The 288,358-nt window shown below is 45.2% G+C and overlaps 3 protein-coding genes across 7 annotated transcripts; all 3 read left to right on the forward strand.

Moving 5' to 3' along the window:
- The first annotated feature begins 65,557 nt into the window (after window positions 1-65,557).
- Window positions 65,558-70,000, forward strand: LOC311227120 (uncharacterized protein). The gene is made up of 2 exons (XM_084312661.1): window positions 65,558-66,094; window positions 68,717-70,000. Exons 1-2 carry the CDS (start codon window positions 65,860-65,862, stop codon window positions 69,238-69,240), a joined length of 759 nt encoding a protein of 252 aa, XP_084168787.1. The 5' UTR covers window positions 65,558-65,859; the 3' UTR covers window positions 69,241-70,000.
- Window positions 70,001-86,490: 16,490 nt separating this feature from the next.
- dhrs1 (dehydrogenase/reductase (SDR family) member 1) lies at window positions 86,491-220,199 on the forward strand. Of its 3 annotated transcripts, none has more exons than XM_084312961.1 (9): window positions 86,491-86,607; window positions 100,806-100,966; window positions 109,876-110,019; window positions 159,994-160,073; window positions 182,546-182,678; window positions 183,448-183,597; window positions 195,176-195,245; window positions 211,519-211,599; window positions 218,899-220,199. In XM_084312961.1, the coding sequence occupies exons 2-9, from the start codon at window positions 100,823-100,825 to the stop codon at window positions 219,033-219,035; spliced, it is 939 nt and encodes a 312-aa protein (XP_084169087.1). In that variant the 5' UTR covers window positions 86,491-86,607; window positions 100,806-100,822; the 3' UTR covers window positions 219,036-220,199. The 3 variants fall into 3 exon arrangements, with proteins under 3 accessions (XP_084169087.1, XP_084169088.1, XP_084169089.1); XM_084312962.1 differs by having other exon boundaries at window positions 183,448-183,591; XM_084312963.1 differs by lacking the exon at window positions 109,876-110,019.
- A 44,785-nt stretch (window positions 220,200-264,984) lies between these two features.
- On the forward strand, window positions 264,985-269,959 carry homeza (homeobox and leucine zipper encoding a). 3 transcript variants are annotated; one of them, XM_084312510.1, is made up of 2 exons: window positions 264,985-265,375; window positions 266,621-269,959. In XM_084312510.1, exon 2 carries the CDS (start codon window positions 266,645-266,647, stop codon window positions 268,673-268,675), a length of 2,031 nt encoding a protein of 676 aa, XP_084168636.1. In that variant the 5' UTR covers window positions 264,985-265,375; window positions 266,621-266,644; the 3' UTR covers window positions 268,676-269,959. The 3 variants fall into 3 exon arrangements, with proteins under 3 accessions (XP_084168636.1, XP_084168635.1, XP_084168637.1); XM_084312509.1 differs by having other exon boundaries at window positions 264,985-265,355; XM_084312511.1 differs by having other exon boundaries at window positions 264,985-265,355; window positions 266,625-269,959.
- The last annotated feature ends 18,399 nt before the right edge of the window (window positions 269,960-288,358 follow it).

The following is a 288,358-nucleotide window of genomic DNA, read 5'->3' on the forward strand; positions in this document are numbered from 1 at the left end:
TCCCCGTGCCGTCCGCGCCGAAAGTAGTTCCCCAGAGCCCATGGACCTAGACCGCTCGCGCCTTCCCCCCAACGAACGCCGTCACAGGCTCGCTATGGGGGCATGTTTATACTGCGGCCAACTCGGTCACTCCGTTGCCTCATGTTCGATTGGCCCAAACGACGGAGCTCGGCAGTGACGCTGGGCATCTGTTCGAGCCTTGATATCGCTCCCAGCTCCGGACCGAACATGCAATTCAGCGCCATGCTGTATCTCAATGGTCAATCACTCCCGCTGTCCGCCCTGGTCGACTCAGGTGCCGACGAGAACCTCATCGACGCTGGGGTTGTCTCCCACTACCACACTGCTACGGACGTCCTGCCAATACCCTGTGACGCTTGCGGGTTAAACGGGAAGCTGCTCACACGAATAACTCGCCACACCGTACCCCTCCGCCTCCTGTTATCCGGAAACCATAGCAAGAGTATTCGTTTTCATGTCACCAACTCTCCCCACAATCCCATTGTCCTTGGCATGCTGTGGCTCAAATTACACAACCCCGTCATAAACTGGCCTACTGGCTTGGTGACCAGCTGGAGCGCTCACTGTCATGTAGCCTGCCTACAATCAGCTCGGTCGCCACTAGGGGTAGCTGGTTCCCACCTTCCCAACGAAACCATTGACCTGTCTGCTATTCCTATTTGAGCCCCTGCAAGGTGCCACCATCTTCACAAAGCTGGACCTCAGGAATGCCTATCACCTTGTCCGCATCCGGGAAGGAGACGAATGGAAGACGGCCTTTAAGACCCCGCTCGGCCACTTCGAGTACAAGGTAATGCCCTTTGGGCTGACCAACGCCCCTGCTGTCTTTCAGGCCCTCGTCAATGACGTTCTCCGCGATGTACTCAACCGCTCCGTTTTTGTTTATTTGGATGACATTCTGATTTTTTCCCACTCCATGGAGGAGCACGTCCAGCATGTCCGCCGGGTCCTCCAGCGCCGTTCTGGAGAACAAGCTGTTCATCAAGGCGGAGAAGTGTGAGTTCAGGGACCATGATGGAAATAAGTGCTTGCACTTTCTCATGTTTTTATCCCTTGGATGCTGTCTTTTACTCCACAATAAAAATCAATCAATCAATCAATTCCACGTCTCCTCCATCGGCTTCCTCGGCTACATCATTGAGGGCGGCAAGATCCGGGCGGACCCCGAGAAGATTAAGGCGGTGTCCGACTGGCCCCGTCCCACCAATGTCAAGCAGCTCCAACGCTTCCTGGGGTTTGCCAACTTCTACCGGCGCTTCATCAGGGACTACAGCCCTCACCCAACTCACCTCGCCTTCCGTGCCCTTCGTCTGGTCTGACAGAGTGGACTCCGCCTTCGCCGAGCTGCGCCGGCGCTTCACCACCGCACCCATCCTCGTCCAGCCGGACGCGTCCCACCAGTTCATGGTGGAGGTGGACGCCTCCTATACCGGAGTGGGTGCGGTCCTTTCCCAACGCTCCATCCTCGACCAGAAACTGCACCCCTGTGCCTTCTTCTCACGCCGCCTGACCCCAGCCGAGGTCAACTATGACATCGGAAACCTGGAACTCCTGGCAGTCAAACTAGCCCTGGAGGAATGGAGGCACTGGCTGGAAGGTTCAGAGGTCCCCTTCCTGGTTTGGACGGACCACAAGAACCTCGCCTACGTCCAGACGGCCAAGCGCCTGAACTCCCGCCAGGCCCGCTGGGTGCTGTTCTTCGCCAGGTTTAACTTCACCCTTACCTGCAGGCCTGGTTCCAAGAACACCAAGCCGGACGCTCTCTCCCGGCAGTTTGTCCCCGAAGAGGGTCCCGCACACCCCGACACCATCCTCTCCACCTCCTGCTTGGTGGCCGCCGCCACCTGGGAGATCCAGTCCATCGTCAGGGAGGCTCAGCGTGCCCAGCCGGACCCAGGTAACGGTCCACCTAACTGGCTTTTTGTCCCCGACCTTGTCCACTCCCAGGTGCTCCAGTGGGTTCACGCTTCCCGGTTCGCCTGCCACCCTGGGATCGACCGTACCCTGTCCCTGCTGAAACGGCACTTCTGGTGGGTCTCCATGAGGGAGGACACCCGCGCCTTCATCCTGGCATGCACCGTCTGTGCTCGTGGAAAGGCTTCCCACCGACCACCTGCCGGGCTCCTCCGTCCGCTCCCTGTTCCCGGTCGGCCCTGGTTGCACATCGCCCTGGACTTCGTCACCGGCCTTCCTCCCTCACACGGTAACACAGCCATCCTCACTATTGTTGACCATTTCTCGAAGGCTGTGCACTTTGTTGCTCTCCCCAAACTCCCCTCTGCTGCAGAGACCGCAGATCTGATGGTGCTCCACATCTTTCGCCTCCACGGGATCCCGGTGGACATCGTCTCCGACAGGGGCCCTCAATTAGTCTCCCAGGTCTGGAGGGCCTTCTGTCAGGCCCTGGGGGCCACGGTCAGTCTCTCCTCTGGGTACCACCCACAGACCAACGGCCAGTCTGAGCGGGCCAACCAGGACCTGGGATCCGCCCTCCGCTGCGTGACAGCCCACAATTCTCTGTCTTCGGCGGCCACAGGTGAGTCCTCTACCAACCCCTGCTGTTCCCTGCCCAGGAGGAGGAGATCGCTGTTCCATCGGTACAGGACCACCTTCGCCGCTGCAGGAGGATTTGGGAGGACACAAAGGCCGCGCTTCTACGCTCCACGGACCAGAACCGTCGCTTCGCCGACCGCCACCGGACCCCGGCTCCCGACTATCACCAGGTCAGATGGTATGGCTCTCGTCTCGGGACCTGCCGCTCAAGTCTGTTTCCCGTAAACTAACCCCCCGTTTTGTTGGTCCCTACAAGATCCTGTCTCTCATCAATCCCTCTGTCGTCAGACTCCAGCTCCCCTCCCATATGCGGATTCACCCCTCCTTCCATGTCTCCCAGCTGAAGCCGGTGGTCTCCAGTCCCCTGTCTCCCCCTGCTCCGGAGCTTCCTCCTCCGCTGGTCATCAACGACCACCCGGCCTACATAGTCCGGGAGTTGCTGGACGTGCGGCGCCGCGGCTACCAGTACCTGGTCGACTGGGAGGTCCCTGGTCCCTGTCTGGACCCCCCTGGAGCTTACCAAGGAGTTCCTGCTCCCTCTCTCAACACGAACCTGTGTCTTCCGTCTGCAGTGGCACTGGAGTGCACCTGCTTCCTTTATCCCCAAATTCATTCCTGTTGTACATTTCTGGATGTAATTCTTGCCTACTTGGGAATACCATTAAAACAACCTGAAACGCTCCATTCTCCTCTCCTGTGTTCAGCGATTGGGCTCTGCTTAAAACCCATTCTCACATAACCGCTTGTAGTGTGGTAATGAAAGGGTTAACCGTCTGTAGTGTGGTAGGGAAAGGGTTAACCCTTTGTCATGTGGCAGTGAAAGGGTTAACCTTCTGTATTGATGCAGTGAAAGGGTTAACCTTCTGTATTGTCACAGTGAAAGAGTTAACCGTCTGTAGTGTGGTAGTGAAAGGGTTAACCGTCTGTAGTGTGGCAGTGAAAGAGTTAACCTTCTGTATTGTCACAGTGAAAGGGGTAACCGTCTGTAGTGTGGTAGTGAAAGGGTTAACCGTCTGTAGTGTGGTAGTGAAAGGGTTAACATTCTGTAGTGTGGTAGTGAAAGGGTTAACATTCTGTAGTATGGTAGTGAAAGGGTTAACCCTTTGGTAGTGTAGCAGTGAAAGGGTTAACCTTCTGTATTGTCGCAGTGAAAGGGTTAACCGTCTGTATTGTGGTAGTGAAAGGGTTAACCTTCTGTAGTGTGGTAGTGAAAGGGTTAACCGTCTGTTGTGTGGTAGTGAAAGGGTTAACATTCTGTAGTGTGGTAGTGAAAGGGTTAACCCTTTGGTAGTGTGGCAGTGAAAGGGTTAACCGTCTGTATTGTCGCAGTGAAAGGGTTAACCGTCCGTATTGTGGTAGTGAAAGGGTTAACATCATCTGGCACACCGGGGCTTCACGTCACGTCACCAACAGTTTGTTTGTTTGTTTGTTTGTTTTACTAATCCAGTAATTAGCATGAATTCAATACACTCGATACTGTCGTATTTATGCTTTAGATAAATAATAATTCGGGACAAGGAGAGTACGTTAGCTTCTTTATTGCAACGTCAGCAACATGAGTGTGACTCTATCTACTCTTTGTAAACATTAACCATGTGTGTTAACACTATGTCAGGGCCAGGCAATGTAAATAGGTAAGCATTAATATGTTAGACATAAAAAATATACTCTTGTATCCAGGGCCGCCTCAGGGGGTGTGCGAGCAGTGCGGTCGCACAGGGCCTCGCAGGAAGGTGGACCTCGCAAAAAAAAAAAAAAAAAAAAATTGAATTTTGAATTTCTTTATAATTTTTTATAATTAATTTTTTTTGCTAGGCCCCCCTTCCCGCGAGGCCCTTTTTCATCACAGACCTAAAATCTAGTTTTGCTTATATGCTTATATATTTCACATTAGACACGTTTGTAGAATGTGTCTGACTTGTTCCTGGCTCTGCGGCTCTGCAGATACACTATTGGAGGCAGCTCTGAGGCTCTGCAGCAGAATTGGTTTCAATGAGGGGAGGGGTTACAGGTAAGGTAGCGTCTGACTATTTCGCGCATGCAGCATTGGAGGTTATGCCAGCCAAGACGAAGAGGACGGTCGTTCGGCAGATGGACGGAAGATGAAAGTTGTTGCATGTTAGAAAGTTCAGTCAGGCTAGCCATGTCGGCTTAGCTAAAGGCAGGGACAGCTAGTTAGCTTTCGCTACGTTATCTAAGTGCTAACGTGTGGTTCAGTCGGGCTAGCCATGAGCTTAGCTAAAGGCTAACTAGCGTTAGCTAGCGTTAGCTACGTTAGCGAGTGCAAACATGTGGTTCAGTAATCAGTCGGGCTAGCCAGCTGTAGCTTAGCTAAAGGCTAACTAGCGTTAGCTAACGCTAGCTAACTTTTTCATCTCCACGGTATGAAAATGCGTCGACATCGTCTCCTTCCAAATTTGCCATTGAATCTGCGTTAGGGTGAGTTTTTCAAGCAATCTATTCTGTTCCCGCTGTGGTCTCTCTCTCACTACACCCACCCGCCGTGGTCTCTCTCTCTCTCTCGCTACACCCACCCGCCGTGGTCTCTCTCTCGCTACACCCACACGCCTCTCTCTCTCTCTCTCTCTCTCTCTCTCTCTCTCTCGCTACACCCATCTGCCGTGGTCTCTCTCTCTCTCTTGCTACACCCACCCGCCGTGGTCTCTCTCTCTCTCTCGCTACACCCACCCGCCGTGGTCTCTCTCTCGCTACACCCACCCGCCTCTCTCTCTCTCTCTCGCTACACCCACCCGCCGTGGTCTCTCTCTCTCGCTACACCCACCCACCCGCCTCTCTCTCTCTCTCGCTACACCCACCCGCCGTGGTCTCTCTCTCGCTACACCCACCCGCCGTGGTCTCTCTCTCGCTACACCCACCCGCCTCTCTCTCGCTACACCCACCCGCCTCTCTCTCTCTAGAAGCATTTCTCTCTCAATTCAATTCAAAAAGCTTTATTGGCATGAAATTTCACAAATGTTGCCAAAGCACAATTATGACATAAACAGCAAACAATATAAGATCAAAAGAAATAAAGGAGATGGTGCAGTGAGTAAAACATGGTACATGTATATACAGTATATGTGTCCTACTGGTTGTCCCTTTTCTTGTGACATGAATTGACATATTTTGCAGCTAAAACTGCACATTCTTTCTGTTCCCCCAGGAGGAATGGCAATTTCTGCACTTCTGTCATACTTTGGAATTCTGGGGAAATTATTAAAATTTTTGGAAAGAATTCCTCCCTAATATTTCTGTAATTTTCACATTGTGTTAGGAAGTGTAGTTCTGTCTCTACGGCTCCCTCATCACAAAGACAGCACAACATCTCCTCTCTGGGCAGCCAGGTCTGTCTGTGTCTGCCCTTCTCTATCGCCAAACCATGGTCACTCAGTCTGTACCTTGTCAGATTCTTTCTTAGATTCTTATCAGTTACTGTGCTGAGGTAGTCTGCCACAGTATACTGTCTGTTAGGGCCAAATATGTTTCTAATTTGTGTTGTGATTGTGTGAGTTGATTCCAATACGTAATGTATTTATCTTTTTCTTTGGTTATAATTTGGTTAGGTCTAATCTTCTGAGGCTGGCTAGGGTTTGTGATGTCAGAGTGTGAGATGTCAGCCAGTTTCATTATGAGTTGACAAAAGGGGCTCTTTGTAAGTCTCTCTCTCTCTCTCTATCTCTCTCTCTCTCTCTCTCTCTCTCTCTCTCTCTCTCTCTCTCTCTCTCTCTCTCTCTCTCTCTCTCTCTCTCTCTCTATAATTGACAGTTGACTGTATCATGCCCAGCCTCGGGCAGCGCTATTATTTAAGAATATGTTGACTGTATAAAAAATAAATAAATAAATAAAAAATTATATATATATATATATATTCTTTTTTTACCTTTAGGGGGGGGGGGGGGGGGGGGGGGGGCTCGCGTTTAAATCTTGCACAGGGCCTCGCATTTCTCCCAGGCGGCCCTGCTTGTATCAAAGGTATTACAGTTCGTACCGTGTGCACTCTTATTATGGAATAGCCTGCTTTAATATTTGAACATTTCAACAAGTGAATAAGGTATGTAATCAAAGCTTAAAGTATACTCTGTCTCACAGTTCTTACCGTATGCAAATCTTATTCACAGAACAACCTGCTTAAATATTGGAACATATTCGACAAGGTAAACAAGGTAAGTAAGTCAGCCATTTCAGTAGACATTAGTAAGTTTTTCAATATTCAACAGGGTAAACATTAGTATTCAAGTTACATTTCTCTTTTTTCTTTTTTCAATAGGGCAGCGACCCGCCTACACCCTGTACATTCACAGGTCTAGTATGTCCCGAGGCTTTACTGCTCGGCCTGACCTGGTGTAGTATGAAGCTGAGTTCGCTTCTGAGTCATCTGACAGTTCAGGGGTGTTGGTATCGGGTGATTGATCGACGCCTTCTGTGCTTGGCAGACCGTCGCTTGCCAGAAAGTGTTCTTCTTTTGTGTCCCTTAGGTGCTTGCGGTTACGGCGGTACTCGTGTCCATCTTGGGTGCAAACGTGGTATGAACGTGCAGTGTCGGCTGGCTGGATGACTACTGCTGGCCTCCAGCGTCCATACTCTTGGAGTCTGACAGACTCTCCACTGTGTAGTGGGGGCAGTGGTCTAGCTGACTTGTCATAGTATCTCTTTTGGTGCTGTTGTCTCTGCACTCGCTTGTCATGTCCATCTTTGGGGCTGACTACCCCTGGCTGCAGCTGTTGGTTGGTGCTTGGGAGGGTTGAGCGCAGCCTGCGGCTCATCAACAGCTGTGCCGGCGATTTGAAGTTGTTGACTGGGGTGTTACGATATTCAAGGAGACTTAGGTAGGGGTCTCTTCCGTCTGCTTTAGCCTTGTCCATGAGTGATTTTGCTGTCTTTACGGTTCTCTCCGCTAGTCCGTTGCTCTGAGGATAATGTGGGCTTGACGTGTGTAAACTCCCACGACTTGGCGAATGCCTCGAACTCCTTAGACTTATATTGTGGTCCATTGTCTGAGACAATGGTCTCCGGGACACCATGCCTGGCACAGGCTGCCTTTAGCTTGTGGACTACAGCTGCTGATGTGGTGCTGTGGAGTCTGTCTAGTTCGAAGAACCTGCTGTAGTAGTCGATGGTCACAATGTAGTCCTGGTTGTTCCAGTTGAAGTGGTCTGTCCCTACAACCTGCCAGGGACGGTCTGGGATGCGATGAGGCATCATGGGCTCCTTGGTGTTTGATGGGCGGCGCTCCTGACATATTGAGCACTTTTCCATGATTTGCTCTATATCCTTACCCATTCCAGGCCAGAACATGATGTCTCGTGCTCTCAGTTTGCATTTTTCCATGCCCATGTGGCCTGCATGGATCTTGATCAGCATCTCTCCTCTGAGGATGGTAGGGATGACTATTTTCTCCCCTTTGAAGATGATTCCATTCGTTTTGGATAGTTCATCTCGGTGGTTCCAGTATTCAGTGATGTTCTGGGGGCATTGTTTTCTTTCCTCAGGCCATCCCTCCATGATAGCCTGGCTAAGCAGCTTGAGCTGTGTGTCATTGTCTGTTGTTTCTCTGATCTCCTGTAGTCTGTCGTCGTGTACAGGTAGGCTGTTGTACACCATGTGTACCTGAAGGTCCATCCCTTCACTGAGTCTGTCGTCGTGAGAGGCGAGTGATTTCCTGGATAGCGTGTCGGCAACTGGGATATCCTTCCCAGGGCGATGCACGATTGTGAAGTTGTACTTGTGTAGCTGTAGTATCATTCTCTGTAGCCTTGGTGGGGCTGCGGCGATAGGCTTCTTCATGATCGACTCAAGGGGCTTGTGGTCAGATTTACCATAACATGGCGACCGTAGGCATATTGATGGAAACGTTTGAATCCATAAAGGACTGCGTACATCTCCTTCTCGATTTGTGCGTAGTTGACCTTGCTGTCTGTGAATGATCTGGATGCGTAGCTAATGGGCCTTCCTTCCTGCATAAGCACAGCACCCAGCCCATACTTCGATGCGTCTACCTGCAAGCTGAGCTCCTTTTCAGGGTCAAAATAGATGAGAACTGGCCCCGGTTCACTGGTGAGTATGTTTTTCATTTTCTGGAATGCAGCGTCGTGCTGTGCGTCCCACAGGAACTCATTTGATTGTTTCAGCAGCTGTCTCATGGGTGCGTTGATCGCGGAAAGGCTTGGGGCGAACTTGGCCAGGTAGTTGACCATACCTAGCACGGTCTCTAGCTCTGCAGGGCTCTTTGGTGCCTCCATCTCCTTGATGGCACCTATCTTGCCTGGGTCCGGCTTCACGCCGTCAGCTGAAAGAACGTGCCTGAAGTAACTCACTTCGGTGGCTCCGATGGTGCATTTGTCTGCATTGAGCCGGACGCTTCTCTCCCGTGATCTCTCTAGCATTGCATGGAGATTCTTGTCGTGCTCCTCTCTGGTCGCGCCATTGATGAGGATGTCGTCTACTATAGCTGCTACTCCGTTTAAACCCTCGTATGTCTCGTCAATTTTCCGTTGGAATTCATCCTGAGCAGAGGCGAGTCCAAACGGTAAGCGTAGGAACCTGTACCGTCCGAATGGTGTGTTGAACGTCGTCAGTTTTGATGATTCTTGAGAGAGCTTGATGGACCAGTATCCTGATCTTGCATCCAGTACGCTGAAATAGCGTGCACCTGTTAGTCTGGGTGTGATGTCCTCTAGTGTCGGCAAAGGGTAATGCGGGCGCTTGATAGCCTTGTTTAGCTCCCTTGGGTCCAAGCATATTCTGAGCGTGCCTGTGCGTGGTTTCTCAACGATGACTAGTGCACTGACCCACTCCGTTGGTTCAATGACTCTGGTGATGATCTGTGTGTCTTCCATATGTTGTAGCACCTTTTTCAGGCGGCTACGCAGGGCGATCGGTGTCCTTCTCAGTGGGCAGACCACTGGCGTGGCATCTGGGTCTATATGGATGTGACACTCTCCCGGGAACAGTCCAATTCCTTTAAACACATTGTGGTATTTTTCCATGATGGTTTGTTTGTCTGTGTATGCAGTGACTGACAACACTAGTTGAATAAGGTCCATATTCAGGCATGCTTGTAAGCCTAGAACTGGGGGTGCCTGAGTGTCTACAATGTAAAAGTCCAATAACATGTCACACTCTTTGTATTTACAATTCAACGTGCATGTGCCCTTTACTGCGAGCTTCTCTCCACCATATCCTGTCAGTCTGCGTGAAGTAGGCTGGATTTTGCATTTATCTTGCAAGCTGTGATACTCTCTCAAGGGAATTTACATTGTGTCTAGTTTAAATTTAAGCTCTGTGCCCTGTTTTCCTATTTGTATGTCTTGTTCTGTTTCATAAAACCGTCTGTCTGTTATGGTGTCTACATACAGTTTGTCTGACTCTTCGCCTGACTCTCACATGCTCACCTCGTGACTTTTTCTGGAAGCTACCTGCCCTGCAAACTTTAGCAAAGTGGTTTCATTTTCCGCATTTCGTGCATTGTTTTCCTCTTGTCGAACAGTTCTCTCCTTCTTTGTGTGCTCTGTTCCCACAGTATCCACAGTTTCTTCGTGTGTCTGTGTCACTTGCTCTGTGAGCTCTCTCTGTCCACTCTGTTCTTGGGCGATACCTCTGAGCGGCATTCTTCTGCTCATGTCTGTGCACCTCGTGCACGAGCTGCTCATGTCCGCTGCTTGTGGCGCCAGTAAAACTTTTTATCAGAGATTGTGCCAGCTCGTGAGCTCTAGCTACATCTATTGCTTTGTCTAACGACAACTCTGAACCGACATTTAAAAGTTTCTCTCTTACTTTTGCTGAGTGTATGCCAAACACTATACGGTCTCTAACCATCTCATCATTGTTCACATATGCACAGTCCTTCACGAGCAGTTTCAATGCAGTGACAAATTGTTCAAACGACTCGCTAGGTTGCTGGGTCTTTTCATGGAATAAGATAAGATAAGATATTCCTTTATTGATCCCCTTGGGGAAATTCAGGTATCATAGCAGCATGGGGGAAGGGGGGGGGGGGGTACAGGTAGTAAAAACAACACAAGCAGTGTAAACAAATAGGTCAATATAATTTACTATCTAACTAACTGAAAATATATTCACAGTATTCACAGTGTCACATAAGGTGCAGTATGCATAAGGTAGTGTTGTAATTTACTATCTACTGAAATATACATTATTCACAGTAACACAGTATCCACTGAAATATACATTATTCACAGTATAACAGTATCCACATAATTTGTACCTAGCGAAAATCGTGTTCCTTTTTGGAACTACGTACTGTATGCTTCGAAATTGTCATAGTAGCTTTTCAATACATTTGCTTCCTCTGTACTGAGAGTCCATGTGTTGAAAATGTCTCTCCCTTTTTCTCCACTCCACAGTAACAGGTAGCTACATTTTTCATCCTCTCCTTTCTTTTTTAACGGGCCCGAAAACATTAGCTCCGCGTGCTGTCTGAACTTCTTCCATTCTCCCGGCAAGTCCAGAGAGTCCCAATTCATCCGTGGCAATGGAACTCCGTTGAAGTCCATGTTGAATCCTCTACTCTGACACCATGTCGTATTTATGCTTTAAATAAATAATCATTCGGGACAAGGAGAGTATGTTAGCTTCTTTATTGCAACGTCAGCAACATGAGTGTGACTCTATCCTAGAATAGCAGCCAACTGGCCATCAGGACCCCGTGTGCAGGTACTTAAACAGAAAGGTGCGCCTAGTGCGCCTGTCATAAATGACATATTCAAGGCATGAATATTACAGATACAGGGCAGAAACACAACAGCAATGACCGCTTATCACCACCCGATGGCGCCAAATCAAACATGTTTGGTTTCCCATGTAGTGAGACCTGAGATTGAACACAGGCAGGTTTCTTTTTTGGTTTTTTTCATAAATTGTATTTTGTTTCGTACATGGGGGTACAGTTCATCTTTGCACAATATCACCAACATCTTGATACACCCATGGCCGAAAAGGAGCAGGATGAAGAAAACGTATGTTTCCTGCCCCCTTCCAAACTTCATATTTATTTGAACATAATGGTCATCTCAAGTGCACCTTACAGCTTCATACCATATAATAATAATAATAATAATAATAATAATAATAATAATAATAATAATAATAATAATAATAATAATAATAATAATAATAATAATAATAATAATAATAATAATAATAATAATAATAATAATAATAATAATAATAATAATAATAATAATAATAATAATAATCATTACCATAATTATGATAACAATAATAATAATGATAATATGACCATGAATAATAATAACAATAATAATGGTAATAATAATAACAATAATAATAATAATATTAAATCAGATACAGAGAAATGTATACCTGCTGTTCATATGTTCTCATTGTTCTGTCTTTAAAAGTCTTTTTTAGTTGGAAAATATTTTTACAGTACTTCAACTCATTATAAAGATAATGTGAGGATTGGTCCGATTCCGCACGCTTCAAGGTACCAATTACCTTCGCGCACCTGAAGTGAGTTCTAATCAGCTCGGTGGAGCCCTTTATATACTCTGGTGTTCCTAACGTTCTTTGTCGGGTCGTTTTGGATTACCACTGGCTGCTGCTTGTTCCCTCCCGTGTTGTACCTCGTCTGTTTCTCTCCAGGACGTCTATGGAAGTCGCCGCTGTTGCTTTTCTCAGTCATCCGTTGGATCTGTGCCTCGTTGCCCGCTTTGCGCAATTGCGCCTTGGTGAGTTTGGAACGTACTTTTTGGATACTCTGTTTTTCTTCGCATCTTCCTGACTCGGGACCTTTCTGTTTTTTTTTTGTCCACTGTTTCTCCCATTTATTTTCTATATTTTCTCCCATCCCAATTTTGTATCATCCAATTCAACCCTCCCCTGTCACGAACGCTGTTTCTTGCCTCCCACAAGCCGGCTGCAATGTGGACTAAGTCATACATAGCACAAGTCCCCTCCGGTACTTGAGGTAACAGCAGTCGCATCTTTTCACCTGCGCAGCTCGATCTCTCAGTGGCGAGGAGTAACGCGTGGGAGGCTCACGCTGCCCCCGACACTTCCTGATTCTACTGCGCAGGCGCACCAACCGACCTGTAGGAGTCTCTGTCCACAACGCCCGATCCCCACCCATCAGTTTCCCACCCCCTAATACGGCCAATGTGTATTAGTATGAACGACCAGCTAAACTGAAAGCAATGTGGAGCGCTGGGCTCGAACAGGCGAGCCCAGCGTCTCCGCATTCGTGGCGAGCGCCTTGCCCACTACGCCACGTAGCCGCCCTGGGACCTTTCTGTTTTTGTGTGTTTGGGTAACACTGAAGATTTGCCGTTTTTGTTTGTACTGGACTCAGCTAAACTTGTGTGTTGGTAACACTGAAGATTAAGTCACTTGTGTTTATACTGGACTCAGCTAAGGAGGACTGGACTGCCTTGTATTCCGTTGGCTTGTTTGTTGACAACTCTCTCTCTCTCCGTTCCTCCCCGAGTTGGATCTTCGAGTAGCTGCAGAGCCGCAGAGTCAGAGGCGCAACGCCACTGTGCCGTCTCTGCACCGAGACGAGCTGCAGAGCCGCAGGCTACTCTGCCAAGAACATTCCCCACTTGTGCTTTTTGTTGTTTTTTCTATTCCCTGTGATTTTGGAAATAAATACGCCCTGAACTACCTGTCTGTGCCGTGCTGTTGGGGTTGGTAACAAACCATAACATTACGACCCGACCATGTCGACCCCAGCCGACACAGACAGAGTTAGGGCAGCGTTGGCGGTCCAGATCCAGTTGACCAACGACCACACCCAACAGTTAGGTGCGGCTGCGGCTGCTGTGCAGGACCTCCGGGCCCAGGTCCAGCTTATTCTGGATTCCCTTGACACTCTGGCCACCCAGCAGACTACCCAGGGTAATCAGCAGGCTGATATTCTGCACCAGCTACAGGCTCTCAGTGCAGCATTTAACACCCTGCTTTTAACCCCACCTGTGCCAGGAGTCCCAGCCAGATCACCACCCGCCGCCGCGACAGACCCCGCACCTCCCGACCTCGCACCTCGGGAGCCCCGTATCTCCAAACCACGTTTGTTCGACGGTAACTTCGAGGATTGTGCCACATTCATCATGCAATGTGAGTTGGTTTTCATTCATCAACCCAGCCGATTTACGTCAGAGGGAGCCCGATTAGCTTACATGACTAACCTGCTCACAGGCCAAGCAGCACAGTGGGTTACTGCTTCCTGGTCTATGAGGGCCGATTTTTGTTTCTCCTACCCAGACTTCGTGGCAGAGCTCCGAAGGGTTTTCCACCACCCAGCTCGTGGCCAGGACCCGGGAGCTCGGTTGGGCACCTTCCGGCAGGGCAGTGGCAGTGTCATCGACTACGCGCTGGAGTTCAGACTGGCCGCAACCGAGAGCGGTTGGAATGATCGGGCGCTTCATCTCACCTTCCTGAAGGGGCTCAACGACGCTGTAAGGGACCAGCTCGCGACCCGAGAGGAGCCTGATTCTCTCGAGGGCCTAATCAGCCTCGCCATTTGCATCGACGGCCGCCTCCGGGAGAGAAGGCGTGAGAGAGCACGACTGGGACCCCCAGACGTCCCCCAGACGTCCCGTACTCGTGACTGTTCTGCTGACCGTCCTGCCCCTTCCGCGACTGGTGGCTTTTTTCCCTCCCGAGCTGTGACCAAGGAGGAACCCATGCAGCTGGGATGCACCCACCTTAGCCCGGCCGAACGGGAGTCCAGGCTCAGGTCCGGCCTTTGTCTCTACTGCGGCCGGGATGGACACCGTATCTCCAATTGCCCTACCCGGCCAGAAGGACCAGGCTCGCCGGGACCCCGGGAGATCCTGGTGAGCCGTTTTTCCTGTTCCCACACCCGTGCACCACCTAAGCGTCTGACGAGCGTCACCCTAGCCTGGGCGGACCAGCGGGCGACGGTGGGTGCACTCATTGACTCTGGTGCTGAGGGGAGTTTCCTGGACGTTGAGTTTGCCACCCAGGCCAACATTCCACTTGAGGACCTCGAGAGGCCCTTGGAGGTTTTCGCGCTGGATCATCACCGCCTGGCTGACATCACTCAACGCACCTGTCCTGTCCTCCTCACCATTGCTGGTAACCACGTTGAGAGACTCCAGTTCCTTATTACCAGATCCCCTCTTGTCCCAGTAGTCCTGGGTCGGCCCTGGCTCGCGCTGCATGAGCCCCACATCGCCTGGTCCTCCGGCACCATCAGGGGGTGGAGCTCCTCCTGTCATGCCCAGTGTCTTCAGGCGGCGTCCAGTCCTTCGCCCCGGAGTTCCCCTTGTGTGCCGCCCTCGGACCTCTCAACTATTCCCCCCGGGTACCACGACCTCGGGGAGGTTTTCAGCAAGTCCCGGGCTCAGGCCCTTCCTCCTCACCGGCCTTACGACTGTGCCATCAACCTCCGCTCAGGGGCCCCCCTTCCCGGCAGCCGCCTCTACAGTCTGACCGTCCCTGAGAAGGCCGACTCTCTGTCCCGGTTACACTCCAAGGGGGCTCCAACCGCTGAGGATCCGACTCCCATACTCCCAGAGGTCAGGGTGGTGGGAGTGGTCACCTTGGGCATCGAGACCATGGTCAGGCGTGCCCTACGTTTCCATCCCGCTCCCAGCAACGTTCCTTTTCGTCGCCTCTTCGTCCCCGACTCAGTCCGGTCCCGGGTTCTCCAAGGGGGCCATACCAGCCGGTTTGCCTGCCACCCCGGCGTTCACCGCACTTTCTCCTTCCTGGCTCGTCGATTCTGGTGGCCCACCATGAGGAACGACGTCAGGGGTTTTGTTCTGGCCTGCACGGTCTGCGCCCGCAGCAAGGCCTCCCACCAGGCACCCTCCGGCCTATTACAGCCACTTCCCATTCCGTGCCGCCCTCGGCCCCATTCGGGGAAGCCGAGGCCAGGCAGGTCACCGGGTGGCTCCCGTGGAGGGGGGGGTACTGTGAGGATTGGTCCGATTCCGCACGCTTCAAGGTACCAATTACCTTCGCGCACCTGAAGTGAGTTCTAATCAGCTCGGTGGAGCCCTTTATATACTCTGGTGTTCCTAACGTTCTTTGTCGGGTCGTTTTGGATTACCACTGGCTGCTGCTTGTTCCCTCCCGTGATGTACCTCGTCTGTTTCTCTCCAGGACGTCTATGGAAGTCGCCGCTGTTGCTTTTCTCAGTCAACCGTTGGATCTGTGCCTCATTGCCCGCTTTGCGCAATTGCGCCTTGGTGAGTTTGGAACGTACTTTTTGGATACTCTGTTTTTCTTCGCATCTTCCTGACTCGGGACCTTTCTGTTTTTGTGTGTTTGGGTAACACTGAAGATTTGCCGTTTTTGTTTGTACTGGACTCAGCTAAACTTGTGTGTTGGTAACACTGAAGATTAAGTCACTTGTGTTTATACTGGACTCAGCTAAGGAGGACTGGACTGCCTTGTATTCCGTTGGCTTGTTTGTTGACAACTCTCTCTCTCTCCGTTCCTTCCCGAGTTGGATCTTCGAGTAGCTGCAGAGCCGCAGAGTCAGAGGCGCAACGCCACTGTGCCGTCTCTGCACCGAGACGAGCTGCAGAGCCACAGGCTACTCTGCCAAGAACATTCCCCACTTGTGCTTTTTGTTGTTTTTTCTATTCCCTGTGATTTTGGAAATAAATACGCCCTGGTTTTTGGCTAACTCTGAACTACCTGTCTGTGCCGTGCTGTTGGGGTTGGTAACAAACCATAACAGATCATTCCAGAGTTTGACTCCCACCACTGATACACACATCTGTTTCAGGGTTGTCCGTGCAGCACACTGATGTTTAAAATGACCTTCTCTTCTATGCTCTCCATTCTGTGATATGAGGACAAACCTGTTTTGTAGATTGGCTGGTAATGCTTTACCTTTGGCCTTGTGCATAACTACTAATGTCTGTAACTAAACTAGCTCTTGCAATTTCAATAATCCAGAATTAATAAATAATATGTTGGTGTGTTCTCGATAGTCTGCTTTACAAATAATCCTAATAGCTCTCTTCTTTTTTTTTAAATTTTTTTTATTATTGCAAAACAAAACTTATTAAAAGTCAGTACTCAACACACAATGTATAATGAAACTTTCAGTAAAGGTGGTTAAAATATATGCAAGTACAGAAACAGGATCAAACAAAAATAGTCAATAATAACATTTTAACCGTATACAGTGTATATCCAGCGAAGTTACAATTATATAAATGTTAGTATATAATATACCCCTAATACCTATTTTCTAAAACCCTACACACATATGCTCCAGCTCAAACCCCCCCCCTCCCGGACCCCCTCTTGGATAGTACCTCCATTATCCCTCACTCCTAACCAGACACTACCATTATAGGCTAGCTTTTATTCTCTCCACCACTTCTAACCACATTGACATTTTGGATTCATTGAGCCCCAGAATTCTTGCTGTAGATATTTCTTGATATATCACATCGAGATATGTAAGAAACCACACTTTCCACAATTTTTTCCGGTTGAAACCAACGTGATGCGATCAGTTTTTTAGCTACTGTGATACCCGATAAAACCAATCTTTTTAGTTGTGGATTCACTGCAAACTCAAAAACATCATTCAATAGCAATACCGCGGGGTGTACAGGTATATTCCAAAATACGAGTATTGATAATTGTTGGGACACATCTTTCCAGAATGCCTTAACTGGTGGGCAGTCCCAATACATGTGCATAAATGTTCCTTCGTCCCCATTTGTACATTGGGAGCATTTGGAGTCTTGTATAAGCCCCATTTTGCACAGCCTTATAGGAGTCAAGTATGTCCTGTGAATATAGTTCAGATTGATTTGTTGATGATCCGGGTTCCTTGATGTAAGTCGGACATTTGCCCAGGCTCCTTGCCAATCAAAGTCATTTTCCAGGTCTGGTATATCCCTCCTCCAGACATTGTCTAGTTGAAGGGTTTCATACGAGGACGTTAGTAATTGATAATAAAAACCTGATACAAAACCTCCCAATGTATCTCTTTCATAGAAAAATTTGTGGTATCTGTGGTGTTCAATTGGTATGTGTAATGGAACACCGTGAGATCTCATACAAAGTCGTAACTGTATGTAAAAAAGCCATGTGGACTCGGTGAGGTTAAACTTTATGCATATTTCGACATAACTACAGAGGCCCTTGTTATTAAAAATATCCCCTAATGAGTGTATGCCTCTCTCTTCCCATATAGGGAATCTTATAGGTCGTTTTCCCATTAAGAGAGCATTGTTATTAAATATGGGAGTGTGATTATGCCATACTTGAGGGTTAGGAAATTTCCTTTGTGTTTCCCGCCATGTCCTGATTGCATGGGTAATTATTGGGCCAAATTCTCGCTCACAATGCTTGATTGAAAGTTTAGTGTATGCTATGTCTTTCAATCTCTGTGGGGCTACTATGTTTTCTTCTAATTTTCTCCAAGATACCAAAGCCTCGGGGTCAAACCATATCTTCTTCAATGGTCTTAATGTGAAGGCATTAAAATATTGTAAAAAATCTGGGACTGCCATGCCACCGTCTGCTTTATTTCTCTGTGCGGTGGATCTTTTTATGCGAGGTGGTTTGTTATTCCAAATAAATTTGTATGTGGAGGTTTGTAATCTTTTCCAGTAGCCCTCTGGAGGAGGTAACGGAAGCATTGAGCTGAAGAAATTGATTCTTGGTAATACATCCATCTTAACTATTGATACCCTTGCCTGTACTGAGTTTTTAAGTTTTGCCCACCTGTCCAGGTCGTCTTTGATTTTGTTCTGTATTTTTGTGTAATTGTGCTTCACCGTTTGTCTTATGGTGGGAAATATTTCCACACCCAAGCATCTGAAATGTTTGACCATGGGTATCGCACCTGGGAGGGTTGTCTCTTTTTTTGCACTGGTGTTAAGAGGAAGAAAAGCCGACTTAGGCCAATTTATTTTAAATCCCGATAAATCACCAAAGTTCTCTATCAACTTGAGTATAAGCGGCAATGTGTTGTTGGGGTTTTGCATGAACAATATTACGTCGTCCGCATATAAACTAATTTTATGATGTGTGCCCTTGATTACTATTGGTTCTATGTGTTGGGATTGTCTTATTAATTGTGCTAAAGGTTCTAATGATAGATCGAATAGTCCGGGACTAAGAGGGCAACCTTGTCTGGCTGAGCGTGATACCGGAAAGATATCGGAGATGAATGTGCCTGTTGTAATCCTGGCCGATGGGTCCTTGTATAGTACTTTAATCATATCAATGAAACCTTTTCCTAACCCCATCCTTTCCAATACTGCCCATAGAAACGACCATTCCAACCTGTCAAATGCTTTCATAGCATCCAGGGATAGTATCGCCTTAGGTGTGATGTCCTCTTTGTCTGTATCTAGTACGTGCAGTATTCGCCTTATGTTATCATTGATCAGGCGACCTTTTATGAAGCCTGTTTGGTCCGGATGAACTAAAGACGTCATATGCTTTTGCAATCTGATGGCTAATATCTTAGAGTACAGTTTGACATCGGTTCCGAGGAGGCTTAAAGGACGGTAACTACCGCACTCAGTGGGGTCTTTGTCTTTTTTGTGAAGAACTGAAATGAGTGCGGTATTTTGGTGTTCTATGAAGCTTCCCTCTTTGACTGAGTATAAGATCATATTTAGTAATAAGGGTCCAAATATGTCCCAGCAAGAAATGTACATTTCTGATGGGATACCGTCAATTCCCGGAGCTTTGCCGTTTTTCATTCCGGATATGGCCTTCTTGAGTTCTTCTAATGTGATCGGTACTTCTAACTGTTTAGCGTCTTCCTCCGTAAGTTTAGGGAGAGTAATTTGATTAAGATATGTGTCTAATTTGTCTTGATCAAAGGTCGTTTCTGAGTTATATAAATCGGAGTAGAATTCTTTGAATGTATCGTTTATTATTTTGGGTTCTGTTACTAGAGCTTGTTGTTTCCTAATGGCAGTTATATCTGCAAATTTTGCATTAATTCTTAGTCGCATGGCTAATAGGTGACTAGGTTTAGAACCTTGGAAGTACTGCTGTTGTCTAGTGCTGCGTATTTGCAATTCCGATTTTTGTCTGTACATTGCTTTGATCTCTGTCTTTAGAATGTTAACTTGGTTATCTAGTCTGGTAGAGTTGTTGTATTTTAAAGAATTAAAAAGCGTTGAGTAAAGCGTTTCCATTTCAGACAGTTTTGTGTTTTGATTTTTGCGCAATATGGAGGTAAATCTATCAGAGAAATCCTTGATCATATTCTTTACCGACATCCATAATATTCTGGGATCTTGCACCGAGTTAGCATTGTCTTGTAGGAATAATGTGAGAGCTTCTTTAATTTGTGTAATGAATTCCTTGTTGTTAAGCAGCATCGAATTAAAACGCCATCTTGGGGCCCGGGCAGATAGTGTACCAAATGTTGCTTTCAGGATTAAGTAGCAGTGATCTGATAGCGCATTGGGTGTCATTTCCACTTCATATTTATCAAATATTCTCGGGGATGCAAAGACGTAATCAATTCTGGATAGTGTGTTGTGTCTCGCCGAACGACAGGAGTACTTGCGGGTCATGGGGTTAAGTGAACGCCATAAATCAGTTACTCCTGTTGATTTCGACCAATCTTTTAATGCTTTAGATGAATTCTTTTGTTCGCTTGAGAAGGAAAGGTAAGTTTTGTCCATCCTTGGGTTCCAAATGGCATTAAAATCCGCACCTATTATATATGAGTACTCGGGATGGTTTAACATTTCTCCTGTTAGTGAAGTGAAGAAACCCACTTCGTACAAATTCGGGGCATATACCGCTGCCAATGCAATTTTCCTGTTATTGTGTATAATCCTAGCTATAGTTATGCGCCCCTCAGCATCCGACCATACCCCTTTCAATTCGATATTTAATTTGCGTCTGACGACTATGGCTACCCCTCTAGTTCTCGTAGCAAAAGAAGAGTGACTAATATTATGGTATATGTTATCCGCTAACGTATTTATGTCTCCCTCTAAAATGTGCGTTTCGCTTAATAGAGCCACGTCCACATGTTCTTTTTTCATCAGTGTGAGCACGCTTTTGCGCTTGTGTTGTTTGTTTATCCCACCGGTGTTCCATACCATTATATTCAAACTAGCCATAGTCTATGCATGTTTTCGTGTAGTTTTTGGTAATGTTTCTGGAGTATGAAGCTACAATAGATGCACATCCAATTAATGAGGTCCCGTTGAGAGCTGAGCTTAAAAACATATATATATACAAATAAAAATCCCCTATTTTCCCCTCACCCAGAAAGTCGAACATGCCTGTGTTCCAAGAACACATCCTCCGCGATTGACTTTCTCCCATGGTCCACCGGATTGCCCAAACTGAGCATTGTAATCCTAATTTTCCTATGCTAATTGCCATAGGATCTAACATTTCCATTCTATTGCAATAGAATGTCGCTTTTGGTCTTGCACCTTCCCTTACTGTAATGAAGTATTGTGATAAATAACATAAAGATAAAAATAAAAAATAAAATAAAAAAAGAGAATAAACCTTCATCGACATATTCCTTTGAACCCTCCACTAACGTGTGGGGAAAAAAAAGGAAAAGATTGTAGAGCAATATTGACACCTTAATGTGAAGAACATTGGAAAAGAATAATGTAAGTTAAAATATATTTAAAAAATATAGAGTAATATTGACACCTTAATGTGAAGAACATTGGAAAAGAACAATGTAAGTTAAAATATATTAAAAAAATATAGAGTAATGAGAAGAAAAAATTAAATTAAATAAAAATCAATGGAAAGATATAGATAAGGAATAAGAGATAAATAATTATCAACGTGGAGAAGCCACTAGAACCGATTTAACTGATTAGATAAGATAGAAAAGCAGCGCCTTTTAGCGCTTCAATGTGCCTTTAATGGAGTGATTACTTAAATTGTTAGAATAACCTTGCTGTGCTCATACGTTTATGTGTGGTTAATTTTAAAGTATTATTAAGGACTGATTGCACTTCATTTAATTTATTATCTGCTATGTGTATACACACCGAATGTTATTGTTAGAGTTGTATGCTTCGTTGTCATGGTGCCTTATATTCTAGAAGGTTGTAGAATATACTAGTGCCTAGACTATTTTACTTTCCAGAATGATCTAAGAGTCCCAGGGCATTTGAGCGATAAACCCAGAATATTCCAGATAGATCTTTTTGCAATGATATTTATTTGTCCCCTCTGAGACCAGAGACTGAAATTATAATGTATTATGAATCGTATTATACACAGTACACTTTGTTATAGACGACTTGCATATCGTTTGCTACTTTGATGAACACAACAATGTCATTCCAACACTGGTGGAATGACCTCATTGATGAACACAATAAAGTCATTCCAACACTGGTATATATTTAGAGAGAGGCTTAACTGTTTCCGGCATTTTCGTCATGCTTTGGGTTATTTGCTACATTTTGATTCAGGAAATCCTCAGCTTCAAAAGGTGTATATGGACCTGACCTGCGGCCGTTATTGCCCAAGAATGATAACAGCGCCGGATATGCTAGCCTTGGCTTGTAGCCGGCTTTGTACAGCTTTTGCATCACATCTTTGTATGGTAGACGTCGGATGATGGCCTCTTTGCTCAAATCTTCGTAGATAAATATTGGTTTATCACCATACTTCAGCTTCCCACGTTGGTTGCGAGCATATTTGATGATGTCATCCCTTGTTGTAGTTTTCCGCAGAGTGACAATGATGACTCTCGGCCCGTTGATACTTTGCCCCTGGGAACCGATTCTGTAAACTTGTTCCACTTCTGGCACTTTGTTTGGATCGGTGTTATCCAAAATCGTTGATAACTCTTTTGGAAAGTTGATGTCTTCGCAGTTCACTGCTTCATCAAGCCCCACAATGCGGATGTTATTCCGCCTGTGGTAACGTTGGGTTTCTAGTTGCCTCTCCATCGCTTCGTTTTTAAGCCCTTGTATTTCCCTCCGATATTCCTCTTTCACTTTTTCCATCTCTTCTCCCATCTCTGTCATGCTACCTTCGTTCGCCTTGACTGCTTTTGTGTTTTCTGTCACCGAAATCTCCACTGTCGTGATTCGCTTTGACTGTGCATCGATCGCTTTCTTGACTTCTTCTAATTTCTCATCGATGCGATCGAATTTAGCCTCGATGCGATCGAATTTAGCATCGACGTTTGCCTCGAGCGCCTTGATGTGTGTAATCTGCAGGTTAGACTGTTCTACCATCTGTTCTTTCATCAGGTTAGACTGTTCTACCATCAGGTTAGTCAGTGTGTTGAAATCGGGTGGATTTCTGCTTTCTTCAGTTGGCGGCATATGGTAGATAGATGCAGTGACGTTGGAATCCATAAATCTGGCTGCTCTCGCTTTCACGGAGCTTGATTCTGTACCTTCTTTTATGTTGGTCTCTATTAACTCTCTTTCGGGGACCGTAATCGATGATCCCGGTAAATTGTCCTCTTCCTTCTCCTCCTCGGAGCTTGTCGCCGTCGGCTCAGAACCAGCGACGGTTAGGAAGTGTCTTCCTCGTTTTGTTACGTCCTGCGCCGTTGAAGTTGCCGTAGTTATTTTCTCTGCCACCTTTCTACCTTTAACCATTTTGTCTTTTGATATGGTTAGTAGAGGGTCTTAACAATACATACGATGTGGTCTATTCTCTTTCTTTACTGTCCAAATAATGTTTTTAAACGAAATTAGCGTTGGTGGGAGCGGAGCAATTGCAAAATGCGTGCACTACATGTTGTGCTAAAACCGGAAGTCTAATAATAGCTCTCTTCTGTAGATTGAACCCATGCAGGTTTAGAGAACACAGATTGAACCCATGCAGGTTTAGAGAACACAGATTGAACCCATGCAGGTTTAGAGGACACAGATTGAACCCATGCAGGTTTAAAGAACACATATTGAACCCAGGCAGGTTTAGAGAACACAGATTGAACCCATGCAGGTTTAAAGAACACATATTGAACCCATGCGGGTTTAGAGAACACATATTGAACCCAGGCAGGTTTAGAGAACACAGATTGAACCCATGCAGGTTTAAAGAACACATATTGAACCCATGCGGGTTTAGAGAACACATATTGAACCCAGGCAGGTTTAGAGAACACAGATTGAACCCATGCAGGTTTAGAGAACACAGATTGAACCCATGCAGGTTTAAAGAACACATATTGAACCCATGCAGGTTTAGAGAACACATATTGAACCGATGCAGGTTTAAAGAACACATATTGAACCCAGGCAGGTTTAGAGAACACATATTGAACCCAGGCAGGTTTAGAGAACACAGATTGAACCCATGCAGGTTTAAAGAACACATATTGAACCCAGGCAGGTTTAGAGAACACAGATTGAACCCATGCAGGTTTAGAGAACACAGATTGAACCCATGCAGGTTTAGAGAACACATATTGAACCGATGCAGGTTTAAAGAACACATATTGAACCCAGGCAGGTTTAGAGAACACATATTGAACCCAGGCAGGTTTAGAGAACACAGATTGAACCCATGCAGGTTTAAAGAACACATATTGAACCGATGCAGGTTTAAAGAACACAGATTGAACCCATGCAGGTTTAGAGAACACAGATTGAACCCATGCAGGTTTAAAGAACACAGATTGAACCCATGCAGGTTTAAAGAACACATATTGAACCCATGCAGGTTTAGAGAACACAGATTGAACCCAGGCAGGTTTAGAGAACACATATTGAACCCATGCAGGTTTAGAGAACACAGATTAAACCCATGCAGGTTTAGAGAACACAGATTGAACCCATGCAGGTTTAGAGAACACAGATTGAACCCAGGCAGGTTTAGAGAACACATATTGAACCCATGCAGGTTTAGAGAACACAGATTGAACCCAGGCAGGTTTAGAGAACACAGATTGAACCCATGCAGGTTTAGAGAACACAGATTGAACCCAGGCAGGTTTAGAGAACACAGATTGAACCCATGCAGGTTTAGAGAACACATATTGAACCGATGCAGGTTTAGAGAACACAGATTGAACCCAGGCAGGTTTAGAGAACACAGATTGAACCCAGGCAGGTTTAGAGAACACAGATTGAACCCAGGCAGGTTTAGAGAACACAGATTGAACCCATGCAGGTTTAGAGAACACATATTGAACCCATGCAGGTTTAGCCTCTTAACGTGCACTCGCCCTTGCACGAAAGTCTCGGCACTTTGCGAGCATCTAGCGGCTCGGGCTGCATTTTTCACCGAACATATAAATTACCGTTTGAAAGATCTATTTGTTGCCGTTCGAACGCCACCTCACTCGACGGTTCTCGAGTTACATGACGATATGTCAGGCGAGCGTCTTTTTACGTGCCGCGCGTCAGATGACCACCCCGGACTCCAGATGCTGCAGAACTGACCAATCATCCACTGATGGCAAAAATGATTGGTCAGCGTTGTAGCCACTGAGTGTACCTTTACAACGATACCCCACACAATTTTAAAGATTTATTTTTTAGCGTTTATCGCTTTTCATGGTCAGACATGACCGACAGATGAGGAGAGGATGAACGGGAGAAGAGGGGGAAGACATGCGACAAATGGGAGTCACCGGGAGTGGGAAGCGAACCCGGGACGCCCGCTTCGCGACGCAGCGCGATACATGGTGTGCTACTAGAGCGCCCATTTATATTCTTTTTTGATATTGCAACCACTACAGAAAGATTTGAGTACACAAGTTCAAGTTCAACTCAAGTTCAGACCTCTGTTACTCTATTTCATTAGCACTAAAAGTGATTTTCCTTTTTTTGCATTAGTAACTTCAGAATGTTATCTTTCAAAAGAGACCAGGCTCATGCATGTGCTGGTTAACCTTCTGTAGTGTGGTAGTGAAAGGTTAACCTTCTGTAGTGTGGTAGTGAAAGGTTAACATTCTGTAGTGTGGTAGTGAAAAGGTTAACATTCTGTAGTGTGGTAGTGAAAAGGTTAACCTTCTTTAGTGTGGTAGTGAAAGGTTAACCTTCTGTAGTGTGGTAGTAAAAGGTTAACCTTCTGTAGTGTGGTAGTGAAACGGTTAAACATTACAAATGTAAGCAATACCGTCACAAAATAAAAAACCCATTAGAAAAAGCATTTAGAAATGTTGCTAACCCAATTCATTTGTTTCCATTTTTCTTTTATTTATCTGGTGTTTTCATTTGCCAAACAATGAACCAAACATGACACAGTGTTCTCATGATAATATGGGTTACACTGCAAAGTATCCAGTATGTTATGAACAGAAAATAAATGTATACCACTTCTGCCCACTAGGGCCCTGTCTTGCTTAAGGGCCCCAACTAATCAGAATTGTTCTTGAAAGATAGGGGGGGGGGGGAAAGATCAGTATGACTGACAAATTAGTAGTGGAATTATTTAATACATACACTTTTTCTTCAAGGCCCTCTTAGTTATTTCATCGGTTGGACTCTCTGGCAGTGGTGTCGGATTGGTTGGACTCTCTGGCGGTGGTGTCGGATTGGTTGGACTCTCTGGCGGTGGTGTCGGATTGGTTGGACTCTCTGGCGGTGGTGTCGGATTGGTTGGACTCTCTGGCAGTGGTGTCGGATTGGTTGGATTCTCTGGCGGTGGTGTCGGAGAGGAGGAGCCTTGCAAAGCCCCTCCCACCCACTACACACCAAGACTCAGACTCCCAAGATGCAACACTGAACGGCACAGGAAGTCCTTCATACCAACAGCCAGCAGACTATATAACGCCTCACTGAGCACAGAGTAAACCCCTGTGTATCTTCCTGCACATTTACATTTTACTATAGGTATACCTTCCTGTACATTTTAATTTAAATTTTACTGTACATTTTACTGTACATTTGACTGTATATTGTCGGACTGTATATTTCAGAATTTGAGAATGTATATACATATTTTAGAATGTATATCTCTGACTGTGTATTTTTATTATTTTAAAATTTTCGTCTTATTCCTATTCTTATTTTTGACTTTTGACTAACTAAATGTTCATTGTGAGCGATCTGTGGTGCTGAATTTCCCTCGGGATCAATAAATTACTTCTATTCTATTCTATTCTATTGTAGGGATGTCAGTCAGCCAATCCATCAGAGGGCACCTAGAAACATCATCTTGTCAAACCTAATTTTAATAAAACGGCTGTACCCCTCTGGTGCAGAGATCTGGTTTAAGGTAATATGGCCTAAATTATATTTGAGCAACACTACTAAAGATATTTAATAACTTCAGTCATATTCCCGCAGTGAGGTATTTTCTTGTTTTTATTTGTTGCAAACGGGTGATTAGATTTTTAGAATATCTCATTTTGGAACAGAACTTGACAAATTTGAAACCAGACATATTAATGTGACAGACCTGTGATTTGATGAGACACAGTCCCTGGGAATATTGATGAGAGACAGTCCCTGGGAATATTGATGAGAGACAGTCCCTGGGAATATTGATGAGTGACAGTCCCTGGGAATATTGATGAGAGACAGTCCCTGGGAATATTGATGAGACAGTCCCTGGGAATATTGATGAGAGACAGTCCCTGGGAATATTGATGAGAGACAGTCCCTGGGAATATTGATGAGAGACAGTCCCTGGGAATATTGATGAGAGACAGTCCCTGGGAATATTGATGAGTGACAGTCCCTGGGAATATTGATGAGAGACAGTCCCTGGGAATATTGATGAGTGACAGTCCCTGGGAATATTGATGACAGACAGTCCCTGGGAATATTGATGAGAGACAGTCCCTGGGAATATTGATGAGAGACAGTCCCTGGGAATATTGATGAGAGACAGTCCCTGGGAATATTGATGAGAGACAGTCCCTGGGAATATTGATGCGAGACAGAATATTGATGAGAGACAGTCCCTGGGAATATTGATGAGTGACAGTCCCTGGGAATATTGATGAGAGACAGTCCCTGGGAATATTGATGAGAGACAGTCCCTGGGAATATTGATGAGAGACAGTCCCTGGGAATATTGATGAGAGGCATCATCAAGGCTTTCATCACTGTTACAACCCCTGTGGGTCTAAGGGTAAAGGGCTGTAACATAACAGTTGGTTGAAAGAAATGATGGACCATGTTTGTAAACACAATGATATTTATTAATAAATGCAAAGGAAGCACATAGCTCAAGGGTGAGCCAAGGCCAAAACAACAAACAAACACCACTATTCTTCAAATAAACCAACCTAATCTATGGTAAAATAAATGACATTACCTAAACTACCCTTACCTAACCAAAACAGGAGAAAACCATATCCAAATGAAATGGCAGCTCACCCCATCTGTGCTTCCTGAAAAGAGAGAAAAAACACATTAATGATACATACCAGAATGGAAAACATATAACAAAACAATCTATAGCTAACAATGCTCTCTCTGTGGCCATACACACACAAAGGCAATGCCACTAATACCAAGGCCAATAAACAAATGCCATATGATCAATGGGGTCAAGGTTACAAAATATCACCAGGCCTAGCCTCATGCCAGAGAGAGAGTGACTGAAGTGAGAAGCCATGTTTTAACAGGGTGTGGTGATCCATGATTGGGTGGTGGGTGATGGCTTCTGATTGGGTCTTGGAGTCTTGAAACCCATCCACCAATCGATGCTGTGCTGCTATGTAGTCCACCAATGGAAGGGCAGGCATAGCAGGGACCAATGGTGGAGGATGGGTTCTGGCTGGAGGGAGGAAACAAAATGGAGAACAATACACACACTGGGGAAGCACATACATTGGGATGTAACACCCCCACACATAAGACAAAAACATGTTTGACATATAACACATAACACCAACAAAACATGTTTTTAACAATGAGATTCCCATTTCCGAGATAATAATTATGTACTTCAAAGTAAAGCGCTATGAAAAAAAAGGAAAACAAGCAGATGGTACCACAACCACTCGGGTCAACAATGATCGAGTCAACAACTAATAAGTTGACAGCATGAGATTCTTATCTCCGAGATAGAGCATCCGCCAGCACATTCTCGGATCCCTTCTTATGCCTTATTTCAAGGTTATAATTTTGGACTATGAGCGCCCAACGCACGAGGCGCTGATTGTGGTTGTACATCCGCGACAGAAATATCAACGGGTTGTGGTCGGTGTATACTACCACTGGTAACGCGCTTGAACTGACGTATACCTCAAAATGTTGCAAAACATAGGCAATGTCTCCTTTTCAATAGTGGAATAGTTTAGTTGATGTTTGTTAAATTTCCGGGAAAAATAACAAACCGGGTGACTGACACCATCGTGATCCTCCTGTAATAACACTCCTCCAGCTCCCACCCCGCTGGCATCCACCTCCAACTGGAACGGCAGGACCAGGACTAGGTTCACCAGTCGCTGGAAAGTGGCCGGGGCATTACGCATTCCAAAAGGCATCACAGTATATTGCAAAAAATTGTCAGGAGTAACAAACGCAGAGATTTCCGAGGCACGGGGGGTCAAAGGGACCTGCCAGTAACCCTTTAACAAATCTAGTTTGCTAACATAGGTGGCAGATCCAAGGTTGTCAATACAATCTTCCATGCGGGGCAGTGGGAAGGAATCAGGCACGGTGACAGCATTTACCTTTCGGAAATCAGTACAAAATCTAGGAGTTCCATCCGATTTGGGAGCCAACAAGCAAGGTGAACTCCAGGGACTGCAACTTGGCTTGGCTAAACCATGTTTCAACAAATATTCAACCTCCTGTTGCATCATGGCTCTCTTGGTGATGTTAACACGTTATGCATGTTGCTTGATAGGCACAGCATTGTTAACATTAATATCATGGGCCAATACAGAAGTACAGGAGGAAACATCACCAAACAGAGCCATGTAGGCCTGAATCAAAGTTGTGATGTCCTCTCGCTGCTCCTCAGGTAAGTGTGCTAAGTGAGTGGGCAGGTTCAATAACATCTCAGTGTTGGACAATCTAGCACACTGATGTGCTGCATTGCGCAACTCTAAGCCATCTACATCCTCACCACTAACGTTAGGAGAGTCCGGAACTATAGGAGTTGAGGCAACAGCAGAGACGGCCAGTCCTGCTGTCTGGTCTGAGGTCTTCACCTGCAGACTATCTCTGGAGAAATATGGTTTAAGCATATTGATGTGGCAAACACGAGAGTGACGTTTACGATCAGGGGTGCGAACTACATAGTCAGTATCACTTATTTTCTTGTCTATTGTATACGGTCCGGAAAAACGAGCGGAAAGAACAGAGCCAAGGATAGGTAACAGGACTAGAACCTTATCACCTGGCTGGAAAGATCGAGAAACAGCTTTCTTGTCATAGTGCTGCTTCATAGTTCTCTGGGAAGAAGAGAGTGCTTCTTTTGCGAGAGAGCACGCCTGATGCAGTCGCTCTCGAAACTGGCTAACAAAATCAAGAACATTAGTGGGTGTGCTGGCACCCTTTGACATGAACCGTTCTTTAAGAACTTTCAGAGGTCCTCTAACAGTGTGCCCGAAAACGAGCTCAGCAGGACTGAAACCAAGAGACTCCTGCATGGTCTCTCGTGCAGCAAATAGAACAAGGGGGACACCCTCATCCCAATCTTTCTCTGTGTCTAAGCAATATTTACGCAACATGGACTTTAATGTCTGATGCCAACGTTCTAGAGCCCCCTGAGTTTCAGGGTGGTAGGCACTGGACACTATATGTCGGATACCCAGGGACTGTAACACTTGCTCAAATAACCTACACAGAAAGTTGGTGCCTTGGTCAGTCTGTACTACCTTAGGCAGTCCAAACGTGGAGAAGAACTTGGTCAAAGCCTTAATTATTACAGGCGCTGTAATTTTGCGACGAGGTATAACCTCAGGAAAACGGGTGGCAGTACACATTATTGTCAACAAAAACTGGTTGCCGGCTTTGGTCTTCGGCAACGGACCAACACAATCAACTATGACATGTTCAAATGGTTCACCGACCACTGGTATAGGACAGAGGGGAGCAGGTGGAATTACCTGGTTTGGCTTTCCGGTGATCTGACAAGTACTACAGGTACGACAGTACTGTGCTACATCAGACTTCAAACCGGGCCAAAAGAAATGTTGAAGTATTCTGTTGTATGTTTTAGTGACTCCCAAATGTCCAGACCAAGGGTGGTCATGGGCCAAGAACAGTACATGCTGACGATAAACTGCAGGGACAACAATCTGATAAACAGTGCTCCAGTCTGGTTTCTGATCTGGTAGCTGTTGAAGTGCCACAAACTACAGTGACCCTTTTTGTATTTGACATCCTGTTCTCTCTCTGTCTTATGGCACTTGTATGATGTAATATATTAAGCATTAACATATATAAATAGAGGATTAAATATATGCTTATTGTATATGCTGAAGGACCATGTATTATCCTGTATATCACAGCAGTGCAATTGTTTCATTCCCTGTTAAATGCTGGGCGCTTTAGGAATGTGGGAGTCCACCGTGTGCTGACCTTGGCTTCAGTAAGGAAAATGCACTCCGCTGGCTGCAACGTTTAACCCTTTACTATCACACTACCGATGGAAAAGCCATCATACCACGGGTGATGATTTAACTACATGCGTGATGTGTAAACATATAACCAATGATTAAGTATATGTTTATAAGTATATATTTATTGTACATGTGTATATATATCTGTATATATCTATATCTATAAGCTCAGACCAGTGCAAATTGCACAGTCATGACCAGTGTTGTGCTAGTTACTGAAAAATAGTAACTCAGTTACTTTACTAGTTACTTCATTTCAAAGTAACTTCGTTACTGTACTAGTTACTTACACCCAAAAGTAATGAGTTACTGTGAAAAGTAACTATTTAGTTATTTAAAAAAAAATAAAAAAAATAAATTGCTCAAGTCCCATGCCCCATATACTCAAAATCGGTTGATCAACTTGACAGTTTCCATTCACATCACCGAACTCTGCTAAGCAATGTGGTCTAGAGCGTTTCATTATATATTCCCTCCCCGCTGTATGTATATTTCTCTCCCACCCACCCACCCCCTCCTAATGTACAGTCCCCTCCCCATCATATGTATATACTCTGTCAGGATCTAGGGGTAACAGTACTGTATATTTGAATACCGCTTATGTCACAAATGTATCAGTACTAAATACCTATATGTCCCTATGCCATAAATGTCATGTATGTTGTGTATGTCATAAATGTCTATATGAATTGAAAATGGGGGACCCTGATGGAAACAAGACAAACGTCTTTCTCAGGTCTGCATCCCCTTAACAATTGTATGTATTGAGCCGTACTGTATTGTACCCATTCTGCAATCTGTTAAATAAAGTTTTCATTCATTCATTCATTCATCCATTCATTAATTCATTCATAACCATCTTGCAGCGTTGTTATCAAAGCATTGCAACGTTAGAATAGTTAGGATATCAATTGTGCATGAAAGGACTATATTTATATTGTTTGATTAGTATTATGAGATTCCCTGGCAGATTTCGTACAGTCAAAATCCGTTGATCTTGAGTTTCAGTGAACACATTGCACTCACCGTCACCAGTCTGCGGTGGTCGAGATGTAACGTTAGTCCAGTTGACTCCAGCAGCCCTTCAAACATGTTCTTTATCTCGTTTCCATGTTGTATATTAATTATCTCTCCAAGTAGTTGCTAAATGGTTTGTTAGTTCGTTATTATTACTGCGTTCTTATTATGTAGATTCATAGCGAGCGTCCTCTTGTTGTTTACTGTAGAGAGCGCCTATTTCTTTCAGAACATCAGTGGCCAATCAGAAGTGCGAAACCAGAATGAGGCTACGGAAAGAAATAATAATAATAATAATACTTCGTTTTATATAGCGCCTTTCAGTCTACAGTAAACAAAACAAACGCAGGCGAAATAAGGACGCTCGCTATGAATCTACATAAAAAGAACGCAGTAACGAACTAACAAACCATTCAGTAACGTAAGTAGCGTTACTGAATTTCAAAAGTAATGCGTTAGAGTACTAGTTGCGGCAAAAAGTAACTTCGTTTCTGTAACGCGTTACTTTGTAACGCGTTAGTCCCAACACTGGTCATGACATAGATGCAGATGGAGCCTTAGGGAGTTTCCACAGTACCGTAATCCGTTTCAGTAAAACTGTTACTATTACTTTTTTAAGTTACTACCCATTGGAGTAGAAATGATCCAATGGCAGACAAAAGTTGAAAGGAGGAGTGTTTATCTTTGAGCCAATGACCAGACACAGTTGAAAGGAGGAGTGTGTATCTTTGCTGTGTATAAAAAGGGAGGCCTGGCTTGCTTTAGTCTCTTTTTTTAGCTCCTTTTCAAAGCCGTGCGGTGTAATTGGGACTTGAAATTTGGATGATTTGACTGTGAGCTTTTCCCTATGATGGCATCACTATTTTTATTGTTTTAGATTTGAAGAGCTGTGTTAGGCTCTTAGCTAATCTTCTGTGATGATTTTTAAACCAGAGAGTTCTTATTGTTCTTCTTGAGAAAGATGTTGACTACGATGTTGTTGTTTTTTTGCTTGGATTGGATCTTTCCAAGACAGTATTATTGTAACTACTTTTTCTAATTAAACCAAACTTTGTTAAATACTTTTATCCAACTCGTGGACCGCGTTCCTTTATCACTCCATCACAATCTTTCAAGGCGCTGGCAACGCCTTGCTTTCATCTGAGATAAACGGGAGGTAATTATGTTCTGGTAGCCCGAGTACAGATTCAATGCATTGCTGGCTACTGCTTCTAGCTAAAGTTATATCAATGACTATTCAGTACTTCTTACGTCTGTACCCGGGTTGGAGTAAAAAAAATATGGCTTCGACGCGGATACCTTTGAATTGAGCGTGTTTTCGACCTGGTCTAATGGAAATGATTATTAATATTATACGCTAATATTACACTATTATTAATAGTACTACCTATTACATAGTATTGCTGTGAATATGACTATTTGGGGGTACCTTACTATGAGTGGGTGGGTTGTCAGGGGTGTCATAAGTTGGAGCCAGCAACTTCTCCCTGACAAAAGCTGAAGCAAAAACAGAGTCAGACAAGTCAATTTCATCACCCCTCTTTTTCAATTGAGCCCGAGTGACAACACTTGCAGAAGAAACTTCAGGGAAGTTCTGTGACAGGTCATCAGGCAGATAATCTGTGTCTGGGTGATCCAACACTTCCAGCACAGCGTTCACATGGCCTCCAGCTAAATAATTTCCCATGATAAAGGAAATGCCTTTAACTGGCAAGGAGAGTCGCACCCCTATTTTAAAGAAACCAGTGACCAAATCAGATTGTACATGAATACAGTGTAACAGGGCTGGCACGAAACCCATCTCAATACCTTGAACTAGGACACTAGAACCACGGGAAGATTTCTCAGACAGGGGCAGTACATCAGAGAGGATAAAGGATTGTGAGGCTCCAGTATCTCGTAAGATCTGAACTGTACACTGATCTTTTTGATCCCCTGTCAAGGAAACTACTTGGAAATAAATGGCTTGAAACAAGGGTCGAGAACATCCTGATCATGGTGCATCTGCCGATCAAAACCAGGAGCAGGTGCCATTTTAATCAGACCAACCCCTTTGGGTTGCCTAAAGTTCTGAGAGGATGGTTGCTGCTTACGTTTCAATGTTAAACAGTCAGAAATAACATGACCAGATTTAAGACAGTAGTAACATGCCCGCTCCTCTTTTGAGCGTGGAGGTGACATTTTTGGTCTGGGGTGTGTGAATTCTGAATGGTTGGGGACAGAATGTTTCTGAGAGAAATCATGGGGGAGAAAGGAGTCACGCCTATCCACAAACACAGTTTTATGGGTTAGCGCAAACTCATCAGCTAATACAGCAGCCTGCTGCAGAGTGGACACTTTCTGCTCACTCAGGTAAATGACAATACGCTCTGGCAAACGATTCTTAAACTCTTCTAATAGAATGAGTTCTCTGAGAGAGTTAACATCTGAGGCCTTGCTTGCTGCACATCACTTATCAAAGAGAGTTCCCTTCTCTCTAGCAAACTCTACAAAGGTATGGTTGGCAGCTCTCTTGTGATTACGAAACGTCTGCCTATAAGCTTCGGGCACAAGCTCATATGCACGAAGGATAGCAGCCTTCACAGTATCATACAATAAACTATCTTCTAGGGATAGTGTTGAACAAACCTCTTGGGCTTTACCAGTCAATTTGCATTGAAGCAACAAGTGCTAGACCTCTTTTGGCCAGCGCAATGAAGCAGCAATACGCTCAAACACATTAAAATAAGTATCAACTTCTGTCTCTCGGAACAGAGGCACCAAAGTAATATGTTTACTTATATCAAAAGTGTGTGATGAATAAGCTGTGGAGGAGGACATACCAGGGCCGTGTGGAGGAGTCACCAGCGTAGCAGAGTTGGATTCATTCTTTTGGACTTCCAGCTCCAACTCCCGCAGTCTGAGTTATTTTTCCACCTCAAGCTCCAACCTACGAATGTTAACAGCCCTTTCATTTTCTGCCTCAAGCTCCATTCTACGAAGCTGATACTCCGCCTCACGTGCTTGTGCCTTCTTCTGAGCCTCCATCTGGAGACGTGCTATCCTAACTTTCACCTGGGCTCCTTCTCGAGACCCATTTGACACAGGAGAGGCCAAATCAAAAGATGGCAATGTGACTTTCACACCTGCCTTCTCAGCACTTTCAACATGAGCTTGCTCCTCAGATACAGAAGGCTGTTCTTCAGTAGGTTCACCAGGAGAACTTGCATGTTCATCGGAGACCACAGGTAAAACAAGCGTCCCCTGCTCCAACAGCTTACCTACCACAAGACACTTGATATCACACTTAAGAAGCTTCTGAACTGAGAGTTGGAAATGTGTGGCAATCTCCATTAAGTCTGCCTTGCGGCAGCTATCCAGCTCTCCCCAAGTAGGATTGTTCAAGAACTCCCCCAGATCAAAAGTACTAACTGCCATCTTAAACACAAATTATTTACTATACAAGTTTAAACAAACACAGTTCACCAAATCCATCAACCAACAATGAATCACAGGTTAAAGAATCCCGGACGAGCCCCCATTTATGTTACGACCCCTGTGGGTCTAAGGGTAAAGGGCTGTAACATAACCAGTGGCGGCTGGTCAATAGAGGGCGCTAGAGCCCCTGGTAAAGAGAGCAGGAGAAGAAGAAAATGTTTTATTTTAAATTTTTATTTTAGACCCTTAAAAATAAAATAAACATGTTTAAAATTAATAATATTTACTCATTTTAAGTATGTTTGTGTTTCCAATGCACAATATAACGTCAATATATCAAATATAAATAATTGTTTTGTGACTCACAGGAAGTCACTGTCTGATAGCTGGTATCATCGCTGTATCCTTGCAGCCAATGAAATAGGTCAAGCAAATACATTTCGCCTATCAGTGCGTAACGCACTGTGCGTTAAAATATGATGTAATATGATCGAAGCCGAGCACGTTTTCAAGTGATCTAAGCAAGCAGGGTCCTTCCGTCCTTCCTGCTGTGTTGTCAGTCACGCCCCCCAGTCCGGACAGTTTTAAAACAAGTAGCTGTCATTTTCTAGCTGGTTATACAGGTGGCTATTGGCTAACAAGAAGCTATATGGCTAGCTGGATGCAGTGGACATGGACATCAATAGTCTGGACATATACACTTTATCAAGCCCTTCTTCTGGACCAACTAAACAAGTGAGTCGCGATCTCTCTCTCTCTCTCTCTCTCTGTTAGAGCGATGCTCTGTTGTTGTGAGCGACGCTGTCTGTGTGAGAGAGAGAGAGGTAGAGGGGGAGGTAAACACCACTATTCTTCAAATAAACCAACGTAATCTATGGTAAAATAAATGACATTACCTAAACTACCCTTACCTAACCAAAACAGGAGAAAACCATATCCAAATGAAATGGCAGCTCACCCCATCTGTGCTTCCTGAAAAGAGAGAAAAAACACATTAATGATACATACCAGAATGGAAAACATAACAAAACAATCTATAGCTAACAATGCTCTCTCTGTGGCCATACACATACAAAGGCAATGCCACTAATACCAAGGCCAATAAACAAATGCCATATGATCAATGGGGTCAAGGTTACAAAATATCACCAGGCCTAGCCTCATGCCAGAGAGAGAGTGACTGAAGTGAGAAGCCATGTTTTTAACAGGGTGTGGTGATCCATGATTGGGTGGTGGGTGATGGCTTCTGATTGGGTCTTGGAGTCTTGAAACCCATCCACCAATCGGTGCTGTGCTGCTATGTAGTCCACCAATGGAAGGGCAGGCATAGCAGGGACCAATGGTGGAGGACGGGTTCTGGCTAGAGGGAGGAAACAAAATGGAGAACAATACACACACTGGGGAAGCACATACATTGGGATGTAACAATCACCATGAGGTTTTCCCTGATATTTTGGACCAGCGCCAACATTGCGGCCAACTAAAAAGAAAACCAACAATTCTCAATAAATCTCCACCGATTGCTTGTATTAGTGCTCTTCCAAAAAAAATTCATCAGATTTTCATGCACTTTTAATTCCAACTTGATTTGTCATTTGAATCAGAGCAGATACGGATACGGAGGAAGTGAACCTCTGAGGGGAACTCTGCTGCGTCTCGTGCTCTGGGCTCTTCCTGTCTGTGTGGACATGTGATGAATCACACTGATCTCTTGACCTCTTAGACCATCACACTGACCTCTTAGACCATCACACTGACCTCTTGACCTCTCAGACCATCACACTGACCTCTTAGACCATCACACTGACCTCTTGACCTCTTAGACCATCACACTGACCTCTTAGACCATCACACTGACCTCTTAGACCAGTCGTGCCCAACCAGTCGATCGCGATTGACCGGTAGGTCGCGCGCTGGTTTCAAGTAGACTGCGAGATTATTTTGGAAAATCATTTAATTTGATTTGATTTGGAGGGGAGATAAACACACGTTCGAGCAGTCCTGTGTATAAAAGGCAGCCTGGGCCAATCAATACCGTCTATATTCCGTACATTCCGGACAGCGAGCTTCACCCATAGGGATGCAAATTGATGCCTTTGTTTTCATGGAGTGGCATGAGTGGGGGTCGGGCCCATCACCTGGCAGGTACAGTATAAACGTGGCTCTGAGACCAGTCTTGAGTCACTCGAAACTGCAAGATGAATGGAACACCACCAGCTAAAAAGAGGTTCATTCAGAGGACGCTACTTTTCAACAACGCAAGCAAGACTTCACTGCCGCCAGAGCCAGGACCCTCCGACGAGCTGCCGCCGCCGCCAGGGAGCACCTCCAACGCCGCCTCCGATGAGCTGCCGGATAGCACCAGCGTCAGCGCCGCAAGCAGAACCGGAGCAGCCAAAAGACCAAAAACATATCATTTCCATGAAGAGTGGGAGGAGGCTTACTTTTTTGTTTATTTCAACGCAAAATCAGTCTGTCTGATTTGCAAACAAACTGTGGCTGTGCCGAAAAAGGGTAATTTGGAGCGGCATTATACAACGATGCACAAGAAACACCGGGCGGATTTTCCTCCAAAAACAGTCCTACAAAGAACAGCACTCCAGCAGATGAAATCTTCACTAGTGGGACAACAGTCCACTTTTACGAAGCCCAGCACCAAGGCAAAAGCTGCAACAATTGCTTCTTATCGTGTCAGTCACATTCTCGCTAAAAAGAAAAAATCCTTCAAAGACGGCGAATGTGTAAAAGCGGCATTGACTGCCGCTGCCGATTCACTCTTCGGTAATTCCAAGTATCACACAGAGATTATGGATGCTGTTAAAGACCTTCAGCTGTCATGTAATACTGTGACCCGGCGCTGTGAGGAAATGTCCGAAGATGTTCACGATACATGCAAGTGTTATTCCCTGCACTGATATGGTAGATGTGGCACAGCTATGTATTTACATTAGAATGGCCTTTGATGACATGAGCTCAAAAGAAGAGCTGCTCACCATATTGCCTCTTAAAGGATACACTAAAGGTGAAGACATCTTTCAAGCCTTCATGGAGTTCGCTAAGCAGAGCAAACTACCCCTCCATAAACTCATCTCTATTACAACCGATGGGGCACCAGCCATGGTTGGCTGTAATAATGGGTTCATCGGACTGTGCAAAAAAAGCGACGCTTTCCCGGACTTCCTTAATTTGTTATGGTTTGACACCGACCCCAAACGCAACGACACAAGAGAGTAGGATTCAGAGTTGCCAAAAACAAGGGCCTGTTTATTAAGACTAAATAAACAGCACAGATTTGGAAAAGTTCAAACAAAGACTGGAATACAAGCAAGGATGAATGTTGCTGCTCTGCAGCTTCTCCCGGGATGGTAGTCAGGGGAAGCAGACGCTGACGTCAGAGCCGCTCTGCAGACTTCTCTCGGCAGAATCTCCGAGGTGGTTGCGGGACCGAGAGAGAGAGAGGGAGCGAGTTAACTCAGAGTGCAGGTGGAACAGAGCAGGTGAACAGGAGAGGTGACTTGTACCCGAAAACAGAGTTATCCAAGTGACTGAATCTTCGGTGTAAATACACACTGTGAGTAACGTTCCAAACACAATCCCAAGTGATAGATATCTTCGGTGCAAAATAAACACTGCGAGCGAAGTCCCAAAATACAAATCCAATGTGATAATATCTTCGGTGTGTAAACACACAGTGGGAGATGTTAGGCCAAAATATTATCCCAATGAAACAATCCAAAAAGGCAAAACGCTGGGTGAGTGACTGTCTGATAAAAAGCTGGAAATCTTCAGTGTTATATAAACACACGAAAAACGTAATTGGATCAAAGACAGTCATAAAAACTCACCCAGGCGCTGTGCGTAAAGAGCGTTGGAACAGAACGGAGCGAGCGCGTCGCCACGGGGAAAGGGTGTCCCAGAGGAAAGCTTCTTGAATATCCTGGAGGCAAAGCACAGGGAAAACAACAGCAGGCAGCAGGAACGGCGAATGCAACTGAAATATCAAAACGATCCAACAAAACTTGAATGGGGAAACGGGGTATAAATAATAAGGGAATGCTTAATTGACAAGCAGTGACAGCTGAGGGATGTGATTGATAAGCGTGTGGACGGGGGAGAACCAATCAACGACGTCTCTGGGAAGAAGCGTGTGAATAGGGGAATGCAATGATTAACAGAAAACAATTGGAAACAGAGCGAGTAGGCTTAAAGGAACAGAGCGAGTGGGAGAGCAGCGGACCAATCATCACAGTACTTCAAGAAGCCCGTGGTGGGGAAAGAACCAAACCTTACAGTACCCCCCCCTCCATGGGAGCCACCCGGCGACCCACTCGGCCCCGGCCTGCCCGGACGGGACCCAAGGAAGCCGGCGATCAGGGGCACCGGAGAGGGGGACAAAGACAGAGGCCCGGAGAGGGGGACCGGAGACGTGGACAGAGGACCGGCGAGGGAGGCCGGAGACGGGGACTGGGGCCCGACAGCGGAGGCCGGGCACAGGGACAGAGGACCGGCAAGGGAGGCCGGAGACGGGGACTGGGACCCGGTGAGGGGGCTGGATGGCACCTGAAGACACCGGGCACGACAGGAGGAGCTCCACCCCTTGATGGTACCGGAGGACCAGGCGATGTGGGGCTCGTGCAGCGCGAGCCAGGGCCTGCCCAGGACCACAGGGACAAGAGGAGAGCTGGTGACGAAAAACTGGAGCCTCTCAACGTGGTCACCAGCAACGGTGAGAAGGACTGGACAGGTGCGTTGAGTGACGTCAGCCAGGCGGCGATGATCCATTGCGAAGACCTCCAAGGGCCTCTCGAGGTCCTCAAGTGGAATGTTGGCCCGGGTGGCAAACCCAACGTCCATGAAACTCCCATCAGCACCAGAGTCCATGAGTGCACCCACCGTCGCCCGCTGGTCCGCCCAGGCTAGGGTGACGTCCGCCAGACGGTTGGGTGGTGCACGGGTGGGGGAACAGGAAAGACAGCTCACCAGGATCTCCCGGGGTCTCGGCGAGCCTGGTCCTCTTGGCCGGGCACGGCAATTGGAGACACGGTGTCCACCCCGGCCACAGTAGAGGCAACGGCCGGAGAAGAGCCTGGACTCCCGTTCGGCCGGGCTAAGGCGGTTGCGTCCCAGCTGCATGGGTTCCTCCTCGGTCACGGCTCGGGAGGGAACAAACCCACCAGTCACGGAGGGGGCAGGGCGGTCAGCACTGTAGAGGCGGCCGCCGGGAAAGGGAGCCCCTGAGCGGAGGTCGATGGCACAGTCGTAAGGCCGGCGAGGCGGAAAGACCTGAGCCCTGGACTCCCTGAAAACCCCCTCGGGGTCGTGGTACTCGGGGGGTACGTCTGGGGTACAGAAAACCTCCTCGAGGTCGTGGTCCTCGGGGGGTACGTCTGGGGTACTGAAATCCTCCTCGAGGTCGTGGTCCTCGGGGGGTGCGTCTGGGGGTCCCCGTCGGGTTCTCTCACGTCTTCTCTCCTGGAGGCGTCCGTCGATGCGGATGGCGAGGCTGAACAGGTCCTCGAGGGAATCAGGTTCCTCCCGGGTCGCGAGCTGGTCCCTGACTGCGTCACTGAGCCCACTCATGAAGGTTAGGCGAAGTGCTGGGTCGTTCCAACCACTCTCCACCGCCGCCAGTCGAAACTCCAGGACGTAGTCTGTTACCCCGCCGCTCCCCTGTCGGAAGGTACCCAACCGGGCTCCAGGGTCCAGACCACGGGCTGGATGGTGGAACACCCTGCGGAGCTCAGCCACGAAGTCTGGATAGGAGAAACAAAAATCTGCATCCATTGCCCAGGAGGAAGTGACCCACTGGGCTGCCCGGCCTGAGAGCAAGTTCGTCATATAGGCCACTTGGGCCCCTCTAGAAGTGAATCGACTAGGTTGATGACGGAAAACCAACTCACATTGCATGATGAATGTGGCACAATCCTCGGGATTGCCGTCGAACAGCCGTGGGACGGAGAGACGGGGTTCCCGAGGTGCGGGATCGGGAAGCGTGGGAACTGCTGGGACTGCAGGGAATGCTCCTGAAGGAAGTGAGGGAATTAAAGCGTTAACAGGCTTTATTTTGGGCTTTATTTTATTTTAAATAACAAACTTTCTAACGAAAAAATGGCACAAAAAGTTATTACTAAGGTCAATCAAAAAACCAAATTTGTATTTAGAATTTCCTCGTTCATAAATAGGAACGCTCTGAGGACCCTAGCTGGAGCCCTCATCCAATGTCACTTTGACTATGCTTGCACTTCATGGTACAGCAACATATCAAAACAAATGAAGACAAAGCTCCAGACCTCCCAAAACAAACTAGTGAGACTCCTGCACAACCTTCACTTTAGGACTCACCTAACGCCAGCCCACTTTAGCAGGCTGGGATGGCTTAGGGTTGAAGAAAGAGTACACCAGCTTAAAATGCTACTGGTTTTTAAAGTACTAAAAGAAACGGTCCCCAAGTACCTAGTCAATTATTTTAATAAAGTAGGAGATGTCCACAAACACGCCACAAGAGGAAGCCCCACGGACCTGGTCCCGCCGAGAGTCAGGACATGCATGGGGAAAGATGCATTTTTTTACTCGGCTACGGTAATGTGGAATGCCCTGCCAACATTTATAAAACTCCTGAACTCCCCTCTCGGATTTAAATCCGCCCTAAAAACATGGCTCAGCAGCAACTCAAATTGGTCTTAAAATGTTTTTTTATCTCTTTTATCATAACTTGGCTTCATGAGTTGCTTTTAAGGGTTTGCGGATTTTCTTTTAACATTAGTTAACTGTATGAGTTGTCAGGTTAGGTGTTTTTATAATTTTTTTTAAGAATGCGTCCTGTCAGTGTACATGTCCATTTGTGTTTCTGTGCCTTTTTATGTTCCATGTATGGACCACAATGGAAACAAGCCTTGGCTTTATTGTGTTTTATCCATTTTTGACCTGCGTTATTGACACTGTTATTGTCTTGTCTTTTAAAATGTTTTTTTTGTCATACGATTTGTGTCAAAATAAAGTATTCAATTCAATTCAATTCAAACGGTGTCGCTCAGCATGTGAAGCTGAACGAGAATACCTGACTGTTGTCCTGCCAGAGCGGCCAGGGACCCTTGAATAAGCAGGACCTGCTCTCGGAGTCCCTGTACAGCAGCTGCAGCCGCATCCAGCTGTAGGCTGTGTTCCTTGGCTGACTCTAACTGGACTGCCGCTGCTGTGCTGACTCTCTTGCGGGCGCAGACCGCGCAGGCCAGTACGAACCCCTTGACGTCGTTCCTCATGGTGGGCCACCAGAATCGACGAGCCAGGAAGGAGAACGTGCGATGAACGCCCGGGTGGCAGGCGAACCGGCTGGTATGGCCCCACTGGAGGACCCGGGACCGGACTGAGTTGGGGACAAAGAGACGATTAACCGGTACATTGCCTGGAGCGCGATGGAAGCGTAGGGCACGCCTTACCACCCCCTCGATGCCCAAGGTGACGACTCTCTCTGTGTCGGCTGGGGTCGTCATTGGTTGGATCGTAATGTTATGGTTTGACACCGACCCCAAACGCAACGACACAAGAGAGTAGGATTCAGAGTTGCCAAAAACAAGGGCCTGTTTATTAAGACTAAATAAACAGCACAGATTTGGAAAAGTTCAAACAAAGACTGGAATACAAGCAAGGATGAATGTTGCTGCTCTGCAGCTTCTCCCGGGATGGTAGTCAGGGGAAGCAGACGCTGACGTCAGAGCCGCTCTGCAGACTTCTCTCGGCAGAATCTCCGAGGTGGTTGCGGGACCGAGAGAGAGAGAGGGAGCGAGTTAACTCAGAGTGCAGGTGGAACAGAGCAGGTGAACAGGAGAGGTGACTTGTACCCGAAAACAGAGTTATCCAAGTGACTGAATCTTCGGTGTAAATACACACTGTGAGTAACGTTCCAAACACAATCCCAAGCAGTGATGCCACAGATTACTTGTAAAAGTAATCCGATTACTAATTACTGATTACTCCTTTAAAAAGTAATCCATGTTACTTTACTGATTACTTGATTATCAGAGTAACTTAGTTACTTTGAAAGTAACTAGGTTACGAAGTCATCGTCGTTCCCCCAACAGTTTTTTTTAAACGCTTTATTGAAAGTGCATAAATTGTTTTTAACTTGTTTCTCTGCACATAACGTAAATTGTTAAACTAGTGCTTCAACTTGGTATGTATGGTAAAGCAACAGTCTATGATGCTCACAGCATTAGAGCAGCCAGCCAGTGGTTGTACAAAACCAGTGTATCTATTCACATCTAACAAATGCAGGCTGAACTATTCAATTATATCAACTGTAACTATTAAATTGTTTTTATAAATGTCTCTCTATAAACATACAATCAGTCTCTCTTTAACATGTAAATTAACTGTAAATCTGGCAAATAAGAGCTTTTGCTCTGCCACCATCAAATATACATTAATCAATAGGGAAAGAAACAGTCTCTCTCTTTTGCTGTTTGGCTGGCCTCAGAGTCCTCCTGTACCTGAATGAATGAATGAATGAATGAAAACTTTATTTAACAGATTGCTGAATGGGTACAATATACAGTACGGCTCAATACACACAATTGTTAAGGGGATGCAGACCAGAGAAAGACGTTTGTCTTGTTTACATCAGGGTCCCCCATTTTCAATTCATAGTCGAAGCGTCGGCTAGTGTTGTGATTCCAGATGCTTTCAATGCAATTGGATGTGCTGTTTTTAGCGGTAGACAGTATTTTGACTGAGGCTACGTTTAAACGAGCGTTTTGGGGTGGAAGTCTGAACAGAAACCGCAAAAGTCTTCTTGCGGTTTCACTTCGTTTAGACAAGCGTTTTGTAAATGAATTCTCAGACGAACATAACAACGGAGCCCTGCTGTCACACGATTGGCGCATATGTCACATGACGTGCTGTGAAGACCCGCCCTACTCTGCCTCTGATTCGCAGACTGTGGATGGGGAATGTGATTGGGCCAAAGCAGAGTCACTCACAGACAGAGAGTCCAGTCACGCCGCGGGGACACATTCTTGTGTAACCCTTTCACTGCCACCCCACGTCACTCCATAATAATAATAAGAAAAACAGCTCAAAATGTATTTTTGACTGTCGAAAACGAAATAAAATACTGCATTCCGCCTGCATTATGAATTTATGATGAGATAGTAACGAAATAGTAACTCACAGCCAATTGGACAAGTAACTGCAATCAGATTACTGGCTTTTAAAGATTAACGCGTTAGATTACTATTTTCGGGGAAAAGTAATCAGATTACAATAACGCGTTACTTAGTAACGCGTTACCGGCATCACTGATCCCAAGTGATAGATATCTTCGGTGCAAAATAAACACTGCGAGCGAAGTCCCAAAATACAAATCCAATGTGATAATATCTTCGGTGTGTAAACACACAGTGGGAGATGTTAGGCCAAAATATTATCCCAATGAAACAATCCAAAAAGGCAAAACGCTGGGTGAGTGACTGTCTGATAAAAAGCTGGAAATCTTCAGTGTTATATAAACACACGAAAAACGGAATTGGATCAAAGACAGTCATAAAAACTCACCCAGGCGCTGTGCGTAAAGAGCGTTGGAACAGAACGGAGCGAGCGCGTCGCCACGGGGAAAGGGTGTCCCAGAGGAAAGCTTCTTGAATATCCTGGAGGCAAAGCACAGGGAAAACAACAGCAGGCAGCAGGAACGGCGAATGCAACTGAAATATCAAAACGATCCAACAAAACTTGAATGGGGAAACGGGGTATAAATAATAAGGGAATGCTTAATTGACAAGCAGTGACAGCTGAGGGATGTGATTGATAAGCAGGTGGACGGGGGAGAACCAATCAACGACGTCTCTGGGAAGAAGCGTGTGAATAGGGGAATGCAATGATTAACAGAAAACAATTGGAAACAGAGCGAGTAGGCTTAAAGGAACAGAGCGAGTGGGAGAGCAGCGGACCAATCATCACAGTACTTCAAGAAGCCCGTGGTGGGGAAAGAACCAAACCTTACATAATTACCACTGCATAATTCACCAACAAGTGCTGTGTGCAAAGATTTTAAATATGAAGTTATGGATATCGCTATGAAGATTGTGTGCTCTGTCAGGGCAAGGAGCCGGCTACAGAGGAGGCTATTTCGTGCACATATGGAGGAGACGGGGGCGGAGCACACAGACCTGCTGCTGCACACAGATGTAAGGTGGCTGAGCAGAGGTACATTTCTGGAGAGATTCAGCGAGTTGCTGCCTGAAATTAAAGAGTTTCTCAAGCTTGCTAAACATGCCGAATATACACATCTAGAGGACAACAACTGGCTTTTGAATTTGGCATTCATAACCGATGTCACTGGCATGCTGAATAACCTGAATTTAGAGCTGCAGGGAAAGGATAAATGTGTAATAAACATGATCAGCTCAGTGAATGCTTTTAAAAGCAAGCTCACCATGTGGGCGAGAAGGCTGCAACGCAGTGACCTACGCGACTTTCCTCACATGCAAGCAGAACTTCAACGTCAGGGTGAGGACACCGCACAGTTTGATTGCACACATTATGAGGAGCAAGTTCAAAGCATCTTGTCAGAGTTTGATAAGCGCTTCACAGACTTTTCAATACTTGAACCTTTTGCAAGCTATATGTGTTTTCCATTTGGAACTGTAGATGTGGATGACATCACATCCAAAGTGGCCACACTGTTTAATCTGGACAGCCATGCTGTGGAGAACGAGATCCTCACACTTCAAACTGACATTGAGATTAAAGCCAGGGCAACACAAGGGATGAAGGCAGAGTTCTGGGAGCTACTGCTGCCTGAGAAGTACCCCAACCTCAGGAGATGTGCCATGAACTTAACAGCATGTTTTGGATCAACCTACCTGTGTGAGTCTGCTTTCTCTCACATGAAGATCATCAAGTCCAAGTACAGAACCACATTGACAGATGACCATCTTGTGGACTGCCTGAGGCTTGCAACCAGCTCCTACAACCCAGACATTGAAAAACTAGCTACCTCTTCCCAGTGCCAGCGTTCTCACTAAGGTAGAGACATTTAATAAAAAAAAAAAACAGATAAAGGAGAACTATCAGTGACTGTTGACAGACCTTTTTGTGGAATTGTTTTTTTATTGTATTCCATTTTGCAATGTGACAGCTCTGTTTACACATCATTCCTATTCCTTTTTAATTGTACATATATTTTTATTGTATTGTTCCACTTTTGCTTTGGCAATGTAAACACATGTTTTCTCATGCCCATTGAACTGAGTGTGTGTGTGTTGTCAGTGTGTATGCAGAGTGTGAAATAAACTTGAGAAGTTACAGTTACAGTCTTGTCATTCTTGTAAGTCCTACACTACACTGTTACAATGATATATAAAATAGCATATTATATTATATACCCATTCAATATGCACATGACAGAAAATATTATATGCCATATAATATTTTCTGTCATGTGCATATTGAATGGGTAATACTATTACTACTAATACTAGCCTTATGCACCTTATGACACTGTGGATACTGTGAATATATTTTTCAGTTAGTTAGAATCTAACTAACCGAAAAATATATTCACAGTATTCACAGTGTCATAAGGTGCATAAGGCTAGTATTAGTAGTAATAGTATTACCCATTCAATATGCACATGACAGAAAATATTATATGGCATATAATATTTTCTGTCATGTGCATATTGAATGGGTAATACTATTACTACTAATACTAGCCTTATGCACCTTATGACACTGTGAATATATTTTTCAGTTAGTTAGATAGTAAATTATATTGACATTTGTGTTGTTTTTACTACCTGTACCCCCCCCCCCCCCTTCCCCCATGCTGCTATTATGCCTGAATTTCCCCAAGGGGATCAATAAAGGAATATCGTATCTTATCTTAGCCGAGAGTAGGACAAATTTGGGCTGGTAGCTCTCGGCTAGGTGGCAAATTAAAAAGTAGATCTTGGTTCAAAAAAGGTTGGGCACCCCTGTCTTAGACCATCACACTGACCTCTTGACTTCTTAGACCATCACACTGACCTCTTAGACCAGGGGTTCCCAAAGTGGGGGTCGCGAGCTGCCGCGGGGGGGGGGGGTCGCCAGATGATTAAAAAATAAAAATAAAAATCCAAAAGATTTTTTTTTTTTTATGCTGTCAGGCCACTGAACTTAGAAGCAGGCCAGGCCAGTGTTTCTAGTTGCAGCAGCGCAATAGATAACCTAGGTGGGGAACAACCAGGAGATCACTGCAACTCACACAAGTTGGAGAACTATCTCTCTCTCTCTCGCTTGCTCTCACACACAGACACAAATGGAGCCGCATGTGATTGGTGGAGGCGGGACCCTTACAAAAAACTGTTGTTGCTAATCATTGACACATGCTAGCCTGTAATAATTTGTGGGGCGGCGTGGCTCAGGGGTAGAGCGGGTCGTCCAATCATCGAAGGTTTGGTGGTTCGAATCCCGCTCAAGCCCATGTCCATCCCACTGCCGTTGTGTCCTTGGGCAAGACAATTAACCTACTTGCCTCGTATGAATGTGTATGCATGTGAATGAATGTTGGTGGTGGTCAGAGGGGCCGTAGGCGATGATTATTCGCCACGCTTCCGTGAGTCTGCCTCAGGGCAGCTCTGGCTGCAATTGCAGCTTACCACCACCGGTATGACTGTGTATGAACGAATAATGGACTCTGTAAGCGCTCTGGGGTCACTGGGGTGTCACGAAGAGCGCTATATAAATCCAATCCATTATTATTATTATTATTATTATTATTATTATTATTATTATTATTATAATAATCCCCCCCAGAAAAATCTACTTTGCATTTGATATATTGCAAATATATGCCATCACACACACTGGCATTTAAAGGGTTAGAATTATAAAATGAATATGTGGTGTTATGATCAGGGCTGAAGTTGAATAAAAGATCGAATTTTTTCAATCTGACATTACAAAAAAACAGAAAATCCATCAAAATCAGTGTTGTTGCTAATCATACATATGCTAGCCTGTTTTTTAACAATAATTTGTAATGCCATCACAAACACTGGCATTTAAAGGGTACACATAAAAAAAAATCTGCACCAGAATGCAGGAAATTAAGTCTTTGTAACAAGAAATTTCCTGGTGGGGGACCCCCAGACCCCCTGCTTAAAAAGTGGCCTGACTGGGGCTATATTTTGCACTATATTTCCTGGGCTGAATGATTTCCCCAGTCCAGCCCTCGTTAAAAGCCTCCAATGCTTATTAGTGTGTGTGCGTTTGAACGTTTGCATGTTTCAACCATACATTTCAATTTTTTTTTAAATGTAAAAACAAAAAACAAAAAAAATGTACCTCCTATAATAGTGGGGGCTGCGGCTCTCAGACACCGTTATTTGGGAACCCCTGTCTTAGACCATCACACCGACCTCTTAGACCATCACACTGACCTCTTGACCTCTTAGACCATCACACTGACCTCTTAGACCAGGGGTTCCCAAAGTGGGGGTCGCGAGCTGCCGCGGGGGGGGGGGGGTCGCCAGATGATTAAAAAATAAAAATAAAAATCCAAAAGATTTTTTTTTTTTTATGCTGTCAGGCCACTGAACTTAGAAGCAGGCCAGGCCAGTGTTTCTAGTTGCAGCAGCGCAATAGATAACCTAGGTGGGGAACAACCAGGAGATCACTGCAACTCACACAAGTTGGAGAACTATCTCTCTCTCTCTCGCTTGCTCTCACACACAGACACAAATGGAGCCGCATGTGATTGGTGGAGGCGGGACCCTTACAAAAAACTGTTGTTGCTAATCATTGACACATGCTAGCCTGTAATAATTTGTGGGGCGGCGTGGCTCAGGGGTAGAGCGGGTCGTCCAATCATCGAAGGTTTGGTGGTTCGAATCCCGCTCAAGCCCATGTCCATCCCACTGCCGTTGTGTCCTTGGGCAAGACAATTAACCTACTTGCCTCGTATGAATGTGTATGCATGTGAATGAATGTTGGTGGTGGTCAGAGGGGCCGTAGGCGATGATTATTCGCCACGCTTCCGTGAGTCTGCCTCAGGGCAGCTCTGGCTGCAATTGCAGCTTACCACCACCGGTATGACTGTGTATGAACGAATAATGGACTCTGTAAGCGCTCTGGGGTCACTGGGGTGTCACGAAGAGCGCTATATAAATCCAATCCATTATTATTATTATTATTATTATTATTATTATTATTATTATTATTATTATTATTATTATTATTATTATTATTATTATTATTATAATAATCCCCCCCAGAAAAATCTACTTTGCATTTGATATATTGCAAATATATGCCATCACACACACTGGCATTTAAAGGGTTAGAATTATAAAATGAATATGTGGTGTTATGATCAGGGCTGAAGTTGAATAAAAGATCGAATTTTTTCAATCTGACATTACAAAAAAACAGAAAATCCATCAAAATCAGTGTTGTTGCTAATCATACATATGCTAGCCTGTTTTTTAACAATAATTTGTAATGCCATCACAAACACTGGCATTTAAAGGGTACAAATAAAAAAAAATCTGCACCAGAATGCAGGAAATTAAGTCTTTGTAACAAGAAATTTCCTGGTGGGGGACCCCCAGACCCCCTGCTTAAAAAGTGGCCTGACTGGGGCTATATTTTGCACTATATTTCCTGGGCTGAATGATTTCCCCAGTCCAGCCCTCGTTAAAAGCCTCCAATGCTTATTAGTGTGTGTGCGTTTGAACGTTTGCATGTTTCAACCATACATTTCAATTTTTTTTTAAATGTAAAAACAAAAAACAAAAAAAATGTACCTCCTATAATAGTGGGGGCTGCGGCTCTCAGACACCGTTATTTGGGAACCCCTGTCTTAGACCATCACACCGACCTCTTAGACCATCACACTGACCTCTTGACCTCTTAGACCATCACACCGACCTCTTAGACCATCACACTGACCTCTTGACCTCTTAGACCATCACACCGACCTCTTTACCTCTTAGACCATCACACTGACCTCTTAGACCATCACACCGACCTCTTAGACCATCACACCAACCTCTTGACCTCTTAGACCATCACACTGACCTCTTAGACCATCACACTGACCTCTTAGACCATCACACTGACCTCTTGACCTCTTAGACCATCACACTGACCTCTTGACCTCTTAGACCATCACACCGACCTCTTAGACCATCACACTGACCTCTTGACCTCTTAGACCATCACACTGACCTCTTAGACCATCACACTGACCATCACACTGACCTCTTAGACCATCACACTGACCTCTTGACCTCTTAGACCATCACACCGACCTCTTGACCTCTTAGACCATCACACTGACCTCTTAGACCAGGGGTGCCCAACCGTTTTTGAACCAAGATCTACTTTTTAATTTACCACCTAGCCGAGAGCTACCAGCCAAAATTGTATATTGTAAGCCGTCATTTGACGCTTTATAAAAGCAGCATAATGAACACAAATCTGTCAGTGCCGAGTCCGACCTCATCTTAAATAACAAACAGCATTGCTTGTTGTAGTTAACAAGGAGAGGCAGAGTTGATTTTGCAAAAAAAAAAAAAAAAAAAATTATAATCTAATTTTATTAATCGAGATCTACTTGAAATCAGCCCGCAATCTACCTGTCGATCACGATCGACTGGTTGGGCACCACTGTCTTAGACCATCACACTGACCTCTTGACCTCTTAGACCATCACACTGACCTCTTGACCTCTTAGACCATCACACTGACCTCTTAGACCATCACACTGACCTCTTGACCTCTTAGACCATCACACTGACCTCTTAGACCATCACACTGACCTCTCAGACCATCACACTGACCTCTTGACCTCTTAGACCATCACACTGACCTCTTAGACCATCACACTGGCCTATTAGACCATCACACTGAAATAGAATAGAATAGAAATACTTTTATTATCCCGTGGGAAATTTGACACTGCAAATCACTCAACATTTAAACATTTAGACAGAACAGGTCACTTATTAGAATAATAAAACGAATCAAATCAAGTTGCCTAGGATAAGAGTAGAGTAAAATAGAATAAAAATGGAATAAAATATACAGTAAATAAATACAGTAAAAATATACTGAGGTCTACAGTAGGTGTAATATTGCACAGTGCTGTTTCAAACTAAGTCCAGGAAGATGGTAACTGCCACTCTGTTCTCAGTGATGCAGTGAGGCACAGTGATGCATTGTATAGTCTGATGGCTGTTGGAATGAAGGACTTCCTGTGCCGTTCAGTGCTGCATTTGGGTAGTGTGAGCCTAGCACTGAACATGCTCCTCCTGTCAGCCAAGTCTGTGTATAGTGGGTGGGAGGGGTTTTCCCTGATGGCCTGGAGCTTAGCAAGGCTCCTCCTCTCCGCCACCCTCGCTAGGGAGTCCAGCTCCACCCCAACCACGCTACTGGCCTTCCTGACCAGCTTATCCAGCCTGTTTGTGTCCCCTGCTCTCAGTCCGTTGCCCCAGCAGGTATACTGACCTATTAGACCATCACACTGACCTATTAAACCATCACACTGACCTCTTAGACTATCACACTGACCTATTAGACCATCACACTGACCTCTTAGACTATCACACTGACCTCTTAGACCATCACACTGACCTATTAGACCATCACACTGACCTCTTAGACTATCACACTGACCTATTAGACCATCACACTGACCTCTTAGACTATCACACTGACCTCTTAGACCATCACACTGACCTCTTGACCTCTTAGACCATCACACTGACCTCTTAGACCATCACACTGACCTATTAGACCATCACACTGACCTCTTAGACCATCACACTGACCTCTTGACCTCTTGACCGTCACACCGACCTCTTAGACGTCACACTTTCCTTTAACCACTGCTTCATACCAGAGGATGTGGGGGTTTGATTTGTCACTAGAAAGGTCAAATTGGAAGTGGCCGCCATGGTGATGATATTGATTGATTGATTGATTGAAACCTTTATACTCAGGTGAGCTCTGAGGTGAGGCCACCTCATTTACAGAACTGCTGAGTGTACAACAAGATAAAACAACAAAACAATGTGCAGTGCAATCAGTTAAAAACAGTTACAACATGAATCATATAGAAATGAAATCAGACATTTAAATTCCATAAGGGAAGGAAGAACTTCCAACTTTAACTTTGATTGGACATTGGGGCTGCATAAGAGAATGCTGTCCTGCCGAGTCCTGTACTATAGTCCAACAGGGCAGCTATATACGGTGGCTGTTTGCCGGTCAATACCTTGGAAATGTACAAGAGCCAATGATAGTAGCGCCGAGCTGCCAGGGATGGCCAACCAACCTTACTGTAAAGGATACAATGGTGTGTATCATATACCTATCTCCAGTAATAAATCTAAGTGCAGAGTGGTACACAGAGTGCAAGGGTTTCAAGGTAGAAGCTGAAGCATGACGATAAATGACATCTCCATAATCAAGAACAGATACAAATATTGACTCAACAACTCTTTTCCGACAGAGTTGAGGGAATCTTGAGCGATTTCTGTACAGAAAGCCAACCTGTTTCTCAGTATGAAATTTAAAGGTTAATTTTTCGTCTATCCACAGGCCCAGATATTTATATTCCGTGACTCTGCTCATTTGTGTACCATTTAGTGTGTGTGTGTGTGTGTGTGTGTGTGTGTGTGTGTGTGTGTGTGTGTGTGTGTGTGTGTGTGTGTGTGTGTGTGTGTGTGTGTGTGTGTGTGTGTGTGTGTGTGTGTGTGTGTGTGTGTGTGTGTGTGTGTGTGTGTGTGTGTGTGTGTGTGTGTGTGTCTTCCTGACATAGCTCTCACTGTATACACCATGGCCATGTGCAGATCACTGAAACCACGTCGCACATCCTAAATGGTTGCCATGCTCACAAAGGGCTTTACACAACAGAATTGTGGACTTGATATCGAAAGATATCGGATCTACCCTTGGGTCCTCAGTCTACATCACTGTACAAGCACTGTACTGTTACGCCCAGCATGTTTGGCCTGTGTGATAATGATTCAGAGGTGTTCTGTAACATCTCAGCCAACACCCCTGACGTTGTGGTGGTTAATGAGAGTAGTAGAGAGGTCAGGTGTTTATTCTAGAGGTTGGCTGTACCTTCGACCACAGCCTGGAGGAAGCCTTTTTCACCAAGTTGCTGAAATATCAGCAGCTCAAGCTGAACATCTCACAACTAGGCTACAAGTGTCAACTTTTTGTTTTAATTTTCGGCAGCCTGGGTCATGTTCACAAGCTGGTGGTTAGAGGCCTTCATTCAGATGGCCCACATCTCAAAGAGAAAGGCTAAACACTTAGCAAGGTATTGCTCTATATCTGCTATTATTGGTAGCCGCTCTATTTGGAGACGGCGTTGCTTTTTGTACCCATAGAGTATAGATATAGTTTTTACGGAAATGCTATTGTATCTGTTTTTGAAACATCATCTGTGTCAATATTGTATGTGTATGATGAATGCTGCACAGTCACAAACGTAACTGAATGACTCCCAATGAGCTAATGGCACTGTTAGTGTTTATGTCCTTAATTAATGTACTCAGTATTTATGTAGACATAAATAAAGCATCTAAAATGTGTGTGTGTGTGTGTGTGTGTGTGTGTGTGTGTGTGTGTGTGTGTGTGTGTGTGTGTGTGTGTGTGTGTGTGTGTGTGTGTGTGTGTGTGTGTGTGTGTGTGTGCGTGCGTGCGTGCGTGCGTGCGTGCGTGCGTGCGTGCGTGCGTGCGTGCGTGCGTGCGTGCATGCGTGTGTGTCTGCAAGCTTTTAATATTCTGAAAATGGCATTTTATTTAAGGTCAGCAACAATTTCTCAGGCACAGTTTTTGCTTAGATAGTGGTATCATGCTGACATGGACCAAATATAATTTACTCTCAAAATGGTACAATTCATTTGTAATTTACCGGTATACAGCATAGTGGGGAAGAAAACGGCGAAAAAAAACATTATTAGGCCTAGATAACATTTTATGCAATGAAACAATAATCTGGTATGTGATGTATTAGGTTCGGGTTTGAACCTCTTTGATTGCCGTTGTTATTGTGACGTCACCAGGAAGGCGACACAGACAAGGAACGTGACAGACGTGAGCGACATGAATGGATGCAGATACGAACGAGTCAATAAAGGAATCTTATTGAACCTCGGGTTAAGCCTCGTCAATATAACATGGTGTCAGAAGTAAAATTGGAATAAGAGGATGGCGCAGTTTCAACCTCCGATGCCATTGAGTCTGCAAGGCAATCTTGCTGAAAATTGGAGGAATTGGACACAGCGCTTCGAACTAATTAGCATCGCCAGCGGCATCTCAGAAAAGTCTGAAAAAGTGCAGTGTGCGACGTTTCTTCATGTCGCCGGAGATACTTTTGTCTTTACTGAAGAAGAAAAAGACAAAATAGACATACTGAAGAAGAAATTTCAGGACTATTGTGAGCCCCGGAAAAACTTGCCATATATAAGGCACATATTCTTCACACGTGCACAGAAACAGTCAGAAACAATAGATGCCTATGTCACGGATTTAAAGTATAAAGCCAATGATTGTGAATTTGGTCAGTTGAACGAATCCCTGATAAGAGACAGGATAGTGTGTGGCATAACTAATGACCAAGTAAGAGGCAGACTGTTATTAAGAGAAGCAGATCTGACACTAGCAAAAGCCTTGGATATTTGCCGTGCGAGTGAGATCACAACCAGTCAAGTGAAAACACTGACAGAAGAGGTGGATGTGAACAGACTGAGAACAGTCAGGCCAAAAGACAGTAAAGTTGCAGATAGCACAGGTCATACTGAACCAGATGAGTCAAGTTGCTACAGATGTGGTTACAGACATGGAACAAGGACATGTCCGGCAATTGGACAAACATGTAAATCATGCCACAAGAGAAATCACTTTGCCAAGGTGTGTAGAGCGCAGGGCCCACCACAGCACCAATATAAAAAAAAGTTGCATGCAATTGAGCAGAGTGAGAGTGATGAGGAGGAAATGTTCATCGGCACAGTCGAAGTGGAGCAGGAAAAACACATCAGACTGATGGAGACAAAATTCAAGAAAAATCTGTGGAATGAAACAGTGAGGATAAACAGAAAAGCAGTGACTTTCAAACTGGATACAGGCGCTGACTGCAACGCCATGTCAGTGAAAACGCTGAATGAACTGGACGTTAGAGGCAGACTCAGGGTGAGCAAATGCAAACTAGTTGCTTTCTTTGGGCAAAAGATTTCACCACTGGGCAAGAGAGCACTGACATGTGAGTACAAAGGCCAAAAGCATAATATAGAGTTTGAAATTACACAGCAGGATGTACCAGCTACACTAGGCGGAGCCACTTGTGAGAAACTAGGTTTAGTAAAGAGAATGCATGACATTTCCAAGGAAAGTGACATTCTTAAGGATTATGATGATCTGTTCAGTGGACTGGGCTGCTTACCCGGTCAGCATCATATTCAAGTTGACCCCACTGTTACACCTGTAGTGCATGCTCCCAGGAGGGTCCCAGTCGCGCTCAGAGACAGGGTAGTTGAGGAACTACAGCGCATGGAGAAATTGGGGGTAATAACAAGGCAGATTGAGCCAACTGAGTGGGTTAACAGTATGGTGACTGTGGTCAAACCAAATAAACTCAGAATCTGCATGGATCCTAAGGACTTAAATGAAGCTATTAAACGGGAGCATTACCCATTGCTCACTGTGGAGGAAGTAGTTTCCCGTATGCCAAACGCCAAGTTCTTCTCAGTGTTAGACGCTAATCAGGGTTTTTGGCAAATAAAGCTTGACGAAGAAAGTTCAAAGCTATGCACCTTTAACACTCCCATAGGTAGGTAGTACAGATTCTTACGTCTACCGTTTGGTATTTCATCTGCGCCAGAGGTGTTTCAAAGGGCAATAGCACAGATGATTGAAGGTCTAGAAGGTGTCGTAAACATCATAGAGACACCAAGGAAGAGCACGACCACAGGGTGCTTAAACTGTTAGACAGAGCAAGGGAATACAAGTTGAAACTGAACAGGAACAAGTGCGCTGTCAGGACAAGTGAAATAAGATACATAGGACACATACTCAGCGCCAGTGGGCTGAAACCAGACGGGGAGAAGGTGAGAGCAGTGACACAAATACCCCCACCACAGAACAAACGGGACCTGCTCAGGTTCAATGGTATGGTTCAATATCTCGCCAAGTTCATACCAAATCTGTCAGATGTCAGTGCACCGTTAAGGAAGCTGCTTGAAAATGACATAGAGTGGCACTGGGAGGAACCACAAAAGAGGAGTTTTGAACAAATCAAACAGCTGGTCACTAGTGCTCCAACCCTGAAGTTTTATGACGTCAACAAACCAGTGACTATGTCAGTAGATGCCAGCTCAGAAGGCCTCGGAGCGGTCCTACTACAAGATGAGCAACCTGTAGCTTTTGGGTCTAGGTCTCTCACTGACTGTCAGCGCAGGTATGCCCAGATAGAAAAAGAGCTACTTGCTATAGTCTATGGATGTGAAAAATTCCATCAGTATGTTTATGGAAAAAGCATACACGTTGAGAGCGACCACAAACCTTTGGAGAGCATCTTTAAAAAGCCTTTACACCAAGCTCCTATGAGGCTACAGTCAATGCTGCTTAGGTTGCAAAGGTACAGCCTAAAAGTCACCTACAGGCCAGGCAAGGAACTTCATATTGCAGATGCTCTAAGTCGAGCGTTCCTGAAAGAGCAGAAAGAAGATCTATTGGAGAAAGACTTGGAAGTGAATATGATCACTCTGCAGCTGCCGATATCAGAGGAGAAACTGCACACATTCAGAACAGCAACGGCAGAAGACCCCGAAATGCAGCTACTAAAAGAAACCACACTCAAGGGATGGCCGAAAGACAGAAGTGCTGTACAAAAGGAAATTCAACCCTATTGGACATTTAAAGAAGAAATCTCACACGCAGATGGTCTGATGTTCAAGGGAGCGAAGCTCATTGTTCCGCAGCAGTTGAGACAAGAAATGATTAACAAAATCCATGAGTCACACTTAGGAATTGTTAAGTGCAAGGAAAGAGCCAGAGACATTTTATATTGGCCATGCATGTCTTCACAAATTGAGGAGATGGTATCTCAGTGTGCCATATGTAATGAGAACAGGAACAACAATCAGAGAGAACCGTTGCTCCCACACCCAGTACCAGACAGACCGTGGTCAAAAGTAGGGAGTGATCTCTTTCACTATAAGGGATCTGAGTTCCTGCTGTGTGTGGACTATTTCTCAAAGTTCCCGGAAATCACAAAACTGAGAGACACTACCAGTGGCAGTGTCATTGTCGGACTGAAATCAATATTTGCCAGACATGGCATTCCTGATGTTGTCTTCACGGATAATGGTCCTCAGTATTCCAGTGCTGAGTTCAAGGACTTTGCAGAAAGCTGGGAATTCATCCACACCACGTCGAGTCCCGGTCACGCCCAGTCAAATGGGCAAGCAGAAAGAACAGTACAGACTATCAAAAATATGCTGAAGAAATCAGAAGGAAGTAATGGCGACCCCTACATATCGCTATTGGAGTATCGCAACACACCGCTGGAAGGTGTAAGACTATCACCGGCACAGTTGCTCATGGGACGGCGGCTGAAAGGAAAACTGCCTGCCTCGACATCACTGCTCACTCCAGAAGGAACTACATACGTGCGTAGGCAGTTGAGTGACAAACAGGAGAAACAAAAACTCTACTTCGACAGGCAAACAAAAAGACTGCCTGACCTACAAGCAGGAGAAAACGTCAGGGTTCAAAGAGGTGAAACATGGCAGCCGGCCGTGGTCCTGCACAAACATGACCAACCGCGTTCATATGTGGTTCGCACACCGGATGGGAGACAGTACAGGAGAAACAGAAAATACCTGAGACAAACGGAGGAGAGAACTTTTCCATCTACAAATGAACAGGATGCTTACCAGAACGTGGACTGTGACACGAGAGAAAATCTGGCAACACGCACACGTTCAGCAGAGAACACAGGTGTTGCAGACCAAACAGAGACACATGATGGACAATCTGAAACGCAGCCGTATCAGACTAGGTCTGGTAGACCAGTTAAACTACCTCTTAGATACAGAGAGTAACTGGAGTGTTTTCACATGCATGTTGTTGGAGTATTTTCATATTCAAGTTTTCGCATTAAGTGCTTTGCATTATGTCATGGTTCAAGTGGGTTTAAGTTACAGGATCCTTTAAAGTGAAAGTTGTCTGTGAAGCAGCTTGTGACTGCAACTTGTTCCTGTTTGCGGACGACTCAGCCCTGCTGGTCTCTGACAAGAACAAGTTACAGGTTGAAAAAACCCTCAGCTCAGAACTAGGCAAAATCTGCATATGGCTCGCTGATAACAAACTATCATTACACATGGGCAAAACAGAGTCCATTCTCTTCAGTTCAAATAACAAACTCAGCAAGACCGACGGCTTCTCAGTTACAGTGGGTGAAAATATTGTCACAAGGAAAGAAGATATTACCTACCTGGGTTCCATCCTAGAGGCAAATCTTTCCTGTGACAAAATAGCATCCAATGTAATAAAAAAAGTCAACCAACGAACTCGATTCTTGTACCGGATCTCCTCACTGGTCAAAAAGAATACCCTGAAGACTCTAGCAGGAGCACTCATTCAAGGGTACTATGACTATGCTTGCACCTCATGGTACCAAAGCACCTCAAAGGCGCTAAAAACAAAATTACAAACATCTCAAAACAAACTGGTCAGACTACTGCTTGACCTTACTCCTAGAACCCACCTCACCCCTGCCCACTTTGACAACCTAGGATGGTTTAGAGTAGACGACAGAGTACAGCAACTTGCAATGGGCCTGGTCTACAAGATACACTACACGACCAAGGTACCCATGTACATGTCAAAATACTTCCCAAAGGTCAGTGAATACCACGATCACAACACCAGAGGGAGCTCCACAAATCATGTTAAACCGATACCGATAATTTTATGCTCCTCAAGCCGATAACCGATATCGATAACCGATATTTATTGTATTATAATTTTTTTTTAAATGTATATATATATATTATTTTTTTAATCAAATTTTTTTTTTTTTTTTTTAGTATTTATAAGCTCCGACGTCATCGGTACTGCTATCGGTACTCGAGAAATTATGGATTTTTTTTTTAGGAATTTAAACGTTGCAAACTAATCTTGTTGGCCGTTTTCTATCTCTCCTCCTTGGGTCTCTCTCTGCCCGCGCGAGCCGGCTGTGCTCTTACACACACACTCACTCACACACATGTAACTGGTCTAAGGCCACCCTCTTTATCGTCGTCGTGCATGGGAAGTGATGAGACAGTTGTGGCCATTCATTGTTTTATTTCTCCCGGGGGCAATACAGATAAACACCATTATCTTTTGTCCACAGGATGGCGCCAAAACAGCTAGCAGACTCTTCCTCATTCAGATCAGACTGCTCACCATTTTTAATCAAACATTGAAATAACACATTTATAATGAAACAATACAATAAGATAATACAAAATAAACAATAGGATCCATTAATTTACCTGGTGGCAAAATAGATAAACACCATTATCTTTTGTCCACAGGATGGCGCCAAAACAGCTTGCAGACTGCAATGGGGAAATATACAACAACGTGAGGTTGAGGCCTACACAACTCTGACCATAACTACTAGTTCAATCACATGTGTCATACAAAAGACAGTCACCATAGTTAAATTCCTTTACAAAAAGTGCACAACTGTTCATTATTGCTTAGATACCATTACATACACCCCGGTTCATTTGCCCGGCAACTTATTTATAATAGTAAACCATCAATGCGTTCTTCTAAACCAAAGATATGTTTTAGAGGCACGGAACATCTCTTACCTCTTCCTCATTCAGATCAGACTGAACGGGAAGAGGCGCGCGACAAAGTAAATACGTCACTTCGGCAGGAAGTGACGACGGCTTCAAAATAAAAGACTATGAGAGTAAAAGATAATAATAAACAAATTAAAATAAAACGTTAGGGAGGGATTCTTTGTGGAATACAACATATTAGTATATTCTATATACCTGCTACATACTCCCCCCCCTGAATTCCGCTAAAATCCCGAACCTACAGGACACACTAACTGGGACCTCCAACACTACGTCAGAACCGGCACGGGTCTACATGAAGAAACGTATCTTGAGAATCAGCTAGAAGCTACCTGTCAAACAGGTTCAGAGAAAACAAAAGGTTGATCAGGCCCCTGTTCCTCCTAGAAACGCTTGGTGCCTTATACACCAAACCTACCCGGCCTACTCAAGTCCCATATCCTACCTGTGAGCACATGCAGTAACACTACTTACAGTGACACGTTGCAAGACTAAAGTGTACACAGACTAAACAAATATGCACTGACTACAGCAACTACAGTATACTGCCCATTGACCTAGACAACGTCGGTTTCTACGGTGTGAGCTAACTGCAGCCGCTACAGTACACTGCCCTGCAAAGGCTAACCGCAGTCACTATAGTATACTGCCCCTTGACCACACGGTGTGAGCTAACTGCAGCAACTACGGCAACCTGCCCTCCAACCTAAACACGTAAGATACAAACACAGGACGTGGAAATCAAGGAGCGTGAGAAATCAAAAAAAATAATTGGCCTCTGCACAAAGCACAGAATCCCTGTGACATTACAGAGAGTTCCCGACTCTGTATACTGTAGGGCACCAGCTCTGCACCAAAGCAGAGAGTTCCAGTGACATGACAATAAAATTCCAGGCTCTGCTCACTGCCATATAACCATATTCCCAATTATACTATGTACATGTATATAAACCAATATCAAAAAAAATTTATGAACTCCCCTCTACGACATAGGGATCCATCTTCCTTCTCTCACTACAAAACGAGCTATCAGGAAAGAAGGGAAAAAAAATTATATATATTCCATTAATCACAAAAAAAAAAAAAAATGCTTCAGCACCTTTAACAAAACCAGAAAAACAAAAACTGACCACCAGTCCTTTTCAACGACTCAACTGTCCTCTTTTTTCGAAAAAGAACACAATGTCCTCTTTTTTAGAAAGAACACGATGTCCCCCTTTTTTAGAAAGAACACGATGTCCTCTTTTCTCTTCTTTTTAGAAAGAACACGGTGTCCTCTCAACTGTGACACAGTCACTTCGACACAAACCTCCCAAGGGAACTTTTTTTTCTTCTTCTTCCTCCTCTTCCTCCGACCTCCGATGATCAAGCTGGCCTTGACCCTCATTGCAAAAAAAAAATTATAGTGATCACAGCATTTTTTTTCTTGGCTATTCTTCTGTAGTTCTGTTCGACGACCTCCCGGTGACCAAGCTGGTGTTGGTACTTGCGTATCCGGTCACTGGCACCACTGTAACTGGTCTAAGGCCACCCTCTTTATCGTCGTTGTGCATGGGAAGTGTTACAAAGGGTCAGATTAAACCGAATATATATATTTATTGCCTGGGATCCCATGTATAATATCTGCATATCGTTTGATATCCCCTGTATATTCCTTGTACAATATGCACGGAATATCCCTTTAGTCTAGCAGGACAGACCATAATATTCATTCCCCTATTGGAAGCGATCCCCTGGCGCCAGGTACCGAGTAAAGCCTTACCCCCTCGAGCTGACTTGAAAGCTGCCGCCAGGACTTGCCCAAACATGCCCGCTTTCGCCCACGGCTACGAGACCGAGAGGCGACAGAAATGAGATAGGCACTATTTGTCCGCCGTGGATATAAATACGGCGCAAGAATACAGAACCCCCCTTGCAGTTCCCTTTCAGTTCGCCTTCAGTTCAGTCTGGTTCAGTTACCGAGTAAAGCCTTACCCACTACGCAACGTGCGGTACAGCAGGGCTCGTATCGCCCCAATATAGTCTCGTGTTATCCTAAATACGTCTGTTTGTCGTATCGTTCGCTATTCATTAGTAAACCTTCATTACGAGTCAAAGACCACGTGGAGTGAGTAATTGTGCGTCGACATAGAGCACTTATTGCCCATGCTAATAGTATAGTAACGTCAAGGTCAACCGTGCACTACCGCACCGGAGAGGATATCTACACCGGAGCAGCAGCACCACGGGGGATTTACACCCCACCGGCAGTGCCACTCTCCGGGCAAGGATTATTATTCTTCATTGCTTTGACCAAGCTGCTGGAACAGAGAACCGCCTACCCCACTGCTACTGTGGGATCCACGTGCCCGTGGGGACAACATTCAAGCCAGTCTCTGTCGAACCAGAGGCTCCACGGCTTCTACCCTCATCTGCGCGGCGCGCAACCTGGGACCAGGCTGCCTATCCCCGCTGCTCCAGGGATGACATCGCCCCCGTGAACCATTGACTTGCCTAGAGCTTTGGCCCCCTCTGCTGGCTTACAACCGGTAGTACACCCTTTCCCAGAGAACCATAGAGATCATCCTTAATATGCACTATTGATTTACCTGCACATTCTATTTGCCTTATAAGCGCAACTAAGTAATGTAACCTAATATCCCTTTTATGTAATAAATATTGTAAACTAGTATTCTGTGTGGAAAACCGTGTTATTGTTGGAGTGTTCTAATCTAATAATACTCATGTACAGTATTGGCCAGAAGTACATAGACGGTAGTGATTAATGATATCAGTACTTGATTAATACAGTCAGGGAATTGTACCCCTCAGTTACAGGAAGTGATGAGACAGTTGTGGCCATTCATTGTTTTATTTCTCCTGGGGGCAATACAGATAAACACCATTATCTTTTGTCCACAGGATGGCGCCAAAACAGCTAGCAGACTCTTCCTCATTCAGATCAGACTGCTCACCATTTTTAATCAAACATTGAAATAACACATTTATAATGAAACAATACAATAAGATAATACAAAATAAACAATAGGATCCATTAATTTACCTGGTGGCAAAATAGATAAACACCATTATCTTTTGTCCACAGGATGGCGCCAAAACAGCTAGCAGACTGCAATGGGGAAATATACCACAACGTGAGGTTGAGGCCTACACAACTCTGACCATAACTACTAGTTCAATCACATGTGTCATACAAAAGACAGTCACCATAGTTAAATTCCTTTACAAAAAGTGCACAACTGTTCATTATTGCTTAGATACCATTACATACACCCCGGTTCATTTGCCCGGCAACTTATTTATAATAGTAAACCATCAATACGTTCTTCTAAACCAAAGATATGTTTTAGAGGCACGGAACATCTCTTACCTCTTCCTCATTCAGATCAGACTGAACGGGAAGAGGCGCGCGACAAAGTAAATACGTCACTTCGGCAGGAAGTGACGACGGCTTCAAAATAAAAGACTATGAGAGTAAAAGATAATAATAAACAAATTAAAATAAAACGTTAGGGAGGGATTCTTTGTGGAATACAACATATTAGTATATTCTATATACCTGCTACACACACACACTCACTCACTCACTCACACACACACACAGCTCTGCTCTCGACAGCACCCGTGTGTGTGTGTGTGTGTGTGTGTGTGTGTGTGTGTGTGTGTGTGTGTGTGTGTGTGTGTGTGTGTGTGTGTGTGTGTGTGTGTGTGTGTGTGTGTGTGTGTGTGTGTGTGTGTGTGAGCTCAGCCGGCTCGCGCAGGCAGAGAGAGACCCAGGGAGGAGAGATAGAAAACGGCCAACAAGATTAGTTTGCGACGTTTAAATTCCTCAAAAAAAGTCTGGGTCTATTTTACTAAAGTCGATGCTGACAATGCTCGTTGCCACAAGTGCAACAAGACATTTGCCAGTAATGTATAAGCGCTGGTACTTGTCAATGTGGCTGGCGGGGAGCAGCTAACGTTATAGCTCCGAGTAGAATAATGGCCGACAATCCGGAGGTAAATAAACGAACGAGAGCTTCTGATTGGTGGTAAGAAGAAGAGGTGGGTGCAAGCGGAGGGGCGTAATTGGCAGATCGACTGTCTGTCTCCGAATGTAACGTGACTACGTCACAGACAAGAAGGGGAGCGCTGGATTTGTGAAAAACTCCCTGTTCCTAAACCACACGCTATCAGTTTTACCACAGTACTGGCAAAACGGGAGGAGGCTATAATAAAAACAAGCGCCCTTCATCCAAATCCACCCACACCGGATTTCTTTTAACCAAAAAATGTATTATATGTTATCGGAGCTATCAATAACGTTATCGAGTTTATCGGGATGACGTCATAATTGCTGATATCGATAATTATCGTGCATCCCTACTAAACACGTTTCGCAATTATGCCACATCAATGTGGAACGCCCTACCCAAAGCTGTAAAGGAATGTGAATCACTACCCACTTTCAAAAACACTCTCAAAAAACACCTAAGGGAGACTGCAACTCGAAACTGGCCCCTGTAAATGTCCGAACACAACCCCCTCCAATGTACAGTAAATTACCAAGTATGGTCTTGTCAATAATCCAATGTACAGTTTTGTTTGTACAGTTGTACAGTGTCGCCCACCCACCCCTCCTACCCAACCCCCCCCCCCACCCAACCACCTCCAATGTACAGTCCCCCCCCACCCCCACCTACCCAATCCAATGTACAGTTTCTACGTCAAATGTATATACCTTTTTTTTTCTGGATTCTTTTTGTATCACAAACAGTACTGTAATTGCAAATCTGATATGTCATAAATGTATAGATGTAGCAGTTCTGTCTATCTGTATGTCATGTATGTCATATATGTTACGATGAATTGAAAATGGGGGACCCTGATGTAAACAAGACGAAAGTCTTTCTCTGGTCTGCATCCCCTTAACAATTGTATGTATTGAGCTGTACTGTACTGTACCCATTCTGCAATCTGTTAATAAAGTTTTCAATCAATCAATCAAAACTAACATTGTTATTTCATTTATAGCAGGTGGATGCTCTGAGTAAACATTTAAGTTGGGAAATGTTTGTTAAGTTTGTTTTTGGGAAATAGGACGTGTTAGCAAGAGTTCAAGCTAAACAAAGATAGAATACTAAGTTCTGTTTGAGAAAAAAAAATATGTTAAAGAGAAGGATGTGATGTATTAGGTTCGGGTTTGAACCTCTTTGATTGCCGTTGTTATTGTGACGTCACCAGGAAGGCGACACAGACAAGGAACGACCGTGACAGACGTGAGCGACATGAATGGATGCAGATACGAACGAGTCAATAAAGGAATCTTATTGAACCTCGGGTTAAGCCTCGTCAATATAACATGGTAGTTAATTTGTTTTACTTTGATTGTTAAATAAAACGAAATCAGGTGGAATGTATACTCGTTTTTTCCCAAACATTTATTTTGAAGGGTAAAAACGTCCACATCGGAAGTCGTTTTAAGTCGCCTGCGGGATGGCGCTTGTTGCTTAGCGGTAGCGGCACACATACAGGCGCCCTAATAATAACGCTGGTTGAATAATAATAACAGCCGTAATGGCGAAAGCTAAGAGCAGGGATTTCTTCGCCTGGACGGACGACGAGGTGGAGCTGCTGCTGAAGGTAACTAACGAGTACAAAGAGGTCGGCGCCGCGGAGGACATGGACTGGGAGGCGTTGCAAAGCAAATACGCCGACATCTTAGAACGGTACCGTGAGTATTACCCGTCGCCGGAGGACGCCGTGACCATGGGGAAGGAGTACCCGCACAAGAAGGACGAAATCACAAAAGGTATGTAGGTAGGCCTAGCTATGGTTTGTTTGAGCGAAACGACATGGCCAGGCAGAGACAACTGTGGAAACGTCGGTCCAAATAGTCAATACGGTCGCCTGGGCGCCTGGCCATGTCGTTTCGCTCAAACCAAACCTCTGCTGAGGTCTTCCCCGTGTTTGTTTGTTTGTTTGTTCCTTCCTTCCTTCCTTCCTTCCTTCCTTCCTTCCTTCCTTTCCTTCCTTCCTTCCTTCCTTCCTTCCTTCCTTCCTTCCTTCCTTCCTTCCTTCCTTCCTTCCTTCCTTCCTTCCTTCCTTCCTTCCTTCCCTGTAAATATCCTAACCCAACCCCCTCCAATGTACAGTCATTTACCTAGTATGGTTTTGTCAATAGTTCAATGTACAATTGTGTTTGTTTGTACAGTGTCTCCTCCCCCCCCCCCTCAATGTACAGTGTTACTTGTTTATACAGTGTGCCCCCCCCCCCCCCAACCACCTCCAATGTAAATTACCCAGTATGGTTGTCAATATCCCAATGTACCCAACCCCCCCCACCCAACCTCCTCCAATGTACTCAAATGTATATACTCCCTTTTCTTGACTCCTTCTGTATCACAAACAGTACTGTATTTGCAAATCTGGTATGTCATAAATGTATAGATGTAGCAGTACTGACTATCTGTATGTCATGTATGTCATATATGTCTATATGAATTGAAAATGGGGGACCCTGATGGAAACAAGACAAACGTCTTTCTCAGGTCTGCATCCCCTTAACAATTGTATGTATTGAGCCGTACTGTATTGTACCCATTCTGCAATCTGTTAAATAAAGTTTTCATTCATTCATTCATTCATTCCTTCCTTCCAGCAGAAACGACACTCGAAAGACACCTTGACGTTGTGTACAATCACAATTTATATAATTCCATTCTGGTGAATTATAACAAAATAGCGGTCTTGCACTGGACGTTTGTGTAGTTTTCCAACAGTCTTCCAACATGGCTGCCTGTAACATAGCAACCGTTGTTTTGTGTATGGAAGAGGTTAATAAAGAGGTACATAAACGGTTGATATGTGCAAAACAATGGTTGTGTACTGTTGATATAATATGATCAATACAACAAAACGTTATAGTTATCTTGTGGATCTTGTGAACAGGTTAAACCAGTATCGTGCTTTTCCAGTATTGTACCTTGAATTCTTGAAAGTGGTTTGATTGATTGAATTTAATTAACATATTGCAGAATGGGTACAATACAGTATGGCTCAATACACACAATTGTTAAGGTTATGCAGACCAGAGAAAGACTTTCGTCTTGTTTACATCAGGGTCCCCCATTTTCAATACATGGAGACATTTATGACATACACAACATACAGATATAAGAATCTAATCTAATCATGACATTTCTGACATACATGACATACAGTACTGTTACATTTGTGACATACAAGATATGCAAATATACAGTACTGTTAAACAGTAAATATATACATACAAGGGGGAGGGAAATGTACATTAGGAGGGGGTGGGAGGGGGTTCGGACATTTACAGAGATCCTAACAGAAAATATATGAGGAGACTGTACATTGGGAGGGGGGTGCAAGGTGCAAGCATAGGGGGGGGGGGGGGGGGGGTGGACATTTACGGGGGCCAGTTTCTAATTGTAGCCTGTGCTCTTTGAGAGCGGTTTTGAAGGTCGGTAGGGATTCACATTATTTTACAGCTGTGGGTAGGGCGTTCCACATTGTTGTGGCATAATTGCGAAACGTGTTTAATCCCTTGTTTGTGCCGAATCTGGGTTTAACATGATTTGTGGAACTCCCTCTGGTGTTGTGGTTGTGGTATGCACTGACCTTTGGGAAGTATTTTGACATGTACATTGGTACCTTAGTGGTGTAGTGTATCTTGTAGACCAGGCCCATTGCAAGTTGCTGTACTCTGTTGTCTACTGTAGGTAGTCAAAGTGGGCATTAGGGTGAGGTGGGTTCTAGGAGTAAGGTCAAGTAGTAGTCTGACCAGTTTGTTTTGTGATGTTTGTAATCTTGTTTTTAGGGCCTTTGAGGTGGTTAACTACAGAAGGTTAACCCTTTCACTGCCACACTACAGACGGTTAACCTTTCACTACCACACTACAGAAGGTTAACCCTTTCACTACCACACTACAGAAGGTTAACCTTTCACTACCACACTACAGAAGGTTAACCCTTTCACTACCACACTACAGAAGGTTAACCCTTTCACTGCAACACTACAGCCGGTTAACCCTTTCACTACCACACTACAGGTTAACCCTTTCACTACCACACTACAGCCGGTTAACCCTTTCACTACCACACTACAGACGGACAACCCTTTCACTACCACACTACAGAAGGTTAACCCTTTCACTACCACACTACAGTTTAACCCTTTCACTACCACACTACAGCCGGTTAACCCTTTCACTACCATACTACAGCTGGTTAACCCTTTCACTACACACTACAGACGGTTAACCCTTTCACTACCACACTACATAAGGTTAACCCTTTCACTACCACACTACATAAGGTTAACCCTTTCACTACCACACTTCTGTAGTGGTAGTGAAAGTTAAACAGGAGGATGTTTCTAACTCGTTGTGTCTTGTGTCCACAGCTCAGCTCACCACCAAACTGAAGGCCATCCGGTGGAGGTACCGGCAGGCGGTGGACTCGGGCAGGAAGCGCGGCCACGGCCGGGTGGTCCTGCTCTACTTCGACCTCTGCGAGTCCATCTGGGGCGGGTCCTCCGCCACGCGCCCCGACGCCGTCCCGCATCACGAGGACCGAGGGGTCACCGAGGACGCCGCGTCCCCCACGGCGCTCTGCAGCAGCACCGGCTCACGGCCTCGACCCGGCGGACCGCAGCCCGAGACGCCCGGCAGAGAGTTCAAGTTCCTTCAAGAGAACGGGAGAGGAGGTCGCAAGCGGAGAGTGGAGCAGCAAGCGGGGGGGACGTTCACGGGGCACCACAGGGAGCTCCTCGCGGCCGTGAACAAACCTCTGGATGAGGACGAACATTTCTTCCTGAGCCTGATCCCCGCTGCCAAACGCTTGTCGCCGAGGAAGAGAGCGGGCGTTAAAGTGAAATTTATGCAGATCCTAATTGAAGCAGAGTTTGGTGTGGATGAGGAGGTTTAGTTTTTATTTCTCTTCCTCTTACACACAGTTATTATAACAGGTACACCTGCCGGCTGACCAAACCCTTGTCTTTATTTTTTTATTCATATTTTATCTTCTATTCTACAATTTCTATTCTCTATATTTTATTGTCATTTCTAGTTCCCTGCCTGTACCTCCTTGACCTCTGAATTTCCTTAAGGGGATCAATAAAGGAACATCTTATTTGATCTTATACACCTCTTGCCCAAGAGAGCAAATGTAATTTTTTTACCAAATCCAAACATCCACGACCAAATGAGTTTGAAAGAAAATGCGACTATAACTTTGAATTCGGTGCATACAGAGTATCACAAATAAAAACCAAACGAGTAAATGGTATATAGTTCTGTCTTTTCTGCATAAGGAAACCGTACCTTTATGGCTGCGTTCACATAGCAGATTAAGATTGTTTCTTCTCTTTGTATCTCTGTATAAGGCAGAGATGCACTGATACTTTGATACCTTAATGGAAGAAGAAGTCTTTATTTGTCATGCAGATTTTTAACACACGCATGCAATCGGCGACCCACAGGAACACACACACATGCACTGAGTCGCTGAATGAAATGTTCTCTGCACCTCCCATCTCGTCCTTCCCCCCCAAGGGCAGGCGGGAGCAGATAGGGGCTGCAGCGTGGGCCGCGCCCGGGGACAATCCAAGTGCTCCTGTCCGTCTTCGTCAGGGACGCGACAGCTTTAGCCATCTGTTTTTCCATTGGGTTTCTCTTATCGGGGGGCGGGGGGGGGACCCTTGTGAGCACGGGGAGAACATGCAAACTCCACACAGAAAGGCCCGGGAGATACCCCACCTGGGTACCTGGCAACCTGATTCCCAAGCGGGAATCGAACCCAGGACCTTCTAGCTGTGAGGCGACAGTGTTAACCATAATAATGGATTGTTGAATCATTGTGGCCTCCATTGTTGGCTTGTGTTCTTTAATGTTCGACAAATGAACTAGCCAAGAAATGAAGTGTTTGTCCTTCTTTTGATTGGTTCATTACTTGTTTATGGACTAACTAGCTGATATCCTTTATAACTACTGGTCTGGTGGACCAATCCGAGTAACCTAAGTAGATTATGCAATCTCTTCAAAGAAGCAGATTGGTTATGTGAAATGGTTTGATTCTGTTGCTATCCAGGGGCATATAGACCAAAGGGTCTTTAGTCGTCATTTTCACAACAACAGTTGTAACACAAAACTGAGACTGTTTGAATGACTACAGAGGAGAGAGCAGAACTAGGCCTGTCGCAGACTTGAGAGAAAGAAGTTTGAAAACGTAGCACTTCTTTTTCGCTGCATCCGGATGAAAACTGCATCTCCACAAAGTCAGCTTTTTAGGACTATAGGAAAACAACAGCTTTGTTTTCAGATGAGCATTTCAGATACTCAAAATGTTCTCAGGCCCGCTGGACCCACGTCAACCTTCAAGTAAAAAACATTACACCTTCACAGATGTCAAGAGTTACTACATTTACCCATGACACCAGATAGCACTATGATATCCAAGCACAGTAGCAGGGGTGGAGTGAAATCAAAATTACCCCTTTTAGTGGTTCATAAAGATGTCTGTCCTTTATTAGCCAATGTGTTTTACAGCGGCATTATGCAATGTGCGCGTGTAAATGTTTGTGAGTCAAGGGGCGTTGTGCAGTTGTCATCAGTTTACAGAACCCATTCATAGTTAACTGTGGTAAGTGATGAATAGTTGCCATGGGGATAAGACGAATAGACCAAGTCAACAAGCCCCCCTGCTGGTGAAAGTAACTATAAGTCAAGTCAGTTGTGTTTTGTATAGAGACACGAGTTGCCTTAACACTTTCAATGCCCAAAACGACATAACACGTTATCAGCCCAATGCCTGAATGCCCACCACGACAATTGGCGTGTTATTTTTTTATTAGCGATCTGAATTCATATTTCATCAACTGAGTCTCCCGTTGGTATGCAGCCCCTGTAGGAGCTCAGATGTGAAAAGACCGCCCCCTATCGTCTCCCAGATGGTAATACACCCTTTTTGAATGGACTCAATGAAAATGGATGAGAAAAGAAAAATCCGGAATCCAAATTTTACTTCTCAGGCATGTAACCCGAGCCGATCGGATTCATTGTGGAGCCTCAGAACACTGTGGAATACATGTGTACACTATGTAGCGTTGGATCAATAAAAGCGATCGAATTTTGGAATGGTGATCAGGAATTGGAATGATCTTTTTGGAGAACATCTGATCTGAGGTAAGGAATCTATTTTACAAGTCTTGGGATAATCAGAGTTGTATTCGCTGATATCTCAGCGTTCGCCCTATGTGTGATGTGGCTGTTTGTGCGCGATCACTTTGAGGAAATCAGAGAATCGATTTTTCCGAGCGCCTATATAGCGTGCATACGTACACATATACTATCGATAATCTAGCGTTTATTTGAAAACTATTCATAAATAGGCCGAAAAATGGACAACGTTTCTGTGTATTCTAGAATATTCCAGTAAAGGGCGATTATCATGGAATATTTATATTTTCCTTGAAAACTAGGGCTTTTCAAAATGCTATAAAACGCAAATGAACCGATAAAAAAACAAACCGCTTCGACAATGTTGACTGGAAAACGAGTCATTGATAAGCGACGGGCAGATTAGACACATAGCCATAATTTAAAACATAGATTAGGCATTATTAACGCTAACATTGAAGTGGATGGTGGGCATTCAAGCGGTAAATCAAGATTAAGCTTGGGCTCTGAAAGTGTTTTAATGGGCTTCACAGATCAGTAACATCACAATAGATCCACAATAAAGATCACAGAAACATCAGATGGGCCGTTCAAAGGGGGATCCCCCATCAGGGTGTCGGTGATAAGGGTGTTACTATGGATGGATAAGAAAATACCTCAACGTTCTAAAGGGGACATATTTTTTATCAATGTAGTAACTTGAAAACAAACTTACAAAATTTTTTTTTATGGAGATGTTATCAGAAATGTCGCCTGATCTCATCTGAAAACTCAAGGAACAACACCTTCCTGTTCAAAATGTGTCATTGACAAGCTGTGGCACAGGCCACACAAACTATTTCTCTTTGGTACCGAAGGAACACATTATGGGAAATGAAGTTTTCCCCAGAGTCAGACACAAAGAGAGATACCCATTTCCTCCCTGTTTGTGTTTTCAGTAGAGAGCTATCCAGCTTCTGCTGGCCTAGCTTAGCATACATTAATGGAAGCGGATACAGACCAGCTCCGGCGTGTGAAAAAAGTACCCAGAAATGATACTTAAGTGAAAGTATGGGTACCGTCTAAAATCTGACTCAAGTAAAAGTCAGAGTATCTGGCTAAAAACACACTTGAGTAAAAGTCAAAAAGTTTCTACTTCTAAATGTACTTAAGTACTAAAAAGTAAAAACTTATTTTCTGACTGTCTATTCTTCTGATAGCAGGTGTTTCATCAAAGATCCCAGCCTTCTAGTCTTGCACAAAGACCAATCGGCATGGGTATGGGCGGGTTCATTTTCCATTGATGGGGATTTGATTGGCTGTTTTTAAATAAAGCGCAGCTGCAGGATTAATGACGTTAACGTTAGTTCGGCCAGAGAAACAAATATACTAATTAAAATGGTTGGACCTGCGAGATTTGTACTTTGTAGGTCTGCATTTTAAATGTAAGGAGTAAAAAGTATGTTTTTTCCCCCTCTGAAATGTAATTGAGTAAAAGTACAAGTATACAAACCTAATAATACTTGAGTAAAGTACAAATCCCCAAAAACAGTACTTAAGTATTGTAATGAAGTACAATTACTCAAGTACTTTACACCCCTGGACCAGCTAGCCTAGCTGAAATTGGTATCTATCTTCTATCTTCTTGGAGAAGACTGTAAGCGCATTTCCCATAATGTTAAGACATTGATATAACTACTTGATATAGTTATTCATGTTCTCATTCGATTTAATTATTTTCTTTAACATTTCTTGAGAGTACTATTTGTACCTCTGCTTTTAAGGTAGAATCTATCAAGGTTGTCAAACAGCGACCAACAAGCAAAAAAGGCCCTACTTGTTTTGGTCTGGGTTGTGTGGGTTGGAGTTGATGTGGATATGGTTGGACTTTATTGCTGGCCACACCTCAGGCTCTATCAAGAGAGGTCTGGAGAAATCTGCGATATAATAAGTTACTAAACTCCACCCCACACCTCAGACAGTAAACAAACTGTAACACAAAGCAGGGCTCTTTTAACTAGAAGTCTCAGTTTTGACAGCATTACAGATTCTACCTTTAAGTGAAGGAATTGTGTACTTCTGTTTGTTGGATACAACATAAAACAGATTTGTGTGACCCCTGGTGTGTTTTCTTCACTTCACATTATTATATTTAAGTTATAAACCCCTTATAGAAAAAGAGCAATATTATCAAATATACACAAGCATGTATGTTATTCATTCAACACTGATATAGAAAGGGGTCAATGGAGTCTTGTCATAAGCATTTTAAACACTTATAATAACTATGGTCTTAAATAACTAGGCTAAACCTAGTTGTCCATAATACCAGGACATAACTATGGTTGTGGTCAATTGCATGATCCTCTTTTTTTGTTTAATTCTTTTTGCTGCTGTGTTCTTGCACTGCGTTGACATGCTTTCTGTTAAAGTTAGAGGTTCTATGTAGGATTGCAAGTAACTGTCTAACTGTATGTAACTATTTCCACTGACTGTACATAACTGTTTCCACTAGAGGGGGCTATAGGCGGAGCCGCTAATGCTACCACCAGGTGGAGAGTATTTAAGGAGATGTCTCCTCCCCCTCTATCTCTTTCCCACCTGCCTCTCACGGAGAGGAGAACTCATGTACTGCTGCCTTACCATGCAAATAATAAACCACGCTGATTAATGGCTGAAGGTAGAAACCATGCCTCTTGACCACATTATTGTCGCCCCATAGCCAGACTCTGTCAACACTTTCCACCTTCTATTCATTTGTGTTAACTACTGAGTTAGTCTTCTATTCATTCATGTTAATAACTACTGTATTAGTCTTCTATTCATTCATGTTAATAACTACTGAGTTAGTCTTCTATTCATTCATGTTAACTACTGAGTTAGTCTTCTATTCATCCATGTTAATAACTACTGAGTTAGTCTTCTATTCATTCATGTTAATAACTACTGAGTTAGTCTTCTATTCATTCAGTTCAGTTCAGTTATTTTTTATTTCGGCTTTGGACACATAAAAATGGTAATTCCATAAATCGTCAAAGTTTTACCAGCTGCTATTGCAGCATTGTCCAATTGTCCGAAAAGGGCTAGGGAGAAGCACTGGGCTTGTCGGGCCCTACCCCTGAAGACTTACGTTTATTTTCTTTTTGTTTTTTTCATTTACATACATACATAGTACATATATAGTACACATTACAGTACACACATATAGTACACATTACAGTATAGTATACCTGCAGTATAATTACAATAGTATATATAATAGTATATAGTACATAATAGTGTATACAGCACATATATAATGTGATGTGAGATATATAGTACATGATATATACAATATAGTACTATAATATAATAGCTAATTATATAATAATAATAATAATAATAATAATAATAATAATAATAATAATAATAATAATAATAATAATAATAATAATAATAATAATAATTAACTACTGAGTTAATCTTCTATTTATTCATGTTAACTACTGAGTTCATCTTCTATTCATTCATGTTAACTACTGAGTTAGTCTTCTATTCATTCATGTTAATTACCTTTTTTATTATTATTAATTGCGCTCAGTTAGACTAGACCTAAGACCTTTACGTTTGCGTTATCAATTCATGTCGTTTGCAGGCAACAGCACTGCACTGTTTTAAAGGCCGTTTATTTTAAACAACAGCGCCATCATGCGTATAAATAGGTGGTGTGTGAAAAGCTAGTCTCGCCAGCCAGCCAGCGCTGTATCAAGCTATCTTAATTAAGCTTCATTTAAGACTTCCTGTATGGAGGTTTTGCCTTCAGAATAAAAGTGCTGTAATTCTTTTTTAAACTTACATTTTTATTTTCATTTTTTATTTACAAACATACAAACAACATCATCAGGGAATATTAGGGTGACCAGATCCCAATAAACCAAATGTGGGACAAATGGTATGTTTGTGAGGGACAATGTGGGACCCCCCCCCCCCCCCCCAGTGCAGCCCCCTCCCCTTTTTTTGGTGGACTGTCCCTGTCGCCTCCTTCAAGGCTCATCCACCACTGTCCTCATTAAAATGACCACAAGCCTAATATGTTTTGCCCTTATTCATATTTTCTTTTTTTCCCCTTTTGTCTCTAATGGGTGTTAAGTACTCAAAATAAATAAAATTACCACTATAGACTTACTATCACTTATGATTATAGGTCTGGACCCGCAGTCTTATCACACACGCACGCGCGCGCGCACACACACACACACACACACAGCTCTCCCCCCTCTCTCTTACTCTGCCCCCCACAGATTCTGGACTAACCCCCTCTGACACACAAAGTAAAGTGTCTGTGTGTGTGTCACACACACAGACACACACTGCCACTTTACTTTACTGCCATTAATTCGTTTATTTATTTAGTGTACATCGTATTAGTTTACTGCCATATCCATCATCTCACTGCCACTTTACTGCCATTATTGTATTATTGTATTTTACTGCCATTATTTATTATTCATACTTACTATGTACTACTGCTGCTAAAAGTGTTGCACTAAGTTCTCGTTTACCTCTATTTACATTCACTCATACATTCACTTTTTTTTAGCTACTGTCTACATTGTATATAGTCCTGTATACTGTCCATATGTTACTTTATAGTGTACTATGTTACTTTATGTTTATAGTGTACTATATGTTACGTTATGTTTATATTAGATCTTGTTCTTTATATACACCGTGGGAAGGGGGAAATGCAATTTAATTTATCTGTATGTCTTGCACATTACGAGAGGTGACAATAAAGCTGACTTTAACTTTTGACACACGTCCAGGGATTCACACTGGCACTGCAGTGATGAGAGCAGGAACAGTAATGGCACAATAATAAAGTACAGAATACAATTATCTTCCACCTGCACTGATTTGTGCGGGGGGGGGGGTTACCGGTTACATGAACGGCTACTCGCATCTTATTTATTGATATCATTAGTTTTCAATCTAAACCCTTTGGGATTGCTTTCCCCTTTTCAAACTTGGACCAAGCGCTATTCTCTCGTGCTGAGCAGCGGAGATACTGTAACAGCAGCGTGTGTAACTGATCTGATCCGTAGCGCGCGTGTATCCCTTGCCTGGGTTCCTTGCGCCAGGCTCGAACGGATCCTCCGCGCGCAACAGCGAAGTTGTCATGTCGCCTGGATGTCCAGGATGCGGTGTCACTCGCGGTCAGATACTAGTAACGTTACCGCGACGCATAGAGGTTCTTCACATTGGCTGGGGGGGGGGGGGGGGGGGGCGTTAGCGCGGATGACAACGAATCATGCGGGACATGGTCTCAATTTGCATGACGCGTGAAAAGTGACAGAAATGCTGTGCAATCACGCGCAATGCGTGATGTCTGGTCACCCTAGGGAATATTAACATTTTGATTGCCAAAAATAGAGAGCATCCTGACTGGCAACATCACCTCCTGGTTTGGGAATAGCACTGCACAAGACCGAAGCAGACTACAAAGAGTGACACGTTCAGCCGAACGCACAATTGGAGGGGGGCTCCCCACCCTCCAGAACATTTACAACAAGCGGTGCAGGGGCAAGGCTAAGAGAATCATTAAAGACTCCAGTCACCCGAACAACTGCCTCTTTGAACTGCTGCGGTCAGGCAAGCGATACCGGAGTCTCAAGGCGAGCACAGAAAGACTCAGAAGAAGCTTCTATCCCCAGGCCATCAGGCTGCTAAACGAACAATGAACACTACACAACAACAACCATCAAACGCACATAGCACACACATCCACACGCACACACTCACTTTAAACAAACACACTGTAGCACCCACTTCACACACTTTATAGCACACACTCACTTTAAACAAACACACTGTAGCACCCACTCCCCACACTTTATATTTATTGATGAAGGATTGCACTACAACTCGTACACCTTACTGTAAATTGTACCTAAATTGTACCTCATCCCATTTCTGCTTTGCACTATATAGTATTGTACATTAGTACACTGCATAGTATTGTATATTATATGGTAACTCAGTTACGTCTATTTTGCATCGAACATTGTACATATGTCTATACTGAACACTGTGACCTCATTTTCTACTTCTAAATTACATGCTATACTATGTTATTTGATACTATCTTGTCTAGCACAGTCTCTGGAGCGTAACAGTAAGAAGCATTTTGTATGAAAGTATTCTGTACTTCTGTATGACAACTATTAAAGAAACTTGAAACTTGAAACTTGAGGTTAAATTCATGATATACCATCCGTTGCCAGCTCTATTTAACATGGAGAAGTTCCCCTTCTTTGCAGGGCTATAACTTTTTAAATTCTATTGCTAGATTGCCATTATTAGGGCCCATTCAAGGTCCTATATGTATTGTTCATGGTGTAGCAACGTTAAACTTTTTCATTCACATATTCATACTAAAATAGTCTAAAGTATAAGTATGTTTTCATCTCTTTCTGCAGCTTTCTCCAGAACGTGATTTATAGCCCCAAATGCATTATATTGATGATGAAATAGGTAGGAATCTGTGCGAGATAAAAATTTCAATTGGACGTACTTCTAGAAGTTTCTACGTATCATCTGATGATGACCGGATGGGCGGGGGATCGTTTATAATTCCGTGGGCAGCGTTAGATGATTCATCCAGAGTGGGTCATATGTTCATCAGAGCAGTTAGTAAAGAACACGTTAGAATATAACGCTGAATCTTACCGTGGCTTCCTCGCGCCGCTGGCAGATGAGCGTGGAACAGATTTTTTTCTATTATGGGATGTAGAAATGCCCGATCTATTTCCAGGTTGTATAATAGTATATACGTCCAAATCATGTTGTTTTTTCGAGTTATTTCCACCGATCGATGTTCACTGTGTGAAGATGGAGTCTCTCTAGCATTAGCGAGTGCCCGGACCCCATATGGAGTGAGTCCTACCGGGTTAAAGGTTGACATCCGGTTTCGATCTGCCGATCGGCCACCAGATGGCGCTCTTGAACCGCTAGAGGATTGAGAGGAGATCAGAACTGTGTGTCAAGGGCTCCGGATGGAAAATATGATTCCGATCACAGATATTTGAAATATTGATATCAAAGACGAGTTCCGGCGTCCGCGGCAACTTGAGCATGGCGGGGAATGACGAGTTCCGGCGTTTTCGGCAGTTAAAGTGTTAAATATCAGATCAGTCCAATAATGCTTTTTAATCAAGTCTCTGGCAGTACCTCAAAATAAACATCATTCATAACCATATTAACTGTACAGTATAGAAACATTGAACATATTTTAAAACTATTATCAATTGTTATATTTCGTACTTGCATCGCGTCCCGCTCTTAAGCCATACCGAGATATACCTCATCTCATGTACCTATTGTACTCCATCAACGAATAAAACCAAAATACACCCCTCACCTGCCAGGCCCCGCCCCTAGTGGCGTGCTACATAGGACTGGGCATGGCCACCACTCACTCTTCCTCTGAAAAAATAGTTTCCAAAGAAAAGTTTCCCCAAGGGAACTCAGGGCATGCTAAGAGCGGGACGCTTAGCCAGTACTCATATAACTAATAGCTATAGCTAATGCTAGAGAGAATCGTTATATTTCGTACTTGCATCGCGTCCCGCTCTTAAGCCATACCGAGATATGGGGTAGAGCGGACGCGAGGCCCGACAGATGCACCCCCTGAGGACCCGTAAGCCCACATCAAGGGGGAAGGGGAGTCCCGTCACCCCATCCTTCCTAATGAAGAGGGGGCACAGTCAACTCCACCAAAGTGCGAACAAGAGGGAACTAGAACCCCTTGAACACACAGTACAGGCGGAACCATGTGTGACACAACACACTGTGGCCCATACCCACACACCCCTGCTACCCCACCAAAGGACGGGAAGCAGGAGAGGCCACAGACCTCAGAACCGCCTGGGAGACAGAACCCCCGGTCATGTCCATGAGGTAAAACCTTACGAAGGGACCCGGGGAGGACCATGAAGCTGCAGCACAGATGTCCTCCACCGAGGCCCCACCCAGCAGAGCGGCAGAGGCTGCCACCCCACGAGTGGAGTGCGCCCTGACGCCCCCAGGGGGAGCCAGCCCGGCCAACGTGTAGCAAGGGCAATGCCCTCGCACAACCAATGGGACAGGCGGAGTAGCAATACAATCATCAAATTAGCTGACGACACAGTGGTGGTGGGCCTGATCTCTGCCAACGACGAGAGTGCCTACCTGGAAGAGGTCAAGGTCCTGGCGGGATGGTGCCAGGAAAACAGCCTCTCCCTGAACGTCAGCAAAACAAAGGAGATGATTGTGGACTTCAGGAGGTCGGGGGTCAAGGACTACAGCCCCCTCAGCATCGACGGGGCACCGGTTGAGAGAGTCAACAGCTTTAAGTACCTCGGAGCCTACATATCCGAGGACTTGACATGGACCACACACATTGACAGTGTTGTGAAGAAGGCACGACAACGCCTCTACTTCCTCAGGCGCCTAAGGAAGTTCCAAGTCAGTCAGAAGATCCTTAAGAACTTCTACTCATGTACAATAGAGAGCATCTTGACCGGCAACATCACCTCCTGGTTTGGGAATAGCACTGCACAAGACCGAAGCAGACTACAAAGAGTGACACGTTCAGCCGAACGCACAATTGGAGGGGGGCTCCCCACCCTCCAGAACAGAACAGAACAGGGCTGCGTTCTATCCCCACTACTGTTCTCCCTGTACACAAACAGCTGTGCCTCTCTGCACCCCTCGGTCAAACTCCTGAAATTCGCTGACGACACCACCCTGGTGGGTCTCATCTCCAGGGGGGACGAGTCGGCCTATAGGAGGGAGATCGAGAGGCTGCAGAACTGGTGCAGCTGCAACAACCTGGAGCTCAATGCTCAAAAGACAGTGGAGATGGTAGTGGATTTCAGGAAGAAAGCAGCCCTGCCCCCTCCCATCATACTGGGAGGCACTCAGGTGACCTCCGTGGAGTCATGCCGATTCCTCGGCATGACCATCTCCCGGGATTTGAAGTGGGAGCTCAACATCACGGGCCTGCTCAAGAAGGCCCAGGGGAGGATGTTCTTCCTCCGGCAGTTGAAGAAATATAAACTGCCGAGGACCATGATGGCCCAATTCTACACGGCCATCATTGAGTCCATCCTCACCCACTCCATCATCTCCTGGTTCCCTGCTGCAGCGGCAAAAGATCTTGCCAAGCTGCAGCGGGTGATTCGCTCCGCGGAGAGGGTGATCGGCTGTCCCCTGCCCTCCCTCAGGTCCCTGCACGACTCCAGGGCGCTGAAGAGGGCGAGAAAGATCATGGCCGACCCATCCCACCCCGGTCACAGCCTCTTCACCCTGCTCCCCTCTGGGAGAAGGCTGAGGATCCCAAAGGCTGTGAAAGCTCGACACAGACTGAGCTTCTTCCCCTCAGCCGCCAGGCTGATCAATGCCTCAGGCCCCCCCCCCCCCCCCTCGGTACCCCCCCCCCCCCCCCCCCCTCTGCCCCCAAGTGACACTGGCTCAATGACATTGACTGCACTGCACTAGTCCGTACTGGATCTCTGCACACTTCACTTTATATATATATATATGTATTTTATTTATTGATTAATCCCCCACTGCACTGTTTTCGTTTCTTGTCTGTGTTGGTGTTTGTTTACTGTGAAAAAAGAAAGAATGCATACACTGTATTGCTGCAACAATTACCAATGTGTTTTACACAAATGGCTCAATAAAGGAATCTGAATCTGAATCTGAATCTGAATCTGAATTTACAACAAGCGTTGCAAGGGCAAGGCTAAGAGAATCATTAAAGACTCCAGTCACCCGAACAACTGCCTCTTTGAACTGCTGCGGTCAGGCAAGCGATACCGGAGTCTCAAGGCGAGCACAGAAAGACTCAGAAGAAGCTTCTATCCCCAGGCCATCAGGCTGCTAAACGAACAATGAATGAACACTACACAACAACAACCACCATAGATCCTCCCCCACACAACAACAACCACCAAACGCACATAGCACACACATCCACACGCACACACTCACTTTATTTTTTATTTTTTTTATTGGTCTTTTTCCCCCTCCATTTTCCTCCGATTTTCTCCCATCCCAATGTTAGTCGTATGCCAATTCCCAGTCCCTTCCTGGTCGCTGCGCACTTACCCCCCACAGTCAGATCATCTGGGAGAGTGGAGGCTACCACGTGCTTCCTCCGACACACGTCCAGCCAATCACCGCTTCTTTTCACCTGGCAGCGCGGATTCTCATTGAGAGGGCGTAGCGTGTGGGAGGACCACACTATCCCCCTCACGTCCAATCCGCGCTTAGCAGGCGCCCCGACCGAACTGTAGGAGTCGCTGTTTACAACGACCCGGACCCACCCCGCCAGCTTCTCCCACCCTCTGATACAGCCAATTGTATCAGTGCAGACGGCCAGCCAAGCTGGTGACAACCCCGGAGCTGTGAGCTGGATTCGAACAGGCGAATCAAGCTCACAGCTCCGGGGCTGGTGACGAACGCAATCTCCGCTTGACCACCTAACCGCTGCGCACACACTCACTTTAAACAAACACACTGTAGCACCCACTCCACACACTTTATAGCACACACCCACTTTAAACAAACACACTGTAGCACCCACTCCCCACACTTTATATTTATTGATGAAGGATTGCACTACAACTCGTACACCTTACTGTAAATTGTACCTAAATTGTACCTCATCCCATTTCTTTTTTTCACTATATAGTACTGTACATTAGTAAACTGCATAGTATTGTATATTATATGGTAACTCAGAACATTGTACATATGTCTATACCGAACACTGTGACCTCATTTTCTTCTTCTAAACTACATGCTATACTATGTTATTTGATACTATCTTGTCTAGCACAGTCTCTGGAGCGTAACAGTAAGAAGCATTTTGTATGAAAGTATTCTGTACTTCTGTATGACAACTATTAAAGAAACTTGAAACTTGAAACAGGCGCTGTTTCGATAGTACCTTACCAGCACGAGAACCACCGTAACAGACAAACTGATCGGTAGCCCTGAGGCCCTGAGTACGGCCGAGGTAAATCCCCAAAGCCCGGACCGGACATGACAGGTGAAGGCCCGCCTCCAACTCACTAGCGTGAGGAGGTGGATGAAACGCCTGAACCACAATATCCCTGGAGCGGAAGGAACTCCGGATATTTGTAGGCACGAAGGCAGGATTAGGCCGCAGAGTGGCACCGCAATCGGAACGAAAGACAGGCACTCTGGTCGTACCGAGAGAGCACAAAGCTCACCCACGCGTTTAGCGGAGGTGACGGCCAGCAAGAACGCGGTCTTGAACGACAGCTGTTCCAACGGCGCTTGCTCAAGAGGCTCAAACGGGGCCAAGGACAACCGATTGAGGACCAATTGAAGATCCCAACTTGGAGCCAAAGAGCGTTTCACCGGCTTAACGCGTCGGGCGCCAAGCAGGAAACGCTTCACAAGAGGGTGGCTGAACAAAACATCACCCTCAAATCCCTCATGATAAGAGGATATAGCTGCTGCATATACCCTCACCGTCGAAGCCGACAGTCTATCAAGGAGAGACTGGAGGTAAACAAGGACAGTATCCAGGGGGCAGGACACCGGTGTCCTGCCCCCCGCCTTACACCACTCTTGGAACATATGCCATCTGCCCGCGTAAAGCGCGACAGTGGAGGGAACATGCGCATTCTGGATGGTATCAACCACAGAAGGGTCCATCCTCTCCAGACTTACCCTCTCACCAGCCAAACCATCAGACGTTGGCACAACACCGGGTGCTGAACAGAACAGCGACCCGTGTGCTTGAGTGAGGGCCTTCGCCGACCAAGGAATAGGCCATGGCGGAGCTACCAGTAGCTGGATCAGGACCGGGAACCACACAGCTGCGCCCCAGTCCGGCGCAATCAGGATCAAGGACCTGCGCTCCTCAAGGTACCCGCCCCAACAACTGACCTAACAGATGTATGGGGAAAGAATCCCAGGCGGCACGGCATCGGTCCCAGACCTGCCTGGCTATGTCCGGATGTAATCCCCACTCGTCAGGATGAGGACCGCCCCGCGACATTACACCTGTACCCATATTCACCCTGTGGGGAGCCCTCAGGCCGTGCAGATGGAGGACGCCCATAGCCAGCCGCCCGGTGCAGACGGGGGGAGCATACTCCTCCCTGTCTGTCGATATATACGACACTGACGTCGTATCGAGCGTGTCGTAACACGCTCTGAGAGGGATGCCCGTTATGGTGACTGTTAAGGTCTGATACAGCCTCTAGGCAACATGTTGGTATGATGGTAGACCTGGTACAATGTGAATAAAAAAAAGATTGAGGTTGAAGCCAAAGCAGCATCCACTGACCTTCGGAGTCCTTCCTTCGGCCACTATAGCCTACGGCCAGGGGTGTAAAAAGTACCCAGAAATTATATTTAAGTGAGAGTATGGGTACCGTCTCAAGATCGTACTCAAGTACATTTACATTTACATTTAGTCATTTAGCTGACGCTTTTATCCAAAGCAACTTGCAAGTTCTGAAGTAAAAGTACAAGTAAAAGTCCGAGTATCTGGCTAAAAACACACTTGAGTAAAGTCTAAAAGTTTCTACTTTTAAATGTACTTAAGTACTGTAAAAGTAAAAACTATTTTTATTCCGGGGGAAATGAAATGTTCTGTTTCGTCCTCTTTATCACTCGTACTATCGTTTGTGGCCATCTTCTGTAGCTTGTCACTCTGACTGTCTATTCTTCTGATCAGGGGCGTAGCTGAGGGGGGGTAGCTTAGGAGGATTCCAAAGACATCACTCAGGTGTATTATTGATGCTCTTATTGATACTATGTGTGTGTGTGTGTGTGTGTGTGTGTGTGTGTGTGTGTGTGTGTGTGTGTGTGTGTGTGTGTGTGTGTGTGTGTGTGTGTGTGTGTGTGTGTGTGTGAGATATATAGAGAGAGAGGGGGGGCTTTGGTAGACTATTGCATTGGTCCATTCATTGAAGATGAACGCAATGCGACATCCTTTACTAGGCTCACCCACCAACAGTGCAGGTGCTGAACTGCTGATCTGAATGTATAGGTAAAAACCATATTATGCGTTTTCATCAATAAAAAAATGGCAAAAAAAAAATCTCGCGCGCAAATACATTCTTTCATGGGGCCCAGAATCTGGAGCTACACCCCTGCTTCTGATAGCAGGTGTTTAATCAAAGATCCCCGCTTTCTAGTCTTGCACAAGGACCAATCAGCATGGGTATGGGCGGGTTCATTTCCCATTGATGGGGATTTGATTGGCTGTTTTCTCAGGGCTTTTTGGGGTAGAACACATCCTAGCCTACTACAAAAACCTAGGGGTCCGCAAAGACGACAAATTCCAATCTGGATTCAGAACATCCCACTCCACTGACACATGACTTCTCTATTTGAACAACCACATCGAACAAGAGGTGGACGCGGGCAAATACTGCGGCATGGTCATGCTGGACCTACAAAAGGCCTTTGACACTGTCAATCACTCCATTCTGATTGATAAGCTAAAAGCAATTGGTTTTGATAGTTTATCAGTGAGCTGGATGCAATCCTACCTGGAGGGGAGAGAACAGATGGTGGAGGTAAACGGTACACTATCCCCCCCCCCCTCTCAGTGAGCTGTGGTGTTCCACAAGGAAGCATACTAGGACCGCTACTGTTCCTAATTTATGCAAATGGCATGTCGTCAGCTTGTGACTGCAACTTGTTCCTGTTTGCGGATGACTCAGCCCTGCTGGTCTCTGACAAGAACAAGTTACAGGTTGAAAAAACCCTCAGCTCGGAACTAGGCAAAATCTGCATCTTGCTCGCTGATAACAAACTATCATTACACCTGGGTAAAACAGATTCCATTCTCTTTGGATCAAATAACAAACTATCATTACACCTGGGTAAAACAGAGTCCATTCTCTTCGGATCAAATAACAAACTCAGCAAGACCGACAGCTTCTCAGTTACAGTGGGTGACAATATTGTCACAAGGAAAGATGAAATTACATACCTGGGTTCCATCCTAGAGGCAAATATTTCCTGTGACAAAATGGCATCCAATGTAATCAAAGAAGTCAACCAACGAACAAGATTCTTGTACCGGATCTCCTCTCTGGTAAACAAGAATACCCTGAAGACTCTAACAGGAGCACTCATTCAAGGGTACTACGACTATGCTTGCACCTCATGGTACCAAAGCACCTCAAAGGCGCTAAAAACAAGATTACAAACATCACAAAACAAACTGGTCAGACTACTGCTTGACCTTACTCCTAGAACCCACCTCACCCCTGCCCACTTTGACTATCTAGGATGGCTTAGAGTAGACGACAGAGTACAGCAACTGGCAATGGGCCTGGTCTACAAGATACACTACACCAATAAGGTACCCATGTACATGTCGAAATACTTCCCAAAGGTCAGTGAATACCACGACCACAACACCAGAGGGAGTTCCACAAATCATGTGCAACCCAGATTCGTCTCAAACAAGGGACTTTACACGTTTCACAATTATGCCACATCAATGTGGAACGCCCTAACCACAGCTGTAAAGGAATGTGAATCCCTACCCACATTCAAAACCGCTCTCAAAGAGCACCTACGGGAGGCTGCAATTAGAAACTGGCCCCCGTAAATGTCCAACCCCCACCCCCCCACCCCCACCCCCTCCTAATGTACAGTTTCCTCCCCCTCGTACAGTATGTATATTATCTGTTAGGATCTGTTTAACAGTACTGTATATTTGCATATTGTGTGTCACAAATGTAATAGTACTGTAACCTGGCTGTATGTGACATTTGTGTGTATTGAGGCGTACTGTATTGTACCCATTCTGCAATCTGTTAATAAAGTTTTCAATCAATCAAAACCTCACCTCACTTCACTTCAACATTTTATGCAGACCTTTTAACATGTAATTGCGATAGGAACTCTTATTTCGAAAAAATCAAGTAGGAAGTAGAATTCCTTATTTTAAGCTGCGTGACTGGTCACAGTATATCCACACACAGCCGTTCTTCCAGAAGGTAGTAGAGGGAGGTGATCCACACACAGCCGTTCTTCCAGAAGGTAGTAGAGGGAGGTGATCCGCTGTCACTTACTTTCCACTGAAGTTGTTCCTGTCGCCAAATCAAACGTAAGAAACCGTATTTAGTACCGGTATGTTTGCTATAGAATAGGCCATGTGAGGGTGGGAGTTTCTGGGTTCAACTCTTCTGCACTTCTGCTTTTCATTTGATAATCTCTCATTGACTAGTTTCCACACAGATACAGGGTATTGTTCCCTTTTCACGTGTGATACAATGGTTGTTTTTTGCATTGCTAATGCATGACGTTGGGTGATTACTGATTTCCCATGGCCTAGCCGGGCTAGCCCTGTTTATAATTCGGCTTTTAACTATTAGGCCTATGTATTTTATCGTGAGTGCATGCAGTTGCATAATGCAAACTGCCATTGATAACGTTATCTTTCTATAAGTGGACTATGGACAATAGATGGCGCCATCTCACCATTTAACACGTGCAACACTTTGATAGAGGTTTCAGCCACCTGCTGGCCAAGCCCTGGCTGAAAAATCTGGATGCAAAAAAACGTTCTTAAACTCAACTAAAATATGAACAAATTATTGGCCCAAATTCCCTGACCCGCCCCCAGTCAACATCGACGGCTCCATTGTCACCCCCTGCACCCACGTCCGCAACCTGGGTATCATTCTCGACCCCACCCTTTCCTTCCTCCTGCATGTAAACCAGATCACAAAAAACGCCTTCTTCCACCTCAGGAACATTGCCCGTCTACGCCCCTCACTATCGTTCTCTGCTGCTGAAACACTGACTCATGCACTTATCACTTCCCGACTGGACTATTGCAACAGCATTCTGTATGGCACATCCACCAAAATCCTCAACAAACTACAATACGTCCAAAACTCTGCTGCTCGCATGCTCACCTCCACCCACCGCTCCGACCACATCACGCCCATCCTCCACGATCTCCACTGGCTTCCCATCATGTACAGGATTCAGTAAAAAATTCTGCTCGTCACCTTCAAAGCCCTCAACAACCTGGCCCCCTCCTACCTCTCTGACCTCCTTCTCCACCACACGCCTACCCACTGCCTCAGGTCCGCAGACGCTAACTTCCTCCAACCCATCAGGACTAAGCTCCGGACCTGGGGGGCGACAGGGGCTGCAGCTGCCCCCACCCTCTGGAACGCCCTGCCCAACCATATCCGTCATGCAGACACCCTCATCATTTAAAACAGCCCTCAAAACCCACCTTTGTACCCTTTCCTTCAAACCTTGAACTCCTCCCCCTCTCACCTTTTTTATATAATTTTTGAATTTTGAATTTTCTCTACTAAAACTATTGTTTGTTTTGCTCTGTAAAGTGTCTTTGAGCATTCGGAAAAGCGCTATACAAATTTGATGTATTATTATTTATTATTATTCCCTTCTGACCAGAAAGGCATTTCCCATAGACGGAACATTAAGAAGATACCTTCAACATGTAATAACTGTACATATTTACATGAATGTAAGTAAAATAAGTGAGGGTGTGTTTTTATCATGAAGACTGTTTATTTTGAAAAGTCACCTACTAGTGATGCACCGATGTGAAAATTGTGGCTGATACCGATAACCGATATTAAAGGTTTGAGCGTTCATGTGGTAAGAAGGCCAGCGCTTTAAGTAATAGGGGTGGGTGCGGTGTTTGCAGGGCTAAAAACTATTAAATATTATAGCTATCTAATAAACACATCGATTGTCAGTGAGTTTCTTCCGGTCAACATGCAAAAAACACGGGGGGCGCTAGTGTGCAGCGGATGGAGTAAGACGTGTTTTCGAGAGCTCACCGTTCAACTTTTAATTTATTACTTTTGCCGTCCTTCACCCAAGTTTGCTCTCAAAACGTACTCTAACCTGTTAATCCACCTCTACATGTCATAGAAAACCCCCAAAACTCAGAAAATGCCACTTACACGCAGAGATAAAGGAAAAGGCGAACAGCTAGCTAACATGGCTAACGAAGACGGTGCTGATGACTTCAATGGCAAACATCCCCCACCAATGGAGGCTATGTGGAAAAATATGTCTGATGCAATTCTGCAAACAATTAATGACCTGTTTGACCGATTTGAAGTTAAGTTTGCATCTCTCCAATCTTCCCAAAATATTTTGGCTACCCGAATGGATTCCATAGATGAGATGGCCTCAAACCATGAATCTCGTCTGACGGTAATGGAGAAAGCCATAAACGGGCTACAGGTGGATAGCGCTCGCCTCCGCGCCAAAACCAACAACTTGGAGGGGCGCTCTCGCCGTAACAACATTAAAATCGTCGGCATTCCAGAAGGGGAGGAGAAGGGGAAGCCGAGAGAATTTATAAGCGCCCTTATCCCCAAGCTCCTGGGTGAGACACACTTCCGAAAGCCATTGATCATTGACCGTGCACACTGCACCCAACAGCCAAAGCCAACGGAGGGGGCCAGACCTCGCACACTCATTGCCAGAGTCCATCACTACCAGGAGAAAGAGATGATAATATGACTTGGTCGGCAGGGGACCCTGCAGTACAACGGGCAGCGAGTTTTCATCTATCCAGACTACACTGCCGAAGTGATGGAGCAGCGGCGAGCGTTCCGCGAGTCGGAGATAAAACACAGCCTACGCTTCCCGGCCAAACTCCATCTCCAACACAACGGGCAGCAAATGGTATTCGCTTCCCCTGAAGAATTTAATTTGTGGACGGGAACCTGAGACACAATGCTAAAGTGGGCATTGAACAGACAGGATGAATCCATGGGACAGTGGTGATTTTCGCTGAGAGCACTAAGGAACACTTCAAAATACATGACGGTATCATTTATAACATTTATAATATTCAATTTTATTTGTAACGGTAGAGGGGCAATCGGCTGGCCAAAGTTTGCATTTGTTTACAGGCTGGTTAGTTAGCGGGCTTTCATATAAGCAGTTTTACAAGCCAGCGTTTCCGTTAGCCGGTAATTACCGGTATTTGTCCGGCAAAATCTCCTGAAGTCCGACATATTTAATTTCTCCGGTCTTAATGTCCGGTGAAAATAATTCCCTGAGTCTAAGCACAATTTGATTATTTGAATTGTATTAAAATAGGCTAAAATTAAATAGCCTATGCGATGAACGAAACGATCATTACATTTGTTTCCTCGTTGCTTCTAATAATGACAACGACGTTGTCAGCGAGAGCTTTAAAAACGTAGGTCTCGGTTCGCTTCATCGGACCAAACGCGAACCAAATATAGGAAGTGATTATTATTACCACTGCTCGCAGCACTCACTGCAAAACAAGCACACTGCATCTAATCTCTCTATCTATCTATCTATCTATCTATCTATCTATCTATCTATCTATCTATCTATCTATCTATCTATCTATCTATCTATCTATCTATCTATCTCTCTCTCTCTCTCTATGTCTGTGCATCTTGGGAAGAAGGAAGAAAAAACGCGGCTTATTATTATTACCGAGGCGCGCGGCTTATTATATTATTAAAACGGCTACTTGTGGGCACTCATAAAAACACCGTGGTCTACAAGTTGTTTAGCGAGAGGATGGTGGTAGGTAATGTGCTTCAATAGAACAATGGATCAATGCCATGTCAAAACTCGGCTCCGCTGATCTGGGCTCCGCAGTACACACACAGACACACACACACGCGCGCGCGCACACACAGGATCGCAGCCACACACACATTTCCACTGTCCAATAGACAAGCGCCCTTTTCGACCGCGTGACATTGAGGTGGAGAGAGTAGTCACGCAAACCACGATAATGTTGCAGTCTCTCTGCTTTCTCAGTTCTTCGCTTGATATAATTAATACAAATGTCCAATATAACGGAATTCGTTAGCTCATAAAAATGTGATTATAACAGACTGCTGTTCAGTGTCGGACCGACTGCCACATACGCGGTCTATTTTATTTCAAGTCAGCAGCAGCACGGAGACGGAGTATCGAGGGACTTATTTTATTTGGAATATATTAATGACTGTATACGCAAAAGTAGCCTAGTTTTAAGTAATAATATTATAAATCTACATGCCTTGAGGATGACATGAGCCTGCCTATCAATTGTTTTAAAGCTCAATAAACTATGACCGGAATTAATCTCATTTGTCCGGTAGTTGAAATCTTGCAGGTCACGGAGACCGGCAACAATTTTTTCTAACGGAAACCCTGTTACAAGCCATACGCCCGGTGGCGTCTATGCCAAATACAACACAGTTCGGTTTCCGGGTTCCTCTGATTGGCCACTAAGCCCACGTGACCGCGCGCTAGCACGCCCCCCTTATCGCCCACTGCCACGCTGTGAAGTAGGGCTGGGCGATATAACGATAACTATAAATATCGCGATATATTTTAATAATCGATATCGAATATCGAAATAAAAAAAATCGAAAAATCGTTTTTTTTTTCTTTTCTTTTTTGGCCTGCAACAGGGCAGTTTTAAAACCAGAGACAGTGGACAGACTTGTCTTTCTTGCCTGCAACTTAAAGTAATGGCTTTGCTTGTCCAAATGACAATACTGACCAAATTGAGATTTATTTTTCTCTTGTCCATTTATTTTGTTTGCTTTCTAATTTAAAATACAGTTTGAAACCGTCTGTACACAGTAGGCTATGTGTGCTAGCAGAACTAGACTCCAGTCACGAGTCACGGTGCACATGTGCTGTGGTTTGTCCGCCAAAAGATCGAAAATAAACTAGCAGAGCCAGAACTGTTCAACTCCCCTGGAGCCACAGCCAGCAGAGAAGCCGGTTTACTTTCGCTTTTAAACCAGCTGCAGCCTGAGAACTGGAGTGTGAGGGGATGTAACACTAAAGATGGCGGCAATGACAAAGAATTGCTGCAAAATAAACATACATCTGTTGTTAAATTATTATTATTTTTTTTTACTTATAACAATTTCGATAATTATCGATATCAAGAAATATGATAACATTATCATATCGTTATCGTGATATGATTTTTTTCCATATCGCCCAGCCCTACTGTGAAGCGGAAGAGCCAGCGGGGCGACGCGAGGCAGTGGTTTCAGCAGCAGCGGCCGTCTTCTTCCGATGCGGCTCGTTCAACAACGCCAGACTCAAGAAACTGTGTTCCCTTTGGATGTGTTCTCATAAACAATGTTTGTTTACACTGCACACGACACTCGAGGCTGCATGGGTGTAATCTCTCCTCTAGCTATATCAAAGAGGTTGCGTTCAGGAATCGACGTTGTGATGTCCTACGGATCTTCCTCTCTAAAAGCCCCACGCAATACAGCATGTCTTGAATGTTCAGGCAGGAATTGGAAAAATAAGCTACATCTGGAATGAATAAAGTGATTTTTTTTTTTTTAACTGTCAAGGGTACCAGCGTCTTTTTCTCCAGTAGCGCAACTAATATCCATATCAGTTACATCATCCAAGGTATTGTTACTCAATGTTTGTGAGCGTGGTTTGGAGATATTCACAGTAATTTTTAATTCAGTAAAGTAGTCAGATCTACTCTTTATTGAAGGTACTGATATGATATGATTCTACGATTAATACTACAAATGTAATGGTCCTCAATGAGTATAACAATTACACAAAACATTAGCTTTATATCAGCCTTTCTGAAAGAAGAAATGGTTTCTTTATACATAGTTCTATATATATAATTTGAAATAAAAAAATACCATGTTCCTTAGTCCTGTATTATGATCAAACAATTACACAAAAATGCATCTTATATAGACTCATATGCCAAAACATTCAGAAATACCCAAATGATGCAAGTTTGTTTTTTTATGACATGCACAACTACAAGCTTTTAACCCTTTAATCGCCAAGGACGAGTTAACACGTCATTCTCCGCCATGCGTAATCTGCCAATGACGGCGTAACACGTCATTGAGATCAATATTTCAAAAATCTGTGATGGCAATCATATTTCACCCGCGGAGACTTGAGATCTCCTGTTGATCTCCTCTCAACTCTCTAACGGTTCAAGAGCGCCATCTGGTGGCCGATCGGCGGATCGCCCAAACAGCAAACCGGAAACGGAAATTGGTGCTCATCCAAATTCGGTCCGGCCACTCGCTATAGCTCCCGGGGCTCCATCTCGACACACTGGATAATCAATCGCTCGCCCTAACTCAATAAACAACGTTATTTGGACGTATATAGTATTATACAACCTGGAAATGGTTCATCTAGATCAGGGGTTCCCACACTTTTCAGGCCGGGACCCAGAAAATAAGGCGTCAGAGAGCCGCGGCCCAATGCACATCGTCAGGCTTTTTTTTTTTTTTTTTTTGCCAGGCAACCGTTTTTTTAAGCCAAATATCACTTCAATCCTATTAAGTTAGTTCAAGTTAGTTATTAATTTATATGTGCTATTTATGAGAGGGCTAACTTGTTGCAAAATAATAATGATAATAATAATAGCCTCATTAAAATACTATTGTTGCTTCGGTTGTTTTCAGCGTTTTATGTGCATAATCTGTTATTTAGTTTGAAATGTTCGTTGAAATAAGTAGATTTTCGTTTTTGTTTATTTATTAAGTTAATATAAAACCATATAGTCACATTTTAGAATACAATAGAATATAATTTTAGAATACAACTAGAAACACTGTCCTGGCCTGCTTCTAAGTTCAGTGGCCTGACAAACTAAAAAAAAAAATAGATTTTTTTTTTATTTTTTTTTTTTTAATCATCTCGCGGCCCTCCCATGGCTGCTCGCGTCCCACCTTTGGGTCGCGTCCCCGACTTTGGGAACCACTGGACTAGAGGAAGGATGACAGAGGATAGGGTGAACGAGTGTCACAGGGCTGTGACAAAGTTTGTTGTCAAAGGCCTGCACCCGTTCTCTACAGTGGAGTCCAAGGACTTTAGGTAACAACTAATCATTCAGTGTATATAGTTTTTTTTGTATACATAGTTGTCTAACTTGTCTGTTGTTGTTGTTGTTGTTATAAGTTATTATTGAAGCAGCTATTCCCACCACTCCACACAAATTTACAATAATTCAATCATTTCTAATCTTTACTGTAGGGAGATGACCAATGCTCTCAACTGCAAATATACCCCTCCCTGCATAAATTATATTTATTTATAATACTTATTTATAAAGTTGTATAAATAATAAAGCAATGTCGATTCTGTTCTTAATTAATTGTCTTTTTTTCTTGCCAAAAAATAATAAAAAAGAACCGATAAGAGTATCGATAAAGTACCGAACCGTTAAGCAGTATCAATAAGAGTAGTAGTATCGATAAAATCCTAACGATACCCATCCCTAACCTTACCTGCACTATTCTTATTCTGCCTACTTTTATACACTTCCTATCAAATTCACGTGTGTCAGTTCTATGCTAATTTTATCTCACTACCTACTACACTACTGTAATTTTAAGAGCGCTGCTCTGTTATAATATAAAACTGAACTTTGTAAAGAAACTCAAAGTTGAGAGCGATGTGAATGAATGAATGAAAACTTTATTTAACAGATTGCAGAATGGGTACAATACAGTACGGCTCACACAATTGTTAAGGGGATGCAGACGATAAATACAACTAGAAACACTGTCCTGGCCTGCTTCTAAGTTATTTTTTTTTTAATCATCTCGCGGCCCTCCCATGGCTGCTCGCGGCCCACCTTTTGGGTCGCGACCCCGACTTTGGGAACCACTGATAATAATAGAAAACTGTCTACTCCAAGCTGATCGCCCAACGGCCCGAGGAGACTGGTGTAAGTTTCAGCGTTTATTATTACCGTGTTCGATACAAACTGCTCTGATGATCATATCACCCACACTACATGAATCATCTAACGTTGGCCACGGAATTATAAACGACCCCCCCCCCCCCTCCATCCGGTCAACATCAGATGATGAGTAGTAACTTCTAGAAGCACGTACATTTGAAATTTTTTATCTGGCGCCGATCGCTATCAAACTGTATTTGATCATCAATATAATGCATTTAGGGCTATAAATCACGTTCTGCAGAATGCTGCAGAAAACGATAAAAACATATTTATACTTTAGACTAGGGCTGGAACGATTAGTCGACATAATCGACGATGTCGATTATAAAAAGAATCGTTGACGAGAAATTATTGCGTCGATTAGTCATAAAAAAAATAATAATAATTATTATATTTTTGTATTTTTAATTTTTTTTTGCACTACCTATCTTTGTGAAAGTGGCTTCTCAGCTCTGGTCCAGCCAGCTGAAGACTTCTTAGCTTAACATAACAGACCGACAGTAAGTTTGGGGGAACTAATAGGATAACTGCAGGGCTGTACACTGCGACGAGATTATCGCGAATTGCCCCTTTAATTGGCCGTTGCGATTGGTAAATATTATCTGGGGGCGGGCTTGCGAGTAGTGCTTTCAAGCCTTGCATTCGCATTTCACTCCTAAATTATCCAAGGCGTGTGATGACGCGATGACGTCACTCACGCGAGCTGAGCAGTGAGCACTCAGCAGGTATGATCAGCTGGAACAATCGACTGAGCACTCACTCTGATAGACTGGCTGATTTAGCTATGAAGAAAAGTTAAGTTAGTATTGCTTCATATTTTCGACGCATTCGACCTCCTATAGTGAGCCGAACTGAACTGAACTCAGACACACGGAGAGAGCTGCGTCTGCTGCTCCTTCTCCCTCCCGCACCCGTGGCTGTTTTTTTTTTGTCTTTTTCCCCCTCCATTTTCCTCCGATTTTCTCCCATCCCAATGTTAGTCGTATGCCAATTCCCAGTCCCTTCCTGGTCGCTGCGCACTTACCCCCCACAGTCAGATCATCTGGGAGAGTGGAGGCTACCACGTGCTTCCTCCGACACACGTCCAGCCAATCACCGCTTCTTTTCACCTGGCAGCGCGGATTCTCATCGAGAGGGCGTAGCGTGTGGGAGGACCACACTATCCCCCTCAAGTCCTATCCGCGCTTAGCAGGCGCCCCGACCGAACTGTAGGAGTCGCTGTTTACAACGACCCGGACCCACCCCGCCAGCTTCTCCCACCCTCTAATACAGCCAATTGTATTAGTGCAGACGGCCAGCCAAGCTGGTGACAACCCCGGAGCTGTGAGCTGGATTCGCCTGTTCGAACGAATCCAGCTCACAGCTCCGGGGTTGGTGACGAACGCAATCTCCGCTCGGCCACCTAACCGCCCCCACCCGTGGCTGTTGTAAACACTAGTCTCTAGTGGGACACTGGGACCTCGGTGAGCCTGCCAGCCGGCTAGCTACTGATATCAACAAATGCTCCAGCAAGTCTAGTAGTGCATGATAGCTCGCGTTAGCTCACTGTTCAAAACGAAACGTCCCATTAAACTAAATAGCTACAGATAGCTCCTGATATCAATGTCTTATAACACTGAGTCGATGCGTATTCGAGCTGAGGGCACTCTGAATATAGTCAATAGGGTCCAGCTGCAGCGCCGGAGAATCCTGGCCGTAGCTGGAGGCTACAGTATAGGGTCCAGCTGCAGCTCCGGAGAATCCTGGCCGTAGCTGGAGGCTACTCGAGTACACACAGACAGTGGAGCTGCCGCTGGTTGCATATAGCGAGCATTTTGACTTGTTGCGTGGTGGCGATGTCTCGCAGATAATACAACTACAAGTATGATTATATAATATATATATTTTATTAAAAAAACATTTTTATATAAAATAATTTTATTTCTTTTTTTTTAATCAAAAACAATCGATATAAATAATGGTAAAATTGTTATTTAAAAATGTGCCCCTAAAAAATATTTTTTGCCCTTAAATTTCTCATTTAGGGGCAAGTGTGCCCCTAGTGAAAAAGCTTAGCGTACAGCCCTGAACTGGGGATGTTGTTTGGTCCTGACAAGAGTCTCAAAGCAACTCTGAGGTCATGCTCAATGTCCAATCTGTTCCTCTGCTCTGTCTTCAGCTGGACCAGAGCTGAGAAGCCACTTTCACAAAGATAGGTAGTGCAAAATAAAATAAAATAAAATAAAATAAAATAAATATTATTTATTTTTATTTGTTTTAATATAATTTGTTTTCGATTAGTCGACTAATCGAAAAAATAATCGACAGATTAATCGACTACCAAAATAGTCATTAGTTGCAGCCCTACTTTAGACCATATTTTAGTATGAATATGTGAATGAAAAAGTAGAACGTTGCTACATCCTAAACGATAGATACTTGACGTTGAATGGGCCATAGTAATGTCAATTTAGCTATACAATTTAAAAAGTTATAGCCCTGCAAAGAAGGGGAACATCTCCATAGACTTTCAACAGTGGCAGATAGGGGTATATGATCAGAATAATCCCTGGCAGATAAAGGGTTAAGAACACTGACATAACCGCTGAATATCACTGAAATCCAAGTTAATGTATATCTTAGAAGTTCTTTGTTTCATCGTACAAACAGCCAAAGCTGTCATGTATGTTGTGTATGTCATAAATGTCGATATGAATTGAAAATGGGGGACCCTGATGTAAACAAGACAAACGTCTTTCTCTGGTCTGCATCCCCTTAACAATTGTGTGTATTGCGAGCCGCCTCGGAGAGAAGACGGCCGCTGCTGCTGGAGCTGGTGCCTCACGTCGCCCCGGTGGCTCTTCCGCTTCACAGAGCGGCAGTGGGCGATAAGGGGGGCGTGCTAGCGCGCGGTCACGTGGGCTTAGTGGCCAATCAGAGGAACCCTGAAACCGAACTGCGTTGTATTTGGCATAGATGCCGCCCGGTGGGCCTCAGTTATTGAGATTGGGAATACAATGCTTTGACGGGGGAAGTGTTCGGGGGGCGGGAGTTGGGGTTTATCTGTGTTGAATGTTGTCCAGAGCTGCCAGACTAATTGTTTTTGTTTATTGTTAATTTTCATTCTAGTGTGCTTTTCCAGGCTGTTCTCATTATTTCAATTGTATAGCCTACATGTCAGGATCCACTCGTATAAATCAGACAGATATGAATAACATAACGTTGGTCTCGTGGAATGTACGCGGTCTTGGGCATGCTCTAAAGCGGGGCAGGGTGTTTGCGCATTTAAAGTCTCTTAAAGCTGACATAATGTTTCTACAAGAAACTCACATAAAAGCTACAGAGCAGAGGCGACTGTGGGCTAACTGGATATCTCAAGTTTACCAGTCACCTTTCACATCCAAAGCTAGAGGTGTCGCTATTCTTTTCCGCAAGAATATCCCATTCCAGCTTTCCTCAATAGTCACAGATCCAAATGGCAGGTATATTATGATTACTGGAAACATACATTCATTCCCTATCACGTTATTGAACATATACGGCCCAAACACTGATGATTAGGGCTGACCTTCGAAGCTTTTTTTGGCAATCGAAGCTTCGGGGCCGAGCTTCGATTTTAATTCGAAGCTTCGGAATTATTATTTATTATTATTATTATTATTATTATTATTATTATTATTATTATTATTATTATTATTATTATATATATATTTTTTTAATATATATATATATTTTCTTTTTTCTTATGTTGTGGGACTTGTACAGCACTTTGGTAAACTTTGTTGTTTTTAAATGTGCTCTATAAATAAAGTGGATTGGATTAATTAATTAAGTAGCCCCTTTCGTGACTGACGCAGCCAACAAGGTTTCACTCGGCTGCGCTGCCTGGGTGCAGTGGGGCTGCTCTCACAGCCAACGACATGACATTACATAATTATGTTGCAACCTTCGTCTATCAAGCAAACAATTATATAAATATTTATATGTAGTTGATCGAGACAAAGGCAGAATTCGACTTAATTAAGCACGTTTTATTAAGACATATTTTTATATGGGTCGGGACACTTTAAAAAAGCAGCACAATGAACACAAATCTGTCCGACATAGTCTTAAATAACAAACGGCATTGCTTCGCTTCTTCGTCGACATGTCTGCTGCACATGTCCTTGTTGTTTTCAACACGGATAATCTCCACGTGCTTGTTGTAGAGAGGTGGAGTCGAGGCGCCGCTTACTTTCGTTTCATTGGAATGGAGGCGGGAAGGCGCCGCTTACTTTCGTTTCATTGGAATGGAGGCGCTAATATATATATTTTTTAAACTTCGATTTTTTTTTATGTTCAAAGCTTGTGCCATCGAACGAAGCTTCGAAGCTTCGAAGTATTTAAGACAGCCCTACTGATGATCCAAATTACTTCCGCAAAGTATTTGATTTAATTCCAGATCTAGGCAATAGTATCCATCTGCAGAACGTCAGCCCAGCACTCTCAGTCCCCACGCTGTCAGGCCCCGCGCTGTCAGGCCCCTCAGGAATTTGGGTCACGAAAACCTGGACCGGACTTCTTAGATCAACACAGAGGGATTCCAATGATGTTCAATACCGGCCGCAAGGCGTTAGGTGGCGGTATTGGCCTTTTGCGAGCTCAGACCCATTCCTAATGATAACATAAGGCTGGATGGATGAAAAATGAATGGATATAGCGAATAAAAGAAATAACGGTTAAAACCAGACTTTTCTCGTGATTGGCGCCCAACCATCGGCGAGATAACCAGACTTTTGTCGTCATTGGCGCCGAATGTGTTAATATTGCTGTTCTGGCCGATACCGATATTTACCGATGTCGATATCTCTGTATAGAAAACACTTTTTTATGATAATAAAATAAAGAGCTATTTTCCAAAACGCTTGAAATATTTAAAAAATTATTTCTTTTGTAACTTTTCAGAAATTACTGATATTTTTAAACAATTTAAGACCAAAACATGTTAAAAAAAATATATATATATATTTTTGTAATTTTTAATTTCTTTTAACACTTTGATTGCCTAAGGCTAAATTCATGATATACCATAGGTTGCCAGCTCTATTTGTCTATGTAGAAGTTCCCCTTCTTTGCAGGGCTATAACTTTTTAAATTCTATTGCTAAATTGCCATTATTAGGGCCCATTCAATGTCCTATATGTATTGTTCAGGGTGTATGAACGTTAAACTTTTTCATTCACATATTCATACTAAAATATGATCTAAAGTATAAGTATGTTTTCATCTCTTTCTGCAGCTTTCTCCAGAACGTGATTTATAGCCCCAAATGCATTATATTGATGATCAAATACAGTTTGATAGCAATCGGCGCGATATAAAAAAATCCAACTGGACGGACTTCTGGAAGTTACTACACGTAATCTGATGTTGACCGGATGGCCGAGGGGTCGTTTATAATTCCGTGGGCAGCGTTATACCATTCATCTAATGTGGGTAAAATGTTCATCATAGCAGTTAGTATCGTACACATTGAAAAATAACGCTGAATCTTACCGTATCTTCCTCGCGCCGTTGGGCGATGAGCGTGGAACAGACATTTTCCTATTATGGGATATAGAAATATCCGGTCCATTTCCAGGTTGTATAATAATATATACGTCCAAATCATGTTGTTTTTTCGAGTTATTTGCAGCGATCGATGTTCACTGTGTGAAGACTGAGTCTCTTAACACTAGCGAGTGCCCGGACCCCATATGGAGTGAGTCCTACCGGGTTAAAGGTAACATCCGTTTTTTCGATCTGCCGATCGGCCACCAGATGGCGGTCTTGAACCGCTAGAGGATTGAGAGGAGATCACACTTGTGTCTCAGGGCCCCGGAAAGGAAATATGATTCCGATCACAGATTTTTGAAATATTGATATCAAAGACGAGTTATGGCGTCTTCGGCAACTTGAGCATGGCGGGGAAGGACGCCTAAAAGCGTCTTCCGGCAGTTAAAGTGTTAATATCTGCCCTATTTTGACATCGGAACGATACCGATGTGTAAAGAAATGACCATATCGGCCGATATTATATCGGCCGATATTATATCGGTGGCCGATATATTGTGCACCATTATCACCTACTATTGAGCAGAGCATACGCCGGCATCGTATCTATCAGCGGCGCAAATTGTTTACTAGGGATGTCCGATATTATCGGCCTACCGATATTGGCATAAAAATGTATCGTATCGGTTTTCAAATTATTATTATTATTATTTTTTTAACATTTATTTAACCTTTATTTACCCAGGCAAGCAAGTAAGAACAAATGATTATTTTATTTATTGTCAAAGTATGCATAATGTTGTGTTAATTACACGACAAGAGATAAATGTGTTAATTACATGAAATTATTCATTTTGGGGGGGGGGGGGGGGGGTTGATATCGGTATCGGAAATTAAGAGTTGGACAATATCGGTATATTGGTATCGGTAAAAAAGCCAATACCGAGCATCCCTATTGTTTACTGAACTTGACTCTCTGGGGTTTCCGTACGTCAGCTGTATGTTGATTTCCGAGCCTTGGGCCCCGTTGTACTTTCTGTCAGCCACAGAGACGGAGACAATGGCTCTCTCCGGGTGGGTGTGTGTGGTGACCGGGGCCTCCAGGGGGATCGGCCGGGGCATCGCCCTGCAGCTGTCGGAGGCAGGGGCCACCGTGTACATCACCGGGAGGCAGGAGGCCTCGCTCAGGCAGACCGCTGCGGAGGTGAGTCTCTCAGGCAGACAGAGGAGGTGAGTCTCGCAGGCAGACAGAGGAGGTGAGTCTCGCAGGCAGACAGAGGAGGTGAGTCTCTCAGGCAGACAGAGGAGGTGAGTCTCTCAGGCAGACAGAGGAGGTGAGTCTCTCAGGCAGACAGAGGAGGTGAGTCTCTCAGGCAGACAGAGGAGGTGAGTCTCTCAGGCAGACAGAGGAGGTGAGTCTCTCAGCCAGACAGAGGAGGTGAGTCTCTCAGCCAGACAGAGGAGGTGAGTCTCTCAGGCAGACAGAGGAGGTGAGTCTCTCAGGCAGACAGAGGAGGTGAGTCTCTCAGGCAGACTGAGAGGAGAGCGAGAGACTGAAACAAACTGAGAGAGAGTGACTGAAACAGACTGAGAGGAGAGAGAGACTGAAACAGACTGCTGTGGAGGCGACCTGTGGTCCTTTTATACTAGATCAGGGGTTCTCAAACTTTTTCATACCGTGACCCCATTTTATTTAGGATTTCTTTTGGGGACCCCACACTTAACACTTTAATCGCCAAGGACACCGTAACTCGTCATTCCCCTCCATGCTTAATCTGCCAATTTCAAAAATCTGTGATCGCAATCATATTTCTCCCGCAGAGACTTGAGATCTACTGTTGATCCCCTCTCAACTCTCCAACGGTTCAAGAGCGCCATCTGGTGGCCGATCGGCGGATCGCCCAAACCGGGAACGGAAACTGGTGCTCATCCAAATTCGGTCCGACCACTCGCTATAGGTCCCGGGACTCGAGCTCGACACAATGGATAGCGATCCGTTACCAATAACTCGATAAACAACATGATTTGGACGTATATACTAGGGGTGTAACGGTACACAAAATCCACGGTTCGGTACGTACCTTGGTTTTTAAGTCACGGTTCGGTATTTTTTCGGTACAGTGGGGGGGGGGTGGGGGGGGGGGGGGGGGGGGGGGGGTTGGCGATACCAGTGCATGCATTAAAAAAAATTAAATTAAAAAGAAAAATTATATAAATTATACTTTTTTTTATATATATATATATATATATATATATACAGCTACTGTTTTATATATACTGTTTTTTAGTAATCACTAGAAAGTAATGGTATTTATTCAACAACAGGTGATTGATTAATGATACTGTATTATGGGGCTGCAGCACTGCAGATATACCCTACTCCAATGATCCACTCACTTTGCACTCGCTACCCAGTGGCTCTGCAGATATACCCTACTCAGTCTACAGGCTCCGGTGAAGTAGCACAGAGGATCTGTTGTGATTTTTGCACAATAAATATTCAACATTCTCTTTTGAGACTCCGCCTCAGACTCTTATCATTTGGCACTAAAAGCTAAACATTGTCACCGATATGGTGTGCGAGAGGTCGATCAGTGACCACGTTAGCGTGAGCTAAGTTAGCATGAGCTAACGTTAGATGGAAACAAGACAATATAACGTTACTGGTGAAAAAGTGATTTACCTTGGAATACTCCTGTGCCAACTTGCTGTACTTTGCTTGCAGGTCTGCAGCCATTATTGCTGGATTATGAATAGCCCCAACTTTAGTCATGGTAACATTAAAGCTAAAACTAGCTTTTCGGTTAGCTCTTCAGCTAATGCTAATAACACCAGCAAGCGAACCCATCAGAGCTCCCCGTCAACAGCGCTCTGTCGGGAGGATGGCATTTAAGAAAGTATCTGCTGTTAAAATGACAAACAGCATTGACACTTTAATTCACGGTCGGTTAAACACACGTTTGTTTTATAATGCTCACAGCAGACCGCAGTGTTGTTGATAAATTACGTGGGGCCGGGGGGATTTAAGTTCTGCAAAAAAAGGTTGACCATACCGTTGCAATCGTACAGTGCACAGCCCGTACTGTACCGGAGGACCACATTGACGCGGTACAGTACGTATCCGCGTACCGTTACACCCCTAGTATATACTATTATACAACCTGGAGATGGATCGCATATTTCAACATCCCATAATAGGAATCTTTTTGCTCCACGCTCATCGCCCAACGGCCCGAGGAGACTGGGGTAAGTTTCAGCGTTTATTTTTACCGTGTTCGATACAAACTGCTCTAATGATCATATCACCCACACTACATGAATCATCTAACGTTGGCCACGGAATTATAAACGACCCCCCCCCCCCCCCCATCCGGTCAACATCAGATGATAAGTAGTAACTTCTAGAAGCATGTCCATTTGAAATTTTGTATCTGGCGCCGATCGCTATCAAACTGTATTTGATCATCAATATAATGCATTTAGGGCTATAAATCACGTTCTGCAGAATGCTGCAGAAAACGATAAAAACATATTTATACTTTAGACCGTATTTTAGTATGAATATGTGAATGAAAAAGTATAACGTTCCTACATCCTGAACGATAGATAATTGACGTTGAATGGGCCATAGTAATGTCAATTTAGCAATACAATTTAAAAAGTTATAGCCCTGCAAAGAAGGGGAACTTCTCCATAGACAAATAGAGCTGGCAGAGGATGGTATAAGGATGTACATAAGCGTGGCAGAGAAAGTGTTAATGTATAGCGTAATTTCAACGTGGAATTAAGGAATATCAAAATAAAAGCACATGTTGTTGAACTTGATCATGCATATTATTAGAAAATGTAATTACAGCACTATGTTATCAATACACATTTATAAAACTAGGCATATTTAGCCAAAATATGTTGCCAGAACATTAAAAATTTTTTTTTTTACTTTCCAATGCACTGTCACCTACCAGTGACCCCAATTTGGGTCGCGAGCCGTAGTTTGAGAACCACTGTAGTAGATTAATCACATGTTGCACAAGCATTACATCTAATCAGGCTTACTTTGGGTAAATGTGTTGCCCATTAGGGCTGAGCAAAAACGTTCGAACGTTCGGACCTTCGTTCGTTACGTTGGCATTCGAATTCTAAATCAACATTTGAATTTTGAATTTTTATATATATATATCTTTTTATCTATTCATTCTGTTTAAACCAATGGTTTTTTTTACACAGTTGCAGACTAATATTATAGTATTATACTATTATAGTATATATATTATAGTATATGACTCATCATAAAAACTTAAAGGGGACATGCATTGCTATTCCTAGCACTATTTGGGCAACTTTACACAATTCTTGTGAGTCTATGGAAGACATCTGTAAGGTTTATTCCAAAAATAATCATTGTTTTATATTTATATCAAGTACTCAAAACCATAATTTTTTCAGCCTCATGATTTCAGGCTGTTATTGGCTTGGCTCCACCCATACTAGCAGAATGCTTTGAGTGACAGCCACCCACCAAATAGCTCCGCCCATCCTTCACCCTCAAATCAATCTACTAGTTTTTTAGACTCCTTGTGGACACATAAACAGTACTGTATATTTGTAGATCTGGTATGTCATAAATGGCTTGATGCAACACTTCTGTAATTCTGAGAGAGAGAGAGAGAGAGATTTTTTTGATTTTAGAAAAACATTTATTCACATAATTCTCATTACAATGTACAATGTATATGTCAATACAATTAAATAACTAACTACACATTATATCGGGCAACATGTGTCCCCATCACACTTAAAACCACATGAGATCTCACAATAAAAAAAATGCTAAAATACACCTGTCCTCCTGCAACACAACAAAAAAACATTGAAGCTCCACCCAAACAAAAAAAGTATCCATACTTCCATTCAACACATAATATGTCATCAAGAACAACATATAAGCAACCCAAAAGGGTCCCGTCAGTCCATTTGTGTCAGTTTTTATATCCAGCGCATGAAAAAATCCCCTTCATCAGGACTTTCCGTTCCACTGAAATAATCCTGCAACAGGTATTGTTCCCCGACGCTCCGCGCTTCAGGCCAATCGTCCAGACAGACCCTGTTGTGACAGGCCGTCCTCAGCCCCAATAAAGAAGCCACTTCCTCTGACCCGGCTACATTCACAACATCTTTCAGTGTCATTGTCCCAACTGCTTGCAGACACTGTCCAAGCCCAGGTCTACTCCCTTCCTGAATGTCCAGCCAGGCTCCACACATCAGAAGCTCCATTATCATGGTAACATTATATTATCCAGTTTTCTGAGCTTCTGCACAATTCAGTCTAAAAACTTCCTGGGAAGTGTACCCCCCATTGTTCTTCGACCTCATTTGAGTCCTTGCTGAAAAAATAAACATCTCTAAATCTTCAAAAAAATCTTCCACTTTGACACTTCTCAAATTTTTTGTTGTGTGCAGGAACTTCTGTATCTGCCTGACTGCATACAAAATTTTCCGTTGTGAATCAGACACTTGAGAAGCATTTGGGAACTCATCTTCCTCAACACTTGAGATGTCATCCCCCCATTGTCTTTCAACCTCATCCTCGTCCATGCTGGACTGAGAGGAACCTGTGTCTTCTACACCCTCCTGACTCTCTTTGACCAAACTTGTCACTCCTTCCTTATCCTGAGAGCCCACCCCTCCATCACTTCCCACCACGCCATCCACTGTCTGACTGTTTACATTGTCCACCACATTCAGCTTTTCCCCTATTACTTCACTTCCTTTTTTTACCCTGACACAGTGTTGGGCTTGGGGGGACAAAAAAAACTCTGCTCTCCCCTGTTACCTCGCCACTTGTTGAAGGGGGGGCAGCATCTCTGATTCCCACCTCCTTACCTACACAACCACTGGTTGAGGGGGGAACAGCGTCTCCCACCCCTCCCTCCTCTGTACCTGCACCACCCGCACCACCCCCTGTTACCCCACAGTCGCCACTAGTTGAGGGGGGGGCAGCGTCCCTCACTCCTCCCTCCTCTGTACCAAGGCTCTGCTCCGTACCTGCTACACCGGTTCTGTGGCCCTGCAGCTGGATACTATCTGCTGCACTATTGACGGTCTGCAAAGGGACACTGTTTACACTGCTGACGGTCTGCAGCGGGACACCGTCTACACTGCCGACGGCCTGCAAAGGGACACTACCGACACTGCTGACGGTCTGCAGCGGGACACTGTTGTTGTCACTGCTCTCAGCTCTGCGCTGCCCCACTCCTCCCTCCTCCACACCTGCGCTGAGCCCAGCGCTGCGCTCCTCCTGGGGCTGAGGCGGAGGTCGCCTTGCCCCTCTCCCCGCACAGTCTCGGGAGATATATCCCTCTTCCCCGCTGTTACGTACCCCCGTGGGGAGACGCAACACAAGGCCACAGACAGGGTAGGTGAGGGTGCAGTGACACAAAACGCCAAAGACAAATTGCAAAATAATAATATTTATTTCACAAATAAGGATCAGCAACACAGAGAGCAAAGAGGACCTACCAGTGAGCACCAAATCAAATATTAAAAGGAAACAAAAACCCACCCCCCCCTTTACAGGCGCGGACGCCCCAAAGTACAGGTGGTGGTGCTCACTCTAAAGCTGGTGTCTTTAACAGTAGGTCGCCTACGTGATGCAGAATGTAGACCCAGGGTATCTTCCTGCCCTCAATGTCCCTGTGTGCGAAACAAAAGGTTATCAACAAGAAAAACAATCACCATAAACTGGGTGACGAATTAATAAACAAATACACAATACAGGTTATGGGTAAACAGAGAATATACAATAGGCAGGATCACACAAGGTACAATACTAGGGTAAGTGGCTAAACCACCAGAGCCTTGCCCAGCTCTCACACAATTGTTAGCTCAACAGAGCTGTAACTGGCTCATGTAACAAACATGAGCCCCACAGAGCTTTAACTAGCTCTCTCACAAATACGAGCCCAACAGAGCTTTAACTGGCTCATGTAACAAACATGAGCCCAAACACAAATCAAATGAGAGCCCTAACACAACACCACCAGATAGTTACCAACATACACCGACCGGGCTCTGGCTAACATTGCATACACAGGGATTATATGAAGGGATGTGGAGGTCAATTAGTCTGATGAGCCTCAGCTGCTGTTGCTGCTGCTTCTGCTGTTTGGAGTGGGATGGTGATTGACCCTGAGAGATAGATAGGTTATACAGGAGGGAGACAAAAAAAACAACAATACAACCTGCCTACATACATAACACATATTATATACATATAATACCCCATACAATATAATATTACATGCATACATAATGATATAAGGACACCGTCCGTAACACCCGCATTTGAAACACTTTCCCGAATTTCCAGAACTCACAAAAACCACATAATCAAACTCATCAACCTTTATCTTAAAAACCAACTCAAGCTCCTCTCCGCTGTTGTTTAGAATCATTAAAACCTGTCGCCTGTGTGAGACAACATGCTTTAAAAGCGGAGATTTACATCCCGACAACATTTTTCTTATAGGGGAAATTATCCTCCCATGTCGTGATAGTTGACTTATCAATAGTTCGTCACTGATGAACGGCGGAATGTTGGAAATAAAGACATTTCTGCCTGGTGAGGAGAGAGGCTCAACAGAAAGAAAAGCCCCATCCACACTGATCCCTGATTGAACCAGTGTCTGCACCTTGTCCAATGAATCAAGAAAAATCACCACTCCTCCGTTCATTCTCGCAGCTGATTTAATATTTCTATGTCCGACAATATTTCCAACTGCCATACTGCAGTCCTCTACTGACACATTAGAAACAGATATCTTGATACCATGCTTTCTACCCATTTTGGAAAAGTCCATACTGGCGTCTGACGTCAACCAGCAAAACAGCCTGGCCGACTGCCAAACAAACAAAACACTCCCACTTAACCCCATACACACCAAAAACACACAGCAACCCAACACTACACTATAATACAATATCCCATAAACAAATTAACAAAATAGACAGATAAAGATAGGAAAAAACTCACTACACCTCCAATCTCATTCCCAGCATGCAGAGAGAGAGAGAGAGAGAGAGAGAGAGAGAGAGAGAGAGAGATATACACCAGATATCATATCACCATAGATCTTATTTAGAGCTTTAGGCGATATACCCCAGATATCATATCACCATAGATCTAATTTAGGACTGAGCGATATACCCCAGATATCATATCACCATAGATCTAATTTAGGACTGAGCGATATACCCCAGATATCATATCACCATAGATCTAATTTAGGACTGAGCGATATACACCAGATATCATATCACCATAGATCTTATTTAGGACTGAGCGATATACAGTACCCCAGATATCATATCAACATAGATCTTATTTAGGACTGAGCGATATACCCCAGATATCATATCACCATAGTTTTGATGGTATGACGGTATTTGTCTGTATAGTTTTCCAGTACAAATTATAATGTGATATGACATCTTTTTATGTCTGTATCTTGTAATACAATTATCATGGTACCATTTCATTCAAAATGTTCTATTTGACTTCACTTTTATACTGCTGAAAGGAATCTTTTTTGTATTCACTTTCAAATATATATTGTGTATTATGTATTCTTTTAATGTCGATATGTATATATTGTAGACGACAATATAGTGAATTCCATACCTTTGCATGAATCCATGACGGGATGGCATACCTTCGTATTGGGGGTACCTTCCAGCCAGGGGAGGAAATTAGGCCACTTTACTCGCCAAATGCGAGTATTTTTTACGTTTGGCGAGTGATTCATGAAGACCACTCGCCAGTCTGGCGAGTATACAAAAAAAAAAAACATTCTGCAATCACTGCACTGGCAAACGGTGCGCGTCTTCTGAGTGCTCGCTTTAGTTGACAGTGCCACGAGAGCACTGCACAAGACCACCCGCGGACATATAATGTTTAATAAAAGTTTGCGCAGTACTGGCCAACCCGCGGACATATAATGATAAAAGTCCTGCGTTACTAGGCTAGCCATCAGGAGCACTCTCAAACAGATAACGTTAAACACAGCAGAAGATGGAAAACAGACAGACTGACCAACGGGGAACTGCATCCAACCCTAGTACAACCCTCGAGTATAAGTTACTAAGGACACATTTAAATCACAGAAGTGTAATGTTAGTCTACTGGAAATGTATACAGTGGTTAGCTTCTAGTTTTAGCGATAGCTGCTTGCTAGCTAACGTTAGCCCCGTGTGCTCAAAGCAGCCAGCTAGGTGTATCTGTGTTATGACTATAATGTTTCCAAAAAAGCACCGGACTACGACGTAAGGTTAGACATTTTATTTCATGCTCAAAAGCCCCTGGCTTGCACATCGCAGTCACGAAAGGGGCTAGCTAAGCTCAACCAGTGCACTGTGTACAACAGCACACCAACCCAACTGACGTTATCACAACACTTGACGGTACTGTCGTAAGACCACCGTGCTGTCTTAAAGGCACAGTGTGCCTACCCAGATGCATACACAACATTGACGAGGCTTGACAACCGAGGTTCAAAGTTAACTTGATTGATTGAAAACTTTATTAACAGATTGCAGAATGGGTACAATACAGTACGGCATTTTCAATTCATCATAACATATGACATACAGATAGACTACTGCTACATCTATATATTTCACATCTATCTATACACTTCACAACATACTTCGGTTTTTTTCTTTCACTGCCCAACCCAGTCCAACCCAGCATCTTTCACTGCCCAGTTCAGCCCAACCCAGTCCAGAATAGATACCTCTTTCATGTTAATATGTTTTATGCTAATATTGTGAAGAGTAGAGATTAATGTTTTATGCTAATACATATTTTAAAGAGTAGAGACACGGTGTGATTATTTTACTATGATTGAAAATCTATTTAGACGAAGACATACAAAGAAGTAATTATCACAATTAGCGATTTTTTTTGTCTGGTAAAAAATCTGTTTGGCTGGTAAAAAAAATCAGATACTCGCCAGTTGGCTGGTAAGCCAAAAAGTTAGTTTCCTCCCCTGCTTCCAGCCCTAGTGTAATTATTCTAACGTTATATCTACTGGTCTGCTTATCTGTGATTGACAGGTCAAGGAGAGGGGCGGGGACTGTCTGCCAGTCGTCTGTGATTCCTCAAAGGATGAGGACATTAAAGAACTGTTTGAGAGAATCAAACGGGAACAAAATGGCAGGCTGGACATGCTCGTCAACAATGCCTATGCTGGTGTGCAGGTCAGTGTCATCGCTGCATTGAGGTTAATAACAGTCATCACTACATTGCAGGGCTGTACAGTGCGACAAGGTTATCGCAAATTGCCCCTATATATGGCCTGTGCGAGTGGAGACAAATATTTGGGCGCACCTTTGCGAGTAGTGATTTCAACCCTTGCATTCGCATTTCACTCCTAAATTACGGTAATCCAAAGCGCGTGATGACGCGATGACGTCACTCGCGTGAGCTGCACACTCACACCCAGGTATGAACAGCGGGAAAAATCTACTGAGCGCTCACTGTGATTGTGCACGCAGCTTGTAGATGCCAGTCTGATTAGCTACTAGGCTAAACAAAATTAAGAAAACCACCAGTAACGTTAGTATTGCATCATATTTTTGACGTGTTGGACTACCTAGTTCAGGGGTCTCAAACTCGCGGCCCGCGGGCCAATTGCGGCCCGAGGGATGATATTTTGCGGCCCCCTACTTGACATCAAAGTTTAGTGTTAATGCGGCCCGCGCGCAACTGTTTGCAGAGTCGTTGCGCGAGAGTTGGAAGTTTTATTTATTTTATCACTTGTAGGCTACCATAGCGCAGGCTCATGACAGCAACGTTACGTTAGTGACTTGGTTGAAACGTGATTCCGGAGTGATATCAAGTAAAGTTGAAGGCAAATGCATCCTCGCTATCTCCTCTGCGACTGCGAGCAGTGCTCTGCATGTCCGGCTGCACTGCCACTGTCTGTCTGTGTACGGGTCTGGTCCAATCACATTCAGCGTCCCGTCAGCGGTTTTCCCCCTCACCCACAGTCTGCGAATCAGATGCAGAGTAGGGGAGTAGGGCGGGTCTTCACGGACTGCATGTCGTCTCTCTCTTTCAGTAATAGTCAGAGCAGAGTTGACAGCGCATCTACAGTAAACTCGCTCCCAGTTTTATCTCCATGAGATAAATGTAGCTACTAGCCTATTTTCGCCAGCAGGCAGCCAGCAGAAAAATATGGCATTTTCAAAGATGGTCAGTAAAAGAAAAGTCGACTGCAATTCAAAGGTGAATGGACTGAAAAATATGCGTTCATCCTGAGTCCCAGGCAACCAATGTGACTATATGCCAAGAAACGGTAGCTCTTGTGAAGGGTGGCAATTTGAAAATAATGTATGCAGGGCTTGACATTGGCACCTGCCCACCCGCCAGATGCGGGTAGAATTCCCCTGTGGCGTGTACCTCTGTCATTCTACCCGCCACAGTGGCTAGTGGTCTGTCTGTCTGTGTGTATGTGTGTGTGTTTATGTGTGTGTGTTTAGCGTCTTTTTCTCCCTGGCCATGTGCATTCTAAAAAAAGAAAAATCTCTGCCTTTGATAGGCTACATCACATTCATTATGCAAAGACCAGCCCTGATCTGCCTCTGATTGGCTGAATGACGGAATAAACAAAAAAGCCATGTGAAACCTGAAACCTCTCTTCAAAGTTATTTTCACACTGAGTCGCGTCGTCGCCGATACACATAAGCTGGTGGGCTCGTTGAACACAGCTGCCTACAACCATCCTTACAGTACTGGCAATTATTTTCATATCTTAACTTGCAAGACGCGTATAATGAAACCTACGCGCGTGCTCTCCCCCCCCCCCCCCCCCCCCTCTCTCTGTCTCTCTCTCTCTCTCTCTCTCTCTCTCTCTCTCTCTGATTGATTGATTGATTGAATGAAAACTTTATTAACAGATTGCAGAATGGGTACAGTACAGCTCAATACATACAATTGTTAATATAAGGGGATGCAGACCACAGGAAGACTTTCGTCTTGTTTACATCAGGGTCCCCCATTTTCAATTCATCATAACATATATGACACACACGACATACAGATAGACAGTACTGCTACATCTATACATTTATGACCTACCAGATTTGCAAATACAGTACTGTTTGTGATACAAAAAGTGTCCAGAAAAGAGTGTATATACATTTGACATAGAAACTGTACATTGGAGGAGGTCTCTCATTCATCACGGTGGGGAAAAAGGTTAGTCTGGAGCCCATTTTCACATGACCATTTTAATAATCACATTATTACCATTGTTGGGTTATGATCGGCGTGTGTGGGGATTTTTGGCTGGTGAAAATGCTGAGTGGCTAGTGACTTTGGAAAACCACTAGCCACAGTGGCTAGTGAGCCAAAAAGTTAATGTCAAGCCCTGAATGTATGACTGAAGTGATGGAGACCATGTTTGAAGGCAAACAAAAGCAAATCCCCCTCAGATCGCACAGCAACCAGAATAACTGAAATACTGGCTGGTGATTTGATTAAACAGCTTTGTGGTAGAATAAAAAAAAATGCACAGTGCATTTTCATAGCTGTGGATGAGTCCACTGACACCACTGAGAAGCCTATGTTCTGAAGAACCATTCATGTTCTGAAGAACTGTTCATGTTCTGAAATGTTATTGCTAAAGATTGAGAAGATTGGATCAGTTTAGGGATGTCCGATATTATCGGCCGACCGATATTATCGGCCGATATCGGCAGTAAAATGTGATATCGGAAAATATCGGTATCGGTTAAAAAAACAACATTTGTTATATATATATCCAGTGAAATGATTAGTTACCTGAAATTATTCCGTTTTTTTGGGGGGGGAAACCCTGCATATATCGGTATCGGTTGATATCGGTTGATATCGGTATCGGAAATTAAGAGTTGGACAATATCGGAGTATCGGTAAAAAAGCCAATATCGAGCATCCCTAGATCAGTTGTACTTTTTTTTTGAATACTTGAAACCCTTTTTTTGTGGAATATTTGATGCGGCCCAGCCTCAACCAGACTCTACCTCCAGCGGCCCCCAGGTAAATTGAGTTTGAGACGCCTGACCTAGTGTGAGCCGTCTAATGAAAATGTGACCGTCGAGAACAGTGTCGAGCCAGCAGTGGCAGTAGCCACCATTACTACAGTTATAGATCGTATAGCTTTACGCTCTGCTCTATTGGAACTATCCCTTTATCCATTCTAATAATGAACAACTTTCTCACACATGCACACACCTATTTACCTCCGCCTGGCCACACCCACATCCGCTCCTATATAAGCGGGGTCGTGGCCACACAATCAGCTCCTTCCCTACTTTCACCACCGAAAGTGTTTTGTATACACCACTTTAAGTTTAGTGCTAAAGTAGTTTGTTGGAGAGGAGCTACGTTGACATTGTTTTTTCGAGAGAAAAAACAAAGAGATAATGTCTTCACCGTCGGAGGGTCTAGATGTGTACAATGCTACCCTCCACCAGCGCTTCACTATCGCGGCGTGCATCGTGGGGCGTCCCTGGTTCCAGGCTCGTGGCAAACAGGTGCGCCTGGAGGAGAGTGTGCTTCGCCGAGGGCCGTTGAGCTCCCATCTTCTGTGAGGTGGCCGAGTTCCGGCCCTGGTTCCCCCGCCGGAGGACAGTCGGCCGATAGGCCTCGACACAGAGCCTGGCTACAACCTCCAACATTGCGCAGCTGGCGCGCTACATGTCGGGGGTGATGGCGGGCGAAGCGGTACTGGATGACCATCAACGGTACCTCCATGCCCAGGCGGCTGGAGCCATCCTGCATCTGTCCCAGCTGCAGGCAATAGCCGCCGGGAAGGAGCGCGCCCTTGCCACTCTCATCCAGCGCCACCTTTGGCTGGAGCAGGCGCGGGTGCCGGACCAGCAGAGGATTCCCCTGCTCACGGCCCCCCTCTCCGATGCTGGACTTTTGGGGTCGGCCATGCAGCAGATGACGCTCCGTGCTCCAACCCCATTTTCCCCCGACCCGATGCCACCGGTGACGTGAGGAGGAGGCAACGCCGGCAGAGGACTGCGGCTGTTGCCACCGGCACCACCGCTGCTGTGGAGGGAGTGCCGCTGCAGCCAGCCGTCCTGCGCCCGGAGGGAACGGTAGGGATCGACGTGGCCAGGCGGCTCCTCAGCTTCCCGTGGGGGCAAACGGCGTTCTGCACGCGGCAGGCGACGCTAGTGACTCCCCTGTTTGCCCCCTTGTATAAAGCCCGTTTTTTACACACACAAGTTTATCGTCTGTGGCTGGCGTGCAGAATGTAGAGCTATTACCCTAACAGGTATATGCGCTTTCATGTAGCGCGCTAGCGACTGGTGTCATGGCGCTGCTTGTTGTTGCATCGTATCAGGGGTGAGGGGTCATATGGGTGAACTGATGAACCCCTCCCCCCCCTTTACTGATTGGCCAGGTGGTTGGACCTCCTGTCCGTCGGGCTGTGGGGTCAGCGCGTCAGAGGGGGAAGGGGGGGGGGGGGTTCCCTGGTTCCACTCCATATTAGGATGGGTGGCTCACAGGATTTCCCCGGCCATGGAATACGTCACTGGGCGCGTTTTCTATTGGCCATGAGACATCCGTGAGTTTTTCAGGCTCTGCGCTGCGGACCGCTGTCATTGTCAAAGTGGGATGATGCGATGCATTGAAAACTGTTTGTTTTCGGCTCTGCTCTCTATTAAAGTGTGTATTGGGCCTTTGGTCACTTGGCCCAATTATTACATATATCTTTTTCAATTGTTACTCACGTAGAGGTCTCTCTGGGGGATTTTCTGTCTTCCCCTCTTGTGTACAGAGCATAATTGACTAGGGATGGGTATCGTTAGGATTTTATCGATACTACTACTCTTATCGATACTGCTTAACGGTTCGGTACTTTATCCATACTCTTATCGGTTCTTTTTGATTATTTTTTTATATTTGCAGTTGAGAGCATTGGTCATCTCCCTACAGTAAAGATTAGAAATGATTGAATTATTGTAAATTTGTGTGGAGTGGTGGGAATAGCTGCTTCAATAATAACTTATAACAACAACAGACAAGTTAGATAACTATGTATACAAAAAAAACTATATTCACTGAATGATTAGTTGTTACCTAAAGTCCTTGGACTCCACTGTAGAGAACGGGTGCAGGCCTTTGACAACTAACTTTGTCACAGCCCTGTGACACTCGTTCACCCTATCCTCTGTCATCTTTCCTCTAGCTGCTAGGGGGGAGAAAGGACTTTGGGTGGTGGAGATAGAGGGAGGATGTGTGGTGGGCTCACTGGCCTGGGACACATTGGTGGCTGACGCCTCAGCTTGACGATCTATAAAAAGTTTTTAGATTGTAGTATTTGTAGCTAAACAATTATTTTGTTTATTAGCCTATTTGTAATAATTCGTTATTAGCCTAGGAAACTCCGTATCTTGGCTTACCGGCTGCAGTGGACGTGGATGCAGATGGACCACTGCGCGCAAGGCAGTCAAATACGGCACATTTCTGCACACTAATATCGTGTTTTGCCAACAAATGTTTTGATAGATTGCTCGTATTGCCACCCTTACTGGCAAATGTTTTGTTGCACTTGTGGCAACGTGCGTTGTCGGCATTGACCCTTGTAAAGTATATCCATACTTTAGAACGCTTCGCTCTATCCGCCATCATGACTCAGTGCATGCAGAGGCAGAGCCGTCTGTGTGCAACGCGCTTCAGCACGGGCGTCGGGGACAGCACTTTCATTAAGGAGTACCCGTATGTATAAGAAGTACCCGTATGTGTAGCGCGACTCGCGAGGTGTGTGTGTAATAATGACTCGCTGCGGCTCGCTTCTCGTGCAGAGACAGAGAGAGGAGCTCGCAATTTTTAAATAATAATAATAATAATAATTTCTCTAGAGTATCGATAGCAGTACAGAGGACGTCGGAGCTTATAAATACTCCGGTATTTTCTAATATAGTACCGGTTCCCGTTTAAAACCGGGGTCCGGGGGGCATCCCTAGAATTGACAGGGTTTACCCTCAGACGCGTCATGAGACCTGTGTCTGTCTTATTGACCGGCTTCCTGCTGCTCGTCCCAGACAGCATGGAAGGAACGTTGTCTGGTTTTTATTATTAGAATTCACCATTGATGTGTTTCGGGTTCTTGACGTGCGTATAGCGCTGGCCCTGGGTGCTTCCAATGTGGAACCACATTATGGGCTGGCGCGCCTTGGTTGCCCAATTCATAGAAACAGCGTTTTTTATGCGGGCGGCTGGGAAGGAGATTTTTTATCTCTACCGAGCGCCAGTGCACTAGGTTAGACTCGACGGCTCACGTACATCTCTGGGGGGAGATGACGGAGTAGATCAATACATTGGCGGAGGGGTCTCACACCCATGAGGTGGGCCACCAGGAGCAGTGCATTCGCGTACTGACCGTCTTGGTGGCGCCCTCTGTGATGTTTTGGATCGACACACGTACCTACTCCCCTCTTAGGACTGGGGATGGTGGCGTGACTAGGACACGGGACTGGTTCTGGTCGCGCCGGACCAGGTCAGTTAACCCGTTGTCCACCGGGGCGCAGATCTGCTGTTCTGGTACCCCGAAGGACTTTGTGCTTTTCCGGGGGGGAAATGCCGGGTCGGCCCGGGCGTCGCGGGGATTGATGTCGTGGATGTGTGTGTCATATGTATGCCACTACGAGTTTCCCTTGACAGTGATGTGCTTGGTCCATACTGTGTTGTACCTTGCGCTGTGTTAGGGGGCCTGGTCCTTCTCCATTTGTTTCACCCCTCCCTCGCCCTGCTGGGCGGGGATGGGAGGGGGCTGTCGGGGAGGTTGCTGTCAACCTCTCTAGGCATCCCTGTGTAGGTCCCGGTCCTCCAGGCCCAGGTCCGAACTCGTTCTCGTCGACCTGTTGGCCTGGGTTAACCCTTTGAAAACTGAAACACTTGTACTGCTTGTATAGCCTGTGTATACGCGCAGTTATGTTTCTACGTTTTCTTGGTGGGTTAAGGGAACAACTGCCTCCTGTTAAACTAAACATAGGGGGGTGGTTGGTTCTCCGGTGTGTTGGTAGCAGAGTCGACTCTCGCGTTGAGGCTGGGCTTGACCCCGTCTGCCCGAGAGTATGCCCCTGCATCTTTCATGACGTCTGCCAATTGTGTCAGCCTCTCCTTTGAACCTCGACCCCGCTCGATGGGGGGTCGGGTTTGTGGAGGTTATGACATGGTGCACAGCATACCGAACACCCCTTCCGCCGGGATACTGTTCTCGCAGTAGTCCCTTTAGGCGACTGTCTAGTCCGCAGTGCTCCAGGCACAGGTCGAGTTATGCTCTTGGGGCCTGTTGCCTGGATTGAGGGATCAACCTCCTTGGGGGTTGTCTCCCCGGCACGCCTCTTGGAGAGTGCTTCAGAGCGGCGTGCCAAGGGGGGAAGGGCCTGCTCTTGATTTGGGCCCTGTCCGATACGCTGGCGATGTGGGGGGTGATGTCACCAGTGACCGTCTGGTGGGGCCCCGATGCTGCGGCCTCATTGGCCTCACCAGGCCCCTTTTTTCAGGGGGTCCTAGCCCTTAGGTTGTCCTAGGGCTGGGACCTCCTCCGCGCTCCGCTGCTGCAGCCTTGCCACAGGCTTGGGTTCTTGACCTTCGACCCCGTGATGTTGGGGGCTGTGACGGGGGTGTTTTGCTTCCCGTCCGTTCCCTGGTGGCATGTGGGATGCGCGCCTGAGTGGTCGCGGGTCCTTCCTAGGGAGGACCGGGGGGCTCGGGTCCTCCCCGGTTCTGATGGTTGTAGGGGGCCTCAGTGGGTACATCTGTTGAGCTTTTCGCTCTGCTCAGCTCCTGTGTTCCAATAGAGCAGAGCGTAAAGCTATACGATCTATAACATAAGGTTATTCTATAACCCTAGTTATATGAGTATAGCGAGCGCTCTGCTCTGACTCACTGACTCACCTTCGGTGGTGAAAGACTTGGGAAGGAGCTGATGGTGTGGCCACGACCCCGCTTATATAGGAGCGGATATGGGTGTGGCCAGGCGGAGGTAAATAGGTGTGTGCATGTGTGAGAACGTTTTTCATTATTAGAATGGATAAAGCGATAGTTCCAATAGACCAGAGCGCTCGCTATACTCATATAACTAGGGTTATAGAATAACCTTACGGTATGGCTAACGTTGTTAGCGACAGCAACATGGCTAGCTCTAGTATCGTTAGCACTGAGTCTGCACTGACGCCGACGTTACTAGCGAAGAAGATGAAGATGGCGAGATAGCTGCACCCGCCACCACTGTCACAACTAAAAAGGTCCACACGTTCAGGTCGGATTAGCTCAAACTATTCCCCTGGCTAGTATTTGAGAATGACCTTATGTTTTGTAAATACTACAAGGGACAGAAGCAGGCGGGGGAAACTGCGTTTGTAACAGGAAATCCCAACTTAAAAAAATATGGCTTAACTAAATACAGTATGTCCTATCGGCACACAGCCTGCAGAGACAGCTACATGATGCGAACCAATAAATCGTTGTCTACGGTGACAGCAGCCTTAGGTAAGCAAGTTCTTATTTCCGAGGCAGCTTAAAATAAAAATGAATATCGCCTACTTCATCGCCAAGGAAGAGGAGCCGTTCGTGAAGTTTGGGCCACTCATTACTCTTCACAAGAAGAACGGCGCTGATATAAATCCAACCTACGACAACCATGTTCTCTTCTTGGGACCAAGTAAGGTTTCGTCGATAATCCAATGTACAGTTACCCCTACCACCCCACCCACCCAACCACCTCCTATGTCAGGGCTGTACGCTAAGCTTTTTCACTAGGGGCACACTTGCCCCTAAATGAGAAATTTAGGGGCAAAAAATATTTTTAGGGGCAAAAATTAAAATAACAATTTTACCATTATTTATATCGATTGTTTTTTATCTAAAAAAAAAAGAAAAAAAAATTATTTTATATAATTCTTTTTAATAAAATATATATATTATATAATCATACTTGTAGTTGTATTATCTGCGAGACATCGCCACCACGCAACAAGTCTAAATGCTCGCTATATGCAACCAGCTCCACTGTCTGTGTGTACTCGAGTAGCCTCCAGCTATTCCTCGATTCCCCGGAGCTGCAGCTGGACCCTATACTGTAGCCTCCAGCTACGGCCAGGATTATCCGGCGCTGCAGCTGGACCCTATTGACTATATTCAGCGTGCCCTCGAATACGCATCGACTCAGTGTTATAACTAGACATTGATATCAGGAGCTATCTGAACTATTTAGTTTAATGGGACGTTTCGTTTTGAACAGTAAGCTAACGCGAGCTATCATGCACTACTAGACTTACTGGAGCATTTGTTGATAGCTATCAGTAGCTAGCCGGCTGGCATGCTCACCGAGGTCCCAGTGTCCCACTAGAGACTAGTGTTTACAACAGCCACGGGTGCGGGAGGGAGGAGGAGCAGCAGACGCCGCAGCTCTCTCCGTGTGTCTGAGTTCAGTTCAGTTCGGCTCACTATAGGAGGTCGAACGCGTCGAAAATATGAAGCAATACTAACGTTACTTTTCTTCATAGCTAAATCAGACAGTCAGCCAGTCTATCAGAGTGAGTGCTCAGTCGATTGTTCCCGCTGATCATACCTGCTGAGTGCTCACTGCTCAGCTTGCGTGAGTGACGGCATCGCGTCATCACACGCCTTGGATAATTTAGGAATGAAATGCGAATGCAAGGCTTGAAAGCACTACTCGCAAGCCCGCCCCCAGATAATATTTACCAATTGCAACGGCCAATTAAAGGGGCAATTCGCAACGAGATCATCGCAGTGTACAGCCCTGTATGTACAGTTCCCCCACCCACCCCACCTAACCAACCCCCCCCACCCAACTTCATCCAATGTACAGTTTCTATAAATATTTATATTCTATAAAGTTTCAAATATATATACTCTCTTTTTTAAACTTTTTGTATCACAAACGGTACTGTATTTGTAAATCTGGTATGTCATATATGTATAGATGTAGCAGTACTGTCTATCTGTATGTCATGTATGTCATATATGTTATGATGAATTGAAAATGGGGGACCCTGATGTAAACAAGACGAAAGTCTTTCTCTGGTCTGCATCCCCTTAACAATTGTGTGTATTGAGCCGTACTGTATTGTACCCATTCTGCAATCTGTTAATAAAATTTTCAATCAAAATCAATTATTATTATTATTATTATTTTCGTTTTTCTAAATGCTACCCAAAACAATGTAATGGCATCTTAGGATGCGAGTGTACCATGATTAGTAATGTAATTGCATGTGATGTGTAATCATGTTATGTGACTATAATATGTGTACATCATACCGTAGTAGGCCTCTCAATTCTTATTTTTTTTTACTTAAATTTTTATTTTCAGTTTCTTGATTTACAAACAAACATCCACATACAACAATACAATTGGCCGTCAAAATTATAAAAGACAGTACAATACAATTCGACAAATAAGAACTAAAAGATATAGCTGATAGTAGAAAATAATATCAAAATCAATGGAAGAGTTGACCTAAAATAAATTAACTAAAGGGAAAAGGGAAAACAAAAAAAACAAAAACAAAGAAAAGAGATAAAAGAATAAAGTGACATGGGTTCTTTGGTACCTTCATAGTTTATTTTCATTTCATTTTCATCTCCTGTGATGTCGTTTCTTTTCTTCCTATACTCTTCCCACTTCTCCCATTTTGACTCAAACATCTCGTCTTGTAGCCTCAGCCTATGTGTGATTTTCTCCATTTCCTGTATCCCCCCCACTATCTCTGTCCATTGTTCCCTCGTCGGTGCTTCTACTCTATACCACATTTTCGTCAATGCTTTCTTGGCTGCTACTAGTAATATCTTAATCATGTAATTGTCTTCCCCATAAATTACTTCCTGTGTTAAGTTCCATAAATACAATACTTGGCCTGTCTGGGGTATTTCATATCCTACTATTTCATTTATTATCTCTCCTATCTCTTCCCAATAGTTCTTTATTATCTGACATCCCCAGAATATGTGTGTGTGGTTTGCTATTTCCTGTCCACATTTTCTCCAGCATGGTTTCTGTATTGGTGTATAGTTGCCCTGTATTTCTGGTGTTATAAAGAATCTAATTATGTTTTTCCACCCAAACTCCCTCCATATCCTTGACCCTGTGGTTGTGTGTTGTATCTTACATATGTTATACCATTCTTCTTCTGTTATCTCCGTTTCTAATTCCTTCTCCCACTTTTCCTTTATATATATGGTTGTGATGTCCTTGCTGTCCATTATTGCCTGATATAGTGCTGATATCCCCCCCCCCTTCCTTCCTTCGTATGCTTTTACCATTATCCTAATGATCCCATTCTGATCTTTGTCTTTGTCTAGTTCTGTGTCGTATGGCTCCGCTCGGCGTCACTACTGCACTGTACCTCGCTCGTGCACGCGCACTGAATAAAAAATTCCACAATGTACCTTTACATCCCAACATCCGTCTGACCACACCCCTATCAGCTTACCTTCATAAGCAGGTGTGTGGCCACCTACTCGCCTCCTTCTTTCGCTTTCACCACAAGGAAGTGCCTTCGGTAGATCCCCACTTGACGAGGTTGTTAGTAGAAGAAAGTTGGAAAAGAGATACGTTGACGTTGATCTTTATTTTCTCTCTCACTATTTTCGAGAAAATACGGCGATATTGTCTTTGTTACTGAGTGTCTGGAAGATGATGATCATTCTACACCTCCACCGGTTTTTTCGTATTAAGAGTTCACGCCGCTGACATGCTTCCCAACTACAATCCTCCTTGCTGCGGCTGGAAGGGGTAAGACCCTCCAGCAACACAGCTGGACTGTAAGACGCACCGACTGTTGTGAGAAGCGGTGGGTTCCAGGTTGGGTGAGTAATGTTTGCTTGCGAGCACCACTTGTCTGTTAGTGCTATGGGGCTAGCTGACAATGTTTATGAAAACCGGCCCCAGATTATGATCCTCTGTTCAGCCTATTAGGCGACGGCGGAGGATCTTGGTTTGAAGCCCATTATAGTCAACTAGTGGGCCACGACCAGGAACTGGTGATCCCAGGATTCTCTGGACGAGTGGATGCTTCTCTGTCACCGTGTAGGCCCCATCTTTCATATACAAATGAGAGTATACCCTAACGAGGAAATGTGGGCATGGATGTTCGTTATCGGGAGATCCATGTTCAAGTCGGCTGCAACCCAGATGGGACTTGTGCTGGCTCCGCCGGATGTCTGGTAAAATCACCGTTGTAAACTGTGTTGACATCTCTTTTTCTCTTCTCTCTTAAAGGGGAGGAGGGTTTCAGACGGCGACCTGTCGGAAGTGTGGCTTGTTATGTCGTCTGTGTACGAGTTCAGGTGATAGCTGCTTAGCTTGCGTGCTAGTTGTGGCCTACCTGTTAGCCGCGCAGCTGTTAGCAGCGCAGCTGTTAGCCGCGCAGCTGTTAGCTGCGGCGTTAACTCGCTGTGTTTACCAGGCTGGTATACGTTAGCTTGTGGCTATCAGCCGTTCGGCTGTTAGCTTAATGCTACACTGTTGAACGTTCTGAGACTATAACATGCTTTAAACACTCTGACTACGACGTGATGTTAGTCGAACCTACCCGGAGCCTGGCCGGCGAGGACTGCGTCAACAAGTAGAACCGTAGCGGCGGGATGGAGCAGCGACGCTGCCCGTGTCGTCAACACAGATGCTGTGTTTACTATCGGTGCCCTGTTAGAGACTGCAGTTCGCTTGGTCTGCGCTCACGGTGGGTAAGGTCCCGACCGGACCTTAAACACTTCTTCTTTCTTTCCCTTCTAAATGTTTTGTAAATAACGATGTTTTCCAAAACGAGTGTTGCTGCACTACATTTAGGATACGACGCGAGTTGTGTGTGAATTGTCTTGTCACTGGTATTAGCTTCTCCATGCAAATCGGGTTGTTTGTTACAGATGTAAAAATTATCTGGTTTGTTGTGTTGAGAAACATCATGTGTGTTCATGTACCGTGTACTCACAACTAAGGGGGTTAAACTAACCTATAAAGCTATGCTTAGTGACATATGAGTAAAGAATGAATTCTTTTCTCAGCCTGTAATGACAATGAACAGTGTGTTCACATATTAACAGGTTTACCTGTTCAACTGGCCGTATTAAGGGTAAGGTAGGAGGGGTGTTCCCCCCCGGTTCCCTGGGGACTTCCTCACCCTCCTCTCAGACATGTTGTTTACAATATATTGTGTCACTGTGTGGTGGGATACGATGTAACCCTTAGCTTGATTGCTGGGGTTGTGCTAAAACCGCTTGAGGAACTGTATTTTCCTAAAGAAAAGATTGTTTGGTCATTTTTCGTGTGTGCTTAGCAAGGCCTGTGGCCGATACTAATCGAGAATTGTGTATTCTCTCATTATGAAAAACGGCGTTCCTCTGTAGAGTGTATTGCCATTTTTTGTGGTGATAAAGGGTTGTGTGTATCTTGTGATCTACAACTGGGTTGGGTTGGCCACAGAAGCACATGTGTAAGTCTGGTACCGGGGCTCTTAAGGGGGCCCTCTCTATTCTGTGTTTTTTCCTTAGTAAAAATCAGATAGCAGGTTAGCACATGAGCTGTGTGAAGCTGTTAGACGCTTCATGTAGCTGACTATGACTGTGTCATACTCTTTTTTGTCATTACATCGTATCATGGGTGTGGGGTCGTAAAAGGGGTGAACTGGTAATCCTTTCCTCCCATTTTCTGATTGGTCAGGGGTTAAAACCTCCTGTCCTTCAAGGTTCCTGTCACGTTGCTGTTCGGCACGTTACAGGGTAAGAGGGGGGGGGGGGGTGTTTCCTGGTCCCACGCCCTGGAATATTGGGCGTGTGCACCGCAGAAATTCCCCCGCCATAGAGTACGTCACTGTGCGCGTCTCTGTTGGTAAGACTTCCGTGTGCTGTTCAGGTCCATATGATGGATCTGTTTCGGGGAGTGGTCAGGGCTCCTCCTCACGAAGCTCCTACTCGGGCCGTCTGTGAGTTAGGACTCTCGTTCCCTGTGAGGGAGCCTCCTCAGAGTTCAGAGCCTCCTCCTCAGATTGTCAAGATGAGTAGAACTTCAAAAAGGAGTTCTGCTCTATTGTGTGTGTATTCGATTCAATTCGATTATTGAGTGTATTGGTTCAGTGCCTCCTCCTCGGAGAGCCCTAATCCAAATATTACATAGCTCAATGTTGCAATATATTCTTTTCAATCTATACAGCTCGCATGGGAAGTCTCTCTGGGGATTTCCGTCTCCTCCCTATGGGAGGGTGGTGGGATGTAAAAATGTAAACAATTTTTACCCTCAGCCTGCGTCACGAGGGATTCATGTCAGTCTGTGTTCTTTCTTTTTTGAATAAAAAGAGGAAGGTACATGAAGCACGACGGCTCCGTGTCGTTCTCCCAGGCGACTTGGAGGAACAATGTTTGGTGTCTTGCTAGACTATCCATTGATGTGTTTGGGTCTTGACGCATACATAGTGCTGGCTCGGTGTGTTTCTGTTACAGGATCACACAGGGGCTAAGTGTTAACCCTTCAAGGTCTAAAGTAACTAGCTCCACCTTCTCAGAATTTTCCCTTTTTTTTGTTACATAATGTAAAATTACAGATTCATACCTTCAAAATAAGCCATCAATTGTCAAATTTGAGACGATAGTTTTCAATCAATGTCCTATCAAACATTCTGGTAAAATCCTAACTACTTTTCAGGATGGACTTGAACAGGATCCAAGTTCATTCAGCTATCTGATGAGAGAACTACACTCCCAGAATTCGAGAGAGAGAGAGAGAGAGAGAGAGAGAGAGAGAGAGAGAGAGAGAGAGAGAGAGAGAGAGAGAGAGAGAGAGAGAGAGAGAGAGAGAGAGAGAGAGAGAGAGAGAGAGAGAGAGAGAGAGAGAGAGAGAGAGAGAGAGAGAATTTACAGTACTGTACCATATCACATTACCATGTACTGTATTGCAGGGTGCTAATGCCCCTTTTGCAGCATACCATGATTACTTATATTGAGATGTTTCAGTACAGTGGATGGTACAGTATATACTATGGCTATACATACAGCTATGGAAATGCACTGCATTTTTTTTTATTCTATCACAAAGCTGTTTAATGAAATCATCAGCCAGTATTTCAGTTATTCTGGTTGCTGTGCGATCTGAGGAGGTTTGCTTTTGTTTGCCTTCAAACATGGTCTCCATCACTTCAGTCATACATTATTTTATTAATGCATCAGAGAATGGCTTCTTGTGTTTAGCCAACACCCATGCCACTGAGTGAGGACTTGGTTGCTTCACCTTTGAATTGCAGCGATTTTCACTGTTGACTTTTATTTTACTGGCCATCTTTGAACATGCCATATTTTTCTACTAGCTGCCTGCTGGCAAAACTATGCTATTCGCTACAGTACCTGCAGATTAGACTACCTGTATATGCGCTGTCAACTCTCGCTCTGACTCCGACCCGTTGAAAGAGACAACATGCATTTCGTGAAGACCCGCCCTACTCTGCCTCTGATTCGCAGACTGTGGGTGGGGGGGGGGGGGGGATTCTGACGGGACGCTGAATATGATTGGACCAAAGCAGTAGACAGACACAGGCAGTTGGAGCAGTGCAGCCGGACAGGAGCTTGCAGAGGAGATGGCGGAGAATTTCGAGGATACCTGCTATACGCACTGATGACAGGATATATTTCCTTCCACTTGGTATCACTCTCGAATCACGTTTCAACCACTAACGTTGCTGCCATGAGCCTTCGCTATGGTAGCCTACAAGTGATAAAATAAATAAAACGGCCAACTCGCTGTACAAGAAATTCCTTCTGTGTGTGTGTGTGTGTGTGCTCTACTGGGCGCACCTTTCTACTCTAGAAAACTGCGAGATAACTCATAACTCGTACACACACGCACTCTGTCTCTACTCATACAGTAGTTGATGTTTTAGCGCGACGTGGGTATATACACGGGCGAGGATGAAAAGCATGTTAGACTACTTTTTATTCATAAGTTAACGTTCCGTCGGGTCCGCATGTATTCTTGAGAATGATAATAATAATAATGCAGTCCACCTCTTCCTTCTTTCCTTGCACATAAAAAGCAAGTAGTTAATGTTTTATCGCAACGTCATAGACTGGTCTCTGATACCTCTCACCTCTGCAGGGTCTAACACCTATTCACAGCGCACACACTTCTCTTGTGTGTGTGCGCGCGTGCGTGTATGTGCGTTTCGTGACGCGCTGTAGTTCTCTGGCAAACGGAGATAATTACAAGCATCTAGCAAGAATTAAACGTATTTACAAGTCGTATTACGTTTAGCAAGTAAGGAGACATATATAGTACATCTCAAAGCACTCGAAATTGTCATTTTTCTATTTTTACAGATTTCTGAAAAGCGCGACTTCCAGAGCATTTATGAGTCATTCTAAATCCCTTTGTTCTCCGCCCACGGGTCCAAAAAGCCCCGTCAACCTTGAAGGGTTTTAAAACAGCGTTTTTATAGGGCAACTGGGATGGAGTTTTGTCTCTTCCGAGCGCCAGTTTACTAGGTTGTCTCGATGAATTCTCGTTCATATCTGGGGGATGTTAACGGAATAGATCTGAACATAGGTAGAGGGGTCTCACGCCCTTGGGGTGGGCCACTGAGCACGGTCTAAATGAGGACCGTCTGGGTGGTGCCCTCTTTTCATGTTTTAGATCGACACGCATACCTACCCCCTCTCCTGGAGTGGGCATGTCGGCGTGGTTAGGACACTGGACTGGTCTGGTCACGCTGGTCCAGGTCAGTTAACCCGTTGTCCGCCGGGGCTGCAGATCTGCTGTTCTGGTACCCTGAGGGACTTGTGCTTTTTTCGGGGGGAAAAATGCCAGGTCGGTCCGGGTGTCACAGGGTTAGGCGCTATGGAGACCCTTGTTGGGTACATATTGTACTCTGCACTGTCGTAATGGCTTACGGCCATGCCAACCTGTACACGCCCGATCTTGGCCGCTACGCAGGTTTGGTCCTGGTTAGTACTTGGTTGTGAGACCGCCTGGGAATACCAAGTGCGGTGTGCTTGGGGCTGGTTCTCCATTCTTTTCGCTCCTCTCTCACGCGTGGCGAAGAGGAGGCTGTTGGGGTGGTCTTGGACCTCCTCTGGTAACCCTGTGCTTCCCGTGCCGCCGGGCCCGGTCCGAAGTAATGTTTCGTTGACCCGTAGGCCTGGAATAACCCTTTTTTGAAAACTGAAACACTTGTACTGCGGTATAGCCAGTTATGCCCGCAGGTGTGTTTTGGAGTTTTTTCTTGAGGCGTTATAGGAACAACCACCACATAGGGTAACGACAGGGTGGTTGATTCCCTGGTGTGTTGGAGCAGTGTCAACTCCCGGGTTACCCGGTTGAGTGTGCCCCTGCACGTTCATGACGTCTGCCAATCATGTCAGCCTTCTCTGCCTCAACCCCTCTGGGTGGGTTTTTTTTAATGGAGGCTTGGTCATGCAACAACGCCAGCATACGCCCCTTCCGCCGGGGGGGCTGTTCTCAGCTAACTCCTTTGGCGCCTGTCTCGTCCGCAGTGCTCCAGGCTCAGGTTACAGCCTGTTGCCTGGTTTCCCCTGTGCGCTGCCTGCTTCCGTTGGTTAACCTTTTTTGTGTGCTTACGGCCATGCTGACTGCCTGTTCTGCAGGGTCAGTGTGCCAGGCGGTGTGCTATTGGGGGGAAAGGGCCCGCTCTTGGAGGGGCCTTATCCGAATACGCTGGCGATGTGGGGGGCGGTGTCACTAAGTGACCGCCTGGTGGGGTCTTGATGCCTGGCGTCATTGACCTCTCCGGGCCCCCGTTTTCCAGGGCATCCAGTCCCTTCAGTGGATCTGGGTCTTCCTTCGCGCTCCGCTGCTACGGCATTGCCACGGGGTTGGGTTTGCTCTTGACCCCGTGATTTTTGGGGGCAGTAACGAGGTTGTAACTTCCATTCGTTCCCGGGTGGCATCCGGGTTGTGCGTGTGTGTGGTCGTGGGGTCAATCCACGGTCTGCTCACCCTGTGCGTTGAGTTGCTTGAGTGCCTCTTCGCACGGTCGGGTCCGTCGCCCTCCCGGGAACCTCCAATAGGGGGGGTGCCCTCCATTAGGGGGGGTCGGGGGGGCTCTGTCCTCCCCGATCTGATGGTTGTGGGGGGCCTCCGCGGGGTACATTTGTCGGGCCATGGCTCTCGCTCGGCCTCCCTTGTGCAGTAGTGACGCCGAGCGGAGCCATACGACACAGAACGTTAGGTTATGGCTATAACCAAGTTCTGTGAGTAATGGTGACGCTCGGCGTCAGACGCCGCTGCAGCCCTTGATCTCACCTTGTGGTGAAAGCTTGGGAAGGAGGCGAGTAGGTGGCCACACACCTGCTTATGAAGGTAAGCTGATAGGGGTGTGGTCAGACGGATGTTGGGATGTAAAGGTACATTGTGGAATTTTTTATTCAGTGCGCGTGCACGAGCGAGGTACAGTGCAGTAGTGACGCCGAGCGTCACCATTACTCACAGAACTTGGTTATAGCCATAACCTAACGTTTTATTTCCTTGTTGTAGTAGTCTCTAATCTGTAAATATCTAAACTGGTCTCTATTTTCTAGTCCGAATCTTTCTTTCAATTTTTGTAGAGTCTGGATCTCCCCTCCTTCTATCATTGTACATATTGCTGTTATGCCCCCCCTCTCCCATCTTTTGAACCCATGATCTTCTATCCCTGGTTTAAATTGGTTGTCGTGCGTTATCCATCTCAGTATCTTAGTTTCTTTTTCTAGCTTGTATTTCTTTACTATCTTGTTCCATATATTTATAGTGAATTTGGTAATTGGGTCTATTAGTTGTTCCTTTCTTCTGTATTGTCTCCTCATTTTTTGTTTCTATGTCTTTCCATTTGGCTTCATAATTCTCGTTGCTAGAGCTGCCGCGATAACCGCATTACCGCGGTATCGCTGTTGCATCACGCTCACCGCAGAGTTAGGCTGAATACCGCGTCACCGCTGTTTTTTATCATAATAATAAAGTTGGCTTGCGGCTTGCGGCTTTGCAGATATACCCTACTCGGTTCCAAGCGACCCTATTGGGTAGAAGTGGTACCAGAAAAGTCATGTGAAACATTGCAGACCACTGACTGGTCAGAAGAGAGACGCGTCACAGTTTGGAGGCTCTGAACAAAAACAGAACGCCGCCATCTTTACTGCCTCGCTAAGGATGCATTTCATTCAGGATTTGTTTGCGACAGAACCAAGTGCAATAAACAAAAAAGAATGGATTCACTGTGTATTCTGCCTTATTTATTGATGAAACAAAACCGACATCAACCCAATTTACCACCGAGCGGAGAGTTTAGTGTCACAACAAGATCGCTGATGTGTTAAGTTTGTTGTTGTTATTAGCCTAATACTACCGTCAGCCGATATACACGAGAGGTAACGTTAAACCCGGGTTGCTTGGTAGAATACACAATGAGAGGTAACGTTAGCTTTGGCAGAATAGACGCAACGAGAGTATGGTTAATGTTGTTATTGATTGATTGATTAAACTGTGTTAAACTCTGGCTTGCTGCAAGCCCTCGGACACGGAGCTTTCAGTGTACACAAGCGAGCGGCCCCGCCTGCATCCCCACACGGAGACAAACGGAGTAGTACCTGGCTGCAGTGGAAAAGGAACGAAGTACCAGGTGCCTAAAGCGGGTCGAGTCGAGTAGGTACTATGCAGTGGAAAAGCGCCATTAGACTAGAGGCAGGGTATAAGAGTAGACTACTAAAAAAAAAAAAAAAAAATGCATTCAAATTTTCTTTTTTTTTGTGCGCACTGTGCGGAAATATTTCGCAAATGTGTGCGGTAAGGAAAATATCAATACCGCGGCAGCTCTACTCGTTGCACCAACATGCTACTATTATCAGCTGTGCTGCGTAGTAGTCATCTTCTAAACTGGGTATTGCCATTCCTCCTCTCTCCTTTGGTAATTGTAGAGTCACATATCCGATCCTTGGCCTTCCCCCCTCCCCCCATATGAATCTTGATATCTGTTTATTCCATTTCCTGAACTGGCTTTGTGGTATTAATATAGGTAGAGCCTGAAATAGGTATAGTAACCTTGGTAATATATTCATCTTTATGATTTCGATCCTTGAGCTAAAGTCTAGAGGCATTACTGTCCATCTTTCTAGGTCTCTTTTGATTTTCTGATTAATCTGTGTATAGTTTAATGTTATGGTTTGTAAACAACCCCAACAGCACGACACAGATGGGTAGTTCGATGGGCGTATTTATTTCACAAACAGAAATGAGCAAAAATAACGTAAATGCATTCGGGGGGAATGTCCTTTAGCAGAGTAGGGCTCTGCGGCTCTGCCCAGAGCAGAGTTGGCTCTGCGGCTCTGCAGCTTATTGATAATCCACTTGTGGAGAAAAAGAAAACGGAGAATGTCATTAATAGAAACGTAGGGATTACGAGGCAGTCCAGTAACAAGGCAGAGTCCAGTACCCAAAACAAAGCGACAATTCTTCAGTGTTAAGGAACACACAAAAAACAGATGAAGGTATTGAGTCCAGGAATAAAAATGAGGATATCAGAGCATCAAAAAATAGACTTCCAAAAACAACTTCCAAGGTAACAGCGGCAACTTCCAAGGGCGTACTGGAGAAACACAAGAGGAACAAGCAGTAGCTGGTGGTGACCAAAACGACCCGACACTGAATGTTCAGCAAACCGTGTATAAGAGGGCTCCCGTCGAGCTGATTGGAACTCCTCTCAGGTGCGTGATGGTAATTGGCACCTGGAAGCGCGCAGTACTGGGCCAGCCCTCACAGTACCCCCCCCTCCACGGGAGCCACCCGGCGACCTGCCCGGCCTCGGCTTCTCCGGATGGGAATGATGGAAGTCGGTGATCAGGGCGGGATCCATGATGAGCTGGCGGGAGACCCAGCTCCGTTCCTCAGGACCGTATCCCTCCCAGTCCACCAGATACTGGAACCCCCGTCCTCGGCGTCGGATGTCCATGAGCTGGCGGACCTTCCACTGGGGGTGTCCATCCACCATCTTGGGAGGAGGCGGATCTGGGGCAGGAGGCATCAGGGGACTGAGAGAGACAGGCTTTACTCGGGACACATGAAATACAGGATGAATGCGCATGGATGCTGGAAGCTTGAGACTCACCGCCGTGGGACTGAGCACCTTCCGGATCTCGAAAGGGCCGACGAACCGGGGGTTCAGCTTCTTGGCGGTGGATTGAAGCGGGAGATCTTTGGAGGACAACCATACCCTCTGCCCTGGTTGGTAAGTCGGCTCAGGGATCCGGCGTCGGTTAGCTCCCCGACTGGCGCGCTCCGATGCCCGGAGGAGCGCAGTCCTGGTGATCTCCCAGACACGACGACACCGGTCGAGATGAACCTGCACGGAGGGAACTGCCACTTCCGACTCCTGTGCAGAGAAAAGAGGGGGTTGGTAGCCCAGAGATACCTCGAACGGCGAGAGGCCGGTGGCGGAGCTGACCAGGGAGTTGATGGCGTACTCGACCAAGGGGAGGAACCGGCTCCAGGATGCAGGCTTCTTGGCGGCAACACACCGGAGAGCAGATTCCACGCTCTGGTTCATTCTCTCAGTCTGCCCGTTAGTCTGTGGATGGTAACCAGACGAAAGACTAACAGTGGCCCCCAGTCCCTTACAAAAAGCCTGCCATACCTGGGAAGTGAACTGGGGCCCCCGGTCCGAGACGACGTCTTGGGGAAAACCATGGAGGCGGAACACGTGGCTCATCAGGAGGTCCGCTGTCTCGGAAGCTGATGGAAGCTTTGGAAGGGCCACGAGGTGAACCCCCTTGCTGAAACGATCCACCACTGTCAGAAGGACTGTTTCCCTGGGAGGGTGGAAGGCCAGTGATGAAGTCCAACGCCACATGGGACCAAGGGCGGCTCGGAATGGGAAGTGGCTGTAGTAGACCGGAGGGTGCCTGGTGAGAGGCCTTGCTGCGGGCGCAGACCGTGCAGGCCAGTACGAACTCCCTGACGTCGTTCCTCATGGTGGGCCACCAGAACCGACGAGCCAGGAAGGAGAAGGTGCGGTGGACGGCGGGGTGGCAGGCAAACCGGCTGGTATGGCCCCATTGGAGGACCCGGGACCTGACTGAGTCGGGGACGAAGAGGCGACGATAAGGTACGTTGCTTGGAGCCGGATGGAAACATAAGGCACGCTTGACCACGGTCTCGATGCCCCAGGTGACCACTCCCACCACCCTGACCTCAGGGAGGATGGGAGTCGGATCCTCAGTGGTTGGATCCCCCTTGGAGTGTAACCGGGACAGAGAGTCGGCCTTCGTGTTGCGGGACCTAGGGCGAAAGGTCAAAGAAGTCGAACCGACTGAGGAAGCTGGCCCACCTTGCTTGCCGGCCGTTGAGGCGCTTGGATGCGCGGATGTACGTCAAGTTCTTATGGTCTGTCCAAATGGTGAACGGTTCCTCGGCCCCCTCCAGCCAATGACGCCACTCCTCCAAGGCAGCCACCACTGCCAGCAGCTCCCGATTTCCAATGTCATAGTTCCTCTCAGCAGGAAGGAAACGACGAGAGTAGAAGGCGCACGGATGGACCTTCTGGTCCGTCGCCGACCGCTGAGACAGGATAGCCCCTAGTCCAGTATCCGAGGCGTCCACCTCCACAATGAACTGCTTCTTGGGGTCTGGGTGGAGCAAGACCGGGCGGTGGTGAATCTGTTCTTGAGGGAACGCAGCGCAGGCCGCTGGAGACCAGTCAAATGGCAGGGAGGGAGAGGTCAGCTTGGTAAGTGGTTCCGCCACTTGGCTGTAGTTCCGGATGAACCTCCGGTAAAAGTTTGCAAAACCGAGGAAGCTTTGTAGCTCCTTCCGAGAAGAGGGCTACGGCCACTCTACCACAGCCTGGATCTTGCGGGGGTCGGCTCGGGTCTGGCCACTCTCCACGATGAAGCCAAGGTAATCGACGGAATTGGAGTGGAAACGGCACTTCTCTGCCTTAACGAAGAGCCGGTTGTGGAGAAGGCGCTCAAGTACTCGGCGGACATGATGGACATGTTCCTCGAGAGTCTTGGAGAAGATGAGGATGTCGTCAAGGTAGACCACCACAAACTCCTCGAGCATGTCACGGAGGACGTCGTTCATGAGCGCCTGGAATACCGCCGGAGCGTTGGTGAGGCCGAACGGCATTACCAGATATTCATAATGACCCCTGGTAGTCTTGAAGGCGGTCTTCCACTCGTCGCCCTATCGGATACGGACCAGATGGTAGGCACTCCGGAGGTCCAGTTTAGTGAAGACGGTAGCCTGGGTGAGGGGCTCGAAGGTGGAGTTCATGAGAGGAAGAGGATACTTGTTCTTGATGGTGATCTCGTTGCGTTGGCGATAGTCAATGCAGGGCCGGAGACCTCCGTCCTTCTTCTTAACAAAAAAGAAGCCGGCCGCCACCGGGGAGGACGAGGGCCGAATGAGGCCTGCTGTCAAGGACTCAGAGATGTACTCCTCCATCGCTGCTTTCTCAGGGAGGGTCAGACTGTAAAGGCGGCTGCCGGGAAGGGGAGCCCCAGAGCGGAGGTCTATTGCACAGTCGTAAGGCCGATGAGGAAGGGCCTGAGCCCGGGACTTGCTGAAAACCTCCCCCAGGTCGTGGTAATCAGGGGGGATAGTTGAGAGGTCTGGGGGCGGCACACTAGGGGAACTCCGGGGCGACGGACTGGACGCAGCCTGAAGACACTGGGCATGACAGGAGGAGCTCCACCCCATGATGGTGCCGGAGGACCAGGCGATGTGGGGCTCATGCAGCGCGAGCCAGGGACGACCCAGAACTACTGGGACTGAAGGGGACCTGGTAATAAAGAACTGGAGTCTCTCAACATGATTACCAGTAATGGTGAGGAGGACAGGACAGGTGCGTTGAGTGATGTCGGCCAGGCGGTGCTGATCCAACGCGAAGACCTCCAAGGGCCTCTCGAGGTTCTCAAGTGGAATGTTGGCCTGGGTGGCAAACTCAAAATCCAGGAAGCTCTCATCAGCCCCAGAGTCAACGAATGCACCCACCGTCGCCCGCTGGTCCGCCCAGGCCAGGGTGACGCTCGTCAGATGGTTAGGTGGTGCAAGGGTGTGGGAACAGGAAAAACGGCTCACTAGGATCTCCCGGGGTCCCAGCAAGCCTAGTCTTTTGGCCAGGTAGGACAATTGTAGATAAGGTGTCCATCAAGGCCGCAGTAGAGGCAAAGACCGGACCTGAGCCGGGACTCCCGTTCGGCCGGGCTAAGGTGTGTGTGCGTCCCAGCTGCATTGGTTCCTCCCTGGTCACAGGCCGGGAGGTGAAGGGACCACCAGTCGCGGAGGAGGCAGGACGAGCAGCAGTCCAGTCACGAGTGCGGGAGGTCTGGGGAATGGCTGGGGGTCCCAGTCCGGCTCGCTCACGCCTTCTCTCCCGTAGGCGTCCGTGGATGCAGATGGCGAGGCTGATTAGGGCCTCGAGCGAATCGGGCTCCTCCCGGGTGGCGAGCTGGTCTCTCACAGCGTCGTTGAGCCCCTTCAGAAAAGTGAGATGAAGCGCCCGGTCATTCCAACCACTCTCGGTTGCGGCCAGTCTGAACTCCAGCGCGTAGTCTGTGACACTGCCACTGCCCTGCTGGAAGGTGCCCAACCGGGCTCCAGGATCCTGGCCACGAGCTGGGTGGTGGAAAACCCTTCGGAGCTCTGCCACAAAATCTGTGTATGAAAAACAGAAGTCAGCCCTCATGGACCAGGAAGCAGTAACCCACTGTGCTGCTCGGCCTGTGAGCAGGTTAGTCATGTAAGCCACCTGGGCTCCCTCTGTCGTAAATCTGCTGGGTTGCTGAATGAAAACGAACTCACATTGCATGATGAACGTGGCAGTCCTCGAAGTTACCGTCGAACAGTCATGGGCTGGAGAGATGGGGCTAGTCGCGGCGGCGGGTGGTGGTCCGGCTGGGACTCCTGCCACTGGTGGGGTTAAAATCACGGTGTTAAATGTTGCACAGAGAGTCTGCAGCTGGTATAGAACCTCCGCCTGCTGATTACCCTGCGCAGTCTGCTGGGTGGTTAGAGTGTCTTAGAGAAATCTGGATAGGCTGGACCTGGGCCCGGAGGTCCTGCACAGCAGCCGCAGCCGCCTCTAGCTGTAGGGTGTGGTCGTTGGTCAGCTGGATCTGACCTGCCAAGGCTGCTCTAACACCGTCTGTGTCTGCGGGGGTCGACATGGTCGGGTCGTAATGTTATGGTTTGTAAACAACCCCAACAGCACGACACAGACAGGTAGTTCAGAGTTAGCCAAAAACGATGGGCGTATTTATTTCACAAACAGAAATGAGCAAAAATAACGTAAATGCATTCGGAGGGAATGTCCTTTAGCAGAGTAGGGCTCTGCGGCTCTGCCCAGAGCAGAGTTGGCTCTGTGGCTCTGCAGCTTATTGATAATCCACTTGTGGAGAAAAAGAAAACGGAGAATGTCATTAATAGAAACGTAGGGATTACGAGGCAGTCCAGTAACAAGGCAGAGTCCAGTACCCAAAACAAAGCGACAATTCTTCAGTGTTAAGGAACACATAAAAAACAGATGAAGGTATTGAGTCCAGGAATAAAAATGAGAATATCAGAGCATAAAAAAATAGACTTCCAAAAACTCACCAAGGGCAAAGTGTAAATACGAGGCACGGGTCCACGGAGGCAGAGAGAGGTAACAGCGGCAACTTCCAAGGGCGTACTGGAGAAACACACGAGGAACAAGCAGTAGCTGGTGGTGACCAAAACGACCCGACACTGAATGTTCAGCAAACCGTGTATAAGAGGGCCCCCGTCGAGCTGATTGGAACTCCTCTCAGGTGCGTGATGGTAATTGGCACCTGGAAGCGCGCAGTACTGGGCCAGCCCTCACAGTTTGCATCATATCCACCCCTCTTGTAATATTCACTCCTAGGTATCTGATCCTATCCATATCCCATTTAATCTTGTATTTTTCTTTGATCTCTGTCGTTAAGGTCTGTGTCTTCGTTACATTAAGTCTATACCCTGAGTAATATCCATATTCTGTCAGTAAATCCATCAGTGTCGGGAATAGGGATGACCCCTGGTCCCCGGTTCTAAACGGGAACCGGTACTATATTAGAAATGACCGGACTATTTATAAGCTCCGACGTCATCGGTACTGCTATCGATACTCTATTATTATTTAAAAGTTGCAAACGATCTCTCCTCTCTCTGTCTCTGCACGAGAAGCAAGCCGCAGCGAGTCATTATTATTACACACACTCCTCGCGAGTCGCGATAGTCATATACACATATGGGTAGGGATGGGTACCTTTCACATTTGAACCGGTACCAGTACCGGTACCTGTGAATCGATACCGGTACCCAACGGTACCTTTTTTCGGTACTTTAGTCTCAAGAAATTTAATTTACCTACCTCAGTCGAAAAAAAAATCCAAACTTCAAATAACTACAATTTCGACAGTTTTCGGCTTGTCATTGCTCCGACTGCTTTGTTGTTGAATCAAGTCAAATCCTAGGTAAGCATATATTGTGCGTGTGAACGTTGACATGAAAAAAAAAGGTAAAAAAAAAAGAACTAATATTTTTTTTTTGGTTTCTCACTTGATTCGATACTCGGTAGTACCGACGTGTTTCGGTTTGGTACCTCAAAAGTACCGAATTCGGTACCCATCCCTACATACGGGTACTTCTTAACGAAGGTGCTGTCTCCGTGCTGTAGTGCGAGTGTGCGACACAGACAGCTCTGCCTCTGCATGCACTCGTCGTGATGGCGGATAGAGCGAAGCGTTCGAAAGTATGGATATACTTTACAAGAGTCAATGCCGACAACGCACGTTGCCACAAGTGCAACAAAACATTTGCCAGTAAGGGTGGCAATACAAGCAATTTATCAAAACATTTGTTGGCAAAACATGATATTAGAAATGCGCCGTATTCGACTGCCTTGCGCGCAATGTTCCATCTGCATCCACGTCCACTGCAGCCGGTAAGCCAAGATACGGAGTTGCCTAGTGTTAGATTCTGATCAATCAGCCGGTATCACGTCTTCGTCTGTTTGTGTTACGAAGGATCAGATTAAACCGAATATATATATTTATTTATTGATATATATTGAATAGTATTTGTATATCGTTTGATATCCCTTGTATATTCCTTGTACATATACACGGAATATCCCTTTAGCCTACTATAGCCCATAATAGTTCATTCTCTTATTGGACAAGGACCTGGCGCCAGGGGACAAGCCCCTTGGAGCCAAGTTCAATGGTACCGACGAGACATGTCTCTACTAGCCCCGGCTCTGCGCAGGAATACGGCTATCGAAAGGAGAGTGGCACTATTTGTTCACCGTGCATATAAATATGGCGCAAGTAAATGTAGAAGTCCTCTTATCCCTTAGTCCTTTACCCTTCTACCCAACTAAGTAACAGAACGTGAAGCCTCACCCACGATACCGCGTGCGGTGTAGTATGGCCTGTTTGGCCTTAGAATAGCATTGAGACCTCGTGTGAATTAATAACTGAATTGTCAGAGTTTGGCACTGTACCGTCGAGTGCGACGTATTTCTATTAAGTAATAATAGTCTATCGTGTATGGTGCATCGTGCGGTTAGAGTTCTAAAGTGACCAGCATCTCCAACGCTTCCTCGTGTTATCTAGAGTCTTATCCAGGCTGGGGCCGACCACACATGGCGCTTTCTTCCGAGGAGATCTAGACGAGGACCGAGGGACATGTACACTGGATTACCTACCCGACGACTGCTGAGCCCTATGCGGCTGGAATATATTTGCTTTGGTACTGTGATTTGTGGAGCGGATAATCGCCGACGCCTGTGAGTGTTGGATTTACCCCAGAGAGGAGTCAAGTTGAGTCGGCGCTCAGACCACTGAGGTCGCCTAACTTCTTCTTCACTGTGGAGCTACAGCTTACAAGAGAACCAAGGTGTATTCATCTGCGGATCAAGAGTCTACTGCACTGTCTTCTGTACTTGAAGTCTCCCTAGACATCGTTGACCAGACGGTCTACTACCGACGGCTCTCCTACCCCCCCTACCGGCTTACAACCGGGAGGACCCCTTCCAGAATATCCTGCTATATCATTAAGAGTACCATAGATCTAATTCCCTAAGAGCCAGGTTGTATACTTGCTTCCTGCGTAACCAGAGATTGGACATTCAGTGTTGATTTGCCTACGAGTACTCATTTGCCTTACAAGTGCATTCAAATCATAAATGTAATAGTAACTATTATATGTACCTTTTGCTATATATTAAATATTTGATTATTACCTTTGTGTGGACCCGATTTCATTGTGGGAAAGTGTTCATCATATTTAGATATCGTGTACTGTATGGCCAGAAGTTAAAGTACATAAAGCGGTAGTGGTTTAATGATACCATACTTATCAATACAGTCAGGGAATTGTACCCCTCAGTTACAGTTTGGTTTAGGTTCTCATTTACGTCCACTGACTCTGCGTTGTGTATTTGATTCCCCGACGTCTCCTCATACTGGCTGATAAAACCCTTATCATTCCCCGTTAGTGCGATCCGCAAACCATAATAATTCTCCACCTTCGAAAGATTTCGACACTCGACACAGCGTAATACCTTACAAGGAGAAGCGTTGTTTATTTTCATAAACGGAGACCTCATAATCAGATGGGAACCAATTCGTATTGTCCTTGTAAGATCTATTCTAAAGATCTTTCGGTGTGTTCAGTCTATCGTCCTTCTGCTATTCAGTCCAATAGTGGTCAGGCCTGGTCGTTAGCCAAGACCATCCTCGTGTTAGCCGAAGCTAATGGTGATGTGGCATCCTTCCTCCCCCCCCCTCCCCTCTCCGTGATGAGAGGAGAGCGTCTCTTCTGTGTGATCTCAGTCCTAGTCAGATTGTAGTCTGCCCTTAGTCGCTCTTGGTCTGGCTTACACCCGGAAGGAACTTGTTTTTCTATATTCTTGCCATAGCAACGACAGCCCCGCCCCTCTCCTGGTTGTCATGCGACGCGCTGTCATGACAACCGCATTTAACCTTTACACACATCAAAACCCAGTTTCTACTGTCAAACCCTCTCCCTCACTCGGCCTCTGTCTTCTGTGCCCGCCGTATCAGCTTGTTGTGTCCTAGATCGGAATGTCAACATCCCGCTCTGTCAGTGTGCTGCTATTCAGTGACTCCTGCTCGCTCTGAACCACCTCTTCCACCACCCTATGCTAAGGCAAGCCATGCACATTTCGATCTCTCTGACCCGGCCCCCTTTAGATGCTCTCATCTTCCCCCAATCTATACATCACATACATTGAAAAACCACCGATTTCTATCACTAGGCTAATAACGAATTATTACAAATAGGCTAATAAACAAAATAATTGTTTAGCTACAAATACTACAATCTAAAAACTTTTTATAGATCGTCAAGCTGAGGCGTCAGCCACCATGTCCCAGCCCAGTGAGCCCACCACCAGTGCCACCACACATCCTCCCTCTACCTCCACCACCCAAAGTCCTTTCTCCCTAGCAGCTAGAGGAAGGATGACAGAGGATAGGGTGAACGAGTGTCACAGGGCTGTGACAAAGTTTGTTGTCAAAGGCCTGCACCCGTTCTCTACAGTGGAGTCCAAGGACTTTAGGTAACAACTAATCATTCAGTGTATATCGTTTTTTTTTGTATACATAGTTGTCTAACTTGTCTGTTGTTGTTATAAGTTATTATTGAAGCAGCTATTCCCACCACTCCACACAAATTTACAACAATTCAATCATTTCTAATCTTTACTGTAGGGAGATGACCAATGCTCTCAACTGCAAATATACCCCTCCCTGCAGGAATGTCCTCAGTAACACACTGATTCCTGCCTGGTATAATGTTGAAAAGGCCAATGTTATCACAGAGCTTAAAGATGTGCCAAAGTTAGCCTTTACATCGGATGGGTGGATCAGCTTAACTCAGGACCACTACTACTAAATAAAATAGAAAGTCCCAAAATAGTAAATTTATCTGACTGCTTGTATTAATTGATAAAAAAGTAGCCATGTGCAGTAATATAGTTATATAAAAGAATAATAAAGCAATGTCGATTCTGTTCTTAATAATTTTTTTTTTTTTGCTAAATCAAAAAGAACCGATAAGCGTATCGATAAAGTACCGAACCGTTAAGCAGTATCGATAAGAGTAGTAGTATCGATAAAATCCTAACGATACCCATCCCTAGTCGGGAAGCTTGTGTCTGGTTGTCTCATATATACTATCACATCATCTGCGAACAGTCCTAATTTATGTTCTGTTCCCCTTATCTCCACCCCTTTGATGTCCTCGGTCTGTCTAATTAGTTGAGCCAGTGGTTCGATGAATATATCGAAGAGCGTTGGTGAAAGACAACAACCCTGTCTTGTAGCCCTCTCTAGTTTGATCCGGTCCGTCAGGTTGCCATTTACTTTAATCCTTGCCGTTGGTTCTTGATATAATGCCCTAATTGTTTTCATCGCGTATTTGTCTAGTCCAAATTTCTCTAAAACTTTATATAGGAATATCCAGCTTACACTGTCTAATGCTTTTTCTGCATCCAGGCTAACTAGTACTGCACTTCCTCCTTCTTTTTGTATCTCCTCTACTATCTGCACTGTCTTTCTTATGTTGTCCTGTGTTTTTCTTCCTTTAATGAATCCGGTCTGGTCTTCGTCTATAATATCTGGCATAAATGTCTCAAATCTTTTGGATATTATCGATGTATACATCTTGTAATCTACATTAACCCATTCTCTGCCGGAGCTTATATCCATCCTTGTAGCCTCTGCCAGCTCTATTTGTCTATGGAGATGTTCACCTTCTTTGCAGGGCTATAACTTTTTAAATTGTATTGCTAAATTGACATTACTATGGCCCATTTAACATCAATTATCTATCGTTCAGGATGTAGGAACGTTTTACTTTTTCATTCACACATTCATACAATAATACGGTCTAGAGTATAAATATGTTTTTATCGTTTTCTGCAGTATTTCATAGAACGTGAGATATAACCATAAATGCATATATTAGATCATCAAATGCAGTTTGATACCGATCGACGCCAGATTAAACATTTCAACTGTACATGATCCTAGACGTGTTGACTGATCATCTGCGGTTGACCGGAGGGGGGGGGGGGGTCGTTTATAATTCCGTGGCCGACGTTAAATCATTTATGTAGTATGGGTGATATATAGATCAGAGCAGTTTGTATCGAAAATGGTAAAGAAAAATGCTGAAACTCACCCCAGTCTCCTCTTACCGTTGGGTGATGAGCGTGGAGCAAAAATATCGCTACTATGGGATGTTGATCTAGGTGATCCAGTTCCGGTTTGTATAATACTAATATACGTCCAATCATGTTGTTTATTGAGTTATGGCAACGGATCGATATGCACGGTGTCTGGATAGAGTCCCGCGAGCGATAGCGAGTGGCCGGACGGAATAGGGGACGGACTAAGCACTTCCGGCCACTTCCGGTTTTGGCAACTCGCCGATCGGCCACCAGGTGGCGGTATTGAAGCGTTGCAGAGTTGAGCGGAGTCCTACAACACCAGCAGTGGGTGAAATGTGAATACCATGACGAAAATATGAAATATTGATCTCAAAGACGCCGTAACCCGTCATTGGCAGATTACGCATGGCGAGGAATGACGTGTAAACACGTCATCGGCGGAGAAAGGGTTAAGTATGGACACTGGTCTGAAACTACTACATAGTTCCTTATCCTTCCCTTCCTTTGGAATCGTAGTAATTATGGCTTCTTTCCATGAGGGTGGCATTGTTCCTTTTTTCATTTTGCGTCTAAATGCTGCCTCTAATATGGGCCTCAGTTCCTGTCTAAATGTTTTGTAAAATTCCGAAGGGAATCCGTCGCTACCTGGTGACTAGGGCTGACCCCTATAAGTCGATTAGTCGACTAATCGGTCGAAAGGAGCCGTAGTCGACTGGCCAACCTCTTAGTCAAATATATTAAAAAAATTAAATTATAATAATTATAATATATATATATATTTTTTTTATCATTCTTTCCAAAAGAAAAGAGGCATAGAAGCGTGGCTAACTCTAATGGCACACATACCAGAGGCTAACTGCCTACGAAAACAGGCACAGAGGCACTGAAAGAGGATTTCACCCATCTAATGAACACACTAGACTATCCAATCCAATCCACTTTATTTATATAGCACATTTAAAACAACAAAGTTGACCAAAGTGCTGTACAAGTCCACAAACATAGGATAAAACATAAAACATAAAAATGTAATAAAAACACATAATAAAACAGTACAATGTGTCACATAAAAAGGCAAATCTCTCAAAAACGGTTTAAAAAACAAAAGCCAGAGCAAATAAGTGTGTGTTTGAGGCGTGATTTAAACACCTGCAGTGTTGGGGGCCTGCCTAACATGCAGTAGCAGCTCATTCCAGAGCTTTGGGGCTGCCACTGCAAAAGCACGGTTTGATTGATTGATTGAAAAGTTTATTAACAGATTGCAGAATGGGTACAGTACAGTACAGCTCAATACATACAATTGTTAAGAGGATGCAGACCTGAGAAAGACTTTCGTCTTGTTTCCATCAGGGTCCTCCATTTTCAATTCATCATATGACACACACGACATACAGATAGACAGTACTGCTACATCTATACATTTATGACATACCAGATTTTCAAATACAGTACTGTTTGTGATACTAAAAAAATCCAGAAAAAGAGTGTACCGGTATATACATTTGACATAGAAACTGTGCATTGGGGGAGGTTGGGTAGGTGGGGTGGGGCTGTACATTGGAAGGGGGGGGGGACACTGTACATTGGAATACTGACCTACATTTGACATAGAAACTGTACATTGGAGGAGGTTGGGTAGGTGGGGTGGGGTTGGGTGGGGCTGTACATTGGAGGTGGGGGGGGGGGGGGTTGGGTACATTGGAATACTGACAAAGCCATGCTTGGTCTTTATTGTACAACTGGGTTAGGACATTTGTAGGGGCCAGTTTTGAATTGCAGTCTCCCGTAGGTGTTCTTTGAGAGTGTTTTTGAAGGTGGGTAGTGATTCACATTCCTTTACAGCTTTGGGTAGGGCGTTCCACATTGTTGTGGCATAATTGCGAAACGTGTTTAGTCCCTTGTTTGAGCCGAATCTGGGTTTTACATGATTTGTGGAGCTCCCTCTGGTGTTGTGATCGTGGTATTCACTGACCTTTGGGAAGTATTTTGACATGTACATGGGTACCTTGGTCGTGTAGTGTATCTTGTAGACCAGGCCCATTGCAAGTTGCTGTACTCTGTCGTCTACTCTAAGCCATCCTAGGTTGGCAAAGTGTGCAGGGGTGAGGTGGGTTCTAGGAGTCAGGTCAAGCAGTAGTCTGACTAGTTTGTTTTGAGATGTTTGTAATTTGGTTTTTAGTGCCTTTGAGGTGCTTTGGTACCATAAGGTGCAAGCATAGTCGTAGTACCCTTGAATGAGTGCTCCTGCCAGAGTCTTCAGGGTATTCTTGTTTACCAGGGAGGAGATCTGGTACAAGAATTGAGTTCGTTTATTGACTTTTTTTTATTACATTGGATGCCATTTTGTCACAGGAAAGATTAGCCTCTAGGATGGAACCCAGGTAGGTAATTTCATCTTTCCTTGTGACAATATTGTCACCCACTGTAACTGAGAAGCCGTCGGTCTTGCTGAGTTCGTTATTTGAACCGAAGAGAATGGACTCTGTTTTGCCCATGTGTAATGATAGTTTGGAGTTTGGAACGGCCAAGAGGAGCTGGTCAGAGGACCTGAGGGACCTTAGAGGAACATAGGGTTCCAGCAGGTCTGAGAGGTAACCCGGTGCCAAGCCGTTCAAACATTTAAAAACAAAACAGTAAAACCTTAAAATCAATCCTAAAACGCACAGGAAGCCAGTGGAGGGCAGCCAGCACAGGGGAAATGTGCTCCCTCTTTCGCGTTCCCGTCAGCAGACGGGCAGCGGCGTTTTGCACCAACTGCAAACGAGAGAGGGAGGCCTGACTGACGCCCACGTACAGGGCATTACAGTAATCAAGGCGAGAGGTCATAAAAGCATGGATAACCGTTTCAAAAACGGAACGGGATAAAAAAGGTTTGACCTTGGACAGCCTCCTAAGCTGGAAAAAGCTCCTTCCCACCACAGTATTGATCTGCTTGTCCAGCTTTAGGTCACAATCGAATTTCACCCCTAGGTTGGTGACTGTTGGCTTCACAAAAAGCCCAAGAGGGCCCAGATCACCAGGAGGAGGCACATGACCATTGCTGGGACCAAACACCATGACCTCTGTTTTACTGTCATTGAGACAAAGACAGTTTGATGCCAGCCATGCCTTAACATCATCAAGGCATGCTAGTAGTGGTTTTACCGGGTTGGTAGTGTTTCTTTTTAATGGCATGTAAATCTGGCTGTCATCTGCGTAGCAGTGAAAGGAGTATAGGCCCTAAGGGGAGCAGGTACAACACAAATAAAATTGGCCCGAGAATTGAGCCTTGGGGAACCCCGCAGGGGAGAGGTGCTGTGGAGGATACAGCGTTGCCCAGGCTAACACAAAAACTTCTCTCAGACAAATATGATCTAAAAAACTCCAGGGCTTGGCCTTTAATGCCAACCCAGTGCTCCAAACGGGAGAGCAGAATATTGTGATCCACTGTGTCGAAGGCAGCAGTGAGATCTAAAAGTACGAGAATAAGGGAGTCACCAGAGTCAGTTGGCGAGAAGGATATCATTAAAAACTCTTAAAAGTGCAGTCTCTGTACTGTGCAGTGCTCTAAAACCAGATTGGAAGACCTCCACAATGCCATGTGTGTCAAGGAAAGACATTAATTGGGACAAGTACAATTTTTTCCAAAATTTTGGATAAAAACGGGAGCTTGGAGATAGGCCTAAAATTAGAGAGGACAGAGGCGTCCAGGCTAGGCTTTTTAATAAGCGGTTGCACCACAGCATGTTTAAAATGTACAGGTATATCACCTGTAAGGCTGTTGTTCATAATTGTTAGGACATTTGGTCCTATGACCCTGCTGACCTCTTTGATAAGGTGAGGGGGGAGGACGTCTAGGGGGGGAGCCTGAGGGCTTCATATGGGTAATAATTTCCTCTAGCTGAGCAAGGGACACAGGCTCAAACTGGCTAAAGGTGGCAGGGCAGGTGACAGTAGTAGAATGGTCACATGTAGGGGTGGACGTGCTAGCTCTAATGTTGGCAACTTTTTCAATAAAAAACTGGATAAAAAGCTCACATGTTTCAGTGGAAGCTTCAAGACAAACATGCTGGGGGACATCAAGAATATGATTAATCGTTTTAAAAAGAACACGAGGCTTGTGGCAGTTGTTTAAAATGATATCAGAAAAATGCTTTGTTTTTTCAGCCTTAACAGTTTGCTGATATCTACACCAGCTGTCCCTCAGAATGTCGAAAGACACCTGCAGCTTGTCCTTTTTCCACTGTCGTTCAGCCCTCCTGCACTCTCGTCTGGCTTCACGAGTGCTGTCGTTCAACCAGGGCTCAGGTTTAGGTTTGGAGCGCCTGGTTTTTAATGGAGCGACGGCATCAAGGATCTCCAGACAGGTGGAGTCAAACCTGGTTAATTCCTCCGTGTTAACACACACGGGGCTAGCTGAGCTAGTTACAGTAGCGCTAGTAAAAGCGGACGAAAAAAGCACAGCAGTGGAAGGGCTAAACATACGGCATCGGCGGGCCGGTGCAGATGGCTTGTCAATACAGCATGGGAGAGCTACATCAAATAAAACGGGCATGTGGTCAGAGAAAAAAGCATCACAGACTTCAACATTAGAAACGGGTAGACTAGACAAATATCAAGATGTATCATTTGCAGAGGACAAGAAGCCTTCAGTCGACTCCTTCAGACATTAACACATTAACTGCCACGCTTATATCCATCAATGTTTGATCACTGCCACCAGTCTAAGTCTATGGAGATGTTTACCTTCTTTGCAGGGCTATAACTTTTTAAATTGTATTGCTAAATTGACATTACTATGGCCCATTCAACATCGATTATCTATCGTTCAGGATGTAGGAACGTTTTACTTTTTCACACATTAATACAAAAATACAGTCGAGAATATAAATATGTTTTTATCGTTTTCTGCAGTAATTCCTAGAACGTGAGATATAGGCATAAATGCATTATATAGATTATCAAATGCCGTTTGATACCGATCCAAGCTATATTAAAAATTTCAACTGTACATGGTCCTAAACGTTATGACTGATCATGCGCGGGTGAACGGGGGGGGGGGATTGTTTATAATTCCGTGATCGACGTTAAATGCTTCATGTAGTATGGGTGATATATAGATCAGAGCAGTTTGCATCGATAATGATAAACAAAAACGTTGAAAGTCACGGCAGCCTCCTCTTACCGTTTGGCGATGATACTGGAGCAAACAGATCCCAGTTATTTGATGGGGATCGAGGCGATCCATTTCCGGTTTGTATAATACTAATACACGCCCAAATCATGTGGATTATTGAGTTATGGCAGCGATCCATATCCACGGTGTGTGGCTAGAGTCCTGGGATGATATGTGAGTGGCCGGACGGATTTAGGAGACGCACCGATATGCAACCGGCATATCCGGTTTGGCAACTCGCCGATCATCCACCAGGTGGCAGTGTTGAAGCGTTGCAGAGTTGTGCTGAGTCCCACAGCATCATACAAGGCTCCGTGAGTGAAATATGAATACCATGGCGAAAATATGAAATATGATCACAATAATGTCGTACGCCGTGATCTGGCAGAATTCGCATGAACTTGAAACCCGTTGTACGACGTGAATGGCGCACAAAGTGTTAAGCACCCCCCACAGCCCAAATGGAATGATAAAAAAAACGAAATATATTATATATATTTTTTTTAAATTTTTTTTTTGGTGACCAATAGTCAACTAACAGCAAATTTTGGCCAATCATAGTCGACCATCCAAATCCTTAGTCGGGGACAGCCCTACTGGTGACTTATTGTTCTTTGCTTTACTGATCGCATTTCCCACTTCCTGTTCTGTTATCTCTGCATTTAATATTTCGTTCTGTTCCTTTCCTATCGATGGTAAATCAAATTTTTCTAAGAATGTCTATCTCTTCTCCTGCCGCTTTCGGTTGTGTGTATAGTGTCTTATAGTATTCTACAAATGTCTTCTCTATTTCAGCTGGTTCTCTTAGTAACCTGTTTGTGTTTGTGTCTTTTATTGTGTGTATTGTATTTAGTTTCAGTTGTATTCTGATTCGTCTAGCTAAGAGTCTGGTCGCTCTCGTTCCTTCTTCATAGTATGTCTGTTTCACATATCTAGCCTTTTTCTCAATTTCTGTCAGTAATTCTTTGTTTATCTTTTCTCTAACGTCTTTTACTTCCCTAAGTGTCTCTTGGTTCTTTGAGTTTTGGTGTTTTTTCTCTAATTCTTTCAGTTTCTTTACTAAGTTCTGGTATGTCTCTATTCTGGCCCTCTTGACTAGTGCTGCCTTTGCTATAAATTTTCCTCGTATTACCACCTTCATTGCATCCCATAGAATGTTTGGATCTACCTCTCCGTTATCATTTTCCTCTCTGTATCTTATTATGTCTTCTTTTACTTCGTCTACTAAGCCTTTGTTATTCAATAGAGTAGACCTACGTTCAGTCTCCACTAGACTGTGTTTCTCCGTCTACTTTTCAGATTCACTGTCAGTGTCAGATATGTTGCTCTGTGATCTGATATGTCTGTTACCCCTATTCTACAATCTTCTACTCTGTATCTGTCCCCTGTTGTCATGAGGAAGTAATCTATCCTTGAATATGTTGTGTGTGGGTGTGAATAATGTGTGTATTCCCTGTCTAGTGTGTGTGTTTCTCTCCATATATCCGTGATTCCTAATTCTGTCATTTGTATATTCATATATTTGCTAATGTGTGTCGTGTCCATAGATATATATAGAACACTAGATAGCTTACCCGCGCTGCCGGCCAATGGAGAGCGTCGTCGTCGTAGGGTGGCCATCTTGCCCCAGGCAGCTCAGCTACTGATAACATTAATGTCTATGGTGCATGTACTATTTAAATAACCATAGATTGCTCAATTCTTTACCGATTTTCAAACGGGTTGGTTTGCTATAAACATCAAAGATGTAGTTATGATACTGCATACTTATATTTATTTTTTTTAAAGATTTTTTTTTTACAAACCGCTTGAATCATAGCCACGTTAATAGTGCTTGTAATAAACCAAACCGTTTGTAAATCCGTCAATATTTCAGCGAGTTATGAGTATTTTTGTCTGTGCAGATCACTCACCCTCACTAGGCTGACTGGGGCAAGATGGCGGCGGTTCAGCGACGCTGGTGACTCCGCCTTAAGCTATCTAGTGTTCTATATATATCTATGGTCGTGTCCATGTCGTAGTTCAATACTACGTTGAAGTAGGGCTGGGCGATATGACGATATTATATAAATATCGGGTACAGTTCATTAACGATACACTTTTTAAACGTATCGTGGATATCGTGATGTTTTGATCAAGAGGATTGTGTCGCGTCAATCTGGTCCACACGTTGAAACTTTTGAACAGCGCCGCCCCACACACACACTACTGCATCAAAGTTACTACTTATGATAACAAAGGCATTCGTTTTGTGGCATTAACGGTATATAGTTACACGTTCAATAACATCAGCCTATTTACATAGCAACGTCCGAGGTCGACCTAGATATAGCAAGCATTAGTCGTTCATATCTCAGCCCGTGCTGACTCAGTTGTTCCCATTCTGCGGTCTGTTAATAAAGTTTTCAATCAGACAGATGTATGGAAAGGCTTTTATTATAACATCCGTTGCAGTAAAATCATTATGCCTCCAGTCGTTTAGTCATCCTGCGGAGCTAAAAGCTAAACGTCGGCCGCGGGGAGCTACCGCTACCATTGTTGTTGTCATTGAGCTCTCCAATGGCGGAAGTAAAAAATGAATACGCGCTTGCCGATTGGTGCTAAGAACAGCAGGGCGGGTGCAAGCGGTGTGACGTAATTGGCAGACTCGACTGTCAATCAAAATGATTCTGTTTGCCGTCTGAATGAATGAAAACGTTATTAACAGATTGCAGCATGGGTACAGTACAGCTCAATACAACAACAGTGGACTGGAGGATGCAGACCAGAGAAAGACTTTCGTCTTGTTTACATCAGGGTCCCCCATTTTCAATTCATCATATTTCATATCTAAATCATATAATATCTCATTGCTAAATATATGCAATATATAATCTAATAATCCAATAATCTAAATCTAATATATAATATAAAAATTCTAAATGCATGGGTATTTTATTTTGTCTTTAATGTTAGCTTGCAAACTCAAATACTGTCTTGGTAAGCCTCATAATGAATTGTTTGGGGAAAAAAAGAAAAACATTGTGATGCGTATCGTGTATCGCCGAAAGGTCAGAAAATATCGTGATATCATATTTAGGCCATATCGCCCAGCCCTACGTTGAAGTCTCCTGTACAGATTAAAACCCCTTCCCCTTCCATTTCTATAACATCAAAGATTGTTTCAAATAGGTATTTCTCACTGTCTGGGGGTGCATATATATTCATTAATGTTAACATTTGGCCTTCCATTTTCCCCTTGGCCATTACATATCTCCCCTCTTTATCTCTCACTTCTTTTTTTTGTATTTTATTTTTTTATTATTTTTTAAACAAACACATAAACAAACATGACAACACACGATAAGATATACAAGCATTAGTTGTCAGAGCACATCCAATGAAATCACATTTTAGTTAATTGTCTTATATAAGATATACCCCTAATACCTGTTATCTAAAAACCTACACACATATGCTCCAGCTCGAACCCCCCCCTCCCGGACCCCACCTTGGATAGTACCTCCATTATCCCTCGCACCTAACCAGACACTACCATTATAAGCTAGCTTTTATTCTCTCCACCACTTCTAACCACATTGACATTTTGGATTCATTGAGACCCAGAATTCTTGCTGTAGATATTTCTTGATAAATCACATCGAGATATGTAAGAAACCAAACTTTCCGGCACATTTTTTCCGGTTGAAACCAGCGTGATGCGATCAGCTTTTTAGCTACTGTGATACCCGATAAAACCAATCTCTTTAGCTGTGGATTTACTGCAAACTCAAAAACATCATTCAATAGTAATACCGAGGGGTGTACAGGTATATTCCAAGATACGAGTTTTGATAATTGTTGGGTCACATCTTTCCAGAATGTCTTAACTGGTGGGCAGTCCCAATACATGTGCATAAATGTCCCTTCGTCCATTTGTACATTGGGAGCATTTGGAGTCTTGTTTAAGACCCATTCTGCTCAGTCTTATAGGAGTCAAGTATGTCCTGTGAATATAGTTAAGATTGATTTGTTGATGGTCCGGGTTCCTTGATGTAAGTCGGACATTTGCCCAGGCTCCTTGCCAATCAAAGTCATTTTCCAGGTCTGGTATATCCCTCCTCCAGGCAGAGTCTAGTTGGAGGGTTTCATACGAGGACGTTAGTAATTGATGATAAAAATCTGAAACAAAACCTCTCGATGTCTCTCTTTCATAGAAGAATTTGTGGTATCTGTGGTGTTCAATTGGTATGTCTAATGGAACACCGTGAGACTTCAAACATAGCTGTAACTGTATGTAAAAAAGCCATGTGGACTTGGTGAGATAATTTTTTTTGCATATTTCTCTATAACTACAAAAACCCTGTTTGTTAAAAACATCCCCTAATGAGTGTATGCCTTGCTCTTCCCATATAGGGAATCTTATAGGTCGTTTTTCAATTAAGAGTGCATTGTTATTGAATAAGGGAGTATGATTGTGCCATTTATGTGGGGTAGGATTTTTTTTTTGTGTTTCACGCCATATCCGGATCGCATGAGTAATTATGGGGCCAAATTTCCGTTCACAGTGCTTGATTGGTAGTTTAGTGTATGCTATGTCCTTCAGTCTATGTGGGGCTACTATGTTTTCTTCTAATTTTCTCCAGGATACTAATGCTTGGGTGTCAAACCATGTTGTCAATGGTCTTAATGTGTACGCCTTAAAAAAGGGGAACTCCAACATTTTGGGAAATTAGCTTATTTAACATCTTCCCTGGAGTTAGACAAGAAGATACATACCTTTTTTGTCTCTGTGCGTGCATTTTAGCTTTGGGAATAGACGCTCCGTTAGCATAGCTTAGCTTCATCACTGGAAGTGAGGCAGGACAGTAGCCTTACAGTGCCTTACAGTGTATTGCAAGGTCTGACATTGACCAAATTTGATATGCATGACCTTGGTGGGCTCTAGGTCAACTCCTGAAAAGGGGGTCAATGTCAGATCTTGCAATCAAAAGTTAGGGGGCGCACTGAAATTATGGCAAGGGTTATTAGCCCCCTAACTTTTGATTGCAAAGTCTGACATTGACCCCCTTTTCAGGAGTTGACCTAGAGCCCACCAAGGTCATGCATATCAAGTTTGGTCAATGTCAGACCTTGCAATACACTGTAAGGCACTGTAAGGCTACTGTCCTGCCTCACTCCGTTAGCTATGCTAACGGAGCGTCTATTCCCAAAGCTAAAATGCGCGCACAGAGACAAAAAAGGTATGTATCTTCTTGTCTAACTCCAGGGAAGATGTTAAATAAGCTAATTTCCCAAAATGTTGGAGTTCCCCTTTAAAATATTGGAAAAAATCTGGAAATGCCATGCCACCATCTGCTTTATTTCTCTGTGCGGTGGATCTTTTTATACGTGGTGGTTTGTTATTCCAAATAAATTTGTATGTGGAGGAGTGTAATCTTTTCCAGTAACCCTCTGGAGGGGGTAACGGTAGCATTGAACTGAAGAAGTTGATTCTAGGTAGTACATCCATCTTAACTATTGATATCCGTGCTTGTACTGTGTTTTTAAGTTTTGCCCACCTATCAAGGTCGTCTTTGATTTTGTTTTGGATTTTTGTGTAATTGTGCTTCACCGTTTGTCTTATGGTGGGGAATATTTCCACTCCCAAGCATCTAAAATGTTTTACCATAGGTATCTCTCCTGGGAGGGTTATATCTTTTTTTGCAGGGGTGTTAAGTGGAAGGAAAGCCGACTTCGGCCAATTTATCTTAAATCCCGATAAATCACCAAAGTTCTCAATCAACTTGAGCAGATGAGGCAATGTGGTGTTGGGGTTTTGCATGAACAATATTACGTCGTCCGCATATAAACTAATTTTATGTTGTGTGCCCTTGATTACGATTGGTTCTATGGATTGGGATTGTCTTATATATTGTGCTAAAGGCTCTAATGATAGATTGAATAGTCCGGGACTAAGAGGGCAGCCCTGTCTGGCTGAGCGTGATACCGGGAAGATTTTGGAGATGATTGTACCTGTTGTAATCATGGCCGATGGGTCTTTGTATAATACTTTAATCATATCAATGAATCCTTTTCCTAACCCCATCCTTTCTAATACTGCCCATAGATACGACCATTCCAGCGTGTCAAAGGCTTTCATAGCATCCAGGGACAGCATCGCCTTAGGTATGGTGTCATCCTTGTCGGCATCTAGTACGTGCAGTATTCGTCTTATGTTATCAGTGATCAGGCGGCCTCTTATGAAGCCAGTTTGGACCGGGTGAACTAAAGACGTCATATGCTTTTGTAATCTGATGGCTAATACCTTAGAGTACAGTTTGATATCGGTTCCGAGGAGGCTTAAAGGTCTATAACTACCGCACTCGTTGGGGTCTTTGTCTTTTTTAAGGAGGACTGTTATGAGTGCAATATTGTCATTCTTATGGAAGTTCCCCTCCTTGACTGAGTATAAGATCATATTTAGTAATAAGGGTCCAATTATGTCCCAACAAGAAAGGTACATTTCTGATGGGATACCGTCTCTTCCAGGAGCCTTACCACTTTGCATTTCGGATATGGCCTTCTTGAGTTCCTCTAGTGTGATCGGTGTTTCTAACTGTTTAGCGTCATCCTCTGAAAGTTTAGGGAGAATAATTTGGTTAAGATATGTGTCCATTTTGTTTTGATCGAAGGTCGTTTCTGATTTATATAAGTCGGAGTAGAATTCTTTGAATGTATCGTTTATTTTTACAGGGTCTGTTTCAAGTACTTGTTGTGCTCTAATGGTAGTTATATCTGCAAATTTTGCATTAATTCTTAATCGCATGGCTAATCTCTCACTTCTTTAATCAATTCAAACTTCACTGCATTCTTAATCATTCGGCCTCTCAATTCTTATAAAAAAAAGTCCCGGATATACATAAACATTCATTGGCATAGATCTAATAAACGGCCCAACACATTGATCACTTTAGGCACACACTGAAACCAGTAACATCACAAATATGAGGTAATGGGGTTATTTACAATAATAATAATTCATTTTATTTCTAAAGCACTTTTCATTGTGAAACAAAGGTATGCAGAGTTTCTTGTCCTCCTGATTAATGTGTTGTGATTATCTCATTCAAGGAGCACTACAAGCGCACACACACACAGTTTGTTGTTTTTGTTCTATTAGTGATTTACACACTTTATAATAATAATAATAATGCATTTTATTTATAAGGCGCCTTTCAAGGCACTCAAGGTCGCCGTACAACAATTTAAAAACAGTTAATTTACAATCACAATCCATTAAAAAATTAAATCAGACATACGCCTGCCTAAACAGGTGGGTTTTGAGGTGGGTTTTAAATGGGATGATGGAGTCAATGTTCCTGATGTCGGGCGGGAGGGAGTTCCAGAGGCGGGGGGCAGAGCAGCTGAAGGCTCTTGACCCCATGGTGGACAGACGGGCTGGGGGGACGGTCAGGTTGATGGAGGAGGCAGACCTGAGGGACCGGGTGGGAATGTTGATGTGGAGGAGGTCGGACAGGTATGGAGGGGCAAGGTTGGGGATGGCCTTGAATGTATGGAGGAGGATCTTGTAGTCTATGCAGTGTTTAATGGGAAGCCAGTGTAGTTGGCGTAGGACGGGGGTGATGTGACTGATGACAGGGGTTCTGGTTATTATACGGGCAGCAGCGTTCTGGACCAGTTGGAGCTTATGGAGGAGTTTGTGAGGGAGACCAAAGAGAAGGGAGTTGCAATAATCCAAGTGGGAAGTGACGAGGGAGTGGACCAGGATTGCGGCGCTGTTGGGAGTGAGTGAAGGGTGGAAGTAGGCGGACCGGATGGTGTTATTGATGTGGGAATGGAATGATAGGGTGCTGTCGAGGACGACACCCAGACTCTTGACCTGGGGGGAAGGGGAAACCAAGGAGTTGTCTATGGTGAGGGTGAAACTGGTGTGCTTGTTGAGTGTGGACTTGGAGCCAATGAGGACTACCTCTGTTTTATCACTGTTTAGTTTGAGGAAATTTGAAGTGAACCAGGATTTGATTTCCTGTAAACAGGCACAGAGGGAAGAGGGAGGGAGGGTGGAAGTGGGTTTGGAGGAAACAAAGAGCTGGGTGTCGTCCACGTAACAGTAGAAATTGATTGAATTGTGTTTATGGAGAATCCGACCAAGTGGGAGGAGGTAGATGATGAAGAGGATAGGGCCAAGGACAGAGCCCTGGGGAACACCGGAGGAGAGGGGGGATGGATGGGATGTGAATGATTTTAACTGAATGAACTGAGTACGACCAGAGAGATATGAATGGAACCAGTCTAGGGATGTGTGGGAGATTCCAATGAAGGCTAGTCTGTTAAGGAGGGTGGAGTGAGATATGGTGTCAAATGCGGCGCATAGATCGAGGAGGATGAGGATGGATAATAGTCCGGAGTCAGCTGCTATCAGGAGGTCATTAGTGATTTTGAGGAGGGCTGTTTCTGTGCTGTGACGGGGGCGAAAACCAGATTGGAACTGTTCATAGAGGTTATTGTTGGAGAGGTGAGCATGAATCTGAGAAGCCACTACTTTTTCCAGGATTTGAGAGAAATGGCAGGTTGGAGATGGGGCGGAGGTTATTGAAAATGTTGGGGTCTGAACCAGGTTTCTTTAGAATCAGTGTTACAGCAGCGGATTTGAGAGATGATGGGACAGAACCAGAGGTGAGGGAGGAATGGATGATTGCAGTTATAAGGGGCAGGAGAGAGGGGATGGAGGCTATGACCAGGGAGGAGGGCAGGGGGTCAAGTTGGCAGGTGGATGGCTTGGATTTCCAGATGAGTTTTGATATATCGGCAGCAGAGGGGAGATGGAAGCAGGCGAGAGGTGCAGAGAGGGGGGGGGTGTGGAGCTAGGGGAGATGGACAACTGGACATGAGAGAGGTCAGTTGCTGGTGGATATTGGCTATTTTTAAATTGAAAAATGACATCAGGGAGTTACAATGTTCAGTGGAGTAGAAGTGTGAGGGAAGGTAGTCAGGGGGGGGGAGTGCGTTGTTGACCACTGAGAACAGGGCCCTGGTGTTCCCAGCACCAGCAGTGATTTTGTCTGCAAAATATTGGGATTTGGCTGAGGAGAGGGCGTCTTTGTAGTGGAGGATATGGGTATGGTACATCTGTTTGTGAACAGTGAGTCCGGTTTTTCTGGAAAGCCGCTCCAGCTGACGTCCTTTGGCTTTCAGCAGACGTAGGTGAGGGGAGAACCAGGGGGCAGAGTGGGGGAATTAGACAGTCCTGGTTTTGAGGGGGGCAAGTGAGTCCAGCAGAGTTTGGAGACTGTTGTTGTAGTGGGAGACAAGCTGATCCGGGGTGCATGGGGGGATGGTGATGGGGAAACTATCGATGCCTGTGGTGAGATCTGCTAAATTAATGTTTTTGATGTTGCGGAAGGACATAATACGTGACTGTTTGGTTTGGGATAGTGTCAGACTTAAATTAAATGAAACAACCATGTGGTCAGAGATGGGGAGATCGACAGCAGAACAGTTGAGAGGGGTGACACCTGAGCAACAGACATGACCTTTTAGAATGGGTCGGGAAATCCATGTGTTGTTTGAGACAAACTGTCCAGGCAAGAGATGAAGTCCTTAGTGAGAGCATGATTCGTGTTGTCCATGTGAATATTTAAATCACCCAACAGAATTATGTTGGATGAGAGTGAACAGATGTGGGTGAGAAATGTGTTGAATTCATCAATGAAATCCTTGTTTGGTTTGGGTGGGCGGTAGATATTTACTAAAATAGTTGGTGTAGGTCCATTTAACTGTAGAGCTACAGACTCAGATGAATGAGACACTGGTAGTGTAACAGATGAGACCTTCCAAGTCTCGCGGTAGATTAGCACGAGACCTCCCCCTCTGCCGGTGAGACGGGGTTGGCAGGTGTAAACAGGTGGGGTAGACTCGTTCAGCTGAGAGAAGTCATTGGGATGTTGCCAAGTCTCTGTTAAACAGAAAAAGTCATACTTGCAGTCAAGGAGGAGGTCCTGCAGTAATTGTCCCTTGCCAGTGAGGGAGCGGATGTTAAATAATCCAAGTTTGACGTCGGAGTGCTGGTTGGAGAAGCTAATGTTAGCCGACCTGGCTAGGCTAGCTAACGCACTGTGGTCCACCTTCCTGCGAGTGTTTCTCAGAGGGTGGCGGCGGGTGGAGGTCCAGATGGAGTTTATTGCAGTGGAGTCATCGATGTGGTAGCTTCGTCCGGCACTGCGATGGATGTACCTCCGACGAGGAAAGTGAGCGATGTCCGGGAAATGGTACAGTACAGCAGACCGGTGGAATCAGAGTTGGTGGAGCTCCGTACTCATGTATTGGATCAGGGTTGACGCTGGATATATTAACCCTTTGAGTGCCACAGACGTGTTATGTCGTTATTTCATGCCCCCTGTTGAGTGCCACAGACGCGAATTGTCGTTTTTTGTTGTTAGCGATCTGAATTCATATTTCATCAACCGAGTCTCCCGTTGGTACAGCAGCCCCTCTAGGAGCTCCGATGGGAAAATACCGCCCCCTATCGTCTATCCCTGTGTAACTGCAGGCCATTCGATTAGACTGGTGGATCTGTGGGGGGGGGAGCCTACTGGCTCCACTATGCTGGCGAGGGATCTGATGAAGAGGGAAGTGATCGCGAGATGGAAAGCAGCCTGGAATATATATTTACAGCAGCCAATAATCAATCAATAAACGCGATCGATATTTGGAATGGCGATCAGGAATTGGAATAATCTTTTTGGAGAACATCTGATCTAAGGTAAGGAGTCTATGTTACCAGTTTTAGGATAATCAGAGCTGTATTCACTGAGATAACAGCATGTCCCATATGTGTGTGTGTGTGTGTGTGTGTGCTGTTGAGGAAATGAGAGAATCGATTTCTCAGCTCGCTTCTATAGCGTGCATAAGTACACATATACTATCGATAATCTAGCGTTTATTTGAAAACTATTCATAAATAGGCCGACAAATGACAACGTGTCTAGTGTATTCGAGAATATTCCAATAAATGACGTTTATGAGGGAATCTTTCTATTTTCCGGAAATTTTCGAGAAAACGATAGCTTTTCGAAATGCTATAAAAAGGATATGAACCGATTAAAAAAAACAATCCGTCTCGACAATGTTGACTGCAAACAAGTCATTGATAAGCGACGGGCAGATTAGACACATAGCCATAATTTAAAACTTAGATTATGCGTTTTTAACGCCATCATTGAAGTGGATGCTGGCATCCAAGGACATTAATCAACGTTATGGCTGGCACTGAAAGTGTTAAGAAGGACAGGACAGTCCACAAGAGCACAGAGCTCACAGTGAGGTTGTAGATCAACATGATGAACGGGCAGATGTTACGTTCCGAACAGCAGTAGCAGTGACCGGGTGAGTAGAACGCCAACATGCTTTTGGTAACGTTTGAGCAGTCCAACACACAATACTGACAAACGGATCAATTTGACAGTAATTCCAGAGTAGAGATCAACGGTACCACGTTTGCCAAGAGTAGGTGATCTGCTGCAAACTATGCAGATAATCATAAAAACATTAAAAACAACCGGAGAGCAGCGGCAGCTAGTCGCGCCTGCGTTCACTTTCTCAGTTGGTTCATTATAAAAGATACAAACCTGAAAACAAAAGCACTTAAATGTTAAATAAAAGGACCACAGTAATGAGGCAGGAGGAACATATTATTTTGCACTATAATGGTAGGCCTAAAATTGTTATTTAAAAAAGTGCCCCTAAAAAATATTCTGTGCCCCTACATTTTTCATTTAGGGGCACCTGTGCCCCTAGTGAAAAAGCTTAGCGTACAGACCTGCATTGAGGTTAATCACATCATCACTACATTGAGGTTAATCCCATCATCACTACATTGAGGTTAATCACATCATCACTACATTGAGGTTAATCACATCATCACTACATTGAGGTTAATCCCATCATCACTACATTGAGGTTAATCACATCATCACTACATTGAGGTTAATCACATCATCACTACATTGAGGTTAATCACATCATCACTACATTGAGGTTAATCACATCATCACTACATTGAGGTTAATCACATCATCACTACATTGAGGTTAATCACATCATCACTACATTGAGGTTAATCCCATCATCACTACATTGAGGTTAATCACATCATCACTACATTGAGGTTAATCACATCATCACTACATTGAGGTTAATCACATCATCACTACATTGAGGTTAATCACAGTCATTTAGCTCTCTCACTCTCAGACAATCACACCATTCTGATTGACAAGCTAAAAGCAATTGGTTTTGATAGTCTATCAGTGAGCTGGATGCAATCCTACCTGGAGGGGAGAGAACAGATGGTGGAGGTAAACGGTACCCTATCCCCCCCCTCACAGTGAGCTGTGGTGTTCCACAAGGAAGCATACTAGGACCGCTACTATTCCTAATTTATGCAAATGACATGTCGTCAGCTTGTGACTGCAACTTGTTCCTGTTTGCGGACGACTCAGCCCTGCTGGTCTCTGACGAGAACAAGTTACAGGTTGAAAAAGCCCTCAGCTCGGAACTAGGCAAAATCTGCATATGGCTCGCCGACAACAAACTATCATTACACATGGGAAAAACAGAGTCCATTCTCTTTGGTTCAAATAACAAACTCAGCAAGACCGACGGCTTCTCGGTTACAGTGGGTGACAATATTGTCACAAGGAAAGATGAAATTACCTACCTGGGTTCCATCCTAGAGGCTAATCTTTCCTGTGACAAAATGGCATCCAATGTAATAAAAAAAAGTCAACCAACGAACTCGATTCTTGTACCGGATCTCCTCTCTGGTAAACAAGAATACCCTGAAGACTCTGGCAGGAGCACTCAGTCAAGGGTACTACGACTATGCTTGCACCTCATGGTACCAAAGCACCTCAAAGGCACTAAAAAACAAATTACAAACATCTCAAAACAAGCTAGTCAGACTACTGCTTGACCTGACTCCTAGAACCCACCTCACCCCTGCCCACTTTGACAACCTAGGATGGCTTAGAGTAGACGACAGAGTACAGCAATGCAATGGGCCTGGTCTACAAGACACACTACGCGACCAAGGTACCCATGTACATGTCAAAATACTTCCCAAAGGTCAGTGAATACCACGATCACAACACCAGAGGGAGCTCCACAAATCATGTTAAACCCAGATTCGGCTCAAACAAGGGACTAAACACGTTTCGTAATTATGCCACATCAATGTGGAACGCCCTACCCAAAGCTGTAAAGGAATGTGAATCACTACCCACTTTCAAAAACACTCTCAAAGAACACTTACGGGAGACTGCAATTCGAAACTGGCCCCTACAAATGTCCTAACCCAGTTGTACAGTAAATGACCAAGTATGGCTTTGTCAGTATTCCAATGTACAGTGTACAGTGTCCCCCCCCCCCCTACCCAACCTCCTCCAATGTACAGTTTCTACGTCAAATGTATATACACTCTTTTTCAGGACACTTTTTGTATCACAAACAGTACTGTATTTGCAAATCTGATATGTCATAAATGTATAGATGTAGCAGTACTGTCTATCTGTATGTCATGTATGTCATATATGTTATGATGAATTGAAAATGGGGGACCCTGATGTAAACAAGACGAAAGTCTTTCTCTGGTCTGCATCTCCTTAACAATTGTATGTATTGAGCTGTACTGTACTGTACCCATTCTGCAATTTGTTAATACACTTTTCAATCAATCAATCAATCAGACACTACACCTATCTCTCTCTCTCTCTTTCTCTCTCTCTCTCTCTCACCATGTTATTTAGCTCAGCGCTCACTCTCAAAATTACATTTGATTCCAGGCGATCTTTGAGAGTACGGGAAAGAAGTTCTGGGAAACCGATCCGACCATCTGGGATTCCGTAAACAACACAGGCCTCAGGTAAGCGTGTCTGCTCGGTCGTGCCAGTTTACTCGTGCCAGCGTGGTCACTTCCACTGATCCACGGTCAGTTCTGTGGACTTGAGCTCTATTCACTCATTCCTTTAACCCTTTCACCGCCACACCACAGAAGGTTAACCCTTTCACTGCTGCACTACCAAATGGTTAACCCTTTCACTGCGACAATACACAGAAGGTTAACCCTTTCACTGCCACACAACAGCAGGTTAACCCTTTCACTGCCACACTACAGAAGGTTAACCCTTTACTAGCACACTACCGACGGTGTAACCCTTTACTATCACACTACCGACGGTAACAGTCGGTAGTGCGATAGTAAAGGGTTAAAGATGTTTTACCATTATTTTTTAATCGTACAGTTTAGGTACTTCAGTAGTTCGTTCAGCTTGAGTTTGGTGACCGTACAATTAGAAGAAAGATGTGCAACATGGCGTGATAGCAACATAGATTTTAACCCTTGCAGCTGCAAGTGCAGGGTACAAGAATTATTATACTTAGCCAAATTATACCCCATTTTATCCAAAGTTTCAAGTTTCAAGTTTCTTTAATAGTTGTCATACAGAAGTACAGAATACTTTTATACAAAATGCTTCTTACTGTTACGCTCCAGAGACTGTGCAAGACAAGATAAGTATGAAATAAAATAACATAGTGTAAAGTGTCACAGCCAACTAGTGACACTGGTTAGTATGACATCCTGTTCTTATGTATGAGTATGAGGAATGTCTGTAGATTCTTCCTCCCACTTGTGAAAAAACTGTGAGAACTATGGACTGTGGACTCTGGAACCGTAACTTGTGTACACTACAATATCTTGCGTGATCTTGGAGAGTGGAGTCAATGGAATCAATACAATAGGTTTATTGTATATATTTGTTATAAATCTAGGCATATGTTACTATAGGTGTCTAGATGTAATATGTATTCTGGCTGGTAATGCCCCGTCAGAAAGGAATTGAGAATAAACACGTTATGTGTAAACACATGTTAAGTGCCACAAGTCAACGAGTGACACTTTGTATAATATTCTTATGTTTATTATATATGATTGGAGCTATGTATATGACCTGTATACTCTTTATACACTTATAAAACTACACTACAGTTAATGGAATATGCAGTCAGACGGGAAACAGAAACCTTTTGATAATGCATGGAGCTGCACAGTCCATTTCTCTGTCCATTTCTCTGGAATGTGCTCTCTCTATCTCCTGGCCTTGAAGCTAAGAGCAGGCCCGAGCAAACAGCAGGTTGGCACACCCTGCGTAGAGTAGACAATGATAGGTACAAGTATGTGCAGGGCCGCCTGGGAGAAATGCGAGGCCCTGTGCGAGATTTAACGCGAGGCCCCCCCCCCCCCCCCCCAAGGTAAAAAAAAAAAAAAAAAAAAAAAAAATATATATATATATATATATATATATATTTTTTTTTTTTTTTTTTTTTTTTTTTATACAGTCAACATATTCTTAAATAATAGCGCTGCCCGAGGCGGGGCATGATACAGTCAACATATAGCAAAAGAGAGAGCGAGAGAGAGCTCCCGTTCTACAGTCAATATACAGTGTACAGAGAGAGAGAGAGAGAGAGACACATTGGAAAGAAATTGAAATGCTATTTGGCCCTAAACAGAGAGTACACAGTGGCAGAATACCTGAGCACTGTGACTGAAGATCCTTGAGCACAGCCTAGCCATCGAGAAAGGCCGCCATAGGCAGACTGTGTGTGTTAGAAAGAGAGAGAGAGAGAGAGAGAGAGAACATGTGTGTTTGTCATGTGTGTGTGTGTGTTAGAGAGAGACTATAGCATGTATGAGAGATTCAAAAGGACAAAGATCAACACTTAAATCCAACAAGAAGAGGGTCAACAGAGAAACCAAAGCAGCAAGGAGCCAATGGCCGACATCAGCTAAATAGGCTAGCCAGGTACTGTGACACCAGGCCACGTGACACACACAACGTGGCTACACAAACGACCATTCACACACAGCACATGTCGTATCTCCAAATGTTGTGAAGTAGCATATGTTTTGCCTGGAAAAAAACATCGTTATTAACAAAACATTCGGGAGGGGAAGGAAGGAAGAGTGGGGTAATGTCATCATGACATTTTCATTAATCCAAGTTACCTGCACGATGAACGCTGGGCGAAAGGCCGCAAGGTCTCCACGTTGACGAAAGGCCTCTCGCTGGCGGGACAAAAAGAAGCTATGGCCACTGGCCAGAGCCTTGTCATGGTGCAGGCCCGACTACATCTTCTGTCAAAGGGCCTGCTATTCTCAAGGCTAACTGATAGCATCAAACGAACGTTCCCAGCTGACGCTAAACAGCTAACAGTTAGCTCACACAGTTAGCTACTAGTAGTATTAGCTAGACCAGTTTGGCTCCAAGAGAGAAAGAGAGATAGGGTCAGGTGACTCAGATCCACGGCGGGTACATAATCATAAGTTGACTCACCATAACGCAGTATCAACGTGGAAGGATACTTTCTTGGCCCCACGGTGTAATTTCGGCGTATTGCTGCCTAACAGATTTATCTGCTCACAAGTTCTCTTCTCCTTCTTTTGAAAAGACATCCACTCGCCTCGCCTGGTTAGCTAACGCTAGTTAGCATTTAGCTAAGCTAGCTACTAGCCGACATGGCTATACCGAAAGGCTCCGGCCATTTGTCCCGCTAGCGAGAGGCCTTTCGTCAACGTTCCTTGGTTGGTGACCGACCGACTGATAATGACCGACCTCTTTCTTCGTCTTGGCTATTGGGCATAACTAAGCATAGTCAAAAGCTGCACGCGCGAAAATGTCAAACGCAGCCGACTCACGCTGCCGGTGTACTGTCTACACATGCTGTAAGTAAAACCACTCCCTTCGTTGAAACCAATGCTGCTGCAGAACCCCAGAGGCTGAGCTCCAATAGTGAGTATGTCTGCAGCTGCAGGACTGCAGACCCAGGAACAAGTCAGACACATTCTACAAACGTGTCTAATGTGAAATATATAAGCATATAAGCAAAACTAGATTTTAGGTCTGTGATGAAAAAGGGCCTCGCGGGAAGGGGGGCCTCGCAAAAAAAAAAAAAAAAAAAAAAAAATAATAATAAAAAAAATTAATAAAATTTTTTTTTTTTTTTTTATTTTTTTTTTTTTTTTGCGAGGCCCCCCTTCCCGCGAGGCCCTGTGCGACCGCACTGCTCGCACACCCCCTGAGGCGGCCCTGAGTATGTGCATATATATGTGTACACTGTATACTATATATATATGTACTGTATTATACATGTATGTGTATCTGTATATATCTGTAGTATGTGTTGGGCTATGTACTATATACTCATGCTAGAAGTGTGAATTGGTTTCACTTCAATACTGTTTGGCCACTAAGGAATGTAAAAACAACCTTGGGGCCTCTGGCATAGGTATTTTCCAACACAAGGTAATCTGTTACTTCTCCAGTAGATGTAATGACTAGAAGGGGAGGAGTCCATCCTTACTATGTAGTGTACGTTGGTTGGCTAGTGAAATGACATCACAGTGATATCACTGTTTTTGGGCCAATAGCAATGTGATGCCGGATCGATATAAAAGTGACTGTTCTTCCTTCGAGAAGCCAGTTTTCCAGATTTTGCTTGCAGACACCAGGCACAAGCCGTGTTAGGCCTTTGCGATCTTTAGAGACGAGATGTTTTGTTTTTATAATTATTTTTAACTGGATTGGACATTTCCAATACAGTCTCTTTTGTAACCTTCTAAATAAAAACAGCTTTTTATAATTATCTTTTGAATCCTTGGACTCATTTCTGCCAGCAATGTGCCATGATGCCAGCCGATGCCCTGAGTTCCTATTGAGGGTGACTATAAATGTACTGTAACCTAATACAGATCGAATCAATTGACTGGTTAATGCTTTTCAGCTAAAAGATATATATTATATATATATATATATATATATATATATATATATATATATATATATATATATATATATATATATATATATATATATGCTTTGTACTGTATAAATACTATACATGGAAATGTGTGTTTGCGGGTTCCGGTATCTCTGTGTCCAGACGGACTCTGTCGAGTTATGTGGGACCTCGACCGTCTAAATCACCGCAGGATTGGACGGTCGGTTCCGCTGGCGGAGGAGGAGAGGGGGGACAGGAGATGCTGGGGCGTGCAAACAATGATTACGTGTTAGTACAGTGGTAATACTTATTAACAAAGTAGTAATACAACCAAGCTTTCAATTGAGCAGTATTACAAGCCCTTTCGTAAAAAGGTAATGATGATAATAATGATGATGATGATAATAACAAAATAATTGTTTTTATAGGCTATAAGAGTTCTCCTAAGACATACATTCGGTTTATTTCAAACAAGAAGAGATTAACAACTCTTCATGATTACATTAAGATAACAGCCAAAATAAAATAAAATAGAAATATTGAAAAACGGAGAACCGAGCTTTAGAATACACCAGTCAAAGGATATTGATCTGTATGGCCCTCGGTGGAAGGCAGTGGCAAATTAAAGGCATCTGCATAGTGGGGGCATTGCTGGTGGAGCGGTGAAGGCTACGTGAAGCTGCTAAAACGGCGCTCTCACAGGAATGCAGGCTAACTAGCCACAAGCGAGCTAAATGCTAACTGGATGGCTACCTAGCCCGAGGCTACGTGAAGCTGCTAAAACGGCGCTCTCACAGGAATGCAGGCTAACTAGCCACAAGCGAGCTAAATGCTAACTGGATGGCTACCTAGCCCGAGGCTACGTGAAGCTGCTAAAACGGCGCTCTCACAGGAATGCAGGCTAACTAGCCACAAGCGAGCTAAATGCTAACTGGATGGCTACCTAGCCCGAGGCTACGTGAAGCTGCTAAAACGGCGCTCTCACAGGAATGCAGGCTAACTAGCCACAAGCGAGCTAAATGCTAACTGGATGGCTACCTAGCCCGAGGCTACGTGAAGCTGCTAAAACGGCGCTCTCACAGGAATGCAGGCTAACTAGCCACAAGCGAGCTAAATGCTAACTGGATGGCTACCTAGCCCAAGGCTATGTGAAGCTGCTAAAACGCCGCTCTCACAGGAATGCAGGCTAACTAGCCACAAGCGAGCTAAATGCTAACTGGATGGCTACCTAGCCCGAGGCTACGTGAAGCTGCTAAAACGGCGCTCTCACAGGAATGCAGGCTAACTAGCCAAGAGCTAACTAGCTCACCACGGGCTAACGAGCCAGTGCTAACACAAATGAACTGGCCCTAGCCAGACAGGAGCTCCCAACAGGCTAACAAGCCAGGAGTGAATTGATGGCTAACTAGCCAAGAGCTAACTAGCTCACCAAAGGCTAACTAGCCAAGAGCTAATTGATGGCTAACTAGCCAAGAGCTAACTAGCTCACCACAGGCTAACAAGCCAGGAGTGAATTGATGGCTAACTAGCCAAGAGCTAACTAGCTCACCACAGGCTAACTAGCCAAGAGCTAACTAGCTCACCACAGGCTAACAAGCCAGGAGTGAATTGATGGCCAACTAGCCAAGAGCTAACTAGCTCACCACAGGCTAACTAGCCAAGAGCTAATTGATGGCTAACTAGCCAAGAGCTAACTAGCTCCCAACAGGCTAACAAGCCAGTGCTAACAGGAAGTGAACTGGCCCTAGCCAGACGAGAGCTAACTAGCTCACCATCGGCTACCGAGCTGGTGCTAACTAGGTGAAGCTACCTAGCCCGAGGCTACATGAGGCTACATAGCCCTAGTCTACAGGAACGCAGGCCAACTAGCCAAAAGGGAATCGAGTGCTATCTGAAGGCTACCTAGCCGGAACCCGAGCTAACATCAGGCTACATAGCTGAAGTGAACAGCAGACGCTAGCTCAAGAGAAGCTAGCCCAGGAGATGCTAGCTCAGGAGGAGCTGGCACAACCAACGCTAGCTCAGGAGAAGCTAGCACAAGGGAAGCTAGCACAAGAGAAGCTAGCTTAGGAGATGCTAGCTCAGGAGGAGCTGGCACAACCAACGCTAGCTCAGGAGAAGCTAGCACAAGAGATGCTAGCTCAGGAGGAGCTGGCACAACCAACGCTAGCTCAGTAGAAGCTAGCACAAGAGAAGCTAGCCCAGGAGATGCTAGCTCAGGAGGAGCTGGCACAACCAACGCTAGCTCAGGAGAAGCTAGCACAAGGGAAGCTAGCACAAGAGAAGCTAGCCCAGGAGATGCTAGCTCAGGAGGAGCTGGCACAACCAACGCTAGCTCAGGAGAAGCTAGCACAAGGGAAGCTAGCACAAGGGAAGCTAGCCCAGGAGATGCTAGCTCAGGAGGAGCTGGCACAACCAACGCTAGCTCAGGAGAAGCTAGCACAAGGGAAGCTAGCACAAGAGAAGCTAGCCCAGGAGATGCTAGCTCAGGAGGAGCTGGCACAACCAACGCTAGCTCAGGAGAAGCTAGCACAAGAGAAGCTAGCTCAGGAGAAGCTAGCACAAGAGACGCTAGCTCAGGAGAAGCTAGCACAAGAGAAGCTAGCTCAGGAGAAGCTAGCACAAGAGAAGCTAGCCCAGGAGATGCTAGCTCAGGAGGAGCTGGCGCAACCAACGCTAGCTCAAGAGAAGCTAGCACAACAGATGCTAGCGCATCAGACGCTAGCTCAAGAGAAGCTAGCACAACAGATGCTAGCACATCAGACGCTAGCTCAAGAGAAGCTAGCACAACAGATGCTAGCGCATCATACGCTAGCTCAAGAGAAGCTAGCACAACAGATGCTGGCGCAGCAGATACTAGCACAAGAGAAGCTAGCTCAGGAGGAGCTGGCACAACCAACGCTAGCTCAAGAGAAGCTAGCCCAAGAGATGCTAGTTCAGGAGGAGCTGGCACAACCAACGCTAGCTCAGGAGAAGCTAGCACAAGAGAAGCTAGCACAAGAGATGCTAGCACGGAAGACGCTAGGACAACAGACGCTAGCTCAGAAGAAGCTGGCGCAGAAGATGCTAGCTCAGGAGAAGTTGGCACAGGTAGCTCAGAAGAAGCTGGCGCAGCAGATGCTAGCTCATGAGAAGCTGGCGCAGCAGATGCTCGCTCAGGAGATGCAAGCACAAGAGACGCTAGCTCGCATGTTGAGACATCTCAAAGGACTAGAGATCCCCGAAAGGGCCTCAATGGACCAACTGATGGAAAGAGAAGTAAGGACCCCCGGTCAAGATCCAGGGGATAACATGGTGGAGAAACTAATCCCACAGGTGCGAGACGGGAGCATGTCTCTCAATGATGCAGCAGGATCAGTCATGAATGGAACACCTATGCAAGGATCATGCTTACTGCTTGAAAAGCTATTCAGAGGAGTCCCAGGGGGTAACCTACTGGCAGCCCGATGCGCAGCATGGTCACAAGACCAGTTACGTATCGAATGTATGCTGTATGACCAAGTCAAAATGCTATCTGACAAAAGGGGGGCCTCCCAGGAGTTCCCCCCGAAAACAACCAAGGACAGAACAGGGAAAAAGAAGTACCAATACCTACCTGCAGACGAGTGGGCCGCACTAACCCCAGAACAGCAAGCAGAGGTGAGGACAAAAAGGGAGGAATTCAAAGCCCGGAAGGAGAATCAATAGTATCCTTACCTTCTGGGGCCCTGACACATGACCCTCAAGCAAGTGCAAACTGCACTTGACATACAGCTCATCTGTCAAGAGGAATAATATAAAGTGTTATTGTCATTTAGGAAGAAACATGACATAGAATACTACATGCATTTTGTATATATTTTAAGTATAATATGTAAAGATGTCCGTCCTTGCTCTAAACCCAGAGTAAAGTAAAGTGAATTTGTAATCTATTTCATTCAGAAGGGATTTCCTGACAGTAACTATTTGATAGGTTAGCACCCTACCAACCATATCAGCTGCATGAGCTGTACACTCACCAGCGCCTATGGATAAAAATTGAGACTCTGCAAACTCTCATCAAGCTTAGCACCTTGACGCCGGGGGACAGAGCGAGCATCAGGGTCTCTATATCCGACGGGCCTATCAGATTTGTGGGGGCTCGGAAGCTTCAGCATACAGGACGCTGTAGTGCTGGGGCGGCCAAGTCACTGGTTTATAGGTCTGTCAAAACGGATTGGAGGTTCCGGGGCTTAGAACATGAGTTCAAGTGAGTTGGGCTTTATACTATTTAAATAGGTATCAAAAGCCGAAAGAATATGAACCGAAATGACTGCTGTCAGGTGCCTCTGGAGTAAAATTAATTACAGATTTGAAAAAACCTAACGTAGAAGGTTCTACTCAAAGAAAGAATCACACTTAAAGTATATTTTTGTGATTGCAGTAAAAGTTTACTCACGACTAAAAAGTAACGTAATGTTTACTTAAAGTAAAAAACTTAGAAGGTTCTACTCAAAGAAAGAATCACACTTAAAGTATATTTTTGTGATTGCAGTAAAAGTTTACTAACGACTAAAAAGTAACGTAATGTTTACTTAAAGTCAAAAACATAGAAGGTTCTACTCAAAGAAAGAATCACACTTAAAGTATATTTCTGTGATTGCAGTAAAAGTTTACTAACGACTAAAAAGTAACGTAATGTTTACTTAAAGTCAAAAAACGTAGAAGGTTCTACTCAAAGAAAGAATCACACTTAAAGTATATTTTTGTGATTGCAGTAAAAGTTTACTCACGACTAAAAAGTAACGTAATGTTTACTTAAAGTCAAAAACGTAGAAGGTTCTACTCAAAGAAAGAATCACACTTAAAGTATATTTTTGTGATTGCAGTAAAAGTTTACTCATGACTAAAAAGTAACGTAATGTTTACTTAAAGTCAAAAACGTAGAAGGTTCTACTCAAAGAAAGAATCACACTTAAAGTATATTTTTGTGATTGCAGTAAAAGTTTACTAACGACTAAAAAGTAACGTAATGTTTACTTAAAGTCAAAAACCTAACGTAGAAGGATCTACTCAAAGAAAAAAATCACACTTAAAGTATATTTTTGTGATTAAAGTAGCGTTTACTCACGACTAAAGGGTAACATAATGTTTACTTACAGTCGAAACCTAAGTAGAAAAACAGGTAACAGGTCACCTGAACTAGAAGTAACCTAATGTTTACTTAAAATCAGAATAAGTCCTGCATAAGTCCTGCTACTGTGACGGAAGTGGAACCAGCGTAATCATACAGGCTGGTGTTATCAGTAGGAGCTGAGTCTACAAGAGGCTACATAGCCTGAATCTACAGCGGGCTAACTAGCCGGAGCTAATACCAGACATAACAGTAACTAACTACCCAGTCTGGACCGAGACAAGCACAACACAGGGTTGACCCCCTGTGCAAGAAGGAAGTGGACAGCGGGTGTAATAGCCCAATACTCTGTACCCCACCAGCCCAATACGAACGGGGTGGCAGAGAGAGCTGTACGCTCTATGAAGGATCAGATGATCAAAGTGAATATGTTGCGATCCTGGAATGAACCGACCTCCCTCCTTAGGATACACCAAGGAGACCGACAGTACAGTTCGGACCGGAAGGATCAGAACCTGCCCTATCTCGGGCCAGGAGCATTCTTGGACGGGGGGGGCTGTCCCCCGGAGTCAGTGGACGACGCAGCGAATGGCAAGAAGGAATATACTGACCCAGGTCAGAACTCGGAAATGGAGGAAGACCGGGATAGGTCAAGCTCCGGAGCATCCTCAAGGTCCTCACCTAGACCTCCCAGACCTCCTAGACCTCCCAGACCTCCTAGACCTCCTAGACCGGACAGAGAGACATCAGCCTGGACCCAGGTTACAGGGCGACGAGAGCCCTGAATGGACCTGAAAGAGAGAAAAGAAATTAGTCCTCTGTGGACTGTATCTGTGATGTCCTGCGAGGCCTACGGACAGGGTCACACGACCAGGCCAACCACACTTCAATAGAGGATTGCTGCTACAATTCTCGGGGACCCGTGGGGTCGCCCGAGAAGTGACAAATCAACCTACCTCAAACTATGGGAGAGATCCAAGAGGTCAGAGGGGGTGACCCCAAGATGACCAAGATGACCAAGATGACCACAAGATAACCACCAGGTGTTGTCTTTGGGGCCGTCCAGCCAGGGAACAACAGATGCAAGTCTTCCCGCCGGCTACCAGGGTACCGAGGTACCGAGATGACAGAGGGGGTGTGGAGAGTCACGGCCACGTGACCCCGCAATCGCCATCTGGTCCCCCAGTACAGACGCTATTAAGACAATGGAAAATGACCGACCAGGATGACAGAGGGGGTGTAAAGTGTCACAGCCAACTAGTGACACTGGTTAGTATGACATCCTGTTCTTATGTATGAGTATGAGGAATGTCTGTAGATTCTTCCTCCCACTTGTGAAAAAACTGTGAGAACTATGGACTGTGGACTCTGGAACCGTAACTTGTGTACACTACAATATCTTGCGTGATCTTGGAGAGTGGAGTCAATGGAATCAATACAATAGGTTTATTGTATATATTTGTTATAAATCTAGGCATATGTTACTATAGGTGTCTAGATGTAATATGTATTCTGGCTGGTAATGCCCCGTCAGAAAGGAATTGAGAATAAACATGTTATGTGTAAACGCATGTTAAGTGCCACAAGTCAACGAGTGACACTTTGTATAATATTCTTATGTTTATTATATATGATTGGAGCTATGTATATGACCTGTATACTCTTTATACACTTATAAAACTACACTACAGTTAATGGAATATGCAGTCAGACGGGAAACGGAAACCTTTTGATAATGCATGGAGCTGCACAGTCCATTTCTCTGTCCATTTCTCTGGAATGTGCTCTCTCTATCTCCTGGCCTTGAAGCTAAGAGCAGGCCCGAGCAAACAGCAGGTTGGCACACCCTGCGTAGAGTAGACAATGATAGGTACAAGTATGTGCATATATATGTGTACACTGTATACTATATATATATGTACTGTATTATACATGTATGTGTATCTGTATATATCTGTAGTATGTGTTGGGCTATGTACTATATACTCATGCTAGAAGTGTGAATTGCTTTCACTTCAATACTGTTTGGCCACTAAGGAATGTAAAAACAACCTTGGGGCCTCTGGCTAGTAACAGATAGGTATTTTCCAACACAAGGTAATCTGTTACTTCTCCAGTAGATGTAATGACTAGAAGGGGAGGAGTCCATCCTTACTATGTAGTGTACGTTGGTTGGCTAGTGAAATGACATCACAGTGATATCACTGTTTTTGGGCCAATAGCAATGTGATGCCGGATCGATATAAAAGTGACTGTTCTTCCTTCGAGAAGCCAGTTTTCCAGATTTTGCTTGCAGACACCAGGCACAAGCCGTGTTAGGCCTTTGCGATCTTTAGAGACGAGATGTTTTGTTTTTATAATTATTTTTAACTGGATTGGACATTTCCAATACAGTCTCTTTTGTAACCTTCTAAATAAAAACAGCTTTTTATAATTATCTTTTGAATCCTTGGACTCATTTCTGCCAGCAATGTGCCATGATGCCAGCCGATGCCCTGAGTTCCTATTGAGGGTGACTATAAATGTACTGTAACCTAATACAGATCGAATCAATTGACTGGTTAATGCTTTTCAGCTAAAAGATATATATTATATATATATATATATATATATATATATATATATATGCTATGTACTGTATAAATACTATACATGGAAATGTGTGTTTGCGGGTTCCGGTATCTCTGTGTCCAGACGGACTCTGTCGAGTTATGTGGGACCTCGACCGTCTAAATCACCGCAGGATTGGACGGTCGGTTCCGCTGGCGGAGGAGGAGAGGGGGGACAGGAGATGCTGGGGCGTGCAAACAATGATTACGTGTTAGTACAGTGGTAATACTTATTAACAAAGTAGTAATACAACCAAGCTTTCAATTGAGCAGTATTACAAGCCCTTTCGTAAAAAGGTAATGATGATAATAATGATGATGATGATAATAACAAAATAATTGTTTTTATAGGCTATAAGAGTTCTCCTAAGACATACATTCGGTTTATTTCAAACAAGAAGAGATTAACAACTCTTCATGATTACATTTCATATCAACTGGATATAACTAGACCAGTGACTTGAAGTAATCTAGACAGAAATAGTAATTGACTCGAGAACTTGGCGAGTTTAGCACCTCGCCGGGGGATATCGAGCGGCCGCGGGTTTATATCTCGAGTAGGTGATTGAGATATATAGAGACTACCTGTAGCTCTTTTCACATAGTATAGCATGTAATTTAGAAGTAAAAAAAAAAAGGTCACAGTGTTCAGTATAGACATATGTACAATGTTCGATGCAGAACAAAACAAACTGGTCAGACTACTACTTGACCTGAACCCCAGAACCCACCTCACCCCTGCCGACTTTGCCAACCTAGGATGGCTTAGAGTAGACGACAGAGTACAGCAACTTGCAATGGGCCTGGTCTACAAGATACACTATACGACCGGGGTGCCCATGTACATGTCAAAATACTTCCCAAAGGTCAGTGAATACCACAACCACTACACCAGAGGAAGCTCAACAAATCATGTTAAACCCAGATTCGGCTCAAACAAGGGACTAAACACGTTTCGCAATTATGCCACAACAATGTGGAACGCCCTACCCAAAGCTGTAAAGGAATGTGAATCCCTGCCCACATTCAAAACCGCTCCTAAAGAGCACCTACGGGAGGCTGCAATTCGAAACTGGCCACCGTAAATGCCCAAAACCCCCACCACCTCCTAATAGACAGTCTCCTCACCACCGCATGTATATATTCCCTCCCCGCCGTATGTATATTTCCCTCCCACCCACCCACCCCCTCCTAATGTACAGTCCCCTCCCCATCATATGTATATACGCTGTCAGGATCTAGGGGTAACAGTACTGTATATTTGAATACCGTTATGTCACAAATGTATCAGTACTAAATACCTATATGTCCCTATGCCATAAATGTCATGTATGTTGTGTATGTCATAAATGTCTATATGAATTGAAAATGGGGGACCCTGATGGAAACAAGACAAACGTCTTTCTCAGGTCTGCATCCCCTTAACAATTGTATGTATTGAGCCGTACTGTATTGTACCCATTCTGCAATCTGTTAAATAAAGTTTTCATTCATTCATTCATTCAGAATAGACGTAACTGAGTTACCATATAATATACAATACTATGCAGTGTACTAATATACAATACTATATAGTGCAAGGCAGAAATGGGATGAGGTGCAATTTAGGTACAATTTACAGTAGGTGTACGAGTTGTAGTGCAAATCCTTTATCAATAAATATAAAGTGTGTTTGTGTGATCTAAAGTGTGGAGAGTGGGTGCTGCAGTGTGTTGTTTGTTTAAGTGAGTGTGTGCGTGTGGGTGTGTGTGCTGTGTGCATTTGATGGTTGTTGCATAGTGTTTATTGTTCGTTTAGCAGCAAATGTAAATACACTCTAATCTAGGTAGCATTAAAGGAATCCATCTCCCCAGAGTCAGACGAGAGGATTTCATCTCGGTGTCTCCGGTAGCCCCAGAGAGAGGTCCAGGTGCATACTAGCCTAGCTTAGCACAAGGACTGGGAGCAGTAGGTAGCAGCTAGCCTAGCTTAGCACAAGTACTGGGAGCAGTAGGGAGCAGCTAGCCTAGCTTATCACAAGGACTGGAAGCAGTAGGTAGCAGCTAGCCTAGCTTAGCACAAGGACTGGGAGCAGTAGGTAGCAGCTAGTCTAGCTTAGCACAAGGACTGGGAGCAGTAGGTAGCAGCTAGCCTAGCTCCGTCCAAAGTGAAGAAATGCAACCTTCAACAACTCCAAAACTGACTCACAGAGACGAAATTGATGTCAATCTTCTCATACGACTCTGGGGAAGATGGCAAATAAGTGTATTTCTTTTAAGATCTGTTTTAGTTTTAGTGGAGCATATTAACACTTTAATCGCCGTTGACGCTGGAACACGTCATTCCCCGCCATGCTCATTCTGCCGAAGACGCTGGACAGCGTCTTTGATATCAATTTTTCAAAAATCTGTGATCGAAATCATATTTCTCCCCCGGAGACATGAGATGTACTGGTGAGCCCCTATCAACTCTCTAACTGTTCAAGAGCGCCATCTGGTGGCCGATCGGCGGATCGCCCAGGGAAGAAACAGGAAGTGGAAGCTGGTGCTCATTTCAATTTGGTCCGATCACTCTGTAATAGTCCCAGGACTCGAGCTGATCACGACGGATAGTGATCCGTTACCAATAACTCGATAAACAACATGATTTGGACGTATATACTATTATACAACCTGGAAATGGATCGGATATTTCGACATCCCATAATAGAAAGAATTCTGTTCCACGCTCATCTCCCAACGGCGAGAGGAAGCTACCGTGAGTTTCAGCGTTATTTTGTAATGTCTTCTATACTAACTGCTCTAATGATCATATCACCCACACTAGATGAATGATATAACGTTGCCCACGGAATTATAAACGACCCCCCCCCCCATCCGGTCATCATCAGATCATACGTAGTAACTTCTAGAAGTACGTCCATTTGAAAATGTTTATCTCGCACAGATTCCTACCAAACTGTATTTGATCATCAATATAATGCATTTAGGGCTATAAATCAAGTTCTGGAGAAAGCTGCAGAAAACGATAAAAACATACTTATACTTTAGACCGTATTTTAGTATGAATATGTGAATGAAAAAGTATAACGTTGCTACACCCTGAACACCCTGAACACGTTGAATGGGCCATAGTAATGTCAATTTAGCAATCAAATTTAAAAAGTTATAGCCCTGCAAAGAAGGGGAACTTCTCCATGTTAAATAGGGCTGGCGAGGGATGGTAAATTATGAATTTAACCCCCGGCGATCAAAGTGTTAACTATATGTACTGTTGGACTGTAACAATTCCATGTACGAATAAATAAAAATGATTTTTTTTTATTTTATTTTTTTTTATTTAAAGTTTTATTTCTCATAAGCAAGACAAGACAAACTAAGACAATAATAATAATAATAATAATAATAATAATAATAATAATAATAATAATAATAATAATAATAACAACAACAAGGGGGTGAGGGGGGGTTGCAGAGTGTTACAAAGGTTCAGTACACAAACATATTCCAGATAGTGATCTAATAAAGTTCAGGGGACCTTGAAGGCCATCGGGCCTATCACTCTCTTGAAGAGATAGAGCAGCCTGTTCCATTGATAACAAGTCCATGAAGTCCTTGCGCCAGTTCTCCAAACTGAAGCAGTTCGGTTTGCGTTCTTTCCAGTTCATTAACACATTCGGGACGGGCCACAGAGATCTCCGTGTTTCGATTCCACCGGTTGTGGACAGAGGCACGGATATATCCGTGGGAAGTTGTTATTGCTTTTATTCCATTTTAATAACCTATTCAAGGTCACAGAGCGGCACTGCAGATTTACCCTACTCTATGAATTCGAGAAGGTGCAATACCGACCAGATCCTCTTAGGGGCGCTATCGCGCTAATGCAGTGTGCCCTGTGGCTGAACGGATCAGTCTTTTTTTTTTTTACTTTCAATGGAGATTTCAGTAGCAGGATTCTGGATGTGCAGCATGTAGCTTGGATTACGTTTCGGATTGCAGATTTCACCATGCAATAAGGGGATTTATCATCAGCCAATGGACATATCAATCTACCAGATGACGATCGATAACGGGGAAATGCTCGGGGGGATCAGCCCGGACCACGGTAAGATCTTTTTCACGTAAATTACAGCCCGATCGGGCATTGTTTTGATAGCCATCCAGGCGATCGGTCTATGTGGCCAGTTAGACGAACACGGTTATTGGTAATCAATAATAATAAACAACGTCCCCCGCCCTCCCCCCCCCTTTCATGCATACATGCTTTGGGATCGTCCCGATCATATGCAGTTTGAGTTATTTCTGTAGCATCTGTAAAACGGAAATGCCATTGGATATAACGTTAGCAGCTATTAGCCCTATATCTAGCCTTCCAGAAAATATACTAGGTCAAATCCCGTATAACACTTATATTCACGGCACTATAAAATGAGAACCTATTGATGCATTTTTAAGCCATTTTGAAGGGACGGCAGGGGTCGGCAATAGGCGGCCCGCGGGCCGAAATTGGCCCGCCAGCAATAATATCTGGCCCCTCAGATTATTTTCAACAAATTTTTTATTTATTTTTTTGACCAACTAGGCTAGGCTATATGTTAGCTATAACGTCCAAATAGAGAAACTACCACCACCTAAAGAATGCTTATTATACTTTGTTTTATCCATGTTGAGAGTGAATAACAGGTAGGCAGCGAGGTACAATGTAGCGCTTGCTCAACATTAAAAAAGTTGGTGGACAGCGGCTGGTGCTGAAATAACAAACAAGCAGTGTGGTGTGAAATTAAGACACCAGTTCAGTAAGTCATTCAAACTTTATCTTTACTTATATGACTGATGGCACCACACATGTGAACAGTAACAATGCAATTAAACTGAAGTCAAATCAGAGCAAAAAAAGCTGAATCTGCTTCAAGAAGATGCGCTACATTAGGTATCTAAGGAATTACAACAAGACATTTATTAACTAAATAAAAAATACAATTAGGCTTTTAACCCTCTAAAGCCGGGCGCAACACTAGACATGTTTTGTAAAACATTAAATATCTTTGGATTTGTTTGTGATAAAGACTTGCTTTATTGTATCGATTGTCATCTAAAAATTGTGTGCATCTCTCAGAGAATGCACGGATGTAAAGCATAGAATCTTGAAATATCTAGATTGGTTGTTTTCTCTGGACTGCATCTAATCCGCTGTATCTATCCATTTATCATATATCTAAGTCTGTCACTATAGCCAATGGAAATGCTAGAAATGGTCACGTGGACTGGGAGAACCAATGGAAGATTACTATTGTTTCTCAATAGTCCAGTGCGCTCCACAGAAAGGGCTGTCAGATAGACAGGCTGGTTGTGCGTAATGTAAGATAGACCGATAAGAGAGAGGCGCTTGTCTCTGGTTTTATAATAAAATGGCAAAAAGACAAAGGTATAATGTTCAGTGCAAATGTGTATGTCGTTTACAGTTTATTATGCCACCTATGCAGCTAGTTTATTTTGTCCATTCTCTGCCTCTGCCACAAATGTATGTCTTAGTTATAAGGTGGTTAGTCACAGAGTTAAAATCTTTTCACTATCAATATATTAAATTAGCCATTGTTTTTGTTACCGGCCCCCCATACAATGGCTTGGAAAAAATGTGGCCCTCGGCCAAACTTACTTGAAGACCCCTGGTTTATGGACTCAATTGACAATGAGAATGGACAGATAGCAATACTATAAAGTATAGATTTAGCTGTACAAACAGCCCCACGTTTGTTTACATTCCCCGGTCCTCTTGACATTAATTAGACTCAGCCCAATGGCCCTGAATGTGTTAAAATAATCCGTTTGCATGCTAGAAAAGCCAGTGCTACAATATTATTTACAATCTTTGCTTGAGCAGTGTCCATTTTTACACCCAATATACACGTTATAGGGCAAGGTCGTAAGGTCGTGCCTTCTTGATAACACTGTCGATGTGTGTGGTCCATGTCAAGTCCTCAGATATGTGGGCTCTGAGGTACTTGTTCACTGTTCACTCTCTCAACCGGTGCCCCGTCGATGCTGAGGGGGCTGTAGTCCCTGACCCCGACCTCCTAAAGTCCACAATCATCTCCTTTGTTTTGCTGACGTTCAGGGAGAGGCTGTTCTCTTGACACCATCCCGCTAGAACCTTAACCTCCTCCAGGTAGGCCCTCTCGTCGTTTGCAGAGATCAGGCCCACCACTACTGTGTCGTCAGCAAATTTGATGATTGTGTTGTTGTTCCGCTGTGCCACACAGTCATGTGTGTACAGGGAGTAGAGGAGGGGACTCAGGACACAGCCCTGGGGAGCCCCTATGTTGAGAGTGATGGATGAGGAGGTGCAGTTGCCTGCTCTCACCACCTGGGGTCTGCCCGTCAGGAAGTCCAAGACCCACTGGCAGAGGTCATAGTTCAAGCCCAGGTCCCTGAGCTTGGCTATGAGTTTGGAGGGGACTATGGTATTGAATGCCGAGCTGTAGTCGATGAATAGCATTCTCACATAGTTCCCCTGCCTCTTGTCCAGGTGTGATGCTGCTGTGTGCAGCACATGGGCTATGGCGTCCTCCGTGGACCTGTTGGGGCGGTATGCAAATTGCAGGGGGTCCAGGTTGATGGGGAGGGAGGAGCAGATGTAGCCCTTCACTAGCTTCTCAAAGCACTTCATGGCTATGGAGGTGAGAGCTACAGGGCGGTAGTCGTTGAGGCAAGCAGGCTTGGATTTTTTGGGTACAGGGATAATGGTGGACTTCTTCAGACAGGTGGGGATAACAGCCTGTTCTAAGGACAGGTTAAATATGTCAGTGAATACCGGGGCCAGTTGGTCGGCACAGACTTTTATGATATGACTTTTATGCTGCCTTCCTGATATTCACTTTCTTAAAGGTCCTCCTCACCTCATGTTCTGTTATCCTGAACACTGAGTCACCATCAGCAGTGCCCCCTCTATTGCAGTGGTTTGTAGGCTGGTGTTGTTATTCCCAGCCTCAAACCTCGCATAGAAGGTATTGAGATCATTTGCTAAGGAGATGTCACTGTTCAGTTTGAGGGAGGTGCCTTTGTAATCTGTCATCGTTCTGAGGCCCTGCCACATAGCTCTAGAGTCAGCCTGTTCATATTGAAGTAAAATTGTATCCCTGTAGCGCCGTTTTGCTTCTATTACTGTTAGGGATGGGAATTGATAGGATTTTATCGATGCGATTCCATTATCGATTCTGCTTATCGATTCGATTCTTTATCGATTCCCTTATCGATACCTGATCAATTTATAATTTAAATAGATAAATTGGAAATGCAACAGAACTAAGCTGGTTAGAATAACAACATGCAACTTGACATTTCTGATTGTCATTTATTGTTGAGCCCCCATGTCAGGGGCGACAGTGGCTCGGGAGGTAGAGCAGTCGTCTGGCAATCCGGAGGTTCCCGGTTCGATTCCCGCTCCTCCCGGGCAGTGTGTCGATGTGTCCTTGAGCAAGAGCAGGTTGGCACATTGCATGGTTGCCTCCGCCGTCGTTGTGTGAATGTGTGAGTGATTGGGTAAAATGTAAGGAACAAATTGTAAAGCGCTTTGGATAAAAGCACTATATAAAAAAGCAGCCATTTACCATGTCAGAAAAATACAAAAACTGTAAAAAATAAAACATTAACTATAGCTTACACTTAAATAAAATAATGTATTTGAGATTCTCTTAAAATGTATTTATTTTTTTATTCTTAAACTAATTTAATCTATTGAATAACAGGTTGTTATTCCTCTGACTTCTGTCTCACACACACACACACACACACACACACACACACACACACACACACACACACACACACACACACACACACACACACACACACACACACAGAGCTCCCTCCCCCTGTCCTGTAAGGTATTGGCTTGTGTTGCTACACGGACACATTTGTATGTTGCACCACGGTACTTCCTGTTCCTGTCTTACAGAGTACAGACTAGTAAACAAACACTCTGTCTCTTATTATATGTGAACTAAAGAGTACAAGGTTTACACAACAGCCCCCACCCGCTGTTTTATTGTATTTGTACCTGTACTATCCGCTGTCAGCTGTTTATCTCTCTCTGAGAGCTTGATTAAATAGCGTTAGCTCACGTTAGCTAGCGTTAGCTCCGCGGCTAATTTTAGCTCACCCTGAACTAAATCAATGACTAGGTTCTAAAGCATTCAAGTAGTTTTCACTGCACATAGAAGTAGCCAAACAGCGGGAGCATTTCGGGAGCATATTACCAAAACCCAGGCAATTTCGAGCCCTTAATGAATCAAATAGAGTCTGCCATGGCTACATGCTAACGCTAACGTCATTGCGCAACTGTAGGAAAAACCTGGCAGCGATAAGGGAATCGAAAGTCACGGGAGCCACACGGTTCCAGGCATCGGCCAATTAGGAACCGGTTCCCATCCCTAATTACTGTCCTCCTAACGTTGTGTCTCGCCACCTTGTGGTCATTCATGTTGCCTGCCACAAGCCCGGCATTGTAGGCTGAGGTGCGCACCTTCAGAGCTTCGCAGACGGATTTGGTTTGAGTAAACTCTAATTGTGGTAGTGGGGATTGTTTCTTTTACCAAAGTACAAACAAAGTCCAGCACTGTTTCCGTGTAGTCATTAATGTTATCTGTGTTATCGCGGAACACCCCCCAGTCTGTACATTCAAGTGCAGCTTGGAGCATCTCCTCTGATTCTACAAACCATCGCTGCACATATTGTGGTAAAAGGAAGATGGCGTCGTGATCTGACTTGCCGAAACCACTAGCAGCTTGAGACTTATATCCACACTTAAATTGCGAGTAGCAGTTGTTAACATGTAATCTCTTTGCGTCTATACTACTGGCCATACGGTAGTCTAGGTTGCCCTCTTGAGGCTGTGAAACGCATGCGCAGTTAGTCTGTGTCGACCACGAGGAAGAGGTCCACTGTTCGTGAATGGCTCTGTATTGGTGTTATGCAAGTTGATTGAATAAACCAAGTTAACAGAAGATAAATGTTGTGTTTATTTATAGTAGACTAACAGCAGTGGTCTAAAATATCCCCGCCTCTGGTAGTACAAGTCACGTGCTGGTAGAAGTTTGGCAATACTTTTCTCAGATTGGCGCTGTTGAAATCACCCACAACCACAATAGCAGCGTCAACATTTGCTGTTTGAAGTTTGTTTACCTCGTCATGAAGCAGGGACAGCGCGACTCCAGTGTTTGCGTGGGGGGGGATATACACTTCGATCAGGATGACCGACGTTAACTCTCTCGGGAGAAAGAAAGGCTGGCACTTGATGGATATATACTCCAGGTTGGGGGAGCAGTGGTTTGAAAGCTCTTTCACGTTACCAATTGCTATTCAACATGAAGGCTATTCCACCTCCCCGCTGTTTACCGGATTCTTCTGTGCGATCTTTGCGGTGGATGAAGAAGTGATCGGCCGGTTGGATTGCGTGGTCTGGGACGTCCGGCGTCAGCCACGTCTCGGTGAAGCAGAGAACATTACAGTCTCTAGGTTCTGCTAGGGGCCTCTGTTTTAACATATTTCTGCTGCTAGGAGCCTGTTTTAACATATTTCTGCTGCTGCTAGGAGCCTGTTTTAACATATTTCTGCTGCTAGGGGCCTGTTTTAACATAGTTCTGCTGCTAGGAGCCTGTTTTAACATATTTCTGGTTCTGCTAGGGGCCTATTTTAACATATTTCTGGTTCTGCTAGGAGCCTGTTTTAACATATTTCTGCTGCTGCTAGAGGCCTCTGTTTTAACATATTTCTGCTGCTGCTAGAGGCCTCTGTTTTAACATATTTCTGCTGCTAGGGGCCTCTGTTTTAACATATTTCTGCTGCTAGGAGCCTGTTTTAACATATTTCTGGTTCTGCTAGGGGCCTCTATTTTAACATATTTCTGGTTCTGCTAGAGGCCTCTGTTTTAACATATTTCTGGTTCTGCTAGGGGCCTCTGTTTTAACATATTTCTGCTGCTAGGGGCCTCTGCTTTAACATATTTCTGCTGCTGCTAGGGGCCTCTGTTTTAACATATTTCTGGTTCTGCTAGGAGCCTGTTTTAACATATTTCTGGTGCTGCTAGGGGCCTCTGTTTTAACATATGTCTGGCTCTGCTAGGGGCGTCTGTTTTAACATATTTCTGCTGATAGGAGCCTGTTTTAACATATTTCTGGTTCTGCTAGGGGCCTCTGTTTTAACATATTTCTGGTTCTGCTAGGAACCTGTTTTAACATATTTATGGTTCTGCTAGGAGCCTCTGTTTTAACATATTTCTGGTGCTGCTAGGGGCCTCTGTTTTAACATATTTATGGTTCTGCTAGGGGCGTCTGTTTTAACATATTTCTGGTTCTGCTAGGGGCCTCTGTTTTAATATATTTCTGGTTCTGCTAGGGGCCTGTTTTAACATATTTCTGGTTCTGCTAGGGGCCTCTGTTTTAACATATTTCTGGTGCTGCTAGGGGCCTCTGTTTTAACATGTTTCTGGTTCTGCTAGGGGCCTGTTTTAACATATTTCTGGTTCTGCTAGGGGCCTCTGTTTTAACATATTTCTGGTGCTGCTAGGGGCCTCTGTTTTAACATGTTTCTGGTTCTGCTAGGGGCCTCTATTTTAACATGTTTCTGGCGCTCCTATGGGCCTCTGTTTTAACATGTTTCTGGTTCTGCTAGGGGCCTGTTTTAACATATTTCTGGTTCTGCTAGGGGCCTCTGTTTTAACATATTTCTGGTGCTGCTAGGGGCCTCTGTTTTAACATGTTTCTGGTTCTGCTAGGGGCCTCTATTTTAACATGTTTCTGGCGCTCCTATAGGCCTCTGTTTTAACATGTTTCTGGCGCTCCTAGGGGCCTCTGTTTTAACATGTTTCTGGTTCTGCTAGGGGTCACTACTTCTGCTCCGTCTACGCCGCGCGGATGATGGTGGCGCAGGGCAGCGGCCTGATCGTCGTCATCTCATCCATGGGCGGGCTGAAGTACCTCTTCAACGTGGCGTACGGTGTCGGTAAGAGCGCGGTGAGTCCGGCGTTCCTGGAGTGAAGAAGACTGACTTTCATTTAGTTTAGTTACATATACATTAGGGGTGTAACGATGCGACCTCACTTATTAAATTTTTGTACACATTTCTTTTTTTTTACTTTTCTTTTCATGTCAACGTTCACACGCACAATATACGCTTACCTAGGATTTGACTTGATTCAACAACAAATTTTGAAGTTTGGATTTCTTTTTTTACTGAGGTAGGTAGATTAAATTTTTAGAGACTAAAGTACCGAAAAAAGGTACCATTGGGCACCGGTATCGATTCACAGGTACCGGTCCCGTATCGGTTAAAATGTGAACGGTACCCATCCCTAAACAGGATCTTAGAATTTCGCCCAGCATGCCTTCCTATTAGGGATGTTCGATATTGGCTTTTTTACCGATATCCGATATACCGATATTGTCCAACTCAATCAACCGATACCGATATATGCAGGGTTTCCCCCCCAATTTTTTTTTATAATTTCAGGTAATTAACATTACATATCTCTTGTCGTGGAATTAACACAACATTATGCATACTTTTGACAATAAATAAAATAAGAATTTGTTCTTACTTGCTTGCCTGGGTAAATAAAGGTTAAATAAATGTTAAAAAAAATATATATCATTTTTGGAAAACCGATACCGATAATTTCCAATGTCAGCCGACATTCGGACATCCCTACTTCCTATATTATTGATGTGCCTCCCCAGTGTGACCGGCTAGCAGCAGACTGTATTGATTGATGTGTCTCCCCAGTGTGACCGGCTAGCAGCAGACACAGCGGTGGAGTTGCGCAGCAGAGGCGTGGTCTCGGTCAGCCTGTGGCCCGGGCCGGTGCTGACGGAGCTGGTGATGCAGCACATTGTGGGGAAGGACGCGCCCCCTGGTGTTGATCCCAAGGTAGAGGTAACTTCCTGTAACTAATAACTACTAATCGGCACCCCACACCAAATCAAATCATCACCACCCCCTCTCACCTGTAATCACTAACCTGGGTGTAAAAATGGACCCCCACCTGACCTTTGACTCCCACACCTGTGCAAAACCGCATTCTTCCACCTCAGAAACATAGCCAGACTCCGTCCCACACTCTCCCTGCCAGATGCGGAAAAACTCGTTCACGCCTTTGTCTCCTCAAGGCTTGACTACTGCAACGCACTGCTCATCGGGATCCCTAGCAAGAGCATCCAGAAGCTCCAAAACATCCAGAACTGTGCCACTAGGATGCCGCGGAAATATGATCACATCACCACACCCATACTCCATTCTCTACACTGGCTCCCCGTCTCCTTCAGGATAGAATACAAGGTCTCCCTCCTCACCCATCAGTGCTTCCACAGCAACGCCCCCTAAAGGAACTCATCGCTCCCTCGACCTCCACCCTCTCCCTCCTCTCTAAAGGAACTCATCGCTCCCCTGACCTCCACCCTCTCCCTCCTCTCTAAAGGAACTCATCGCTCCCCCGACCTCCACCCTATCCCTCCTCTCTAAAGGAACTCATCGCTCCCTCGACCTCCACCCTCTCCCTCCTCTCTAAAGGACTTCATCGCTCCCCCGACCTCCACCCTCTCCCTCCTCTCTAAAGGAACTCATCGCTCCCTCGACCTCCACCCTCTCCCTCCTCTCTAAAGGAACTCATCGCTCCCCCGACCGCCACCCTCTCCCTCTAAAGGAACTCATTGCTCCCCCGACCTCCACCCTCTCCCTCCTCTCTAAAGGAACTCATCGCTCCTTCGACCTCCACCCTCTCCCTCCTCTCTAAAGGACCTCATCGCTCCCTGACCTCCACCCTCTCCCTCCTCTCTAAAGGAACTCATCGCTCCCTCGACCTCCACCCTCTCCCTCCTCTCTAAAGGAACTCATCGCTCCTTCGACCTCCACCCTCTCCCTCCTCTCTAAAGGAACTCATCGCTCCTTCGACCTCCACCCTCTCCCTCCACCCTCTCCCTCCACCCTCTCTAAAGGAACTCATCGCTCCTTCGACCTCCACCCTCTCCCTCCTCTCTAAAGGAACTCATCGCTCCTTCGACCTCCACCCTCTCCCTCCTCTCTAAAGGAACTCATCGCTCCTTCGACCTCCACCCTCTCCCTCCTCTCTAAAGGAACTCATCACTCCCTCGACCTCCACCCTCACCCTCCTCTCTAAAGGAACTCATCGCTCCCCCGACCTCCACCCTCTCCCTCCTCTCTAAAGGAACTCATCGCTCCCTCGACCTCCACCCTCTCCCTCCTCTCTAAAGGAACTCATCGCTCCCTGACCTCCACCCTCTCCCTCCTCTCTAAAGGAACTCATCGATCCCTGACCTCCACCCTCTCCCTCCTCTCTAAAGGAACTCATCGCTCCCTCGACCTCCACCCTCTCCCTCCTCTCTAAAGGAACTCATCGCTCCCTCGACCTCCACCCTCTCCCTCCTCTCTAAAGGAACTCATCGCTCCCTCGACCTCCACCCTCTCCCTCCTCTCTAAAGGAACTCATCGCTCCCTCGACCGCCACCCTCTCCCTCCTCTCTAAAGGAACTCATCGCTCCCTCAACCTCCACCCTCTCCCTCCTCCCTAAAGGACCTCATCGCTCCCTCAACCTCCACCCTCTCCCTCCTCTCTAAAGGACCTCATCGCTCCCTCGACCTCCACCCTCTCCCTCCTCCCTAAAGGACCTCATCGCTCCCTCAACCTCCACCCTCTCCCTCCTCTCTAAAGGAACTCATCGCTCCCTCGACCGCCACCCTCTCCCTCCTATCTAAAGGACCTCATCGCTCCCTCGACCTCCACCCTCTCCCTCCTCCCTAAAGGAACTCATCGCTCCCCCGACCTTCTCCTACCATTGTTATGCCGACGATACTCAACTCTTCCTCTCCTTCCCTCCCTCAGATATCCACGTCTCTGAGCGGATCTCGGCCTGTCTGTCCGACATCTCCGCCTGGATGACGACCAACCACCTCAAACTGAACCTAAGCAAAACAGAATTGCTCCACCTGCCAGCCAAATCCTCCCCCCTGACCGACCTTTCCATCACAGTCGAGAATGCAGCTGTGACCGCGTCCCCGACCGCCAAGAACCTTGGTGTTGTCCTCGACGACCAGTTGAACTTCTCTGCTCACATCGCAGCGACAACCAGAACCTGCCGATTCCTCCTGAGCAACATCGGAAGTGTAACTGAGGGGTACAATTCCCTGACTGTATTAATCAAGTATGGTATCATTAAACCACTACCGTCTTATGTACATTATTCTGGCCATACCATACACAAGTATATGATGAGAACTCCTCCACAATGATACGGTTTCCACACAAATACTCGTTTAGAATATTTATTACATCAAAGGTATTATTACATAATATACTTTACTTTAATTGCGCTTATAAGGCAAAGGAATTATGCATAGGCAAATCAATAATGAATGTCCAATTATATCTATGGTACTCAGGGGAGATAGCTGGAGATACTGGAAGGGGGGTACTACCGGTTGTAAGCCAGCAGGGGGAGGCAATGCTCTATGCAAAGTCAATGGGTTCCACAGGGACTTCAACAAGGCACCTGGAGACGGTATATTACTCCCTGCAGCAGCGGATGAAAAGGCAGCTGGTCCCAGTGTGCGCGGCGCACAGATGAAGCCGTGGAGCCTCTCCTTGAGACGGGCTCGAATGATGTCCTCACGGTAGATCCCACACAGCAGCGGGGTAGACGGTTCTCTGCTCCAGCAGCCACAGTCAAAGCAATGAAGAATAATAATCCTGCCGGAAAGTGGCTCTGCAATCACCGGTGTAAATCCTCCGTGGTCGCGGTGGTTCACAGTTGAACTTGACGTTACTATCCTTATTCGCACGCGGCTATAAGTGCTCTATGTAGACGCACAATTACTCACTTCACGTGGTCTTTGACTCGTAATGAAGGCTTACTAGTAAGGAGCGAACGATACGTTGAACAAACGTATTAGGATAACACGACTCTATTTTGGGGCAATACGAGCCCTACTGCACCGCACGTTGCATAGTGGGTGAGACGTCACTTGGGTAACTGAACAAGACTGAACTCCAACTCGAACTGAAAAGGCGAACTAACTCAGTATTCACCTACGCCATATTTATATGTACGGGGAACAAATAGTGCCTATCTCATTTCTGTCGCCGTATCCCTGGGCAGAGCTGGGCATGTTGAGACAAGCCCTGACGGTAGCTTTCAAGTCGGCTCTAGGGGCACGGCACTGGCGCTGGTGGCACGCCATCCAATAGGAGAATGAAATATTATGGTCTGTGTAACTACTAGGTTAAAGGGACATTCCGTGTATATGTACAAAGAATATACAAGGGATATATAAATATTATGCAATATATATCAATCAATAAATACATATATTCGGTTTAATCTGACCCTTTGTAACAGCCGCCCCCTAATTAGTCCCACCTAATTAGCTAAGCAGAGACAGATTAACCGCACTGTCCACTACTCAATGTCCGTTGTGAGGGTAGGCAGGTCACAAAGTCAGGGGTCATGGTCGTCATTAAGCGAGTCGGGGAGCCTTGGCGACTCTATCAGCCTCGCCACGGGTCGGTTGTAGGTCCGCCCTTGGCCGAGCACTTCTGCCACTCTGACCTTCCCGTCGGCACCAGTGGTCACGTTGCTTACGCGGCCGGCCGGCCACGCAGCTCGGGGTAGTGACTGGTCTATGGTCATGACGACTGGACGGGATGAAGGGGGGCTTAGGAGGAAGCGGGCCTGAGACTGCTTTGATCTGTGCTTGGCTGTGCTTTCTCCTCCTCCGTCTGTTTCTCTTGTTTGCTCTGTACCCCGTCTGAGGAGGGGCCGGTCCCGGCCGCCCCGTCAAGGAGTCGCTTGGGGTGCTGGGTCCGAGGTCAGCTACGTCTGAAGCGCAGCTGAGGGGGGTGGAGTTCCGAACTCCCTCTGGTACCCACGGTTCTCTCACGGGCCTCTCGCTTAATGTCAATAGCCTCTGCTGTACGGGGGAGAGGCCGGTGTCGCTCGCCTCTGTGTGTAGGCAGCGTGTAGACATGGGTTGACTGTCAAGTCCGTAGAGGGGGCCCTGGAGCGTCCATCCCAGTCGGGTCTGAACCGCGACTGGGCATCCTTTGGGTCCGACGTGGGCCGCCTCAATTGGGAGAATGAGGTCCGCGTGGTCGGAGCCGATGAGCAGGGTCGGTGTGGCGCCGTCGATAAGCGGTATAGGTAGTTGACGTAGGTGCACATACTTAGCCATCAGCTGTGGGATGGGGTAGGTGTACTGAGACAGGCCTATGTCGTGGCTAGTGAAGACGTTAGTTATACTATACTGCTTCTCGGGCTGGTCCACCGCTGCTATCTCGAAGGAGACCTTTTCACCCTTTATGGTCTTCTGGTCCCTTCTGATGGTGCGTATGGTCATTGTATCTTTGACACCCCGCAGGCCCAACTGGGCTGCTGCGGAAGCGAGAAGGAGAGTCTTTTCAGACCCATCGTCCAGGACGGCGTAAGTGTCCAGGACCTTGTCCTCGTAGCTCAGGAGCACTCTGACCACTTTGAGGAGCACACGGGGGGTCCCGCTATGCTGGTCAATGTGGAGCACTCCTGTTGGTTGGTTGCCTTGGACCTTCTGGTGGGCTCCGCACCGTGCTGTGCGGTAAGCGGCGCCCGCCTGGGCCGCCCCTGCGTGGTAAGCGGCGCCCGCCTGGGCCGCCTCACGCCACTGGTCCACTTGGACGGGGTTCAGTGTCTTATATTCGGCGCACTGTGCCAGCCAGTGTCCGCCGTCGCAGTAGGTACAGTAGGGAGCGGTCTGGTGGCTCTTTGGTGCTGGTGCCACCGCCTCGGCATGGTACATCACCGCGACGGGCCCACTCTGTTGTCCTGGCTGACGCCTGTTGATGTCATGCAGGACCTCCAGGTGGGTGCCACCGCACCTGCTGCACTTCTTTTTCAGGCGGCACTCAGCTGCTAGGTGGCTGCGCGCGCAGCGGAAGCAGCGGCGGTGGTCCTTGGTCCACTGACTCACCTCTTCCGTGGTCAGCTTCCCGATGGTGTCGCATTGGTACAGCCGATGTTCTCCCTCACAGTACTGGCACTCGATCTTCCACTGGTCCTCTTTCGTCGAGGGGGTGTTGTGGTTCCTGTGCTGCGGTACTGATTCGGCTTGGTGCATAACGGTCACCAACCGGCGGTTATCCGTTTGTCCCCGAGGTCCGAGTCTTGGGCTTGGTCCACTCCATACGAACGTGTCGAGTCGTAGGCTACTGACCTCCCTGGCGAGGAACTCAGATAGGTCTAGGAGGGATGCCTCTGGACCGTTGGGGTCGCGGTAGTCTCTCTGCCGCCTGAAGCGCTCTTGTCGGGCGGGAGGGAGCTTCTCTAATATCCTCTCTACGTTAGAGTTAGCGTACAGTTCGTAGATACCCTTTTCCTTTTGGGACCCCAGCATCCCTACCAGGGACTGTACCTTGATAGACAGGTCATCTAATGCTCGGTTGTCTCTGGCTGGGGGGAGACGGTCAATGTCTCTTATCTCCTGTATCACATAGTCCCATACGCGTCCATAACGTTGGTCGAGTGCTGCTAGAGCCGCTGTGTATGGGGTAGTAGAGTTGGCATAGGCCAGCGCTATATTGTGCGCTCGGGGCACCTTGAGGTGCTTCAATAGGGTAGCATACTTGTGGCGTTCATCAGCTACATCAACCATCATTGTCTCTAAGCACATCCGTAGCTCCGTGTACTGTGCTCGGTTCTCATGGGTGAAGTCTGGAAACGTCGGTGTGCCAAGGTACGATGCCATGGATGACTGGCACATCGGTGAGCGTTGGGGAAGAGGCCTCCTAGGCGAGTCTCCTCTTGCGTGTCGTCTTGGGCTGGTACTTGGTGGGTACCGAAGGTCGGGTACCCAGGTGTTGTTCCTCGGGGCTGACGGTGCGTCAAACTCACCCGTGAGTGGAGTCGGGGGTTTGTAGCGCAGGGCCTCGGGGCTAACTTCTGGGCTGTACTGGACCTCCTGGTCCAGAGTACGTTGCTGCTGGTCGGGGCTGTACTGGGCCTCCTGGGCCAGAGTACGTTGCTGCTGGTCGGCTTGACATTCCTCCTCTTCCTCCTCCTCTCCCTCTGCTAGGACCTGGAGTCTTCTGTTCAGTCTCTCGGCGTGGTCCGGTTCTTCCCGGTTGCTGGGTCTCGTATGGACCGGCCGGGGAGGGGGTTCGGAGACGTGGACAGGGTCCTCCTGTTGGCGGGGTTCCGGGTCGCTTCGTCGGGTAGGGGAATGTGTCCTAGACCCATGTCTTGACGATCTCTGAGAGCTCCGTGCGGAGTGAGGGGGTGTCGCCATGGCAACCAGTTTGTCCATCAGCTCCGCCTGCAGCCGGTCGCGCTCTGCCTCGCGCTGGGCATGGGCTGCGTCGCGCGCTGCTTGGCGCTGGGCATTGGCGGCGTCGCGCTGCGCATTGGCGCTGGCCTGGGCGGCGTCGCGCTGTGCGTTGGCGGCGTCGCGCTGGGCATTGGCGCTGGCATGGGCGGCGTGGAGCTGTGCATTTGCGACGTCGCGCTGTGCATTGGCGGCGGCGTGCTGTGCATCGGCGCGGCTTCTCTCAATGTTCTCTTCTGTCTGGAGGCGTCTGGTCTCCAGTCTTATGCGGTCGTCTTCACTCCTTTGTTGCGCCTGGAAGCGCTCTCGCTCGCCTGCAAAATGTTCGCGCTCGCGCGTCTGTTGCGCTTGAAGTCGATCGCGTTCGGTGGAGGCTGCCAGGGTGGCGATGAGTGCTTGCGCCAGCATCTTGTCCGCCTCGCTGGGGGAAGACGCCGTTCGGGGCGATCGGCTCCCGGCAGTACTTGTTGGAGATCCGTTCTCCTGTTGCGTACCGAGGAGATCCATCTCCTGGGTGCGCGTCTCTTCTTGTGGTGGGTCGGGTTCCATCCCGGGAGGGCTTTCTTTATCCTGGAGCTCTCCGGGGACTACCTCGTCGACGTTGTCTGGGGATAAAGTCGTGTCAGTTCCCTCCTGGTCCCCACCGTGAGCTTGGTCAGTTACATTAGAACCCACTAGGGCCTCTGTTGGCGGGGTAGCCTGGTTGATAGGGTCGGACATAATTTTACTATCCGCTTTAGTTATTTTATCCGTATTTAATTTCCCTTTAAAGCTAGGTATTGGACTGACAGCGTATGCCTCTAGATAGGGAGGTGGCTGCCGTCTGCGCTGCGGGCGATCTAGCTTAGGAGAACCGTTTGTGGAGTGTTCGTCATCGGCCATGTCAATATTAATATTATATTAATATTACGCTAATTATTATCCAGGGCTCGAAGGACCAATTGTAACTGAGGGGTACAATTCCCTGACTGTATTAATCAAGTATGGTATCATTAAACCACTACCGTCTTATGTACATTATTCTGGCCATACCGTACACAAGTATATGATGAGAACTCCTCCACAATGATACGGTTTCCACACAAATACTCGTTTAGAATATTTATTACATCAAAGGTATTATTACATAATATACTTTACTTTAATTGCGCTTATAAGGCAAAGGAATTATGCATAGGCAAATCAATAATGAATGTCCAATTATATCTATGGTACTCAGGGGAGATAGCTGGAGATACTGGAAGGGGGGTACTACCGGTTGTAAGCCAGCAGGGGGAGGCAATGCTCTATGCAAAGTCAATGGGTTCCACAGGGACTTCAACAAGGCACCTGGAGACGGTATATTACTCCCTGCAGCAGCGGATGAAAAGGCAGCTGGTCCCAGTGTGCGTGCCGCACAGATGAAGCCGTGGAGCCTCTCCTTGAGACGGGCTCGAATGATGTCCTCACGGTAGATCCCACACAGCAGCGGGGTAGACGGTTCTCTGCTCCAGCAGCCACAGTCAAAGCAATGAAGAATAATAATCCTGCCGGAAAGTGGCTCTGCAATCACCGGTGTAAATCCTCCGTGGTCGCGGTGGTTCACAGTTGAACTTGACGTTACTATCCTTATTCGCACGCGGCTATAAGTGCTCTATGTAGACGCACAATTACTCACTTCACGTGGTCTTTGACTCGTAATGAAGGCTTACTAGTAAGGAGCGAACGATACGTTGAACAAACGTATTAGGATAACACGACTCTATTTTGGGGCAATACGAGCTCTACTGCACCGCACGTTGCATAGTGGGTGAGACGCCACTTGGGTAACTGAACAAGACTGAACTCCAACTCGAACTGAAAAGGCGAACTAACTCAGTATTCACCTACGCCATATTTATATGTACGGGGAACAAATAGTGCCTATCTCATTTCTGTCGCCGCATCCCTGGGCAGAGCTGGGCATGTTGAGACAAGCCCTGACGGTAGCTTTCAAGTCGGCTCTAGGGGCACGGCACTGGCGCTGGTGGCACGCCATCCAATAGGAGAATGAAATATTATGGTCTGTGTAACTACTAGGTTAAAGGGACATTCCGTGTATATGTACAAAGAATATACAAGGGATATCAAACGATATATAAATATTATGCAAGATATATCAATCAATAAATACATATATTCGGTTTAATCTGACCCTTTGTAACAGGAAGGATCCGCCCCTTCCTGACAAAAGAAGCCACTCAACTCTTCGTCCAATCAACAGTCATCTCCCGCCTCGACTACTGCAACGCACTGCTCGCTGGCCTCCCGGCCACTGCCACTAAGCCTCTTCAACTCATTCAGAACGCAGCGGCCCGCCTGATCTCAAACCTACCGAAGTCGGCCCATGTCACCCCACTTCTTAGGGACCTGCACTGGCTCCCCATTGCTGCACGAATCCGCTTCAAGGCCCTCGACCTAGCATACCGTGCGGCAAAGGGAACCGCTCCCGCCTACCTCCGGTCAATGGTCTCTAACTACACACCCTCAAGACCCCTACGCTCTGCATCTTCTGGCCGCCTCAGACCTACTCCTATCCAAGCTCCGGGAGGGTCATCAAAGAGAAGTCGCCTATTCTCAGTCCTTGCCCCACAATGGTGGAACGAACTACCCACCCCAGTTAGGACAGCCGAAACACGTCCAATCTTTCGCCGTCGACTAAAGACGCACTTCTTCAACCATTATCTGAATTAAAAAAAATAAAAAATTTAAATAAATCTAACCCTAACTAACCGTACTGTCATGCACTTGTCCTAATAAACCAACCTACACTGTAGCACTCAACACTTTGATGAACATTGTTGCTCAGCTGATAGAGTTGTGCCCTTCCTGATGGCTTGTCGTACAGAACTTGTAAGTCGCTTTGGATAAAAGCGTCAGCTAAATGACTAAATGTAAATGTAAAGGACCTCATCGCTCTCTTGACCTCCACCCTCTCCCTCCTCTCTAAAGGAACTCATCGCTCCCTCCCTCGACCTCCACCCTCTCCCTCCTCTCTAAAGGAACTCATCGCTCCCTCGACCTCCACCCACTCCCTCCTGTCTAAAGGAACTCATCGCTCCCTCCTCTCTAAAGGAACTCATCGCTCCCTCGACCTCCACCCTCTCCCTCCTCTCTAAAAGAACTCATCACTCCCTCGACCTCCACCCTCTTCCTCCTCTCTAAAGGAACTCATCGCTCCCTCGACCTCCACCCTCCTCTCTAAAGGAACTCATTGCTCCCTGACCTCCACCCTCTCCCTCCTCTCTAAAGGAACTCATCGCTCCCTCCTCTCTAAAGGAACTCATCGCTCCCTCAACCTCCACCCTCCTCTCTAAAGGAACTCATTGCTCCCTGACCTCCACCCTCTCCCTCCTCTCTAAAGGAACTCATCGCTCCCTCAACCTCCACCCTCTCCCTCTTCTCTAAAGGAACTCATCGCTCCCTCAACCTCCACCCTCTCCCTCCTCTCTAAAGGAACTCATCGCTCCCTGACCTCCACCCTCTCCCTCCTCTCTAAACAAAAGGAACTCATCGCTCCCTGACCTCCACCCTCTCCCTCCTCTATAAAGGAACTCATCGCTCCCCCGACCTCCACCCTCTCCCTCCTCTCTAAAGGAACTCATCGCTCCCTCGACCTCCACCCTCTCCCTCCTCTCTAAAGGAACTCATCGCTCCCTGACCTACACCCACTCCCTCCTCTCTAAAGGAACTCATCGCTCCCTCGACCTCCACCCTCTCCCTCCTCTCTAAAGGAACTCATCGCTCCCTGACCTACACCCACTCCCTCCTCTCTAAAGGAACTCATCGCTCCCTGACCTCCACCCTCTCCCTCCTCTCTAAAGGAACTCATCTTTCCCCCGACCTCCACCCTCTCCCTCCTCTCTGGACACTCAAACACACTAAAACCCAAACACAAGACACACCTCTGCACCTTCTGCTCAGCTGCTCCTAGGCTGTGGAATGCCCTCCCCGACCATCTGAGAGCACCACAGTCCGTTGAGGCTTTTAAAAGGGGACTAAAACATTTATTTTTATCTTTATCTCCTTTCATGTAGCACTTTGAGATTGTTACAATATAAAGTGCGTTACAAATTGAATTCATTATTATTAGAGACATTTAGTTAAGAAATCCTCACTCACAATCTTTAACACATTGACGGCCACAGGGATTAGACGGGGCCCACTCTATAAGGCCAGCTATGCGTGGCCTCTACAAGGTTTAACTATGCGTGAGGGTGTTTGTAGAGCTAAATCTATATTTTAAATTATTGCTATGTGTCCATTCTCATTGTCAATTGACACTATAAACCTTCCCTTCAATATGCCTTAAAGAAATACGTTCCCATTTTATAGCGTGATGAATATGAGCGTTATATGGGATTGGTCTAGTATAATTCCTGCAAGGCTAGTTATAAGGCGCTAAGCTAATAACGTTAAATCGATTGCCGTTTCGGCCATACACAAGCTAGAGATAAAAATCTAAATACATATGATCGATATCATGTTCCACCATGAATGCATGAAAGGGGGGGGGTGGGGGTGGGGGACGTCATTTCTGATCATTGATTACCAATAACGGCATTTGTTATTGTAGCCTCATTCACTGATCGGCTGGTTGGCTATGATAACAAGGCCTGATCAGCATGAAATCTACGTGAAATCGTTCTTACCTGTGGCCGGTTGGATCCCAAAAAGGATTTCCCAGTTATTGATCGCCATCTGGTAGATCTATATGTCCATTGGCTGATGCTATATTCTTATTCCGCGTCGCAAAAAGTTTTCCGGGCTACAGGCATAGCTTTAGGCTAACAAAAAAGTCTACCCATGATGAAGGGAAAAAAAGTGACATCAGTCTGTAACAGGGAACACTGCATTATCGAGACAGCGCCACTACCAGGATCTGGCCGGTAATGCACTTTTCCGAATCTCAAGAGTAGGGTATATCTGCAGTGCCGCTCCGTGACATTGAGTAGGTTATTAAAATGCAATAAAAGGAAAAACAAGTTTACCACGTATATATATATGGTTGGCCCTTTAAGCATGGAGCCGAATCACTTATATATACGTGGTTGGCCATGAATGTGTTAACTGATTAAATAGCAAATTTTCTGTTAATACAACTGGATTCCCTTTTCTTTTCTTATCTCAGATCAAGGACGTATTCGCCCACGGAGAAACCACAGAGATGAGTGGGAGGTGCATTGTTGAGCTGGCAAAAGGTATAATTATTACCTCGAGTGCACATTCACCTTGTACCCACTGAAGACCGTTTGGTAAAGGGGCCTATTTCAATTGTGATCATTTGGGGGTCATTTCCAGTCCATCCGGAAAGCACCAGATGAAACATGTTGGTTACCGTCGGTAGTGTGATAGTAAAGGGTTAACCTTCTGTAGTGTGGCAGTGAAAGGGTTAACCTGCTGTTATGTGGCAGTGAAAGGGTTAACCTGTGTATTGTTGCAGTGAAAGGGTTAACCGTTTGGTAGTGCGGCAGTGAAAGGGTTAAAATCCAGGGATGTAAAGTACTTGCGTAATTGTACTTTGTTACAATACTTAAGTACTGTTTTGGGGGATTTGTACTTTACTCAAGTATTATTAGGTTTGTATACTTTTACTCAATTACATTTCAGAGAAAAAAAACATACTTTTTACTCCTTACATTTAAAATGCAGACCTACAAAGTACAAATCTCGCAGGTCCAACCATTTTAATTGGTATATTTGTTTCTCTGGCCGAACTAACGTTATCGTTATTAATCCTGCGGCCGCGCTTTATTTTAAAACAGCCAATCACATCCCCATCAATGGAAAATGAACCTGCCCATACCCATGCTGATTGGTCTTTGTGCAAGACTAGAAAGCGGGGATCTTTGATTAAACACCTGCTATCAGAAGAATAGACAGTCAGAGTGACAAGCTACAGAAGATGGCCACAAACGATAGTACGAGTGATGAAGAGGACGAAACAGAACATTTCATTGCCCTGGAATAAAAATAGTTTTTACTTTTACAGTACTTAAGTACATTTAAAAGTAGAAACTTTTTTACTTTTACTCAAGTGTGTTTTTAGCCAGATACTCTGACTTTTACTTGAGTCAGATTTTGAGACGGTACCCATACTTTCATTTAAGTATAATTTCTGGGTACTTTTTACACCCCTGTTAAAATCACGTAACATACAATTGTTGACGTTCTCACGGTGAGGGGAAACGCATGACTTCTTCTTCTGTGGTTTTCTGGGAAAGCTTGACAAACGCTCTGTGCTGCCACCACTGGTCTCCAATAAAACACATTACTATCACTGTTAAATGGTAAATAAAATGGTAAATGGCTGCATTTATATAGAGCTTTTATCCAAAGCGCTTTACAATTTGTGCCTAAATTTTTTTTACACATTCACACGAGGGCAGAGGCAACCATGCAAGGTGCCAACCTGCTCATCGGGAGCAAATAGGGGTTAAGATAGGGGTTAAGTGTCTTGCTCAAGGACACTTTGACACACTGCCCAGGAGGAGTGAGAATCGAACAGGAACCTCCGGATTACCAGATGACTGCTCTACCTACCTCGCCCCCACTGTTAACCCGTCTGATCTTATTGGTGACCAGAGAGACTCAGGCTTAGCTTCTTCCCCCAGGCCATCAGAACACTGAACACTGAACTCTCCACTCACAAGTACACATGAGCACACGCACATGCTGCAATCGCTCGCACACAAACGGTCACTTTAAAACGTTAAAGGAACGAGGAAAATAAAGGTCACTTTAACACTTTCAGCGCCAGCCGTTTTATCCATCCTTGTAGTCAGGGAACAAACTTAACTTAACATAAACAACATAAGGAATATTAGCATAATTTTGAGTGGACTGAAGGAATGAGTCAGCGTTAATAGTTTTAAATGCAAATAATTTATTGAAACATAGAAGTGGGGTCGGGACACACACACACACACACACTGTGTTTCAACTCACCACCGCCGCATCATATTGTAGTCTGTCTTCAAACTTCCACTCCTCTCGAAACTTTTTTATATTTGAATATCAACATTATCTGTCCATCCTCAGTAATCCTCAGTTTACTATAATATACTCCTGTCCTGAGTCCTGACTAGTGACTCCGTCGTCTTTCCAAACGCACGCACACACACACACAGGGAAGGGGAGAGTGCCCCCCCCTCATTTCCCTTTCCTCAGTGATGTTCAATATGGCTCTGCCTCGTCTGATCATCAGGATTAGCTTGTTAGCTTACGTTAACGTTGTAGTGATTGGTACATAAACGTTAATTTCGGGCGATGTGGGCATAAAGGAATGGCGACGGTGCAAAGCATGTAGCTGCATTGGACTCGTTGTGAGAAGAAAAAAAACACCACAGACTTATTTTGAGTCTGTAGGCGCACTGCTGTGTTAACGCTGCTGCTCTGTTTTCAAGAAACACTGAGTGGGCGGATATCATATGACTCGCGCAGTTGCTACAGGGTTTTCAAAATAAGAGTATCATATGAACCTGAACGTTGCTAGCTGCCGGAGCCCAGATATTATGACTGGAGCTGCGCTTGGGGCGGCAATGAGACCCGCACAGGATTTTCAAAATAAGAGTATCGATATGAACTAGACGCCAGCTGGCGGGCAGACTATTATTTTTAGCCGCCAGATGGTAAATCTACACGCATTTGGCGAATGGCGTGTACTTATTTTGTTCCCTGCTTGTAGTCAATGGGCCACGCTTTAAAAGATAGGGATTTTCACTGTGCGTCACGATGTTTGCAGGGCTATATCTATATTCTATAATTATAGCTATGGAGACAAACTATGGCTCATTTGACAGTCACTATCTATCGTCCAACATGTAAAAACGAGTACATTTTTTCATGTTCGCGTGTTATCCCGTGGTGAATATTGTATAGTTTCAGAGTGATCCTGGCAAATTCCTGGAAGCTGAGTTATATTTCGTATTGCATCGCGTCCCGCTCTGAGCCTTACGAGATACTCCTATCTCCTGTGATACCTAATGTATCTCCCACGAACAAAAACACATGCACCCCACCTGTATGGGGCCCCGCCCCTTATGGTGGTACCGCCCATATAACCATGACCCTGGTCATGAAACACCCTTCCTCTATTTTCGTCCCAGCGTATTGGATGCGTGCACCATACGAGCTAGCGGAATGAAAAGATTAAGGAAGATTAATAATGTTGGAAGCTTACCGGAGGTTGCTGGCCCCTGGCATCTTCGACGCATGTTTTCGGCGACACGACGGGCCTGTGATGTTCCTCGTTTGATGACTGCACATCGAGGTTCAGCTGTACAAGGCTGGCTGTCGGGCCAGCTTGTACTCAGGTAGGCCCTGTGTCTTCAGGCATGGGTATTAGTGTTAGTAATGCTGGTTTGTGTTGTTAACACAACCTTGTTGTGTGTTGGCGCCAGGGGCAAGATGGTTTGGTGAACGTTCTCTGCAGGGAACGGTTTCCAAGCTGTCTTGGGCGTGCTGCTAAAACATCTAAAGCTATGCTAACATGCTATCGCTACTGCCGCATGCTATCACTACTGCTAATTGCTATGCTGTTTTAATGTCTCCGCCGTGAGATGTTGTCACTCTCCCGCCTCTTGCCCGGTTCATCAATGAAGGTCAGTCGGTAGCTGTTGTGGGGTTTTGAGTTCTATTTACCTTTTTCGGGTAAATGGGTTGACAACGGGGTAGGTCGTGGCTAGGTTCTAGCCAGGTATTACCTTGTGTTCCGGCGGGGTTTGTTGAACGGTGTTCCCATCTGGGTTGGCGTCGGGTAGTGGGGCTATGGGTCCAGCCGACATGGTAAACATGTTGCGTGTCTGTGCACAGGCAATTGTTGTCTTGGGTTCCACATTGCCTGGCGTTAGGCTGCAGTAGTATAAGGGCAGGGCCGCTTGGGAGAAATGTGAGGCCCTGTGCGTTTTTAGACGCGAGGCCCCCCATCTCCTGGGGCGGCCCTGTGTAGGGGGCTATTGTTTCATTTTGTCACTCTGCTATGAGAAGGTCTGTCTTGCTACAGCTTTCTCTCCTCTCAAACCATTCATACTGACGGTCAATCGGTATACTGGGGGAGTAGTGCGGGGGGGGGGGGCTTTGTTTACCTTTTTTGGTAAATGGGCTAAACTAGGGCTGGTGTTCTGTTGTGAATATTTTGAATGAAGACGGGTCTGGTCCGTCTCCCCTTAAACTTTGTGTGTATGGGTTTGCTCATTCTACAGTTTTTGTGGTTTAGCTCTTTTTATTCATTTAACCTTTTCATGGTCCACACCACAGTGGAGGGTGCTGTTTGCAATCACCACTGGTGTTCCATGTTAACGTCAGTCCTTTGTTTTTGATATATTGAAACAATGCCCCGCCCGGCCGACACCATGGGTCGGCCTGGCGAGATGGTGTCTGGTGGAGGGGCCTTGAGGGCCGGCCGACGTCGACACATCGCGCACGGTGTTGGTAAACCACTCCGTCGAGGATGTTGACGTTATTAGCTTTGACCCAGCCGCAAGCTATAACCGCTCAGGGTTCCCCTCTCCGCAGGGGATTTTGGTCTTCTGCTGGAGCGCGGGCGGTATTGTCCTAGGCCCTACACCGCCTCACACCGCGCAGCCAGAAGAAGAGAGAGCACGGCCTCGTCAGCGGCGATGACGGGGCCCTCGACAGGCGGCCATGTTTCCCCCGCCAGTGGTGCCCTGGTTGGAGAATCGACAGGGTATCGCGAGGCCGACAGTCTTGGCGGCCGAGGGATCGGCCATTTTGGGTGATTTCGGTGTTGGTAAACCACTCCGTCGTCATTTTGCCGCGAGCAGCCCGCTCCCCGCTCAGTCCGCTTTCTGTTACCCTCAGAAGCGGGGCTCTGGGTGTGTTCCTTTGGCTGCGGGCCGCGAACCTTCTTGAAGCGTATGCGGCCCCATTCTTCGCTTCTCATGGAGACAGGGGCTGACACCCAGTTGATGGCTGAGCCTGGGTCTGTCCGTGAGAATGTTGTGCTGTCAAGCGGCTCCCACACCTTGAACTGTGTTGGTTGAGCCTGGTGTTACGTCTGTCAACTTAAGTGTTGTCAGCAGGGGGGCTCGAAACCTTTTGAGGCACACAGTGCGGGCTTCCCCGGCCTCGCCTTCGCCAGGCCAGGTATCATGTTGGTGCTCCCACTCCTGGAATATTGGCAAGTGGTCGCAGCTCACATGGTTTGGGGTGGTAGTGATATCACTGCAGGGCTACGGTGTGTAGGAACCCATGGGGGCCTTACACCTTGCATGTCCGGCTGCAGAACAACTCCTTCAGCATGTTCTGGAGGGGTGTTCAGTGGGGGGGCTTTTTTGATCGGAAGCCCCCCGTATCAGACAGGCCCTTTTTCTGTCGGGGTTCCCCCTTGGGTGCGATTGCCTCGTGGGTGGTGTCAGGGTCAGGTGTTCCGACACGGAACGCGCTCCTCGCACGATTCCAGGGTTGTCTTCGCACAGCGGGGGGGACCGGGCCAACTATCTACAGTTCCTGGCGGACCTGCGCCACGTGACGGCGGGTGCGTTGGGAGTGTCGTCACATATGACTACGGCAGTACCATATGTCGAGGTAGATGGAGAGAATGGTGAGGCGGGGACTTGTGTTTACACAACCCCACCCGTTTTCAGGTTTGGTACAGACCCTGTTGTCGGGGTCTCCAGCAGGGACAGCTCTGGTCGACGAGATCCAATCTCTGTGGACGAAGCAAGCCATCGTCGTGGCGTTCTCCTCCCGGTGTTCTCTGCCCGAGAAGTCGGGAGGGAGGGGTGTAAGACCCAGGCTGGACCTGTCCCATGGGAAGGTTCAGCATTTTTTGGATCGTCTCCTACCTGTTGAACACTGTCAGGTGGGGGTCTGGTTCTCCTCCATAGACCTGTAGGATGCGTATGCGCATCCCCGATCTTCCATCCTAGGGCTTACCTACGCTTCCTTTGCAGGGTTAGCGTATGAGTACCAGAGGCTGCCGTTCGGTTTTCTCTGGCTCCCCGCATCTTCACCAAGTGCGTGGAGGCCGCACTGGGGCCTCTGCGTCATCCGGGGTTACGGAGTGTTCTGCCCTGATGACGTTCTGGTCCTTCGCGGTCAAGGTGGATCGTCAGGTCTCGTACCAGGCAGGTCTCTACCAGCCTGGGGTTGCTGTAGACTGGATGTAGAGTATTCCTCTTCCCAGTCAACGGTTGGAGGGCTATGGGCATCCATCTCAGAGCGTGTTGTCAACACGCTCGGGAGGTTCCGTCCTAGGACGGTTACGGCGCTGTCTCACGTCGCGTTTTCACCGACGCCTCCCTCGCTGGTGATGCGTCGGGCCAACGCAGTAGGGGGCAGCTGGCAAACCATGCTGCCCGGTCTGCGCTACGTTCAATGTGTTGGTGTTGAAAGCGGTCCTTCTGGTCCACAAATGGTGTTGATCAGGACGGACGATACGACGTCAGTGTCGTGTATCGACAGACAGGGAGGAGTACGCTCCCCCTGTCTGCACCAGGCGGCGGGCGGCTGGCTATGGACGTCCTCCATCTGCGCGGCCTAAGGGCTCCCCACATCCCCGGCAGGGAGAATGTGGGTGCAGGTGTACTGTTGCGGGGCGGCCCTCATCCTGACGGGTGAGGATTGCGTCTGGACATGGCCAGGCAGGTCTGGGACCGATGCCGTGCCGCCAGGGATTCTTCCCCATACATCTGTTAGGTCAGTTGTTGGGACGGGTACGTTGAGGGGCGCAGGTTCTTGATCCTGATGGTGTTACCATCTGGAATGCGCATGCTCCCTCCACTGTCGCGCTTACGCGGGCAGATGACGTATGTTCCAAGTGTGGTGTAAGGCGGGGGGCCAGGACTCAGTCTCCTGCCCCCTGGTTGCTGTCCTTAGTTACCTCCAGTCTCTCCTTGATAGACTGTCGGCTTCGACGGTGAGGGTATATGCAGCAGCTATATCCTCCTATCATGAGGGGTTTGAGGGGATGTCTTGTTCAGCCACCCTCTTGTGAAGCGTTTCCTGCTTGGCGCTCGACGCGTTAAGCCGGTGCAACGCTCCTTGGCTCCGACTTGGGATCTTCAATTGGTCCTCGGTCGGTTGTCCTTGGCCCCGTTTGAGCCGCTCGAGCGGGCGCCGTTGGGACAGCTGTCCTTCAGGACCGCGTTCCTTCTGGCTGTCACTTCCGCTAAACGCGTAGGTGAGCTCTGTGCTCTCTCGGTACATCCAGAGTGCCTGTCTTTTCGGACCGATTGCGGTGTCACTCTGCGACCTAATCCTGCTTTCGTGCCTAAGAATATCCGGAGTTCCTTCCGCTCCCGGGATATTGTGGTTCAGGCGTTTCGTCCTCCTCCTCACACTGGTGAGTTAGATGCGGGCCTTCACCTGTCATGTCCAGTCCGTGCTTGGGGATTTACCTCAGCCGTACTCAGGATTTCAGGGTTACCGACCAGCTTTTTGTCTGTTACGGTGGGGCTCGTGCTGGTAAGGCACTGTCGGAGCAGCGCCTGTCCCATTGGTTGTGCGAGGGTGTTACCCTCTGCTACACGCTGGCTGGGCAGGATCCCCCTGGGGGCGTCAGGGCGCACTCCACTCGTGGGGTGGCTGCCTCTGCCGCTCTCCTGGGTGGGGCCTCGGTGGAGGCCATCTGTGCTGCAGCTTCATGGTCCTCCCCGGGCTCCTTTGTAAGGTTTTTCCTCATGGACATGACCGGGGGTTCTGTCTCCCAGGCGGTTCTGGGGTCTGTGGCCTTTCCTGCTTCCCGTCCTTTGGTCGGGTAGCAGGAGTGTATGGGTATGGGCCGCAGTGTGTTGAGTCACACGTGGTTCCGCCTGTACGGTGTGTTCAAGGGGTTCTGGCTCCCTCTTGTTCGCATTCAGGTGGAGTTGACTGCGCCCCCCCTTCGTTAGGAAGGATGGGGTGACAGGGCTCCCCGCACCCCTTGATGTGGGCTTACGGGTCCTCAGGGGGTACATCTGTCGGGTCTCGCGCCCGCTCTTCCCCATTATCTCGTAAGGCTCAGAGCGGGACGCGATGCAATACGAAATATAACGATAGGTTATGTAGATAACCTAGTTATATTAGTATTGGCTAAGCGTCCCGCTCTGCGCGCCCTGAGTTCCCTCTTGAGGGATCTTTTCCTGGGACGTGTTTTGGCGAGGAAGGGTGTTTCATGACCAGGGTCATGGTTATATGGGCGGTACCACCATAAGGGGCGGGGCCCCATACAGGTGGGGTGCATGTGTTTTTGTTCGTGGGAGATACATTAGGTATCACAGGAGATAGGAGTATCTCGTAAGGCTCAGAGCGGGACGCTTAGCCAATACTAATATAACTAGGTTATCTACATAACCTATCGTTATGGAGCGCTATGTGAATTTTGCTAAAGACGTTCGCGTTGCTCGCCTGGACACGTTATTATTTCAAAATCAAAGGTATATAATAGGTATTATGTTTCATCATGAATGCATCAAAGGGGGGGGGGGGGGGTCGTTTTTTGATGCTCTGATCGTCAGCAACGGTATTAAAAAAAAATACTACATACATTGATCGTTGCAATCGATGTGAAATCATTGTTGGATCAAAGTAGGATTGATGTCGGCGGCTGGGTGGCGCAGCGGAGATTGCGCTCGTCACCAATGTGAGAGACTCCGGTCTCGAATCCAGGTGTCAGCATTGCCTCCAGCTTGGGCCAGCCATCATACTAACTCGTTTGGCTGAGTTAGCGGGAGGGAAGCTGATGGGTGGTAATCTGGCGTTGTGGACAGCGACTCCTACAGGTCAGGTCTGGGCGCCTGCACAGCAAAAGACAGGAAGTGGTGAAGGCAGCGTGACCTCCCACGTGTTACACTTCACCAATGAGAGTCCGCGCTGTCAGGTGAGAAGAGAGCCACAGGCTGTCTCCACATGTGTCGGAGGAAGCATGTGGTAGACCTCAGGGCTCCCTAGACCGACCAGTAGGGGGCACATGTGCACAACGACCAGGTAGGGGAGGGGGGGAATTGGCATAACGACAAAAAATTGGGATGGGAGGAAAAAGCCCAGAAAATCAGGCGGAGAAAAAGGATAAATAAAAATAAAAATAGGATTGATGTCATATAGTCCTTACCTTTACTAGGAGGTATCCCAAAAAGAATATTCCAATTGTCTGATTGCGATTTACAGTCTTTTTTTTTTTTTTTTTTTTTTTTAATATTTTTTCCCCTCCATTTTCCTCCGATTTTCTCCCATCCCAATGTTAGTCGTATGCCAATTCCCAGTCCCTTCCTGGTCGCTGCGCACTTACCCCCCACAGTCAGATCATCTGGGAGAGTGGAGGCTACCACGTGCTTCCTCCGACACACGTCCAGCCAATCACCGCTTCTTTTCACCTGGCAGCGCGGATTCTCATTGAGAGGGCGTAGCGTGTGGGAGGATCACACTATCCCCCTCAGGTCCTATCCGCGCTTAGCAGGCGCCCCGACCGAACTGTAGGAGTCGCTGTTTACAACGACCCGGACCCACCCCGCCAGCTTCTCCCACCCTCTAATACAGCCAATTGTATTAGTGTGAACGGCCAGCCAAGCTGGTGACAACCCCGGAGCTGTGAGCTGGATTCGAACAGGCGAATCCAGCTCACAGCTCCAGGGTTGGTGACGAACGCAATCTCCGCTCGGCCACCTAACCGCCCAAAAGGCGATTTCCAGTATTGATGTCCATCGGGTCCTTGACATGAACTGGCACAAAATATGCATGCAGTGTGCTGAACACGTTTCAAAGTGCTCTGATGAAGCGATTAACTTGGCTTGGTCTAAATTCTCTGCCCGGACCATATATAATGTAACACACAGTGTGAAATAAGGTTGCAAAGGGTGGGCGATACGGCCACCTAGCGTCTCAGAATGAGTCCCAATGATACACCGAGGTCCGTGAGACTAATGAATAAAAAATTCGAATAAAAGAAAAAACTATAAACGATCGAAAACCCGACTATACTGGCGCTCAACGCATGGCGAGATAACCCGACTATAGTCGTGGTTGGCCGTGAATGAGTTAAGGAAAGAACCAATGTGGTTCTTGTATAGTATAGTTTAGATATAGCAAGCATAAGGATATAGAGTCAAAACTGTATATTGTATAGTAGTGTACATAGGACCCAGTGCCTTAAATCCGTAGCTAACATTGTATTGCACTATCTCAGGACTTTAGCACGTCTATTTTATCATGCCTATTTTATGTCTATTTTATTACCTGTTTATTATGTCTATTTAATTATTAGTATTTTTGCACAATCAAAGCGGGCATGGCCACCCGCATTTCACTGTATGCCCTGGTATGTATGTGACAAATAAACCTCTTGAATCTTGGTGGCAGCACTGAGCACATTACTATCACTGTTAACCTGTCAGGTCAAGGTGCTGATCTTATTGGTGACCAGTGGTGGCAGCACTGAGCACATTACTATCACTTAGTGTTAACCTGTCAGGTCAGCGTGAATACTTTACCCAAGGCAGTTGTCCTTCCGCGTTCGGTTTGCGCACCCTGATTGGCCTCTCAGCACCCAATCACGTTAGCCCTACTATCGCCACACTACTCGCTCAATATACTACTATCACTCAACTCGCTACCGCCGTGCATCAGCTTTCAGTTCCACAGTCCTTGCCCATTTCCTCGTATTGTTTTCATCTCCGCCGTGCATCATATACTAAAACACTATCACTCAACTCACTATCACTCAACTCGCTACCGCCGTGCATCATATACTAAAACTAAAACTAACTATCGCCTAACTCGCTACCGCCGAAATGCTTTATGTCAATCTGTTCTGTTATTCCTTGATATAGACTTTATTCTGTCAACCTTGAATACTAATCAAAGTATTTTTAAATGCTTTATGGCTAATAAACTAGACTAAATATAGCCTATAGAACAGATTTTTACAGCCTAACGTTAATATAGAGAGGTGAAAACAATACGTTATTTATATTGATGTGATGCCGATTGATATGAATATCGCGTTACGTTAATATAGAGAGATGAAAAAATACGTTATTTATATTGATGTGATGTCGATTGATATGAATATCGCGTTACGTTAATATAGAGAGATGAAAAAATACGTTATTTATATTGATGTGATGTCGATTGATATGAATAGCGCGTTACGTTAATATAGAGAGATGAAAACAATATGTTATTTATATTGATGTGAGAGATGAAAACAATACGTTATTTATATTGATGTGATGTCGATTGATATGAATAGCGCGTTACGTTAATATAGAGAGATGAAAACAATACGGGGAAATGGGCGAGGACTTGAAAGCTGATGCACGGTGGTAGCGAGTTGAGTGATAGTAGTATATTGAGCGAGTAGTTAGGCGATATGCGATTGGGCGCTGAGAGGCCAATCAGGGCGCGCAAACCGAACGCAGAAGGACAACTGCCTTGGGTAAAGTATTCACGTGTCAGGTCACGGTGCTGATCTTATTGGTGACCAGTGGTGGCAGCACTGAGCACATTACTATCACTGTTAAACCTGTCAGGTCAAGGTGCTGATCTTATTGGTGACCAGTGGTGGCAGCACTGAGCACATTACTATCACTGTTAACCTGTCAGGGTCAAGGTGCTGATCTTATTGGTGACCAGTGGTGGCAGCACTTTTTTTTAAATAGAATATCACGGGGTCAAGAGCAAAAGCCCAATCCCGTGGCAAGGCCGTAGCAGCGGAGCGCGAAGGAGGACCCAGACCCAGGAAGGGACTGGACCCCCCCGGAAAAGGGGGCCTGGAGAGGCCAACGACACCGCAGCATCGAGACCCCCCCAGGCGGTCACTAGTGACACCACCCCCCACATCGCCAGCATATTTGGACAGGGCCCATCCAAGAGCAGGCCCTTCCCCCCTACAGCACGCCGCCCCGAAGCACTCAAGAGGCTACACCCACAGCGGGAGCAGGCAGCGCACCGGTGAGACGACCCCCAAAAGAGGTCGATCCCTCAATCCAGGCAACAGGCCACTCGACCTGAGCCTGGAGCACTGCGGACTAGACAGGCGCCAAAGGGGTCTGCTGAAACAGCACCCTGGCGGAAGGGGCGTATGCTGGCATGTTGTGTACCATGTCGCAGCCTCCACAAAAAAAAACTCGACTCTCTAGAGCAGGGGTTCCCAAACTTTTCAGGCCGGGGCCCAGAAAATAAGGCGTCAGAGAGCCGCGGCCCAATGCACATCGTCTGGCTTTTTTTTTTTTTTTTTTTGTCAGGCGACCGATATTTTAAGCCAAATATCACTTCAATCCTATTAAGTTAGTTCAAGTTAGTTATTCATTTATATGTGCTATTTATGAGAGGGCTAACTTGTTGCAAAATAATAATGATAATAATAATAGCCTCATTAAAATACTATCGTTGCTTCGGTTGTTTTCAGCGTTTTATGTGCATAATCTGTTATTTAGTTTGAAATGTTCGTTGAAATAAGTAGATTTTTCGTTTTTGTTTATTTATTAAGTTAATATAAAACCATATAGTCACATTTTAGAATACAATAGAATAGAATTTTAGAATACAACTAGAAACACTGTCCTGGCCTGCTTCTAAGTTCAGTGGCCTGACAAAAAAAATAAAAATAAAAAAATAAAAAATAAAAAAAATGTTTTTATTTTAATTTAATTTTTATTTTTTTTAAATCATCTCGCGGCCCATCCGTGGCTGCCCGCGGCCCACCTTTGGGTCGCGACCCCGACTTTGGGAACCACTGCTCTAGAGCAGGGGTGGCCAACCCACGGCTCGTGAGCCGCATGCGGCTCTTTGCCCGTCAATGTGCGGCTCTTTCATCCATTAAAAAATAAAATTATAATATTTTTTTTTTTTTACCTTTTTTTTTTATGTCACTCGTTCCATAAGGACGTAGAATAAACATTTACATTTTTTTTTAAATGGACCATTTGCATGTTCTTGGTATCTGAATCTAGGGACATAATATGGATCAGTGTCAGAAATAGTGTGTCTGTTACTAGGCTTGAGTAAATTGTAATGAACCAAAGGAGAATATCAATTCTATTTAAAAATATATATATATTATCTTTGACTGTGAATAACACCATGCTAAAATTGACCAGACCTGAAAAATCTAAGCAAATGAATAAAGGGAAGATGATTAAACAGAAGGTTTTGTAGATACAGTACTGAATTCTGCCATCTTTTTTATAATGTAAATTTCTCCACCATTTTTCATCGTATTGCAACACCGTTTTTTGCAAGACGTTCACAGAAAGGTAGAGAAACGAATTGCGTTCTGTTTTATGGCAATAACGTTCAGGTTTGTGGGAGATAATCCCAAAAAATAAGAGAAATAAAAAAGTTTATCCAGAAGTCAGATGATTGACAGGGGCTGGTGTGAGCTGGGTAGGGTAGTTTTTCGAAATTCGAAAGCCCTGAGTCTCTTCCTTCAAAAGACTTTTGAAGGTGCCACTTCCTCCTGTCAATATGCGCCGGTTTCCGACTCAATGCCCTGAGATTTCTATAATCTTATATTTCACTAATAACAATTAAAAGCATTGGTAAACAAACGTAAGGCTTAAAATATACACTTTTACTGTATATCTCGGGCTTAAGATGTTAACCCTGTGAGGCCCAAATTAAAAAGACATTAGCAACTTCAGAGGCCAGAGGGTGAGACCTAAACATGAAGGGTGCCGTGACTGAAAAAAAAAAGTTGAGAAACGCTGGTATATGGTGTGGCTCTTTGTGGTACCACAGTCATTTTTGTGGCTCTTAGTCTCTGACTGGTTGGCCACCCCTGCTCTAGAGGGGCCGAGGCAGAGAAGGCTGACATGATTGGCAGACGTCATGAAAGGTGCGGGGGCACACTCGCAGGTAGACAGGGCCAAACCCGGCCTACCCCGAGAGTTGACTCCGCTACCAACACACCAGGGAACCAACCACCCCCTTGGTTCTAACATGAGGCGGTTGTTCCTATAACCCCCCAAGAAAAAACTCAAACACAACTGCGGGTATACACTGGCTATACCGCAGTATAAGTGTTTCAGTTTTCAAAAAGGGGTTAACCCAGGCCAACGGGTCGACGAAAACTATTTCGAACCCGGGCCCGGTGGACCGGGACGTACACAGGGATACCAGAGGAGTTCTACAAGAACCACCTCAACAGCCCCCTCCCAGCCCTGCCTAAGCAGGAGAAGAGAGGGGCGAAAAAGAATGGAGAAGGACCAGGCTCACTCAGCACAGCGCAAGGTACAACACCAGCCCTGTTAATATGTGAACACGCCACCTGTTTATTGTCATCACAAGCTGAGAGAGGGACTCACCCCTCGATCACATGCCACTATGCATAGCTTTGCAGGGTTATTAACCCAGCCAGTTGTGAGCTCAACTACATTGCCAAACGTTACATGAACACACAACTTCTCATCATACAACAAAACCAGTTCATTTTTACTCACGTAAAAAACAACGCCGTTTTCTAGGTAGAGAGAAAGTTATACCAGCGATCAAGACAATTCACACACAACACATGTTGCATCCCCAAATGTAGTGAAGCAACATACGTTTTGGAAAAAACATCGTTATTACAAAACATTCAGAAGGGAAGGAAGGAAGAGGCGTTAAGTGTCCAAAGGACCCTTACCTGCACCATATGAACGCAGGCTGAGAGGACCGCAACACTGGTCTCCACGTTGACGAAGGTCCTCGCTGGCGGGGCAAAAGAAGCTAAGACGCCCCCCTCCAACAGCCGATCATGGTGCAGGGCCGACTACATCCTCTGTCAAAGATGATGTCGTAGTCAGAGTGTTATGGCCTGCTATTCTCACGGCTAATGTTCAACGGTGAAGCATAAGCTAACAGCTAACTCCAGGTTAACTGGTAGCATCAGGCTAACGTTCCCAGCCGAGCGAGCATACAGAGCTAGCGTCGCAGCTAACTGGCTAACAGGTAGCACAACCAAGCTAGAACGCAAGCCAAGTAGCTATCACCGAAACTGTACAACGAGAGAACACAATATAGGCCAACACTTCAGACAGCCGCCGTCTGTCCCTCTCCTCATCCGAAGAGAGAAGAGGAAAGAAGTCAACACAGTCTTCAGAATGGTGATTAACAGACACAGCGGTGCCGGCACAATTCCCTCATGGGCTGCAGCCGACTAGAGTGTGGAGGAATTCTTATAACGAAACACCAAACCCACTTCCCTCGCGCTGGGTAACTTTCATCTTGAAAGGTGGGGCCTCGCACGGTGACAGAGAGTATCCGTTCGTCCAGAGATCCGGGGGTTTGAACCGCAGATTCGGACACGGTCCCAGGCAAATAGAGCTCCCGATGAAGAGCTCATGTAGCGTGGGCGTCAAACCAGAACCCTCTCCACGCCGCTAAGAGGCAGCAAAAAGGGTACCAGCCTGGAGCCGGCTTTCGTAAGTCGTGTAGCCATTCCCCCCATAGCAACACAACTGGCGCTCGCATATCAAAACCATCACTCACCCGGAGAGGCAGCTAGCTCTCACAACAGCCGAGCGCCTCTCAAGCAAAGTCCAGCTGCAGTAGCGGAGGTAATACCTGTCCAACTGCAGCTTGGAGGAATGCAGGTGGGGATTAGGCCAGCGACGCGAGCCCCTAATACGAAAATGCCGGTGAAGGTCAGAATGATCATCATCTTCTAGACACCCCAGTGGCGAAGACATTATCGCTGTATTTCCTCGAAAATAGTGAGAGAGAAAACAAAGATATAATGTCAACGTAGCTCCTGCATCGTAGCTCCTTTCTTCAATATTTCAGCAGTCTCAAAGTGGTGTATACAGGCACTTGCCGTGGTGAAAACTAAAGAAGGAGCTGTTAGTATGGCCACACCCCTGCTTATGTAGAGGAGCGGATGGGGGTGTGTAAAGGTGCATGTGAAAATTTATTCAGTGTTAATACTGATATGGAAGTGTATTGCAGTAGACGCAGAGCGGAGCTATACGATATATAACAGGCACCCAGAAACGTGGCCATTTTTTTACTTGCACTTGAGGGCTGCATACTTTTTTTGCAAAGCTTAGCCTGGTCTCTTGAAGAATAACATTCTGAAGTTACTAATGCAAAAAAGGAGTTGCCAATAGTTTCTACTTACAATGACTCCAAGTTTGTGACTTGATTGTGATTAGATTGGCTCCTTAACCCTTTCACTACCACACTACCAAATGGTTAACCCTTTCACTACCACACTACAGAAGGTTAACCCTTTACTATCACACTACAGACGGTTAACCGTCTGTAGTGTGGTAGTGAAAGGGTTAAAATGGGTGGAATATCTCTTAAAAGGGGACTCTGAAATTAAATGTAACACCTGGAAGCCACAGTACAGACAAAGATGATTTTAGAAACGTTTAATAACTGTAGTTACATGATATATGTGTCTGCATACCCTCTGCTGTGACGTTGATCCCCCTTTTTCATCTGTATAGTTTTATACAGCTGATTTAGTTGCTCTGAATTCTTGCAATGTACCCAAATTACCTCGTGATTCTACAAGTTCATTCAGGTCTGCTTTCTCTTTCCACCTGGAAGATAAGAAGCTGATGTCGCTAACGGGGAAGGTTCTGATGACGTGTGACTTGGCAAGGCGCTATGGAATACAAGATATTGACGGTAATTCATGAGCACATCTATATTTTTTGTTAGTCTCAAGATTTTAACCTTTTTAAGGCTGAGACGATATGCCATTTGGAATAATCGATAAATCGGGACAAAATTATCGATAAATATCAATATTTCTACTATTAGTATTTTTTTTATATTTTTTTTTTATTTATTATTTAAACAACAAATGTCTTTATTTTGCAGCAATTCTTTGTCGTTGCCGCCATCTTTAGTGTTTCAGATTTCTCCATTCAAAACTACCACAGTGATCCTTCTCATGTTATAGTCGGTGGTCTCTGGATGTGATGGAGGAGTGCACTGCATATTGAATGCACAGTGCAGAGTTGCAATTCAACTGAATTTACATGAAATTGGGATGTTTTAACTAAAACATGTCACAAGACCTAGTATCAGATACTAGGGATGTTAGGGACCAATTTTAAACATTGCTTCTGCTGGTACAATTGATATACAATGTTATAGAACAGACTCTAAGAAGCACAACACACTTTGTTTCGTGAAGATAGGCCCTACCATTGCATAGATACAACACTTTTTGTTAACCAAGACGGGGTCAAAAAGGTTGCGCACCTCACTGCATATGTTAATGAGACACCTGTGTTCAGGAATGGCACCAAATGCACCTTTTTTACCACTACTTTTGACATACTTTCCTTAATAGCTTAATATAGGTTGGTCACATTGTAATGACATTTTCAGGGATGATGGAGACTATAATGCTTGACATAAAAAATTATAAAGAATCTGAAAAGATTATGCTAATCCAATGAATAATATGCAAATGTATGTGTAATTTATGTGAAAATCATGATTAAAAACTCTTTTAACCGCTCCATTTACCCCAATCACTTAAAATTGTTATAAGTAACATTGCTCCCTTTGTGCTGAACATGATTTGTAGTAATATGTGATGAATTCATAAATAATTGTGATTTTAATCCATACATATTATGAAAATTATTTATATAATAGGCGAAACATTATGATAAGCCCATTTATTTTCATGTAACTATTTTATATAAATCTATATATATATAATATACATATATAAATATACATATATATTGGGGATGTCCGATATTATCGGCCGATAATAATAAAAAATTATAAAAAATAATAATAATAATAATAAAAAAATAAAAATAAATCTTTACATTTATTTAACCTTTATTTACCCAGGTAAGCAAGTAAGAACAAATTCTTATTTTATTTATTGTGAAAAGTATGCATAATGTTGTGTTTTGGGGGGGGGGGGGGGGGACCCTGCATGTATCGGTTGATATCGGTATCGGAAATTAAGAGTTGGACAATATCGGTATATCGGTAAAAAAGCCAATATCGAACATCCCTAATATATATATAAATAATATACATATTACGTTACCATTGACAATTAGCAGGCTCGATGTCGGGTCAATGTAACATAATAAGGAGACGGTAGCCAAAGTAATCAACAAAGAATATTTAATTAATAATTACCATGGTTTTGAACAGCCCTTTGTTTGAAATGTTATGACTAAACCAGTCAAATGACAAATTAGATTCCAGACAGTCAAAATAAAATAGTCAACGCAGTTTACTGTTGAGTAAATAATAATAATAATATGATTACAAATTCATAACACATAGAATGCATTTCATATTAATAATAAAACCAAGTTACTTGGAAATAATGAGCTCCAAACTTAATTCATCATCTCATCTCTCATTTTTCAATTGTAAGGTCTCCAATTTGCAAGTCTTGTAGCAGTGGGAATTCCCATTCATCGCCAACATCGTATTTTATTTTGTATAGTGTGTTCAGGGGGTTTGCTCTTTTTTTGGTCATCTGGAGCACAGTGCCAGCGTACCACACTGGGGCTGAATCCTTTTCTTCGCAGCAGTTGTGTTGCACCCTCTGTCCCACCAACTTCTCATGTTGCTTTAGGTAGTCAGTGATATTATCTTTCTGTGTTTCCTTCTGTCTTTTCTTCCTTGCTGCACTCAGTTTCTCTGCCAACTTCCTTTTCTCTTCAACAAGTCTTGCCATGGCGTCTTCGTGTGTTCTATAAGTTAGAGCCGGCTGCAGATCATTTTCTTCCTCTGCTTCCTCAGTTTCCAACTGGTTGATATGCAAAACTTCAGCCAGATTTGATGTCAACTCCTCCACAGAGAAGACGTGAACTTTCCCATGCCTGGTCACTGTCTGTTGGAAGAGTTCCCTTCTCCCATCTGCTTTAAGGACCGTCTTGTGAAACTGTAACTGAGTGACTAAGGCTTGTGTTTTCTCCTTATCACCTCCAAGACCTGCAAGATTGACATCCATGTCTGTGGCGGATCGCCAGACACCCCCCAATTTGGCCATCTTATTGGTGATCTCAACCTTCTTTGTCTTGTCCCGCCTCTCCCTCTCTCTTTTTTGTTCCTGGAGATTTTCTTGATGTTGTCTTTTTATATCTTCAATGTTGCTGTTAGTGTGCTGCACACTGCCTGGGTTTTCTCCACTTCTGATTTGCTTTTTTCCTCTGTGACTTCCAGCAAAACCTTCAGATGTTCTTTCTCCTCTTTTAGTTTAGAGTTCTCCCTTTCCATTCCTGTGATTCTTTTCTTCATTGGTTCCACTTCTTTGTTTAACTGTGAGCGCTTGTTTTATCTTCATCTTGGCATTTCTCTTCATCTTGCCTAGTCACTGGGAATTTAAATGGCTGATTGAGATATTTTGTCACCTCCTCTTTATTCTTCCCTTTTTTTTTAGCCGAGTGACAGTTTTGTGCATCCTGCTCACACACATATATATGGCAGAATCATTAACCTCAGTCTGTGGAGTCAGCTGTCTCAGTTCGTTATAAAACTATTTTGTTATCCCACCATGTTTAATTCGCAGACTGAGCACTGTACCATTGGTAAGGCTGCCTGGCTCCTCAGTGGCACTGGATGCACAATCCATTGTAATACAGGACCACCAAATCTGGAAAAAGGACATGTGAAAATTCCATTAACTTTCATGATCTCATGCTGTTTTTTTTTGTTGTTTTTTAGTAATAATATTTTTTTAAGGTCAATATTATAATCAAACATCATTGGTATGCATTGCATAGTCAGGGATAAATAGTAGTAGATCATGATGTTAACAAAACATGACACACACACACACCACCACCCACACACACACACACACACACACACTAGGGATGTAACTGTACACCGGTTTTGAGGTATACCACGATAGAAAGCAAAAATGGTTATCAGCCTTTCCTTATTATAACACCTTCAAAATAAACCTGGCTGGGAGCAATGTTGTAGTTGATGTGGAAGACAGAAAGCATCATGAACAACAGTACTTAGCAAGAAATTGAAACCGATCAGGCATGTCAATGTTTTTTTTTTTTACCAGTGCAGTGGTTTGGCCCAAATTAGATGCATTAAACAGCTTTATTATGACATCATCAGGTTATTGGATGATCTGTCAGATATCTCACATCATCCCCCTCCTTCTCTACCAATTCTGCAATCTGTTAATAAAGTTTTCAATCTCTCCTCTCTTCCCCTCCCACACACACACACACTAGTGGTCTGCAAGGGCCTTGAAATAAAGCCAGAGCCCTGCCCGAGCCCGTGAACTTCAGGCTCTGCCCGAAAATAAGCCCGACTGTAAATAATATTTTAAGCCCTAGCCCGCGTGAAAACCAGAACAAAATTATTATTATTATTAAAATATAATTTTTTTTGTATTTGTTTTAAATATTCGAAACACGGTTTTATATGAACGTAATAAATAAACAAAACTAAGAAGCATTTACATAGCCTGTTTCTCTCTTATTAGAATGCCGTCTCTCCCAGTGGCCTGTACGTTAATGCCAAGCAAGCAGTGCAAAAATGCTTCCGCATTCGTCACCGCACGCTAGTGCGGTAAAGCGCCCTTCTTTTCAGACAAATGCTACCGTGCGTGCACCGGCGGCGGCGTGCTCGCTCAGGTGCGTGCGTGCGCCGGCGTGCTCGCGCGAGGTGCCCGCGCATGCGCATGAGATCCGACACGAGCGGAGCTCAATATATAGAAGTCACCGCCCCTTAATCTGTATCTAGCAATAGCTCAATTGGCTAGGACACATGGCTGTGGATCCTATGGCTTGTTTGCTGGCGAGTTCGAATCCCATCGAAAATATTTTTTAACGTGATTTTTTTTTAACGTGTATTCTTTCGCCGGTTAAGGTTAGGCATGGTTCGGAGTTGGTTAAGGTTAGAACGGTTAAGTTTAGGCGCTGTTAAGGAGCTGGTTAAGGTTAGAGTTTGTCAAAGAGAATGGCAATATAATTTCTATGGTTAAGGTTAGGCATTGTTTCGGAGTTGGTTAAGGTTAGAACGGTTAAGTTTAGGCGTTGTTAAGGAGCTGGTTAAGGTTAGAGTTTGTCAAAGAGAATGGCAATAGACAGCCTATTTCCGCGCGACCTGGGCGCTGGGCGGCGGAAAATGAAAGGCGCATTACTGCATGCCACTACGGGAAATTTTTGCACTGCTTGCTTGGCATAAAGCTACACGCCTCCCAGTGCTCGCTTATAGACTGACTCACACATCAGCCTCGTAAAACGTATTGAAGGCTATAGAATCTTCTTTGACACACACACACACACACACACGACACACAATAGCCTACAAACAGAAAACAGAAATCAGATTTCGAGCAGAGCGCAACATAATGAAAAGCACAACAAAACAGGTAGCGACCCAGCAAATAATAAACATCACTCACCACCAGTGTTGGGACTAACACGTTACAAAGTAACGCGTTACAGTAACGAAGTTACTTTTGGCGAGTTCTAGTACTCTAACGCATTACTTTTGAAATTCAGTAACGCTACTTACGTTACTGAATGGTTCGTCACTGCGTTATTTGCGTTATATGCGGCGTAGATTGATAGCGAGCGGTAGTGATTATTATTATTATTATCCTCATATCCTCTCTGGCTGCGGGGAAATGCTGTGCTGGGGGCGTGTTTTGTTTACTATTCCTGACTGATAATGGCAGCGCCCAGCGCCCTCGCGTATTTCTCTTTTGTCGAGCGAAAAGAAAATAACGTTTTAGTTATGTCATTTGTGTTTTGGCTCAAAGATACTAGAGTCTAAGTTAACGTTAACTACCAGGACTCATCCAAATCCACTCGCCACCCGCGTAGAATGATACGAGGCGACACACAGCAAATGGGACGGACAACTATTTCCAACTACTTGGAGAGAGAATAGTACAACATGGAAATGAGATAAAGAAAATGTTGCTGCTGGAATAACGTTACATCTCGACAGACACTGGTGAGGTGAGTGCAGTGATGTGAATGTAAATGAATGGAAACTCAAGTTGATCAACGAATCTCATCAATACTAATCAAACAATATAAATATAGTCCTTTCATGCACAATTGATATCCTAACTATTCTAACGTTGCAATGCACGATTGATATCTTAAACAACGTTGCAAGACGGTTTATTATAATGAAACGCTCCGGCGGCGACAGATATCAAGGCTGTTCAAGCACTTCTTTTCAACCTAGAACCTAGACGTGCATGCGCTCAACCTAGACGTGCACGCGCGCAACCTAAACGTGCATGCGCGCAACCTACAACGTGCCTGCGCTCAACCTCCCCCAGCAATTAGGCACGGTGCATTTCTTATTACGTCGGGACATTTGTGTTTGTGTCAGATTTGTGTTTGTATCTCTAGACCACATTGCTTAGCGGAGTTCAGTGATGTGAATGGAAACTGTCAAGTTGATCAACCGATTTTGATTATCTGCATGGGAGCAATTTTTTTATTCTTCAAGTAACTAAATAGTTACTTTTCACAGTAACGCATTACTTTTGGGTGTAAGTAACTAGTAACGTAACGGAGTTACTTTTGAAATGAGTAACTAGTAAAGTAACTGAGTTACTATTTTTCAGTAACTAGCACAACACTGCTCACCACGACGTCAGCAACGCGTTGAACACCGTTAACAAAACTTCGCCAACCGGCTACATACATCCCAAGAACAAATTAAAACGTTCGCCAACTGGCTATATTCCAACACAACCAATCGAGTTGAACTTGTCCCCTGAGTTCTCCCTGCGCGCTGCGGTAATTACATCCAAATGTTTCTCTGGCGCAAAAGAGAAAATGAATCTTAAGGAAAACGAAGGTTATCCTATAACCCTAGTTATATATATAAAAAAAAAGACGCAATAAAAAAATTTAAAACTGCGGTGCCCGGGCCCGGCCGAGCCCGAATTATTTATTAAAAAAAAAGCCCTACCCAGCCCGAACCCGCCGGGCCCCGTCGGGCCTGGGCAAGGTTGCAGTGCACTAACACACACACATGGAGCAGAAGCAGAAGTGCTCATTACTTATTATTAGCACTAGCAGCTTTGTTTGACAGTGATTCGTTTAGAACTTTAGGTAAAAGTCCGACTGAAGCAAGCTAACGTTACACACTCCACCGCAAGCTGCTGCCTGCTGCGGCTTCTGTTTACTGCAGCGAGGCTGCAGTCACTCGTTTGCTTCCTGGTGTCACCACAAAATCCCGGAGCGCATCACGGGATTGGATCAACCAACAACAATTTATATATCAAAATGTAGCTTAGAACTTGACGTTTTTAGCTATCTATGTTGTGAATACATATCTGAAAAAAATCCTGTCATAACATTGAAATAAAGTGATTCTTACCTTGTATTTCAGTCAATATTTATTGTCTGCTTTCTCAACACACTTGTGGATGTCGAGATGGGTCTTGGCAAGAACGATGCACTCCAATCCAGTAGTTTATCCATTAGTGCAGTTTGCTCTTGGAAGACATTTGACCACACCAGGTTTTGCAAACAGCACTAAAAAGTGAAATCCAGCCGGAATGCACGCTCTGCGGGTCGGTCACTGTTTTAATGATCTCATAACTTATTATTAAAACGGACATTGATCAAATAATACAGAACTTTAAAACAAAACACATACACGTATATTTTAATGTTGAAATGTAAAATGTATTGTCATATATTTGGCACAGAGAGTGGATTTTATATTTGTACCTCTGTTTTATTTTGTAGAATTCTTCCTAGAGTCCACACTCTATCACTTGACCTAACACCATTCTTAGTATAGTATAAAGTATTTTAAAAATATATATATTATTATTTTTACACATGCAAAAAAGAATCGATAAGTGACTTATCGATTTCACGCAGTTATCGATAATTATCGATAAGTGGTCTCAGCCTTAAACCTTTTTACTGTTATGTACAATACAATCACTACATCCTGACACGTTGTTTCAACTCTTGTTTCCAGGCCGCAGTGTGGTGGACCACACCTCCATAAAGTTCCTCCTGACCCAGGTCCCGTACCTCTCCTGGCTCTCTGCAGTGGTGCCCTCCTTCCTGCACGTGCCCCGGGTGCTGCTGTCGCTCGCCACCAGCAAGTTCTGAGTTCCTCTCCTCTCCTCTCCTCTCCTCTCCTCTCCTCTCCTCTCCTCTCCTCTCCTCTCCTCTCCTCTCCTTCCTGCACGTGCCCCGGGTGCTGCTCTCGCTCGCCACCAGCAGGTTCTGAGCACTTCCTGTATTCCCTGCGGAAAATCCACCCTAAAACGGAATACACATTGTGCTATTCCAATGATCTCGGGACAGTTAAGTCAACTATAAATATAAGACGACTGTCTAGAAATCAGAGCATCAAGCCACCATCAAACTTCAACGTGTGATGTCATCAAAGTGATTGTTTTTTTAAGTTGGTCCATCACAGCTGATTGATGACTTTTGTGTTCCATCCAAATTAGTTATATTTAGTTATATTAGTATATATATTATATATACTTGTACCTCTGAATCCAGAAATGTACCCAGTGAAATCACCATGGGTACAGTCATAGTGTCCTCTTGATGACATCATCACTTGTGTCTCTGGTCTTCAGCTTGAGATGGTACTTGTTCACTAATTGAAACTGATCATATGTGACTGAGATCTGAGGATTTTTCACAACAGTGTCAACAATCTGATCTTTTCAATTCTGATTTGGGCCACTTTCATAGGTCCTAGTAGTGCGGCAGTGAAAGGGTTAAGTATACCTTATCAGTATACCTTATCTTCCTAAAGTAATTACGTCACACCAACTGGATAGCAGCTCCATTAATCGGGTTCTATTGTGATCGCTGTTTAAACGGCTTGTAGCCTATAGATGCATTATGGAATCCTTTTCTGATTACATATTAATTTGTACTTGTGTTACATGATTAAATCTGATGATGTAGTGTGTTGGGTCAATATGAAGGGGTCAATGTTGTGGGTAACCCAGTTATATAACCGAGTTGAGTGTTGTTTGTGAAAGTAACTAGAGTGATATAACTAGTAATGTAACTTTCCACCGAAAGTAATAGTATACAGTAACTTAATTAGTTATTCAAAGGTAATGGTTTAATGAAGTAACTTTATGAAGTAGGTTTAATCACCAGCTGTGAATGGAACCACAGAATGTTATCGTTATACTGATCATAATAATCAATCAATAAACTAATCGTGTAGCCTATTTTTCTAAAGCAATATAAAAATCTGCTATTTTCAGTATGTTGAGCTGTTTAAATAAAAGATATTTTAAGAACAAAACGTTGATGGTTTGTTGTCTTGATTATTAGATGAAGGACTGTGCTTCTAAACTAAATACAGTATGTATGTGTGTAGAATAGATATTAAAGAAATGCAACGTTAAAGACGATACCCAGCTAAATTAGTCCTATTAGAGAATGTCTTGTGATTATATTCTCTCTCGACTACAGCACAGACATTACTGGACAGGATGACGTCTGTGCCAAACGCCCACATGTAGAAAAAGGGTATTGTTGGGTATTTGATGTATTATGCATCCTCTGCTTGGAATACGTTGCAGAATGTCTTAAAATGTAATTAATTGATCTTGGTAAATGCTTTTAGCTAAGGGGAAGGAGCAGTTAAGGGAAAGGAGATCAGAGGAACAGGTCACAACAAAGTAAAAAAGAAAAGCGGGAAATCAGTCATTTATACATTTATAAATTTGGTGAAGAGGTGGGTTTTGAGTTTGGATTTGAAAGAGTCCAGGGCCCTCATTTATCAACTTGACGTACGCACAGATATGTGCTTAAGCCGTGCGTACGATCATTTCTAAGCAAAGTGTGGGATTTATCTATTTGAACTTGTGCTTGACTTTGTGCGTATATTTAAGCACAGGTCGGACCATGCGTAGTTGGCGCCCCAGTGGTAGAATATTTTTACAACGCGGAAATAAGCACTGACTGCGCTCCGCGTAACTCAACTCGTTATTATTTTGCGCATATATTGCAGAAATACGGGAACGTTTTGATTATATTTAAAAGGCTTTGCCATTGTTAAACGTAATAAGTGGAACCCCGAAGCTGTAAGCAGAATACAAGTCATATGAACACCCACGATATAAACGCATTGCAACGAGAACAGACAGAGGTTATTTGTTGAGTGTATGTGTATACAAAACCCTTGCAATAAATGTGTCTTACATGAATGAAAAGCATACATGCTCTGGACACAGAGCATATATCGTGTGGGTGATATCATGACTTGTATTCTGTGTCAAAGCCTAAATCAAAACGTTCCCGTATTTCTGCAATCTATGCGCAAAATAATAACGAGTTGAGTTCTAACAAAGAACGTATTACATGCTGGTAGGCTGATAGAGTAAACTATTATATGAATATGATATGATCATATAAATACTGGTCCGTCCGCGAGGATATCGAGGACTCGGATAGCCATTAAGCCATTTGAGATTATAGGCGGCCTATAGCCTATACATATTATTTAATGTTTTCATAAGCGTAAAGATACAACAGCTAGATTAATGATCAAGTTAGTTTACTGTATGCAGGCTTCGCAGGGCTGTGTTATATATGCGCAAGTTACTGTTGCATAATAATGTAGGCTGGCTGCTATTATATGTAATTCATAGGCTACCTAATACCAACAACGAAATAGATTGTATCATATGCCTCTACACACATTATATTATACTCATCATATTATATCTTGGTTCGGCAGCGCCTCTGTGAACAATCTCTCAGAGTTTGCTCCATCAATAAACGCGCATTTTGGCTGATAATGTGCCGGTGGCCGGAGTCTCATTCAGGCCTAATTGTATTTAATTCAATTGTAATGTTATTACTGGGGTATCTAAAACATCACAATGTAGATCAGGGTTATCCACTGAAGCCATAATGACTCTGATCAGAACCACGGGCTCATGAAGAGCGCACACAATAGGCATTGTAGAGCGCAGAGTTGGCGTGCTGAAATTGATTTAATTTCAGTCATTACAGTGCTTAATGTCGGGTCATCTCTTGTCATTTATTTCTGTCAATGTGCTGGTTCTGTAGCAGGACTGGGTCAGTCAACATCCTTGGCTCCCGGCGCACCGAAGATTATACGTTCAAGTTGTTGGTCGGACCTCGGTGATCAATCTCGCTCTCAGTGAAGTCTCTCAGAGTTTGCTTGGGTTAGTCCACTTTTCCACATTTCATGGGGGTGTTCCATTACCGTATATGGTTACCAAAACCGCCCCGATTAACCATATACGGTAATGGAACACCCCCATGAAATGTGGAAAAATGGACTAAACCGAGGGAAGCGTGTTATGAGACAGGCTGACAGACGTGTACACGTACGGTGATGTCGGATATGATATCTATTAACCATTGCTGCCTGGGCAGCGCAAACACTAATAAAGACCGTGCTGGAATATGACTGCCTTTTTCCGTTTTGTTTGATTAATACCCAGGGATTAAAGTTCTCCTCAATTTTATTCCAAATCGCGACGGATTTTCCATCAATTTTCTACCTGCTGCATATGATTTCTAGAGGCATACAATCTATTTTGATGTCAGTATTGGGTAGCCTATATAAACAATAATACGAGAGCATATACAAGAACAATGAATCTCACTGCCATGTATGATGTAGCCTGCTTATGTGATCAATACAAACTGAATTCCATCATGTTTGTGTGCGGGAGCTCACAAGGCTGTTGTCACAATGGGTGGTACAGTAATAACAGTCTACACAATATCACGATGGACCATGCCATGTAGCCTATGTTCTATTATGACATGATCTGTGACGACAAATGTTCTAGAATGTTTGATTATGACAGCATGCCTATGATCAATAAAAACGCGAACTCGAATCCCATCATCATATTTACATAGTCTGTCCACTATCTTTATTACTTTGTTATCCCCCCCCCCCCCCCCATCTATGTAAAGCGACCTTGCATGGGTCTCTTGAAAGGCGCTATGTAAAATGAAGCTATTATTATTATTGTTGTGGTTATTATTATTATCATGTCTGTGTGCTGAGCTCAGTGAAGTTTCAACGGAGCGAGGTAATCTATTCTAATCAACAAATTGAAGTAGAAAGCATTCCGTTGTGGCCAATCTTATTTGGAAACATGACACAAAATAATAGTATGTCGCTTTTTATTTGAAACAATATTTAATGGCGTTTGGAGGTGGGTGTTCTGCTTCTGCCCCCCGTGCCAAACAAGCAAGCCAACCTCTTGTTCCCGCATGAGCCCGTTATCAGAATGGGTACAATACAGTATGGCTCAATACACACAATTGTTAAGGGGATGCAGACCAGAGAAAGACTTTTGTCTTGTTTACATCAGGGTCCCCCAACTCGAGTCCTCGATATCCTCGCGGACGGACCAGTATACCTTTATATCATATCATATTCATATTCATATCATAGTTTACTCTATCAGCCTACCAGCATGTAATACGTTCTTTGTTAGAACTCAACTCGTTATTATTTTGCGCATAGATTGCAGAAATACGGGGACGTTTTGATTTAGGCTTTGACACAGAATACAAGTCATGATATCACCCACACGATATATGCTCTGTGTCCAGAGCATGTATGCTTTTCATTCATTTAAGACACATTTATTGCAAGGGTTTTGTATACACATACACTCAACAAATAACCTCTGTCTGTTCTCGTTGCAATGCGTTTATATCGTGGGTGTTCATATGACTTGTATTCTGCTTACAGCTTCGGGGTTCCACTTATTACGTTTAACAATGGCAAAGCCTTTTAAATATAATCAAAACGTTCCCGTATTTCTGCAATATATGCGCAAAATAATAACGAGTTGAGTTACGCGGAGCGCAGTCAGTGCTTATTTCCGCGCTGTAAAAATATTCTACCACCGGGCGCCAACTACGCATGGTCCGACCTGTGCTTAAATATACGCACAAAGTCAAGCACAAGTTCAAATAGATAAATCCCACACTTTGCTTAGGAATGGTCGTACGCACGGCTTAAGCACATATCTGTGCGTACATCAGGTTGATACATGAGGGCCCAGGGATGTAGCACTACAGATGTTTGGAGGGAGGGAGTTCCAGAGGGTGGGTGCGGCCACAGAGAAGGCTCTGGGACCGACAGTGCGCAGGTTGGTGGTGGGGATGGAGAGGAGACCGTAGTCTGAGGACCGCAGCCTCCGGGGCGGGATGTAGGGATGGAGGAGGTCAGCTAGGTACCGAGGGGCCAGGGAGTGAAGGGATGGAGGAGGTCAGCTAGGTACCGGGGGGCAGGGGAGTGAAGGGCTTTGTAGGTGAAGAGGAGGATCTTAAAATTGATGCGGGACTTGACTGGAAGCCAGTGGAGGTGGATGAGGGTGGGGGTGATGTGGTGCCAGGACTTGGTGCGGGTGAGAACCCTATCAGCAGAGTTATGGATGTATTGTAGCCTGTTCAGGGCATTGCTGGGTAGCCCTACCAGAACTGAGTTTGCATACTCCAGACGGGAGATGACAAGAGTGGAGGGTGAGGTGCTGATGTAGAGCTGAGTGTCATCAGCGTAGGAGTGAAAATTGAGACCGTGTTTCTAGATGATGTGACCGAGGGGGAGCATTGTAGATAGTGAAGAGGAGTGGACCAAGAACGGAACCCTGAGGCACACCTTGGTTGACTGGGGCAGGGGTGGAGGTGGAGTTACAGATGGTGATGGACTGTTTTCGGTCAGTGAGGTAGGATAGAATAGAATAGAATAGAAATACTTTTATTATCCCGTGGGAAATTTGACACTGCAAATCGCTCAACATTTAAACATTTAGACAGGACAGGTCACAAATTAGAATAATAACACAAATCAAATCAAGTTACCTAGGATACGAGTAGAGTAAAATAGAATAAAATGAAATGAAATAAAATATACAGAAATAAATACAGTAAAAATATACTGAGCATGGGGGAAGCAGTGTAAACAATTTGGTCAATATAATTATAATTTAAATCTAACTAAATGAAATATATATTCCAGTATGCTTCAGGTAGTGTATTGTCCTCCTTGGGTTCCTATAAGTCCTAGATCAATGTCTGGCAGCAGTCGCTGCCCCCTGTTGTGGAGCTTGGAGGCCGCTAGTCGCGGCCTCCTGCCACTATTGAGCTGCCGCTCTGTGCTCAGTGATGCAGTGAGGCACAGTGATGCATTATATAGTCTGATGGCTGTTAGAATGAAGGACTTCCTATGCCGTTCAGTGCTGCATTTGGGTAGTGTGAGCCTAGCACTGAACATGCTCCTCCTGTCAGCCAAGTCTGTGTATAGTGGGAGGGTGGGGTTTTCCCTGATGGCCTGGAGCTTAGCAAGGCTCCTCCTCTCCGCCACCCTCGCTAGAGAGTCCAGCTCCACCCCAACCACGCTGCTGGTCTTCCTGACCAGCTTATCCAGCCTGGTTGTGTCCACTGCTCTCAGTCCGCTGCCCCTGCAGGTCACAGCGTACAAGAAGGCGCCCGCCACCACCGACTCATAGAACATCCTCAACATCCTTGTACAGACATTGAAGGATCTCAGCCTTCTGAGGAAGTAGAGTCGGCTCTGGCCCTTCTTGTATAGTGCCTCTGCATGTTTTGACCCGTTCAGTTTGTTGTGTATTTGTACACCTCAACCATGTCCACATCAACTCGAACCAGGTGAGAGCAGTCCCAGTAACACCCAGGTGGTCAGAGAGGCGGTTGAGGAGAATGGAATGGGAGACCATGTCAAAGGCTGCAGATAGATCCAGGAGGATGAGGAGGCTGATGTGACCGGAGTCGGTGGCAATGAGGAGGTCGTTGGTGACCTTGGTGAGGGCAGTCTCGGTGCTGTGGCGTTTCCTGAAGCCAGATTGAAAGGGTTCATAGAGCTCATCGTTGGACAGGTGTTGGTGCAGTTGGGCGGCCACTGCTCTTTCCAGGATCTTGCTCAGGAAAGGAAGGTTGTAGATCGACCGGTAATTCCCAAGGTCATCTGGGTCCAGACCAGGCTTCTTCAGGATGGGTGTGACAGACGCTGTCTTGAGGCTAGAGGGTACCCTGCCCGATTCCAGAGAGGAATGAATTATTCCCACGATGGTAGGGCACACAGCAGGTAGGCCGGCTTTGACCTATTCTTTTACCAACGGATTTCCAGTTCCGGGTTCGCGTTCTGCGATCTGATTGGCCACTGACGTACGCTAGTTCTGCCCCCCGGTAAGTTATCTACGCCAGTGCCAACTCCGCGGTAAACAGCTGTTTCCGTGTTTCCGCCTATGACTTTATGTGCACTAAAGTGCGGTACGTTTAAAGTGCTTAGAAATGCCGGTTCATTCATGCTTTGAGGCACAATTCCTGACAGGATTTTATAATATTGTATTTTATAATATTGTAGCTTGACAATTTAAAGAAACTACTTTCTCAGCTGAGTCAAGAAACGACACTCTCAGCTGAGTCGGTCAGTAGTGTGAAGCACCTCTGTATTCATGGGTTTCATCTGTAGGCCTAGTCTAGAACAGGGCCCTCATTCATCAACGTGTGCGTAGAACATGTTCTATTTCCACACGTAAGCACAGAATTTAGAGTGTACGCACAGGGAAGTCGGGATTCATCACACGTGCGTACGCAGGTTCTACGCACACCTGTCATGATGAATATGACTTTGATCCTACGTTTGAGCTTGTGCACTGTTTTAAGTATTTGCATACCAGAAACGCCCCGATTAACCATATACGGTAATGGAATACACCCATGAAATGTGGAAAAATGGACTAAGCCGAGGGAAGCGTGTCATGAGACAGGCTGACAGACGTGTACACTTACGGTGATGTCGGATATGATATCTATTAACCATTGCTGCCTGGGCAGCGCAAACACTAATAAATACCGCGCTGGAATATGACTGCCTTTTCCCGTGTTGTTTGATTAATACCCAGGGATTAAAGTTCTCCTCAATTTTATTCCAAATCGCGATGGATCTCCCGTCAATTCTCTACCTGCTGCATATGATTTCTAGAGGCATACTACACAATCTATTTTGATGTCAGTATTGGGTAGCCTATATAAACAATAATACGAGAGCATATACAAGAACAATGAATCTTACTGCCATGTATGATGTAGCAGATACGCCATGTGTAGCCTGCCTATATGTGATCAATACAAACATGAACTTGAATTCCATCATGTCTGTGTGCGGGTCACTGCGGGAACTCACAAGGCTGTTGTCACAATGTAAATAAGAACGTGCACTGAAAAGTTACAGTATGTAGTTGGTTGATTATTTGTATGACAGTCCGTAAACCCTTGCAAAAAGTATCCGTTTTATTCAATGAATTGAAAACATTCAGCATCGGGCATCCAGCAATAACATGTATCAGGCAAATGCGCATCGCAACATTGACTGAGTGGAATCCCTTTCTATTCACATAACTGCATTTGTGATGGAGCTTTGACAGCTACAGTAACAGTCTATTGCTCGATCCATCTCCAATATCACGATGGACCGTGCCGGTGGCAAAGACCCGAGGGTGGAGAGGATCTTGAATGAACATAACCGTCGATAGTGTGATAGTAAAGGGTTAACCTTCTGTAGTGTGGCAGTGAAAGGGTTAAAGCGTTAATGCACTGCAGCAGAATGTACACATTTTCAAAAGTGATTGTTTTTTTTAATAATATGTGGAGTGTGTTTGGCAGCACAGGATGGTAGATGCATTTGACTTATTGTCTGGATGTGAATATCTAAATACGTTGTAGTCTATGGAGAATAGAGAATATTTATATTCGCCTATGAATCTAAAGAGAAACACCGTCAAATTAAGAATTATTTTCTTTGTATTTTTTTTTTTTTATTATTTTTTAAACAAACACATAAACAAACATGACAACACAAGATTAGATATACAAGCATTAATTAACAGTGCACATCCAATGAAATCACCATTTAGATAAATGTCTTATACAAGATATACCCCTAATACCTGCTATCTATTACCCTACACACATATGCTCTTGCTCGCACCCCCCCCCCCCCCCCCCTGGACCCCCCAATGGATAATCCATCCATTATCATTCGCTCCTAACCATGACCCTACCATTATATGCTAGCTTTTATTCTCTCCACCACTTCTAACCACATTGACATTTTGGATTCATTGAGACCCAAAATTCTTGCTGTAGATATTTCTAGATAAATCACATCGAGATATGTAAGAATCCAGACCTTCCGGCACATTTTTTCAGGTTGAAACCATCGTGATGCTATCAGCTTTTTAGCCATTGTGATACCAGATCTCTTTAGCTGTATAGATACTGCACACTCAAAAACATCATTCAGCAGTAATATAGAGGGGTGTACAGGTATATTCAGAGTTAAGAGATTTGATAATTGCTGGGTCACTTCTTTCCAGAATATCTTAACTGGTGGGCAGTCCCAGTACATGTGCATAAATGTCCCCTCGTCCCCATTTGTACATAAGGAGCATTTGGAGTCTTGTTTAAGACCCATTCTGTTCAGTCTTATAGGAGTCAAGTATGTCCTATGAATATAGTTAAGATTGATTTGTTGATGGTCCGGGTTCCTTGATGCAAGTCGAACATTTGCCCAGGCTTCTTGCCAATCAAAATCTTTTTCCAGGTCTGGTATATCCCTCCTCCAGACTGAGTCTAGGTGGAGGGTTTCATACGAGGACGTTAGTAATTGATGATACAAATCTGATACAAAACCTCTCGATGTCTCTCTTTCATAGAAGAATTTGTGGTATCTGTGGTGTACAATTGGTATCCTTAATGGAACACTGTGAGCCTTCAAACATAACAATAACTGTGCGTAAAAATAATATGTGGAGCCGGTGAGATAATTTTTTAACTACATAACTACAAATACCCTGTTTGTTGAAAACATCTCCTAATGTATGTATTCCTTGCTTTTCCCATCTAGGGAATCTTATAGGTTGTTTTCCAATCAGGAGTGCATTGTTATTGAATAAGGGAGTATGGTTATGCCATTTATGCGGGTTAGAATATTTTTTTTGTGTTTCACGCCATATCCGGATCGCATAAGTAATTATGGGGCCAAATTTCAGTTCGCATTGCTTAATTGATACTTTGGTGTATACTACTGTATGTCCTGCAGTCTATGTGGTGCTACTATATTTACTTCTAAATTTCTCCATGATACTGATGCTTGGGGTTCAAACCAGGTTGTCAGTGGTCTTAAAGGGGAACTCCAACATTTTGGGAAATTAGCTTATTTAACATCTTCCCTGGAGTTAGACAAGAAGATACATACCTTTTTTGTCTCCGTGCGTGCATTTTAGCTTTGGGAATAGACGCTCCGTTAGCATAGCTTAGCTTCATCACTGGAAGTGAGGCAGGACAGTAGCCTTACAGTGCCTTACAGTGTATTGCAAGGTCTGACATTGACCAAACTTGATATGCATGACCTTGGTGGGATCTAGGTCAACTCCTGAAAAGGGGGTCAATGTCAGACTTTGCAATCAAAAGTTAGGGGGCTAATAACCCTTGCCATAATTTCAGTGCGCCCCCTAACTTTTGATTGCAAGGTCTGACATTGACCCCCTTTTCAGGAGTTGACCTAGAGCCCACCAAGGTCATGCATATCAAATTTGGTCAATGTCAGACCTTGCAATACACTGTAAGGCACTGTAAGGCTACTGTCCTGCCTCACTTCCAGTGATGAAGCTAAGCTATGCTAACGGAGCGTCTATTCCCAAAGCTAAAATGCACGCACAGAGACAAAAAAGGTATGTATCTTCTTGTCTAACTCCAGGGAAGTGGTTAAATAAGCTAATTTCCCAAAATGTTGGAGTTCCCCTTTAAAGTGTACGCTTTAAAATAGTGGAAAAAATTTGGAAATGCCATACCTCCGTCGGCTTTGTTTCTCTGTGCGGTGGATCTTTTTATGCGTGGTGGTTTGTTATTCCAAATAGATTTGTATGCGGAAGAGTGTCATTTTTTCCAGTAACCATCTGGAGGGGGTAACGGTAGCATTGAGCTGATGAAGCTGATTCTAGGTAGGACATCCATCTTAACTATTGAAACCCGTGCCTGTACTGAGTTTTTAAGTTTTGACCACCTGTCAAAGTCGTATTTGATTTTATTTTGGATTTCTATGTAATTGTGTTTCACCGTTTGGCTTATGGTAGGGAATACTTCAACTCCCAAACATCTAAAGTGTTTAACCATTGGTATTTCTTCTGGAAGACGTGTATTTTTTGCAGGGGCGTTCAGTGGAAGGAAAGCCGACTTTGGCCAATTTATCTTAAATCCCGATAGGTCGCCAAATTCATCAATCAACTTGAGAAGATGAGGCATTGCGGTGTTAGGGTTTTGCATGAACAGTATTACGTCTTCCGCATATAAACTAATTTTGTGTTGTGTGCCCTTGATTACGATTGGTTCTATGAGTTGGGATTGTCTTATATATTGTGCTAAAGGTTCAAGTGATAAATCGAATAGTCCGGGACTAAGAGGGCAACCCTGTCTAGAAGAGCGTGATACCGGAAAGATTTCGGAGGTGATTATGCCTGTTGTAATCATGGCCGATGGGTCTTTGTATAATACTTTAATCATATCAATTAATCCTTTTCCTAACCCCATCCTTTCTAATACTGCCCATAGATACGACCATTCCAACCTATCAAAAGCTTTCATTGCATCCAGGGACAGCATCGCCTTAGGTGTGGTGTCGTCCTTGCTGGCATCTAGTACGTATAGTAGTCGTCTTATGTTATCAGTGATCAAGCGGCCTCTTATGAAGCCAGTTTGATCCGGATGAACTAAAGACGTCGTATGCTTTTGAAGTCTGATGGCTAATACCTTAGAGAACAGTTTGATATCGGTTCCGAGTAGGCTTAAGGGTCTGTAACTACCGCACTCGGTGGGGTCTGTCATTTTTAAGGAGGACTGTTATGAGTGCAATATTGTCGTTCTTATGAAAGTTCCCCTCCTTGACTGAGTATAAAATCATATTAAGTAATAGGGGTCCAATTATGTCCCAGCATGAGAGGTACATTTCTGGTGGGATACCGTCTCTTCCAGGAGCCCTACCATTTTGCATTTCGGATATGGCCTTCCTGAGTTCCTCTAGTGTGATAGGTGTTTCTAACTGTTTAGCGTCATCCTCTGAAAGTTTGGGGAGGTTAATTTGATTAAGATATGTGTCCATTTTGTTTTGATCGAAGGTCGTTTCTGATTTATACAAGTTGGAGTAGAACTCTTTGAATGTCGCGTTTATTTTTTTGGTGTCTGTTACAAGTCCTTGTTGTGCTTTAATGGTAGTTATATATGCAAATTTTGCGTTAACTCTTAATCGCATAGCTAGTAGGTTACTTGGTTTGGAACCTTGAGAGTAATGCTGTTGTCTTGTGCTACATATTTGTACTTCAGATTGTTGTTTATATATGGCGTTAATCTCTATTTTTAGTAAATTAACTTGAGATTCCAGTCGAACCGAGTCGTTGTATTGTAAAGAAGTAAATAACGTAGAGTAAAGCGTTTCCAGTTCCGCCAGTTTTGAGCATCGATTCTTGCGTATTTTGGAGGAAAAGCTGTCAGTGAAATCCTTGATCATTCCCTTTACCGACATCCATAATATTCTAGGGTCCGGCACCGATTTCACATTCTCTAGTAGGAATACTGAAAGAGCTTCTTTGAGTTGTGTAATGAATTCCTTGTTATTCAGCAGTGTCGTGTTAAATCGCCATCTTGGGGCTCGGGATGATAGTATACCAAATGATCCTTTTAGGAGTAAATAACAGTGGTCTGATAATGCATTGGGTACCATCTCCACTTCATAGTTATCAAATAGTCTCGGGGTTGCGAAAACATAATCTATTCTGGAAAGTGTTTTATGTCTTGCTGATCGACAGGAGTACTTCCGGGTTGTGGGGTTGAGTGATCGCCATAGATCATTTACACCTGTATTCTTCGACCAATCCTTTAACGCATTAGATGAATTTTTTTGTTCGTTGGAAAAGTTGGGATAAGATTTATCCAACCCAGGATCCCAAATGGCATTAAAATCCGCACCAATTATAAATGAGTATTCTGGAAGGTCTAACATTTCTCTAGTGAGTGCAGTGTAGAAATTAGTTTCGTATAGATTTGGGGCATATACCGCTACCAACACTATTTTCCTATTCTTGTGTATAATCTTAGCTATGGTTATCCGACCATCTGCATCAGACCATACTCCCTTCAATTCAATATTCAATTTCCGTTTCACGACTATAGCAACTCCACAGGTTCTTGTTCCAAAGGAAGAGTGACTAATGTTATGGTATGTGTTGTCCGCTAACGTAGCTTTGTCTCCCACTAAAATGTGCGTTTCGCTTAAGAGAGCCACATCAACCTGTTTGTTTTTCATCAATGTGAGCACGCTTTTGCGTTTATGTTGATTATTTATTCCCCCAGTGTTCCAAATCATTATATTCAAACTAGCCATAATCTATTGATTTGTATTTGTTGGTAATACTTCTGGAGTGCGAATTCACAATGGATTTACATCCCACTGTTGAGGTCCCGTTGAGAGCCGAGCATAAAAACATACATATATACAAATAAACCCCTGATCCCCCCTCCCTTACAGAGTCGCGTACAACTTCTTCCTTTCCTGCACCTCCGGTCAGCCCAGAATGAGCAATTTATCCTAAGCTTTCCTATGTATACCATAGAATCTATACTTTTAATTCTAATTTAATAGAATGTCACCTGTGACCAAGCCTCTCTCCCGTTAATGTAATTAAACAAAATGAAAAATATACCTCAATTAGTATACTTATTTAATTTTTTATTTTTTATTTTTAAACCTTCTACTAACATTTATTGGTTAGAACATTTCAGAATAAAGAAATAAAGAATAAGAATTAATGATGTTTAGAATTAGATATCGAAACCCATATAATCCGGGAATATCTACTTAAATTTTTTTTTAAATAACTTTGCATGTTTACACATCTAAACGACAAGGATATTTTTAAATACTTGTATGCAGATCGTCCCCCGTCATGAGTGATCATTAATCTGCTATGGTGGTCATTGTTCTTCACATCTATTTCATGACCAAGTCTCATATCGTTGTTATTTCCCGGGGCCATCATTGAAAAAGGCATTGTATTCCAGAGTGCTATCAACCGCTCATGACTTGCAGATTGCTGTTATAATGTTCCAGTACATTCCTTGTGCCATAGAACAATAACAATCCAGTGTATTCCAGAATCTTCCATTATGACTCATAGCCTTCAAGTAAAAAGAGAATAGAAATTTCTAGAATATTCCAAAATAGTCGGTATCAATCATGACCTGCATATTGCCATGAATCTATATATATATATGGTGTTAAGCGTTTTATATCAAATTACTTATCCCTCAATGTTGTCAAAAGCTTGTATGATGCCGTTTTTGATGTCCATACAATTGCAAAGTTATCCATGAAAGATGAATCTTGTCATCCACTTTTTATATTCTTCATGTAGTCTTCTGCCGCCTCAAGCGAACGTAGCACGAATCTCCTTCCCTCCCCCTCCACAATGGAAAGAATGGCTGGATACCATAGAATGGGGACCTTTCTCATATAGACGATGCACTACATCCTTGTAGCGGCCCCGTAGAGTTATGGCATCTTTGCACATGTCTTCATAGAACGTTAGGTTATGACTATAACCAAGTTCTGTTGGTAGTGGTGACGCTCGGCGTCACTCATGCACTGTCCTCGCACACGTGCACGCGCACTGAATAAAGACCACAATGTACCTTTAATCCCAATATTTGTCTGACCACACCCCTATCAGCTTACCCATATAAGCAGGGGTGGGGCCACCCACTCGCCACCTTACCAAGCTTTCACCACAAGGCGAGATCAAGGGCTGCAGCGGCGTCGGAAGCCGAGCGTCACCACTACTAACAGAACTTGGTTATAGTCATAACCTAACGTTCTGTATCGTAGTCGGTTCCGCTCGGCGTCACTCATGCACATAGGGAGGCCGAGCGGAGCCACCGGCCGACAAATACACCCCGCTGAAGGCCCCCCACAACCATCAGAACAGGGAGGGCCGAGCCCCCCCGACCCTCCCTAATGGAGGGCACCCCCCCTATTGGAGGTTTCCTGGGAGGGCGACGGACCCGACCGTGCGAAGAGGCACTCAAGCAACTCAAACGCACAGGGTAAGCAGACCGTGGCCTGACCCCACGACTACACACACGCACAACCCGCATGCCACCCGGGAACGAACGGAGGGAACAACCTCGTTACTGCCCCCAGAATCACGGGGTCAAGGGCAAACCCAACCCTGTGGCAAGGCCGTAGCAGCGGAGCGCGAAGGAAGGCCCAGACCCACCAAAGGGACTGGACCCCCTGGAATGGGGGCCCGGAGAAGTCCATGATGCCAGCATCAAGACCCCACCAGGTGGGCACTTAGTGACCCCGCCCCCCACATCGCCAGCGTATTCGGACAAAGGCCCCTCAGCCGAGCGGGCCCTGTCCCCCCAATAGTACACCGCCTGGCACACTGACCCTGCAGAACAGGCAGTCAGCATGGCCGTAAGCACACAAAAAAGGTTAACCAACGGAAGCAGGCAGCGCACCGGGGAAAAACCAGGCAACAGGCTGTTAACCCTAGCCTGGAGACTGCGGACGAGACAGGCGCCAGAGGGGACAGCTGAACACAGCCGCCCCGGCGGAAGGGGCGTATGCTGGCGTTGTTGCATGACCAAGCCTCCATTTAAAAAAAACCCACCCAGAGGGGTTGAGGCAGAGAAGGCTGACACGATTGGCAGACGTCATGTACGTGCAGGGGCACCCTCAACCGGTGAACCCGGGAGTTGACACTGCTCCAACACACCAGGGAATCAACCACCTTGGTGTTACCCAATGCGGTGGTTGTTCCTATAACCCCTCAAGAAAAAACTCCAAAACACACCTGCAGGTATACACCGGCTATACCGCAGTACAAGTGTTTCAGTTTCCAAAAAAGGGTTAACCCAGGCCTACGGGTCGACGAAACATTACTTCGGACCGGGCCCGGCAATACGGGAAGCACAGGGTCACCAGAGGAGGTCAAAGACCACCCCAACAGGCCCCTCTTCGCCATGCGTGAGAGAGGAGCGAAAAGAATGGAGAACCAGCCCCAAGCACACCGTACTTGGTATTCCCAGGCGGTCTCCCAACCAAGTACTAACCAGGACCAACCTGTGTAGCGGCCGAGATCTGACGAGATCGAGCGTGTACAGGTTGGCGTGGCCGTAAGCCATTACGACAGTGCTGAGTAAAAAATGTACCCAACCAGGGTCTCCATGAATGAATGAATGAATGAATGAAAACTTTATTTAACAGATTGCAGAATGGGTACAATACAGTACGGCTCAATACATACAATTGTTAAGGGGATGCAGACCTGAGAAAGACGTTAGTCTTGTTTCCATCAGGGTCCCCCATTTTCAATTCATATCCATAGCGCTTAACCCTGTGACACCCGGACCGACCTGGCATTTTTCCCCCTGAAAAAAGCCCAAGTCCCTCAGGGTACCAGAACAGCAGATCTGCATCCCCGGCGGACAACGGGTTCAACTGATCCGGACCAGCGTGACCAGAACCAGTCCCGTGCCCTAACCACGCCGACATGCCTACTCCAGGAGAAGGGGCAGATATGCGTGTTGATCTTAAACATGAAAAGAAGGCGCCACCCAGACGTTCGGGGCGAACCGCGCCCGGTGGCCCACCCCCAGGGCGTGAGACCCCTCTACATATGTTCAGATCCATTCCGTCATCATCCCCCAGATATGAACGAGAATCCGTCGACAACCAAAACAGGTCGTCGGAAGAGGAAAAACCTCCATCCCAGTTGCTTTATAAAAACGCTGTTTTAACCCCAAGCAACCAAGGCGTGCCAGTCAGTCGCCTGATTACAGAACACCCCGAGCTAGCACTATGCGTGCGTCGGGACACAACCACATCAATGAACAGGCTATTTAGACCTGTCATTGAATCCCCAAGGCGCCCAGGGGAACGACAAGAGGGGTGTGATACTTCCTAACTCCAACTCTTTTTAAAAGAAAAGAAGGAAGCACCAACAGTATGTATCCCAGTCTACACAGCCGGGGGTAAAAATTGTTTACATTTTTACATTCCACCACCCTCCTATAGAGAGGAGACGGAAATCCCCAGAGAGACTTCCCATGCGAGCTGTACAGATTGAAAAGAATATATTGCACCTTGAGCCATGTAAAAGTTTGGTTTTAGGGCTCTCCGGGGAGGAGGCACTGAACCCATACACACTCAATAATCGAATTGAATCGAATACACACACAATAGAGTAGGACTCCTTCTTGAGGTTCCACTCACCTTATCAATCTGAGGAGGAGGCTCTGTACTCTGAGGAGGCTCCCTCACATGGAAGGAGAGTCCCAACTCACAGAAGGCCCGAATAGGAGCTTTGTGAGGAGGAGCCCTGACCACCCCCCGTTTTAAACAGATCCATCATATGGACCTGAACAGCACACGGAAGTCCTACCAACAGAGACGCGCACGGTGACGTACTCTATGGCGGGGGAATTTCTGCGGTGCACACGCCCAATATTCCAGGGCGTGGGACCAGGAAACTCCCCCCCCCCCCCCCCCTCACCCTGTAACGTGCCGAACCGCAACGTGACAGGAACCTTGAAGGACAGGTGGGTTTACCCCTGACCAACAGAAAAAAGGGGAGGAAAGGTTACCAGTTCACCCCTTTACGACCCCACACCCATGATACGATGTAATGACAAAAGAGAGTATGACACAGTCATAGTCAGCTCCATGAAGCGTCTAACAGCTTCATACAGCGCATGTGCTAACCTGCTATCTGATTTTTACTAAGGAAAAAACACAGAATAGAGAAGGCTCTCCAAGAGCCCCGGTACCAAACTTACACATGTGCTTCTGTGGCCAGCCCAACCCAGTTGTAGGTCACATGACACACACAACCCATCATCACCTACAAAAAATGGCAAAAACACTCTACAGAGGAACGCCGTTTTTCATAATGAGAGAATACATAATTCTCGATTAGTATCGGCCACAGGCCTTGCTAAGCACACACGAAAAGCGACCAAACAATCTTTTCTTTTAGGAAAATAAAGTTTCTCAAGCAGTGTTTAGCACAACCTCAGCAATCAAGCTAAGGGTTACATCGTATCCCTACCACACAGTGACACAATGTAGTGCAACAACATGTCTGAGAGGAGGATGAAGAAGTCCCCAGGGAACCGGGGGGAAACACAAGCCTCCTACTTTACCCTTAATACGGCCAGTTGAACAGGTAAACCTGTTAATATGTGAACACACTGTTCATTGTCATTACAGGCTGAGAAAAGAATCATTCTTTACTCATATGTCACTAAGCATAGCTTTATAGGTTAGTTTAACCCCCTTAGTTGTGAGTACACAGTACATAAACACACATGATGTTTCTCAACACAACAAACCAGATCATTTCCACATGACAAACAACCCGTTTTGCATGGAGAAGCTAATACCAGTGACAAGACAATTCACACATAACTCGCATCGTATCCTAAATGTAGTGCAGCAACACTCGTTTTTGGAAAACATCGTTATTTACAAAACATTTAGAAGGGAAAGTAAGAAGAAGTGCTCAAGGTCTGGTCAGACCTGGCCTACCTTGAGCGCAGATCAAGCGAAACTGCAGACTCCAACAAGGCACCGTAGTAAACACAGCCGTTCTGTGTTGTCGACCTGGGCAGCGTCGCCGCTCCATCCCGCCGCTACGGTCCCCCTTGTTGACGCAGTCCTTGCCGTCCTGGCCCAGGGCAGGTTCGACGAACATCCTCTGTCAAAGATGACGTCGTAGTCAAGAGTGTTTAAAACATGTTATAATCAAAGCACGTTCAACAGTGTAGCATTAAGCTAACGGCCGCACTCGGCCGATAGCAGCAAGCTAACGTTTCCTAGCCTAGCCTAGGTAGGCCATAACTAGCACGCAAGCTAACGTGTCCTTGCCTAGTGATCACAACAGGCTGCGTGAATATTAAAGGCAACCAACTTGTGTTCGGCTTTTCTCTGATTGGCCGCGACCCCCCGCCCCCACGCGCAGGCAAGCGGCAGCCCCTCCCACGTCCCAAATGAAATCCAAGGAGCAAGCGGCAGCGCGGGCAACCAACTTGTGTACCACTACCAACCAACTTAAGCTGCTGTACCAACCAACTTGTGTTCAGCTGCGGTAGCAGTGGAGCGCTGCTGACTGATTATTATGTTTCGCGTTTTTAACAACCAACTACCAGATTCACTCGTCACTGTACATCACCTCTGAAGTATAAACAAAGCCCATACAGTTATGAAATGCGCTGAACTAGAAAGCGTAACGTTATTATGTTTCGCGTTTTTAACAACCAACTACCAGATTCACTCGTCACTGTACATCACCTCTGAAGTATAAACAAAGCCCATACAGTTATGAAATGCGCTGAACTAGAAAGCATAACGTTATTATGTTTCGCGTTTTTAACAACCAACTACCAGATTCACTCGTCACTGTACATCACTTCAGCTCCAGCAGCAGCAGCGGCGGTGCTCCGTTGAAGCCCTTCAATGACAGCGCTCTCATATTTTGCGAATGCATAAACTATATCTTAAATTATGGCTATGTGTCTAATATGGCTGTCGCTTATCAATGACTTCGCGACAGCCATATTAAACACTCACTGTACATCAGTGTGGAACTGTACGCTGTAACGTTATATGTTATTTCGCCCGTGGAGGCTGCTGAAGCGCCAGCGGGGCGACGCAGTGGTTTTTCCCCGGCTTCCGTGCGCCGCCCGCGGCTTGATCCAGCTTCAGCAGCAGCAGCGGCGGTGCTCTGTTGTAGGAAGCCCTTCAATGACAGCGCTCTCATATTTTGCGAATGCATAAACTATATCTTAAATTATGGCTATGTGTCTAATATGGCTGTCGCTTATCAATGACTTCGCGACAGCCATATTAGACACATCGCCATAATTTAAGATATAGTTTATGCATTCGCAAATATGAGAGCTCTGTCATTGAAGTGGGTGGTGGCAGCATTACTAACAGTAGCGATTTTTATTGTTTTGTCATGACCAAACATAATCCCAACATAGATAGGAGGTGTACTGTATGTCAAATGTCGGTCATGTGGTGGAAGAGTTTAGTACAGTCACACAACAGAACACCAGTGTTTCTAGTAGATATGTTTATTAATATAAATAAACACCTCTGTCTGAACGCGTTGGTTCGACCAGCGTTTCTGCCGCATCTCTCAGCGGAAAAGGGCGTGTGCTAGGGCGGTCACGTGGCCGTGTGGCCAATCAGAGAAACGCTGAACGAAAAGCTGAACACAAGTTGGTTGCCTTTAATATTCACGCCAACAGGCTAGCGCCGCAGCTAACAGCTGACTGGCTAACAGTAGGTCACCACTAGCACGTAAGCTAAGCAGCTATCACCTGAACTTGTACACAATGATATAACAATCACTCAGACAGGCCGCCGTTCTGAAACCCTCCTCACTGTTTAAGAGAGAAGAGAAACAAGATGTTAACACAGTTTTACAACGGTGATTTTACCAACACCCGACGGAGCCAGCACAATACCCTACTGGCCTGTAGCTGACTTGAACACAGATCTTCCGCTAACGAACATCCATGCCCATATTTCCTCATGAGGGAATACTCTCATTTGTATTATGAAAGAAGGGGCCTCACGGTGACAGAGAAACAACCACTCGTCCAGAAAACACAGGGATCACCAGTGTTATTGGTCATGGCCCACTATTTAATTATAATGGGCTTCAGGCCAAGGTCTTCCGCCGTCGCCTAAGAGGCTGAACAGAAGACCCTAGTCTGGGGCCGGTTTTCATAAACATTGTCAACTAGCCCCCATAGCACTAACAGACAAGTGGAGCCCGCCAGCAAAAACATAACTCACCAAACCTGGAACCCACCGCTTCTCACAACAGCGGCGCGTCCTACAGTCCAGCTGTGCCTTTACCGCAACCAGCACACAGCAAGGACTGCAGTTGGAAGGCATGCAGCGGCGCGAACTCCCAATACGAAAACCGGTGGAGGACTTTTAGAATGATCATCATCTTCCAGACACTCCAGTACGAAGACAATATCGCCGTATATTTTCTCGAATATAGTGAGAGAGAAAATAAGGATATGATGTCAACGTATCTCGTTTTCCAACTCTTCTCCTACCATCACATCACGTCAAGTGGGGATCTACCGAGGCACTTCCTTGTGGTGAAAGCGAGAAAGGAGGCGAGTGGGTGGCCCCACCCCTGCTTATATGGGTAAGCTGATAGGGGTGTGGTCAGACAAATATTGGGATTAAAGGTACATTGTGGTCTTTATTCAGTGCGCGTGCACGTGTGCGAGGACAGTGCATGAGTGACGCCGAGCGGAACCGACTACGATACAGAACCACACTTTTTTCCCTTTGTATATCAGTTTTCCCCATTTCTTGCGTGATTCCCTGATAATCATGTCTCTTGTTACAGTTTCCCGTAGACTAGCAATGATCACCCTTTCCTTGTTGTTGTTGTTGTAGTTTACGGTGCCAATTCTATAGCGTTTGTCCACTATCGGTTCCGTAGGTAGGATTTCAGGACCTAGAATTTCGACTAGCACTGCAGCAAACTTGGCATCTGTGCAATCGACTGATTCATCCAAACCCACTATACGGAGGTTAAATCTGCGGGCGTGTCGTTCGATTTCAAGCAGTTTGACCAAGTTTTCCTCCTTGTTGTCCTGGATCATCTGCCAAAGCCGTTTGTCTCCCAGTTGAGTCTCCTTCGAAACTACGGCGATAGTCTCAAATAGTTCCTTATTCTTCTCCTCTTGTTTCAGTGAGTATTCGTTCACAGTATTTGCAACCACCGTTATGCGATCGGATTGTGCTACAGCCTGTGCATTGATGTCAACAAGTTTAGCCTCTATAGCTAACTTAAATGCGATAGCATTAGCTTCGGCTCTCTCCACAGCTTTAGCGATATCATTAACCTTATCGGTTAAGATCTTTATCATAGCTGTCAGCGTTTTGAAGTCGGGTGAAGTACTCTCCATGACTGTCTCGGATGAGGTCGTAGGAATGTTGGAATCCATGCGATTGTCAGGCTTTTTGTTATCAATAGCGTCTGCCTTTCCCTTCACCGTGGAGCGTGTCACCGCACCGTCTACCGTTGGAGTATCTGCTTCATGGCTTTTTGTGTTATCTTTCTTTCCTGGCATGCTGCGTTTCCCTGTTGATATAGTTAGTTGAAGGTCTTAGTTAATATATACGTTGAGGTTTAAACACATTAGTGTTGTATAAAGTAGGTTTTTAAGCGAAATTAACTAAAACTGGAGCGGAGCTTGTGACAAATGTGACTGTCACATACTGTCGTCAAACCGGAACTCCAAAAAATTAAGAATTCAAATCTTATTTACTGTGCATGGAGCTGGGAGACAGAGGTGGGACTCAAACCTGTGACGTCAGCAGGTATAAACTCTGGAGCTGGGAGACCGAGGTGGGACTCAAACCTGTGATGTCAGCAGGTATAAACTCTGGAGCTGGGAGACCGAGGTGGGACTCAAACCTGTGACGTCAGCAGGTATAAACTCTGGAGCTGGGAGACCGAGGTGGGACTCAAACCTGTGACTTCAGCAGGTATAAACTCTGGAGCTGGGAGACCGAGGTGGGACTCAAACCTGTGACGTCAGCAGGTATAAACTCTGGAGCTGGGAGACAGAGGTGGGACTCAAACCTGTGACGTCAGCAGGTATAAACTCTGGAGCTGGGAGACAGAGGTGGGACTCAAACCTGTGACGTCAGCAGGTATAAACTCTTGGGAGACAGATTTCATGGAGCCACAGAATGTTTGCTTGAGTTTTTATAACCAAATGTATTTGTAGTATTCTCAGTTTGATTGGATTGGATTGGATTTTATTGACAACAAACATAACAACATTGACAGATCAACATTTGTATTTGCCTTGTCAGGGATAAAACGAAAAGTCACTTATTTCCATCGTTGTCCCTGTTGTTACTGGTTTCAAGTGGCACTATGGCATCTGAAGTGCATCGAGCATTCTTAGTGCATAATCTAAAGTGCATGTAGTATTCAATTTCAATTACATTTTTTTTTATAAAAAGCATCATTCATGCTCATTGGTGCATTAAAAACAATAATTATTTTCATCAACAAAGTTCTGAAACCAAAGATGTATCTGTCCACAGAGCCCTGTTATCTAACCCGATAAGGAAAGGTTATCCTATAACCTAGTTATATGAATACTGCCTGAGCGTCTCGCTCTGCCCTATTGAGATAACTCTTATCTCCTAGCACTTAATGTGCTCACGAAACAAACAAATGCACTCACATGCACGTGACCAGGCCACGCCCCTGCGTCCCCCTATATGACGCCGGACATGGTCACACTCCACCTTCCTCAGAATGATTTCCATACACGGAAAAACCATCCAAGGGACCTCAGGGCGCTAAGAGCGAGATGCTCAGCCAGTATTTATATAACTAGGTTATAGGATAACCATTTGTTATATTATCATACTGGCAATCGTGTCTCGCTCTGCCCTATTGAGATAAGAGGCAGAGCGGACGCGTGGCCCGACAAGTGTACCCCCTGAGGGCCCGTAAGCCCCAGCCAGGGAGGAGGGGAGTTCCGTCCACCCGCCCGTCCTAACGAAGCGAAAAAGGGGGAACCAAACACCCCTGAAAACGCACAGCACAGGCGGGACCGCGTGTGACACAGCACCCCGTGGCACACACCCCTGCTAGCCCACCAAATGGTGGGACGCAGGAGAGGTCCCAGACCGCTTGGGAGACAGAACCCCCAGTCATGTCCACGAGGTAAAACTTAACGAATGGACCCGGGGAGGACCAGGAGGCTGCAGCACAGATGTCCTCCACCGAGGCCCCCCCTAACAGGGCAGCAGCCCGAGGGGGGACCTGTCCAGCCAACATGTAGCAAACCAATGTGAGAGGTGCTGCTTGGACAGCGCCTCACCCGCGCGAGGGCCACCGTAACAAACAAACAGTTGAACGGAAGCCCTGAAAGCCTGAGTCCGACTGAGGTAAAAACCCCAGTGCACGGACAGGACACGACAGGTGAAGGCCCGCCTCCAACTCACTAGCGTGAGGAGGCGGACGAACGCCTGAACCACAATATCCCTGGAGCGAAAAGAGCTCCGGATATTCTTTGGCACGAAGACTGGATTAGGCCTCAGAGTCGCACCGCTATCGGCCGAATAGACAGGCACTCAGGCCGCACAGAGAGAGCACACAGCTCACCCACGCTCTTAGCGGAGGTGATGGCCAAAAAGAACGCGGCCTTAAAGACAGCTGATCCAATGGCGCCTGCTCAAGAGGCTCAAACGGGGCCCCCGACAACCGGCCCAGGACCAGTTGGAGGTCCCACTCGGAGACAAAGAACGTTCCACAGGCTTGAGACGCCGAGCGCCAAGCAGGAAATGTTTCACGAGAGGGTGGCTGAACAATGTTCTGCCCCCACACTCGACCATACGCCACTCCCCAGCGTAAGCCGCGGTAGTGGACGGAGCGTGCGCGTTCCGGATAGCGTTAACCACAGAAGAGTCAAGACGCATCCCCACCAGATTCACACTTTCAGCAGCCAAGCCTAGAGGCTGCCCCAGAACAGGAGGCAGAACAGAGTTCCGCGTGCCTGAGAGAGGGCCCGCGGTGACCACGGAACAGGCCACGGCGGGGCCACCAAGAGCTGAATCAGGGCCGGGACCACACAGCTGAGCCCCGGCCCGGCGCGACCAGGACCAAGTCCCGTGCCCCAACAGCTGAGCTATCAGGTGTATGGGGGGGAATGTGTACAGAATCCCGGGCGGCCACGGAATCGGTCCCAGACCTGTCCGACTATGTCTGGACGTAGTCCCCACTCGTCAGAGTGAGGACCGCCCCGCGACATCACATCTGCACCCACATTCTCCCTGCCGGGGATGTGGAGAGCCCTCAGGCTGCGCAGATGGAGAACGCCCATAGCCAGAGCCCGACCGCCGCCCAGTGCAGACGGGGGGAGCACACTCCTCCCTGTCTGTCAATATACAACACTGATGTCGTGTTGTCCGTCCTGACCAAAACATGCTTGCCCACCACAAGGTGGCCGAGCCGTTTGAGGACCAGAAGGACTGCCTTCAATTCCAACACATTGAATGTAGTGCAGACCGGGCAGCATGGTCTTGCCAGCTGCCCCCTATTGCGTTGGTCCGACATGTCCCCCCCCCATCCGATGAGGGAGGCGTCGGTGAAGACCGTGACGTGTGACAGCCTGCTGCTGTCACACGACGAGGTCCCCCAGTACTGACATGGGAACCTTCAGCCGCTTCCACACCGGGTCTATTTCCATACTGGAAAAAAAACACCTCTGTATCCTCCTCATGAAGAGGAGGCCAAGAGGGACCACAGAGTGAGCAGATGCCATCATACCGAGCAGGCGCATCACGGACAGCGCCGTAACCTCTCGAGCGCGCCGAGAACCACCCACTCGCCGCCGCTCTGAGAGGGATGCCCATATAGACCTTGAGCTTAGAAATAAGCCCAAGTACTCAACCCGTTGACTGGGAAGAGGAGCACTCCACTTCCAGTCTACAGCTAAACCCAGGCTGGTGAGGAATTCCACCACCTGCCTGGTATGAGACCTGGCGACCTTCCCTGACCGGCCGAGGACCAGAACATCATCCAGCGTAGAATAAAATTCGTAACCCCCGACGACGCAGAGGCCCCAGCGCGGTCTCCACGCACTTGGTGAAGATGCGGGGAGCCAGAGAGTAGCCGAACAACAGCCTCTGGTACCCGTACGCTAAGCCCTGCAAGGAAGCGTAGGTATGCCCTAGGATGGAAGATCGGGATGCGAATACGCATCCTACAGGTCTATGGAGGTGAACCAGTCCCCCACCTGACAGCGCCTAACAGGTGGCAGACGGTCAACATTCTGAACCTTCCATGGGACAGGTCCAGTATGGGTCTGACACCCCCCCCCCGATTTCTCGGGCACCAGAGAACACCGGGAGGAAACGCCGCTCGCCGCGTCCTCTCATGGGACCACGACGACGGCCTGCTTCGCCAACAGAGATTGGCTCTCGTCGGCCAGAGCTGTCACTGCTGCGGACCCTGACAAAAAAGCGTCTGTACCAAACCCAAAAATGGAGGGTGGGGTTGTGCAAACTGCAACACAAGCCCCCGCCTCAACGTTCTCCCGATCCACCTCAACATATGGCACTGCTGTAGCCCTACGTGATGATAATCCCAAAGCGCACCCGCCGCCAACTGGCGCTGGTCCGCCAGGAACTGTAGATAGGAGGCCCCGTCCCACCCGCTGTGCGTTGCCAACCCTGGACTCGCCAACCGCGCAAGCAGGGCGTCTCGCGGAGCCGGGATATCGCACCCTGACACTACCAACGAGGCAATCGCATCCAAGGGGGGACCCCGACAGAAAAGGGCCGGTCTGATACGGGGAGAGCGGCCATCACACTTGGTGACATAAGCTCCCCCACTGAACATCTTCCCAGCATGGACTGCTGAGGATAGCCTGCTCTGCAGCTGGACATGCAAGGCGTGTGGTCCCCACACTGCCCAATAGGGTGGGTTCCTACACACCGTAGCCCTGCAGTGATATTACTACCACCCAAACCATGCGTGCCTGACTGACCACCGCCGGTCTTCCGGTCGGGGGAGGCACTAACGTGATACCTGGCCTGGCGAGGGCGGGGCTGGGGGAACTCACGCTGCGACCTCCTGGGCCTCGAGTTCCCCTGCTGACAACCTTTTCCGTCGACAGACACAACACCAGGCTCACCAAACACAGACGCAGAACGTGTGGCGTGGGAGCCGCTTGACAGCACAGCATTCTCACAGGCAGACCCAGGCCTAGCTAGCAACTGGGTGTCAGCCCCTGTCCCCATGAGAAGCGAAACGTGCGGCCGCTTGCGCTTCACTGAAGGCACGCGGCCCGCAGCCAAAGGGAACAAATCAGAGCCCGTATCCCGCTGGTGTTGGGGGAGGGGGTGACCGGAGAGCGTGCTAGACACAGTTAGACGGCGATGGTTTTTTAGGGCGTGCTCATCTAATGTAGCCGATACCTCGGCCGCCAAGGCTGTCGGCCTTGTGATCACCTGTTGTTTTTGTGCCCAGGGTACCTCAGGCGGGGGAAACATGGCCGCTGGTCGGGGGCCTCGCCAGCCGCGCCCTCACCTCTGGCTGCGCGGTGTGAGGCGGTGTGGGGCTGTCATGTACAAAGGTCTAATGACCATATAGAATATGACTGGAGCGGGCTGTACATGAAACCAGCCCGTCCAGCAGATGCTTTAAGCACCGTCCCGAGCAGGTAAGAAACAACACAAGACGTTTTCCAAATAGTAAATTATATATTTATGGTGATAGGGATTGAAACCTCCACCATAATGCACAGGGGAAAAGGTAGGGGAGGACAAACAATACATACATATATACAAACAAGCACTTAGTAAATAATATAAATGTAATTGTGCCAGTCATGGGACACAAAGAGAAAGCCACACGATATCATTCCACAGCTACAGCTAGGCAAGAAGGCAACCTCCTCACTCCACTCTGGAACGTGGCAGTGATTCAAATGAGGCGCCCCGTGTGTGTGTCATCTTCCAGGTTATATCCACTCATCCAACTGACTGCCCACAGGTGCAATCAAGCAGGTGTAATCAGCTCAATCAGGGGGATGAGTGGTATCTGGGAAAGGGAGAAAGAAAAACAGGATTAGAAGATGACACATCACACAAACAGAAATAACATAACACATACTAATTATACTAACCTGATGTTCACATGGTCTTCCAAATACAGTAATAATGATAATGACCAACCCACGTACCCACGTACGTCACACCTCCCCCCATAAGAGCGAACCTGCAGGGTTAGCAAAACATTATCACTTATTTAACCAACATCAGATTAGCACCAACAGAACAGAAATAAAAATCACCCTCCATATAGGCCATATGCCCCTATTTCGGGCCCACACGGTCAACCACCACATCACCCAAAACACATATATCGCCCTTAGGCACACCTCCCAATACCAGATGCATCAGCCGTCGGAACGTGGCTGGTGCATTCCTCATACCGAGGCCATGACGGTATACTGTAGTCAACCATACGCGAATTGCTCAATGGGGTTCGCACTCCCAACATCAACACCGTGCGTCCTGTAAGGCACATTAGAACACAACACAGCATGTGAAACAACAGTCCTGTCACATCTCAACTCCGACGAGACGCGGGCAGGACTTTTCATTAGCCTATTCACATGACACCAGCGTGTCCTTCTCTGCCGCTCGGGCGTATACAACATATACTTAGTGGCAGACACCTTTCTCTTTACCACATAAGGTCCTGAGAACCGGGCAGTGAGCACAGTACCAGGCGTGGGCAGCACAATAAACACCTCATCCCCCGCCTCAAATTGTTGCTCCACCCCAAATTTGCAAAACTCACCACAGACAGAGTCACCCAATGCTAGACCTTGGTCTCGCTTCCGCTCCTGTGCCCTAGTGACAGCACAAATAGAAGAAACATTGGGGTGATTATCAATCAATGCATCACATAATGAGTCAGTAAATGGAGCGTTTTCAACCTCCAACACAGGGACAACTTTACCCCCAGCGATATCATTCCCCATGACGAAATCCACGCCCTTCACAGGAAAACATGGGCGAACCGCGACAGGAAAACAACCTGTGATCAGTGCAGACCGTACATGCACCTTATGCAACGGCACGCGCACACAACCCATGTCAATACCCCTCACCAATTCACTCGACTGACAGGAGTCCACATCCAATGGTAACACATCAGCCAGAATGAATTATTGAGAGGCTCCCGTATCACGGAGTATTCTCACCCGTTGGTAATCACCAACTTTACCCGACAGGGACACATAACCATCAAACAAAAAGGGTTCAAAAGAGCTATTCTGGTCAGGACATGACACTGTACCAATCAACCCCACCCCTTTCGGTTCCTGGGCTGACCCCCTTGTCTCCTGTCGATCCCTTAGCGCATGACAGTCCCTCACAAAATGCCCTTCCTTCTTACAATAATGACACACAATGGTGGCCCTTTCAGACGGCGGTGAGCGTGGTCGGAATGCTCGCTCGTCACCCAAAGCCTTTTGAGACGGCGGTGAGCGTGGTCGGAATGCTCGCTCGTCACCTCCCCGAAACGGTGACTCACAAGGAGCGAACGAGCTGCCACCACCATACACCCCATCACGCACCGAAACAGGTGTGATTCCCACATATTTGTGGGTCAATGCGAACTCATCTGCTAAAATTGCAGCTTCCTGGAGAGTAGATACTTTGCGTTCATTTAAATACACTACGATGCGCTCGGGCATGCGGGTCTTAAATTGCTCAATGAGGACCAACTCACTCAAAGCTGCTACATCATCCACTTCACACGCCGAACACCATCGATTAAACAGAATCCGCTGTTCACGAGAAAAATCAACATGTGTTTGAGAAGGGGATTTACTTAGTGCCCTAAAACGTTGCCTATACGCTTCCGGCACCAATTCATATACACGCAAGACAGCACTCTTCACTTTCTCATATTCCAAGCTGTCATCCATTGATAATGACTGGCATGCCTCCTGAGCCCTACCAGTGAGCTTGCATTGTAACAAAATCGCCCACACGTCCTTTGGCCAATGCAAAGCCGACGCTATACGCTCAAAAGCAGAGAAATATGATTCCACCTCAGACTCCCTGAAAATGGGCACCAGAGACAGATGCTGGCTAATATTAAAAGGGGCCTGGGAGACTCCAGTCGAAGGGGGGGAAAAACTGCCACTCTCTAACTCCATCTTTCTTATAGTCAACTGGAGCTCCCTGTCCTTCTCCTCCTTTCTCTCCAGCCTGTCTCCTTCCCTTTCCAGTCTGTCTCTCTCCTCCTTTCTCTCTCTTTCCAGACTGTCTCTCTCGTCCTTTCTCTCCTCCCTGTCTCTCTCCTCCTTTCTCTCCTCCCTGTCTCGCATAGCCGCTCTCTCCTCTATCTGGAGACGGGCCAAACGTGCGCGCGATTTATGAGTGGGAGAAGAAACAGAGGCACGTCCTGAATGTACAGAGTAATCACTGTCATTCTCCTCTGCCATGGTAATGCTACATCTCTGCTTTTGTACCGCACCAGCGTCTCGATCTAAACCACCAGTGTCCTCGCTAGACTTGCCAGCCGCCTCGCCGTGCGCGATGTTCTCCGAGTCATTTCCCTGGGCTATGGGCAAACTGAATATATTTTTATTAGGGCTGTCAGTTTATTGCGTTAATTAGATTAATTAATTACACAGCAAATAATCGCGTTATGAAAATTAACTCAAAATTAATTACAAAAAAGTTTTTTTTTGTTTTTTTGTTTTTTTATAATAATATTTTTTTTGTATCTCATTCATTCCATAAGCATGTAGAATACACATTTACAGATTTTCTTTTAATATGGTCCATTTGCATGTTCTTGGTATCTGATTCTAGGGACATCTATGAATCTCAGGGAATGTATTCCCAGTGTCAGAAATACTGTGGGCTAGATCCACAAAGAATGGATTGCACGGTGCAAGTTGCACCCTTACTTACAATTCATTATGAATTGAAAATGGGGGACCCTGACGAAAGTCTTTCTCTGGTCTGCATTCCCTTAACAATTGTGTGTATTGAGCCGTACTGTATTGTACCCATTCTGCAATCTGTTAATAACATTTTCATTCAATCAATCAATCTGTGCGGTGATTGATTGAATGAACATTTTATTTTGAGTAAATTGTAATGAACCAAATGAGAATATCAATACATTTTTTTTTATCTTTGACTGTGAATAACACCATGCTCAAATTGACCAGACCTGAAAAATCTAAGCAAATGAATAGATGGAAGATGATTAAACAGAAGGTTTTGTAGATACAGTACTGAATTCTGCCATCCGGACACATGCAATTTGAAATATGATTATAGAATATAGAATATGAGGCATAAAATGGTAATGCGATTAAAATGCGATTAATTAGATTAATTAATTACAAATCCTGTAATTAATTAGATAAATTTTTTTAATCGCCTTACAGCACTAATTTTTATCCAACAACCCAGCCAGCACAATTGCTTTCACCTCCTCCTTACTTTTTGAACTTTGGACAGTAATGCCATAATGTTTGGCGACACTACACAATTCAACTTTTGTGCAGATATCAAATTGATCCCTCGTAGGGTCCGCCAAAAAAACTTCCAAAGTAAAAGCTACCCCAGCCATATCCCCTGCAGAATACGACTATGCCACAAGTAATATATGTATAAATACCCTGTGCTCCCGTAGCAACCCGCGTTACCACCAAACAAATAACAGGCACCAGGAAATAGCCACTCACCTACTCAACAATATCCGTGCGTAACACATTTAATCGCCACATTCCGCAGTATACAATTTAACCAATCTGATTTAATGCCCACATCTACCATTCATGAAAAACAATAAACGTTGGTCCTAACCACCTAACTAGGATCACCTGGGTACCACTAACTACCCCGTCTAAACTACTTCCCTAGCGGAATGAGGACTACACATATCTTCAGTCGCTTACCGATTTCATTGCGCGCTCCACCGGAATAGACGACGCGTGCCCCCCTCCCACTAACCAAGCAGGTGATCGCCCTGTTACCTATGTGGCAGAAAAAAGATTAGTTAAGAGTATCACATACAAGAACGGTTTACACCAATCAAACTGTGTAGCACGGACAATGGAAATACAATAATATAACTTACCAATGAAAAAAATAAAAACGCTATCTTACCTGACATGCTCCAATTGACAAGTTACAATGTTACATAACAAACAAGGAACTATACAATTGTGCAAACTAACGAGCCCCCATGTCATGTACAAAGGTCTAATGACCATATAGAATATGACTGGAGCGGGCTGTACATGAAACCAGCCCGTCCAGCAGATGCTTTAGGCACCGTCCCGAGCAGGTAAGAAACAACACAAGACGTTTTCCAAATAGTAAATTATATATTTATGGTGATAGGGATTGAAACCTCCACCATAATGCACAGGGGAAAAGGTAGGGGAGGACAAACAAGACATACATATATACAAACAAACACTTATATAAATATATATATAAGTATATAAGTATAAATGTAATTGTGCCAGTCATGGGACACAAAGAGAAAGCCACACGATATCATTCCACAGCTACAGCTAGGCAAGAAGGCAACCTCCTCACTCCACTCTGGAACGTGGCAGTGATTCAAATGAGGCGCCCCGTGTAAACATTGTACATATGTCTATACTGAACACTGTGACCTCATTTTCTACTTCTAAATTACATGCTATACTATGTTATTTGATACTATCTTGTCTAGCACAGTCTCTGGAGCGTAACAGTAAAAAGCATTTTGTATGAAAGTATTCTGTACTTCTGTATGACAACTATTAAAGAAACTTGTGTCATCTTCCAGGTTATATCCACTCATCCAACTGACTGCCCACAGGTGCAATCAAGCAGGTGCAATCAGCTCAATCAGGGGGATGAGTGGTATCTGGGAAAGGGAGAAATAAAAACAGGATTAGAAGATGACACATCACACAAACAGAAATAACATAACACATACTAATTATACTAACCTGATGTTCACATGGTCTTCCAAATACAGTAATAATGATAATGACCAACCCACGTACGTCACAGGGGCCTAGGTCAAATACCGCCTGCGCTCCTGCGGAAAGACCAAAAGTCCCTCTGCAGAGAGGGGAGCCAGAAAAAACTGAAAAAACAGCTAATTGAATAATGTTGCCAGTTGCTGCAAATTCTATATTTTTATTTATTTATTTAATTTAATGACCACCCAGCCAGGCTGGTGGAATTTAGTTTCAGTGCAGATTTCATAGCAGTTCCAACATAAAAACATAAAAACAAAAAAACATAGAACATATAACATCACTTACAGCGTACATAAAAGAAAACACAATTACATACATACAGTTCCATGTCCATGTCAGCAGAGGTAAGGGGGGTTGCGGGGGGTACTACAGGGGGGGGGGGGGGTGCTACAGGGAGTTCAGTGTCCGTATGGCAGTGGGGAAGAAGCTGTTTTTGAACCGGGTTGTTTTGGTGGTCAGGGATCTGTAGCGCCTCCCGGAGGGCAGCAGCTGGAAGTTGTGGTGTGCTGGGTGAGTGGGGTCAGAGATGATTTTTCTGGCTCTCCTAATTGTGATTTGGCGGTGGAGTGATTCGAGGGAAGGGAGGGGGGTGCAGATTATTTTTGAGGATTTATTGATGATTCTTTGTAGTTTGTTTTTTGCGTGAGTGTCCAGATTGCTGTACCAAACAGTTATGGAGAAGGTGAGGATGCTTTGTATAATGGCCTGGTAGAAACGGAGCAAGAGATGTTTATTGACTCTGTATTTCTTAAGCTGGCGGAGGAAGAAGAGTCTTTGATTTGCTTTTTTGTGTATGTGGTCTGTGTTGGTTTTCCATTTGAGGTTATTGCTTATGTGAGTGCCGAGAAATTTGAAGGAATCTGTGGTGATTATGGGTTTGCCGGAGATGGATATGGGGGTTTTGGGGTTTGGCTGGCGTCTGAAATCTATGATGAGTTCTTGGGTTTTTGATGAGTTGAGAAGGAGGTTATTGTCTGTGCACCAGGTGAGTGTGTGGTTGATTTGTGTACGGTATTCTGTTTCGTTATTGTCTGTGATGAGGCCTATAAGGGTTGTGTCGTCTGCATATTTATATATTTTTACGGAGTTGTGGAGGGATATGAGCAGGTTGGTGTATAGGGAGAAAAGCCAGGGTGAAAGGACGCAGCCTTGGGGGGCTCCTGTGCTGAGATATAAAGGGTGGGATGTGATGTTATTTATTTTGACCTTCTGCTGTCTGTTGGAGAGGAAGCTGTGGATCCAGTGGCAGATGCAGGGGTTGATGTTCATGTCCAGAAGTTTATTGGTGAGTTTGGCTGGGATAATTGTGTTGAATGCGGAACTGAAGTCCATAACCAGAATGCGGGCGTATGAGTTGCGGGTTTCCAGGTGTTGCAGCAGGTGGTGAGTGGCTGTGTTGACTGTGTCATCCACAGACCTGTTGGTTCTGTAGGCAAATTGATGTGGGTCCATGAGGGGGGTGGTGCTGGTTTTGAGGTGGGTGAGAATGATGCGTTCAAATGATTTCATTACTACGGATGTGAGGGCAATTGGTCTGTAATCGTTAAGGCAGGAGATATTATTGGATTTTGGGACAGGGATGATGGTGGACTGTTTGAGACATTGGGGGACTGAACAATTACGGAGGGAGGTGTTAAAAATGTTGGTGAAGATGGGGGCCAGTTCTGCAGCACAGTGATATAGGACAGATGAACTGATGTTATCTGGGCCTGCTGCTTTATTTTTCTTTATCCTCTTGAAGGTGGTCCTCACCTCTTCCTCCTGGATGTGGAAGGGGGGAGGTGGCAGGGGGGAGGGGGGCGAGGGGGGTGGGGGGGGTGTCTGTTCAAATCTAGTGTAGAAGATGTTGAGTTTGTCCGGGAGCTGGTCATCACTGTCAGGTATGGGGGGGGGTTTCTTTTTGTAGTTGGTAATGTCCTGGAGTTTTTTCCAGATGGTTCTTGTATCGTTGGTTGTGATTTGTTGTTCTAGTTTGGCGGTGTAGTTGGATTTTGCTTTTCTTATTGCAGCCCTTAATTTGTATTTTGCAGTCACATAGTGTTCTTTTATTCCTGTTATGTAGGCAGTGTTTTTCTCTTTTCTTAGTTGTTGAATTTCTTTGGTGAACCAGGGTTTATTGTTGTTGTAGAACTTGACAGTTTTTGATGGGATGCATAGTTGTTCACAGAAGTGGATGTATGACGTCACTGTGTCGGTGTAGTCATGCAGATCGCCGGCTGCGCGGAACTCGTCCCAGTCAGTGCATGCGAGACAAGCGCGCAACTTTTCGGTGGCCTCTGCTGACCAGGACCTGACAGATTTTTCCGTTGGTTTAATGGATTTAAGTTTTTGTTTATATGTTGGAATGAGCAGCAGCATTGCATGGTCGGACTTGCCCAGGGGAGCTCTTGGAAAAGCACGGTAAGCCTGCTTGATTGTTGTATAGCAGTGGTCCAGTGTGTTATTCCCTCTGCTGGGGCAGGTTACCTGTTGGTGATAGCTCGGTAGCTCAGAGGACAGGTTGGTGTGGTTGAAGTCGCCTAATACAATTATTGCTGCATCGGGGTGTTTGTTTTCAACAGATGATATGTAGTTGGCAAGTTCGCGGCGGTATAGGCTTCATCAGCCCACCAGCCATCGGCCGGGTGGGACACCATTCCACCATGTCAGAGGCAAAGGACTGATGCCACCTGCTTCACTATGCACGGAACACCAGTGGTGGCTGCAGACCAAAGTCTACTACTAGTGAAGCACTGCCTCACTAGTAGGCATGCAACAACCTCCACTGTGGTGTGCACCCATGAAGTGATAAATGAATAAATGAACGAAAACTCTAGTAACATATTGCAGAATGGGCTAGCCCATACACACAATTGTTAAGGGGATGCAGACCAAAGAAAAACACCAGTCCTGTCCACACCAAGGACCCCCATTTTCAATTCATAGATTTACAAAAAGCACACCTGCCCTGAGCCTCAGCCCATCCACCCATGTAAGTCAAGTCAAGAGTTTTATTTGTCACGGCATACGAGTATACAATGAAATGCGGGTGGTCTTGCCCGCAACGATGTGCATAATACAATAGTAATAACATATAATGGAATCCAATAGAATGACATTGTGCAATAAAACAAGTAAACAGAGTAGGGCATATCGGTATATGTATATAAGTTATTTACAGAGCATGGTAGGACATGCTAGGTCCTGTGGTAGTGCAATACACTGTTAGCTACGGATGAGGCACTGGGTCTTTATGTACATGCTATATTATACAATCTCAAGTTATACTATACTATTCTTAAAGTGACCTTTCCTTAGTGGCCCTAAGTGTGGGCGTGTGCAGCATGAGTGTGTGCTTGCTCATGTTAAAGTGGCTGCTAGTGTGTGAGCGTGTACAGTGTGTGTGTTGTGTGTGTGCTCATGTGTGCTTGTGTGTGGAGAGTTCAGTGTTCAAGGCTCTGATGGCCTGGGGGAAGAAGTTTCCTCATTTTACTTTTCCGTCAAGCCAACTGAAGAATCCATTGTGATCGCCGGCCCGGAAAACGCGTGGATTATGTATTTACAGTACCCAACGCTGAATCAATAAACGTGATCAATATTTGGAATGGCGATCAGGAATTGGAATAATCTTTTTGGATAACATCTGATCTGAGCTAAGGAATTTATTTTACCAGTCTTGGGATAATCAGAGCTTTTTTCACAGATATATCAACGTGTCCCATATGTGTGTGTCTGTGTGTGCGCGCTGATCAGGAAATGAGAGAATCGATATTTCAGCCCGCTTCTATAGCGTGCATAAGTACACATATACTATCGATAATCTAGCGTTTATTTGAAAACTATTCATAAATAGGCAGAAAAATTACAACGTTTTTGTGTATGCCAGAATATTCCAGTAAATGCAGATTATCACAGAATCTTTATATTTTCCTTGAAAATTAGGGCTTTTAAAATGCTATAAAACAGAAATGAAGCGATTAAAAAAACAATCCGTTTCGACAATGTTGACTGCAAACAAGTCATTGATAAACGACGGGCAGATTAGACACATAGCCATAATTTAAGACAGAGATTATGCGTTCACAACGCTATCATTGAAGTGGGTGCCGGCATTCAACCACGTTTGACCATGTTAACATTAGACACAGATTGACCGTCAGCATGAATGGTTAAGAGGAGGGAAGACCTTTTAGTAAAGACAGCCCTCGGCGGGGAACAAGGGAACGGCGTCCCAGCATTGTAGCATTAGCATTAGCCACGCGCTCTAGGATAGTTGGAAAAACACCCAAAAAAAAGTCATGACGACCATGTTTTCCCAAATATCCTGCCCCTCACGCCAATACATCACTCGGTTGTCTCACGGGACAACGAGCAGTATTACTCATGCTAGTATCAATGCCTGATAGCGCAGGCCTTACCTGTGCATGACTTAGCTCGACTGCTGACCGTCGCGCGACGTCCCTCTGTCCGCTGTCACGAGACGAGGAAAACCCAGGACAGGCCCGTTGCGCTGTTTAGGATGTGCCGAGAAGATTCCAGGGGCTGGTGAACTTCTGGCGAATACCCAACATTGTGTAATTTCTCCCTGTGTTTCATAACAACTAGTTCACGGAGTGCACTGCTACTTCCGTGTTGGAAACAAAAAGAGGAAGGTGGAGTGTGACCATGTCCGGCGTCATATAGGGGGACGCAGGGGCGTGGCCTGGTCACGTGCATGTGAGTGCATTTGTTTCTTTCGTGAGCACATTAAGTGCTAGGAGATAAGAGTTATCTCAATAGGGCACAGCGAGACGCGATTGCCAGTATGATAATATAACATCTTTACCACGTCCTGGTCCAGAGCAGGTCCAGGCTTTATACTTGATGACATCATGAATTAGAGTTTTAGCACTCTAGATACTTGATGACATCATGAATTAGAGTTTTAGCACTCTAGATTTATACTTGATGACATCATGAATTAGAGTTTTAGCACTCTAGATACTTGATGACATCATGAATTAGAGTTTTAGCACTCTAGATACTTGATGACATCATGAATTAGAGTTTTAGCACTCTAGATTTATACTGAATGATGTCATGAATTAGAGTTTTAGCACTCTAGATTTATACTTGATGACATCATGAATTAGAGTTTTAGCACTCTAGATACTTGATGACATCATGAATTAGAGTTTTAGCACGCTAGATTTATACTGGATGACGTCATGAATTAGAGTTTTAGCACTCTAGATTTATACTTGATGACATCATGAATTAGAGTTTTATCACTCTAGATTTATACTTGATGACATCATGAATTAGAGTTTTAGCACTCTAGATACTTGATGACATAATTAATTAGTTTTAGCACTCTAGATTTATACTAGATGACATCATGAATTAGAGTTTTAGCACTCTAGATTTATACTTGATGACATCATGAATTAGAGTTTTAGCACTCTAGATTTATACTTGATGACATCATGAATTAGAGTTTTAGCACTCTAGATTTATACTTGATGACATCATGAATTAGAGTTTTAGCACTCTAGATTTATACTTGATGACATCATGAATTAGAGTTTTAGCACTCTAGATTTGGGACAATCTTAAATTGTAATCTTAAATCTTAAATTGGATGTAGGTTCCATTTAACTGTCTACATTAGGCATGCTAGATATCAGAATTATATTCTCTGAAACTGCATTTTTGACTGATCTTTTTTTTAAATATATTTCTGGCATTATGTGAATCAAAGATAAGATAATATATTCCTTTATTGATCCCCTTGGGGAAATCGTTCACATATTAAAGGTGCTAAGTGGTATTTCTTCTTTCTGACAACAATCACTGATATAGAGTGAGTAACATGGGTCTCCGAGTCCCTCCACTCTGCAGTAAACAGAAAATACATTTTCTGGTATCCCTTCCCACTTTATCCAATTAGAAAAGAGAACCCTAGATATTTATACTTATTTCAAGAAAGCTTGCCAAGGCAGATTTTCTTACTGGTCTGGTAGATTATTTTACTTGTTTCAAGCTCATATATATATATTTTTTTGTCAGAACATTGTGTGGAGTTATCTCTCCTGCTTAGATAAAGTGGGAACAGGATACCAGAAAATAAATGTTCTGTTTACTGCAGAGTGGAGGGACTGAGATACCCACGTTACTGACCAAACAAACTCACTGATGGTTGTCAGAATGTAGCTACATGTATTATTTTAACATGTAGACCACTTATTTTAACATGTAGACCACTTATTTTAACATGTAGACCACTTATTTTAACATGTACTGTAGACCACTTATTTTAACATGTAGACCACTTATTCTAACATGTAGACACTTATTATAACATGTAGACCACTTATTTTAACATGTAGACACTTATTTTAACATGTAGACCACTTATTATAACATGTTAAAATAAGTGGTCTACGTGTTAGAATAAGTAAAATATTATAACATGTAGACCACTTATTATAACATGTAGACCACTTATTATAACATGTAGACCACTTATTCTAACACGTAGACCACTTATTTTAACATGTATACCACTTATTATAACATGTAGACACTTATTCTAACATGTAGACACTTATTTTAACATGTAGACCACTTATTCTAACATGTAGACACTTATTTTAACATGTAGACACTTATTATAACATGTAGACAACTTATTATAACATGTAGACACTTATTTTAACATGTAGACACTTTATTATAACATGTAGACACTTATTATAACATGTAGACAACTTATTATAACATGTAGACACTTATTTTAACATGTAGACCACTTATTCTAACATGTAGACACTTATTATAACATGTAGACACTTATTTTAACATGTAGACACTTATTATAACATGTAGACACTTATTCTAACATGTAGACACTTATTATAACATGTAGACACTTATTTTAACATGTAGACACTTATTATAACATGTAGACCACTTATTTTAACATGTAGACACTTATTTTAACATGTAGACCACTTATTATAACATGTAGACACTTATTTTAACATGTAGACCACTGTGGCGGCTAGGTGGTGCAGTGGGCAAGGCGCTCACCACCAATGCAGGAGACGCTGGGTTCGAGCCCAGCTCTCCGCATTGCTATCAGCTTGGCTGGTCGTTCATACTAATACAATTGGCAGTATTAGGGGGTGGGAAGCTGATGGGTGGGGATCGGACGTTGTGGACAGCGACTCCTACAGGTCGGTTGGTGCGCCTGCGCAGCAGAATCAGGAAGTGACGGGGGCGACGTGCCCTCCCACGCAGACCCCCGACGCTGAGAGATCGCGCTGTGAAGGTGAAAAGATGCGACGGCTGCCTCCTCGAGTACCGGAGGGGACACACGTGATGTAAGGCTTCGTCCACATTGCAGCCGGCTTGTGGGAGGCATGGCCTAACAGCGTTCGAGACAGGGGAGGGTAGAATTGGACGATACGAAATTGGGATGGGAGAAAAATAGAAAATGGGAGAAAAAGTAGATAAAAAAAAAACATGTAGACCACTTATTATAACATGTAGACCACTTATTCTAACATGTAGACACTTATTTTAACATGTAGACAACTTATTATAACATGTAGACACTTATTATAACATGTAGACACTTATTATAACATGTAGACACTTATTATAACATGGAGACCACTTATTATAACATGTAGACCACTTATTTTAACATGTAGAACACTTATTTTAACATGTAGACCACTTATTTTAACATGTAGAACACTTATTTTAACATTTTAACATGTAGACTACTTATTTTAACATGTAGACCACTTATTTTAACATGTAGACCACTTATTATAACATGTAGACCACTTATTTTAACATGTAGACCACTTATTATAACACGTAGACCACTTATCTTAACATGTAGACACTTATTATAACATGTAGACCACTTATTTTAACATGTAGACCACTTATTTTAACATGTAGACACTTATTATAACATGTAGACACTTATTATAACATGTAGACACTTATTATAACATGTAGACCACCTATTTTAACATGTAGACCACTTATTTTAACATGTAGATCACTTATTTTAACATGTAGACCACTTATTATAACATGTAGACCACTTATTGTTAACATGTAGACACTTATTTTAACATGTAGACCACTTATTTTAACATGTAGACACTTATTTTAACCAAAACATACCACTTTCAGCACCTGACACAAACATCATCACTTCTGTTGCCTCAACATGTTCATGACTTGCATTTTGACGCTTTGATTATTGTATTGTAAATTAGCTATTTTATTGTTGTTCATGCTGCTATTTCTGATGATTTTGTTGTATTGTTATTGTCTGTATTGCTTTTACAAATTTTCTGCATTGCTTTTATTCTGTCTATTCTATGCTGTAAAGCACTTTGGGCTGCAATTCTTGTATGAAAGGTGCTATACAAATAAAGTGTATTATTAATATGATTATTATTAGCTAAACAGATTGAGTTCAAGGTGCTGGCTATGTTTATATGTCAATAAACGTGGGGGTCTTTAACTACTGACCTAATGACTATCAGTGATTGATTGATTGATTGATTGATTGAACACTTTATTAACAGATTGCAGAATGGGCACAATACAGTACGGCTCAATACACACAATTGTTAAGGGGATGCAGACCAGAGAAAGACTTTTGTCTTGTTTACATCAGGGTCCCCCATTTTCAATTCATCAAGACATTTATGACATACAAGACAAGACATAGTATGATTACAGTTGCAAAAGTGTCAAGAAAAATAGTATCTTCCAATACGTAGAGAAGCTTCTTCGATTCTTGTACCGGATCTCCTCTCTGGTAAACAAGAATACCCTGAAGACTCTGGCAGGAGCACTCATTCAAGGGTACTACGACTATGCTTGCACCTCATGGTACCAAAGCACCCCAAACTTCCAAAGGCGCTAAAAACTAAATTACAAACATCTCAAAACAAACTAGTCAGACTACTGCTTGACCTTACCCCTAGAACCCACCTCACCCCTGCCCACTTTGACAACCTAGGATGGCTTAGAGTAGACGACAGAGTACAGCAACTTGCAATGGGCCTGGTCTACAAGATACACTACACGACCAAGGTACCCATGTACATGTCAAAATACTTCCCAAAGGTCAGTGAATACCACGATCACAACACCAGAGGGAGCTCCACAAATCATGTTAAACCTAGATTCGGCTCAAACAAGGGACTAAACACGTTTCGCAATTATGCCACATCAATGTGGAACGCCCTACCCAAAGCTGTGAAGGAATGTGAATCACTACCCACTTTCAAAACCACTCTCAAAGATCACCTACGGGAGACTGCAATTCGAAACTGGCCCCTGTAAATGTCCTAACCCAACCCCCTCCAATGTACAGTAAATGACCAAGTATGGTTTTGTCAATATTCCAATGTACAGTTTTGCTTGTACAGTTGTACAGTGTCCCACAGGGTTGTAGCTCCAGATTCTGGGCCCCATGAAAGAATGTATTTGTAGGCCCCCAGTGAATGCGAGCGCGCGCAAGCGGATCTTTTTTTGGCAATTTTTTTATTGATGAAAACGCATAATATGGTTTTTACCTATACATTCGGATCAGCAGTTCAGCACCTGCACTGTTGGTGGGTGAGCCTAGTAAAGGATGTCGCATTGCGTTCATCTTCAATGAATGGACCAATGCAATAGTCTACCAAAGCCCCCCTCTCTCTCTATATATCTCACACACACACACACACACACACACACACACACACACACACACACACACACACACACACACACTTCAGAAACAAACATAGTATCAATGAGAGCATCAATAATACACCTGAGTGATGTCTAGTAAAAAAATAAAATGTGCCCCCCCCCCCCCCCCCCCCCCCCCCAGTGCTGGGCCCTTGGAATCATCCTAAGCTACCCCCCCCCCCCCCCCCCCCCCCCCAGCTACGCCCCCACCCACCCACCCAGCATTGGAGGCTTTTAACCAGGGCCGGACTGGGGAAATCATTAAGGCCAGGAAATATAGTGCAAAATATAGCCCCAGTCAGGTCCCCCACCAGGACATTTCTTGTTACAAAGACTTCATTTCCTGCATTCTGGTGCAGGCATTTTTTTTATTTGTACCCTTTAAATGCCAGTGTTTGTGATGGCATCACAAATTATTGTTAAAAAACAGGCTAGCAACAACACTGATTTAGATGGATTTTCAGTTTTTTTGTAATGTCAGATTGAAAATAATACAATCTTTTATTCAACTTCAGCCCTGATCATAACACCACATATTAATTTTATAATTCTAACCCTTTAAATGCCAGTGTGTGTGATGGCATATATTTGCAATATATCAAATGCAAAGTAGATTTTTCTGGGGGGGGGGGGGGGGGGGTATTACAGGCTAGCATGTGTCAATGATTAGCAACAACAGTTTTTTGTAAGGGTCCCGCCTGCGTGAATATTAAAGGCAACCAACTTGTGTTCGGCTTTTCTCTGATTGGCCGCGACCCCCCGCCCCCACGCATGTTGCTTAATGACAGCCCTACAGTGCAAGAATGTGACAATTTGACCATGTGACCGCGGCAACGCGGGAGAGTGGCAGTGCGGAAATAGGCTGTCTCTAAGACAAACTCTAACCTTAACCAGCTCCTTAACAGCGCCTAAACTTAACCGTTCTAACCTTAACCAACTCCGAAACAATGCCTAACCTTAACCTTAACCTTAACCATGCCTAACCTTAACCATAGAAAGAATATTGCCATTCTCTAAGACAAACTCTAACCTTAACCAGCTCCTTAACAGCGCCTAAACTTAACCGTTCTAACCTTAACCAACTCCGAAACAATGCCTAACCTTAACCTTAACCTTAACCATGCCTAACCTTAACCGGCGAAAGAATACACGTTAAAAAAAAATCACGTTAAAAAAAAAATTGATGGGATTCGAACTCGTCAACAACGGACCGCAGGACGGCAGGACCGCTGCTCTGCCAGGTGAGCTGAAGCGCCGAATGAAAATCATGGCGGATTACTAGGGCGGTTGCATAATTCCGCTCGCGCTCTGCCGCTCCGCTCGCTCTGCCGCTCCGCTCTGCGGTTGCCGCGCCTGCCGCGGGGCATGGCGCAGCCAATCAGGGAAAACGCGGAAGCAAAAGCAGCACTGTAGGGCTGTCATTAAGCAATAGGCCGCCGCCACGCGCAAGCAAGCGGCAGCCCCTCCCACGTCCCAAATGAAACCCAAGGAGCTAGCGGCAGCGCGGGCAACCAACTTGTGTACCACTACCAACCAACTTAAGCTGCTGTACCAACCAACTTGTGCAGTGGAGCGCTGCTGACTGATTATTATGTTTCGCGTTTTTAACAACCAACTACCAGATTCACTCGTCACTGTACATCACCTCTGTCTCTGAAGTATAAACAAAGCCCATACAGTTATGAAATGCGCTGAACTAGAAAGCGTAACGTTATTATGTTTCGCGTTTTTAACAACCAACTACCAGATTCACTCATCACTGTACATCACTTCAGCTCCAGCAGCAGCAGCGGCCTCGCTCCGTTGAAGCCCTTCAATGACAGAGCTCTCATATTTTGCGAATGCATAAACTATATCTTAAATTATGGCTATGCGTCTAATATGGCTGTCGCTTATCAATGACTTCGCGACAGCCATATTAAACACTCACTGTACATCAGTGTGGAACTGTACGCTGTAACGTTATATGTTATTTCGCCCGTGGAGGCTGCTGAAGCGCCAGCGCGGCGACGCGGTGGTTTTTCCCCGGCTTCCGTGCGCCGCCCACGGCTTGATCCAGCTTCAGCAGCAGCAGCGGCGGTGCTCTGTTGTAGGAAGCCCTTCAATGACAGAGCTCTCATATTTTGCGAATGCATAAACTATATCTTAAATTATGGCTATGTGTCTAATATGGCTGTCGCTTATCAATGACTTCGCGACAGCCATATTAGACACATCGCCATAATTTAAGATATAGTTTATGCATTCGCAAATATGAGAGCTCTGTCATTGAAGTGGGTGGTGGCAGCATTACTAACAGTAGCGATTTTTATTGTTTTGTCATGACCAAACATAATCCCAACATAGATAGGAGGTGTACTGTATGTCAAATGTCGGTCATCATCGCCATAATTTAAGATATAGTTTATGCATTCGCAAATATGAGAGCTCTGTCATTGAAGTGGGTGGTGGCAGCATTACTAACAGTAGCGATTTTTATTGTTTTGTCATGACCAAACATAATCCCAACATAGATAGGAGGTGTACTGTATGTCAAATGTCATGTGGTGGAAGAGTTTAGTACAGTCACACAACAGAACACCAGTGTTTCTAGTAGATATGTTTATTAATATAAATAAACACCTCTGTCTGAACTGGTTCGAGCAGCGCGTTGGTTCGACCAGCGCTTCTGCCGCGTCTCTCAGCGGAAAAGGGCGTGTGCTAGGGCGGTCACGTGGCCGTGTGGCCAATCAGAGAAACGTTGAACGAAAAGCTGAACACAAGTTGGTTGCCTTTAATATTCACGCGTCCCGCCTCCACCAATCACATGCGGCTCCTTTTGTGTGTGTGTGTGAGAGCAAGAGAGAGAGAGAGAGTGAGAGATAGTTCTCCAACTTGTGTGAGTTGCAGTGATCTCCTGGTTGTTCCCCACCTAGGTTATCTCTAACTATTGCGCTGCTGCAACTAGAAACACTGTCCTGGCCTGCTTCTAAGTTCAGTGGCCTGACTGCAAAAATAAAAAATATTTTTTTTTGCTTGGATTTTTTATTTTAATTCTTTTTTAAATCAACTGGCGATGCCCCCTCCCCGCGGCGGCCCGTCGCGACCCCGACTTTGGGAACCCCTGGTGTATGTCATATCTGTTATGATGAATTGAAATGGGGGACCCTGATGTAAACAAGACTAAAAGTCTTTCTCATGTCTGCATCCCCTAATGTATGTATTGAGCTGTACTGTACTGTCTGTACCCATTCTGCAATCTGTTAATAAAGTTTCCAATCAATCAATCAAGCAACCCTATAGATATAATTGCAAAATAACTGTATAGAAGTGGAATTGTATTTAAAGATTTGCACCGATGTACACTAGTAGTAAGATATGAAGATTATTTTTTAAAGAAGAATTATCAATAGGCTACAGCTCTGAACAAGACGTCGCTCTCCGTGTGTAATATTTGGGAGCCAGCCCATTAGCCCGGGAGGTCACTATACAGGCGCCTCCTGCTGGCCCTGTGTGGGATGGGACTCGCACCCCCCACCCTGCTTCCTGGTCCCAGCTCCGCCTGCTCCGCCTCGCCTCGGTCTGGCCGGACACACGCACTCACAGCCCGGGGAACACGGAGGGAGCAGCACACTGCAGGCTCAGAACAAAAGCAGCGACGGGCCGGAGCGCGGCGACGGTAACGGGAATCCAAGTTTACACTATTGATGGTGGATCTGCGCGTAAAGACGGTCACCGCGCGTAAAGAGCCGCCGTCCTGAAGGCGACAGAGTTGTGCGTCCGGCATCATTATTATTATTATTATTATTATTATTGTTGTTATTGTGTCCTAAACATAATCCGCCCGTCGAGGGTTTGATAAAGCGACACAAGGGTCAAACAGACGGTATTGTTTCCCCGCGTCGTTCTTAAAAAACTTCACCCGGACGAGAGGATCGGTGTAACGAGGAGTCTGGAATCGTGTCCCTTGATTCCGTTCATTCATCTCTCGAGAACAAAAAGGTGATTTTTTTGGTATTCTGGTAAGTTTATTTGTATGTTTCACTGAAGCGTGTCCGACAAAGTGCGCCTGTGCAGTCTGACCATTTTAGTGAGTACGCCACAAAGGAACGGGACTTGCGTGGTTTATTGTCACAGTTCCCAGTGATTTGTTACACAACACTGATATAATTATAGGTCCATGTCATTTAAACAAAATAAAAGCCACGGTCCGCGCTTTTCCTGATAATCGCGACTCTAGCACAACATAAAATAAGTTGTTTATGGTGGGTTAGGGTTAGCATGGGACACACGGCTTCATCACCATCTATGGACGGTGTGATGTTGACTGAAAGGTTCCAACACTCACTGCTGTGGCATTATTAAGACATGCTGTATAATAGAGGACACATTGATTTTTATTTGATTAATGTAATACTGCTGGCTGAAAGGAGGCATGAGTGGCCATAGACATAATGGTCCAGGAGTGGTTTCATAAAAAAATTGCCTGAAATTAACCAAAGTTACAGATTGTATACATCGTTTGACTGTAATCTGTTGTGTAATATATTAAGAACTGAAATAGCAAATCACAAACATTTAACCTTAGCGTACCCATGCTTTAAAAAAATTGGCTTGTTTTTCTTTTGGGAATGTTTCTCATTGATTTGCGTGTATTCTAATTGGGGTTATTCCTTGGCCTTTTGAGTGACTAACACAAGCATCATGTCTCTGCATAGGCACCTGGCGGTTTCTTCTGTCATACTCTGTGTGTTCCCAGGGAGCCTACACTTGAATCTTTTTAGGACAGAGAAGTTTAAGTGGAACAAAGCCAGTCTCGGGGAGGAAGGGGTGAGAAAGTAGACTGTGATGGATCTGTTATGGCCCCCCATTCCCCGAGCGCCCACCCTACCCCACCCCTCGACACCGCTCCCCCGCTCTCACAAAACAAAAGTCAGTCACCACACTTTGGTTCCATGGGGGAGGGGCGCTCAATCTGGACAGAGAGGGAAGGCTATACGACTGGTTTCATTGCAAGATTTTAGATGAGAGAAGAGTGCAAAGTGGGGGGAGGGGTAGACAGCTGTCAGATAATTAACTTTGATAATAGAAAGTTCTCTGGACACCAGGATTGCTGATGGCACAGTTTCTAGACTGCATTTTCATATCAGAGCAGATCTGCGTCGTCTTATAGTGACCTCTGTGCTAAATCAAAACATGTGGGTGGTAAATGGAGGAAAGCAAAAAATAATTGTTGATTTGTCTAATCGTGTTTTCCTCTTTTCTAGGTAGAGTGGCAGTGGCAGTCCCAGATGGCAGCGTATAGCCAACGTAATGGTCGAACGGGGCTGGGTGTCGACATGAAGGAGCCTTGTGAGGGCCAGGGGCTGGGCGGGGACACGGAGCCTTGTGAGGGCCAAGTGACAAAGACAGAATGTGAAGGAAAGCAGGTTCCGCTCTCCTCCCAGGACTCCCATGAACCTGCCAGTGCAGCCGACAGCAGTGCAAGCGGTGGACCCAGTTTCAGTTTCAACCACAACTCTGTCGTGTGCTTGCCTTTGGTCTCGGAGGGACTGAAACTAGTGTGGACACAGTCTGATCAGACCCGGGAACTCGACGCCATCCCAGAGTTGGTCCAGGCCTTCAATTTGTTTCCATACCCGACATCCCGTGAGGTCAGTGCCTTGGCTCGGGTGTGTGCCTTGCCGCTGGACAAAGTCAAGGTGTGGTTTATGGTGCAGAGGATCAAATATGGCATCAGCTGGGCCTCGGAGGAGATCGAGGAGACACGGCGGAAGCTGTCGATCACCGGGCCGTCCGCTGACTGCGCTGAAACCAAGGAGGAGGTGAAGGTGAAGAGCAAAAGGAAAAGCTGCGAGGAAGTAACAGTGGAGGACGAGGAGGACGGTGATCAGATAGAAGTTGCCGTCTCTACCTTTGTCGCACAAAAGCAGAAACCAAAATATGAGTCACCAGAAACCTACAAACCAGCCAAATCCACTGCACCGTGTTTTAGTTCTTCTCTCCCGCCCCCCCAGGACTCGTACTACTACCGTCCCCCGGTGGACATCCCAGCGACCACGGCGACCGAAGTCTCGCTGGACCTCTCCGAGTCCACGTCACAGCAGCGCCGCCATGGACGCTATAAAAAGTCCAAAGCTCAGCTCGCTGTCCTTCGTAGCAGCTTTCTGAAAGAGAACTGGCCCGCAGAGATAGAACTCAGACGTTTGCAGGAAGAAACGGCCCTGAGCCGCAATGACATCCGCAAATGGTTCAGCGACAGCCGCTACCAGCTCAGGATCGGCCGCGGGGCCGGAGGAGCAGCCCAGGCCCAGCATCAAACTGCAACGGGAGTCAAAGATGAGCCGCAACAACTTCAACCGCTTCCGCTTATTGCTCAAAAGTCACGTAAAGAGCACAACGGTGTAGAGGTGCATGACGGAGCCCGTAACAATGGGATCAAAGACTCTCATTTCTTTCAGACTTTCCTATCAAACAGCCTGGAAGCGTTTGGAGGAAGAGCTGTAAAAGTGGAAGGGTGTGAGGCTGTCGAGGAGACCTCTGCTGATGGAAACCACTGCAAGGATAAGGAGGAAGATGAAGAGAAACCCTTACAGTTAACCAAGACCAGCGAGATTCAGTCCGAAGTTCCACAGCAGCCATTGGGTATCGTGATACCATCCCCTTCCTCTTCCCCCTCTGGCACCCCGCCACCACCACTCTCATCTAATAAACGCTTCTCAAATGGCGCCAACACTTCAAAGAAGGCCGCTCCTTCCACCAAAGCCGGCTCCTCGCAAAAGGCGTCTTCCTCGTCCCCGTCTCCTTCCCTCACTCCCGCCGGTCGACCACGAAAGACAAAGGAACAACTGGACGTGCTGAAGCAGCACTTCCTGCTCTGCCAGTGGCCAAAGAGTGAAGATTACACCCAGCTCGTTAACCTGACAGGCTTACCCCGCGCCGACGTCATCCAGTGGTTCGGGGACACCCGGTACGCCGTTAAGAACGGTCAGCTGCGCTGGGTCCAGGGGGTCCGTGAACAATTCTTGGCGGAACTGGCTCTCCAGCAAAGTAGCAGTGGATATACTAACGGCTCCGGCGGGACCCCGCGGGGTGGAGGGGGTAGCCGCAAACGGAAATCTCAAGTGAACGGAACGACTAACCCGACCGATTCTCCCGATATCAATCCATTGGAGGCATATCATGGTTTGACGGGGACATTACACGAGAAGGACCTTGACTCCTTGTGCAAGAAGTCAAGAATGAGCTACCAGCAAGTACGAGACTGGTTTGCATCTCAAGAGAGTAGGGCGACTGATGAAGAGCTGAACGTTACTGACTGATGAGACACTGGAACAGTATTCGGAGAGGTTTGAAAGTTGGAGGGCTTTCCTCCTCTCTCTTTTGAAAACAACTTTTGTTATGACTATGTTGGTTAGTATTGCTTTAATTGGAGCAGGTGTGAAATCGTTAGTCTTCCGAGTACAAGTCCCAACCTGGTGACTTGTTTTTTTTATTTTAATTTTTTTTATATAAATGCTGCATTTCCTGCTTACCCTAATATATTTGGATATGAATTATTCTTGTACTGGAAAAACAGTACTTTGTACACTGGTCTGTTATATTATTTAGGCTCATTGTTTCTGTTTTAGATTTGTGTCTATCATTATTACAGAATTTTAGTATGTCATTGTAGCAATATAATGTATATTGGTTGTACTTATGGTACTTAAAATGTATCCCAGAATCTTGCAGATGTCGGACTGCTCTGGGAAAACTTTATTGTGACTCTTCTGATGAAACTGTTGACTGATCACTGTGTAATCATTCCTTTACAGCCAGTAATTCCTTTTCACAAAAAGCACACTGGACAACCACATTTTATCTTGAAATTGGCATGTTGCACTCAGACTTTAGAGCCTGCTGCCATTATGCTCATTAAAGCCATTTCTTTTTGTAAAACATTATTTCCTAACAATACATCATCATTCTTGACCCATTAATATCCCAGATGTGTACCGTGGTGTCCTTCAGAGGGTGTGACACGAGCAGTGGCGTTAACACAAGCTAATGGAAATATATTTCTGGACATTTCCATTTTAGATTCTGTCTAAATACATGGGATTGCTATGCAGTTTGCAGTGAGCTCAATTGTTTGACTGTAAACCGAACACAAATGACACCATTCGACCCATCTCGAACCCCGCCCTCATTACGTGATCCTCCAATCACAACCGTTGTGAACGGAGGATCAAGAAAGGAGGGCGACGGGTTTGAGAGGTCGACTTCCCGACCTTTCATTTGGATCACTTGATTTGCACTCACCTCCATATCAGTATTTTTGTGTCTCTGCCTTAACTGTAAATCTTTGTAGATATGAGAGGATGTTAGGATGTTTATAATCTCCTATAGATATAGTAGTGGTAGAACTTGGCCTAGATTCGAGGAGGAGTGAGTTCTGGCAACAGGAATAGTGTAGTCTAGACAAACTAGAACAGAAATGGCGAGGGGCCATGTGTAAACCAAGAGCTAGCACATTCAATTTGATTGAAATAATCCAAAGCAATAACATGTTATTTCTACAGGCTCAGATTATTAATTCAAGCACAAATGTGTAGCATTCAGGTATGTCAGTACATGTATTTAATAAAATTATTTCTACATTGTTGGTTTGTTATTTGATTAGTCATGACAAATTACAGTAATGTAAGTAGTATATTGTATGTAGAAGTCCAGAAGATGTAAATCTGCCCTATGGAAAACCGGCACCTTGTGACTGAGAAGTAAATGCATAGTGTTTAAAGGTGGCAGGATACATGTGACCAAAAATATGTTTCTTAAAGTAAGGTCACATTGAGCATGGTTTTATATTTGCGTCATTAATATTTTATGCTATGAGACCATAATGTCTTTCACGAACGCCTACAACACGTAATAGTACCTAATAAAGTGGACACTGAGTATATTTATTCATGAAATATTTCCATAGTGCAGGTTTTACATCTTAATTTGGTGAAAACTTAGCATTTGTTCTTAACCTTTCTCAGTTCTTAATGACCCATTTAATATCAATGTTTAATTAGCACAATTGTGGTAGGGGTGTAAAGGTACACGTATCCGAACCGTTTCAGTGTGTACCGTACCGAACGGCTGTGTAGTGTACCGAACGAATACAACGGTATGTTGACCACTAACGACCGCCCACCAGGGGCTGTTCTTTTCACAATCTAATATAATTATTATGTTAAAAAACAATTACAAGTCGATTATTAATTTCAATATAGAATATTCGTTGACAGTCCTACAAATACAATTAGTTACTGCACACTACATCACCCCTGAGTGGAACATGGAAAGCCAACCTTTCCCCCACTGTACCGAACCGTGACTTCAAAACCGAGGTACGTACCGTACCGTGGTTTTTGTGTACCGTTACACCCCTAGTCAGTCGTAACCAGTATTATTAAATGTTTTACAAAAGTTTGCGTGACCCCGCCCCCATTACATTATACATTTTCTACTACAGCCATTGTGTTTGAATAATAATCAATAGACGTTACCAAAAGCAGTTTGACTTTATTATTTTATTTTTTTTACCAGAGGATAATTTGTATCCAAAATTGTAAACCTTTATTAACTCATTATTTGGAAAGAGTTGAATATCCGATAAATTGTATATTCTATTTAGCATGTAACAAGTAGATTACTGCTCATGTCCTCTACAGAAACTGCTCATAGGTTTCCAAAATACTACTGAAAGTTAAAAGTTCCAAAACAGACTTGGATCCATTTTCATTAGAGGGGCCGTTCATCCTTACTGCGTAGTGCTGTCTGTCGCTCCAGGTAGTTGCAGTGTGATCTGCCTCGTTTTGGAGACGTCTGCCATCACATCCAATACAATACTCTGTGGTGCTAAAAATGGAAAAGAAATGCATAAAAAAAACTCAAAAGCGATCCTTTTTTTTCCAGAAATCATGACCTGGTTACTCAACTAGGCAAATCATAGATGGTACTCCAGGTAAGGGGTAACATGTTTTTATTTAACTAATTATTTTGGGTGAACTGCCCCCTTTAAGGTAAGGTTGTACAGTTTCCCCTCAACATTCAGATAACATTAATAAACAATTGACAATTCTAGGTGAAGTATTTTTGGGTGAATATGAATCGGAAAAACTATTTTCCAACTAAATAACAGCCTAAATGATTACATATAAAGCCAATGACTCCTAAATTGAGTAACTGTTTCCAGAATTGTACATGTCTTAAAGGCCTTGGTGTCCGTAATGACGATCCATTCTCTGGAACTGGAAGTTGTAAGGAGGCAGACGCAGAGTCCTGAGAATAATGAAGAAGAATTATCAACTTGGCATCACATTTATAAGCTGGTAAAACAACCTTTTTACCGGAGGAGACTTAAAGGGGAACTCCAACATTTTGGGAAATTAGCTTATTTAACATCTTCCCTGGAGTTAGACAAGAAGATACATACCTTTTTTGTCTCTGTGCGTGCATTTTAGCTTTGGGAATAGACGCTCCGTTAGCATAGCTTAGCTTCATCACTGGAAGTGGGGGAGGGTTAGAGCCTTACAGTGTATTGCAAGGTCTGACATTGACCAAACTTGATATGCATGACCTTGGTGGGCTCTAGGTCAACTCCTGAAAAGGGGGTCAATGTCAGACTTTGCAATCAAAAGTTAGGGGGCTAATAACCCTTGCCATAATTTCAGTGCGCCCCTAACTTTTGATTGCAAGGTCTGACATTGACCCCCTTTTCAGGAGTTGACCTAGAGCCCACGCACAGAGACAAAAAAGGTATGTATCTTCTTGTCTAACTCCAGGGAAGATGTTAAATAAGCTAATTTCCCAAAATGTTGGAGTTCCCCTTTAAGGAACTGCTTCTTACCTGGTAGGAGTGATTAATGAGGCAGGTGTTCCTTTAAAAAAATATATTAATTCCTGTTAAGAGTTTATTAAATATATCCACAGTTTAACCTTTTCACTGCCACACGACAACAGGTTAACCCTTTCACTCCCACACTACAGAAGGTTAACCCTTTACTATCACACTACTGACGGTTAGTAAAGGGTTAACCTTCTGTAGTGTGGCAGTGAAAGGGTTAATGAATATTTGTTAAAGGTACTTCCAAAGTGTCTGTAACTGCACTTACTGGGTCTGAGTTCGTAGAGAGAGCTGGAGGTGGAGGTGGCTGACCCAGGTGGAGTCTGGGGAATCTGGTGAGAAAACGGCAGCAATAGTTCACATTGCAATACCACTGTAAAACATTCATTAGAATCAGTACAATTTGGTTTAGTTAAGTCTGAAATAAAATATCTAGATCAGTGGTCCCCAAACGTTTCATATCAAGGACCCCCATATAAATTGAAATGAGTCCACATATCCACTTTGTCTCTTCCATCTCCCCCATCAGAGAAAATATTTGTTATTAAATCTGATTGATTGATTGATTGAAAACTTTATTAACAGATTGCAGAATGGGTACAATACAGTACAGCTCAATACACACAATTGTTAAGGGGATGCAGACCAGAGAAAGACTTTCGTCTTGTTTACATCAGGGTCCCCCATTTTCAATTCATCAGGACATATATGACATACATTGATTGATTGATTGAAAAGTTTATTAACAGATTGCAGAATGGGTACAGTACAGTACATCTCAATACATACAATTGTTAAGGGGATGCAGACCAGAGAAAGACTTTCGTCTTGTTTCCACCAGGGTCCCCCATTTTCAATTCATCATAACATATATGACATACATGACATACAGATAGACAGTCCTGATTTAGTCAGGAATCCCTGCCCGGAGGTGGAGAGAGAAACCTATGATCAAAATAGTCATGATTACATCTCATTAGGCTATAACTTTCAGTGAATTCAATAACAATGAAAATAAACGTCCTCTTTTTGCTGTAGACCACATTGAAATCCAGAACCCACGCTGGGAACCCCTGATCTAGTCTATGCAGGGGTGTAAAAAGTACCCAGAAATTATACTTAAGTGAAAGTATGGGTACCGTCTCAAAATCGTACTCAAGTAAAAGTCAGAGTATCTGGCTAAAAACACACTTGAGTAAAAGTCAAAAAGTTTCTACTTTTAAATGTACTTAAGTACTAAAAAGTAAAAGTAAAAACTTTTTTTCTGACTTTCTATTCTTCTGATAGCAGGTGTTTCAAGTCAAGTCAAGTCAAGAGTTTTATTTGTCACGGCATACAAGTATACAATGAAATGCGGGTGGTCTTGCCCGCAACGATGTGCAATACAGTAGTAACAACATATAATAGAATCCAATAAAACAACATTGTGCAATAAACAGGTAACATAGTAGGGCATATCGGTATTTGTACATAAGTTATTTACAGAGCATGGAGGACATGCTAGGTCCTTTGGTACTGCAATACACTGTTACTGTTACTATACTATTTTTAAAGTGACCTTTGAATATCCCCAAAACATGGAGATCCCGAATGCATGGAAGTATTGATTGCGCCGTAACAAATCATTAAAGAAAGATACCGTTAACTGGAATATGTTGTGCCTTTACACATATGTTGGATTATGTAATTGGTTTGTCATGACAAACAAATAAAATATCTCATCGCCGGCTGTCTCTGGCTTGCTCCAGCGGACACCAGAGCTCAGCCCGCGGCGAGAATGTGCTTCCGCGAGCGGCATCGCTGAGCTCTGGCTCTGACTACATGCAGTCACTGAGTGTTGTTGTAGCCAGCGGGTAAATCGCGATTTTTGTATTTGTTTGTCATGACAAACCAATTACATAATCCAACATATGTGCAGTGGTGCAGTCGTGGTCACACGCGGTTACACGCCGTGTTACTAGATGATCAGTACGCACGCACAAAGATGCGCTCTATCCATTCGTTGTGCGCTAAGTACGCGCGTGCGCGTGCGTGGCGTGTTACCAGTTCCCATATTACGACTGCACCACTGCATATGTGTAAAGGCACAACATATTCCAGTTAACGGTATATTTTTTTAATGATTTGTTACGGCGTAGTCGTTCTATATGAATTGAAAATGGGGGACCCTGATGTTAAATAAATGTTTCATTCATTCATTCATTCATTCATTCATTCATTCATTCATTTACTTTCGATTGTTTTCGCTGGCTCGACTCGATTATGATGAATTGAAAATGGGGGACCCTGATGTAAACGAGACGAAAGTCTTTCTGGTCTGCATCCCCTTAACAATTGTGTGTATTGAGCCATACTGTAATGTACCCATTCTGCAATCTGTTAATACAATTTTCAATCAATCAATCAATCAATCAAAACTCCTCACGGCTCCTCCCTTCGGCTCAAATAAGGGACTAAACACGTTTCGCAATTATGCCACATCAATGTGGAACGCCCTACCCAAAGCTGTAAAGGAATGTGGATCACTACCCACTTTCAAAACCTCTCTCAAGGGACACCTACGGGAGACTGCAATTCAACACTGGCCCCTGTAAATATCCTAACCCAACCCCCTCCAATGTACAGTCATTTACCTAGTATGGTTTTGTCAATAGTCCAATGTACAATTTTGTTTGTTTGTACAGTGTCTCCCCCCCCCCCCCCCTCAATGTACAGTTTTGCTTGTATATACAGTGTGCCCCCCAACCACCTCCAATGTAGATTACCCAGTATGGTTGTCAATATCCCAGTGTACCCAACCCCCCCCCCACCCAACCTCCGCCAATGTACAGTTTCTACGTCAAATGTATATACTCCCTTTTCCTGACTCCTTCTGTATCACAAACAGTACTGTATTTGCAAATCTGGTATGTCATAAATGTATAGATGTAGCAGTACTGACTATCTGTATGTCATGTATGTCATATATGTCCAGATGAATTGAAAATGGGGGACCCTGATGTAAACAAGACGAAAGTCTTTCTCTGGTCTGCATCCCCTTAACAATTGTGTGTATTGAGCTGTACTGTATTGTACCCATTCTGCAATCTGTTAATAAAGTTTTCAATCAATTCAATCAATCAATCAATCAATCACAGTCTCCTGAGACCAAGCTGCAATACTCCAATTCAGCCACTGGGTGGCGGCGCTGCTGAGTCTGCAGCTGGATGCCTCTCGTGGTTTGATTGATTGATTGATTGAAAAGTTTATTAACAGATTGCAGAATGGGTACAGTACAGTACAGCTCAATACATACAATTGTTAAGGGGATGCAGACCAGAGAAAGACTTTCGTCTTGTTTACATCAGGGTCCCCCATTTTCAATTCATCATAACATATATGACATACATGACATACAGATAGACAGTACTGCTACATCTATACATTTATGACATATCAGATTTGCAAATACAGTACTGTTTGTGATACAAAAGTGTCCAGAAAAGGAGTGTATATACATTTGGCGTAGAAACTGTACATTGGAGGAGGTTGGATGGGCGGGGTGGGGTTGGGTGGCTAGGGTGAGGGCTGTACATTGGAGGTGGGGGGGGGGGGGGGGGGGGGGGGGGGGTTGGGTAGGGTTTACCCCATGACCACTAGGGAAGACGGCCCCCAAGGACCTACTGTACATGATTTTGAATAGCTAATATTAGATTTTTGAGAAAGTACACTATTATCTAACAATGCTATGTATTATATCCAGTTAAAAAGTATTGTGCTGAGAATATAGTTGTTAGCATATCAATAGAGGAATGTCTTATCTTAAATTACTGTAGCATAAGAAATCCACCTGAGGTAAAACAAATAATAATAATAATAATAATAATAATAATAATAATAATAATAATAATAATAATAATAATAATAATAATAATAATAATAATAATAATAATAATAATAATAATAATAATAATAATAATAATAATAATAATAATAATAATAATAATAATAATAATAATAATAATAATAATAATAATAATAATAATAATAATAATAATAATAATTACTATTGCAATACCACTGTAAAACATTCATTAGAATCAGTACAATTTGGTTTAGTTAAGTCTGAAATAAAATATCTAGATCAGTGGTCCCCAAACGTTTCATATCAAGGACCCCCATATAAATTGAAATGAGTCCACATATCCACTTTGTCTCTTCCATCTCCCCCATCAGAGAAAATATTTGTTATTAAATCTGATTTAGTCAGGAATCCCTGCCCGGAGGTGGAGAGAGAAACCTATGATCAAAATAGTCATGATTACATCTCATTAGGCTATAACTTTCAGTGAATTCAATAACAATGAAAATAAACATCCTCTTTTTGCTGTAGACCACATTGAAATCCAGAACCCACGCTGGGAACCCCTGATCTAGTCTATGCAGGGGTGTAAAAAGTACCCAGAAATTATACTTAAGTGAAAGTATGGGTACCGTCTCAAAATCGTACTCAAGTAAAAGTCAGAGTATCTGGCTAAAAACACACTTGAGTAAAAGTCAAAAAGTTTCTACTTTTAAATGTACTTAAGTACTAAAAAGTAAAAGTAAAAACTTTTTTTCTGACTGTCTATTCTTCTGATAGCAGGTGTTTCAAGTCAAGTCAAGTCAAGAGTTTTATTTGTCACGGCATACAAGTATACAATGAAATGCGGGTGGTCTTGCCCGCAACGATGTGCAATACAGTAGTAACAACATATAATAGAATCCAATAAAACAACATTGTGCAATAAACAGGTAACATAGTAGGGCATATCGGTATTTGTACATAAGTTATTTACAGAGCATGGAGGACATGCTAGGTCCTTTGGTACTGCAATACACTGTTACTGTTACTATACTATTTTTAAAGTGACCTTTGAATATCCCCAAAACATGGAGATCCCAAATGCATGGAAGTATTGATTGCGCCGTAACAAATCATTAAAGAAAGATACCGTTAACTGGAATATGTTGTGCCTTTACACATATGTTGGATTATGTAATTGGTTTGTCATGACAAACAAATAAAATATCTCATCGCCGGCTGTCTCTGGCTTGCTCCAGCGGACACCAGAGCTCAGCCCGCGGCGAGAATGTGCTTCCGCGAGCGGCATCGCTGAGCTCTGGCTCTGACTACATGCAGTCACTGAGTGTTGTTGTAGCCAGCGGGTAAATCGCGATTTTTGTATTTGTTTGTCATGACAAACCAATTACATAATCCAACATATGTGCAGTGGTGCAGTCGTGGTCACACGCGGTTACACGCCGTGTTACTAGATGATCAGTACGCACGCACAAAGATGCGCTCTATCCATTCGTTGTGCGCTAAGTACGCGCGTGCGCGTGCGTGGCGTGTTACCAGTTCCCATATTACGACTGCACCACTGCATATGTGTAAAGGCACAACATATTCCAGTTAACGGTATATTTTTTTAATGATTTGTTACGGCATAGTCGTTCTATATGAATTGAAAATGGGGGACCCTGATGTTAAATAAATGTTTCATTCATTCATTCATTCATTCATTCATTCATTCATTCATTCATTCATTCATTTACTTTCGATTGTTTTCGCTGGCTCGACTCGATTATGATGAATTGAAAATGGGGGACCCTGATGTAAACGAGACGAAAGTCTTTCTGGTCTGCATCCCCTTAACAATTGTGTGTATTGAGCCATACTGTAATGTACCCATTCTGCAATCTGTTAATACAATTTTCAATCAATCAATCAATCAATCAATCAATCAAAACTCCTCACAGTCTCCTGAGACCAAGCTGCAATACTCCAATTCAGCCACTGGGTGGCGGCGCTGCTGAGTCTGCAGCTGGATGCCTCTCGTGGTTTGATTGATTGATTGATTGAAAAGTTTATTAACAGATTGCAGAATGGGTACAGTACAGTACAGCTCAATACATACAATTGTTAAGGGGATGCAGACCAGAGAAAGACTTTCGTCTTGTTTACATCAGGGTCCCCCATTTTCAATTCATCATAACATATATGACATACATGACATACAGATAGACAGTACTGCTACATCTATACATTTATGACATATCAGATTTGCAAATACAGTACTGTTTGTGATACAAAAGTGTCCAGAAAAGGAGTGTATATACATTTGGCGTAGAAACTGTACATTGGAGGAGGTTGGATGGGTGGGGTGGGGTTGGGTGGGTTGGGTGAGGGCTGTACATTGGAGGTGGGGGGGGGGGGGGGGGGGGGGGGGGTTGGGTGGGTTGGGTGAGGGCTGTACATTGGGGGGGGGGGGGGGGGGGGGGGGGGGGGTTGGGTAGGGTTTACCCCATGACCACTAGGGAAGACGGCCCCCAAGGACCTACTGTACATGATTTTGAATAGCTAATATTAGATTTTTGAGAAAGTACACTATTATCTAACAATGCTATGTATTATATCCAGTTAAAAAGTATTGTGCTGAGAATATAGTTGTTAGCATATCAATAGAGGAATGTCTTATCTTAAATTACTGTAGCATAAGAAATCCACCTGAGGTAAAACAAATAATAATAATAATAATAATAATAATAATAATAATAATAATAATAATAATAATAATAATAATAATAATAATAATAATAATAATAATTAATAATAATAATAATAATAGTGAGGAGGCTCTTTTTAGATGATGCTAAGGAGACAGTTTTGGTTATTTTGTTAAGCTGATACATTACATTCTAGCCCCCTCAGCCCACTTTCAACATTTTACATTTAGTTTGTTCTGTTATGATTAAATTACACACTAAATGTGTTTACTTACACATACTTCTTGTGTACATATTTCATATTATATTATTATTAAAATTATATATATTTTAATAGATAATAGACATTGGGTCTCATTCTCCAATGGACTTAAGACAAAGAATTTGCTCCCCAACCATCCCTAGTGTGATAGTAAAGGCAGTGTTGCGTTGCTCATATCAACACTGGTTTGCTCGCACGCTAATGACGCCACGTGCACGCGCGCTCCCAGGCGCGTGCGCGCACTCCCGCGCATGCGCATAAATGTTCCCTCGCATAAGGACAGACTAAAGACAGTGCCTAATTGCCTCTATGAATGGGATGTAACACCTGACGACCAGCGCTATTGATATGCAAAGTAGCCAGGTGGGTACTGCGAGTTGGCGCATCAGTCGAGTGCAGCGCATTCCTGTGTGCAGGCACGTGCACATCCGTGCATGTGCGTGCACGCGCTTCTGCTCACAAAATGTTGGTTGCACGGAGTGCAACCCCGTCCCATGAGCAACGCATTACTGAGTAAAGGGTTAACCTTCTGTAGGGTGGCAGTGAAAGGGTTAACCGGCTGTCATGTGGCAGTGAAAGGGTTAACCTTCTGTGTATTGTCGCAGTGAAAGGGTTAACCGGCTGTCGTGTGGCAGTGAAAGGGTTAACCTTCTGTGTATTGTCGCAGTGAAAGGGTTAACCGTTTAGTTGAGGAGGACAGACCTACTGCACATTTTCCAACTGTGATTTCTGGTTAGGGCTGGGAAGTACAGAATATGAATGTATGATGTAATGTGATTTCTGGTTAGGGCTGGGAAGTACAGAATATGAATGTATGATGTAATGTGATTTCTGGTTAGGGCTGGGAAGTACAGAATATGAATGTATGATGTAATGTGATTTCTGGTTAGGGCTGGGAAGTACAGAATATGAAGGTATGATGTAATGGATCCATACAAAGGTATGGATTTTTACTATAACGTCATCAACAATATATACAAATTGTAAAATTTGCTCTTCAATGACTGCCCACACCGTTGAACTGGCCTGTAGATGGAGGCCAGACTGAGTGACATTGAAACTCAATAGTGATGGTAGAATAGGTATTTGAGCTTAACAAACCAAATTAAATTAATGTAAAGGCTATGTGTTTTGATTTTTTTTTTATATATGTGTCACTTTATGTAAGCCATGTCCGAGCTAAACTGACAAAATGCACTGGAATTCTAGGGAAAACTAAACATATATTGGATCATAAATCATCACACACTTTATACTGTTCACTCTTTTTACCGTATCTGTCTTACTGTGTGGAGGTCTGGGTAAATAACTACAAGTGCACCCTACAGCCAATATGCATATTACAGAAAAGAGAAATAAGGACAATAAACAAGGTAGGATATACAGAACACACAAACCCACTGTTTATTTTTTTATTTGTCCAGGAATGTCCCATTGAGATACAAGATCTCTTCCTCCAGGGAGTCCTGACCAACACGGCATACAACAAGTTTCAACATAAAAACAGGGCATATAGAATATACAGTACATTAAACAAAAAACACACAAATCAAATACAAACACAGAAGGCCATTTGTGCAGAGAAGTCTGGAGATATATTAGTGTAGGCTTACCTAGCAATGACTTCAGGATAAAAATCAACATATGTCACCCGTTACAAAACGTATAGCAGCATGGTACGCAGAATCCAGGGCCCTCATTTATCAATGGTGCGTACGCACAGATATGTGCGTAACCCGTGCGTACGATCATTTCTAAGCAAAGTGTGGGACTTGAACGTGTGCTTGACTTTGTGCGTATATTTATGCACAGCTCAGGCCGTGCGTACCTGGCGCCCAGCGGTAGAATATGAAGACTGCAGACGGACGGCATTATGCTTTCATCAGTTTCATGCATTAGTTTCAACAATGACGTGTTCTGTATGACCCGTAATTCACTATAGTGCATTGTAATATAGCGACATTAGTGTAATTATTGTCAAACCCTAAATAGCATTTGGAATAGGTATTTCCAAATGAATTCAGCCTGGTTCATATAGCGTTATTGTTGTGAAGGGCCAGATTAAACCGAATATATATATTTATTTATATATATATATTTAATTGTATTTGTATATTCTCTAATATTCCCTGATATCCCTTGTATATTCCTTGTACAATATGCATTGAATATCCATTCTAGCCTACTGAACATCCCATAATAGTCTCCATTCTACTATTGGTCGAGACCTTGGTGCCAGGCTGCCATACCCCTCAGACCCAGTTCAAACGTACCGCTCCACATGTACGAACAAGTCCTAGTTCCGCGTAGGAATCTGACTACCGCACCACTAATGGGACTATTTGTTCATAGTGCGTATATATACTGCGCTACTAAAGTAGGACTTCCTTTTCAGTCCAGTTTCTTACCCTCCAATAGAGTCACAGACGTAAAGCCTCCCCGCGACGCCACGTGTGGGAGTAAGGCCAAGTTCGCCTACCATCGGTATTGAGACATCGTGTATATTAATATTTGAATAGTCATATTTGGCACTATATCGTCGAGTTGGACGTAGTCTATTAAGCTAATAATAGTCTGTTAATATATAGTGCTTCGTGCGGTGAGAATACTACCGTAGTCAGTACCCCATCGTTTCGGGCAGAGAACTGGCTGCTTATCCAGGGTGGTTGACCCCACGTGAAGCTGCACCCAAGGAGCCCCAGAGCCGACGAGCGAGTGGACCTGTATACCGGATTATTCTACCGACGACAGCCCGCCTTCCCAGGCACGGATTATGCTTTGTATACTTTGATTATTCCATGGATAAATACCCCCGACACTGCCGTGTGTTGGAAACCCCCCCCCTGGAGAGGACGCAAGGTGAGGAGACGCTCTGCAAGACGAGGTCACTTCACGTCTCTCCTCCGTGGACCGGAGGAAGCCGGCCCACAAAGAGTCCACCTGCTTTCATCTGTGGTCCAAGGATCGCCGGCGCATTGAACGGCACTACAGTGGGTTCACCTGGGATACCCTTGGCCGGATGAGGCAGACGGATTCTACCCCCCCCCCCTTCCTACTCCTGTCGGCTTACAAGCGACCGGATTAACCCCCCCTAGTGTGTCCAGTATATAATCATTAAAGTATCATTGCTGTTATTCCTTAAACTATTCCAGGTCGTATATGTACCACCTGCGCCTTCAGAGATTGGACATTCTCTATTGATATACCGACGAATACTCTTGCCATAAAAGTGCATACTAATTTCCATTCATAAATGTGATTGATTTGATTAAGTGCTTGCTCTACACACCATCGCTGTGTAGAAATAAAGACCTATTTCTAATTCGTACATTTGTGTTGGATCCGTTTCATCTACGTGACAGTGTTCATCATAATATATTTATGCCGTGTACTGGGTGGCCGAATATTAAGTACAAAGGTAGTGGTAGTAAGTATCATATCTAGTAATACAGTCAGGGAATTGTACCCCTCAGTTACAATTGGTCCTTCGAGCCGGAGGGTAATCAGTGTAATATTAATATAGTGTTATTAATATTGAAATGGCCTATGATGAACACTCCACGAAACGATCCTCCTAACCAACGCCCGCAGCGCGAACGACGGCTCCCTCAGTACTTAGAGGCTTACGCTGTCAGTCAACAACCTAGTCTTCTACTAACAGTAAACGCGGTAAAACTAGAAAGTAAAAGTATGACCACCCAACGCCCAGACTACCCCGACCATAGAGGCCCCTACGGGCTCTAATGTAACTGACCAAGTTCACGGTGGGGACCAGTGGGAACCAGACATGACTTCACACCCCGCCAGTACTGAAGAAGTAGTCCCTGATGAGTCCCGGGAGGAATACAACGCTACTGAGAGAGAACTCGGCACGGAAGAAGACGGGGAGAGCACCGTGGAGATAGAGCTCCAAGGCTCCGCAAGGAGTACCCCGAGGGAAGGCTCCCCTATACAACCGCCTTCTCCCAGCGAGGCAGAGAGGACCCTACAGCAGGCCTTCCTCATCAGCCTGAACGCCGCTGCTGAACGCGACCGACTGCAGATCCAGCAGCGGAGCGAAGAAGAGCATATACGTCTAGAACTAAGACGCATTCAGAGAGAAGAGAATGTGGCCCGAGACCGAGCAGACAGCCAGCGAGCAGCTGCTGGTGCTCTACGGGACGCAGAGCGCGACAGACAGCAAGCGCAACTAATAGAACAGCTGATCAGACGGACAACACCCTCTCCCTCCGCCAGAGGCTCCAGGAACTCGTCTAGACACACCTCCAGGGCGGCATCCCCTAGCCGAGTAAACAACCCTGAACTTGACCAACAGACGAGGTCTATACCCCCCACAGACCACCTCCCCCCACCGGTCCAAGCGAGACCTAGCAACCGGGAAGGAGCAGCATATCCTGTGGAGAGGCTAAACCAGAGACTACAAGCACTGGATGACCTAACTGAAGACGAAGAGGAAGAGGAGGAGAACCACGCCCGACGACAGCACAGTACTCTACCGGACCAGGAGGTCCGGTACAGCCCAGGCTATACTCCCGCGGAGCTGCGCTACAGACCCCCGACTCTATACACGGGTGAGCACGACGCACGACCCGCACCGAGGAACAGCACCTGGACAAGCGGGCCATGGTACACTGCCGGTACCAGCCCATACCAAGGAGCGGGAGGAGACTCGCCTAGGAGGCCTCTCCCCCAACGCTCGCCGATGTATCCACAGTCAGCGTCATACATTGGCCCGCCTATGGTACCCGACTTCACCCAAGAGAACCGGGCCCAGTATACAGAACTCCGCATGTGTCTGGAGACCATGTTGGTGGATGTATTGGATGAACGCCATAAATACGCCATCCTACTGAAGCACTTAAAGGTGCCCCGCGCACATAATATAGCGCTCGCCTACGCGACTTCCACCACCCCATACACAGCAGCGCTGGTAGCATTGGACCAGAGGTATGGGCGCATATGGGATTACGTGATCCAGGAGATCCGACACATCGACCGCTTACCCCCAGCAATAGACAATCGAGCACTGGACGACCTGTCCATCAGAGTGCAGTCCCTGGTAGGGATGTTGGGAGCGCAGAGAGAGAAGGGGAGGCATGAACTTTACGCCAACTCAAATGTGGAAAGGATCTTGGAGAAGCTGCCGCCCGCTCGACAGGAGCGTTTTAGGCGACAGAGGGACCACCGAGACCCGAATGGCCCCGAACCGAACCTCCTTGATCTAGCAGACTTCCTGGCGAGAGAAGTCAGCAGCCTACGGCTAGATACATTCGGACGGAGCACCCCTGGCTCCAGAGAAGGAACCAGACGACTAAATGATGGAAGAAGATCGGTGACTGTGATGCACCAATCGGAGTCAGTACCGAGCAGCAGGAGCCACAATACCCCCTCCAGAACGGAGAAGTGGAAGATAGTGTGCCCCTACTGTGAGAAAGAACACTGGCTAGCGCAATGTGACTCCTTCCCCAAGCTGAACGCGGAGGAAGCAAGTCAATGGATAAAGTCCAACAAGCGCTGTTTTCGCTGTGCGCGCTCACACATGGCAGCCGAATGCCGCTTAAAGAAAAGGTGCACCAAGTGCGATGGAGCCCATCTGGACATACTTCACGACAGTAACAGACGGCGCCCTTCACCCGCACCATCCAGCCGCAAAGCGAGCGTCATGTACATCGATCCCGCCAGCAGCAGTGGAGCCTGAGTACTCCTAAAAGTAGTGCGTGTGACACTAAGCTACCAGAATAAAGTCCTGGACACTTACGCCGTCCTCGATGACGGGTCAGAGAAGACCCTTCTGCTCGCCTCCGCTGCGGCCCAGCTAGGGCTGCGGGGAAGCGAAACCCAAATGACAATTCGGACAATAAGACGAGATTTGAAGACGATAAAGGGCGAGAATGTCTCATTCTCTATCGCAGCAAGCGGCCAGCCTGAGCGACGGTACCAGATTACAGACGCTTTCACCAGCCAAGAAATAGGACTGTCGCGGTACACATACCCCGTCGCCAAGCTGATGGAGAAATATGCACATCTGCGCAAGTTACCGATCCCGCTCATAGACAATGCTATGCCGACCCTGTTGATAGGCTCCGACCATGCAGACCTCATTGTCCCAATAAACCGGGTTCATACCGGACCCCGAGGCTGTCCTGCAGCAGTCGAGACCCGTTTGGGATGGACTCTCCAAGGCCCGCTCGCCAAATCTCTCAACCGAAGTACAGCCACTAGATGTCTCCACTCCCGAGTCACAGAGGGAGAAACCGCACTCCTGCAACACGTAGAGCGGCTATGGACCTTGGAACAAATGCCCTTTAAGAACGGAAAGAAAGACATTCGCTCTAAAGATGACATTTACGCCATTCACCTCCTCGAGACAGGGACCAAGAGAGTCCCGGTCAACGGCGTGTTGAGATACGCCACGCCACTCCTGCGGCGAGAAGGAATGCCTACTTTCCACGCCAAGACAGACGCCACAGAACGGTACCTGCTGAACACGGAGCGGCGCTTAGCCAAGAACCCCGCCCAAGAGAGTGTATACCGCGCTGAGATTGAGAAGCTCATCACAGCGGGACACGTCACAAAGATGGACATTAAAGAGGCTGACCAGACCACTGAATCGTGGTACGTGCCTCACCACAAGGTCCATCACAACGGTAAAGACCGCATAGTATTTAACTGCAGCTACCAGATCGGATCCCAAAATCTGAATAAAGAGTTACTGCCCGGTCCCACACTCGGCCCCTCCCTACTCGGCGTTCTACTCCGCTTCCGCCAGGAAAAGGTGGCCATCAGCGGGGACATTAAAGGAATGTTCCTGCAGGTGAGATTAGTAGAGGCGGACAAGCCCCTGTTACGGTTCCTATGGAGAGAGAAGCCAGGAGATGAGCACCCAGCCATCTACCAATGGGAAGTCCTCCCCTTCGGAACGACGTGCAGCCCCTGCTGTGCTACATTTGCACTACAGAAACATGTAGCAGAGGACCCAGCAGCGGACGAAGAGGTCCGACACAGCGTAAAGAACAGCTTCTACGTAGACAACTGTCTACAAAGCCTTTCAACCCAGGAAGAAGCCGAGGCTCTCCTGATTAAACTCCGCGCCTCATTGATCAAAGGCGGCTTTGATCTCAGGCAGTGGGCCAGCAGCGATCCGCAAGTACTGCGCAGCCTCTCCTCCGAGGACAAGGCAGCCAGCAGCGAGACCTGGATGGCTACAATCCCGGGAGAAGCCCAGGAGATGACCCTGGGATTGGTGTGGCGATTCAAAACAGATTCGCTTCACTACAGACACAAGCCCCTGACTACGGAGCAGGGAAGGCCGGCGGCGGCGCCGACCACCAGACGGAGTGTGTACACAACACTCGCCCGACAATATGACCCGCTAGGATGTATTCTACCGTACACCACCAGGGCAAAAATGATTGTACGAGCATTGTGGGACAAGGACCAGGGCTGGGACGACCCCATTCCCGCACACCTGGAGAGAGTGGGAGATGGAGCTCCACTCACTCCCAGGCGTTAATATGCGCCGAAGCTACTTCCCACCCACGGTGAGGCCAGAGACATGTAAAATGGACTTACACGTCTTCAGTGACGCCTCAGAGGTTGCATACGGATCAGTAGCCTACTTGCGGGCCCAAGACCAGGGGGGAGAGATCTACACAGCATTTGTCCTCGCCCGCTCGAGAATAGCCCCACGCAAGCAACAATCTATCCCACGTCTAGAGCTCTGCGCAGCCCTAGCCGGAGCGCACCTAGCCACGCTCATCCAACGTGAGCTCACCATACCGGTGTCTAGAACAATCCTGTGGTCAGATTCCACGACAGTACTCGCCTGGATCAAATCGGACTCATGCAAGTACAAAGTCTTCGTGGGAGTCAGAGTCACCGAGATTCAAGACTTAACCGAAGAGTTAACCGGAGAAACAGAGTGGCGCTACGTTGATACAAAACAGAACCCAGCTGACGTCATCACCCGGGGAATGCCCCTGGATGACCTCACCCGTCGCAATGTCTACAGTGACGGCCCCGCATTCCTAAGACTCCCGGAAGGACAGTGGCCCATGCCTATCCCGAGGGAAGCAAGTCCAGAGGAGGTGGAAAATAAGAAGTCTGTGTTCTGTGGATTGAGCACCGTAGCCTCCACCGACCCTAACATAGACGATTGCACGTCCATAGAGAGTGCACAACAAAGAACATTCCTGCGGTACCACCCGGAGTGCAAGTCCCCCGCTGATATGTCAGCAGCTATGAATTGGCCTGTCTACAGGGAGGAAAGCCCGTCCCATCCGACAGCAGATTAATTCATCTGGCCCCCGAGAGCGACGCTCATACCCTCATCAGAGTGGGTGGTCGCCTACGCAGAGCCCCCAATCTACCGGATGACATTAAATACCCGATCGTATTGAACAGCCGACACAAGGTCACAGAGCTGATTATAAAGAAATACGATGAGGATGTACATCACGCAGGAGCAGAAAGAGTCTTCGCGGAAATCAGACGTCGTTACTGGATCCTACAAGGAAGAGAGGCGGTACGACGCTTCCAGCGAACATGTCTAGACTGCCGCAAGTGGCGCGCGCAGCCCAGCATACCAAGGATGGCTGACCTTCCTCCATGTCGCCTCCGAATCGGTGACAAGCCATTCCACTCAACGGGTATGGACTGCTTTGGCCCGCTGCACATAAAGAAAGGAAGAGGAACCGAGAAGCGGTGGGGTATTGTATTCAAATGCATGACCACCAGAGCGATACACATCGAGCTTCTCCCGACCATGAGCACAGACTCATTCCTTATGGCCTTCCGTAGATTCACATCACGGAAAGGAAGACCGTCTACCCTATTGTCCGATCATGGGACAAACTTCAAAGGCGGCGAAAGAGAGCTGAGAGAGAGCTTCCAAGCTATGGGCCCAGAACTTAAGACCCACCTCGCTCCAGCACAGGTTGATTTCCAATTCAACCCCCCAAACGCACCCCACTTCGGTGGCACTTGGGAACGAGAAGTGCGCTCCATAAAGACAGCCCTGTACGCAGTACTTGGGGCCCAGACTGTGGCGGAAGAAGTCCTAATGACAGTCCTCACGGAGATTGAGGGAGTACTTAACTCGAAGCCCCTCGGATATGTCTCCAGTGATGTGGCGGATATCGACCCAGTTACCCCCAACACACTCCTGATGGGGCGGCTAGATCCTGCATTACCCCAGACAATGTACCGGCCTGAAGAAGCGAACGGCCGACGAATGTGGAGGTACAGCCAAGTATTAGCCGACAAGTTTTGGAGCAGTTTCCTACTGCACTACCTACCGTCTCTACAGACCCGCCAGAAGTGGGTAAAGGAGAGAGA

Source organism: Notolepis coatsorum (genome assembly GCF_963971535.1).
Source record: "Notolepis coatsorum genome assembly, chromosome: 4".
NCBI lineage: Eukaryota > Metazoa > Chordata > Actinopteri > Aulopiformes > Paralepididae > Notolepis > Notolepis coatsorum.

What these genes read in the sequence shown, in the direction of transcription:
- LOC311227120 (XM_084312661.1), top strand. Translation starts at nt 65,860, where the DNA reads ATGGCGAAAGCTAAGAGCAGGGATTTCTTCGCCTGGACGGACGACGAG. An exon ending in GAAGGACGAAATCACAAAAG is followed by an intron (nt 66,095 to 68,716) that starts GTATGTAGGTAG and finishes TTGTGTCCACAG; the next exon opens with CTCAGCTCACCACCAAACTG.
- dhrs1 (XM_084312961.1), top strand. Translation starts at nt 100,823, where the DNA reads ATGGCTCTCTCCGGGTGGGTGTGTGTGGTGACCGGGGCCTCCAGGGGG. An exon ending in CATTGTTGAGCTGGCAAAAG is followed by an intron (nt 195,246 to 211,518) that starts GTATAATTATTA and finishes TCCACCTGGAAG; the next exon opens with ATAAGAAGCTGATGTCGCTA. An exon ending in TGGAATACAAGATATTGACG is followed by an intron (nt 211,600 to 218,898) that starts GTAATTCATGAG and finishes TCTTGTTTCCAG; the next exon opens with GCCGCAGTGTGGTGGACCAC.
- homeza (XM_084312510.1), top strand. Translation starts at nt 266,645, where the DNA reads ATGGCAGCGTATAGCCAACGTAATGGTCGAACGGGGCTGGGTGTCGAC.